Source organism: Tympanuchus pallidicinctus, unplaced genomic scaffold, assembly GCF_026119805.1.
Source record: "Tympanuchus pallidicinctus isolate F22 unplaced genomic scaffold, pur_lepc_1.0 scaffold6, whole genome shotgun sequence".
In the NCBI taxonomy this organism is placed as follows: domain Eukaryota; kingdom Metazoa; phylum Chordata; class Aves; order Galliformes; family Phasianidae; genus Tympanuchus; species Tympanuchus pallidicinctus.
The window spans coordinates 13,159,507-13,398,963 of record NW_026294780.1 but is presented as its reverse complement, the minus strand read 5'-3'; the positions used below and the strand labels follow the sequence as shown (position 1 = coordinate 13,398,963).

At 43.1% G+C, this 239,457-nt stretch overlaps 1 protein-coding gene across 1 annotated transcript; it reads right to left on the bottom strand.

Moving 5' to 3' along the window:
* Positions 1 to 2,151: 2,151 nt before the first annotated feature.
* Positions 2,152 to 234,338, bottom strand: SH3RF3 (SH3 domain containing ring finger 3). Its single transcript, XM_052705663.1, has 10 exons — positions 233,911 to 234,338; positions 87,409 to 87,684; positions 81,018 to 81,113; positions 56,615 to 56,962; positions 44,612 to 44,712; positions 41,103 to 41,273; positions 37,585 to 37,835; positions 33,622 to 33,926; positions 13,925 to 14,262; positions 2,152 to 5,387 (listed from the first exon to the last, which is right to left on the bottom strand). Exons 1-10 carry the CDS (start codon positions 234,304 to 234,306, stop codon positions 5,219 to 5,221), a joined length of 2,451 nt encoding a protein of 816 aa, XP_052561623.1. The 5' UTR covers positions 234,307 to 234,338; the 3' UTR covers positions 2,152 to 5,218.
* Positions 234,339 to 239,457: the final 5,119 nt, after the last annotated feature.

Below are 239,457 nucleotides of genomic sequence, written 5' to 3'. Positions count from 1 at the left end.
AACTGTTCCTTAATTTATGGAGAGTTGCAGGAGCCTAAATCAAGCTCAGAGACGATTATATCACAAATTTTCTGCGGAAGTTCAGGGAGAGCAGTTCTGCAAGATGTTGAAAGTGCTGAGTTGTTGACACTCCATCTGAATGGCCACGGGTGCCTCTTCACTCCAGGATTAGGGTAAAGAGAATTACAGTCTTCCCTCTGGAAAATGCTGCAGCACACGGTGTGCTGCCCTGGGACCCACAGAGCAGGAGGCAGCCCCTGGCAGTCATCCCCAGATTGGGTGCGGGAGCACTGCATCTTATTGCAGAGGACATGAGAGGAGCTGAGGATGTACCAGGGTTGTGCTGGTGGCTCCATGGCAGCTCTGGGGTGTGCGGCCTGCTGAAATACAGCTGGGGAACTGCAGCACTACATCTCATCTAAAAAATATCATTTGTGAAATGAAAACCCACGGCAAAGAGCTGATGGTGGCCCATTAGAATAATATGTAAATACTGGCCCCACTATTTAACTGTCACATGTTTTGATAGCCTTTATGAACTGAAAGGCAATTCTCTCCCCTAGTTGCATTATTATATAGCCTCATCAGAGGATAAACAGCCTCCTTGCCCCCAAACATTTTGCAATTTGCATTTAGATTGTTTGTTGCTGACGTTCAGAACAAGATACTTCCTAGCTTCGTCAAATAAAACCCGGCTGTCATTTAGCACAGCAGCAGTCAATTTATGTTCCTATTAATGCAGATCCCAGGCAATTATCTGGGGAGAGGTGGGGAAGATCTTAACGCATTGCCCCCCGCCCTGTGTCTGTTTGGTGTGTTGCTGAAGGCGCAGCTGCAGGGCACACGAACGCACCCACGAAGAAGAGCAGGTCAGTGTTCTGCTGCTGCTGCTGCTGTTAGGGGGAAATAAGAAGAGTGAGGTGTGGCTTGTAGGTCCTTTAGGTATCTCTGCATTGAAAGTGTCTTTTACTGTTGGAGCGAGTCAAAAGGAGGGCCACGAGGATGGTCAGAGGGAGCACCTCTCCTGTGAACACAGGCTAGGAGAGCTGGGCTTGTTCAGCCTGGAAAAGGGAAGTCTTTGGAGAGACCTCACTGCGGCCTTCCAGTACTTGAGGGGAGCTTATAAACAGGAGGGGAACTGACACTTTTACATGGGGAGGATGAGGGGGAAGCTGTGGTGCCCCATCCCTGCAGGTGCTCAAGGTCAGGTTGGATGGGGCCCTGGGCAGCCTGAGCTGGTGGGGGGCAGCCCTGCCCATGGCAGGGGTTGGGGATGACTGGGCTGTGAGCTCCCTTCCACCCCAAACCGTTCTGTGATCCATGATTCTATGAGTTCTTTGCCAAGCCAGGGATTCTGGTTTCTTTATATGGGCAGTGGAGTCTTACCAGAGTGGGGGCAAAGAGGGAAGCTTGTCCCCATGTGATAAAGTATACATGGGAGTGGGCTGAGCTGAGCTGTCCCTATATAGTATGGGATGGAGTCAGGACTAAAATGCCAGCCCCTGCCTGGTAGCCTGTCTCATACAGCTGATAAAAACCAAGCGGTGTTCTGAGGGTGGGGATACAACCCACACCCAGTAATTAGAAATACATCTGTAGCAGACTGGAAAGTTATTTTTGCTACATGAAAGGCTAGGAGGAGAGGACATGGCCCTCTCCAGACTGGATCACTGCTTGGCTCCCCTGCCAGGACAGCTCATTTATTTGGATTGGCAGCCACTCGCTAAGCCACACGTCTGCCAGGTCCACCATGTTGTAAGGAGCTGCTGATGTCAGGAGGAGCTCTTGGATGCGGGACAGCCCCGCAGATGTTGTCCAGGTGGTTCTGCTCTCCACAAGCATCTAGGAATGGCCAAGCCGCATAACAATTTACGATTATTATTTTTCTTTTGAAACATGGCTGGAATTGCCATTGCAGGAGCAAAGCACGAGGTGTGGGGGTGTTTTCCTCACATCTGAGGTCAGCGTTGATTTCTCAAGACCTGCTGAAAGAAGAACCAGAAGCAGGCTGTGTCTTCTGGTCAGGTAAATCTTACCATTACCTGGTCTTTACTGGGAGTTACCAGTGAAAGGAAGTGCTCCTTGTGAGCTTCCGTGCCACTTACTTATGTTGTTTGTTCACTTCGCCGTCTAATAAAGAGAGGAACCTCCTTCGAGTTGCCTTAATGTTTATTTTACTTAAAGAATCAGAAACACAGTCATTGTAGTTCATTTGTACTCATATCCGCCAACATTTCCTAAATCACGTTAACATTCATGTGTAACAAAAACATTTTCTGAGCTGTGCAAAGTTCAAAGGGATTGTTCAATTACTCGAGCACACTTCTAAAACAGCAAACCTGGCATTTTATGATCTGAGGCTGCCAGAGGGATTCTTCTCTTTGTTCCCCTGTTGTAGGAGATGCAGATCTCTTTCCCCTTTCCCTGGCATAACAGGTGGAAGTGAGACCACAGCACACATCAAGCCTCTCTCAGTCCAGGGCTTTCCAAGTGGCTCTGGGTCACTTTTCTGTATCACCGATCTGCGTTGTGTTCTGCACTTGTGCTCCTTGCATGGGAGTGATTTGTCCAAGAAGATTACTCAGCAACCCAAAGTGTGATGATATGCAGTAAACAGGGGCCAGAAACAGCTGTTATCAAACCAAATCCCCCCGGCAAATACTTTTCTTTGCAGGAGGTATGACTGCAAGGGTTGTTGCCCATTAGAAAAACAACATCTTCCTTGCAAAACATAATTTAAAGCGCTGATTTCATGACACAACATCTGCGTGTTTTCCTTTATCTTCTCACATATCAACTTTTGTTCTGTTAAGCACTCAAAGGTGGAAATCTGGACCCATTTTAGATCTGGCTAAACACAACAGGCAGCAACCAAGCCGTCATCCTGTTTCGTTTTTCTGCATGTAGTAAATACACCCATGGAACAGAATTTTAAGAGAACGTTAACCACTGTAAGCTGTCAGAAAAATCTCCTTGTATCTGGCAGAACTAACCCAGACTTTTCATTAGGATCGGTAAGACCCGTTCTGACATTTTCAAACATTTTCAACTTGCTAACTGTGCAGTCCTGTTTCAGGTGCAGTGACACTGGTTCTGATTTGGACCAAGCAGGTGGACAGATATGGCTCTATTCTCAAAGAAGTCTTTCCAGAAGACATTTCTTCAATCTCCTATTGGTTAAAAAAGGCAATTTCCTCTCATCAGTAACTAAACTTTTAGTGGCTGACTCGTTACAAACTGGAATACGAACAAATGCGGCAATGTTAAATATAAAAAGAAACACCCTGAAAATAATGCCTCCCTGTTTGAAGGTGCTATGCTTGGCCATGGACTGTGTTTCTGGGATCTGTTTGTTACGTGTGACAGCGAGAAGAAACTTATTTTTGCAGAGAACAAAGTCACAGAGCTGACCTTAAATTGGAACGTTCATGGCTATGGTTTTTGATATGTACTAGAAGACACGGCTTGAACGAAAACAAAACTTACACCTTCACATATGAAGTACTGTCAACGCAGTAACGATGCTCACCCACTGGGCCTCTTCCTTTTAATAAGATCATCTCCAGGTTACAGTGCTCCAACATGCTCCTAAATGACCACCACATGTTGGCTCTGGCCAACAGCCAAGGTACAGATACAGTTAAGAAAATTCTTTCATCAAGTTTCGTTCAGCAAGAGCTGAGCTCTTTTTAAGTACTCTCACAATTGCATTATTGAACTTTTCTCATTTTGCTTTGTAGGAATAACTGACTGAACTCGCTTTACACTTATTGCACCTTTAAGTCCCTGGTAGATGGAAGCTTATATTGCCTGATACGGTTTGTATTGTAGCTTGACCATTATAAGAAATCGAACAGTGTCCAAAACTGTACATTTCTACAGTAAGAAATCACATTTTGATAATGCTAATTACAGCCGCCACAGATCAGCTCTCATCTCCATAATGCAAAGACAGAGGAAAATGCCACGGTTCCTGCACAAGCTAGAACCTGCAGTGTTCTTCTTATTGCCATGAAAAAGTCAATTAAAATGACTCCTCTAGGAATTGCCTCCAATTCTGGAGTCATTCTCACTCTCACAGAACGCTGTGTTTCAGCGTGGGTCTTCAGACACTACAAACACACAGGAGAGAGCGCACGTGCGCACGGTGTATGGGCGCGCTGCTCCCAGGACATTTATCAGTGACCAAGCAGCTTTTTCTCTTTTCCTCTATGAAGCATGAGCAGTCTGATCTCGATCTTCAGGTACACTTCTAATTTCGTATGCTGAATGCAAATCTTGTTGCAGCCTCTCTGTTTAACCAAACCGAATCTTTAACAGTTAAAAAAAATAGCACCAGATGTATGAAAAAGAGGAAATGTCTGATCTAATAGGAATATATATAAAGTATAACAATTCTTACAGTAAAAAGGTACGTCATACAAAAAAGCAATGGGAAGTGATACTGAAGGACAAAAATCCATGCTGCATATAATAAGGGCAGAAGACAGGCAAAAGGGATTCCACTGGAATAACCACAGTTGGATGGCGGAGCTGTGCTTCCTCCAAGATCCGCCTGGCGGGAGCACCGGGACACAGCGTGTGACGGGGACTCTGAGCACTGACTCACCTACTGACAAACTCAGGCAGCATATCTCTGAGGTATATAGAAAGCATGACGTTAACGTGTTGGGCTCCTCGCTCTCTCTTGCATGACGACACGTGATTCTTTAGCCGGGGTTTTCTCCGCCCTCCCCACCCTCCTTTTCCCTCAGGAAAAACAAAATCCCAGTTTAAGAGCTTCCTAGCACACCTCCGTGAACTCTCAAATCCATCTTGCATAGGCCAGTAATAAGAACACTGCAGCTCTGACAAATAAGTTACAGCAATATAACAACTTTCCTCTTAATCTTTTTTTTTTTTTTTTAAAGATATTTTCTCTATAATTTACACAAAGGATTAACAGCCGGAGTTCAGGCTACGTACAGTCCGTGTGGGCGTCCTTTCAGTCCGTGATTCCAGGTGGAAGGCACTACTTCAACATACCACCGTATGCACCGCGCGATTCCAGAAGCACAGTGGAGTGCTGTGTCTCCAAAGTTGTGGACTGAAGGGCCTGGGGGAGTCTTTGGAAATAAAAATGGCAGTGGTTATCAGTCCAGTTTCCCTTTGCGGTCTCTTCTTGTGCTATGCAGTTTCCCCTGAAAGCTCCTCCAGTCCAGAGAGCGGCGATCCGTCCTCAGAAGCTCTCCACAAAGCTCCCGGGGAAGAGTCCCGTCCTGCCATTCCTCTGTAGCGTCCCTTTGTACCAGCCGTCCTCCCGCTTCTTGTGCACGAACACAATGTCACCCTCCTTCAGTTCGATCTCGGCCTCGCTCTGCGGCGGGTAGGGGACCACTACACGGTACCTTCAGAAACAGAAGGGCAAAGATCTCGTCGGACACACATCCACCCATCAGCTGCCCGAAGCCCACGCAGGGCTGACCCGGTCCACGAGTGTGCCTGTGCAGGCTCACTTCCTCAGGCCAGCGGCTCACCCAGGACAAACTTCCTTTGGATTTAAGGAAGACTGCCGTGGTTTGAGTCAGAGACATCACCTCGCTTCTCTCTTTTCCTCACTTCCTTTGAATCAGAAATTTTGAGGAAAAATGTGTTTGGAAACATCAGTAAGTCAGGCTTTTGCAAAGCAGTTGCATCTGATGCTGCTACGTTTTCTATCAAAGCTCAGTACCATGGGGAGTTTTCTGGCCAGCTTGACCGGTGGCTGTGCTTGGGACATGCCATAAAGCTGGATTGTGACAGCAGGATGTGTTGTCAGATGGCTGGAGTGACAGCCTTGCACGCTGCTGCATCCATGCCATCCCAAATTGGAATTGGCAGTGCTCTGGCCAGCTCCCCTCACTATCAGCAGAAACTAACTAAAGCACCTCACAGTTTTCTTCTTACCATGTGTCTTGCAAATGCACTTTAGGTCCCTCAGACCCAGAAGGGAAACTAAGTTGGAAAGATAAGAAATGACTTTCAAAACACTCTCTAAGCCAAGAGGGAGCCTTTACCCTGAGCCGCCTTCAGGGTTCTCTGGGAACTGGGCTTTCATGTGTCACTCCATTTACTCCATTGCAATGAAGCAGTGATGGTTCCCATACAGCTGTTCTGCTCTCAGCCTCATCATCCTGGGAACGCAGACTGGGCTCCTTTCACATCAGTGCACTGCTGTGCAGGGCTGGGAATGTATTTCTGCTGTATTCTTCTTCCTCACAGCACATACATTCACTGTTCTCTGGTATCTGATTAACAATCAATAACTGTCTTGCTAGTTGCAAAGTAATTAATATGGTAAGATAGTTAAAAGATGACAATTGATTATCTAAAGCCCATCTCCTGAGGATTTATATTTCCACAACCACTGGATGGCTTCTGATCCCTCAGTTGCTTTTTTAGCAGGCAAATATTTATTTAAAATAACACCTGTCATTTAGGACTGATTTCAACATGCACTGAAGGATCTGGAGCTCTCCCTGAAGCCATTCCTTTGGGGGAAGTTCTTTACAGTGAAAGTGGTGAGGTGCTGCCACAGGCTGCCTACAGAGTCTATGGATGTCCCATTGCTGGAGGTGTTCGAGCCCAGGCTGGATGGAGCCCTAGGCAGCCTGGTCTGGTATCAGACCTGGAAGTTGGTGGCCCTGCCTGGGGCAGGGGATTGGACCTTGATGATCCTTGGGGTCCCTCCCAAACCAAGCCATTCTATGATTCTATGATTCCTCTGAGATGATACCACAGCAGGGAGCTCTTGAGAAGCAACTGCTGATTTTCTTTGCAGACACTTTTTGGGTACATAGTGACCACTTTTCTGAAATTAGGGACCCCATTTTTTTTTGACATGACAGTAAAAATGTCAGATTTGGCTACGTGTTTGGACACCTTCCATTTGAAGTGGATGATCTGCTCTAAAACCTGACTACAGCCTTGTTAGCTTTACATGGCAACAAAGTCATGTAGAAAATAGTGCTCAAGCACCATCAAAAATCTGTTGGTCATCTCGGTCCCTTGGTCAATAAATCTAGTTGTCACTGCCTTTCTCTGTGGAAAGCAAATAGCAGAGGTTGAAAAGTGTGCTTCTGGCTGGCTGGCTGAGGGAAAATGGTCTATCACGCTATCATCTGTAGAATTGCTACATTTATATTATGAGGCTTCGCCAATTACAACCATTATGCAAATGAATGCACACATTATTTCAAACACTCTGCTGCAGTGTTGATTAATTAAATTATCAGAGTGGAACAATTTTAGCTAAGATGATGCCAAGTTTCAGATCTCCCGACTCTATGTACGATCACAATGCACTCGAACTGTGCTCCAGGATCCCAAAAGGCTTTGAGGAAGAAGAGGGATGGACCGAGACAGCAGCCGAGTGCTGCAGAGGCAGCCCCAGGCCATTTTGGCAGATGAGTTCAAAAATATAGAAGAAGGTTTTGTCTGGTGTAGGGTCACCCAACCAAGCTGGGACTGCCAACACCTCCTATCTCAAGTTCACACAGCCCTTCTTTTAAAGGCAGGGTGCACCTTAGGAGCAAGGAGTCACTACTCCCTAAATGGCTCACATGAGGAGGGAGGTGACCACGCACAGTAAGAATGTGCCCATCTTCATTAAAGGGATTCTCAGAGCATTTCCTTAGAGAGTTAAAGAAATAAATCTCAGCCACTGCCTCGCAAGATGAAGCACTTCTTCCCATTTAAGGAAACCCCAAGTGCTGTGGTTTAAATTCAATTAACTACGGTACTTCGTGGGATAACACTGGAGTGTTTTTGATAGAGTAACGAAATCTTAGATATAAATGCCTTGGAAATCAGTTAAGAAATCCTCCGTGAAGGACCAAAAAAGATGCCTGCATTTTTTTCCCTTGTGAGGTTTTAGAAGCAGTACCAGGCAGAGCCAGAACAATCAAGGTTGCAGCGAGCAGAAAAATGATCACACAGCCTGGCTGCCAGCAAGGGGCTCGCGGGCACCATAAATCGCTCCTGTCAGAGAGTGTGCTGCCACTCGAAGGCCTCCAGGTGGCATTTCAGCCTCGATTTTTTCCCCCAGAACTTCTGCAAATATACGTTGGTCGTATTTTTTTGGCAGAAGAGATCTTTTCCCTTCCCTCGCTCCCAAAAAGGCAGTCCAACGTTCTTCTTCCATTTATATCTCCGCTCTTTATTTCCCTTTTCGTCCCCTAGTCTTTGAGAAGCTATGATAACATTGCATGTTTTCTTACCCCAAACCGCCTCCTGACATTTTAGACGAATCTCAGAAACACCTCTGTTTTATCCATGTCACATTACATCTCTGAATTATGAACTTGTAGAAATGCTACGTAGCTGGGCTGATTACAAGTGAGGCGAGCACCTTCGTCTGTTGTTACTGATATTGGGTATTTTCTCCTGCAAACTGCATCTTCAGACAGTTGTTCCTTTTCCCAGCCTTCTAAGAAAGCCCCAGTCTGTGGCCCTATCGGTCAGACAACAGTGGTGTTCCTTCAGAAATTCACCTGCTCTTGGAGAAGTTCAAAATGCCCCCAGATGGCACATGTTTAGTAGAGGGTCAGAGGGCAGTGAAGTTAAAATCTCTGCTGGCTGATGCGCCAATTTGTATTAGCTTTGTGGGACATCAGCAGTTGCATTTCCCAGCAGTGGGCTTCTTTTCTATTTTAGTTCCAAGGCACAGATTCTATGCTGACTTTGCATCCCTGGATTGGGCACTTCAAACTCAGAGGGGATGATACAGTATGGGGAGGGTCCTCAGTGCCCAAGAGAAAATACATAAGGGGAGACTGGGAGCAGTGCCAGCAAGGATGGGTAACTGGTTTGCCTGGGCACTGGTGACTGGGGGAAGGTGAGGGATCAGAGAGCTGAGTAAGAAATGAAACCCATAGCTGTGTCCTTACAGCGCTTGTCCTTGCAGTCAGCTGTCCCATACAGCTCTCCCTTCACTATCACCGCTGACGTGTGCAAGGTGCAGCTAAAATTCTTGACCTCTTACATGATGGAGGTTCTGCTCATGTTGCCTTTAAAAAAGCAAGAGTGACTCAAGATGTCAGATACGTAGATGCATGAAGACACCTTGAAAGAGCAGGAACATTTCACAACCACACATCTGAGAGGAAGAAATAAGAGACTAAGATTGCCCATGACTTCATGTTGCTTGCTTTCAATTGAGCCTTCCATTACGTGATCATGTATTACTTTTCCTACAGGATGCCTGCCTCATTTAGTGCGCACAATGTCCTGCTCTGGATGCAAGTCAAGGTTCTGACATGGAAGAGATACGAGCTTGCTGAAGCTACCTCATCTTCTGCAGAGGCTGGGAGATGTCTGGTGAGTGACCCTAGAGATATTGGCAGAGAAGCACAGGTGTGAGGCACGTGGATTGTCTGACTGCTCCAGCTGCAAGGCCTCGTGCCACACTTTCCACAGAGTAAGCCTCATCTCATGCACTTCAGCTGCGTAGGAGTCAGTTGCCTGCTCTAAGCTGCTCATGCAGGCTGTCACTGTGAACAGACAGGCATGGAACAGTACTGATCAGAAGTCACCAGTAATTAAAAGCTGAGGAAAAGAAACAAAATACTGAGTATCTTCTCCCTGAGTAAATCTATATGTCCACTAGACAGAGCTACAGCGGCTGCAAAAATAGAAGTGCAACAAGGCAAATCAGTCCTGCAAAGCTAATCTCCAATCTGGACCCATTTACAGTGCTAGAGTTCGAAAACTTTATTCCAAGTTTCTGCTTGTAAAAATATTGCACTGAGGATAGGTTTCAGGAGTCCAGTGCTGTGAATTCAACAGATCCCTTGTGTGTTGGGATGTGACACCTGTGAGGGGATAGCTCATCTGTGACAATCGAGTATCCAGCCCAGATAACCACTGCTCCTGCTTATCAGTGGAGCTCTGTTTCTCCATCCTTTCATTGACCCATTGCAGAGACCTGCAAAGCACCTCTGCAAATTACAAGCCAGAACCCATTCATCTGCTCTGTTTGACAGTGTCTGAACCAGCAGACTCAGAAGAACAAACCTCATCTGGATCCTTCACCCTCTGCTGCAAGCACTGCGGGATTCAATTTCCGAGATGGCTGACCCCAGTTTCTCAACCTTGAGGCAAGCACCCAAGACAGAGGAGCACTTAACCGTGCGCATACATGTCACTGCTCAGTCAGAACATACTCCTAGGGTCATTTCTCTGGTATCACTTTTCAGGAAAGAAAAAAGCCCTTCCTTTGCTTTCCCTTTTGGCAAAGAAGATATACGTGCATGACAAAATTGAAGTCAATGAGCGTTAAGCACATGCTTGAATGCCTCCTTGAATGGGGAGCTCAATTTCTAATGTGGCAGTGATTTGCAGAAGGGATAGTTGGAAACCAGGAGGGGTCTATTTTAAAGGTCACACTCACTGCTCCTATCTAATTCTGCAGTGCTGCTGTGGTTACCACTTGTTCAAAGGCTCCCTGAAAACCATATAAACTCCAGGCAGATATGCCAGTCGTGACAGTAAGTCTGGATACAACTGCTTTATCAGACTATAACATGGCAGAATTAGTGCCAGTTACTATAAAAGAGTCAACAACGCGTGACATGTTTTACTCAGGTTTGCATCTGGGAACGGTGCCAGTCAGCTAGGGGAACATGACTCACACACATACACTCAGCTTTCCCATTTTGCTTTAATGTACAGTCATATTTTCTTGAAGGGGGTGGCAAGGCAAATGTTTTGCTTTGGTGCTGCTAGGCAGACGGCATACCCCTCTTCCACGTGAGCCACCGGTGTCAGGGGGATGGGGGTGAGTCTGTAGCTGCCTCATGGCATCCCTGCATGGGATCGGCTGTACCAGTCCGGTTTCTTGCACAACCAGCTGCTGGATGGAGCAGCTGTTGGCAAAGAGTGTGTGAGGCACATGCATCATGACAGGGTACTCACTTGACAGCCAGTCACTGCAACACAAAGTGACAAGGACACCACCTGGGAAATTTCTCCGCTCTGCTGCTCAGACTGTGGTATGCTTTACAACAGGGAACAGCAGAAGGAAAGTGGTTTTAAAAATGTACCGTGGGAAGCTACACTCAGAAGGCAGAGATGGACACTAACCATCCCAGCAACACAGTTAAATGTCAAAGGTAAATGACAGGGGAGGTAGGACCATTTTCCTTTCTGATGCAGCCACCCACAGCCAGGTTTTGAAAACATCAAATGGAGTAAGATACAGTATTGCTTTCCCTGCTTTCTCCATGTACAAAGAACGAACAGAATAAAAATTAGCAGCATTTCTATGATGGTGAAGCTCAGTTCACCTTCCTTTCTGACAGGCTGCACTCCCATGAAGGGCTGTGCTGTCAGGCAGCAGGACAGGCAATTCTCCTGTTAAAGCTGCAAGCAATTAGGGCTTGGTAACGCATCTCCTGTGCGATATGACCTGTGGTACGTCTGCTTGGTTTCCATCAGTAGCCTGGACATGGCAAGGGCCAGAGATGCAAGCCAACCCCTTTGTAAGAAGTAGCAGTGCTCTGCTGCCTGTGTGAGCCTCATTTTGAATGCTGTAAATATTAAGGAATGTGCTACTTCTTCCAACCTTCCAGCGTTCTGTCTCTGTGTGCACAGATGGGCGTTGGGAGATAGAAAGCCAAGTACAGCTAAGAGCACTGAAATGCTCTGCAGCTTTTTAAAATTTCAGCCAGCATCTGAATCTGTTTATCTAACCTTTTTTTTTTCTTCTTTTTTTTTCCCCCTTCCCTCCCTTTTCTTTCTCAGAGAATTGCTCCTACTGTGCAGATGAAATGCACCAAAATGCAAACAAGCAAAATGTGTAGCTGAGTGATGTTGAATGCGAGTTCCTCCACTGCCAGATGTGAAGAGAACAAGTGGTTTGAAAACTGTAATTTGTTTTTTTTTTTTAAAATAATTCGGTACTTCTGAGCAATTTGATGATTTAATGAGCACAGATGGATGTGGGATGAATTTCTAAGAGACAAGTGTTTAATGTATCTGCTCAGATTATTCTAGGACTAAGCATTATCCTTCCTAGTGCATGAAGGTAATTAATATTTCTCATTATGGCACGAAAAAACCCGTATGATCAGTTAAGGAATGCAGATACACCAATGATATGGAAGTTAATTCATAAATCAATTAGAGAATCTTGCCTGCTGTGTATAATTAGGGTTACTTCAATTATAGCTTATTTTCAGATTTAAGACTCGAGAATCAAAATGCTTAAAATGAGAGGAAGTTCCTTACCACCATATATTGCAGTTGGAAGTATTTGCACAGTTGTAGCAGTCTACATCTATTCTCTCCTCATTCCAGCAAGGCTGAGAGTGTCCCTCTGGTTCTATTCTGTTTCACTGCAGCTGCTTAAAATTGTCATTAGTTCAATGTTTCACTGTCAGGACCCCCCTGAGGTGAAATGAGAAATGTGTAGGATATGGGACCAGCCCTGGCATATTAAACAACGCGTCCAGACTCTTTTACATCAAAGCTTGGAAAGCAGCACCTCAATGGCCAGCTCCAAGGCACCAGGGAATGCTCTTACTGGTTTCTTTTCATGGCAATGTTTAACTAAAGGTGCAGCATTCCACTGATGTAGTTACACTGCTGCTGAATCTGGTTTGTATTGATTTAGCTTTTCTTATAGCATTAATCTAAACTGATGCAGACCAAATTAAGTGTGCCTAAATAGGGATTGGTTTTTCACTCTTTTCACTAAATTGGTTTTTTATGGATTTTAAAGACAAGAGACTACTGTGATAGTCTACTCTCAGTGCCTTCATTACAATGCTGAAGGACCTGTCTGCATTTATTTCTGCTTCCATTGTAATATCTGTGCTTAAAGTGCAGCATCTCTTTTAGACAGTACTCCCAATCCAGAATAAAAATATTCCCAAGCCTGTCCCTTCTGCAGTCTCTTACAGGTTGGTCCCAAGCCTGTTCCATAACAGATGAGATAGAGCTCTTTGTATCACTCCCCAAAAGCACGTGGTTTCAAATCTCCCATTGCTCTTAGTTTGCCCTGCACCCACTCGGATTTGCCTCAAATTTGGCTCTCACGGAATATGCTGTTACTCTGTGTTCTTCTATGAAAGAGTTGAATTAACTCTGTACCAATGGGTCTGCCCTCTTCATCACCGTCCTCCCACACCAGTCTTGCAAATAGCAGAAACTTCACATTGGACAGTGCAGGCCCATGGCCCAACTCATTTTTCTAGGGACTCCTGATCTAGAGTTACATTCAAAGCCAAGCAATGAATCAGTCTGCAACCTTCTTACTACCTGCCACTCAGTTGTGTACAGTTTGCCAAGCACAGCACTACGTGGTTCACAGGCTAGATGCCTCAGAAAAGTTTGTTACAGTGCCATTGTCACCTTCCCAGCCAAATGCCAAGCTGTATGCTGTGAAATACCATGTAAGGTTGGACTGTCCTGTGGTAGCCCTTCCTATGCCCTGCACACCTGCTCCATGACACTGACCAGATTCAGGGCCAGGCTGACTTTCCCTGTGCATTTCATTTTACCTCTTTCATACAATCACAGAAAAAACAGTTTCTTTCTGTTTCTTTCTGCAGCTACTGTTCCAAAGTTACCACGTGACAGCTCCATGAATTTATTAAAACACTGGGATCCCAAAGAGGTATTTGTCCACAGTATCTACTCTCTTTGGGCTGAGAAAGCATCCCTGTCCTCTCTACTTGAATGAGGGCTGTCGTGGCAAGGCGCTGCTGTCCAGAAACACGTTTTTAAATGAATGAAAATTAAACCTGCACTATGTGCCAGAAGGTTTTCAATGGGCATAGGCACAGCTGCTCACAGTCAATCTACAGAGCTGCAAAACTTTAACAACCCTTGAGCAAGTTAAATGTGCAGCCTTCCTCCAAATGCTCTCTGAGGATGCAGTGACCTCTGGAGATACGCAGCTTACCTTTCCCGAGGCAAAGGCTTGGGCTCTGGCCGAATAGCTGCCATGGAAGAGAGGGGCTGCCTGGCAGGAGAAGGGATGGAAAAATTCAAATCCAAGGAGCCTGTTTTTCTGTGCAGAGGCTCCAGCCCCATTGCTCCTTGCATTTCGCTCTCGATAGGGCATGAGCCTGCCCTGCCGTGGCTGGAGAGAGAGGAGAGCTCTGGTCCCACTGCCCCTTGGAGGACTCCTTCGATGGCCGCCTGTGGGTCGTGTGTGGGAGACACGGATGGTGGTGAGCGCGACTTCTTTTTTGTTGATGCTCCTGCTAGAAGTTTCAGCAGCCCGCTCTTCTTCTCCTTCTGCAAAGCAACAAAAGGAAACGTGGCCAGTGAGCAGATATCCCTCGTCCCTTTGCTCTCCTTTTGGAAAATCTCACTGTGTGGCAGGAAACTTCCCCAGGTTGCCTTATATACGGGTAGATTCAGGTAGAACTGAGCATTTGCTAATAAACATCTTACAAGTATATAAGTGCTGGACTTATTCAGCAGAATAAGGACCTATTATAGACAAACTCTATTTTTCTAAACATCTTACAAGTATATAAGTGCTGGACTTATTCAGCAGAATAAGGACCTATTATAGACAAACTCTATTTTTAAATCCACCCAAGCAGTGATCAGAAATACAGAAATACAGAAGAAATACTGCAAAGGTACAAACTTCCCATACAGAGGAGGAGGCAACCAGACTGCTGCTCTCTCTTTCCAGGAACTCCTGTTGTCCAATAGAGAAACTCCCTCAAAGTAACACAGCAGGTGCTATGCTGAAAAAACACCAGTGGGATAGCAAGAGAACCGCTCATCATGGCTGCCTCATTTGCTGCTTGCCATTTTACTGCTCGATACAGACTTATTGCAGGGAGGAGGGAGGCATGAAACAGTGTTTTTATACTACTTTCCAGGCCCTGCTTCTCTCCTCATCCTACATCACACTGCTTCTACCCACACCTCCCTTCCAGAGGTAGGTCACCTCTCCTTTAGTTTTAAGGTGCAACTGTTGCCTTATGGTTGAATACAGACTGCAACGTTCACACTTGGCAACCACAATGTCAGTGCACGTGTAGTTTCAAAGTTCTGCTGTGGTTTCTGATGCAGAGTAAAGCAAACAAATTAAAAGCACTCTTTCAGTTAATGTGGAAATAAAGCTCAGAGTCTTTTACTGAAGAAATGCAATGGACTTTGCATGTTTTGTAACAGCGTGAGAAATTCTGCTCTGTGTCCATCTTAAGCACGCACAAATATAGGGAGGGAAAAACAAGCCCAGCAAACACAGTACTGATGGAACAGAATGATCTCTCCATCTCTGAGCAGGAAAGCTCTTTGGAAATACAAGCCAGCAATTCATTTGTTTGTAGACAAAATGTCCCATGCGAGGTTTAAAACAATGTTCATTTATGTGCTGAGTGCTGAAGTTATTTCTCAAAGCAGCTTTAAAGAATCGGAGGACTACAGCGAAATAAATATAAGCTTTTAGAAGACTCTCAGAGTAGTAAATCTACTTGCAAATGTACTCAGAATATCCGATGTCTCTGCTGCTGAAAGTTCTTGCTTGCACTCTTTATTGTCATGGACTCGTCAGAAAGCAGAAGTCCCTCAGATGTTAAGATCTGTACACGCCAAAATAAAGCACGGTTGTTCTTACCATATCCAGTGATTTCTGAAGAGTAGAGTCTAAACTATGCTTCCAGGTGCCAGTCTCCTGGACCCACTGTAACTATTAAGGTCTTTTGTCACTTACGGGTTACTTTATAGATTAAGGGACTCGTCCTGCCAAGATGTTCACCCAGGCACAATCTGCGGGAGCGAAGGGAGGGCTGTATGGCACCAATGGGTCAAAGCCACCAACTTCATTCCCCTGGGTGTAGCAGAGGAGAAGACCGAGTGCCCCTGAGAAACATCTCTTCTCCCTGACCAGGAGGAAGAACTCCTCTGTGATTGATGGAACTCACTTGAAGAACCAGAAAACATTTCAGCATTTCTTTTCACTTTCTGATTAAGAAATATTGCTGCTGTCATCATTAAATCAAATTGTAAAGCTCTTCAGAAAATTGAGAACCTCTTCTTTCCCCGTGGCTCGCTGAAACAATAGCTCGAATGATCCCAGCATACTGTGTCAATACGCATTTGAAGGTGTCTAAAGGTCAGTGACAGAACACAATAGCCATTGTGGGGCCCTGGAGAAATGGCTATTGTGCAGCAGTGAGCACTTCAAGACTCTTTAATTGGCAGCTTTGCACATGCAAAGTAACTACACGAACTAAAGCCCTGTATAATGAACAATTAATATTCCTATGTGGTAGCAGCTTTTCTAATTTTTGCTTCTAATTTAAATACCTTGGGCAATTTTCATTTGAAAAACCTTGGATGACTTAGGCATCCAAGGCACGGAAGCCAAAATCTTTGGAAAGAAGGAAATACACACATTCACAACCATCTGTGCATTAAGAAGCAGACGAGTCTGACAGTCAGCTAATTTTGTTTACAGGAACAGCTCCCACCCTACAAGGTTACTCCTGACATAAATTTCTGCACTGAAGCTGCTGTCCCTCAGACAGCAGAGAGCTATAATGAACTGACTGAGGTACCCCTTGTTCTACTTTAACAAAAGGGAAAAACAAAGAATTGATTTTTAGGCTCCTCGTAGTGAACTGTGCATCTTACTCAACTTTTGAGACGTAGATCTGTGACCTTTAAAGAGCTGAGATGTTGCACTTCATTTGCTAAGCCGAGTCAAAAGACCCAGAAGTCCCCTTGTGGCCTTGGGGGAGATGTTTGGAGGTGAACAAATACAGAACGCCTTGGGTGCCTGGAGTGTAGATATTGCATCCAGCTCTCCCTCCCTTTGAGTCTGCCAGATGTTCCCAGCATCTTCTGGTACTGCAGTGCCAGACTCTCTGCTGATGCTGCTCAGAGTAAACCAAGGACTGCTTGGAGCTGATGATTTGCTGTGATGTCTCTCATGAGAAACACATTGGTTTTGAACTTTCTACAATCAGTAGTTCAACCTAAAACCCATCAGGCCTCCTCTCATCTGTAAACGGTCCTAAGTTAAGACTCCTTGTGCTGTGGGAATTCATTAGTGCTCCAATGCTGCGTAGTCACACATTTCTTTGAGAGCAACCAGTCGTTTTCCATGGCTTTAACAGCCAAAAAAAAAAAAGGGGAATTTGGAGCCGAATCTTAAAATGCAATCCCAGTAATGATTTATTCCAAGTGTCCAAGTATTATGAATTCATTTAATATTTAGTATAATAGCAACCATCCTTCATAAGAAATTAATTTAATATTTATATGGCTGTCCAAGACAGTCCTTTCTGCAGCAGTTCACCGTAAATCAGCTAAGCACTAATGGGCTGTACAGAAATGCTCACCGATTGGTTTCAGACGCCGCGGGTTTTGAAAAGGGAGAAGTTTACAGAGGACGTTTCTGATGACTGTAAGGAATTACGTTTGTGAACAACAAAAAAGATGCCTTCCCTTCTCCATTCATGGGCTGCTGTTCTGTTGCTTTCTAGGAAATCTGTAATCTACTGAAGCAGCTGTGTAATTATTGAGTTTTCTTTGTCTGGTAGCTACGTTTCCAATTGACTGCAAACTGTGTTTGACGTCCCTGCCTCCTGAACCCACCAAGGTCAGACCTTTGCATCTCTGTTGATAGATGGGTTCACAGTCCTAACGGCACTTCTCCCATCTCCTGGCTACTGCCCACATGTCCAACTGAATTTAAATCATCACCTTTGTGTTGTGCAGGTTTTATTCTACGAGGTTCACAGTCAAAACTTCCAAGCCATTAATTTTGTAAGGATCAATACCTTCTTTTAAAAAAAGAGAAAGAACGAAATGAATCCCAGGCTGTTTCTAGTTAAGAAAAAAAAAAAAAAGGACTGTGAACACAGTATATATAGGTCAGAATTTCTTACTTCCCTGACAAAGTCTAAGCTCAAGACTGTTCCTATGGTGTAGCATGAAGGAATCTCAGAGGCAATCAGTCTCTGGCAACACACGAAGGGATAGGCAACACTTCCGTGACCCTGAAGCATACATTTAGGAAGCCATCACTTAGACAGGTGCAAGCTCCCCTTGATATTTTGCTGTGGGAACATTTTGAAAAGTGAATACAGTCTGAGCTTAAGAAACCATGAAAGACTAGATCAAAATTAAAGTCTCAGATATGTAAATGTTGAAATATTTTGCTTCACAGTAATTGGGGATGATTTTTCCCCTCATTAATAACCCCACTTGAAGATAATAACCAGCTCTTCTTTCAGCTTCAGAGATGAGATGAGCACAGAATGCAGCTACTTCGTTGATGACTGAGTGATACAGAGTCCCATATCTGCAAAGTAATAATCATGCTGTAATCCAAACACCAATTATACATACTGGTTTTATTAATATAGATATTTTCTTTTTTTTTTCTCCCCAAACCACCCAAATAAATAGAAAATTCTGTTTTAGGTGTTTTTTTTTTTTTTTTTTTTTTTTTTCTTTTCATCAGCAGCTCCTAATACTCCATTTCATACCTATCTAGGTTTATTAAATAAATTAGGAGACCTTACTGCAGCTGATAGAAAATCTGGTTCCAGCCATTGAAAAGAGGCAATTTCTCATGCAACGCCAGCTACATCAAAAGATAACAGAGCCAGAGGGAGAAAAAAGGTTTCATTTAAAAATAAAGAAAAAAGAAACAAAAGTGCTTAAATGCTGCCCTGAGCACCGAAGAACAAATGAGGAACTCACCAATCAGTCAGTACCCCTCAACCACCACTTTCATTGCTTATTTAACTCGGCCAGTACTGGTTCCAGTAAATTTAAGTTAGTGTTGGGAGAGCAGTATGTTTTTACTCCAAGTCTAACTTGGTTACTGGTGATTGATGCTTGGATTAAAAGGGTAGGGAGTCCTTTGAACTATGTAGTTTAAGGAGAAAGCTATTTGGCTTTGTAAAATCCATAAAATGATTTGAGATTTTGATAATTATTTAAAAACCAAACTGGCACCATCTCAAATGAAAACCTCATGTTTGTGAAGTCTTTGGATGCAGATTCACCATTTGTCATCATTTCTGATGAGGCACAAGTGATATGCTGAACAAGACAACAGTAATTACTTCTAAGTAATTACTTTTAAATAATTACTGTTCAGCAATTACTAGACAAGCATTGCTGCTTTTAAGGGCTAGTTTTGTATAGTATATTATGTGGAAATATGAGGACTCTTGTGAAAGTAACACCTCCTGTTCTATTATGTTGGCCCATGACATCAGATGTTGGTGGTATGGCAGTAGAGGCTGAACCTTCCCATTAAATTCTGTAACACTTTGTTGCTGTGTGGCAGATGGAAGCAGAGGGGCACTCTGACACAATGGCATCTGACGTGGAAGTGCAGATGAAGCAAAGGTGTGTTACTGAATTCCTCCATGCAGAGAAAATGGCACCCATTGACATTTGTCAGCTCTTGCTCAGCATTTATGGAAACAAACGGTGGATGTCAGCACACTGAATATTGGACTGCACTGACAACATTTTCCTAACAGTGAAGTTATCATAGCAGCTGTGAAGCAGTGGGTCACCTCCACTGGTGCAGATTTTTAAAAGTGTGGCATGCAAGCTCTTGCTCAAAACTGGCAAAAAGGCATAGCTACTGCTAGTGACTGTGTTGAAAAATAGTGTTTTGTAGCTGAGAATGTGCTCTACTAAATAGTGTTATTGTGCTCTTTGTATCTGTTGTAGTTTCCATGGAAATAAATAGGAGGCATTACTGTCATGGCAATCTATGTGTCCGTAGAATACATAGTTTTTAATGGAGACAACTAACTCTGGCCAGAAGTCTATTATACTCTCAGTATGTAAACATACTAAGGAACAAAAAGAATTCATTATATCATTAGTTTTTAAATTCCAGCAATTCCAGTAACATATGTACATTTGCATATGCACAGTTATATTAGACTTATGGTCACTGACTTGTAAAATAACTAACCACAGAACTAATAACTAATATAACTAATAACTAATAACTAAAATAACTAATCACAGAATTGTTGGGGTTGGAGGGGATCTCTGGAGATCATCAAGTCCAACCCTCTGTGCTAAAGCACATTACCTACAGCAGGTTGCAGATGAAAGCATCCAGGCGGGTTTTGAATATCTCCAAAGAAGCAGACTTCACAACCTCTCTGGGCAGCCTGTTCCAGTGCTCTTCACCCTCACAGTAAATAAGTTTTTCCTCATGTTAGTATTAAACTTCCTGTATTCCAACTTGTGCCCACTGCCTCTTGTTCTGGCACTGGGCACCACTGAAAAGAGCCTGGTCCCATCTGCTTGACTCCCGCCCTGTAGATATTCTTAAGTGTTGATAAGTAAGACCTCACAGGGCATTTCAAATGTTTCAAAAACCAAACTGCAGAAGTAAATAAGTTCAGTACAGAAAAGCACACAGGCACTTAATCATGTGCTTTTGCTGAATTGAGCTGGATGCAAGGCTCTACAGAGTACTAAAAGAGATACAGGGGGAATCTAAAAATATATTTGAATATTCAAGCTGTATGGAATGTTAGATCTTTTAAACACTGGAGCAAAGTTAAAGACTAATCAGGGAGAAAAAAAGCTGGAATGGAAGCAGAGAGACTCAGCTATCAGTGGGCTTCCTGGGGTCTACTGCATTCTTAACAGGCAGAAGGCAGAAGGAAAAACTACCAGTACTTTAAAACTGTTTATGGTGAATGAGAGACAGCTCATTTGCTGAACTGATATCACCTTTTTCTTCTGTGATTGATGGAGAGAGAAGCTGATGGATTATTATCATTTCTTAATTTCATTGCTTTTCCTCATCTGTTACGTAGGGAATAGTTGATGGTTATGAGAAGGGTGGAAAGTTTTAAGATATGCAACTTATTCCATGCCCTGATTACAGTTTGTGATTTTATTTTTGTGGAAAATGCTGAGAGAGAGCACCAGGGGACTGAAAACTCCTCAATAACTTGATAAAGTTACTCAAAATTGTGTGGTGATAAAGTGAAATATGATAACACCGAGGAAAGTGATGAAACTATGGTAGTAGCCAAGTCCATGGCAACATTTACACTTATTTACAAGCAGCCAGTATGTCTGGAAGTAACCGCAAACTCAGATGGATGTGTTTTAATCCTGAGTTTCGTCCATCTCTTCACTTCAAGTGTGAGCAACTTCTCTGGGAGCTCAAAGCAAGGGAGTAGACGTGATATTTTTGCCCATTTCTGGTATTCATTTCTTTTTCCCACTCAACAATCCAACACAACTATTAGTTCATGCTCAGTCTCACAAGGATTCCTCATCTTGTATTTCTAGAAGGAAAACCTAGCCCATTGGAGATGACTTGGGAACAGATCGGTTGTTTCTCACAATGCAGGAATGATTTAGGATGCTCTGGAAGACTAACTGTAGTTTCTAGAGTATTGGACAGATGGACAGAGTACGAGCACCTTTCTGAAAAATCAGGCTCATTTATTCATGCTAGAGGAAAATCTATCACAGCTTCACTGACAACACAGGATTCTGAAATGAGAAAAAGATGTATAAACACAGTAAATGGTAGACTGCATAGAATTAGTGTTTTTAAATGTGATGAGTTAGACTGACAGGTTAGTTTGCTGCTCCTTGTCTCTTGTAAGGAAATGAAAAAGATTCATTGGTTTTGGGGAGGACCAGGAGCAACACACATTTTGCAGAAAGCCAGAGGAAGCTCACTCACCAAACACTTGAATGAAAGAGAACCAATGACAGAATTCAGGATGTGCTTTGACATACTCCAATCTCACACATACTTAGCTCTGGCTCTCCCCATTCACAAAGAATGGATTTCATTTCAGAAACAAGCAGTTAAGATCACACGGTCTTGCTCTGTAATCTTATTAAATAAGAGACAAGTGAGATTTGTATTTTTATGGAAAGCAGAAACATGTGGGTAAACGGTTTGGATTAGTGGAGGTCATCTTGTCCCTTGTCACTGACGAGTCTATTCCCACTTGGTTGATATGTTGCAGCAGCCGTGCCACCTCAGGCTGTAATTTCAGCACTTCCAACGAGCTAAATAGTTTGGGGTGGTTGGCACTCAGAGGGAAGATTGCTTGTGGAAAATTTAGGCATCACAGCAGGTATATTTTTCTCTCAAAATCAATTCCCCACAGAAGGGAAAAAGGGTTGCCTGTGAACAATAAAAAATTGGCAGGATCTGTGTGTACCAGACACTGAAGTACATTACAGTGAAATAATTCCTACAAACAATTCACCAGTTCATAAAAGATGCATTTATCTAGAGATTGAGGACACAGCTGAGACTGACAGAACTTATCACAGCCACATGGACTCTGGCCCAGAGGCTACAAATGCAGAAGCTCCTATTGACTGGGCAATGTATTTCTGAGAATTAGTGCTAGGCTTTGCAGTGCTTGGGTGAGAGGTAGGAAGGAGGGCCCTGATGGCTCCCAGGTGATCTGACATTGCAGAAGGGGTTTTGGACACAATCATAAGCCGTGAACACGAACATTTCTCTCTTTAAAATTTGCCCTCCAGTTTTGGCAGCTCCCACAGCATCAAACTGGAGTATCCAAAAGCACTATTCTTAGTGCATTTGCCTCTGCTTCCTCCTGCCCTCATGAACATCCTTTAAGTGAATGCCCTTTAAAAAATGAAGACAGAAACCTAGAATCCTTTTGAAGGATTAAAAAGTGGCTGTCAATGTCAGAAGGATGCCCAGGCATGTAAATGACAATTTCTTTGATGAAGCAACCAAGGCATTGTAGCTTTCCAAATGTCACAACACTTGGGTTGTAATCACTACTAAAGCTCTGTGATAGCAAAAAGCTTGCTAGAAGCTGCTTAACACCAGGCAGAACTTGTTACAGCAGCATCCTCTCTTCGGCAACAATCAGGCTTCACCTTTCTTCCCAGTTTTTAGTCTTCTTGCTACTTAAAAAATAAAAATGGAACTATCAAAGACAATTTGATAAAAAAAAAAAAAAAAAAGTAATAGCCTTATGCCAAAGTCCGGACTTAAAAAGAATAAAACTCTCTTTTCTTACATTAAAGATCAGAGCAAGAAGGACCATCAATGAAAAAAACTCAGACTGCTATAAACCAAACAGAACAACCAGGATGCAAGTAGGAAAGGGGAGTTCATAGCTCGATGGCCTTTTTCTCTTTTTGTGCTAAGTTCATTCTGTTTCATTCTACCATCCATCCTATCCTTTCCTTTGTCTGTTTTACCCAGGTCTTCTTCCACGACACATGACCTACAAGTATGACCACGTAATTAAATACAATTGAGTTAAACTGCTAGGCAATGAGGCAATGATGTCTGCTCGGTGTTCTTACATGTGACCAGTGCACAAATAAGCAGCAACAGTAACAGGCACACAGCACATTCCTCTTTGCTCTAACAACCAGTTGCCTGATAGAGGACAGTGTGACCTGAAATCGAAGGTGGATCCTGCCAACTACCAGCAAAAATTGGGCAATTTTAAAACAGAAGTTTAAAAAGCCTCTGTGAAGGCACTGGTGACATGTACCTCATACCTGAAAATGATAGAAACTATCTAAAAATAAAATCACGGCTGAGCTGGAGCAGAAATGACAGCTTTGTCATAATAGTCTGTCTCACAGATGAAGCTGGAAAACCCTTTACACAAATCAAATGTAAGTGCTAGAAGATTTCCCTTGACCATAGTGATTGATCAAATGATGTTGCCTAAAGAGTGACAGCCTTTCTTATTTTCATTTTAGCAAAACAATGTGGGTAAACATTGATTTAGAATCATCCTGTCCTCAGTTTGACCACAACTGATTGCAACATCTCTGCCTGTAAGGATAACAGAATTAGTAGCCCATTAGTTAAAGCAATCGTGAGTTCTAGTCAAGCCCCTTACTTATGATTAATATTGATGTATCTGACAGTCTTCCTACAGTTGGACAGACAATATGATGAGTATCCTCTATGGGTTTGTCCTTTCTGCTTCCTCCTGCTAGGACAGCAATGTGTGTGTTTGAGGGATCCCTTCCAGGCTCGTGCTCTCTCTTTTTCTACTCAGCAGCATATGTACAAGAAGTCAAACTGCAGACAGACAACCAGCTGCTGTCAGTTGCTTTGCGGTGTGTTCCAGGTAATGAATTGCTGTCAAATGGGAGAACATTTCAAACGGGTGCCAACAAGGCTTGTCTTAGGCCCAGTGCTGTTCAATCTTTTTGTTAATTACGTGGTAAATGAGCCAGAGATGCACTTCTAAAACCTGCAGTAGGCACTGAGTTAAGTCTGCAAGCAGTTGAGGGAACAAACGAGAAGAATTCAGAACAATTTTCCTAAAATGGTTTTAAATGGTTTTAAAACATCATGGTGAAATCTGAAAAGACAAACACGATGTCTGGACTGCCTAGAGGGGTAAATCAAATGCACAGATGCAAAACAAGCACTGACCAGTAAATCAGCAGCTCTGCTGAAAGGTATGTGGGAGTTTCAGTGGATCACAAAAAAGACGTGAGTCAAGAAATTGCTCTGAAAAAGGCAAATGGCTCCTGGATACACATTAATAAGCACTTTATGTGTAAGCTATGGAAAGTTCTTACTGGATTCTAGTCACTGCTAACAACGTCTCAGCTGAACTCCACTCTGTAGCACTACTCTTTCAGATCCCAGCAAGCTGCAGACTGTCCAGGAGAGAGCAGAAAGTAGACCTCTCAGAGACCTAGAGAACAATACGTGTGAACCAAGGGTAGGAACTGAGCTCAGTTAGGCTAGAAGAAGAGAAACTGCATCTAAACCTGCCAAGCAGAAGTATCTGGATTAGACATAAAACCTGTCCAGAAAAAAATTAAGAAGTTGGAAAATCAGTTTTGTCTTTTATGTCCTGATCAAAGCCTGGGTTATGAGTTTCCCTTCCCACAGCAGGCACAGTCCTGTTGATAGGCTCTGCCTGCCTGACCTCACCCTCTCCTGTCTCAAAATTTATAATATGAAGAATAACATAATGTGGTACGGGAGGGAATAGAGATCTCTGAAGTCATCAAAAAAGCCAGCGAGTTCCATTTTTAAATATGCCAGTTCTGAACTGATTGTGAACAGGGATTAAAAAACACAGTACAGAAAATTTACTTTACTGTAAAATAAGTTGGCTGTGGACCCATATTAAATTACTTCTCTCCCTGGGGCATCTGGTGATGAAGCCCAATGCTGGTCTGCTGCTAGCGTTCTGAGTACAGTCTGAGGTGAATTAATATTTCAGCTTCTGTAGTCTTAACTTAAAGACATATACTGGAGAGCATCAATCAAATAAAATACATACAAAACATAAAACTATGAGTTCTGCCTTTATAATTATTTTTTTAAACAACTGACCACTTTACACCCAATATTCACTGATTACAGGCAGCCTGCAGATCAAGTGTCTGAAAAACAACTTCTGCATGGTGGATTTCTGAATTCCTGAGGACAATTTTTCTCTGGAGGGCATAATAACAGTATTTTTCTGTAGACCATCAGGGACAAGCACTAGCTCTACATCCTGACTTGGTCTGAAGGGAATTACTTGATGCATGAGACATTCAGGCCAGAAAAAAAAAACCACAACAAGCATCAACAAAAAAAAAGCAACAGATTGACTTTAAAATGGCTTTACCACTTGGCAAACTAAAAGTTAAGGACTGGCGAATCTTTCTGCTGCTACTGCTCAATAGAAAACAAACAAAAATACAGAAAATAAGAAAAATACCCCTCTGCTACAACTTGGTTATGCCCTCAAGTTATAAAAAAAGAAACGTGCTGCAGGTATCTGCTGTCTGCTACAAAGTGCTGTTTCTATAGTGCTGATGTTGGTCAGAAACAGCAATTTCATTTATTTATGTAATTATTCTAACAGAGTTGGTTGAAGTATTTCTGCGTTGATTCTACGTATTTTAACCTACCTACTGGGTAGCTATAGAACAAAGCAAAGAAAAATACAAGTACCTCTGTGACAAAAAAGACAGACAAAGACACTGAAAAGCTGATTATGGTCAGTTTTCACAGCAAAGTTCAAACCTTGTACCCATAAAACAACTGTATTAGTGCTTGAGATATTTGTATTTCAGTGAACAATCTGTTACCTCTTGGCAGTTTAAGACTTGCTGGCTTGTAAATTCATAGTTGAAAAACAACTGTGGAAAGAAAATGGGACCTGATGTCTACAGAAGTGCTTGCAGACTTGCACCATGTTCAAGGCATCCAACTTTTTAGCGTGGCTTTCTGCTGGAACTGTTTTATCCTCATTGGGAGCGATGGGGTGGTGTCAGGCACAGCATTTGCACTGTTTTTTAACCTGTGTGTGGGAATTGACATTAGGAGGGGGTGAGGAATCCTCAAGAGCCCACATGCAGGGTGCTGTAGCCCGAGGCAGAGAGAAGGAAATTAAAAGGGGAGAAATGGAGGGTGGGGGAGCAGGGCTACCTCTACCTTCTTACTGGATGGCCCTGACAATGACTTAGCAGCCAGAATATATCAATGTCTTTCATCAGAACCACTACTTAAAGGGCTTAAATTTCACCTGGCTAACCCAAGCATGGCCAGATCCAGAGAGCCAGGACTGTGCCATTTCCTCTGCTGGCATGGGAATGCCAGAGAAATGCCAGCACCACGATGCTCGCACGCAGACACATGCACATGCCTGCAGCCTTCTGTCTCCAGCGCTCCCTTACATGCTCTTCCTTTTGTCAGCCCTACTTCCTTCCAACAGAGCTAAGGATTTAGTAAAAACCTATAGGTCTTATGTGTTGTAAATTTAGGCTTCTCCAAGTGCCAGCACAACGCTGCATCTTGGCATGCAAAAGCAGCTTCGCTTCCATTTAGGAGATAAAGTGAATTTCCTCTTGACACAAAAGCACTCTCCATCCTCGCCTCCCCTGGATCTGCTTCTCCTTACGGCTGCGGAGTACAGCACAGAGCCACTCGAAACAGTGTAAGAGAAATCCACTGCAACCACTTCAGAAATCCTGCGACAGTGCTACAAGGAAGATAAGCAGGGGGGAGAGAGGGGAGAGAAGAGGAAGAGCTCTCCGAGCCTGCTTGGCAGCAAAGCCAGCACTTGAAATATCTGTGGGGAGTTTGAAAGCATTTCCTAACATCAAAAATGCGAAGAAGAAAAAGAAATTTTGATCAATGGCTTATTGCCCTTGATCTAAGCAAAAGAATCCTAGCCAGTCAGAAATAACAGAAATCTGTTTTATTGTAAAGCAGAAGTTTCCTATGTTTTGACAGCTGAGACTCGTGCTTTTGGCTGGGTTATCTGCCAGCCTTAAAATATTTATCAGTGAGTTGCCAGGCTTTTGTCCTTTCAAATTGAACTCTAATGATGAAGGAGAAGGTGCTGGAGAGATGTTAAGCACGAGCTCTCCTGCCCTAGAGAAGAACTCTGTGGCCTGAATTCACATGACCAGAAAAAGAGATTTCCACTCTCTGGCCAAGTTTCTGGTGAATCACTTGCTGGTCACAGAGCCAAAATCTGCCTTCTGGAGCATGGGAAGCAGCACTGCATTGGTGATGAATGCAGCCCCCTCTCCTTTGTTGAAAGGAAATGGATTAACAGTATGTATTCTGCACACAAGTCTTCAGAGAAATGGGCTAAAATATCCCAGATTAAAGAACTCCTCCTGAAGAATGAACTGGAACACACATGCAACAGAAAAGTCAAATGTGATTCTGAAAATGATCAGTGAAATGGTGGTGGTGGTGGCCAGGATCAACTCAGATGTCTTACCAACTACCCAAGCTAATTGGCTTCACAGAACTTATTCTTTGTCATTTCCATGAAAATTTTTGCATCGTTATTTCAATGCTGCTTCCTCCTGATGCTTGCTACATTTTGATATATTTACTGTAGAAATTCAAACCAGACTCTCCTGCTCCTGTGCAATTTGTTCATTTTCATGTCCCACTCTGCCTTCATTTAGTCACTTGGCTGTTATTCCATTTCATATTCGTACAACTTAAGGGGTTCTCTTAGGTGAAGTGGCTACAAAGTGAAAAATATTAAATGATTTCATATCTATTAGGAAGATGGAATTTTTCTTTCAAAACTTCAAGGTCAGCCATATTGACTTTGTATTTGAAAAATCTACTTCCATCAACTCTGTCCGTAGCTGCCTTTATTCGTCCCAGGGTGACCACTATTTTTGTCATGTCATTTTCTATCCACACAGTCCTTGCAAGTGTTCAGCACTCTACTTCTGAGACTGATCTTCCATTTTCCGGATAAGGAATTCAATTTCTCTCATAGATGAGAAGTGATAACAAACTCCTCACTCAGGGACACGTTAATATGAGAAGAAGTCACAATACAGACACTAACAGTAAATGAAAACTGAAGGTGCACTACCATGTAGAATCACTTCCTTCAGGCACTTTCAGTTTTACCAATGGACAGCTTAGCCACACAGCTTTAATGTGAAGCAAAGCTGAAGAGCATCTCAGAGTTTACAAAACCAAAATTTCAAAGGGCCTCTGAACTAGTTTGCAGCACTATGTAAAGTCAGGGTGGGCTACTAAGAGTGGGCTCAAGGCTGCAAACCAGGGAAGGCAGAGGAAAGCACTGGCAGAAAGGAGGAGCAGCAGAGAGGGAATTCTCTCCACTCATGTCCACACTGGCACGTAAAACAAGGCCAGGGTTTAGGATCAAACTCTGGTCCACAACCACTCATCTCTGTGGGTCTGGCTTTCTCCCAGGACAGCGTAGGGGCAGGGTGTGGGCCATGCCATGTACCAGGACTGTTCTTGATAAGCAGTCTGGATGAAGTCAGCCTATTTCTGATGGGGAAGAAAGCTTAGAAAAGTGGAAGCCTTGGCTTGTATTGCTTTATAATGTATTCCTTACATCAGGATCAGGCCAAGCTGACTGGATTGCAGCTATTTTGAGCAGAACCAGTGTTTGAGAATGTGAGTGACACCAGTGAGAGGACAGATGTTGACTGGTTCGGTCTTTGCATGCAGAACTCTTGTTGTGCATTCAGTCATTTTTCTGAAGATGGGTTTCTTGCTGTCATAACATCAGTCAACAACAGTGCAATGTGCCTTCCAGTTTGTTGTGACTTGCTTATCCAGCCCCTCTTTATATTCCAAGAACAAAGTTACTAGTTTTAAAACTGCAAATAGATTTTTTATCTCAGCATAGTTATAAGAAACATTTAATTTTACATTGCCAATTTTCAAACATTTCTTTATACTCCAGCTAGGTAAAACAGTTAAGGAGTTGGTGTGGCACACTGATGAATTAATAACTTGCTCACTAGAGCAAGATCTTATTTCTCTCTCAAACAGATACCAGGCCAGACATTTTGGAAGAGCTTAATCAAAATCCTCATCAAAAGCCAAATGAGTGGATTTTAAAGAAAGTTTAATTACAGTGGTCTAACCACCCAGCATCATTTGCTTGATTTGATTAACGTAATGAGGAGCACATTTAATGAGAAATGTATTAATTCATTCAAACAAGTGGTTTTATCTGAGGTATTAAGTATCAGCTCAGATTATGTACCGCAGAAACCATTACAGCAAAAATTGGCTGAGGTCAGAGCAGTAGTCATGCTGTAATTACAAGCTCCCAGCCATAGGCTGAACTTGCACAGTGCTTGTCACGACTGAAAAAGCAGGACTCTCAATTTTAAAAAGCCTCCCAAATATGGGGCTTTGCTTCCATTCCACAGCTGGGATCTCCATCCCTTGCTTTTGGATGTTCAGAAAATTCAGGAATTTGAATGGTATTTCTCTGAGTTTCAGACAGTTACATGAGCAGACATTATGAGCAAATGACAAAGCTGGAGATCGGTGGGCTCCTGACACCACCCACAGCCCTAGAGCAAACAGCCCCGTTCCCCATTTTCATTCTTTTCTACCTCTTTCATGCCCTTCTCATAGAGGATTGTACTGGCATACCTTTTCCACTGCCTGGCTGCATCTCCCCACCTCTGCGAATGCCCTTCTCTCTCCTGTGCTGCCCTGACCATGTTACCTCCCTGACTTTTGCCATGCTCCCATGCCTGTATTCAGTCCCTGCTTGTTTTTCCTGTGGTGTCTGCTCTACCTCTGCATGAGCTGCCTTTCCTGTTGCTTTGTACTGAGTCCATAAAGCCCTGAAACAGCTTTGATTTTACAGCATGGTTGCACAGTGGACTTAAGCACTATCTATTGCTCAGTCTTACCAGCAGCTTTGAAACTGCTCTCTAACAGGGCAGGAGGCTGTTTCCAGCATCCTCCTGGGATAAGTGCACACTGACAAGTGCAGACTGGCGTGAAGGCCATGTTTTGCCTCTTATTTATCTCCCATTTAAGTCAGCACAAGAGTGACAGTCAGACACTGTTATAAATCTGAATGCAGGTGCCAACTTGTATCTGCAAGTTTGAAACTTCAGACGAAGACTTTCAAAGTACAAGCGGAACTGGAAAAAAAAGAATCATCAAAAAATAGAAGTAAGGATTTTTAATTTTTTTTTTTTTTCAGTAGAAGATGAACAAGCAAAACATTCTACTGAACTGAAAACCATAATTCTTGGGATTGCTTCTGTCACTTGTCTTTAGATAACAAGGAAAGAAGAGCAAAAATTGGAGTTACAGAACCCTGATTTTAGAGAAATCCTGAAATGTGCTGCATCTGACTGCTGCACACCAACAGGAACTGGTGAAATATCACTGGTATATAAAATATTTGCACAGAGGAAAGCATTAGCAGTGAGTATCTCAGCAGTACACTCAAGGATGTTCCCAAGATAAAAGCAATCCTGTTCTGGAACAAGCTACCCAAGTAGCATATACAGACTCCTTTAAACAGCTGCCCCTTGATGTCATATTTGGTAACACCACACAGAATCTAGGCAGGAACTCATAAAACATAAATTAGTAGAAGACCATATCTTAAGCTACATTTTCCCACTCTCTCAGCCTGGCCTCAAGGAATCAGCTAACCTTTCTAAGCTTGTCATCTGAAGAAAACTTCCCAAGGATCAATATCTTTGGCAGTGCTAGAGTGACAAATGCAAAAAACTGTCTCACAGTCCTCACAGAAAACATCTTCTACAACAGAACCATGACATCCAGTGGATTCTCAGCATGGCCATCCCAGAATATGCACTTCTTCGTTCGTAATACGTGAACTCCCTCTGTACTACAGTGAACTCGCACTGAAAATCTGTGTGTAAATGAAAAACTCAGTTAACAACAGGAGGATGTTTCTCAAAAGAGCCATTCTGCCTCTGATTGCTCAGCCCTCACTCTCCATAAAATCCTATAAAAGAAACTGCAGAGACAGAAGTCGGGATTAAAATTCAAAAAATGACTGGATCCCCAAAACCACTGAATCCAACAACAATACCGATTTTATGGCATGTTGCAATTTACCTCAGACACTGCTTGCTAATCTCATTTTCTCAGGAGATAATTACCTGTGCATTTCTTCCACCCCGTGCTCAGTGGAGCTGAAGACCTTATTATAACTCCTCTTTCTAACATCCCCTCTTTTCCTTTCATCTTGAAGTACTTGACTGATTATTATAATGAAACTAAACTCAGACAAATTGCTTCCAGTCTTTCCTTATCTGGCAGTTTGCTAGTTACGTCCCTGCTTCTGTTTTTCACCTCTCAACCTTGTCTGTTTTTCTTCCTAAGAGGTGTAGCAATAACATATATTACCTCTCTCTACGATATTCCTTCTGAGTGTCATGGCTACTCCCTGTTTACCCCAAACTTGCCCAACCAGCCTCCACTTCGGAAATATTGAGTGTGGTTCCCGATATGGCTAAGGTTCTGATTTCCAGATTCCTTTTTGAATAGCAGCATGGCTTTTAGTCTGACCCTATCAAGCTCTCAACAGCTTCAAAGAGATATTTGGGCTTGATTTGAATTATGCAGAGAGTAGGAGCACAATTTAACAGGCCAAACATCATGTACTATTTATAAAGGGAAAGGGAGCATTGTTAGTTCAGACCTTCCTTAAATGAAAGTGAAACGACACGGAGGAGATTCAGGAACATATTGCTCAGCACAGTTGAACACAGTTCTGTACCACTCTATACAGTCAGAGACGGCAGATTTAACATCACTTTTCTCCAGTACTTCCCAGCTACTGTACTGGTCTTTAGCAATGCTCAGTGTTGCTGCAGTATATTATTTGCTTCTCCTCTTTATCTGTGGAGCACAAATATCGTTAACTTTCCTTCCCTGCATTCAAATTCAGTATAGAATCCTACAATCATTAAGGACGGAAAAGACTTCTGAGATCATCTAGTTCAACTTCCAGGCCATCCCTACCATGCCCAGCAACCACATCCCTCAGTGCCACATCCACACGGCTCTTGAACGCTTCCAGGATGGTGACTCCACCCCCTCCCTGGGCAGCCTGTGCCAGTGCTTAAAGGTGTAACCATTTGGGAATGCATAACCAGAATCTCATGTAGAACCTCAACATAAATTTACCTAGCAAATTTTGGTGTGTTCCACATGGACCTATGTAATTACATGCTAGTTTTAGGAAGTATTTAATATGCTACTACACAAAGCTCTGAAGCAACATGCAAACTACCACCATGGCTAAATGCTACACAGTCTCTCTAGCTTGCAGAAGAAGCAAGTATTGTATTGCTTACTCACCATGGAGCCCTCAATGAATACTTGGAATTCATTCTTCAAAAGCAAATATCTAAATTTCATGTCTAGGGTAGCAGTTTACACCTTTCTCCTTTCACCAAAAGACAATCAGAGACAATTCAGGACAGGATTACAGAAGCAATTTTAAGACTTGTATTTCTCATCGAGAAACTAGGAGCAGTCTGTGACCGTGACCACCTGAGAGATCTGCAATCTCAGTTTACCATGTTCTCTGAGTAAATGTCTACCCTATATGTTCCTGTCACTATGGAAAAACAGGGGGGACATACAAGAAGGTATATATTCACAAAGGAAAAGCAAGCCTCAGAGGCTCTTCAACAGTATATTCAGCAGTATAAACCAGGAGTGTGATGCCAACAGGCCATTTCATCAGTGGGTTCTGCTAGATAGCATGGAGATAACTTCCATCAGATGAATGGAAGCTGCTAACCCAAGGAAAACATTTGGTGAAAGCATAAACCCAAAAGGCAGAGCGCTGAGAGCAGCTTTACATGCTGGCTCTGCTCATCCAGGTGCACCAGGGACAGAAGCATGGCTGCCAGGGCTGGCTCCTGCAGGGCTGGCCTACTACATGCTGCAGTGAGACACTTCTGATGCCTTTCTCCCTGCTCTTCTGTTCCACAGCAATGACATTTTATGCAAGAAACCCAGATATTTGCAAAGCAGTAAAACAGCTCAGATTGCTCACACGTTTCTGCAGGCAGCTTTAGCCGGTCTCTGTCACCTGCTGTAATTTCTGCCATGTTGCTTGGCAGATTGCTTGTGACTTGGCCATCTCTCCTTGAGAACTGAGAGCCTGTTACAATATCTTTCACAAACCTGTGAGAACTGGATGCTGGTTATCAGAATAGCCAAATTCAGCAGGAGAGCAGCTCCGCTCGCTTCTCATCCCGGAGGGCAACATAAGAGCAGTATCAGGGAGGGGTGGGGAAAGGACAAAGCATGGAAATAACCCGTGGCACAGCAGGTGATTAAAACCCACTTCTGCCCGCAACAGCAGCCTTTACCTTCTCGTTTTTCCTCTCTTCGGCCTTGCCAGCAGTGCTGGGGCTTGCAGGGCCACCCAGAGGTCCGCTGCCCGCCTCACCATTGAGGTGGGCTGCGCTGACGTTGGGCGGCGTGATGGCAGCTGCGGCAGACGTGAGGGGGATGAGGGGCCGGGCCCCCGGCGTGGGTGGCTGGTGGCTGTGCTGTGGGGAGATGGCAGAGTGAGGCCGGATGGTGGTGGCCGGCAGGCGGGAGGGTGAGCTGGGCGTCCGCAGCGGTGAGACTGTGGCGGTGGGACGCTCTGGCGCTGGCACCGGGGGATGAGCTGTGAAGGGAGGTCAGAGCATGGTTAGGTCCCCACAGTGCTGCCAGACTCACTGCTAAAAGGATGCTGGGGGCTGATGGAGACCTACAGTGCTTAGCCTGCACTGAGAATACCTGAGCCTGAACGTGTTTTTGGCAAAATCCTAGAAATCCCTTTCGCAGCTGCAAAAGGCCTGTCTGTGGTCACCAAAATGGTGACCCTCACTACTGGTGATTCCTCCCTGCTGCTGCCAGAGGGCTAGTCTTGCTATGTATCCCCATGCTCAGAAATAATTCATAAGCCAAACTGATTTTTTTAAATACATAATCACACTTCATCTGAGCTGTTTTCCGAACTGGCAAGACACCCTCCTAATGCTGCTGTTAACTCCCTGAAATGCTACGGGGCATTAAAGCATGGAGCCTAAAGAGCTAGCCCGCATGATCCATGATGACCTTGCAGAAGGCAATTACAAATGAAGGTCTCTTGTTTCAGCTTTAACAAAATGATCAGTGGCACAACACTGAGCTGTGCAAGATAAACTAAAGAGGAATCCACAGGAGACTTTCTGAGATCAGCCTCATCTCTGCCAGCGAGGTCCCTCAGAGACTGTGCAGTGCCTTTTAGTCTAGCTTGCCCTTATGAGCACACCCTGGCTGTAACCATTAGGAACCTGAACTGGTGCTCAGCTGTTTAATAGTGACCACGACTCACTGCTGAGGTCACCACTCCAGGGATTTGTGAGCCTGTTGCACACCCCATGTTTCAGAAACGTGACAAAGCTCCAGGTCCTTTCCCACAATGATGCTTCCTTTGACTTCCACTCTGGTTGACTGCTTAGTTGTAATCTACTTACACTTCAGGTAGGTACAGAGCAGAAGCTGAGTACACACTCTGACATTTCCCCATTTAAACGATTCAATAGTAGAACTGGCTGGCAAACACCCATCTCACATTTCAAGGTTTCATAATCTGATTCTGTTCTACACCAGTGCAACATCTGAACATTTGAACACTTTTCTGAGCACAACCTATTGATCCTCTCAACAGTGGCCTCTTCTGCTGGTCAGGGTATCTATCTAAAATGAGAAAGCACACAGTCTAGTCACTGGGCACTCACTTTGCTTCCCTCCTTGTTTTTGTTGCAGCTTTCTGGATGAAGTCCAAATTACCATTCCCAACAAAAAACTGTATGTCAACAAGCCAAATTTCTTTTACCAAGAGAACTGCACTGATCTGTGGATTCCTTAATTCATCTGGAGGATACATTTTAATACGGTACCAAAGGCAGCTACTGGAGTTCACTCGGTCTATAACTAAGCCACAATGCTAGAACAACTCCAACCACTATTTTTTTGTTTCTATAGTTAGCAACAGCACCCATTACCAGGATTAAAATGACAGGGAGTGTCATTTGTCACACTGACTACCAGCTGCGTAGTCATGTGGTTGGGAGGAAATTTAATCCTTCAGCTTTATGCCATATAATGCTGAACCTAATGGGCAAGAAATCATCAGATTAGCACCTCTGAAGTTTGTATGTTTCTCCCCTGCAGTAACTCTGACCCCAGACATTTCTTTCTGTTAATGTTGTTCATAGAAAACCAACAAAAGTATCATTAACTGGTCTTAATCTTGCAGTGATTTTAGATGTAGCATGAGAAAGGCAATAAAAGTTGTTATTAGAGACTCCTTCAAGGCTGTTCTTATTATTAGTTACCAATTCCTTTTTCCCTGGATTACCAAGGGAACCATTACCTACTGAAAAGTGCAATCCATTTCTGGACAGCCAGAGTACCACTGGTTATCTAGAACCGATTATCTCCTGATTTTCCTGTTTGAAGCTCGTGTAATGAGCAATCCCAGATGCTAGAAATCTAATTTTCTGAGATGGTTAAGCTTGCAGGGTCAAGGTTTTGAACTGGCTGCTGAGAGGAACGGCTTTCCTAAATCTGAAGAAAAAGCACCGTCATGGAATTTCACAGCATTTATCTGGATGTGGAAGACTAATTTGATAATTATATTAGGTACATTAATTCTTTCATATAGTCCTCAGTGTTTATAAACACGAAGGAATGAGAAAGCAAGTAAACCAGCAAAATAAAAGGCCTGAGAAAAATCAACTGTGAGCACGGGTCTCACATTTTTTTTTCTGTAATTTCATCTTACTGTTACAATGTATGCCTTTGCTCTGGGATCTCTGGATCTGGACTGTGCTGCATCAAACATGCTATTAATTAGCAATGCTCACTGAAGGCTATTTTTGTTCTACACCACTCATATTTCATTTTGGGTGTATTCCTACATTAGTGGCCTTGTGCAAAATTGATTTGTTACTCATACATATTGCAAGCCAACAGAAAACGTGATTTGAATACTGTGCCAGCTTGCTTCTCCTGGAAGGCTTCTCAAAAAGGGAATGTGCATTACCTCATCCTGCAGGACTTTAGAGACCTTCTAGAGGGGCAGTGGTCCACTCTATATCAGTCAGGACATACGTTATGAAGAAAAATATTTCAGGGGAGACCACGTGCCTGTCTGCATGGGCACAGGAGGCACAGGGAAGCTCCCAGAAGCTGAGCTACCAGAGATGCTCTCCCTTAGCACCCTGCAAGCCCTGTGCAAGAAGGGACATTTTTGCCTTTGCACTGCAGGAGCAGAAGAGCTTTTCACAGTGTCTTGAGGGGAAAGCAGCAGTCCTCTAAACCACAAAAAAAGAGAATAAATAGAATATTCCCCTGTGTGACATGGCTGGCATGTAAAGTCCTGCTGATGTTTGCTGAGCAGAAGGAGCTTGCTCTGTTCCAGATTCAAATTCACGTGTATTTGATTACATTGTCTTGTCTTTGGCCTGGACTGTGCAGGAAGTTAGACTGGATGGTCACAGTGGTCCCTTCTGGCTTCAAACAGTACGAATCCATGACTTACACGACACTATATTGCTCACTTGGGTTTACTTCATTTTGTATCAAAGACCTCAGTCTCACAGCCTTTGCTGATCTGCCTTTGTAAACACTGTGGCTCACATCCTTATAAAATATCAGAAACAAAATGTTTTAAATTTTTCTGTGAAGTTCCACCGCAGGATTTACTTTTACTTTATTCAACATCAGAGCTGCTTAACATCAGGGAAGAGGGAATAAATTGTGCTCCAGAAAATTGTGCCATACATCAAAAAGGAAACCCAGAAAGAACAGAGCCCCCCTGGCGTGAGAAGCTCTTATTCTTGTTGCAAAAAGGTGGCAGTATTTTTCAGATCTCTCGCTCTATCACTAACACCGGGTCCCCTTCTGCCTAATAAATACCTTTCATCCCTGCAGCCCAATGAAATGCTTCTTAATTTTAAGATGTGCGTTCCTTGCTCTGTGATACGGGCAGTATTTCTCCGTCAGCGTGCCAACCGGACTTGGGACTGCTAATCTTTGTATGCGGGGTGCTTGCTTTCGCTCAGATAAACTGAATAAATATTTGTAAACACCATAATCTATTTCAGCTGTAGCAACAGAACAATCTGATAAACACAACGCAGTTCCCAGAGATCAATAGAAGCCTATAAATATTACAAGCAAATAAAGCACAGTCTATTCCATGCGGAGTTGTGCTGGAACTGGTGAAAGCAAGCTGCGGGGATGGGCAGCCTGGGGAGGCTGTGGAGGCTCCTGCAGGAACACATACGTACCCATCTGCATGGCGCTGCGGGTCTGGTTGGCGGGCTGCTGTGCCGAGTACCTCAGGCAGTTGTTCAGCTGTGGAGAGGCTGCCTGTAGCTGGGGATGCGTCTGAGGAGTTGTGATGGGAACGGCTGGCCTGGCAGCCGTGGCGGCAGCGGCGTGCACGGCCCCAACAGGGTGGATGGATCCTGGGGCTCCTTTCGGGGCCTGAACTCCCCCGGCTGCGCTGGCCCTGGGCTGCCCGGCTCCCACTGGCACCCTGTGTGGAGACGGAGATCACTGACCTTGACAGCTGGGCACCATGCTGATGGGCAGCCCCAGTTACTCAACGCAGTACTCCCTCGAGTATTAAACTGAGCTTTATTTGTATCTTTATGGGACACAATAAGCACACCGGAGGACATTTTTACCCCCTCATCCCATGTGAAGACGAGTGGGATGAAAACAGAAAAGATAATTTTTCCAACCAGCTTTTTTCTTAGGCTATGCTTCTGTCTATATAATTTCTACTGAAAATGCAAATCTAAATTCAGAAGAAATTAGTATCTCCCAAATGTTGTTTTATGGGCCAGAAGCTATTTTACAGGCAATAATGGAGCAATAATTAAAACAGACTTGGAGATCTTCCTTAGGGTCAAACCTGCTTAGAGCCTCACAGATGGAAAACAAGATGGAAAGCAGCAAATTGGCGCGTGGCTTTTGAAGGGGACTGAAAAGCAGCAGGCTTGGCAGGGATGGGCTTGCCTGAGCTCCTTTGCTTTACCTGTGAGCTTTGCTTTGCCTCCTGAGCTTTACCTGTGCAATCAGCCCTAGCTTAGACTCGCTAAGAAAATAGAAAAGGCAAGAGACTGCAGCTACCCTTACTGGGAAGGAAATTCAACAATAATTGCCCCTCTTTTCCTGCTATCTTAAGCTGCATGTATAACTTTTCTCTTGTCTGAATGACCATGAAGACCTCAGCAGGGAGGAACGAGGCCATGCAGTGAGTTCACTCTAAATCACTTCTCATTCCTCTCACCACTGAGCTAGAAACTCTCTGACCAGGGCAGGAGGACAGCAATGGACAAAGTCACTTGCTGCTCAGCAGCACTTGCTGAGTTTCTTACTCAGGTTTCTCAGTAATTTCCCAGCAGGAGACACTATGAAACCGAATTCTGTGCTGTCTTCTTCGACTTGGCTGCTCCATGTGCCAAGGGCCTCCACCAGCAAAGAGCAGAAAAGGGGATATGATGCAGAACAAATTATGGAGGAAATGGACATAAGACATTGTAGAGTGTGAGCAAAGGAGGAGGATATAACAGACAGGGTAAAAGACCAACATATGGGGGTGGGATTGGAAAAACTACTGGGGTCCCAAGCAGTTGTGTGGGAGAGGCAGGAAGAGGGAGTATGCTGAACAATCAGGTGCAATTCAGAGGATAAGGTAAACTGGAGAAGCAACTCCAAGAAGATAGTGGAGGGATGAAGAGCGAAATTCTGATAGAGAGGCCAAAGGACAGGGTGGAAGATAAGGTTAGAAGGTTTAGAAAACAGCTGTCTCCTCTGCCCCTTCTCTTAAAAAAGAAAAACACAGAAGAAAAAACACCATGGTGTTGGTGCTTTTGAACACCATGAAATCTAGACAGGGTTTCCTTGGATTACATTTTGCTAAATGTAATTCCTCTGATTTTTTTTCTTCAAACTTTTTTCATCAGCCTTCAGGTAGGAAGAGGCTAGGAATCCCACCAGATGGAAATTTTGACTGTCATCTGCCTTGAAAAGCTGGCAGAATAGGAGCAAGGATCAGCTGGAACTGGCTTGGCCATTTGTGCTAGATTAGGTTTGCCAGAAAAGGACACCTAGTAGTACACTGAGGGCTGCCTTCAGGCAACTGTACACCATCAGGTACAAAAACTTCATTTGTGACTGCAGTATTTCTGGGTGGAGGTTGGATATGTCAAAATATGTCTTTCAGTCTACCTGGAGAGGCTTGCCCTTTTCTCACCATCCTTTCCTCAGATGTGCTCTGACAGCTTGTAAATCTTGTTCACTGTTATTAAATTCGTGGTCAACTTCTTTTTCTTGGGTTTTGTAAGGAGTGGCAGAAAACCATGTACGAATCTAACTCTCTAACTGTCAAAATGAAAAGGAACAAAGCAAGTTTAAAGCGCAGTAAATAAGGTATTTTGTTGCTAGCAGATTTTTCTTGCTGTTCTCACTGACAGTGATTTACACAGAAACTTAATTAGTGCACAGGATCATAAATATAATCATAAGGCTGCTTTTGGGCTTTGTGGAAAGGACTTTTGCCCTTCAGCACTTTTGTGTCTTGTTCTAGCTGTGACATGCTGCATTTAATAAAGTCTTGCTGATTCAGATCAACAACACTTCAGCACAAATCGCTTTACTAATTAAGAACTGAAGTGGCAAGAAGTGAAAGCTGTTGAGGGCCACTATAAAATCAGGTAAATACATTTAAGTTGATGAGTAGTGAAGATCCCATGAAGTAATGCTTTTTTTTTTTTTTTTTTAAGCTAAAATGCAGTATTAGGACTGTCAACAGGCTTAGTCATCATCTTCTCATCTGCTCTTTATTTTGTTCTTGCCCGGACCACATATTATAGACTTTAGACTTCATTTAAACTGAAGATGGAAGAAACCTGGACCACTTTTTGAAGATCAACACTCTCTGAATGGCAGAGTGCCTTTCTCTGCAGAGAAACAAAAGATGGTGGGATTGTGTGCCTATGGGAGAATGCACTGACAGTGCGTGAGAAGAGATGAGCTCAATTTGCAAACCCAGAGTTGCTCTAAAGGAGAGGTGGGCACACACATGGCAGCACTTGTCTGCAAGGAGCACATGTGCTAAAGCAGTTGGGGATGCTGGTGAATTTTCTCCTCAGTTTTCAGACTATTTCAGAGCAGGGGATGGATCAGAAACACTCTGATTTGTTCTTTTCCAATACCAAACTCTGACAAATGGCTTTCCTCCCCATACATGCTATTCTTTCCTTTTCTCATCCCGTGCAACAGATAAGGGTAGTTAAAATGAAACAATTTGCTGGACTCTTCTATCACTTCTGAACGCTAATGGTTCAAACATTAGTCTTGTTCTAAATGATCCAATAGCTCTGATTTCAGAAAAACAAAATCTACAAAACAAGTCACAAATATTCCTTGCTTTGTTTAGTCCTGGTACAAGACCAGTAGTTACAATATAATGCAAAGTAAGTAGCAAATTGGCTGTCATAGCAGACCCTGCTAAAGTCTTTCCCTTCTATGCAACAATAAAAGCTGGGAACGTCAGACTTTGTAAAGTTGGGGATTGTAAATGCTGTCACCTAATGCAACTAGTTAAGTCTTCTGAGAGTGTGGATAACTGACACTGCACCAGCACGTCATGTTACCCAAGTCTGTAATCGACTAGAAAATTTCAAGTATGGGGAATGTGATTTAAAAGCAGAGCCACCTTGTTTTTGGCATCCTCCATACCCAGAATCCTTCCTACCCTATCTCAGGCACCTCCACCCTGGCTGGCAGTCCTCACCTGGAAACAGGTGTCACATAGTTCCCTGGGAAGACCCCAGACATGCCGCTCCTCAGAGACGTCCCCTTGAACCAGCCATCCTGGCACTTCTCAATGACCCGGTACATCTCGCCCTTGCGGAGCTCCAGCTCATCATTCTTCTGGGGCTTGTAGGCATACAGGGCCAGGTAGCTGTGGGGAGAGGTCACACAAAGAAAACACAAAGCTGACATCAGTCACCACCTCAATTCCAGCCTCCTGGAGCAGAGGGTGAGCAGAAACACTGCTTTGAAACAGTGGTTGAAAAGGGGCATCATTACAGCACAAGGAACAAGGAAAGGCAGACAGATCAGCTGTGTGCTGAGACAATAAGGGAACAGCTAATGAGATTAAAGGGAGGGGGTAATTTAGAGATTAGCAAAGCAAACTTTCCACATGGGGTGCAACAGAAACAAAACACTGCCACAAAGCATCACTCAGCTCAAGAATTTAGTAGCAATCTCAGAAGAAGGAGCAGTCAGTGCAACCAGGACCCAGGCAGGAAGGCTTCTCAAAGTCTGGATGAAGCGTACATTCCTGAGCTTCAGGGTGTGAGCCACCTCTACTGTGTGGATTTTCAGAAGAAGCTTTTCTTATGGGTAGGCTACCTCACAAATGTTGAAGGCTGCTTTTCTTGCACTTTTCACTGTGCTACTTATGCTGGCCAGTTATAGAAACAACACACTGAACTGTTTTGATATAGTTTGGTAATACTTGTACTGTGTAGGCAAAGCAAAAAGTGACAGAGGCTGACGTGGCTCAGAGGTATAATTTGGCTGTGGATGTTTTATATGCAAGTATACTCAAATATTTAGTGCCAGTCTCAGTACGTAGAGCCTCTTATTTATTTAATTACAGCATTTATTTATTCCCTTTGTTCAGAGTCTTCCTTTTTATCTCTCTTTTGTTCTTCCGCTGCTACTTTGGGGACGTGTCTAATGTTGTGAAATGACTACAACTTAAAGTCCCTGAAGGTATTCCCTCTGCTTAGAGATATCCTTGTTGAAAATTAAGAATGATTGCTTGCACTTTGGGGAATAACAGGAAGTCTGGATAGGATAGCAAGAATGCACATGCAGAACAACACTTCCTTTGTAAAACGCCAATTTTTTTTGGTACTGCCACCTTTACACAAATGCACAATGGGATTTCTGGTGATTCTTGATCAAGGTTGTACACTGAGTTTTGGGTTTTCTTTTGTCTTTGTGTTTGACAGGTACAGAGAGATTAAGACAAACTGGGAAACACTTATGGGAAGTGCATTTACACTACAAAGTGCAGCAGAATGCTTTTAGGCTCAAGGGTGGGTGAGGGAACTGAGCTGGGAGAAGGTTTGCTGCCTAACTGATAGTTGCAAGCCAAAGAAATAATGAAAACTATAACCACTGTGATTTTAGACTTGCAGCCAATAAAAATGATACATGACTTTTTACATTTGCTTTCTAGGAAATATAATTGCTGAATAAATCCTGTTAGTTTTCCTGATTCTCCTCCTTTATGTCACCAGCAGATTTCCTTATTTTTATTCTGAAGGCAGTAAATAAACAGCAGTAATGAGCAGAATATGAAATATTTGGTAACAGCTCCTTGGGGCATTCTTAGGCTGATGTGCCTGGCCATATTTACCATGTTCATGGGGTACAACGACCTAATCAGAAACTGTATTTCACTAATCAACAGATGGGAGAAACCATCCTGCACATCTTTTGCTTAGTCTATATAATTAGGTGGCCCTGAGCAAGTCTGTTGTTGTTCACTTGAAGGAAAACATGAGGCTACATCTGAAGTGCAGAACATTAAAGTGCATCACCCTGACATGAAATAAGGTTACATGCTTCAGTGCTAATCCTTCAGCACAGGGCTCTGTTAGGATAATGCAAAGGGCTGGGAACCACACTCACTTGAGGTAGCAAAAAGCGTGGCTTCCACTTCCCTTTGAAAATCACTGCTTAAATTTGGCTCATATTCAGGAGCTAGGGGTAATTAAAGGACAGAACATTTTAGATGGTCACACTCAGTTAGCCCTTTTCCCAAAGGACTACATGCAATAATGTAATTTACAGGTTGAGATACTGGAAGAAGGTTCAGAGAAAAACACCCTAATGTGGACTGTAGCTGCTTTCTTTTGCAGCTGTTTCCAGTTCTCCTATGAGTTTTTTTCTGTTTTTCTGTTTTTCTATATAATACTCCAACTCAGTTCCCTAAAAAAAATCTTCTTCCAACTCAGTTCCCTAAAAATGTCTAAGAAAGAGCACAGCTCACAGTCTTGGCCTGGGGGAACAACCTGTGAGCCCAGTTATAATGCAAAACTCCCATGGCCCTGTCTTGGGCTGAGCTTCTCCAGTTCAGATAATGTTAACTCCTTGGCTGGAGCTTGGCCTGTCAATGCAAAAAGTCTGAGTGGATAATGAGGCTGCTTCTCAGAGATGAGAAGAAAGGAAGGGAGCAGGGGAGGGCTGCTGAGGTACAAGGGCAGAGGCATTGCCATACAGCCAGGAATTGGTCTAATTCAGCAACTAAATATCAGAAATACTGCTGATTATGGAACCAGTTGAAATAAATTTTTGCCCACTATGTGGGCACATAGGCTCCAACTGAGTGTCTGCAGGGTGATGATGTGACCTCTCTGCGGGGTACCCAGCGATATGTAATACCCCACAGGTGTGCAGGCCCTACATTGGTACCCAAGAACAACTTTTCCTTTGCTGTTCCAACTCTATCACTTTCCTTAAAGCAGATTTCCGGTTATTTTAGAAGATAATTTGTGAATTCAGATATTATTTTACTCATTAAAAACAACAACAACAACAACAACAACAACAAAAACAAACAAACAAACAAAAAACCCACAAAACCCTAAAATACTGGTATGTATGTGTGTGTCTATATAGTTCTACTGCTTACATGAAGCATGTGTGATCAGAGGAAAGGGCTGAGAACTTTGACTATACAGGTACCAAATTAGCCAATTAGACTGGAAGAGATTTATTATAACAAAGGCTATCACTTTGTTCTGTACCCAGTCAACCTATTTTTCCACACACTATATAACAAGCCCATGATACCCTTGCACTTTATATGTTAGTTTGATGCCTTTGCTGATGGTACTGAAAAAAATGCAGATGGGTCACCTTTTCCTAGTTAATGATGAATGTATCAGATGTTTGATTACATAGGACTACATCTTTCAAAGAGCTTTAGCTGAATGAAGGAGGAAGATTTTCCCTAGTTGAGAGGCATTCCTTTTCCTTAACAGTGATTCATGTAGCTGTAATAAAAATATAGCAGGAGTCTCAAAGAGAAAGGGATGTCTTGCTTCTCACGATTCATTTTTCAGCTTCATCAGAGGCTGAGTTGTGTAAGAAATTGAGGTATCTCTCTTCTCAGTGCTCCTGAGCTGAGATTCATGCTTGCAGATTTCAAACACATGTACACATGCACATGATTGGAAACAAAGAGTAAGAAGTAAGTGAGACGAGCTGAATGCTTACATATTGAGGGGGAGCTGGACCTTCGGTGGTACTCCCTGATCTCCAATTATTGCACTTGTCCTGGGACCAGCCACCGTGGCTGTTCCAATTGAGGAGGAATCCTGAAAGTATACAAGAACATGCAAGGATTAAGGTGAAGCCCACTGCTACATGAAACAGAAATGAAGGCGCATCATTTCTCAATTCAAAGACTTCCTACTTTCATAATGCTGCATTAAAAAATCTTCTAAGCTTACATGTTCTAGAAACACATTTCTGACAGAGGGGATTTAATCTTATTAACTGCATTTCTATGTACACGTCAGAGAAAATCAGATGTAATCTGTGTGCAAGTCTTAACTTTTAGGAAACAAAACTACTTGACTGCTCTGTAAAAGAACCTCAACACGTACATCTCTGCAATAGTAGCTTTTTTGGTAAAGGTATCCATTTCTCTCAATGGCTTGTTTTTTTCTCATTTTGCTAATGACTTATGGATCTATGGGGAAGAACATATTATTGCATTTCCGAAACGTAGTCACATCTCTGTATACAGTTCTTGTCCTGAGGAATACTCTCCTTGTTAAAGAGACAGTAACAGCTTAACCCAGAACAGGAGGATCTCTGAATGGAGAAATTATACTCTATTTTTACCACAGCGAATAAACCACCACTCTCATACAGAGAACCGGGCAGGTACATTTTCCAGCTACTGATATTGAAAGGCAAATCTGAGTGCCATAATTCCTCTTTCAAAATCTAATGCTGAGCTAAAATATGGAGGGCAAACTCTTTCGAGTTGTCTCACCAAAGTTCCTATTCATCTACGTCAAAAATGAATCCTGCTCAGAAACTTACACTGAAATAATGACAAGGGCTGTAGCAACATATCTTTGCTTCAAATATATGGCTTCAAATAGAGCTAGACCAATGGGACGTGCAATAGTTTACCTGAGCAAAAGATTATTTTTTATAAGTCCAACCAAATGCTGGATGCACATCTATACGTAGAATGGATCTACAAATCCTAGATTTATGTACAAACTGCAGGTTCAGACAAAACCTCTTCCATACAGCAAAGATTCTGAGCGGTTCACAGACCTCCAGTGCAGCATTTTTCTTTCCAAATGCTATCTAGCAAACAGTAAATTTTGGTCTATTTTAGGAACAGAAACACAGAGACATTTCTTTGCACTTACAAATGACACTGAATTAAACCAAGACACACATTGCTACTTAATTAAAGGATTTCAAGGTCACCTCATTCCAGAGAAGCCCACATAATTATTACAGTGTCATGTCTTGATATTTCATTGCTAATTTATATTGCTTTGCTGAATATTAACACAATATCATTAAGAAATCAAGCAGTGAAATATGAAGACTCTGCTCTGTGACTCCCCAGCTTTTGGCAACAAGCAGCAAGCTGTCTCCTCTCTCACCAACATCCACACTCAATCATGAAGCTGTAGTGACAAGTACATCTCCTTTTTCTCATTATTTCCCCACTTTCTGGCTGCACATTCAAACAAGGAAGATTCCAGGCAGCTCTCAGCCCTATGTGTAAAACTAAGTATTCTTTCCAGTTCTGCAGCTAAGGCTCTATTAATCCTCCCTGTCACATCAGTGAGGTAGTAACAACCAACCCAAAAATGTAGGCATAGCTGGGGCATGATCCCTCACTTGTTTTGAGCTTGTTAATGAGAAGGATGCTGGGCAGAGAGACAGAGTACATGTTTCACCCAACACACAACTGGGAAATTAACTGGAGCAAACTTCTTTGCATTGTACCACCAGCATCTGTCTTATGGGAGCTACATGAATTGCCTCCAAGAAATCTGCTGTCCTCCCCTTAGATCATTCAGCCCTCCCTCTGCAACACCTCTGCTCAACCCCAGAGAGCAACAGCTGTGTTAGCATCAGCCATTTGCTTGCTTTTGCTGAAGGTGGTGGCTACTGCAACATCATCGCTGGAAGCACGAGCCCAGATGCTTTCTATTTTACTATTATGCTTGTGCCAGCACACAGTCCTAGGGATTAAGACATAATTGTCAATGTTGCTTTCTTCCCTTGACCAATTCTGAAGAAATCTGCATAGCCCTGTGTGTTTTCTACCCACTTGATTTTCTGTTTCTTGCCTGTTGTCTGTTACTGTAATACTGCTGCACCTGGCGCTGCTGCCTTGGACCCTACAAACTGCTCATTTTTGCCACTTCGCTCAGCCTCGTATCATATGCATCTGAACTCCAAATCAGCGCCTGCTTCCTGATTGTGGTTCAGTTTTTCTATAGCTGTTCCCCCCTGCAGGCTTGACATGATGGGGTTCTTGCCAGTCTGCCTACGTTCCAGCTTCTCATCATCAAGTTTTACTCTGCAGGACCCAATGGCCTTCCATAGTGCTGAATCCAGCTCATCTGTTCGTGCCTTGGCGTTGCCTTTCAGACAAGTACTGTTCTCAGCAGCTCCATGCACCCCATGATCCATGATGAGTTCTCTCAGTGGCTGCCTGATTGCTGCTACGTGCCTGAAAGTTCACTGCTTTGCATTTACAGCCCCTGACACAGTTGGTGAAGGCTTTCTAAGCCTCCTCTTCCAGGCTCCCTGTTCTCTGTTTCATTTATAACTAGTTAGCTCATATTACAAGATACAATACTGCAAGATTGTTTTGCAAGATAATAACTGCAAGAAGATTAATACACACTGTCTAGTGTGAGAGACTCAGCTATTATTTCCTCGCACTTTGATTACCTTTGCTAGAAGCTTAACTTTCTGCTTCCTCTTGCCATAGTTTTGTGTGGGTCTCTGCAGGAGCATACAGAGGGCAGCAGGACTGTTTTCCTCCTTCAGTTAGCCCGACAGCCAGGTTGTACTTTCATTATCATGATCTAAGGAACAAGGTACTAAACATGCCCGCCTTTCCTCTTCATCTGCTCAGGGGAATGGGAATCTGAGACAACACTCCGATTTTTTGTTCTGTATTGGATAACCTTTGGGAAGTCTGTGTACTCATCAATCCTTTCTGATGGCTCAGACATTACACAGAGTGGGCCTTAACACTGCAGCACTGGGATATTCGTCCTTCCTGTATCTCTGATGATTGCTGCCACTAGGCCTTATTGAGAGGAGATGTCTCTCACAGTCAGGTTTTTAAGAGGCTCTAATAAAAACAGGCACTTCATGGAGTTTGCTCATGGAGGCACTAAGAAGTACTTCTCTGACTGATTCCCACAGATTTTAGTGCAACCTAAGTAATAGAACTCATTTCTGAAAATGCCTTCTAGTGGCCCTCTGTATCCTTATGAGCCTCTAGTGCCCTTAAATGCTTGGCCACTGAGCTTCCAGATGAGGCTTGCTGTGCAATCACACTCCTCATGAGGAGGATATCTACCTAGTGATTGCCTGCAGCTTTCTGAGTTAGACCCTGCCAGCCCTCACCGCAGGTACTTAGGCCACTACACAACCACCTCTGACTTCTTCCCTTCCATCTGACATCCTCCAGATGGACTCGCCATGACCCAAGTCCTCAGCTCAACAGCAACAGCTCTTCTCTGCTCCAGAACAGCTTTGCCTGGCTGCCTGCACAAAGGCGCAAATACCCTGGAATTCTAAATGTTGAGTAGAACTTCCATCTGACTCAATACAGTTTTTAGATACTTAAATAAATAATGGCACTGTTTGGGTCACATCCAAAACGAAGAGACCCACAGCTAGCTGACAAAACTGAAGTTTACAGATGACTGTGCAGCCCAGAGGTCAACATTTCCTGATGAGAATGAATAGTACAACTTTCATGGTTCACAGAAGCTCCTGCAACAAGACTAAGCTCAGATAAGTCTCATTCCTCCTCCAGCTGGTAAGTGTTATTTACAAGAGCATCAAAACAAATCATGTTTTAATGTATATATAATGATATAGTTCTATTAAATTTTATAGCATATACTCCTGAGTAAATAATACACTACTGAGATGCTGTTGCCTCTTGTGTCAGGTCTGACATATATTTAAAAACAACCAGACAGGCAAAACATTACTGACAAGCCCATAGAGATCAGGAAATTAAAGTTAATAACTGCTCAGCCTGGAAGTTCATTTCACATTCATTCCCTTTCTCTCTTCCTATTCACACCTCTGTGAAAGCAGAAGGATTAGTGCTCTGGACTTCCAGCATAAACTATCCTTTTTTCTCTCCCTTGTAGATTCACTTTAGATTCCCACTAGTATTTTGAGGCCATGTTTGTTGTTTAATTTGAAAAGATGTAGTGCCTGCAGGGATTAGGGAAGTGTCTTGCAAAAGCACAGGACTCGGTCTTGGAGGGGAACAGAAGCTGTGAAAACAATGATAAAAGTGGGAACAGGGCACAGGAATACTGCACTTTGCAGCAACCTTTACGGAAAAAAAATTGCTGCTGCTATCATGTGAATGTTCTATCACCAAGAAAATCACCAACCAGAAATCTCTATTTTGACTTCAAAGCAAATCTAGCACTGTCTCACCACAGGGCACTTATCACATTCATTAATTCACAGGGAAATTTCTTTTAATGTCTTGAATGCATATTTACAGCTTACTTAGAATTTCTCTTTAGTATTGCTTTATAATAAGAGAAAAACATTCAAACATTCAACTCACATCGGCTGATGTACTGTCCTCTGGAAATACCACAAAAATAGGCTAATGGTCTTTAAGATTCCTGTGACTCATTTCTCTAATTCTCTTGACTCCATAAAACAATGACTGGGGCAATCACTCTGGGCCTTAATGTTCCCAGAAATAATGTATAAGCACTTAATGCGTGGTGGTGCCACCAAGTATTGATGGAAAGTGTTACATGTAAGACCAAGTAGCCTCATCAAATGCTAATTACCACAGCAGGAGCTGAAACGGACTTTCCAACTCTGAAGCAAGACTTTTTCTTCCCTAATGGTATGTGTGTAAAAAATAATAATATATCCACGAACAATGGCAGCTGCAGCTGCATAAATAGCTGCATAAATTTCCAGTTTCTTTCTGCAAAAACTGGAGCTAGATTTGTAAAATTCACTATTTATGGAGGGGTTCTTACAGTGTGTATCTATGGCTGCGGATGATGGTCAGGCTGAATATTATACCATCCTGTTGGCCCTGATTATTTTTTGGCTCCTAATACTTAAAAATTCTAGAGCACGTCTTCTGTGAATGGGTCACGGTGTTATGAAGAGAGCTGGAGAAGTCACACAAATATATTCCTGGAGCTTCCAACACGCTGCAGTCTAAAGACAGTTGTGAATTGGAGAGAAAAACCCAAATATTTTTTGGCACCTTCTTCCAAATATTCCTCTGACATCACCACCCATAACAGCACTGATTATCTTGGTTTGCAGCTTCTCAGTTCCCCCAGTTGAGGCCTAATTAAGCATTATGTGAAGGAGCACCAAGAGAATTATATTTTATTCAGCCTTTTTTTCCTCTCAGAGCAACCCTTTCAGCACCAAGCGCTGGTATCTAGCTCTCCTCTCTGGGGCTTTAAATGGTTTTACAGCAAATAGGTTCTCACAATTTTGGGGTCAAACAACATAAAAATTCAAAGGCAGAAAGACAGGGAAGATTAAAATGAAGGCCTGACCTCTAAAAGATGTTAATTTAATCCCAAGTTCATAATTATCCTCCTGATAATTGAACAAGCTTATCAGGATCCTGTACAATGACTCCTGTAGTAAGTTCTTCAGAGAGATGGCAGTGGTAAACAAGTAAACAAAAATCCCACACAAACGAGAAGGGAAAATACGCTCTGTGGTCACTTCTGCTAAAATGTCATGCATGTGCACACAGAGTGTGTTGGACGGACAGTGCTTTGTGTTGTAGTGCAAATACCAAGAGAGAGACTTGCTTGCTCCTGAGTCTTCCAAATCGGCAGCTGACTGGCAGGCAGCGTGAAGCTTTGGGATTACCCCTGTGCAAAAATGATTTTAGTGGTAAAGTGTTTTTGGGTTAGTACCCTGAGGAGTAGCTGGAAAGAAAAACAAACTTGTTTTTGTTTTACAGGCAAGAGGATTTCATGCACAGTTGAATAAATGCTCTTCTAAAGCTTAGCCTTCTTTGCTTTGATTCAGTCAAAAATCAGATTTTGTGGTTCCTGAAAAGTCTTTCAAAACGTATTCATGATGAGACAAATTACAGGATAAAGAGACCACATTGTCTCACACTGGTAGGGAATTGTGCTTTGACTGGATCTTCAATAGCTTATGTAATCAGCCCATAGATTTAGTCAGCTCACATGTCTCACTTCCCGTCATTTTGACAAATAATGTAATATATCCTAATACATGGAGTATATTTAAATTAGTATTATTAGCATTTATGTACGCTATTAGTAGCATACTATTAGCAGCTTGCATGTCTGCCTGAACTTCTGCTTAAAAAACTCAGTTCCTTCCAACCTCCAAAGCCCTTCAAGAAGAGCTCTCAATGAAGTTATTTAAAATGGAGATGCAACAAATAGGCAACGTTTGGCTCCAGTTGGGAGCAATTCATCGTACAACTGGGACTATATAAAAACTAGGAAACAATGTAGGTTAGATTTCAGCAAAGTCTTACACTGCTTTCATGACATATGTAGATCCAAATAACAGAAACACAGGTCAGACCAACTAAAATTAGTTCTCTTGTTATTCTGACCAGCGCAGACCCTTGAGATGGCTGCCATTTGTTTCAGCTGTCTAAATGTCATTACTGGATTCCAGTCCATTGTCATCTGCAGCCAACAGCAGAGCAGGTTGGATACAATTTGGACTCCAGACCAAAGCTGAAAAATACAGGACTTTCTCTTCTTTTCTCAGAGCCTGTTAGGCACTTGAAAATGAAAGGTTCATAGTTTCTGGATTTTAAACATAATCTGTATGCTGCTCATGGCCAGCACATTTAGGCTATCAGCCAAGGCTCAACCAGAGTTCTGCTATTACATTTTCTCAGCTAAAATCCAGCGCTTCTAAGTAACTGATAAGGAGTCACACTTCTAAATGATTTATACAGGGAGACACTTCAAGGGAGATTTTTCATTTCAAATGCTGTTGCTGCTTGGGACTGGGAGCGTGCAAGACATTGTTCTCAGCTTTTCCTGAACATGTGGCCTCCGGTTAGAAGCCCATTCTGACACCCACAGATACAAGCGGATTTCCTGTGCATAGTGATGAGTTGTTCGAAGTGCACGCACAAGTTCCTCCTGCCAGGAGCATCCTTTCTTCCCCTCTCAGCTGCTGTCCTGGTGTGCACACAGTCACGCTTCATTATTCATGAGAAGCTTTTTCTGCCGAAAACCAGGGTGTTTGGTATGCTACTGACCTCTGACCTTTCCAAACAGCAGGGACGAATAATTCATAAGGAGTGCAAATGGAAGCGGGACAAGCCACCTGAGGCCTGGGCATGATTGCTGTCTTGGGGGACATTTCCTGCTCTCCTGGGAGTCTTGGTTACGAGCATCTCCTTGTGCCTGTAACCTAATTCAGCTTCTGCTCCATCACAGGCATCTCACACCTTCAATAAAAACCCACGATGGGGCATTCTGCACAAGGGACTGATGCTATCACCTTTCAGATGGAGGTTTCGTGAGTGACACTTGGCATGCAACAAAAAGCATAGAACAAATTTGGCTGCAAGCAAAATGAAGATCCCAGCATCACCCCTTTGAAAAGAAATGCTTTGTATCTTGACTACTGTGATTTCCCAGTCACTGTTTTGTCCATCTGAAGTAGTCTGAAGTTGATCCTGCTTTAGAGCATTCCTAAGTAGGCAGGCAATGAAGATATCTTTTACACTCTCAAAATGCATCTTGGGTATTGGGAAGCAGTTGACTTGATATTGCTTAAAGAACGATGACTATATCCTAAATCCTAAATCCTGTAGTCTAAATCCTGTAGTCTGCAATTATTGAATTAATAATATGCAGAAGTGCTACAGAACCTAAGATTTCATACTATGGTCTGCACATCAGCGCTCAAGATGCAGAGATTTGTGCCCTCCTGGAGAAGCAGGAGGCTTATTATAGCCTAACAACTCATAAAAACAGAAAACATGTCAGCTCTGCATGAAAGTCTGGTTCCAATTCACAAATACTGACAAAAACCACAGAAATATAGTACCATGTATGGCATAACTTTTAAGAGGTGCAATATATTGCACGTTACTGAAATATCTGAAATGCGCACCTCAGTTTTAAGTTCCTGCAGCCTTTAACATCTCTGTTTCCTTGACAGTTTGCTGAAAGAAAGCAAGTGCCCCAGATGGAAGTACCTCTGGTCTATAGGGAAATGGACACCATTTTTTGGAAGGCCATTCCACCAGACACTGGCCAGTGGCCCAAGGTAGGGCAGCTGATGCTGTTCAAGAGCTTCTGGGACTGAATTCATAGAATCACAGAATGGTTTGGGTTGGAAGGACCTTACAGACCACTCAGCCCAAACCCCTGCTGTGGGCAGGGCTGCCCCCTACAAGCTCAGGCTGCCCAGGGCCCCATCCAACCTGGCTTTGAGTGCCTCCAGGGATGGGGAATTCTATTTTTTCAAAGGATAGACTATAGGAAAAAATGCATGTCAAAGTTTTTAATAAGGCAGAACCTCCCTTTAAGGTAATCATTGATCCTGGTATGTAGTTACTCTACAAACAAAAACAAAAACAGGAACAAAAATCCTCTTTTTTTTCACGAGGAGATGAATTTAAACAAACATTGGTAGAAGTGTCTGAAAATTTCAAGGATATTTAAAGATACAGTCAATCAAATTTTGAAACTAAGGATGAAAAGAAAGGCATAAATTTGCTTGACAGCCAGAACTGAAACTGTAAATTTGTTGTTTCCCCTATTAAAAAATATACTTTGGCCAAATTTGCTGCTGCAGACTATCAGGGGCCTGAGATGGTTATATAGAGAGGGCAGTGAGGACAACTTGCAGGACAGACAGGTCTGTCCCCAAGGGAGGAAGGAGAGGGAGCTTCCCATGGCTGAGCTCAGTGCTGTTTGGTGGCTGCAGCCCTCCAGCAGAACAGCACTGAGCCGTGGGTTGTGAGCATGTCAGATCCCTAATGAGACACACAGGACATCTCACCTTAAATACACCAAGTGTGTTCAAGAACAAACCAATCTGAACACAAGACTCTTGCTGCTCCAAATGCCTCAACTTGGCTGTGCTGGGGTCCACTGTTTGTGCTATTTTGGCTGGCATTCAGCCACACTTGAATAAAATAAAAACTCTGAGTCTATCTTTTGTCTGAAGCTGCAGCATCGTTGTTTCGGAGTAGTGTCATGTCTCAGCAGATAGCAGAGAAGGAGCTACATTTCTGATATTTTGATCTAAATGCAACCCCTCAAATTATGGATTTAATAGATACATAAATACAGATGCCCAATTTTAATGCTCATTTTGTAAGAGGCAGATTTTGAGCTCTCTGCAGACCTCTCTAAGCTGTGTTAGTAGCTCTTGTGATTTCACTGCAAGTCTTGAAGCGGTGAGACATTTATCTGCAGGCTGCTCCTCCAGTCAGGAGAACAGAGTGAGAATGTCAGTTCCACATTTTTTTTTCCCAATAGATTCCTAGCAAAGTTTTAAAATGCGAATCTTTAAGTCCTTCAAACCACACATCAAACAGTAAGGCCTCCAAAAGCAGACAAACGCATTCACACGTGCAAATGCCACTTTTGCAGTGACTGGTTATTTGGGACTGCAATAATACATTTTCACAGAGGGAAGGGCAACAAAGCTGGTGAAGGGTTTGGAGCACAAGTCTTATGAGGAACGGCTGAGGGAAGTGGGTTCATTTAATCTGGAGAAGAGGAGGCTCAGGGGAGACCTCATCGCCCTCTACAGCAACCTGAAAGGAGGTTGTGATGAGGTGGGAACTGGCATCTTCTCTCAGGTAACAGTGACAGGATGAGAGGGAATGACCTTAAATTGCACCGGGGGAGGTTCAGGTTGGATGTTAGGAAACATTTCTTCTCAGAAGGAGAGGTGATGCACTGGCACAGGCTGCCCAGGAAGGTGGTAGGGACTCTGTCCCTGGAAATATTCAGGTAACGTGTGGATGTGGCACTGAGGGATGTGGTTATGAGGGCATGGTGAGGATGCACTGGAGGTTGGACCAGATGACCTTAGAAATCTTTTCCAACCTTATTGATTCTATAAATCTCCTTTCTCCAAGGCTGAAACCAGCAAGCAAGACTCTTCTTCCCTTCTCTGGGTTTTGGCCAAGATCACTTTGGCCAGCAGTGATAGAGGCATGTCTCCAGCTGCCTTGCCTGCCTGCCTGATCTGAGTCCTGAGGCAGAAGAACTGGAGCTACAGCACTCTCCATGTGTCTCCCTGTCCCCACTGGGCTGGCTTCACTGCACTCCAGCCTTAGCTGTGCCTCTCACCATGACACAGATTTCATGCTCTTCCCTCAGTGTGAAGCACCCAGCTAACCTCCCTACAACATGCATTTAAAGCTCCTATGGGGAACATTGACTCCTTCTTGGCCCCAACCACATGCATCCAGACACCGCAACAGTCTGTGAAGTGAGTGGGGCTTTGCACACCAGTTGTTCTGCCAAAGCAGGGGAGGGTAATTAAAGCACTTTCTGCTTTTTGGTCTGATTTTTGTACTGTGCTTAGACTGAGCCTTCACATGACTCTGGCAAAGTGTGTGCACGCTTTTCTCTTCAACTAGTACAAGAACAGAAAAGCCACAGACTGTCACATCTCTGCAAAGTCCAAATGTGTCACTCTGAGTGCCAAAAACCTGGGTGTCATTTACTTGATGAGCCTGGGACCCTGACTCCCAGCTAGAGTTTGCACCAAGTCACAGATGTCCCAGTACATCTTGGCATACACGCCTCTTCCAGCAGGGGCCGTATCCTCACCTTCACACTCCTCAACAGTGAGGTTTTAGACCATTATTATTCTCCATTTAATTCTACACCTCCAAACTGCAAACTGCCATTTGGATTCCTTTATCAGTGTAAGGAGTGGGTGTTTGCACAGAATTTCAGCATATCTCTGCAGACTCTACTCCTGCTTTGCCCACCCCTTGGCAGCAGTAGCCCAGAAGTGCTTTGGATCCGCTGGGATATTTGAGCAGGGAAGAAATGAATAACTACTCATCAGCACGCATGCATATCTGATATTTTGTTGAGCATTTCTGGGCAGTGGCCGCTAACCAGGTACCAGATACTTGCCAAACTACAGTACAACTGTTTGTCTTCCAGTGATATGGAAGGAAATAATCGCTCTAGAAATTTTTTTTGTCCCTGATGTGCACCAAGCACATGACGTTCATACAGGTAACATCACCCTAAGTGGGAGAAAGTATAGTCCAGAGCAAGGATAACAGGATCACTCAATATTATTCCTCTCTATAACAGAAAGTGATGGAATATGTACACACTGTAGGATTGTTGCTTTTTTTTTTTTTTTTTTTTTAAATGTAGGTTAAGTCAATAATTGCATACAGAGGAGGGTGCTGGCAACAGTGCTGGAAGGCATGTCCTAAGTGAGGAGAGGCTGAGGATACTGGGCTGTCTAGGCTGGAGAAGAGGAGACTGAGAGATGACCTCTGCTTTCTGCAGCTGCCTGAGAAGATGAAACAGAACAAGGTGCCAAGCTCTGCTCCGGGGAATCAATGGCAGGATGCAAAAGAATGGCACAAAACTGCATCAGAGGAGGATCAGACTCGGCAATGGGAAACATTTATTTACATGAGGGTGGTCAAACACTGAGACAGGCTTCCTAGCGAGGTGGCTGATATCCTGTGCCTGTTCAGGAGGCATTTGGACAATGCCCTCAATAACATGCTTTATTCTATTTTTCTTTGAAAGAAACCTAAAATGATTTGGCTTTACTCTCCAGCTCATCATGCCTGCCCACTCATTAATGCATGGTCAGGAAAAACTGTCAAACAAGAGAGACAGTGCTCTGCAGCAGCTGGCTCCAGCGTGGGTTGTGTCGGAGGAGGTGAAGCAGCCCTCAACTTCAGCTATGCCTTCCAGGCTGCAGGGCTGGGCAAAGTCCCTTACTTCTTACCTGGGCAGGAGCACTGGAGGACAGGTGTGCTAGGTCCCCAATCCTAGCAGCTGCCCGTGGGTCGCTGGAGCTGATGAGGACGGGAGCGCTGATCTCCATGGAGTGCCGGTTGCTGGCAGACTGGGAGGACTTGTGGGTCATGCTGAGGGCGGTGAAGGAGTGCCGCTTCTTGGCATTCTTCTTGCCCTCCACTGGTCGTGGAGCTGCTGCCGTTGCCCCCACACTGCTTGGTGTGGGGCATGGCCCCAGCCCCACTGCTGCAGCTGGATCTGGTGGTGCCTCACAGCCAGCGGCAGCTGCTGAACAAGTCTTGTCCATCTCAATGAGCTGCTTGGCAGAGTCGTTGAGCTGAGTGAAGGGAAAGGGGACAGAGAAGAAGGAAGGAAAGGAGGCAGAGGTAGAAAAGGAAAGGAAAAAGGAACAGAAAGGAAAACAAGTGGCAGGAGAAGAAAAGGAGAAGAGGAAAAGGAAGGAGATAGAAAGGAGATGGGAAAGGAGGAGGAAGGGAGAGGGAAGGGAGGGGGAAGGGAAGGAGAAGGGAGAGGGAAGGGAGGGGAAAGGGAAAGGGAAAGGGAAAGGGAAAGGGAAGGGGAAGGGGAAAGGGAAAGGGAAAGGGAAAGGGAAAGGGAAAGGGAAAGGGAAGGGGAAAGGGAAAGGAAAGGGAAAGGGAAAGGGAAAGGGAAAGGGAAAGGGAAAGGGAAAGGGAAAGGGAAAGGGAAAGGGAAAGGGAAAGGGAAAGGGAAAGGGAAAGGGAAAGGGAAAGGGAAAGGGAAAGGGAAAGGGAAAGGGAAAGGGAAAGGGAAGGTGGTAGAAAAAGAAGAAAATGAAAAAGGGGCAGAAAAGGAAAAGAGAAAGGCAAAAAGAATAGGTAGAAAAAGAAAGAAAAGAAAGAAAAAAAAGAGAAAGAATGAGGGACATTAATGACCCATCACAGCTTGCTGCACCTAGGTCACTCTCTGAGTGACCACGATCCTTTCCCCACAGAATGGATACCACAGGGATGCTGAGCCTGCATGCATTATGGTCCCAGTAAGAGGATGATGCTGGTCACCAAGGGGGTGGCCAAACCCGAGTAAGTCTCAGGCACTGAGGAACCAGACAACACAAATCAGTGCACAACTTCAAACCCTTCTGATTTCCTTTCCCTGCCTCCAATCTCATGCAGGCTATCCCCAGGCAAAAGCAGTATGAAGGCATCCTTCCCACTGTACCACGTTGGCTGAGCAGAAGCATGGAGGCCCCTGAAAGAATTGTTTGGGACACAGCTTGTATAATCAGTCCACGTGATGGGTTTAGAACTTAGTTTGAAATCCACAGAGAGAGTACATCACCGGGATGTCCAGACCATTTTTCTGCCCACAGTTCTTTGTTCAATTCACACTTTCAGATACCTCATGCCTAAAAATGCCAAAGGCTAATCACCTCCTGTACAGGCAAGCTACTTCTCACATAATGGCATGGTTTTTAGATACACAGTTGGAGTGGGTCCAGAGGAGGCCACAAAGGTGATCAGAGGGTTGGAGCATCCCTCCCATGAAGAAATGCTGAGGAAGTTGGGCTTGTTCATCCTGGAGAAGAGAAGGCCTGGGAAGACTTCACTGCAGCCTTCCAGTACTTAAAAGGGGCTTATGTAAAAGATGAGATGTGATTTTTTACACAGACAGTGATAGGACTCCCTGTAGTAGGATTGCACAGGAAACCGTCAGGGCAGGCTTTGAATATCTCCACAGAAAGAAATTCCACAGTGTCTCTCGGCAGCCTGCAATGCTGTTACCCTCAAAGGAAAGAATTTTTCCTCACATTCACATGGAACTTCCTGTGTTCCAGTTTGTGCCTGTTATCCCTTGTCCTGTCACTGGGCACCACTGAAAAGAGCCTGGCCTCATCCACTTGATTCCTGTCCTTTCTATACTTATAGGCATTGATAAGATTTCCCCTCAGACTTCTCTTCTCCAGACCCAACAGCCCCAGATCTCTCAGCATTTCCTCATAATCATCTTTCTGGTGCTCCACTGTACTATCTCTAGTAGTTCCCCATCTTTCTTGAACTGGGGAGCCCAAAATTGGATACAGTGCTCCAGATGTGGCCTCACCAATGCAGAGTAGAGGGGGAGGATCACCTCCCTCAACCTGCTGGCCACACACTTTCTAATACACCTCAGGTTACCACTGTCTTGGCCACAAAGGCATCTTTAAGGTCCCTTCCAAACCAAGCCATTCTGTGATTCTATGTTTACATGATGCATGGATTACACCCTGCAGGCAGCAGCAGCACTATCTGCACAGCACTCATTTCCAATAGATCTTCCTTCGAGGGGTGCTAACAGCTGAGGGAAAATGCCACATTTTGCCAGCAGACCTCTGCATCAAATTGGTATGCAATGCAATATGTTTGCACTTAATGAATAAAAACAACATATGAAAAATGAAGCCATGGCTAACGCATGCATGCTTTTGCGTGCTCTACTATTCTGAGACCCATATGAACCAAAGGTACGTGTGGTACTGTTCTGGACCAAAACAAGGCTATTTTTCTTTCTCTAATTACTGCATGAATTATGGCAGCATCCAAAAAACTCAGTCAAGGACAAGGCCTCTTTGGGCTCCCCAAAAAAGGAATACTTGCTACTTGCTGTGAAGCTAATTTAGAAACCTATTACAAGTGAATACAAGAAGGGAAAAGAGAGGGATGGAAAAGATAACAGTACAAGTGCACAGTTAAACAAATGTGTAACTGAGAGGCTTTTACGGCTCCAAATCACTGCCAGCATGCTGCAAACACAAATGAGAAATAGATATTGCCAGCCTCATGCCAACCCTCTTAAGTCTGAGAGTACTTCTGACTCCATGAGGACTCACTTCCACAAAAAGGCGACGAACGCCAGCACCTCGAGAAATGTCAACCTGCAGGCTCCTTCATTCAGTGACAGCCACCGTCAAGGCAAACAGGAGCCTCCAATTAGCGATGCTCCATGGCTGTCAGAGCCCTGGGAGACCTACTACCATTCAATTAGCAGGCCATTTTCCCAGCTGCACTCTCCAACGTGAGATCATGCTTACAGTCAGCATAGTGCACTGCACCTGCCAATTTTTGCCTATAACAGCTGATCCCATTTCAGATTCTCCAAGAATGTCCATTATTTCCCACTTCATCATGCTCTAAATTGGTACAACCTAATATTTGCCAGCAGGCTCCAAGTGGCAGGAAATCCAGATGGTTCCCCTCCCTTAAGTAGGTGTAACAGCTCCGCTTACCCAACTGATGGAGATCGTCTAGTTGGATTATTTGAAATACTAAGGAGGAGAAAGACATCAAATTCTCACAATACTTTTCTACAACAGAGGGTGAGGAAATTCTTTGCTAGTCAACTTCAAGTGGGATAGGAATATATTTTAGCTCTCTGACATATGAAAGTACAAAGAGTTAAAAAAAATTAAACAATTAGAATTTCCTGAATTTACAGCAGTGCACCATTCGGACAAAGTGCTCCAGCTCTCAATATCAAAGCCCTGATTTGTCTTTTAAGAATAGATAATAAATCCCAATGGCTGGAATCCAGCTTAACAATGAGACTGCTTTTTTTAAAACAACAAAACCCATTACTCTTTGTTCACAGTAAAACCTAGCTAAAAAGGTCAATAAGAGACCTGGCATCTAAACAAAGGGTGATAAAAAACAGCCTCATATTGATATAAAGAAAGTCATTTTCACTATTGGTAGAAGATTAAAGGCAAAAAGAAAACCCCTTCTCAAAACAGACAAGCTGATGAACTTTGGGGAATGTCAAAGTCTTCCTGAAATACTGAGAAAAAATTATTGTAGCCTGCCAAGATAACAAATGCTTTATAGCTTTACCACTTTATTTTTGTAGAGAACTCTGTATTTAAACAGCTTTGCCCATGGATGCTGGAAAGAACTTCCCAAATAGGCTATGAGTACCAGAGAAAAGGTTCTGCTTACTACTTTGCAAAAGCAAATGATGCTGTTCCTTCACAAAGAACTTTTAGAAACCCTTCTTTTAATATAAACATGACTGCAAATTTCTTATTTTAAACTCTGACTATGTAAATAAACATGGCTTTCTGGTGTCTGTCATCTGATCTTCAGGCAGATCCAGAGGAGCTTAATGGAAAGTTCTGACCCACAGTCAGTCTCAGGAATTTGACATTTCAGAAGACTGTAGCTCTTATGACAAACCCTAATGCAGGAGTACAGCTTTCTTGCTTGTTTCTAATCTTTCCCCTGAAATTCTGGCCCAGCTAAAACCAAATCGTAAAATGTCCTTGAGACTGCAGTAATAGGACACCCCAGAAAATTCAGGATACAATTCAGTGGGACGGGGCTTGGCTTCAAACACCAAATCAGGCAAACACTTCCAGAAGCCCTGCATTCCCTAGGAAGACTAAACCTTGTGTGAGCAACCCATGTGGCTGCTAAGTGATGCTGTCACATAAAAGGTGCAATGAAACACTGAGGGAGAGCGTTTTGTTTTTCTTCTTCTGGCTTTTAGACAGGATCTTTTAGATTCTCTACTTGAGACTTTACCTTAGGGGCGGCAAAGGTGTCAACATTAAGTTGCCTCACTCAGGACTTCTAGCTGCCAAAATTACTGCTTTAGTAGTCTCGTGGTAAACCTCATTTTTTAGCAGAATACATTATGATGACTTTCTCTCCCTCTCTTTCCATTGCACACAACTATACACACATGCACACACAATTCTCATCCACACTGGTTATTCCCAAGCAGGACTGTCTGCCCTGTGTTACCCCAGCGTGCTGTGATGAAACTGAAGTTTTAATGGGCAACTACTTACACAGCCAACTTGGGAAGATGAGCAAGGGAAAAGCTACCTCTCGGCCAGCGTGCACTTGGTAGGGACCTGATTAATCCTAGCTCTAGTCAGAAAAACAAATTGTTACTGTGGAACTTATTATGGAACCAGATGGGCGCACAGGAGACTAGGACACATTTCAACAATTAAATTCTGCTGTTCTGGTCTGTAATTGCAGAATTTTGGTCCTTTATTTTTGGTGTAACAATACAATCATAGAATCATTGAATTAGAAGAGACCCTTAAAGGCCATCTAGTCTAACCGATCTGCAATGAACAGGGACACTTGCAGCACGATCAGGATACTCACAGCCCATCCAGCCTGATGTTGAGTGTCTCCAGGGATGGAGCAGCCACCACATCTCAGGGCAACCCGTGCCAGTGCCTTGCCATGCTTATTGTAAAAAAGCATTTCTATTATATCCAGTTTTTCTTATACCCATCAGCAAAAAGAAAAGGACAATGCCACCATAATTTCTGTGGGTAATCCATAAGCAAGTGTAATGGCAAAACAGCCACTGCATCTTCTCTAACAAATATCCCAAGGTATTTTCTAATCCATGGCACTGGCAAATGGCTGCAGAGCAGTTGTGACCTTTAGGGGACCTCATGACACACAGTGGCCCCACAGCAGCTCCTGGGTTGGTGCAGTTCCAGATGACATGGTCTTCTCCAAGAGAGGGAACAGTAGATATTTGCTGCTGAATGCTCTCAGTTTTCTAGGCACTGAGGAATAGGTAAAGGATTCACTCGCGACTGATACCTGACCTGCCACAGAGATGGCCCTTCTCTGTTTCTGGTTCAGCAACAGACTTGGGCACATGCTTCAGGCTGGGCACAGACCAAAGTGCTTTGAGTGAGTCTAAAATGTCATTCTTTTCTGAATAAGGAAGGATTGCTTACGTTCTCAGAGTTATGCATGTGCTTAAGTATTTTATTAGACTGGCGCCAGCCTGAAGCAGAAAGTGCCATTTATTAGGGCTCACAGGAAAACACTGGTTCATTTGCTCTGTAAGATTTTTTCTGTTTCTTTAGGAAGAATTGGCCAAAGGATGGTGCTCTTCAAACACAGATTTAAGACCAGAAATGCATTACTTCAGGCCCACTTTAAAAGTTTGCAAAACTCCCCAGTTCAGTGCACACCTGATAAAAAGAATTAACTGCTCTGAAAAAAAAAAAATAAGATACCACGCTTGAGGTTTTAGAGAGGAATCGATGACCGGAGAAGAAAGAAAAATTAAGATTAATAAAAGTTCTTCACAATGCCTTTCTGAAATATTGAAAATACTTCCACCCAGGGACTGCTCATTTTTATAATTTACAGCTCATAAATATTGAGAGGATCACGCGCATCTCTATTTCATGCCTTGCAGAAACTTTGGCAACTTCAAGTTCCAGAGCTGATTTTGTGATTAAAATAAAGCAGTCTGAATTTATTACTGTGCGTTCAGTTCAGAGTAGTTACTTTCAGGAAATATTAAGTTCTTATGCCCTCATTAAATTAGTTTTGCTAGTATTATAATTTATGCTTTGAAACACAGTGAGGTTATTAAATAAGTACAAAGACATAGCTATACAGGAACTCCTATCCCTGTTAGTTTCCTGACAGGACTGTATCTGTGAAAGCATTCTCATTTCCAGAAAGCAGCACTTCAAAAAAGTTGAAGCAGTTTTTCTCCTTTTTACCCCTGCTGGCAAATGCAGGCTACAGCCCCTGTTATAGTGTAGCCAAGTAGCAAAAGCACCCTTTGACTCAAATGGGCATTAGAAGAACACTTTGCCTCATGTTTAAATGTTCATTGGGTAAATTAGCATAGGCAACACACAGCACTTCCAAAGGTTTACTAATGGGATATTAGCAGACTAAGCTGTGCCAAAAGCTCTTCTGTAAGTCACACTGAATGCCATCTATACTTTTCATCTTGTATATGTTTCATAAAATCAACTTTAAAATGTTTAGAGGAAACCTCTCAAGTTCTCCATTGGGCAGACACTGCATGACCCTATCTCAATTACTCATGCACCATCTTCTAATGAAGAATCATTAGTAAGGCACTGTTTAAGAGAAAATATTATAGCTAAAACAAAGCATTGCTGAATGTTTTTGTGTTAATCATTTCTGTAACGATCCAGTATTGCCTTTTCTAATTTATTGCCAGGGAGGAACAAGCAAATGTGGACCAGATTTTCTGCAAATGGTTCAGCCATCACAGAAGACAGATTTCTGAAACCCCACACTGTGACTGAGAGTAGAGTCACTCCATGTGCCCAGAAAATGCAAGAAGAGCAATAAAGGCATTCACTCAAACACATTCATAGGGCACGATAGCTGCAGAAATATTTTGCTAGGACACATCCCAAACTGCAAGTGTCCCTCTGCTCACACCCTGAGGCCTGAGTCCTGCTGCCTCTTCCAACAGCCTGATAAAACGTCACATGTTTCAAGGATCATAGGATCACCTAGCAGACAGCCTTCCTAGTCAGGGTCATATATGTACGCATTTGTGTGGAGTCTGGAAAAAACAAGCCAATCATTTCTGCCTACAACATGGTTCCTTGGGAGGCAATAGTACTCAGCAATCTATTTCCCTGTCCTACAAGACCTTTCTCATTTAGCAGCAATGTCACTTTTAACGCACTGAGAGGCCGAAGGAATGTAGCATATTAGAACAGCATGTGCTTGGATGAGCGTGTCATCATGATCTTGCAGAATGAAAATAAATGATGCGTGCAGCAGAAGTAAACACTAAGCCTTGGGTGGTGAACTGGGAATTTTTTTCTTTCCCCTTTTTCCCAAACAGTTTTAAGATGGAAAATTGTTCACAGTGATAGAGAACAAACACACGGCTCGGTGAATCCCAGAAAAATGCGTAGTCTGCTGCAAAGTCTGCCCAGGAGCAAAGCGCAGCTAATAACCTTACGGAAACTAATGTCCAAATTGCTGAGAAGAAAGCAGAAAAAAACTAAATGCAGTGGCATTAAAAATAGATGAACTCATCAAAAAGAGGTATGCTTTTTTCATCCCTCCCATTTCTAGCTATCTAGCCTTCAGCTCCAAGTATGAGGACTGTTTTGCTCTGATCTGTCATCTCTGAATCTCAGATCTGCTGTGCATCTTCAATGTGCCTAAGGATTTCCTTCTCTTCTCTTCCTGTCTGTCCTCTACGGGCACCATTTTTCATAACAAGATGCTCACGATGGAACCAAAGCTCCTTTGAAATCAAGAAAAGTAACCAAATACAGCTTTACTCAACATCAGAAAGACTGGGAGAATCCAGCCTATTTTTGCTTATAAATTATTCAGAAAGCTATATAATAAGTGCAGTCGTGAATTCATGGGCTTGATCCTAATTCCTTTGAAGTCAGTGGCAAAACTCCAACTGTTTTCAACGGTGGACGGTCTGGTGCCCATCTGGTACCAATTTCAGCACCAGCAGAGACCCTGTTAGAATCTGGAGACTATGAGGAGTTTGCTGACAAACTGGTTTATAATCAGAAAATGAAATTAATCGGAACTGAAGCACTTCCCTAGAACATTCTAGTTTTGACAAGATGTCTTCCACAAAATTGTTTTCTAGATCATGTTTCTCAGCTAAAAAATACAAAAATGACCCAGGCTGCAGTTCAGCTACATGGACTCTGGGCTGCATGTCCCTGAGCACAAGAAGACCTGAGCACTGGAGACCTAAGGTGATGTTACCATTCTCTTGGGAGGAAGATACCGGGTTTCTGACTACACTGAACGTCCCTTGCTCTTGCTCGCTCTAAATGGAAAACCTTTGTGCATCTGTGAGTACAGGTGTCCATGTACAAAGCAACAGAAGTTGCTCAGACATATTCCTCTTGCCTCACTGATACCCAGCATCTGTATGAATTCTTTACAGTTGCTGCCAGATACTGTAAGGAGAAAAAACACTCTGAAGCAGCTTTGTGCTGAAATCTAGAAACACCTTCGCTTACAGAATCTGAGACAGCTGGATGTCAAAACCACAGCATGGGCTAGGAAAGATCCTGCAGTTCCTGGAGCAGAGCTGTGTGAATGGCAAGTGATCTCAAGGCAATACCCGCAGAGCCCAGCTGCTTTAAGGAAAGCCAAGCCTCATGTTTTCAGTGTTTTCTGGAAACTTCCTACCTCTTTCCCTCATGTTCCACAAGGCTCCTGGTGCTAATGTTTTCTTGAATGCTCAACAATACCTACAATGTTTTTAACTGACTGAAAATCAACAGGTTAAATACAAGCAGTTAAGGCAAAGGATCTCTTTAGAGTCAATGCACATCAAGCCTGTGAGTCTCAAAGCAAGTAACTTTCAAAATATGGTGTGTGACCTCAAGTAATTATGAATGAATTTGTAAACCAGGCAATATTGTGCTCACATTGCTGCCTGGATCTTTCCTACATGCATTGTGGCATGGATCCACTAGACACCACATCATGCCCTTCCGCTGATTCTCTGAGGTTCATTCCTGGAAATATTGTGACTGAAGAAACTGTATTTATAATGTCCAGAGTTGTTGTGAAAGAAGCAGAAATATTATAAAGTCTTTTTTAAAGGAAATAACTTCCAGTGTAATGAGAAAAAGGAAATGGATGAAAAAAACATTGATAGATATAGATGCTGAAGCCCTTTCTGAATTTGATTACAAAAGTGTCCTGGTGGATGCTGAGAAAAAGTCCTTCATGAACTCCACACCATGCAATTTTATCTGCAGAAAGCATGAGGTTGGATAAATCTAAGAAGCCCTTGGAATAACAATATTAGGAATAACAATACAAGCAACATTTGCGAAAACTAAAGTCATTTTTCAAGTACTGCAAGCCTTTGCCTCTACTGAGGAAGCAGGGAGCCTTTGCTGAGGTGATTTACAACTTCGTGTAAAATAAGAAATCTCACGCAATTGGGGAAAATTAAGTTTTATGTGCTGCAACTGAAGATTACCTGTGGGGAATAGCACACAAATAAATGTGCTTCTGTTTCTATCTCTGATAAAGCAGTGAAATGAAGAATGAAAGCAAATGGCAAGAAAATATTTTGGTTCAATTCCTTGTAAAAGGAATCAAGGTACATGCGCAACAAGCAGACATCAGCAGTAAAGAGTTGCCATAAACAGTCCTTGCCCTGCGTGTGCTATATATAGGAAAGACGTTTTTGATTGCGTACTGCTTTCCAGATATGAGACAGAGAAGGACTTTTGGATGTGAGACAAGCTTTTTGCTATAGCCCCATGGGGCTATATAGCTAGATGTTGTGTGCACAGAGCTCTTGCCAGAGTTGGCTACAAAGCAGGGCTGCTGATTGCATTAGGGAGTCACAGCAGCAGCTCTGGGTGATACCCTGGGAGTAGCCAACTTCAAAGGATGCCAGCCACCAGACGTGAAAGCTGCTGCATCATTGGAGAGCTTTGTCCAGCATCTGGGTTTGCTATTTGCCAGGCTAAGTGAAAGTACAGATTTTATGACATGATGTACTGTTGTTCTACCTGGATGTCTGATAAATGAGGGAAAGTTTTGAGGCATTCCTGTGAAATGTGAACTGAACTACACTGTGTTTGTGATGGGCAGCAGCAAACCAGGATGCACTGACTGTCCCGCAACAGGTCTTCTTGCCCTTGCTCATGGTTGGAATAAAGAAAGAGTTGATTCTGAGAGAGGTGTAACCTACCAGCCTGAGTTTGCATCTCACAGTTGTCCTATCCTGTGTCTATTACAGTGAAAACTGTTTGAAATTACTTGTGCGTTTAAAGTGCCTCCATCCCACAGAGATGATGCCTGGTACAGCAGCAGATCTCTCTTTTCCCTCAGCAGGTGCACTACTTTACATCCTTTTTCACTCTATGCAGTGAGCAATTATTTTTAAACAGTTTTCACACAAGGTTGTTTTACCTTGGAGTCCTTTATACTTCTGTCATATTTGGGAAAAGGCGGGTAACAATTTGGGAGGGCACCTGGAAGCAGAAGCTGTGGCACAGCCTGTAATCATGCACATCTCATCATGTAGGAAGCCTGAGCAGTAGCTGACGGCTCTGAAAGCCAGTCTGTGAGATGAAAGTGCGTTTCCTTTGCTACATGGTGATGTAATTGGGTTCACAATCCTCCCCCCTCAACTTCTGGAAGAAAAATCCAACGGGGCTGGACTGTGACAAATTCCCTCAACTCTGCAAACTCTTGACTGAAAACAGCAGCATTCAGCCTCACACACATGGTGCGACTGACTGCCCCTTGACTATAGGAACCATTAGCAGCCTTTTTTGGAGAACTGGAGACGTTACAACACCATCAGGTACACATTTGAGGTCAGACTTTTGACTGACTTGCCTCTGGCTGCAGTTAAGGAGCATACCGAACGCTCTGCTAGCAAACTAGAAAACTGTTCAACCTCCAGCACTTAATTTCTGGTTAAGGGCAGAGGATATATAACCCAGTATTGTTGAGTCATGTAATGAAACAGCTAGCACCTTTCCTCCCATGCACACAGGAAGCTGGATGGACGCTCTGCTGTCTGTCAAGGCCTGCTCTGCTCTGCGTGTCACTTCCCCAGCACCAAGCACCTCTGAGCAGATCCCCTAGGATGCTTGGGCACATGTGCCACATTACTGCAATAAAGTATGATGATTGCTGACATTAGTCATTTTTATGACATCCATATGCAAATGCTGTTTATGTTAGTATGCTACAACTGGAAGGAATTTGGACAACCACTGCTCTAGGCCATGTTGCTTCAGTTCTGAGATGGCAAAATTAATGGGCTAACAAAAACCTGCACAGTAGGAAATCCTTCTGAAAGTGCACAACACTGGCTTTTATTTCCCCCCTGTCTGTTGAAATACTCAAGCCCAAATATTTTTCTAACACATTCCTTCCTGAAAACAGATTGCCCTGGGTTGCACCTACATTCTGCAGGCGGAGAAACAAGCTGTCCTGTGGGAACTCAATTTTTGCAAACTGACCAAACCATGTGATGCATCACACAGAGACATTTGTTAATAATACTTATTAATTTTGCCATTAAATGCTGAAGAACTCCCACCATGGATCACAGCTCCAATGCAAGCAGTGTTACGTAAACAGAGAGCAACACGATAGCTCTTGGCCTAAAGAAAGTATGATTAAAGAGGTGGGCAGGACACAATATATAGATATAAACAAAGTATACAATGATACAATCTTTTCAGGGGGAGGGACAAAGGACAATTGACATGGTAAATCTGTAACCATCATAGTCAAGGACAATTTCACAGAAGAGTCTAAAGAAGCAATGCAGATGCAGCTGTTCAGATGTTTTTGAAGCATTTTTTTTACAACGAAGAACAGAGCCCTACAGAAGAAAACAAGAATTTGAGAAAAATGACCAAGGATTGGCACCACTGACTAATCAAAGGCAGGGACTGCTCTTTCAGTAGTAAATTAAAGACAATAGACAGAGGGATAAGCGAGTAATCAAAGGTTTGCAAGTATGGACAAGCTGTATCTGTTCAACAGGACAGCAAAAGTGATCCATCAGAAGGAAAGAAGAGGCAGAAGATGAGCAATCGGGATGGTCATAAATAAGCCAGGTCTGCATTTGTTATGAATGCAGAAAGGACGCAGCCGTAGGAGATGTAGAGCATCCGCAGATGTAGAGCAGTTCAGGCTGGCCAAAGACTAGGTAGAATTGCCAGATATATGGGTGAATGGAGCCAGGTGTGAGGACGCAACTGCCATTGGCGATGTCTTTCTAATTTCTGTAAAAGTATTGATCCCTCTTCAATAAATGACCAAGAAGGAACAGTAACATGTTTAACTCTGACAGGTTGCTGCATGGGAACCTCAGGTATGTACTGAGCATAAATTGCTCAGTGCAAAAGCAGACAGATTTGCCTCTGGAGTGGTGTGGAGCTGCCATTGTTATGACTTTAAATTATGCTCTTAGGAACAGTCTTGTGCCAAGAGGGACAAAAACTAGAAGCAGTGCTTGAGGCAAAGCATGGGCCCAAGCAGCTGCTGAAGAAAGGCACCAAGCTGCCATACCAAGAGCTCTCAGACCAGGTCATGGCTCAGGGAACTGCTGGGAATGGAGTGACAAGCACTTTATAGCTTTCCTTCCATCCCAATATTTCAAGGGAAAGGAAAAAGCAGGCACCTCTTTCTCTTGGGCAATGGCTCTACTAAAAGAAAAGGATTTAGCTTGGAAGGAGCATTCGTCTCTATGTACTAGACTGGAGCCATGGCCATAATTTCTGTCCTCAAAGGGAAAGGCACACAGACCTTCCTCCTGGTCTAGAAAAAGAGAGAAAAGGGAGATGAGGAAAACATCACTGTAAATTCCTTACTCTGCTGCTGAAGTAGACAAAAATCAGAAGAAAGGAATCAAGGAGATCCCCAGCAAGAAAATATAATTGAACTTTTCCTACTGCATAATGAACAGCTGTGAAGACAGGGTTTGAACCAGGAGTTCTTTCCCCATTTTTGCTTTCTTCTCAAGAAACAATAACACAGGACAAAGTTTTCTCTTCCTTCAGTGTTCTCTTCTGAGAAGCAGGGCAAGAGAACATCTCCAGCCTGAGTCCACCACTGCCTGAGTGCTCTAGTGTGCCTCCTGCTTTGTCCCAAGGTTTCCAGAAAAATTCTGTTATGGAAAAATTCTATTAAGGAAACTTCTCTCATGAAATTTCCTGTCAATTTGATTCAATTGTGTCCAAGCAGATCGGAAAACTTCAAAGTCAGATTTAGAGCAGGACACTCCCTCCAGCCTTTCTTAAACCAAAGGTAATACGATTAGCTTTGTTTACAGAATATCTAGTGCTGCTTTGTCATAAAATTATAGCTTAATAAAATAATCAGATAAATTGAGGGATGACTAGGAGGAAAAAGAGGTTGCTTGTACGAAGACCCGTATTCCTCACCTCACTGTTTTGATGGTTTAGAGCACAAATCAACAGCAGCATCGCCTGAAGAGTATCTGTGGGGTGAGGGCTGGTGCCCTGGTCATGCTTTCCTGAGGCGAATGTCCTCACCTCATGTCCTACTTTCCCATCTTCACACTTTCTGCCCTGTATCCGCATGAATGCTCAGGTGCCTATGCAGTAAATGGGAGGATGGAATAGATAGGCCTGGAAACTAAAAAAACAATGACAACTTAAATGAGTAGCTTTCAATGGGATGAATTCCCCAGTCCATGTCAGCACACAGCCAGAGATCCAGTAGTCCTGGAACAAGTAAAGCGACAGCAAAGTGTTGTCATGGATGAGGCAAAGGCAGAACAATCAAAAGGCAAAGGCTGATGGCAGCCCTTGTTTTTGTCAGATTAACATTGACAGCATCACACCCAAAAATGTTACAGCAGAACTTAAAATAAACAAGACAGATCTATTTTGTAAAGGAAAGAAGTAAGCAAAATCAAAGACTTGCATGCAATTTCTTCTAAAGGATAGGCTACATATAAAGGGATGAGCCTTCAATAAACCTGCATTCTGTAGAAAATGAGGAAAAGATGGACATCCCCAAATTAATTCCAGCTCTCTCCCTCTGTTTGTGATTATTGTTTTTAATTTGCTTGTACATATTCCTCCTCTGGTCTTGTGAACTTAGTATTCTCAATATTCAGTGCTAATACCTAACAAAACGTTAGGGGATTTGAGACTTAACATCTGGTTTTGGCACAGCTAATGGTATTATTCAGGCTAAAAATCAAATTCATATGTTATTTTTGTTGCTTGAAGCAAGCATTCAGCACACATATGCACCCCCATGTCTCTACACACAATATGATAGTTGGAGCATTGCAGGAGTTGGAAAAAAAGGTAAAAAAAGAGGAGTGGAAAAAAGAGATAAAAACACTACATGGCTTCATCATATTAGCAAACTAATATATTAAAACTAATGCTTCCTGAAAGTTTACAGGGTCAAGCTTAATCAAATGTTGTGGCTTGCCAGCATGGGAGAATATTTATGTAAGATGCTCTCTTCAGAAAGCGGAGACAAGAGGTGGCCCTAGATGGCACCTCCCAGACTATCATTTATAGTTTCACTGACACCAGCTGTCCATCCTGTCCCTCTCTGATGGAGGCAATCACAGCCATCATAGGCAAAGGATAACATATGACTCCAGCTCTTCCAGCCTCTCATAGGGTGACATTTTAACACTGGATCCGCTTTCGTTTGACCATTGCCACAGCTGGCACACAGACACATTATTTTCTCTGCTCAGCAGGCTATTGCTGCCAGCAAAAGAGCAGAAGAGACAGACACTAGGCTAGGGTTCTCTCCCAAACCCTCACACTCCCTTTGTGGCTACACTTGGATCACTGATCTGCAGCTGCAGAGCTTTGCATCGCAAGGAAAACTCCCCAGGAAGGAAGCTAATTAAGATGTGCAATACACACTAATAGCAACAGCAGGAAACGAAGTGAAGAATGTGTGAGAAATAACAAAGTCCTATAGGATTTTCTTTTTCATTACCTGCTAGACAAATCATGTCTCTGTTGACATATATCTTCTTAATATATGTTCATGCATTAGCTCAAGATAAGTGAGACTGGAAGAGATTTTCTTTTCAAAAGGAAAAAGATGTCAAGAATTTGGCACTGCTGAAGTGATCAATGAGCGGAAGAGACAAAAGCCCATTCTCGTGCCTTCCCTATAGAATGCAGGTTTCTGACAGTGTGCTCTTGGGCCACCTGAGGACCTGGAGTAGTGGGTATGCTCCATGGGAGACAGCATAGATACCCATGGAAACCTGCACTGTTTTTAAAATGTTTCACTCCAATGGTTGGGCACTTTAAGCACTACTGAAAAGTCCAAAATAGTTAATGTAAAACATACGGGCAGAACCTAACCTTAAGTTATATGCCATCTATTTAATTGGTTTTCCAGAAGGCGAAAGATATGGATCCTTTGCTATAAGTAATTTTCCACTAGAAACATTGTACGATCCCAGGAACATTCACCTTTTGTATGGAGCAGCCTCAGCTGTTCCAGAAGCAGAATAAGGAAAAGATGGCTAGTAAAAGGTTCATCTACGCTCTCCCCAAATTTACTGTACATTTGTTTGAGCACTGTCAAAAGGTTATACATTCAGTTATCAGTGATGGTTAAGAGCTGTAAGAGATATGATGGAACATCTTATTTCAGAAATATACAGAAGCCTTAAACATCACCTAACAATATCAGAACAAACACCGATAGCTATTTGACAGATAGGTACTTTTAGAAATTGATAAATACCCTCTATAGCACAAAAGAACAGACCTGAACATAGATAATGGTGGGTTATATGTGCTGTAAATGTGGCAGGCCTTTCCCTGGCGTTCTGAGCAGAGCACAGACCTCCAGCCTGAGCCACCATAGAAGATGGAGCCCAGGAGTAACCCTCCAGTTGCCTTAGGCCAGAGCTGGCACCCCTGCCTTTCCCTCCTAGTCACTGAATAGGAACAGGCTCTCCCGCAAGGTGACATATTTTTGATTTCTCCATTAAGCAGCAGTACTTGTTTCTTTCACTATGAGCATGTGGCTGTCTCACTCAGTGGTAAGGGGAAATGTGGATGATCAGCTCAGATGCAGGGGACTACTTACTGATCAAATGAACTGTACTTAGACACCTACAGGGGACTGGCCTTTTTTTTTTTTTTTTTTTTTTTTACACTTACAAAAAGAGGGGAGACTTAGGTTAGGTGTTAAGTGGAAATTCTTTACTCAGAAGGTAGTGATGCACTGGCATAGGCCACCCAGAGAAGCTGTGGTGCCCCATCTCTGAGGGTGTCCAAGGCCAGTAAGCAGGGCCCTGGGCAGCCTCATCTGGTGGATGGCAGCCCTGGCCACAGCAGAAGCTGGGATTAGATTTTCTTTTGAGTTTCCTTCTAGTCCAAGCCATTCTATGATTCCAGATGATCTGCAAGAGTACTTCCCATTCCAGAGGTGGCATTGGAGGCAGAACTGCCATTCTGTTCTTATTCTGCTGCAGTACAGCGTGACTCACCAGCCACCAGCATGACTGGGCTTCAGCATGACTCTTCTCTTACAATGTAACTGAAAACATAAAAGTTTAAAACAGGGAGGAAAAAAGAATGAAAGGACTGCAAGTGAAAGGAAACGAAATGGATGAAAAATATCAGTAAGAGGAAACACTTTGTGTTGTTCCCCACCCAAAGAACATGATGGCTTGTAACCACCAGTTACTGGTTTTGTAACACAAGCTACTCTAGCAGCACATTAACAGAATAACATCCATTTTGAGACAGAAAACAAGATCTTGTGTGGAAATAGTGCAACAAGACAGAACAGTACCCAGGACTGAAAAACACATATTCAAGTACCAGCACAGTTCGGGAAAATTGGAAGTAAGGGGAAGGGTTGATGAGTGCTGTGTGCTGAAAGCATTTGTAAAACACAGCAGGTGAGTTCCCAGTCTTCTCACTTCAGAGAAGAACAATAAACACGATTTAGCAGGAAAAATTTTGGAAGACCATAGTCCTACTGCCAGAAACAGAGATCTTGTTATCACACCTAGAGAATCAGTCCATCTTACTTAGGTATCTAATTTGCACTTTCAATTTTTGTACCTAGTAGGTAGCACTTCAAAAATGCCCCATCCAGTTATCAAAATGATATATATATTTATACGTATGCTTTTAAAATACTCAGAAAATAATCACATTTGCCAAAGCTGTGTGCTTAAGTTGGCAGGACTGGAAGCCACCTATAAATAACTCCAGAAAGTTATTTTTGCAAAAATAAAATCTAGGAAATTCAGATATTAATGTGGTGAGGGAAGAAGATGTTTCTGATTTTGACAACTTCTGGTTCAACAGTTCCTGAAATCATAAGAGATGGTAATACTTTATATGCGGCTTTGATGAGTAGGAATATTGGTCACAGCATATAGATCTGAACAACTTAATAATGAGTTCATTTGTGTGCAAGTAGGCAGAAGGACAAGCAGCAGAAGACCTGTAACTGTAACTATCAATTTCCAACAGACATTTTTTCATAACCTAGGGCTATGTCTAAATTTATGTGCGGGCTCTTGTAAGGCTCACCACAGGTCTCATGACTGTCTGGGTTGGAGGATGACTCAAAGGTGACAGTGCTCCCACACTGGCACACAGGCTTCCTCTTTGTGGCACCCACTCAAGATGAACTTTTGATGTAGGAGGAACTCATGCAGAAAGCAGAAGGCAATCCTGGATCAACTTGTCCAGAAATAGCCTAAGGGGAGTAAGAGATTAAAAAACATTCACCAAGCTGAGGAGCTCAGCTAATATGATGTAGGGGGAACCGGGCATTTAATTCCAATAGTGACAATCCCAGCTCAATTTTGTATCCTGAAGATGGAGGAAAATCTTATAGGATATGCATGAATAATCACCTCACGAAGGATGCTAGAAACCAACAGAGTACCTAGAATAAATGACTTAAAGATTAAGAAAAACAGGAAAACAAAATGATTGCCTAGAGTCATGTTAGTATACATTTTACACCAGATATTAAAACAAAGAGCAAAAAGTTGTTTATTGACATAACTAAAAGGGAAAAGAAGACAGTGAGCTGTTATGCTGAAACGGTGAGACAGATTATAAAACAATACACACATGACTCCCAAACTAGGGAAGTTCCTAGTCCAGCAGCAGTACAAGATGCAAATACACTGACCATTGTGAAGAAAATTCTTCACTGGCTTACAGAAGGATAGTGTATTACTGTTGTGCACAATAGATGGAGCCTGCTTAGGAAGAATGACTGCCCAATGTCATTCAGTAATAAAGTAAGTATGTACTTAGAGCATCAATCTGTACTAAGAACTGAGAAATCCCAGGTCTGTGGCCATAGCTTTCATTGTGGGCTTTCGAATCTCATCTGGAAAACATGAAAGTTTCTGTCAGCAGTACATCCAGAACAAGATGGGAAGGGTAGCGCATAGTCCATACATTTCTATACACTAGAGAGATTGCAAGTGGCAAAAGCAGTGAAAACAATTCACTGAGAAGATGGATATATTCCAGAAACACGCAACAGACACCCAAAGTTTCCCTTAACAAACAGAAGCACATTTGAATATTTAATCTCCTTCTCCCTTCTGACTGCTAATACTCTTAACTATGCTGACTGGCATCATAGTTATTTGAAGTTATTTAAATTATTTTACTTTGTATGTACGTGACAGCACTTTAAATCAGTAAGTTTTATCCACTGATTGACGTGGAAATAGCAGTAAGTATATAGGTTCTTCCTGAGGTCTGTCTGGCAGCTTGTAACACGACTTCTGCGCTTTTAAGTTAGAATGCGAAACACAACAATTATGTTATACACCATTCACACAGAAATTTGATACCAGAAAATATCCTGCAATATTCAGCCATCTTCTATGCAAGGGGAAATCGAGTAGCACCCATTTTCTAGAAACCATAAAGGTACAGGAATGAGAGTCTTAAAACAATGTAATAACAAAATCTGAAAATGCATATCAATAAGGCTTTTCAATAGAAATTAGCCAAACGCCTCTTAGAGCTTACATTACTGCCAGCTTTACAAGGTTCTTATTCTATTTTTAGCTGACAAGCAAAGGGAGAGAGAAGAGAAAAGAAATCAATTCAGATGTTAATGTGTATAATTCTTAACTCATTAGTGTTACAACTACTTAGTATTGGGATGAATTTGCTCTGAGATTCAGTAAGTCAGCTTTTCTAAAATCATCTATGATTTCATTTTATCCACTTCTAAAAAGCCTCAATTTTTACTAACATTAAATGACAACAGCAAGGCTAAAAAGTCTGGCAGTCCTTAAAAACAGATAATGCAGAATTTTTCTGATAGGGTACCAAACAAACCTTACTGTGGAATGCTCCCTTGTTTAGAAGGATGTCATAAAAGGGACTGTGAAAGGTACAGATTTGCTCCAAAGTGGAAAAATATCTTAAATGATTGGTCAGGCTTCAAGGCTGAATTCATTGTGGGTATCCCATAGGGGTCCATCTGTCCTGCAGCTGCAGGAGGAACAGAACAGGTTGAGGAGAGGGAAAACACAGACAAGTAGTATCTTGAGTGATATTTGGAACTCAAATGGGAATCTGTACATAGAGACAATTTTTTTCCAGAATTTACCATCTGGACAGAACGTCAGACTGTGGGCCACAGCAGAAAAACACTGAACAATCTCAAAGTGAAGAAAAGCTTAGGCTGGGCTGTGGGAAAGGCTTCGCTTTTTTTCAGACCAGCTCTCTGCATCTCTTCCTGGAACACGTGGTTTTCACATTAAGTTAATGCACACACACAAGTGTGCTAACTCCTAGCCCTCTGCATTCATCTGGTGGCTAATTAAGGGCTGCCCTCAGCAAAACAAATAGTTATACAGCTAAGGAGAAATTCTGCTGGAAAGATGGGTCTCTGTGACACTATGCAATGCTCACAGGCTGGCAAATGTTCTTGGGTACCCCAAGATCTCAAGGGAGTCTTCTAAATCCACACTGCAGAGCATGGAGACCATCAGGTCTGCCTGTTCTCCTGTTCCTCCTCTCTTCAAGACCTCTTTTTTCCTTTTCTTCATTCTGACTGTTGAGAACAGGAGAAGATCCCCATTACTCTGCTTCGCTGCTCTTTAAAAAGACTTTTAAAACTCTTAATATGACTTAATCACAGCTTTCAGTGCCCCTGCTGCCATAAAACATTATTACAATGGGCTGGCACTTCATCAATTGTAATGTGCTGATATTATAGTCACAGCCACGCTCCCGGTAATATCCCTGCTCCACCACAGACTTGAATGGCCTCTTGATCATGGGGAAATGCCTCTCTGATCTGGGGCTGCAGGCTGGGTTTCTGGTTTAACAGCTTCTGCTTTCTGTAGTTTCTGGCCATCAAAGCAGCATTCGGACCTCCCAATACTCGACACACCATTGCTCTGAAATTTCATTCCTGCACACCTATATCTATTAGAACACACTATAATCTTCATTATTCTCAATTTCATACGAAGCAGCACTATACTTATAACTTCCAAGCAGAGATAATAGCAGTTATTAAGAATGAAAAAACTAGCTCAAAGACAGTAAAATAAAAGAAATACAGTTAGGGCTTTGAATTCCTTACAGGTCCTAAACACTTCACAGCAAGAACAGGACTGCAGACCATACAGATAATTAATAAGATGTTTGCTTCCAGGCAAAAGGCACCTTGAGAATCAGTTCGTGTTGTGGATTTCTTTCTACTGATAAATTAAAACATAAATGATCAGCCCAAAACACTTCTACTGGAGATGAAGAAAGACAATAAATAATTAAAAAAAAGGTGTCAACTTCCCTTGACAACATGTTGTGTGTGACTCATTCCGTAACTGTCACCATTGTGAACCGTGAATAAATCTAACTCATACTATTGTAGCTTCTGTGGTTTGGGACAGAGATGACACTACAGAACTGGGAAAAAGCCTCTCTGCAGGGAGCTCTCAGGCACAGCAGGCATACATGCACCATGCTGGACACTGAAGGAATGAAGCACAAAAAAAAAAAATGTCATGTTGCACTGTACATCTGGACAACCACACAACTCTGAGATAACAGGCTTTCTAGAACACTGCAGGGTACCTTCCTCCAGTATTTTGTGGCACTGCTTTGTGACACTACAGTCTTATTGCGGAAGTTGCCCCCACAGATAGAAATTCAGAATCCTTGAGCCATCAGCTTGTTTCGTAGCACAGCTCTGGCTGCTGTAGTGAGAACCTTCTTTGGCCTGTGGGAGCAGCTGGAGACATTAGAGATGGACTCTGGGCTGGGATGTGCTCCATCCACAGCTTTGGGTGGCATGCAAAATCCTACATACTTCAGCTGATCAGCTCACACAAGTGAAAGGCTACTGTGTGAGCTTAGCTTTGCTTATTCTGCACATTTTGCCAAGATTCTGAAAACCACTTAATGGACTTGGACAGGCTCAAGGAGTGTTTTTAGATGGAAGTACTACTTGTTTAATGGATTTATTTTATAAACATTGGCACTGAGACTTTTAAAAATTCATTGGGATTTGGCCTGCTGATTCCTCCTAATTTTTGATGTAAAGTAACACACGAATCTGGCAACAGTGAGATAACTATAAAACTCCAATAGCTGCATAAGCACATTTCATACTCAGAAAAAGGCCTCTATCCACTGGGATGCAGATGAAATAAGTGGCTAGTGTTCATGTCTGGAGGATCATTTCCCTCCAGCTTTACAAACCATGGCACACGTATTACATCCATGGCAAAGCGTCCCATTTGAAAACACCCTTCAGATCTTCTGATTTCAAATTTATGTGGACAAATTACATGTGTGCATAAACCGGTACATAAAGACACACAGTTGTACTTTTTAATATATATGTGTGTGTCCGTATATGAACGTATATGCACATCCACATTCCTATGCACATCCTTCTCCCTGGGTGTCTGGATGTTGGTATTTCTTTAGAAACTTCCAATATTGATTTCCCAACTCTACACAATCATGCTTCTTCTTTCTCCACAGTTGTCTGGGGCACACTTACTTAGTACACTGAACTACAGTGAGACAACAGTGCACTTCTTCCCAACAGGCTGCTCAGCTGAGGCTTTGAGCTCTCCACCCTACAGGAGCAGTAATTAAAGAGAACAGATACCTAGGGCTGGGAGAGGGATAGGGATACTGGATGGTGTGCAGGTAGTGCAAGCACTTGCAGCCTGCAGGTGAGACTAGAGCTGTGGAAAGGTGGCAGGGTGTAACCATGGCTGGCTGACAGAGATCCCTATTCACTCTTTCCATAGCAGAATTCAGGACAGTCACATTACAACCTTAGGGCTTGAAAGACAATAGGAAAAAAAAGATGAAACCTGGGAGAAATCCTAGTTGCCTGTTTTAATCAGAACAAACTGAAAAGGTCTTTACATGCTCAGAATAGAAGAAAACTAGTCATTAACTTATGGGCAGCAGCTGGTTTTCCAGTAACGGCTCCTACACATTCTGGTTTTAATATCATTGTTCTTATCAACTGTGGGAATGCAATGTGTATTAATGATGGCTTATTCCAAATTGGTCATTGTTGGAGTTAATAATTAGGTACTCAGGCACTAATTATCTCTGTTTTGTCTCAAGCCATTAACTAAGAAATCTGGAGAAGTAATTTGGGATGCAGGCATCAGAGCTGCATTCAGTAGGGCTTGGGTGGGCTCTGTTGTGCCTGCATATGAAATCCTTCACCCTGGAGAGAAGCAACAGCCTACACCAATGATGCCGGGTGGCTTTGAGATCATTGAGCATCCAGTGGGGAATGGCAGCACCTACCCATCAGCTCTTTGCACCTCTGGTTCACCCATGAGGGAAGAAAGCTCCTCAAGCACCTTTGGGGAGCTCCAACAAGGCTACAACAAGGGAACCCCAAACTTCTTCCCTGAGGAGCCTCTAGCTGGATGGGCATGAGCAGGAGAGCACGTGGCAGTGGGAAGAGGTGGCAGGATGGCTCTGCTCAGAGGACGTAAAGAAGTCTCACATGAAAATGACTTCCGGAAAGTTCTCAGGACAAAGAATTCTCTCTCCCAGAGACTTCAAATACAACTTAACTGTGGAAGACAAGCTTATGAACAGACACTACAGGGGTTCCCTAGGGCTCCATTTTAAGGCCAGTTCTCTTAGTGTTTTTATAACTGATGTGGACATAAGACTTGGGAGCACACCAAGTAATTCTGCAGACAAGACTAGATTAGGAAGAACTGCTGACCCCTTTGAGAGTAGAGAGGCCTTGCAGAGTAATCTTGACAAACTGGAGGGCTAGGTAACCACCAACTGTGTAAGCAAGGGAAGAGAGGCTGAAGAGCAGCCCCATACAAAAGGATCTGGAGGTTCTGGCTGATAGCAATCTGACTGTGAGCCAGCAGTGTGCCCTGGCAGCCAAAGGCCAACTGTGCCCTGGGGTGCACCAGGTCCAGCACTGCCAACGAGGCTAGGGGAGCCCCTCTCCTTGGGCGCATACAAGATGTCCAGCTGTGGTCCCTTCCACATTGCCCACATGCACTGAAAAGATTACACCAGTGTATAATCAATGAATATAAAGATGTTATAGTTATGAAATAAACAAGAGAATTTAGCAAAGCAAATTATCATAACAAAAAGAGAATAGATAGAAGGCTTACTGTGTCCTGGGCTCACTGCAAAACTCCAGAGGAGAGATCTCCAGAAAAGATCCTTTCCCACTGCTAGTCAGCTCTTAAATGGGTCTATGAGAGGCAGAGCCAGGCTCCACACCTTCCAGCAGCACAGGTGAATTGCTTTTACCTGTGCTCCTGTGGCTGACTCATTGCTCACCTCAGGTGATCAATCAGAGGTTCAGCCCGTGATTCAGCAGTTCGCATACAACTAGGAATGCCAAAACTTTAGCAGTTCCTGGCGTGCACTTTGCTGGCTGATTCAAATTGAACTGACCAAGATAAGAATGTATTCTCAATGCCTTAGGGCAAAACAATAGAACTTCCCTTTTCAGTTATTCTGGTATATTTTGTCCTCTCATTCAAGATTTTCCAAGGTTAGCCTGCCCTTGTCCTTGTAAAAATAAATGTGAGACATTCACAGAACCACACACTTCCATCTGTCATGAACTTACCTCAACGTAGAGGATAGGGAAAATACCAATCTTGTCGCCCAGCATTCCTTCTGCCCAGTTGTCATCTACCCTCCTGATGACCGTCAAGATTTCATCCTAAAACCAGAGAGACACAGAATATGCCATTAGATTTTTCCACTATACAGAGTAACCCACATGACAGCTTAGGGAGAGAGCATGTGAAGAAGGCCATAAGCCACACATAGAGATGTTCCCTCAGTCCCAGGCCTGGCATCCAATGGCAGCTAGACTATACCGCCAATCCACTGAATGTAAGCTTTCCTTTAAAAAAAAACAACAAAAAAACCCAACAGAACAGGAGATGAAAGTGCAAAGCAGGTAAAACAGAAAAGATAACAATAAAAAACAAGTTGCATTCAACTGGATCAGCTTCAGTTTAGATGCAAGTTAGTTTTGTAAAATCAATGACTCTAATACCACAGTTAATCTAAGCCATTTTGCAAATAATCCCAGCTAAAGATGACCTTCTTTTGTCATTATAAAGCAGGAGATTAAGAAAACCATAGGTAAGATTTACAGTGTTACAAGCTTTTTTCTGATAGATTAAAACCTAAAGCACACTAGTCATTACAAAAGCTCACATGACTAGAAACAAACTCTAAGTGTTTCTGCTTGAGCAGTTGAGTTCTCTGTTAGATTTGTGGTGTCACAGCTGTGTGCTGGGTTTGCAACCCCGAGCCGGGCTCTGCCCCAGCACCTCTTGCAGCAACTGCTGCTGAAGGCAGCCCTGTGTGCCCAGATCCCACTGAAGCCTTCCTGCAACCTCAGGAAAGAAGTGGGCTGAGAGAATCTGTGAAGCCAAGTTTGCCAATATGTCAGTCCTCTCGTGGCATCTAAGCTTCCTCTGTTCCCATGCAGAAATCTGTAAGAAAGAAGATAACGTCTTCCTCCAGAAAGCTGAGATAGAGCTCCTTGTCATTCTCACTTTATTTTCTCCACTTTCAACACCTTAGGAAAACAAAAGCGTATATATTGTATACCATATAGTTGTATGGTATACAACTCTCCATGTAACAAGCCATCTATGTTAACTGTCCAGGTGAGAGGAGACATATTTTTTTGCAGTTTGATCTCAAATTGGGAAAACTAATTCCTAACCCAGGCTGTTTAGAATACAGATTTAAATTGACAGAAAACGACCAGAACTGTGATGGGCATATTGTGCTGTTCTGAACGTGTGCATTGTGAACATGTGCACATCCAAATAGTTTAAATGTTTCCTCTGAATTATTCATCTGAGCAATCCATTAGGGGAAAGCTAAGAGAAACAGCCACACACTGAATCTTTCAGCTATTTATTACAGCTGGAAGGATGCAAAAAGAATTTGTGCATTTAATTTCCTGAAGAAAAGGATAGTGTTCCTTTCCAAAGCTGTGTCTGCACGGACCATTTTTGATCTGTGTAAAGAACTGACGATTATGTGTCTCTGCAAAGTTTCCAGATGCTCTTACAAAAGACCGATTATCATGAATCTAGGTAAAGAGGGTAAACGTGGAAAATAGGAGACTTCATTGCTTCAAGAACCTGCTATATCTGTTCCTACTTCCTACATTTTTTTACCTATTTTCTCCAAAGACTTTTTACAAAACACAATGTGTGATGAGCCTAGATTTTTGTTACATGCCTACATACACATTCATGTATCTTCTACGCTGCATTTAGCACATGCACGCATAAGAAATTGAGAAAAAAAACTTTTGAACTGTAAAACCCCATAAACCCTTGACTAGATTTTATACTGGAAGACCTGTGCAGTCTCCATCCCAGGGGCAGGGTGGACAGGCACATGGCAGGAGAGGTGGATCCTGTGCTCGTCCTGCTCAAGGATAGGGCAGAGAACAGGTGAGCCTTGAAGATCCCTTTCCAGCTTTACTTCCTACAGGCTTATGAAATCTGGAAGCATTTCTATTCACTGGTTTTAGTTCATCTCTGCCAAGTTTGGCTGTCAAATGTGGCCATATATGAGAAAATCAGATCGTTTCACATAATGAGATATGCTGACTTTCAAAATGTGCATCTTTGAGGGAGAGCAAAGTGCAAATCCTCGGGAATGCTTTCCATTATAGAATTCATTTTCAGAAGGGTGCTAAAAATCTCCAGGAATTACAGCGAAGCCTGAAACATCTCCTGACATTCTTTGTTAATGGAAAGCTTCTTTGAATTCAGAGCCCACAACATCATTCTACACACTGGGCTGGCAAAAGCTTCGACATTAAAATATTTCATGTCTTAAATTAGTTGGATAGCTGTGATACCTATAAATTCTTCGAAAGATTCCCCAAAGTATCATGAATAGTAGAGAACCACAGATCTCTTGGCGTATCACTTAAACTTTCTGAACCTCACTATTTCACATACACTAAACTGATTTCCAGGCAGCATTAAGTGAATCCAACCTTGAAGTCTCGTTTCAAAAGCCAACGGTATCCATTGTAGGTTGACAAAGACATGGTGCGCTCTTTCCGTGCCTGTTGCTAAAGTCTCTAATTATTTACCCCTTTATTACCTGCTGAATTCTCTCCTTATTCACCAACACGGGGCAGCCTCGTTCCAGCCAGGTGTGTAGGACCTATGCTGCCAGTTTATAACCATTATCAGAAAATAAGTAGAAGATAAATCATGCAAAAAGCAACCCGATGGCGAAATGAACCCTTTTGCTGAGGAAACAGCACAAAATTGTGTCCAATAATAGTCATGACTCACAGCCTGCTTTTTACTCTAATCATTAATGGCTGCTAACAAAGCAGCATCAAGCAGATGTGCCTGCTATTCTGCAAAATGACAGCTCCATCTTGAGCTGCAGGGAGATCCTGCACTGGCAGGATGGCAGCGAGCACCTCTGTTGACAGCTACAGCATGGCAATCTTTCTCAAAAGCAAAGACTACCAGTGCTGAGTGCTAAGGGCTTGGGATGCAGACAGCTACCAGTACAGGATGTTATGGCTGCAGGATTGGCACAAAACTTGTTAAACATCAATGTGGGCTGGAAGAGAAAATTATGGGAAAGGAAGTAAAGGAAATGGATGATAATGGATGATTGGAAATGTGATGAGCAACAAAGTATGGGAAACAGCTGATGCTTCGGGAGGTTTGAAACTTATCTGCCACTGGGACTCAAGCCCCAGAGGACCACCTGGACTCATGCATGCAAATGTAGTCAAACACCAGAACAGAACTGGGCTCAAGACAGACTCCATCTAACTGTGTAACTACACAGCCGGCCAGCCAGCCATGTGATTACTCCAGATGTGTATTGCTGCAGCTGAAATCAGAGTCCTCTTATATCAGAAATCCCAACCCAAGGAAGGATGGGTCATTTTTTTGAAGGACATAGCAAGAGCACGGGCTCATACAGCAGTATCAGCTAAGGAGACGTTAGCAAGCTGTGTTCAGTGAGCATATCTCAAAGTTGTGTAGCAAGATGCTCCATGCTGATAGCAACCACATTAGAGAGAATCAGGAGCTACTGGACTTAAACTGACTGAGGGATGCAGCCAGTCATTATAGAGAGCAATGTAATTCCTCAATAGTTGATTTGGCTGATCCCTGCTAATCGTTGAGGAAAATATATCTTAAGTTGTGTACCCAGGGTGATTTATTTTCTTGTGGTTCCTGCAAAGGCAGGACCCTCTGCCTTTACCTATGGCTAATTAGGGAGGAGGAGTTAGGGAAGCAGTGCATATGCGTATGAGTATGGCACGTTGGTTTGTTGCCCTGGATGTTCAGGAGGCAGCTGGTCTGTCCCTCCCAATTTTACACCTGCACCAACACATAAAGAACTATTATCATTGATTTATCTTTGGCCTTTTCTCTGTAGAGTGTTCTGCAGATAGAAGATGGAAACAGGTAAATGGCAGAAGCCCTATGAGGATCAGTGTACAGCATACTTCACTTCCTTGCACTCCATCTCTGGAACAACAGATCATCTTAATGTTGAAAAAAAAACTACTGAGAGTAAAGCCCAAGTATCTTTCCTTTGTTTTCTTTTATTGCAACCAACATATATCCTAACTGCATGGTAACAAAGAAGATGGGGAAAAGCAAAGTCCAGCAAACAAGTAACAAAACATAATAACATCATCCCTATGTTTGTTTTGTCTTCTGGTAGTTCCTGTTAAGAAGAAATTTCTCCTTTATTATATGTTTATACATAAAATCCAATTATAAAAGTCTGGTAGCGTTAATTGATATTTGGGACACAAATAGGTTGTGCTAGTTTGTATGAATGGTGTGTTGATGCAACTGTTCTACTTGAGAAAAGAGAAAATAGCGTAGATGAAATTGAGATCCAGCATCCTCACACCCAAACTGGGACACTCAAATGATGACTGCTACTCTGAGTGAGTGCCAAATCACATCTGCAGCAACCACTTGCCCGTGACTGTGCAAAGGAACTGGCTGCATCAGCAGATGATCTAAAATCTGAGCTAAACAGGAACCTTCATCAGCGCAGGTGACAGCTAAAATTAGCATTGGGAAATGTGATGAAAACACGATGCTAAAGTCGCAAGATGAAAAAGAGATTATTCACTGTCAGAGAGAACAATAGGCAAGACACAAGAACAGTTACAAGGTGACAGTGCGCATAGTGGAAGGAACTAAAGAAGAAAACAGCAGCAGAAGTGAAACCAAACCCTCTCTGGGGAAAACACAGACACCAGGGATAAAAGGATGCAGAGAGTAACAAGAGGGGTGAGAAAAGGAAAACTGAAAGATTGAGACTAGAGCTACACAGCAGAAAGAAATGCCTATGGGAATGGACAGCCAACAAAATGAGAACTATTAGTATGCAAAAGCAGTTACTGTAAAGGTAGGATACTAATAAATGGCACCACGTATGCCAAACAAAAAAGTGCCCAAGACAGCACCCACTGGAAGAGACCGCACTGCCTGCCATATCAAATGTGTTGCTTCTATCAAGCAAGTGATGAATACCTTAGGCAGATGAGGAAAATAAACCACTATTGTACCTCTACCTGGGCAGCGTGCCCACAAATCTGTCTCGGTATATTTGTACATATACAGTATCAATATATATAGTGTCTCAGAGGTAACTCCTGGCTTTGTTAGTGCACAGCTCCCACCAAGCAGCGCATTCACTCAAGAGTTTCACAGCTCCAGTGAGGCTGTGTTGTCACTGGGTCTGCAGTGTTTGCAATCAAACACTTTGCTCTCTGCAGAGCAAAAATGCTTACAAATCTTTTGTTAAATAAGTATGAGAAAGTATATGTTCTAGGAAATTGCATTCTGCTGAGAAATGTGGCACGACTGAAAAAGATGTTACATTTGGTGAGAAAATTATATGCTGCAAGTAATTCATTGGGCTATAATAAGTAGCCTCCAAAGAGGAGGTCAGTAAAATCCCGGTGAAGGATATTTTTACCATCTATTTCATATTCATTTTCAGCATAACTATTATTACTTTATGTGATACTGTAACAACCACAGACAGCTAAAATAAAATAGAAAACGACAATGAGCAGCTTCTCCGTGGCTTTCAGTGCCATAAATTAACCTTAGGGGATATGCTTTATTTTACTGTGGGTTTCTTGGTATCCATGAATCCTATCTGAGGTCAACGCAAATTGCAAGAAAGGGGTGAGTGAAGTAGAAAGCAGGAGGGGAGGTAGGGGGGAATAGGGAAACGTGGTATTTTAAACCCAAAGGAAATGACAATATCTCAGTTTTCCGTAATTCCAAATGGGATTTATTAAACAGGTCTGTCTTTAACAAAAAGCAATGACTTTGTTTTAAATGCCTGATTTTAACATGTTTTTGTTATTAAAATAGGAAACGTTGTGATACATGATGGCAGAGTGTTTCAGTTGCTAACTGGGATACAGTGCAATGAAACAAACATTTTAAAGCTCCATGGCATTTTTAAACAAAAAAAATATGGAAGCTTCTGATTCAGTAAGGAACAGTAATGGATATGTTTCCATTTCCTTTTTTTTTTTCCTGAGATTTGGAAGTTCTTGCATACCATTTTGATGCAGATGAAATATATGTTCTTTAGAAAGAAAAGCATCACCATGAAGTGCATATCCTCTTCTACTCGTTAAGTTGCACTGGCTTTATGCTAACTGTGCAGTACCTGCCATGTGTTATCCCAGTGGTCCATCCTTCAGATAAAAAGAGAGCAATTACTCAAGGATGCTACCTTTGGGCTTGGCTGGCACACTGCAGGGGCAGCGACTGGGCTCTGCCTGATGAGGAGGAGATGTCAGGAGACATCGACCTCCTTCAGCACAGGATGAGGAGGCACCCCACTTGGAGAAGGAAATCCAGGCACAGTTGCAAGAGTCACTTTCCAAACAGGTGTTTTTGTGTTTGTTTGCTTGTTTTTAGGAGAAAACATTATTCCCCTACCTTGGTGAAGGTCAGGCAATCCTTGTCTTGATCTTTATCCTTTATTTCAAAGTCGTAAAGTGCTTTGCCCTGAGGTGGAGCTTGAGGGAGCGGCTTGATGCACTGGATGTAGCTGGCGGGGAAGAAGCCATGGTTGCCATTGAGCTCCCCATGATACCAGTTCTCATCCACCTTCCGCCGCAGTATGATGATGTCCCCTTTGTTAAACTTGAGGTCTCCAGGCTCTTTTCCCTCGTACGTGTAGAGAGCTTTGCCGTAGGGAAGCTGAGAAGCACTCTGGGAAAGCAAAATACACAACAGCATTAGTAAAATCCCAGCCAGAGCCAATTTCCTTTTTGAAGTCACCTGGAGCTAGATGCAAAGTAATCGTCCATGACCACATGACCCCAATAGCTGCAGCGACCTGCTACATGGCACAGGACCCTGAATCCTACACAAAAATGAGGATGTGAGCGGAGGTGGGATAGAGGAGGTAAGTGTGCAACACCACAGTCAGCAGTGTGGCCGCAGAGAGGTTCAGCAGTGCTCCTGGGGTCCAGCTGAAGCCCACAGCACCTTCTGTCCACTGGCACAGGCTGCTCTAACAGCAGTAATCTGTGATTAAATGAGTAGAATGTGGCACAGCTGAAGGTAAAGCATCAGACATTTTGACCTTTGGGACTGCTTTGGTTTCTGTGGTACAGCAAAATAAATGAAACAAAACCAGCTTGAAGATTCATACGATCTTAGAAGTTGGCAAATTAATTTTTTTTTCGTGGTGTTTGTTTGAAGAACTCCAAACATTTTTGAGTTTGAGGCTCTTAGTTTAGCTTTTCATTCTGAAGCCAAATACCCTTCTTTCTTTCAAATCCCCAAGTCTCATGCTGTTCACTGAGGGCTACTGTAAACAGTTATAATATTCTTTGTTGCTTATGAATTAATGCCCCTGGGGAAAACTGGAATAGACAGAATGCGTCAAATCTTTCTTTTAGAACTAAAAAGAGCTCTGAGGCTTTTGCTCTCATTAAAAGAAAGAAAGAAAGAGACTTTAAAAAAAATCACAGTGCAAGAGCAAAAAAAGCCTAAAAAGTGAATAAATCACTGTGATAGAAAACAGAAACCTGTTCCGGTGGAAATTCCTTGATTGTGAAGAATTCACCCCAGGGGTTAGGGTGATTTGGCCTGGCGCAAGACTCCCTCACTGTGGCTTCTTAAGTGGCAGTGCAGCTTGCCCAGCCTGTGCCTTGCCCCTTCCCTTCATGTCATGGTGCGGGGAGCAGCTGTGGGGACAGGCAGCTCTGCGATAGTCAGAGTGACCCATACTGGGGGAAAGATGCATTCCTGTATTACTCTGTGACATTTCTCATTTTATTTAGCTTGATCCAAAAGCCAGGTTGCAAGACTCAGCCCAAATGCGTAGCATCATGTACTGCAGGGAACATAAAAGGGAGTATGTAAACAAATCCAAGTATCTCCTGTACCGAGGACCACCCCATCTGGATGTAGTACTCCTGGTGAGGACTCACCAGTGCTGAGCAGAGGGGCAGGTCACCTCCCTCCACCTGCTGATCACACTGTTTTTGATGCAGCCCAGGATACGGTTGACTTTCTGGACTGCAAGGACACACTGCTGGCTATCTTCATACATGGGCATTAACCTGCTCTTCTTGCTAGGACAGGACTGAATAGATGTACAGATCTTGGTAAGCATGTGAATGTAAAAACTCCTGCTTGCATCACGTAGCAACAGAGTCAGCGAAGCAGGCATTAGCTGTATAACCCTAACCCTGTGCTCTCTGCACTGGGATTTGATCTCTTTTGGATGGGTTGTTTCATTACCAGTTCGTTGTTTCTCTTTTTTTCCCTCCTTATTCTTCTTCGCAGCAAAACCAATGCTGTGTATGAATGAAGGTACCCACTTGAAAACCAGTGTATTGGAAGCTCCTTCAAACATAACAAAAAGCGTAAGAACACAGAAAATCAACAGCTAACTAACAAAGGATACATAAAACACTCTGCCAAACTACTGGCAGCATCCCACTGATAGACTTTTTTTCCAATGCCAGGACAGTGACACCAAAATGACACCCTAGACACCAAAGCTTTGTTTCTCTCCCCAGTATTCTGAAGTTTAAGCACACAATACCACGTTAGGCAAGGCATGGATTGCATCACCTATCTTGAAAAATTATTAAGCTGGAAGAAAGATTATGCAGCTTGGAGGAAATCTAGAAATAAAAGATTTATTTCCTTAACTCACACTGGGAGAAGACAATTAATCAAGCATGGAGCATGACTTCTGCCAGGTGAGTACTGAACCATTGCTGATCCAGGCACAAACCTGGCAAGAGTGCTCTGGATCACCTGCCCAAGATGGGGCCTTCCTATTCCTGACATCTTTGTAGTGAATCAAGGTCAGGTCACTTTCTTTGCTTTTTAATCTTTTTGCTCCCAAGCTTCATTTTTGCCTTGTTAAAAATGAACGGTACCCAGAACCACAGAAAAAGAAATGGGGTTTATGTGGTCTCACCAGTCATCAGCTCAGTTCTTACATAATATGTGCTGGGCTTTTCCTGTTAATTAATTGAGCTGGCTAGAAAATGATAAAGGTGCTTCTTTATTCCTTAATCTGATGAAAATACTGACTTTTAAGCAAAGCAAGCAAACTGTAACACAACAGCTTGGATCTGAAACCTGGCATTGTTTCATCTGGAAACACTAATGGAGCATTCCCAGGGAATTTGCAGTTCAGGTGCTTCGTGCTCCTGTTCTCTTTTTTAGGCCTTGTTACAGACCATATCATCTGGCTGGGGACTGTCCTGCTCACAGAACGTCTGCACAGAAGTACTGAAACTGCAATTACCAGTGGCAAGGTGCTTCCAAAATGAAACGTTCCCATTACCACCTAACAGCATTTCTCATTCTGAGCCACAGCTTTTCAATCAAAAAAAAAAAAATCAACAACAACAAAAAAATGAGCCCTTCCTTTCCCCCTTATTGTTTAGTCAAAAAGATACCCTGTCTCTGAAAAACAGCTGTAATATAGACATTTCCCAGCCTTTCTCTAAGGCTATTTTGATTAAAACAACCCAGATAAAGCTTGTGTTTACTGCTGCCCAGGCAGAGGTAAAAAATAAAATAAAAAATGACTCCTCTAAAAATTTTCCAATGAAGCTGCTTTTCCATCCTATAGCTCTAAGTGCCCATGCCAGTCAACCTTGGAGAGAAACTCAAGATCACAATTACAGGGAAAAAAAAACAAACAAAAAAGGAAATCACAAAGTAAACCTTGAAGTTTCTTCATTCAGACATTCTTCTGGCCAAAAGGTCCAGCCTTCAGTAGACTTCCAGTCAGTTAAATAACATATTGAATTCAGGTCTGTAAGAGGCAATCTTGGGGCAGTTTATTATTGCTTCTACTTTTGGTTCATCTGTACGTGCCCAGAAGAATGGATTCAGAAAATTACTCTTCACATCTATGAGAAGTGAGCATTAAGAATATTTCAAAAGCAGAACTAAAATAATGGCTGCTGCTCTTCAGTAGCTGTAACATCACTCCCCATCAACACTCAGGTCATTCCTGGAAATCTTCATGGGATCAAACTTTGCTAAATCTTTGTGGAAGGTACTTCTGGCCGAACCACTCTGCTCTCACTCACCGAACACCCTTAACCCAGAGGTGAGGGCACTGACCAGGACTCACGGGCAAATCCCCGAGCCCTACTGAGGAGTGAGTACTCCCCATTTTCTCTTCAAAACCTCAGCCTTGCGCCCTTCTCCTGTCTCTTCTCGACTCTATGTAGCAGCATTTTGGTCTCTCACTGTCATCATCAGCATGCCAAACCATGGTGCCAAACCTACTCCCCTCACCCAAGGAAGCATCTCCCCTGCAGTGTCCCCTACCCAGGGACCAGCCCAATGTACCCTCCTGTTCCGCTCTCCTGTCCCACCACCCCACCCCCAGCCACCATGGGATTTAGTTGGGCACTGCGTTGGCAGCTTCCAAATAAAACAGCCTCAGTCTCTGGCCACGCATTAAGAAACCAATTTACCCCTTGATTTATTGTTAGGCTAACTAGAATTCAGCTAGAATGTGTAAAAATTTCAATACCTCATGTGGGCGTGTACAGGAATGAAGAATGCAAGAAAGAAAGGAAGGAAGGAAGGAAAGAATGAAGTCACATCAATGGCAACGGCCAGTTTCTGCTTTCCTGCCAGAAAATGCTGGTTGGCACAGTGCTGAATGCTGCCAAAGGTTTCTTTTCACTTGCAGAAATCAATAGTGACGTAAAAGCCTGAAGCGCTAATATGCTGAAAAGCCCCTCGCAGAAGACTTAATGATATGTTGGCAACTCAATCATTCTGCATTTGTGTTTCAGCAACGTCAAATGGCAGCAGTTAAGCAGAAACCTGCTGGCAAATTGACAAACAGCAGCCATGAAGCAATTAAGTGGCAGCACTGGAGAATTTTTCATTACATATCCTGAAGAACAAAAGGAGGGGGAAGAAAATCCACAAACATGCTTATTTCCAGTAAATTGTTCCAGTAGAAAGCTCTGTAGAGCATAAGCTGCACAGGTAGAGCAGGTGTTGAGTTTCCGAAAGTTATGGAAAAGAAGTTTTCTCAATAGGCTCAAAAGCAATGTGAGCTTCAAGCCCATCAGCTTCTGCACCCAGCACCTGATAAAGGCGGCCACACTAGGAAAAGTGACACTTTGCGTTTTGTAGGTACTTTTGCTGTCCTTGCTTTTCCTATTTCACACCCTTTAGGAAGCAAAAATAAAAGGTTCACTGTATGCGACCAGTTTTTCTTGAGGTAGCAAACGGAGCCTGGATGTGTGAGGTGAGTATGCACGTAGTTTCTGGGTCCATGTGCAATTAAGGAAGGTGGACACTGAAGAAAGCATCCAGAGACCATGTGCAAAATCACCAGAGAGGCTGACAAGATTCACCAGCTCACAAACACACATGAGAAAAGTCCAAGACTAACTCTTGGTACCAGTTCATTGCATTATGTAAGAATTCAAATGTAAAATACAAAAGGGAAAGGCCTCCAGCTACCAAATCCAGACAGAAATGCTATAACCCAACACTGCCACTCTCTCTCAACCCCCATACTGATCAAGTACGCATTCACGTTCCCCAAATTCAAAAAACCTCCTGAGGCTGCAGCCGTGGCTCCTCTCTGCAGCAGCAGAACAGCAGACTGTTTATCAGTTGTGTGAAACCCATGCTGATGCTTCAGGGTATCTTTCCTTGCCCACCCTTGTGTGGCTTGAGCAATGCAAGCAGGAAAATCCCAGCCCCTCTGCTGCAAGGGTACCCACCAGAGGCAGGCGTGATGCTGCCAGCACACTGCGTTGCAGCCTTATACTATGCCCTGTTTCAAGGGGACAGAAGAATCACGCATACACAAAAGCTTTTCTGTGCTCAAGTGCTTCTTCCCTCCGCTCTGTGGCTCTGTTCACAGCCAAAGCTGCGCTAAAGCAGGAATGAAACCAAACAGATCCATAACATGCTGCTGTAGCAGCCAGGGAACACCACTACTAAGGGCAGATAAATTGTTTTAGGCTGTACTTAAGTCATTTGAACAAAATACAAAGAAGAAAAGACACCGAAAGGAAAAAGTCATGAAAAGTATGCACATTTGTAACTTAACTGTAATTAAACATGAACCACTAGCAGAAAGCATAAATAATAATTAAAACACATTGTGTTAATTTTTTGCCTCATTTGCTCTGATGCATCACACAAATCTCAGTCTACGCAGAGATCTGGTGGTGATCCATGGGGTTTGTGTTTCTGCCTTCCAACCTGCAGGAAGCTGCCCATGGGTAGGCTGGGCGACCCTGCAGCAGATGGTCATCTGCCACACACAGCAGCTTCTCACAAATCACATCAGTTGTGGTGGAGAGGACATGGACTGCGTGGTGGAATACAGATCAGCAGGATCTCCGAGCAGGAGACTGGCTGGGTGCTTACCCTTACTACTGCCTGGATGTCTGCTCTGCAAGCACCCATTCATGTCGAGTGACTTAAATCCTGAAGGGAAACGTCTGTTCAGCTCCCTCAGGAATAGGGAAGCGGGGAGCAATCTCCCAAATAAATTGCTGGTAATCTCCACTCAGATTGAAGCAGCCAGCAGCAAACACAACAAGCAGCTTGGTCACAGTGGCAGTGGCAGCTCTGTCTGCTAGGCAGAGTAAAGGACAAAGCAGGGGGCAGCAGGGACTGTTCACTGCTCCATTACTCCTTGCCATTCACCCTGCAGACTCATCCTGCCAGTGCTCCTTACTTCCTGGGCATGGACCCACAACAGCTGCAGATGCCTTCAGTTTAACATCTTTCTAAAGCGTCTCACTTAATAACCTACAGACACACAGGGACCTTCTGGTTGAGGCAAGAATTGAACTGAATCTCCTAGATCCCAGACCACTGCCTTTAACCACAGAAACTATGTGCCATTTGGACACAGGGGATTCTGGAAGACTGGACAAGGAACTTATCCCTTCTGTGGCTTCTGAAAATGGGGAGCACCAGAACACGACAATCCTCTATCCTCATTTTATGCATACGGAAATTGAGGCAGGAAAGGTATGGGGAGGAGAAGGAAGAGGCAGAAGCAGCATTAAAGGATTTGCACAAGCTCACATGCAAACTCCGCAGGTGTTCCCTGAAAAAAAATGACAGATCAGAGCTCATCTGCCTTTGCTTCAGCTGTACAGATTTTAGATATCAGTGTCTATAAATACCTGAGGGAAGAATGCACAGACTACACAGCCAGGCTCTTTTAAATGGTTCCCTTCCAGGACAAGAGGCCATAGGCACAAACTGGCACACGAAAGATTCCCACCACAGAGCACTTCTGCACTGCGCAGGTGACAGCACTGCACAGGCTGCCCAGAGGCTGTGGGGTATTCTCCTCGGGGATCTCCAGCAGCTGCCTGGCCATTGCCCTGGGCACCCTGCTCTGGGTGGCCCTGCTGGAGAGGGGGTGGGTCTGAGGGACCCAAAGGGCCTGCCAGCATCAGCCAGTCTGTGGCTCTGTAACCAGGGCAGAAAGCAACAAGAATGCAACGTACTGAAGAAAGCAAGGAGACTTCAGCCAATGATGGTGTAACAAAGGTAAAACCTGCGACCTACAAAGTTTTAAGTGATTTCTGTCTTCAAGAGGAACTTTGAGGATGACAGATCACAAATTACAACTTACAGCAAAAATTCTGAAAATGGCCTGTCCTCTGTATGCAAATAGTCTGTCTTATGTGTAACTGCTGAGAAGAGCAATCGCCCATGGGTCACTTGACATGACAGATCACATCTGTGACACTGCCACACTCTTTCGCACAAATTTAGCGTTAGGAAAATTAATCGAAGATAATCTAATTTGATACAAAGTAGCAAAGAGGAAAACCAGCAATGCACTATTAGTCTGCTCGGTGGGAACCATTACTAAGAGTCTAAAACATCACAGTTCGAAGGTGCAATCTTTTCAAAATAATCTTTGAAAAAAGTAGTTAAGCTGACAATAAAAGCAGCACTTCATAACAAGTAGTTTTTCACAGAACAAAAGTTGAGCCTAATGCTTCATATACTCTGTACACTTGTCATGCTTATTATTAAGTAGTAATAAATCCCAATACAAATAAAATTTAAATTAAAACTCTACTGTTTCCTTTAACCAAGGACTTAGACATAACCATTAGGTCCTGATCCTGGCTGCTACTGCTGTGGAGCACTGCAGTCCCTTGACACAATATGCGCTGACACTATGCCCAGCTCCCACCTAGAACAGGAGGCGAAATGCTTCTCTGAAACTGTTCTGAGGTGCTGTGAGATCTAGGGAACACTTTGGGAGTGCTCTTTAGAGAAGTGCCCAAACAGTTTAGAACCTATCTCCCATTTCCAGGAATGTATTCTGCAGTTAGCATGAAGATACCATGCCAAATGCTCAGCAAATTCGGACTAAACAAATGCAAGCCAATGGAGCACCACTCCAGCCCATTGGCTAACCCAAAGAAAGGGAAAGCAACATTCATCACAAAAAAGCAAAGGACGCCTTTAGTATTCTTCAGCAGTGGGTTAACAGAACACAAACTGCTCTTTAAAGAGAACAGCATCTTCAAGGTTATTTTGTAATTTAGACAGAAAACGGGCCTAACTCACATTTTACCTTGAAAGGTCCACCTTGGGACACATCAAGATTAAAAAAATCTTTCAGACTTTCAGACTGCAATCGATGCCTGGAGCAGAACTGAGAAAGAAACAGCAGGCTTTCCGCTGCACAGCTTGTCAAATAGGCATCTTTAGGATCTCCTGCTTTATCAAAATAGGAGTTCAGTTTCATGATGCAACAACATTTCTCTCAGGACATTTAAAAACTTGCCTGTGAGAGTGTCCCATGCTGAGCTCATCTGATTTCATAATCATGACTAAAATAGCTTCACACATCCTGCACATCTCGTGCTGCTTCAGCCAATCATTTAGTTCCTGTCAATATTTAGAATCACAGAATCACAGAATCACAAGGTAGGAAAGGACCTGCAAGATCATCTAGTCCAACTGTCCTCCCATTACCACTGCTACCACAAGCACTAAACCACATCTCGCAGTTCCTCATCCAGACGCCTCTTGAACACTGCCAGGGACGGCGACTCCACAACCTCTCTGGGCAGCCATTCCAGTGCCTGACCACTCTCTAAGAGAAAAAGTTCTTCCTTATGTCCTTATGTCTGATACAACTTGTTGCCATTTCCCTGTGTCCTGCTGGTTGCCTGGGAGAAGAGGCCAAACCCCTCTTCACCACAACCTCCCTGCAGGAAGTTGTAGAGTGCAATGCGGTCTGCCCTGAGCCTCCTCTTCTCCAGACTGAACAATCCCAGCTCCCTCAGCTGCTCTTCATAAGACTTGTGCTCCAGACCCCTCACCAGTTTTGCTGCCCTTCTCTGGGCCTCAACATCTTTCCTGTCGTGAGAGGCCCAAAACTGAACACAGTACTCGAGGTGCAGCCTCACCAGTGCTGAGCACAGGGGATTGATCACCTCCCTGCTCCTGCTGGCCACACTATTTCTAATGTAGGCAAGGATGGCACTGGCTTCTTGGCCACCTGGGCACACTGCCGGCTCAAGTTCAGCCGAGCATCGACCAACACCTTTCTTCTTCACAGTCATCCAATCACTCAACCCCAAGCCTATAGGAGCCCAAGCCTATTTACACATCCAAAGATCTCTCTCGCCTCATAAAGTGATGTTTCAAGTCAAGTCTTCTCAAGCTACATGCACTTCTGTTAAGCACCAAGCGAATACCAGGCTCAGGTTAAACTTCTACCATGTATTCACAGCTATTGCAGCTCAGAGGATCCGTGCGTAACATCAGCCAGCTGTTTAATCATGGCAGAACAAAGTCCCTCATGCTCTGAAAAACCTGAAACTTTCCAGATTCTGTGTTCTTTAAGAAATTGTACTGTCAACACAGTGCTGGCATTGTAGGTCTGACTCTGTTTTCAGTTAAACCACTTTAATCCAGTAAATCTTGATGAAACAGTGTGAATGTATAGAAAATTCCAAGGCAGTATAGAGCTTTATCTTAGGTGTGATCTCCTCTGAAACAAAGCTGAATGGCTGGCAGCCTCTACCACGGAAAATATTTATAGTTTTTCATATGTTGACCACAGGCTTTGCAAAGCTTAGGTATGGTCTGAGAAACTGTCTTCACATTCCAAGCAGAAAACAGTCACTGGATCTTATGGGCAACATTCTACCCCATCATCCTGGTGTAAACAAAGGGTGCTGCAAGCCAGTTTGGGATCTCACAGAATCATAGAATGGTTAGGGGTTGAAGGCACATCAGGACACAGCCTAATCATGAAGCATGGCCTCAGGAGAAGCTCCAAGTCACAGAATCATTAAGGTTGGAAAAGACCTCTAAGATCATGTAGTCCAACCACCAGCCCATTCCTACCATGCCCACTGACCCACTGATGTCCCTCAGTGCTGCAACTACATGTTTTCTTGAATACCTCCAAGGATGGAGACTCCAGCCCCCTCCCTGGGCAACCTGTGCCAAGGTCTCACCACTCCTCCCGAGAAGAAATTGCTCCTAATATCCAACCTGAACCTGCCCTGGCACAATTTAAGGCCATTCCCTCATGTCCTACTGCTGTTAACTGGGAGAAGAGGTTGACCCTACCTCACCACAACCACCTTTCAGAGAGCTGCAGAAAGACATAATGTCTCTCCTGAACCTCCTCTTCTCCAGACTAGTCAATCCCAGGTCCCTCAGCTGCTCCCCATAAGACTTGTGCTTTGGACTCCTCACAGCTTCGTTGTCCTTCTTTGGATACTCCGGAGCCTCAATGTCTTTCTTGCCTGGAACTGAACATGGTACCCAAGGTGCAGCCTTTACCAGCGCCAAGTCTGCAAGAAGGACTGCAGTAACCATCAGATGTTCAACAAAGAGAAAAGAAAATAACAGAAAGAAATCCTTTGCTTCAACTTAAACGGGCAGCCTCACTACTGTGTGCCACTTGGACAGCAAGCCTGTCAGAGAGCAGAAGAGATGCTATAAAATAGGTCAAAGGTAAATGGGAGGAGCTGAAATTCAGGCTGCCGTGCAGTTTTGAAAGACGTATGTTTTTTCTCAGGCTGCTTCACCTCCAGAACAGCAGTATTTACAGATGTGGAATTTTACACGATTCTTTACACTGTATGTCACAGAAAGGAAAAAAGAACATTTTAGAGAAAAGTGCAAAAGTGTTGCCTGAAAGCCCATAGGATGCAGCTCTGCTAACGGCTTTATTTGATCTTTCCTTATGGAAGCTGACAACACACAGGACAGCTTACATTTTCCAGCAGTGCCTCTGTAACCTCACCACCCAGCCCGATACCTTTGGTTTGCTTTCCAGCCTTTCCACATCTTTCCGCTTGGCTCCCTGCCTCGTGACTCAACCATTTCCTCAGCAGCAACGCTCTCCACCTCCGCCCCAGAGAGGACCTCATGGCCCAGCACTGCAGCAGCTCACTGGAGCTGGGTTTCATCCCAACACAAACCACATCTGGGAGACGCCGCTCACACACCTGGCTCTGTCAGGTGCTTTGCATCACAGTTTTTCTTCTCTCTCGGATGGACCACAAAAAGGGGAGAGGTGGCACAGAGAGGTCTGGAGACAGAGCTGCCCAGGATGGAGCAGCAGCTGTGCTGCAGAGGAAGACGCTTTCCATCTGGCGAGGCTCCCAGAGCTCAACAGAGGGAGCCCCACTCCGGCGAATGTTGCCGGGCCTGCTGCAAGCAGGGAGCAGGCCTCGCTTTCCTACATAAATACATGCACATCAGGAAAATCTTTCTCCTTTCTGCCTCCTCCACTTCACGGTAACTTGAGGGTTGCATAAAAGCTGCTGGTACTAGCATTTCAGTCACTGGAAATCAAGACAATCGGCAACACAAGCCACTTCTTCAGCTGCAGCTCGCAGGCTCCAGCACCCAAACAGCCTGCGACAGCTAACGGGAGTCTGCTGGCAGCAAAACACAGAACAACCTCCAGAACTCAAAGATTTTGTTTTCTTTTTTTCTGAAGTGAAATAGGGTCAATAGGGAACAATCTCACAGCCTGAGGACTCCCCGAGGGGTCAGCATTAAAACGTTTTTGGGTGGGTTTATAGGGCAGCAAGCAGGGCTGCTGCCAGGGCTGCTACAGGGGTGCTACAGGGGGTGAGGCTGGGGGGGAAAACCAGCAGCCACAAAAGCCCTCTGATGTGGCAGTAGGGTGAAAAAGTGCCTCCTGAGAGCAATGGGAAAGCAGCCTTAGTGCTTATTTGAGATAAAGGGGAGAATCTAAAATTCCTACTGAAAACCCAGCACCGCTTTATTGTAAATAACTGTGATGCACGGGACCTGCCTATTTCTGCTGTGTCTTCCTACGTGTGACTACAGAACAGAGTCTTGCACTACAAAGCCAAAAATATATCCTCTGGTTTCCTCTTATCCCAAGTTTTTGTAAGGCAGCTTTTAAGAACATGCTCTAGGAGGACTTTCTGATGTGGCATTAACAGTTTCATAAATACTGCATTACCTGAACAAGGCCTTTGCTGACCTGACAGGGCATTGGATGAATGCACCGCTGGCTGCATACGCAGCTAAGCTAAGGAACATGTTTCCTCAGTAGCTCGCTTGTACACTTCAATAGGTGGATAAATTCCCATGTCACCACAGAATATTTACAACTGAATCTTATTTATCAACGGCATACCCTTACCAGCAGCCCATACAAATCCTGTTACACAAAACCCGCTACGGGTCTTTTTTTCATGGTTACAGTAAGACTGCAGAGGTTTCTTCTGTGCTGGGACAGGTTTTGTGAGAAGAGACAGCATCAGGAGATGCTAACTCTGAAATATTCTCAGCTTAAAATGTCAGTGGAAGAGGAGTTAACTCATCCACAACTGCATGAGAAATCTCCTGGTCCCTCTGCTGCCAGGGACCTTCCCAAGCACATCGGGTCCCTTCATGCTCAGGTCATCTCCAAGAACAAACACACCAATCCACTGGCCAGGAATTTAAGGCAGGTTATTTCCCCTCATTTTGCTGTAGCTAGTAAACTTAAAATATCTGGTATCCATTAGGAATGAAAGAAACATGCTTTTTAAATCACATCTGTTTATTGAAAGGGATACTGTGGTTACTGTTTTCCCTCAGAATAACATTTCTGGGGGGATGCTTGCCCACTCCCTGCCGTCTCACACCCTCCCCTGACAGCTTCATCCTCCCATCCAGGTCCCTTGCTTTGAAATGACTCATTAGCTACAACCTACCAACGTAGACTCTTCACAGAGATGATCAGGAATCACTTTCAAGCCCAAATCCTGCTGACAGCACAGACCGGCACCTTTCTGCACCAGTCCTGAACCAGCTTGCAGCTAGAAGGGCTTTAATCAACTCCAGCTTTGATAAGCAGTGAGCAGCAGGACCAAGGAGGCTAAGGAGCATCTCACACCCCAGCATCCCCACATGTTGTCTCCTTTGTAATAGGAAAGGTCCCCCATTGCTCCACACTCCCATTAGTAGCAGGTCAGCTCCTCCACCAAATCTCTGTGTGTTTTGATGTCACAGAGCAATAGTAGTTGAAGCAGACAAGGAAAACATCAAGGAAGATACAAGGCTTCAGAATGCAAATCACGCTTTCATGCCATCTTCCTGAATCCCCTTAGGGGAGAGGAAAGTTGATTATCTGCAGAATATGGGTCACAGTTATGCCTCAAGGATCTTTTGGTGCTCTGACTGCTGCTGACATACTACAGGGCTCCTTGGTGCCTTTTCAGGTTAACACTTTCAAAGTGCTGTCCCTGTGCATAATAATAATAACACTAAAAAAATATATATTTCATGCACCCACTTCCCAGGAGTTTCCCCTCACTCTGAATGTAACTGATACACCTTCCTGCACTCTCAGGCTTGATTAAAATGATGGCTATACATGTTTGAAAGCACCACAGATTTCAAACTCTGCATGGTGTCTAATTAAAGGGACACACACAGGATGCTCATGCTACATTTCACTCCTCTGCATAGCTACTATTACAACATACATTTCACTGGAAGTCAGAAGAATCTCCTCTACTTCCCGTAATAGGATCCTGATTTAGACTGGATAAGCACCAGTCATTAATTTGGGTGAAAAATGTCTTTAGGAAAGGAAAAAGAAAGGCTTGAGAAGCAGTTAGTCCTCTGACACAGACACTAATATTAATGAGTGAAGTGTTTGAATTTCTGGCTAAGCTGGAGTACACGCTGTCCAATGTTAAGCACCAGCTCTAATGAGGTACAAGAGAAAAAAACCCACCCCATCAGCTACAACAAAATCTGCAAGGACGCATACAAATGATTAAGCAGTAGCACTGCTGTCTGTGTTAAGATCTCTGCTGCTACAGCCAGCACACTTGCTTTTAGGATTGACTCTTCTCCAGGGTAAAGTGCATCAGAAAACTTGTTATGCTCTCAATCAGATGTCTGAGTTTGCAATACATCTTGGAACGTTATTGACATATTTGACATATCCTTCTATCATCAACAGATGTGTTTCCACAGAGCATGGTCAAAACCACAGGCACTCTTAGCTCAAGATTTTGGGAGCCGTGGCCCCACACATTCTCTGCTGTAGGACAGAGTGCAGAACTTGCCAAGCCCTCTGCATGGGCTGGGTATATAGCAGCAGCTTGGCGTGCTCAATGCTGCTCGTGTACTTTCCTTTCCCTGTGTGGTCCAGGCACAGCCAGAGCTGAAACCTTGTCTCAGTTACACTTCTGTGCCATCAGCACCTACACCTGACATCTACAAAGCTGCACATAAGGCCAATCCCTCTGTTTTTCTGTGAGAAAATATAAGGCTGCAAACCTCAAAGGGGAAAATATTTCAGATTATTTGCTATTATAAAGCCAGCTCATAAACTCTATCTTGCAAAACTGTACACTAATTTTGAGAACTGCACCTGCTCCTCACTAGGTGTGATAACCTTCATGTTTTCCAAGGCTCATTTCAGATTTTGCCTACATGAAGTAAATAAATCAGGAGCTCTCCCACTGACCATAATGACAGTACCACTGATTGTCACTGCTGTGATCACACAGTCAAGTTCCATGGCAAGTGACACTGGGGGCAATTCCATGACAGCGATCCTATACTGCATTGCGTGCACCGTTTATCACCTAGTAATACTTAAAATATGGGATTCTTTTGCTTTTAGAATATCTTGTAAAATGCTACATGCTATAAATAATTCAAAGCAACAATAATGGGATGCCTGGGCATTTCTTTTCCAGGTTTAAAGACAGCTCTCTAACTCGGTGGAATAGACTGTTTTCACCAAAATAGTTTTCACAGCTGATAAAGAAATGGATCACAGAGTGATGCACTACATATTAGCAAATAAAAAAAAGACTTAACAACAAAACAACACAATGCTGGTGTATATTCATCTCCTGTGTGGTTCTGAATCCCTTCAGAACAGAATTGAATTCCTGTGCTTCTACCCTGGGCTAACGCTATAATCGCTGATAGACTGTATAAAGCAGGAGCACAGGCTTCTCCTCTAGCCATGTCATAAGACTGAAGAGCATTTTGTTTTTCAAAGACAGATATTAGACCCCTGACTTGAGGAAACTATTGTGGGTTCTCTCAAAAGAAATTAGAGGTTTTGGCCACTGAGAGAGGCAAAAGAAAGGCATACTCCTATTCTCATCACTTGCCTAGTAGCAACATCAACACAATCTCTTCACCTTTCTCCTCTTTCAGCAGGTCAACACTTCAAGATCTCAGCCTGCTTTAACTGTTTTCCCTATGCCATAAGCTTAACTGACCATATCAGGACAACATGTTCTCACATAGGATGAGACACCTACAAAACACGTGTGACAACACTAAACTTCTGGGGTTAAGTACAGAGTTAAGTTTTGCTTTGCAAAAACAGAAACACACTCTGAAAAAGGCAACATCCTATATTTCCATGACGTTAAAACCAATTAAGCTTTGTTTCCCTACTCATTATAATTAATTACTCCAACATACCTCCTCCACAAAGCTATTCATAGTTACAGATGTCACACAAACTCAGCACATCTCCCAAGATTAAGGATCTGCACCTACATTTTGCAGAGGCACTGGGGACAACATAGTCAAGCTGTCGTGTTCTGAGCCATCCTCCTTTGCAGAACTGCTGAAGAAAACTTCAATTCCCTCAATGCTCTCTGCTGGTAATTACTTGGCAGTGGGACCTATAGAAAAGACCTGGAGAAAGAGCTGGCTGAGGGGGTGGCTTAATGATAAGAGTAAGCCCAGCTTCAGGCAGTCAGTGCTGTTTATCTATGGGGCCTTCTCCCACAGTTGACTCATCAGGCTACAACACAAACACAAAGTGTCCCACAGGGAAGATAGTGGGAGTACGCACCACATGAGAGGGTTCAGATAGAACCAGAACCCCCTTTTTTTTTTCTTTTTTTCCATTAGCATCCTCTGTAGGGGTTATGTAGGCTCAGCCCTGCCATAAAACCACAGCTTTGATATGACATTAAGTGATGGAGCTCCAAGTCTGCCAATGAGCACTGGATCCGTCGCTTGAGCAGATGGGAAATTCTCTGTTGAATTTCAAAGTAAAAGAATTTATTTTCCTTGCTATGCCAGTGCTTTCTTTTCACCACCTTGTCCCTTTCCCTGCCAAAACCTCAACTAAAGAATTGTCCGCATTCTGGTTTGAATGGAATCAGAACTTGAAAGATTATGCCTGTGTTTAAAAATTATGTGCAAGTCCATTACAGCACAGCAATAACTCAACTGTAACTGCCTAGTGGTCTAGGCTGGAACTAACCAAATATGAGCAAATCCAGAATCTGGGCAAGTCTGAGAAAAGACAAGAAATGATGAACAGAGACCCCTGAGAAACCACTGGACCACTGAGTCTAGACCTTTGCAATTCAACTAGAAACAGTGCAATAGACACACAGTCCTCAGGTTCTCAAACATTTTTTCCACATGCTCCAATTCACCACAGGCAAAAAAGCACTTCCCAAAGCTCTTTAAGAGTTTAATACCAAGAATGACCAGAAGTTGTAACTCTTTTTTTTAAATATGAAAAGCGCAAGAAACTCGGATAGCTTGCCTTCAGACAATGTAATTTCAGTGGCAGTTTAAAAATGATGATGACAGTGAAAAGATTATGTAGACTGAAATCTAGAAAACAATTAATGTGTTCATGACGTCCAGAAGAAGAGACAGGAAACGCTGCTTAAAGAAGATCAAGCCCATTTTACCCTTGAGCAGGTATTACACGAAAGGGCAATGGCAGCTTAAGATGCTTCCTTCCATGTTTGCCAGCACTGCCCTTGTTCAGACAGATTACGAATCTCTGCAGTTGCTCTGAACTCCCGTCATTACGAGTGCACGCACACACTCCATGTCTGAGATGCATACATTATCGACATGAATTAAAACAACTCGCATTTGTACGCTGAGCAGCTGGTCTGGAATTTACTCCAGCATGAAATAAAATAAAAGAACTCCAAAAACTATATATGCAGCTGGGATTGCTTATGAGTGAAAAATGTGGTATCTTTATAGCCAACAGCATATGTATTCAGTACGCAGATCTACAAATATTGAATTCACTGCCAAAATCATTGTTAAGCAAACTGGCTGATTTTCTGCATCTTCCTGATGAACCAGAAGGAACTTGCTGATGAGCAGGAGACAGAGAGCTCCATGAGAATTTCAGATCACATCTTTATGACGCTCACAAGGCAGTGCCCTCTAGCTAGCCCTACAGGAGGTGGTACATCCCCATGGCACGGCGTATTTCTGACTGGAATATGAGCTCAGGTCCCAAGGAGATGTCAGCACCGCTGTGATGCCCTGCTGGGTACCTGGAGCAAACACAGGTACCTATGTCTGGAGCTGTGGTGAGAGCTGCAGACCCAACAAATAGCATCCACAAAGTGACACTGGAATGAGATGCTGTTTTCAAAGTAATGTAGTGGTCTCCTGAAGTGTCTGAGATGACACACACAGCAGCCTCTTTCTCTGTAACACTTAACCAGAACAACAGCTACATTGCTTAGTTTTTGCAAGTTAAAAAAAAAAAATTAAAAAAAAAAAAATCAGTCTTCATTTATGCCCTTCTCTGAAACATTAACAAACACCGAGTTCCCCCCTTCCCATTTCAGATAATGAAATCTATGTAATGAGAATCATTTTTAATGGCGCTTCTCTGTGTTTTTACTTAGGGCATATTTCTACCCACTGCGTGGAGCTGACTTTGCACATATTCATTCTGCTATTTTAGCAGTGGGAGACTAGGTTAACACACCAGTCACTCACTCCTGGAGATCTGGATTCAGTTCCTGGCCTACATGACAAGTGATAATGAGTTTGGTTATTGAATCTCCAGGGGATATTTGTTCACATTACTAAGCAACCACATAATTTGGCAAGATGTGTTAAGTATGTGCTAAGGATAAGACCAGGGGCCAATTGCTCAAATGACTGACACTATGCAGCCTCGCTCAGATCACTACCAAGAGCTCCTCCTCTGTGAAATTCCGTCAGGGATCAGGAGAGCAGCACAGGCTTTTCCTCATGTCTGTCTGTGTTAGTTTATATTGAAAGAGGCCGGCGCACAGCACTGCAGGTAGGAGCTAGGTCTGCAAACGTACAAAGACACAGGACCTACGTCCCTGCTTATCAATCCCAGCACATAACTCAAGATTACTTGAATCAGCTGTGCAACATTATTTTCAGCACCCACAGCAATGCAAACCCCAAGGCAGAAAAAAAAAATAAAAAGCATATTGCAAGCTGAACAAAAATCATGAGATTGAAAAAATCATTACATAATAGTTATTTGTGTTTGCCTTTCGCTAATCAGCTCTTCGGGCTTTGCATCTTAAGGCTTTTCTCTACAAAAACAATGTTTAGAAAGTTTCACTTAAACCAAATGCATGATCACAGATCTCCATAGAGCAGGATGATGGCCACTGCAAATACCACTAACAAAGCTATGTCATGTTGTCTACACATTTCAGGCTTGAGTATCCTTAAAATGGGCACACTGTTTCTGCAACCAACGTGGCAAAGGTAGTCACTTATCCTAAGGCTGCTTCCAGATCTTCTGATCCCAAGAACCTTGTGGTCTAGCTGACTCTCCCAGCTTCAACAGGAGATAATTGCTGTGCTCCAGACTGGTGCTGTGACCATCAGGAGATCAGACTGGGTCTTTCAGGGACAATACCTATATAATCATCACACTATCCTTAAGAAGTCTGGAAACCTCCTTCCCCGAGTCATTATATAATAGAAACTATTATATGTACTCTCTATATAATGACTCTATATAATAGACTATATAATAACTCCCTGTCAGATCTACGAGCTCTAAACACATCTGAGAAGCAGATTCCTCTCAAGATTTGGGAAGGGCTGTCTTTGCCTGATCCTGCATCAGAGTGACACACATCAGTTGGTGCTATGTACCCTGTGCCAGGCTAGCAGGTCTATCTGCACGTTTCTGAACCAGCGGACCTTGGAAATTTTGGAGCCAAATATTGAAGTGCATGAGGAGATTTAGATAGCTGAGGAGCAAACTGTTCTTGATCACTGTCTGGAACTTCAGTGTCTACATCTCTTAGGTAAGGAAAAGAAAAGACATTTCTGCATCATCTCCTGTGTCCTTACACTGGAGCATTAAGGTGCTAAGTAAAAATCCTTAGTCATGGACCACAGCTACATGCTGCAGGTTAAGATTCAAAAGGGTTAACACTTCCAGATCACAACATCACATCATTGCATAGTTATATAACAGAAGTCAGAAGTCATCAACAGCTTCTGTGCAAAGTGAGGTTTAACATCTGGCAGGCTTAAACCTCTAACAAAGAAGAGAAAACCAGCAGTAATTCTGCTCCCCTTCCATCAGGTACAATGATCATTGCGGGGGTGGCTGGTAGCTGAGTGAATCCAGAATGACTGCAAGTCAGGAAATGACTTGTCAGCCAGCTCCAAGTCTTTTTTTGGCATACAAGCCTCCTGGGGAGGACAGTGGCAGGAGTGAAGCATTTATGTCTGATCATTTAGGAATTTTATGAATAAAAAGATAAAGTTCACTTGCTCTGAATCACAGAAAACCAGAAAATTCTCCCTATAATGACCAAGAAAGTACATGAAAAAAAGTCAGTGAGGAGAAGCCATGGCAGAGCACAGTGTTACTCACAGGTTAAAGCCATTCTAGTTATGTTCACCATGAGCTGGGGGCACAGCTAACAATCAAAGAGGTCCCATTTACACTGGAAATAATGCTGTAACACTGCCGCAGTCCCCACTGAAGGTCTGGACAGTGATAACATCTGGGCTGTTGAGGGAAGGTGAACATGAGCCTTGCCTGCGGCCACTGGGCACAATAGAGTCCCACTCCCTCCTGTGTGAGCAGTGACTCCAAAGCCAGCAGTGGGAGTGAAATGGAACGGTACAGCCTACCTAATTTGGCAGCGTGTCTGCAGAAACCTCCAATAGTATCAGAAATGACAGAGCAAACATTTCCTTTGATATAGAACTCCTGCCTGCTATTGAGGGGATGCCAGAGACTGAGGACTGTGAAAAAGGAGCAAAGCGAGGATGACAACTCATTCTAGCACTTGCATGTATTTTATATGTATTTCCACCTCTTTTCTCATAGCACTCTACCTTCTCCAGATTATCTTTAAATCAAACCCTGCTCCAGTCTGATGTAGTTCTTTGGAGCTGTATAAAACTGTCCGCTCAAATGCTCTGCCAGCAGAAAAGCCATGCCAGCTTTAACTTCGTCAAACCAATCATAAATCTTACACCTGTCAGAAAACACCACTGAAATGCCAAAGCAAACTGTGTTTCCCAGGTCTGTGGCATGGAGAACGAGCCCTAAACCCCAAATGAAGGCTTTTAAAAATCAAGTAAAGCTATGATTACTTTTTGCTAATTGGAAGACCACAAATATAAACACCACTTTCCTGGTGCAAGAAGCTGCCTTTTCTCCTGACAGATTCTCCCTCAATGACTGTATCTCCATATATGAGACCATTAAGGTGAGTCACCTCTTTCTAAAATGCCCTGCACCACCACAACAGGACAAATATGGATACAACTGAGGTAGGGCTGGCTCAGAGCTCCCAACCTGGGCACCAGCAATACAGTGTCCAGAAAGCATCCTCCAGCCCAGCCAGTTGGTCCAGCAGAAAACAGATGCTTGACCAACAACAACATGGTAACTGCTGGCACAGCTGCTCCAAATCCCCGGCAGTCAGGACTCATTATCGACTGACAGCGACATAAATCAAGCCTAAGCTCTGCTGAAAAGAGAGTCCAAGGGAAATGAGAACTAAGAGACATTTTGCTTTTGGCACATCAGATGCTAAGATACTCAGGAAGATGTTAACAAAAGACCTCTTGACTCAAATGTATGCCACCGTGTCACGCGAAACACGAGCCATGGCAAATTAAAAAATTATGGCCTGATCCTATTTATGGCATTAATCGGGATAATGCTGATGATGTCATCAGAGTTACGGCAACTTATGCCAGCTGAGGAAATGGCCCTGTATATTGCATGGACCATGCCTGGACATCTTTGGCTCCTAGAAGCTGCTGAAGCAGCATCTGTTGCAGGTCAGCTTTCAGCTGCAGGGATTAGGCAGCTCAGGCAGCCGGTAACGGGATATGGGTTTCTCCGTCCCGCTCCTGGATGGAATTCAGCTCCGGTTTAGGCTGACCTTTGTGAATGAACGGTTGTAACGTGGCCATTCACGGCATGCCAAGGGGGTGACCCCAGCTCTCTGGCTTCCAGCAGACACGCTTCTGTTTCACAAAAGCACAGCTTGGCCATCTCGCAGTGAGAATCTGGTAGAGATGCTGCAAAAGCATCCCTTCTGGCTCTCAGGCCAAGGTCAAGGCACTCTGGTGAGACAGGCAAAGAAATGCACAAGGTCTCTCTACCCAGGAAGAGTTGGATATTGTAGATATTGCGTAGTTGTAGATATTAATCACTGAGATTGTTAGCTCAATGTATTTTAGCCAAATGAAGGCTGGCATTTTCAAGCAGCTCCTGGGAGACAGAGAAATTTTTAGGACATTTTATTGAGGCAGCAAAGTAAAATTTATCTGGTTGAAGCAGCTACTTCTGCCAGACTACAGCGTTCAAAGGCAAAACTCTTTTGATACTATCTTTGAATGTCAAAAACATCCTGGTTAACTGAATGGAAAAAGGAATCTCCTAACTTTCCCTCTGCAAACAGGAACAGTTCAGCAGAGAACAAACAAGCAGTAGGGACCAGCGGTCAACTCTGGATAAGTTCTCCACGGCATGGTGGCTCTGCTTCCCTCCAGGACTTCTTTTAGAGATGCTGAGCAGTGGCCGCAGCCCTGCAATCCCAATTTTGGTGTGAGAGATAGCAGGATCAAGCTATGGGGCTGGGGTGGGGGGCAGCTGGAGCACACCGGGATGGCTGGCTGAGGTCCCTTGCAGCTGCAGGAGCAGGATTTGCCCCAGCACGGTGAGGTAATGACACAGTTGGGGTCTGCTGAGTTTTGTAGCTGAAGCAGGAATTTTTCTGGAATCGCTTGCTGCTTATAAATGTAAAAAAGTAGTGTGCTTATACAATGCCGAGACTGAAGGTTTGAGCAGTGGGACAGATAATATAATACTCCTTCTGTGGCAGTGTCATTAAATAGAAGTTTGTGTAGAAGCCAAAGCGCAGCACTGCAAATCTCTCTCTCCCTGGCAAAATCCTCACTGCCTGCATTTTTCTGTATTACTCATTACCACCAGGAGAATGATTTATTTTGAAATAGGAGGGAGAGGAGACGCTTGGCACTGCGGCTGTGAAGAGTTCCAGTCTTCTCCTCTGCAAAAAGTATTCCAGCAAAATACCGTCAGAAAAAAAAAAAAGGAAAAAAAAAAAATAAAGAAAGAACTACACATTAAAAGTAAGAAGGAAAAAAAAATTGTACAGTGTGAATTCCAAAATGATTCACATCCTGTTCCCCCTTCCTCAACATAGGTCTGCGGTAGGATGACGATCTCCTGCAAGCAGTCTTTCCTCGATGGCGCAATTCACTGAGGAAGGTCAGCACAAGGTTTATGCAAACCTGAAAAGCTCTCCCCCCACCCCAGCCCCCATGTTATTAGTGCTGATGGGAATGATGGGTTGAAGCGAGGCGGCAAATAGCAATTGCCTATCAGCCAGAGAAAGGATGGGGGCACTCAACGGCATGGCAAATGTTGGCATAAATTCTGTGTGCATGACACATATGACATCTGCAGCAGGGAGGGCATTAGACAGCTGGATACTCCTTGGTTTGTGAAATGAGAAACTCGAGTTAATTAAGCTGTAGTGACCCCTCAGTGAGGCAGAAAAGATTCTCCTTTCCTGCAGTATCTTCTCTCTATTTTAATGCAGCTCCCTGAGGGGCCTACGAGCACATGGGTGATGTAGCAGTTCCCCAAATTCTTTTTATAAATGCCCCAAAGGAGTATAATTTTTTGGCTAGCCCAATATAGTAATGATTTTCACACCTGAAAAAAAAAGATAATAATAATCTTAAAAAGCTCTTCCTGAATTTAGTTTTACTTTTCTATGAAATCTAATGATGTCTGAAAGCATACTATAAGGGCCTTTGACACCAAACCTTAAAGGGGATCCATACAAATGCTGTCACTTTGGGTCACCAGCAGGACATTTCTGACAGCCATTAAATTGTTTCCAGTCTCTGCAATTATAGCTTCCCTCTCCTTCTCTTATATTCAAAAGCCAAAGGAAATTGAGCCTTGAAGAGCATCTGAGAAGTGTGCAGGAGATGCTGCAGACACTTTTTTGTTCTCACTCTCAGCAACACGCAGCGATCCAGGAGGTCCTGCCCACAGCTGGGCAGCATCTCCAGCTTTGCTGCCCTCATTAGCCATGCAAGTTGTCATTGACTTTTTCACATCGTTATCTGCTAGATGGGCAGCTGTCAGCTTGCTGCTAGCCCTGCTTCCACTAAGCAGCCCCATGGGGCGGCCCGGTGCTGGCAGCCCTTCCTCTTGCCTGGTCCTTAGCGGGGCAGGGCTGGTCCCTTGTCAGGAATCAATCACAGCCCACCCCGTACCGTTCTTCTCCATTTATTAAAAGGAAGCTGTCGCTTGATTGTGTCCATGTAGGATGGCTGGTTTAATCGGACTGACAACCTGCTGCCAGCTCAGTACAAGGGGAAATGATGGTGCTGACAATATGACAGCTCACTATCAAGGCACCTATGGGACCTGGACGAGGTGGCTGTGGACAGGTTATTAGAACAAGCCATGCCACAGCCCCAGAAAATCCCCGTGCAGAGCAGTGTAACTACTACAAACACCTTACAAACTTGTCTTCTTTCATTAGATTTTGTCTAATCTCATTAAGCTAACATTCTAACCTATGGAAGTAAACCACCTGCTCAATAACCAGCATACGGCTCTAACTGGCATTAATAGCAGATACCCACCAGCCCCTTGGTGCATTAGCAATGTGCAAAAATTGCTGTAGAGACCCATGCTTGTGCAAACAGCCCTACAGGCTCTGAAAGTTCAGGGAATGAGCACTTTTCCTGCTAATCCCAAGTGCTGGTGTGCTTCTCCAGCAGCTGGGTGAAGAGATCCCTGTGTTCCCTGTGGGATGCTCCTACAGCTGGGGAAGCACCAGCCCGCAGACACACTCCTCTGCTCTGTGCCAGCACCGTCTGTCACTGCCAGCAAGGCACTCGCCCCCTTGTGTGGAGCTCTCACATTCTTTATATACTGCACAAGATTCTGTTTCCATCTCCAAGAATGATAAAAATTGGCAACGCACACCAGATTTACTCACTCAGGTTTATTCCTGTACCAGCAGCGGTGAAAATCTGCCTCCACGCTTTACTATTTGAAGCACCATTTGTGAAATTGTTCATTAGCACTTCCTTTATAAGTCAGACTTTTAAAAAAAATTATTGGCAGTATCTCCTTCTTTCAAATTCCACACTTCAGTAAAAATAGATTTTTGTTTCAGAGATCATATGATACCTATGTGTATATAATACCTACTAATGACTTTTTGAAATGCTTTTAAAAATTTGACCGCAATCTTCACCACTCGCTTTCATTTATGAATGGTCCACGTGCCTTGGAGCACAGATTTTATTTAAAAGGAAGCATGTGCCTAGAATGACTCCTTTGAGTCACTGATCATTTTCCCAGATTGCTGTCCCATGCAAAGACGTGCTTTACCTTCCACAGCTGCCAGCTCCCCTAGGTGACCTCTTTCGGCTCCTCGGGTCATGGCTATAGGGCTGGATGTGACCAGGTTATGGTGCTAAGGGATCACCAAAGCTGGCTGAGCCCGATGTGCCCTCCCACCACTAGGGTTTATGTTTGGGCTGCAGCCTCAAGGAAGGGCAAGAGCTAATGGGATCAAATCTGACAATGTGCCAAGCTCCCATGCCTCTTTCTCAGCTTAGAAACACATTTGCACAACATGCATTTTGCTCAGAAGCATCTGAAAAGATGAATAAATGAGGAGATTGATCGTGTGAACTATTACTCACAGGAAGTCTCCCCACACCCCCGCCAGTGTCAAATCTCATAAATTCATTGAGACCTTCCAGATTTCCAGCTTCTCTACAAGCCCCAGCTCCTCGAGCCCCATGGAAAGGGAAATCAACGGGTGGCCTTGATGCAGCCCCATCCCTCAGCTGCTGCCCCCAACAGATACACGTAAAAGCTGGAGATGAGTTCCCTACTGATCAAATCTGCTGTGGCAAAGCTGTATTTTAAATAACCATGTATTTGGATGAATCAGAAAGGTTTCAACTCAGATCTACAGGGATGTGAATCTATAAAGGTTGTCTACCTAAAACTACAGCTGTGAAACACCACCAGGTAATTCTCCTGTCTGAAAAAGAGGTCATATTTTGCTGAAAAATTAATCTCACAGTGTGTACATTCACTGTACAAATGCATTCATTTTACAGAATATTTTAGAAAAACAGCTATTCATCTGACGCCTTAATCAAGAAATTAAAATCGCCTGGGAAATACATATTGCTGTTTACTATTTATAGCTGCTAATAAGCCTTGTCCCATGAAGTAAACAGTTTTTCATTTCCAATCCAAAAGATTCTCCCTAATGAAAGAAAAAGCATCATCTAATTTTCAAAACACACCAAAAATGGCCTGAATTAGGCAAGTATTATTTAGTTCAGGAATTTCCCTCTCACATGCTACTTCCCATCACTTCTCACCATATATGACACTCTTGCAGAAGTCAATTTACATGGCATATTTACTCCAATAACTTATTAAATTAAATGGCAAAAGGAGGGGAAAGAGAGGCCTTATGTGGGAAGAAAGATTCAGAATAGATCCAAGAAGAAAGCACACTGCAAGACAAAAGATAATCATAACTGGGGCACTTCTGTAATCGGTTTTTGAAGTAACAGGAATTTAAATTTTAGACATAGCCTTTGATCTAGATTTTCTGGGCTTTTTAAAAGAAACATACGTAGCACAACAGCCATGAGCAAAAACAGTCTTTAATTTCTGGTGGCTAGAAGAGTATTCGATACCAGAATTTGCAGCCCTTCCTTGCTTCACCAAGGCAACATTTGGGGAAAGTTCTGTGGTTTTGGGATCGACCCCTCCTATCAGCAGGGCTTTCTGGATGAACATCACCAACCTTTTCATGCTATAAGAATGGCCTAAAATTGTCAAACTTAGCTCTGAGTTTCCCTGAGGCAGGAGGAGTTTTCCAACCGAGCAAAGCAATGTTAGGCAGCTTCTGCTTCCCTTCTGCTTCCACTGCCCTGTTTTGCTGCTTGTCTGTGCTTGTTTTACCACCAGGAGGGCGAAATGGAAGAATGTCCAAATACAGAAAATCTGTCTGTACACGGAATAGGGCCATGTACCTATTACACTACAGGCTCTGTCTTCTGCTGTGACAGCAAATACGTGTGCACGCAAGAAAGTCAAGAAATGCTACAGAAAATGGAGCTGAGCACCCTCTGCATGCAATATGATTGGGCTATTGTTTAAAATCCATTCTAGAAGATGAAATTATTTCTCTGGCACTGCTGTGAAGGTAGAAACAGCTCAAATTATCTGCTGTGTAAGCACCATTCACATGAATGAAATATATGCCCAGGGACTATGAATCTCATCACAGACTTCTCTAGCTGTATCATCCATAGCACTCTCTTCTTTTTAGATAGGAAACACATTTCTCTTCTCCTTTATGTTTACCATGTTGACTTCTTTTGTTTCTATTTCACACTACTTATGTCTGCTGGGCAGACAGCTCTGTTCTGTTGATATAACTGCAACAGACAATTTCAGAGCCATGTATCCTTGCTCTGAGAAGAAAGCAGCTTGTGTGTGTGCTTCAAAGTTCAGCTACAAGCACAGTCCAACCACTTTCTGAGAAGTACCATGGATATGTGCTGTGCTTTCTGTTTGGAAATTTCCCTTGCGCGGCCTGTCCGTAAACACGGATAAACCATCTTCTGGGATGTATTATTGCACACACTGTGACATTCGGGTTAAGAATGTCCTGGTGTATATAAATAAAATGGTCTTCTGTAACTGTTATTAATTCTTCTCTTTGGAGATTTGGCTGAGTGGGTCACATCCCTCTTGCCCTTCGCCATCTCTATGCACAAGCCAGAAGGGCAGGAAGGGACAGAGAATGACAGCGGGCTGTCAGTCCTGTCTGCCAACACCCACACCAGATGCCAGCCCAACGCAGAGCATCCCACGAGCACCAGGAGGATAAAACATGGGTATATGAAGGCAACAGAAAAAAATAAGACAATGGCTGGATGAAGGAGAGCTCAGTAGATGAGGGAAAAATTGGAAGTCCTTGCTACTGTGAACAATGACTGTACTGGTACAAGATGAGAGCAAAGAAGAGCCTTTTTCCCAGGGAACAAAATTACCTTGTTTTTCCAAAGATAATTTTACAAGTCTAAACCAAAAAGGTATGGAGTCATTGCATCCACTCAAAAATTTAATCCACTCTATATTCATAAAGTCAACACACTTGTATGAAATCAACCTCTCCATCCTTCTACTTGTTCTCATGAGTCACATTAGAAGAACAGAAAATGTTTTAGGATTCAAAATCTGAAATATTTGTAGATATCTAAAAATAGGAACCTTTGAACAGTTCAAAAGAACATAACATATTAAATCAAACACACTTTTTACCCTGTTTTAGTATCAAATTCCAACCCCTCTTGGCAGATGCTACTTGGATGATCACCTCTGCTCTTTTAAGTCTGATTCCTGCTAATTGTCTGCTGAAAGCTGAATAAATATGCTTTCAGTGGAGCCAACATGCTTTGAGGGTTTTGGCTGTCTGCTGATATGAAGGATCCAAATTTTCCTCGTTCTTGGTTTTTTTGGTTGTTGCTGTGGTTTTGAGAAAGATTGTGTTAATATTTTGAATGCAATCCAAGCCTTCATTTCACTTGAGTAATTATTTCCACATTATTCAATGATTCTAGCCATGGAAACATTTCCTGGGTTCCTGCTGGTGGTCATCTGTCCCACAGAGTAACAGGGGCTCAATTTGTCCAATTTCTTTTTTTGGTAACTGGGGGGTTGTAGCTACCTGCGGAACAAGATTACTCCAGAGCCAACCTTGGCTCACTTTCAGTTTCTAAGTTATTTCTTACTTCCACATAGCATTAATTTTGGGATTCAGCAAGTACTTGTCCTGAGTTTGAAATCTGACTCAAGGATTTTAAATGCTATTTTCATTCAGCCCGCAATTGATCCCCCTACTTAAAGGAAACTTTTACTACATATTTTCAACCAGTTTGAGGTTTAACCTCATAAAAATCTCCTTGAAGTGATGACCTTCACACAGATGCATTTCCATCACAGCCGATGGCGTTACTTGATAGTATACACTACTTTACTTTCCTGTTGGGCTTGGCCTCAAAAGCTGGTGTCTTGTGGCAGCTGAATTTCCGATGTATGGTTTGAATGGTATCGTAGAAGATAGAGGGATGTGAGCAAGACCACAACTAGGATTCCAGAGTGCTGTGCACTCCCGAAAAGAGGAGTTGGCACCACACAAGTCACAGCAGGGCAGAACCCGCAGGCTTCATTCACAGAATTAGGGCAAGGCCCACTGGTGCTGCTCAATGTAAGGATTACAAGCATTAGCTCAGCAGCTGGCCAAAAAAGCTAATCTTTCTTGCTCAGTCCTCTACTCAAAGTTGTGCCTTAACCTACGTTGCGTTTTTTTAGCCTTTGCACTTGGAAGTCAGAGAAGCTCCCCTCCAACTTCTGAGAGGTTGTCAGCAGGCCTGGGCTCTGCAGTGTTTTAATTGGTTCACTTGGGAGCCACCCAGATTTGAATTCCTGATTTATGTTAATCTCGGACAGAAAATTCTCTTTATGCTGGAGAAGTCCTTCTACTCTGTCCTCACTTAATATCATAGTGGGGAAATATATATGAATGCGATTAACATTTGTTCTTGACTTGACTTGGACAGAAAAAGAAATTTCAGATAGTGTAAAATTTATCATTTCTGTTTTCAAAGAAGAATTAAGTAACTCAGGCTTTTGAAAATGCAAAGGCAGAGGCTGTGTACGCATCACTTCTACTTTGTAGTCTCAGATGCTACACGCATTCATCTGGGAGATAAAAAAAAAATCAATATGAAACCAAAAGGCTTTTAAAATGTACATTAACTCTCTTAATTCTGGGCTTATCATCCCTCACATTTCAAAAAGTTGGAAGGAAAAAACTTTTCTCACATTGGAAAGCAAGACTTAGCCAACTCTACTTCAACCCCACAAATTTTACTAGAACATTTTGGAAGAGAAAGGCTCTTCTTATGCCAGCACAAAACATGAAGCAATAGAAGAGGACTGGAAGAACGGAAGAGTTGGTGCTGATGACCTAAGGACCATGTAGTGTATGTCTTTTGAGCTTTATTTTGAAGGAGGCTCTAGACTACTCAAGGCCTTTGATATGGTCCCTCACCGCATCCTTCTCTCTAAATTGGAGAGGTGTGGATTTGAAAGATGGACTGTTCAATGGATTAGGAATTGGCTGGCTGGACACAGCCAAAGGGTTGTGACCAATGGTTCTGTGTCAGGGTGGAGGCCGGTCACAAATGTGGGACAGGAGTCGGTCTTGGCACCGGTGCTCTTCAACATCTTCATCAGTGACACAGACGATGGCATCGAGTGCACCCTCAGCAAGTTTGCAAATGACACCAAGCTGAGTGGTGCAATCAAGGCACTGGAAGGAAGGGAAGCCATCCAGAGGGACCTGGACAGGCTGGAGAAGTGGGCCCATGAAAACCTAATGAGGTTCAATAAGGCCAAGTGCAGGGTGCTGCACTTGGGTTGGGACAACCCCAGGTGTTCATACAAACTGGAGGAAGATCTCCAGGAGAGCAGCCCTGCGGAGAAGGACTTGGGGCTCCTGCTGGATGAGAAGCTGGACATGAGCCAGCAGTGTGCGCTTGCAGCCCAGAAAGCCAACAGTGTCCTGGTCTGCATTAAAAAAGGAGTGGCCAGCAGGGAGAGGGAGGTGCTTGTTCCCCTCTACCCTGCTCTTGTGAGGCCACATCTGGAGTACTGCGTCCAGGCCTGGGGCCTCCAGTACAGGAAGAACGTGGAGCTCTTGGAGCAGGTCCAGAGGAGGGCCACTAAGATGATCAGAAGGCTGGAGCACCTCTCCAATGAGGAAAGGTTGAGGGAACTGGGCTTGTTTAGCTTGGAGAAGAGAAGGCTCCGGGGAGACCTCATTGTGGTCTCCAATATCTTCCAATATTTGAAGGGAGCGTATAAACAGGGGGGAAATACAACTGTTTACGTGGGTTGATAGTGATAGGACAAGGGGGAACGGTCTTAAGCTGAGACAGGGGAGGTTTAGGTTAGATATTAGGAGGAAGTTTTTCACACAGAGGGTGTTGAAGCACTGGAACAGGTTGCCCAAGGAAGCTGTGGATGCCCCATCCCTGGAGGCATTCAAGGCCAGGCTGGATGTGGCTCTGGTCTAGTGGTCGGTGACCCTGCGCATAGCAGGGGGATTGAAGCTTAATGATCATTGTGATCCTTTTCAACTAAGGCCATTCTATGATATGATTCTACTGTTCATTACCAGCTGGAGTGCCTGACATGCTGGGCCACATATTGTCTCTTTTAGTTCCCTCTGAAATGAATTAAATTTCTGTGCTCCAAGACCACCCTGGAGTCCAAGTAAGTGGGATAGTAGGGTGAGATGCTTCAAAAGCACTGTTGGTCCCAGTGGTAACACCAAAGCCAGACAAATGCATGGAGACCGGACCAAAACAGCATTTACTTCTGCATCAAGAAACCTGATGGAATATCAAAAGCGCCACTTCTCCCCAGCCTTACAATGATCTCCAGCCCTTGGCATACAGCTGCAGCAGGCTGTGACAGCTCTTCCTTCCCCAAGGCTCGTGCTGCTGTACTTGCACCAGTCTCAGCAGTGTAACTCCCAGCTCCCACGAACTCATGCCAGTACTAGCCTCCTTCCTGTGTGCTGCTCCTCAGATGCATGTGCTCTACTTGGGCTTGCTGCCCAGTAAGCACATGTCACTCACCAAGGCAGTACTTGTTCAGCTCTTTCTCATGAAAACTGGCTCTTTTTCATCAAATACAATGCTGATGAAAGCAGAAGTCCACCAAAAGGGAATTTGGTCTGATGTGCTTCTTTTTTTTTCAGGCTTGCAGGCATGCTTCCATTATTTGCTTGCATGTGTTAGGCACAAAACTCGTATTCCTTAAAGTCTGTTAACTTGTACTGGAGACAAGTGAAGCAGGATCTGGTATTCTAGTTTCACCTAGTAAAAATCTAGTGCAAATCATCCCTTTCACAATCAATAGATTTACACCAACATGACTGAGGAGCAGGTGAGCCTCCAGTCCGAGAAGGAGCAGCGCCCTGCTGCTGAGAGACCCTCAGCCCACTTTGGTAACTGCACAGCACTTACAGCAATTTCCCTGGTGGAACTCGTCTTGCCATGATCACACCCATGTATCACCCCAGTAGTTCAGCACTCCTTCCTCACTTTTTATGCTACTCTGTGAAGAAAAGCTATAATTGTACTGCTGTCATATGGTGGAGAGATAGGTGGGAGCAGCAGAATCGTATCAGATCAAGCAAGCACTCATCCGATTGCCTTCTAGAAATGGAAATGAGAAGCCCATGTTTTTTTTGAGATGCCTGGCCACTGCAAGAGAAGGCCTACTGCAAGCTGATTTTTTCTGTGGTGGGACACAGAGCTATTGCAAGGCAGGGAGGACTGTTGCTCACCAAGAAATGGAAGATATAATGAAGTCTGCTCAGTCCAGACTTCCCACCTGCCTCCCTCGTGCCTCCCATAGCTTTCTGCATAGCAGCGTCTCTAACTGAAGATCTCTCCTGAACAAGCAACAGGCAACCTTCTACCTTCCTTGTCCTTCAGTTGCTTGAGAGCATTGCATTCTCCCATTAAATCCAATTCACTGAAAGCAGTGCTTTTTTTATCAGTTCTTCCCTCTCCTGCCTGGATTGTTCCCCAGCAAGACCGTTCCACTTCTTTTAGTTGCTATGTCTTTCTGTTTTGTCAATATTGTCTTTTAGTTCTAGCTAGATGTCTTTCAGATAACTCATGTTTATCTGCCTCTCGTGTCCCCCAGCCCTGAAGGAGGGCAATGCAGCTTTAAAAATGCAGACACTGTTTTTAAAAACCTACCTGTTTTCTGTGTCATTCATTCCAACATGCTGAAGACCAGTTTTTTCTTAATAGGGTCTCAGGAACCTGGAGGACCTGAACAGGATGGTATGAAGCAAAACTGCTTCATTTCTAATAACCCAGACACAGAGCAAAGTGCTTTGAGAGTCTTTCGTTCAGCACTTATTTATTGTCCATAATTCACCTCCTTCTGACAGAGAAGGGCATGACAGAGCTAATTTAATATTTCCACGGTCAGATTCCATTCATATTTGAGTGAAATATCAGTAAATAAAACTGAAGCACCATTTATTAGGCTTCTGAAAGTGTCACAGGTTAGGTTATCAAATACATCGTGTGCTGACAGCATAAAAATTAATTCACAATTCTGCTCACCAGTCAGTGGCCAAGGAATCACTCAATCCAGCTGACCAGTGCTTTTGAAAAGACCTGAATTCTCCTGAAAATATGACCTGACTAAAAAGTCCAGCTGAGATAAATGAGAATCAAGTGAATATGCCACTTTATACAGAAGTGTTTAATGGAGCTCAGCAAAGATGGCTGGTTGTGGTGGAGAGGGAGGAGTGCATTTCGTTTAGGGAAAATAGACTTGTGCCAAATTGCTCCAGGCCAAAAAAGATGAAAATCTCCTCATTCCCAAAAAGAAGATGTTCCATCCCAGCATTTACCAAGTGAAACAGAGTCGATTTCATTATTTTTTTCTTCACAGAGACTTATCAATTTCAATCATGATCTAAAGCTGGCCGCTGCTAAGTCCTGGCTCTGCTGGAAGATGCCTGGAAACACTGAGAACCTTGGCTTTACTTGGTGTTTGTGAGTCCTGCAGGCTCCCTGGCTTTCAGCAAGTTCACCAGAATTTACTGAAAGCCATAAACCCGAAAGGTCTACATAAGGACACTTCAAAAAGGCTAGGGAAAATAGAGTTCTACTGCTACTTCTAGAATTGAGGTTTATCTGAACTCACGCTGAGTTTCAGAAATACTGGAAGAAACATTTCCTTCCCCTTTCCCTCAGCACATACATTGTTTTAGCTTCCTGAAATGTAAAAGTAGGGAAATTATGGAAATCGCATAAAAGAAAGCTTGATCTCACAATATTTCCAGCTGACTTTGGCAACTTCAAGAATACTGCGTGGGCTGCTGAATTACTCCATGTACATCCAGTCTGACCCTTTGAAGTGTACACATATGAAGTCTGACGTGAGTCAGAGTTTAATAACGTGCTTAACTTAAATTGCCTATGCTTTGAATTCTCAGGGGTCAAACACCACATTTAATTTGACTGCCACCAGTGAACTGTGATAGACCTTTTTTGAGTCTTTAAAGATACCAGAAGTCTCTCAAGACTGAAAATGAGGGCTTATATGACCCAAGAACTACTACATCAACATTTCCTACTTTATCACTCATTATGAAATAAAAGGAGTTTGCAAGTAAGATAATGAAAGCAAAGGAAATAAGAGAAAGACACAAAATAGGAGAGCTGGTCATCTACAAGCTTTAGTTGAACTCATGAGTCTGGGCTATGATTTATTCCACTCTATGTGTCATTCACTGGACTGTCACAGTCCATCTCCAGTTAGTGCTATTTACCAAATCAAGTCATGCAAAGAACAGGCAGGGAAGGATCACTCACTGTAATACAGTACATCAATCAAAAGGGACTTGGTCTCTAATCAAGCAGCAAATCATTCTCCAGTTTTTCTATCAAGGACCATTACTTTTAGGAAGTGCTTAATCTGAAAAAAAATGCATCTATTTGAAGCTACAGGGTGTCCGGTAAGATACACTGAAGACAGAGGAAATGAATTATGTGCCACACAGTTTGCCCTCTTTGTAGCATTTTATGAATAGCTTATTTGTGGAAAGAGAGGTAAGTTGCTGGCAAGACAGAAGAGCTCTCGCTTTCTATTTGCCTGGTTTGCTGAGTTATTACAAAGGTCATTTCTGCACTTCAATTATCTTGACTGCCACTTCTGATGGGGGAATTTTCAGATTATATTCAAGGTGCCTCAAATATTTGCAGAAGGCTCCAGGGTACATGTGCCTTTTTAATTTAAGTACCTAGATAAAATTACTGTTATGTCTGCATGTTAGAGCATTTTCCCATCAGAGATGGGATGAAAGTCTGTAAGGACTCCATGTGGCACCATCCAAATGGGGCTGTCCTCCTGCAGGATAAAAAGTGAAGCATCCAAACCAGCTCATGCTATGCCATCTGAATCTGCTCATATGAAAGAGCCATTTCATAGAATCATAGAATCATATGAGTTGGAAGGGACACTTAAAATCTATTTAACCCAACTCCCTTGCAATGAGCAGGGACACCTACAGCTGGATCAGATTGCTCAGATCCCTGTCCAGCCTGACCTTGAGCATCCCTAGGGATGGGCCATCTCCCACCTCTGTGTGCAGCCTGTGCCCCTCCACCCTTATTGTAAAAATTCTTCTTATATGCAGTCTAAATCTCTGTTTAGTTTGAAACCGTTTCCCCTTCTGCTGTCACAACAGACCCCACTAAAGAGTCGGTCCCTTTCTTTCTTACAGCCCCCTCTGGACGCTGAAAGGCCGCACTCAAGTCTCCACAGAGCCTTCTCCAGGCTGAACAGCCCCAGCTCTCAGCCTGTCCTCGTAGGAGAGGTGTTCCTTCCATTTTGAGTCCCTCCTCTGGACACGCTCCAACAGGTCTATGTCTCTCCTGTACTGAGGATTCCACACCTGGACACAGCACTCCACGTGAGGCCTCGCGGCACAGAGTAGAGGTTCAGGATCACCTCCCTTGACTCACTGACCACAATCCTTTTGATGAGGCCCACTTACTGGCCTGTCAGTTGTCACTCGGGAAATTCCAATGTAAGGGACCATATACTAACACAGAAGCAAGCAAAAATATCAAGATTGATAGGCGTTACTCCCAAAACACGTTCGTCATCTTTTCACATGCAATTGGAATTTGCAGAGCTTAGCCTAAACACATACACTGTGTGGAGAGCTGCATAAGCTCATGAGATACAGGAGCCGTGTGATGCACAGGACTTGCACCATCTCAAAAATGCCTACTCTTGTTTGCTGTGAGCTTTTGTTTTCAAGGACAAGGTGTTCAGAGCAGTCAGAACAGGCCACCGTGCCCCAAACAGACAAGAGAGTTGTAAGTCAGCTTCCTGGTGTTCTCCGTGGTAGGAAAACAGGATGGAGCATGGACGTAATAGAACTGACAAAGTCTTGTGCTGCAACTCCCAAATTCCTGTTTTCAATGGCCAGCTGTTGTTCATCAAAACACCTTTTTCCAGGAGTCATCTCCCTAAAATTTGCGAGATCACTGGAAAAGTACACTTTCATTTTTCAAGCATGGAAAAGGCAAGGGGAAAAACAAGCAAGCAGTGGGTGAAAGCATCACAATCTCTTCTCATGCATGTTTTCTTCCTTATCCCTCCAGATTTTTTCCATGTTTCTAAGTAAAATGTTTCACTACAAAGTGTTCTCAACTGCAAAGAAGAAATTCAGTTGCTGTTGAATGACTCCCATTAGTAACCATTCTTTGTTATACATAATGCACAGGCAACATAGAATTACTTTGTAATGGGCACTCAAAATGTGATCTAGATAATGAAACACATGTTAGATGAATGTGTCCTAATGCCTACTCTCTGCTGCCAGCCACTCACTCTGCCTGCTTCTGCCTGCTAATGCTTGACACTGAGGAAATGCCTTTCCTCACTCACCATCAGAATCACAGAATCAGCTCAGCACATACGCACTCAAACACCCAGAGGAAACCAGATTTTGGATACAGCATTGAGTACAGATAATCAACAAAGCATACCTGCCTTTTTCACATATTTGTTTCAATTAGGACTTATTGAACCATCTTGGCAGCCCTAGAGAGAGCTCACGAGATCATCAGTGTCGCTCAGGAGGTAATTCAGGATGCCACCTAGAATATTTGTTCTTTTTAATCATATGCCATGCGCTGCTCTTTTTAGGATGTTGTCACTCAGAGGCTAAAGAACAAAAAGGAATATTAAACTGAAAGGGTGTCTGCTTGAACGTGGCGATCCCCTGCATAAAAATGAGTTCCATTAACAGGAAAGCCCATCCTGTCTCACGGCAATATTTCAAGTCCTTGTCTGTCTGTAACCTCAGAGGAATTTAATTCCTTTATATTATTTAAATTATACACCAGAGAGTGAAATTATGAGGTACTGGCCATTCTAAATGCTTTCTTTTAAATATATAATTAAAAGAGCCAGTAACCCTTCTAACTGCGATTTCATCAGGGCAGTCTAAAAAAAAAGTATGAATTTATTGGCATTTCTACAGTGTCATTTTGTTCTACAGACTTTGGCAAGTAAGCCAAGGCTTAAACAATTGCACTCGTGGTTTTATTCACTAAACCCAAGCAAATACAAGCAGTAAGTGAAATGCCAGCTGACCGAAAAAGGCAATAGAGCCCTAAAAGAAGATAGAGAGTGCTCACGGGCTCCTTAGTTCAAAAACAGAACTACATTCAATGGTTTCCCACTTCCTAAAGCAGCTTGCCCAGAACATGGCTAATGCCTGGTTCATGAGCCCTGGGGACCCAGGCCTGGGCCAGGCTTTTATCTCGGTTATCCAACTGCAGATCCAAAGCAGCTTGTTGGTCTCAGAGGTGTTATTTCACTTTATAGGTTAGAAGCAGTTCTGCCTGAGCAATGCATACTTTCAAAAAATCCCTTTCTGAATTGAGCGCTGGTTCAAACAACTTGAAAATCAGCTGTACTGCTAGAAACATCACAAATAAGTGGGACTGCAGTCAGTAATGTACAAGCCCTGTAACTGCACGCTTCTTGCAACAATACTTTCCATTCTATTTTATTTTTTCCTACAGGAATCAACTGTTCCAGTGTTCTACAGTTCTCTGTGAAATGGCACCCCTGAAATCCACAGTACTGTAAAAGCCATATACCACCAGAGAACTAGAAAAATATTAATGTTAAAATTAAAAGGTTTCTTCCTCCTGAAAATAGCAGGGACAAACTATGTCTTCAAATGGTACAGAATACCTGTGTGAGAGCCTGATCCAAAAGGACTTCAAATAGAAGAGAACTCACTACGATCAAGAAACAAATACCTTTTGGCTTGTCCACATACATTTAAATTTAAAAAAAAAAAAAAAAGAGTTCTTCTCTGACAGCGAGGCTGTGCAGAACTTGCAGCAAGTACTTACACCATGTTAGGATTGCTTCTTCGGGGCGTTCTGAAGCAGGAGACTATATTCAGCACAGATTCAAACATCGCTCTCAAAATGGAAAGAGACAGAGGTAAGTATCTCCAGAGCGGAACACAGAATCACAGAATGGCTTGGGTTGGAAGGGATCCCAAAGATCATCATGTTCCAACTCCCAGGCATAGACAGGGCCACCGACCTCCAGATGTGGTACTAGGCCAAGGTTGCCCATGGCCCCATCCAACCTCACTACTCTGTAAAGAACTGCCCTCTGACAGAATCACAGAATCACAGAATCGTAGGGGTTGAAAGGGACCAGATGATGATGATCCAGAGATCATCGAGTCCAACCCCCCTGCCAAAGCAGGCTCCCTACACCAGGTGGTACAAGTAGGTATCCAAGCGGGTCTTGAACATCTGCAGAGAAGGAGACTCCACCACCTCCCTGGGCAGCCTGTTCCAGTGCTCCGTCACCTCAGAAGTTCTTGCGCACATTTGCGCAGAAGACACCTTCCTATGCTGCAGTTTCTGGCTGTTTCCTCTTGTTCTCTCTCCACACACTGCTGAAAAACCTTCCCTCCTTAAGCTTAAAACCATTCTCCCTTGTCCTATCATCATCGACCCAAATAAAAAGTTGATTCCTCTCCTTTATATAATCCCCTTTTAAATACTGGAAGGCTGCAATGAGGTCTCCTCGCAGCCTTCTCCCCTCCGGGCTGAAAAGCCCCAGCTCCCTCAGCCTGTCTTCACAGGGGAAGTACTCCAGCCTCTGGTCATCTTCATGGCCCTCCGCTGATCCCTCTCCAATAGCTCCACATCCAACATGCCTTTGAGAAGCAAAGTAAAGAAGTTCAAATCCATTCTGTCTCTGGATAGCCAGCCAGCACACAGAGGATAGATACTACTTATTTGTTTTCTTAGTTATTGGCATGGTTCCACTTTCTATAAAGCATATGCTCAGTGGAGCGGGAATCCATGTAGTTCCCTTCCCAGCTCTGACACAAACAGAATGAAGACTTACTCTTTTTCTGCTCTGGTGAGTATATTTAGCACTTCCCAACAAAACACTTGCAGGGCTAATGGCTCAGAGCAACCCTGTCGGTGCTCAGGGCATAGCCCTGCAAGAGGTGAGAATTTCTCAATTGTTTCCTTCACTTTTTGGCCTGGCTTTGAAATGACTATGTGCTACTACAATGTGCCTACACCTCCAACTGCCCTAGTGACTTTCAGCCTGCTGGGCACTTTCAGCAGGGAAAAAGCTCAAAGAGGCCGTGATGCCACGCACAGCTGAACCCACTGCAGCAGTGCAAGTTGGAAAGGAAGGAGAAGTAATAACCTTTTGAGTTCTTGAACACACAATGAGCTTCATTTCAACCACGTGTTATGAAACAACAGCATCCTCAGGGTAGAACAACTCTGGCTGAGGAGGGGATTCTCTGGTGCCTACTAAGGGATGAACATGCCTTGCAGCTGCAGCATAATTCAGTTAAAAGTCAATCAACCAAGCGACACGAATCCTTTGGAAAGTAGGTGTCATTAGTTTTGCTGCTCATGGAGCTATTTGATTATTAGCTGAGACAGCACCTCTCTCTACATCGTGCTGCAGGATAAATTAATCCCAAATGGGAAAGAAGATGGGAGCGCCCACGTTTAACAGTAAAGCACAACCTGAGAAGCAAATATGATGAGCAGAAGACAAGAAATTTAGCTTGTCTTTTCCACGATTAAAACTGAATTAAGAGAATAGTGGAAACAGCTGACTTCGTAAAGCTGAGAACTGAACTCACCTCGCTCACCCTCTAAGTAAAAATAAATAGTAAGTCTTCTGCACCTCCCGTTTCAGGGTAAAAATGGATTTGGTTCATTCTGAAGGTGTAGAAACGCAACCCGATTTCTGAAACAATCACTATTTGAAGATTAATTACATTTCTAAATGGTTGTTACGGATTTTTCATCTGGCAGTGCTCTATGATGCACTTGTTAAAGGTCTCATTAGTTGTTTTTTTTTAAATACAATCCTTTCTGTTTTGATTCTAATACTGATGCACGGGCAATTTATGTGTACATTGTTTGACCTATATGGACTGGATACAGTTGTTCACTAAGATGTTAGCAAGGCATTTTTTGTTTCAAACGTTTGGGTTTTTTTTACCCAAAGAGAGTCTGCATATTGACAGCTCATTTTATCCACCCATTCTCTGTCCTAGGGTTTGCAGATAGAACATGCTCTTGTTTATGCGGGCTAATGAAGTTGACTTCAGTCCTTTAGGCTTTCAAACTCCTTTACACTGGAAAGTTGCAAGCAATGGAGATCTGATCCTGTTGGACTAAAATGAAGCACTCTCTGTACAAGTCTGTATTTTAACTAGGTAAAAGCTACCCTCACAATAAACTGAGGATCTTTCTTCAAGTGTTAGATGAAGATATGAGCACAACAGTGAGAAACACAGTCTCCCAAAAGGAATCATGACTATAGTGAAGTCTGAAAGCATCAACTAATGTCACAAAGGGAGCCCAAATACCCACAGCAGTATTTCCTGTGTAGGTAATACAGAATTCCTTAATAATTCTGTTACTCCTCACAATTGTAAACAAGCCCATTTCCCAAACAAGCTTTGTTCTCTGACAGCACAGTGAAAGCTCACGAGAAAGCTGTGTTGTTTTCCCTGGAGCACACTGTACGCCCAGCACTTTCTACTTCTCCAGCTCTCCAAGATTTCTAATTTATAAACTGCAGAAGTTTAGCTTGAGAACCTCAGCTATACTGAGTTGAAGGAAATTTCTCTTCCTCTTGGCAAAATATGATTTGTGCATACACATGCATGTAACTCAAGCTAAACTCCTCATACTTCAGGAATGTGCAATCTGCATAAGCTGCACTTTTAGCTGGGATAGTGAAGCAAAAAATGCCCAAGCCTGTCACTGCTGAGACTTTAGTATGGCTTTTACACTGCTGAACTAAAAAAACTCTGAATTTTTATTATTTTTTTTAAAGGCCAAATGACAAAAGTACTTCAGCTGAATTAAAACAAAATATGAAAAGAAAGGAACTGAAAAAGAATGCTCTCTTTTTTCCTTGCCAGCACTACAAACAAGTGCCAGGAGGTAGGGCAGGCAGAGCAGATCAGGCAGGAGCAGCTGGAAGGGAAAGTCTCACATTCTTTTCCCCATTATGAATGGGTGAGTCCCAAGGACTGCGCTGGGCCTGACTGGATAGAGCAGCTAGAGGGTAAATGTTTACTTAAGCCTATGTCAAACACTTTGAATTTTTTCAGTATACAAAACCAAGCTAGAATGTCATGAGTAAGTGAATACTGGGATGTGGTATTTCCTCCTCTGCTGAAAAGGCAATTCATTTTTGAAACGCAGTTTTGGTTCTGATTAAATTTGGGCACAAATTCAGGTGAGTTCTTTATTTATGCATACGAATATTTCCATTCCCTGAACTTAACTACTGGATCCCTAGAAAACAAAATACGCCCCGCTGCTCCCTCAACTGTTGTTGCAAGTGCTAGCAAGAGCAACAGGCAAAGTCTGCCTTTTAGCAAGCTGCCTGTATGCCGATTGGGCAGGCACTGCTTCTGGAAGCTGAAGAGGCTCTTAAGGAAACTCCACCTGGCCCATGACACACATTGAGCTTAGGGAACATCATAAAAGGGCTGGGGTGAAACTGTGAGCTCTGGAGGCTGGAGGGGAGCTGATGAGTGCAAAGGGCTGCTGGTTGACACCACTAATCCAGTAAGGACTGTAGACTATTACTCCAGGTCAGTGCGCTAATTTGGCAAGTGCCTTCTCCTCTCCTAGGTACCAACATGCTGGCATCAGGTTTTGCATCCTCTATTCTACATACCTTGCTCAAATGCTTTCTGGTCCTAAGAAAAATCCTTCGGAGCTGAGAGAAAACTTACACCCAGACCTCCTACTGCTACTTTCGCTCTGATTGCCTGAGTGACAATTTTGCAAGTAATGTGGAAATCATAAACAATTTTTTCAAATTTTATTACTAATAGAAAAAAAAAGTCTTAATATTACAGGGCTCCTTCTTTATAAACTAAGATAATGTCAACTCTGGAGTGTTCTTACAAAGACAGAAAAAACCCTCTGCTTTTTATCAAGCAGCACCTTTCAACTACAAACCTGCTTAACCATTTCCCAAGCGAGCAGACAAAATTTTTCCTTAGTTCATATCCTGCCAATTAAGGTTTCATGCAGGAATAGTTGTTTGAGTAATGCATGTGTCAAGTAGAACTCTTAAAAGTCCTATCACGGCTGTGTCTGTACAGAGTGTGCACCCACTGCACATCTAAGCAGCCTCAGGAAGATCACTTTCCTGTCTATCTCAGGGCCAAGATTGAAAAATGAAGGATCAAATCTCCTCCCTAGAAAGGAAGAAAACAATCATTTTTTCTAAGTTGTTTGGATATATGCTCCAATTCCTCTTCAAATTGTTGATTTGTGTAAGGGGGCAAATGGAATTATAGCTTATTCATTGGATTCATTGCACCAGTGGCAATGTCACAGGACTAGCAGCAACCGTCATGTGCCCCAGGTCCATATGCTTCAGGACCTCCCCTCTCACACTGCAGCACGGTGAATCCCAAGTTGCCACCAGCATTTCTCTAATGGCATATTACTGCTCCTGGAGGCTGTACATCCTTCAGGGTAGAGAAGTTTCTTAATTTACCTACAAAGTACTTGCTATTTGGCACTGACAAAAATAGGGGAAAGGGAAATACATTGTGCTCTGAGGTCCTCTGAAAGGTGTCAGCAGATGCACAACAAGCCCATCCAAGTGTAACAGTAATGCAGTAGTGTGTGATGTTGACATTTGCTGATCAAGTGAAAATAATCAGCAAGGGCATTCATTTTTATGGCTCACTAATCCAAGACCAATACATTCATGACCTGCCCAGTGCCAAAAGCAAAGAAATACAGAAACACTTTAACACGAATTTCATTTACTTTCCTGCATTTCTGGGTGCAGACGAGGTAATCTAATGCCCACTTCCCTCCCCTATGCACTACCTCTCCTTTGGCCCTTGCTCCCACACCTTGCTCCTGCTCCTAGAGTAGGGCTGATCTGGCACAAGCTCCCAACCCAATGGACAACTACTTGGTTTACTCTGCATGAATTTCAGTATCATTATGCCTAGCTCAGCTGTCACCTAAGTCACCTGTGTCACCTAAAAAGGGGGGACAAAGCCAACATGGCATAGCCAGAGCCCCCACTGCTCGCAGCAGTTCATAGAACCACAAAGTCATTAAGATCAGAAAACACCTCTCAGATCAACTGTCCAGCAGCCACCAATATTGGCCACAAAACCATGTTCCTTAGTACATCTACGTGTCTCTTGAACTAGCTGTGCTCCATGCCAGTGGTGCTATGAAATCCTATGACCTGCCTTGGCTCTCCAGCACTAATAAATATTCAAACAGAAGAGCTCAGAGGTGATCCAGAAGAAGGGTGATATGGAGAAAGATAAACACCAAGTTCAGTATCTTGCTCCCACAGGGAAAGCTGCCTGCCTGGACATGGTGCCCAATCAGATGGCTGTATGCTGGAGGGCAAGTGATGGGCATTCAGTGTGAGAATAGAGTCCAGGAGAGGTGAGTAAAGGCCTCTCAACTACCACATCAAAAAAATCTCAAAGTCTTGGTCCAAAGACCTGGAAGAGTGACCAGAAGCAGATACCCACAAAATTGGGTAATCCTGGACCAGCCTGAGCATCATCACCTTCAACTGATCTTCCCTTTTGTTTATCAAGCAGAACAGAGGCTGACTGTTTTCCCTTCCCAGACCCCTCACAAGCTATTTTTGGTTCACTTGTAAGCTGGAGCAGTGGTACTGACCTCCCAGTGTACTCACAACGATGGCAATGAAACACTCCAGCAGAAATTAACGCTGGGGGGAATGAAAAGGAAAAACAATGGGAGAACGGAAGAGGTTCTTTTCTCAATCTACAGAAATGAAAGGACCAGTGTGCCATCTGTGTCGGCTCAGAGAGCTCTCACTGTGTACAACCTCTCAATGATATTAAATGGATGTGATATTTTTAGTTTACACATTTCTTCTTTTTGCGATGGCTCAGAAAATCCCCTGCAGTCTGATGAAAGTTATTTTGCTGCAGTATAATTTAATGGCAATCCAGTGAGCCTTCCATCAGCCACAGCAAGATCAACACAAGCAAAAACACTGCCGTGTGCCCATCAGAATAATTCTCTTTATGCCTTGGGTAAGCCCACAGTAAATTCATCAATGTATTCAAAGATCAGTTAGAGACAAAAATGCCACATCCCAAGCTTTGCATGTACAAGTACCAGTCAGTTTTACAGCACCACCATCTGTTTTTTCACATACAGGCATTACAGCTTCCAGAAGCCCAGTAAAACACTAAGCTATTAAACTTCCTTGTAGCTTTAGACCATCTGCTTCTTCATCCCAAAGGCTTTCGTCCCCACCTATGGCTTTTTTTTTTCCCAACTGAGGATAAGAATAGAAAAAAGAGTCTTCCCACGTAAGTACAGCTTTCAACACATACAGGTTCATGGGTACAGATACAACAAGCAAAAAAAAACCCTAATCTTGGAGAAACTGTGATCAAATTCTGTATTTTCACAACTACACATAAGGGTAATGTGACATGTGATGCTTCTGGGAACACACGCCAAGGCTCAAAACAGCATTATAGTGGATTCCCAGGGAATTTATCAACAGAGGCTTTTTCTCTTATTCACTCCTCTAGCAATGATGTGTTTTAAAGAAGAGCATTAAAATGTGTAGACCCCATGGCGTCTAGAGAGAAACCAGATCTTTGTTTGTATACTTACTAATATAATTTAGATCCCCAGTGATAAATGGCTTATGGATTATGTCTTTTTTATGCCTGAGTTCATTGCACTTTCCCACCGAGAAAATATTCTGTCAATCAACTTAGGTCCTGCTTCCTCTTTGTCTTATGCCAATTTTCTTTCACAGTGCCAAATCCTGAGGTAAAAGCTTATAGAAAGGAGAACAGATGGGCGGACAACTGCCCTGAGCTATGGAGATGCTGCAAACTATTTTAAACAAAATTGTTATATATATGTATAAATGCTTTACTAGGAGGGTTTCATGTAAAAGGAAAAAGTCACATCAGCATCTTCCAGCCATACAATCTGTGTTCTCAATGAAAACAGTAACTTCAGAGGCTCCGTTTCATTTCTGCTTAAATGGAACAGAAGAGCTGGATGCCAGTGCCCTTCCCAGCCCCCAGCAGTACTGCATATGAAAGTACTCAATGGGCCTGGGAGCAAAGGAACCCAGCGCTGCCATATCTGCCATCATCTCCTTCCAGCCTTATTTTTTCCCTGTGGGGCTTAGGGATTTCTGACTCCTATGTTAAATCCTTAGCTCTAGCTGGAGGGAGCAGAGACCTCTAAGAGACATGAGCAGCCCAAATCTCATCCAGCTACAAACCAGTTTTGCACCTATAGGCATCAGCTTGGAAGCAGCTTCCCTGAATGTCGCCTCTGTGCATTTACCAGTATAGTTTTCATGGTATGAATGCTTTTTAATACCATCTAAGCCTCCTGAAGCCATTTCTCCACATACAAATGTATAAATGGCAGATTTTGATTCAAAGGCCTTGCAAATAAGAATAATTCACTACCAACACACAAATCAAACAGTTGGGAAGAGAGAGAAATAACAAACGTAAGAAGTACATTAGTGAGCACAGAAAGCAAGCAGGCAGTGGAATAAATGAGATAGCAAGAAAAGTTCATTGGGAAGTAAAATTTTCTGTGTACCAAGAAATTATGTCACATGAAGATACTGATGCAAAATACTGTTGGTTGTGTTAGCCAGGCTTAAGAAAACGGTGCCTCTGAGTGCTTTTTGTTAAGTTTCTCATCAGTATTGTGCACAGGTAATTAAAACAGGAAAAACTTCTTATATATGCTTATTGGATTTCAGCTTCCCAGTATGTTTTTTTTCCTTAAGATTATATTGCAAAGCCCCTTCTTTCTTTTCTGCCAGAGATACATCAACTTAAAAAAGAAAAAGGAAAAGAAGAAGGCTGAAAAAGGCAATGCCATCCCCCAGACAGGTCATTTAACAAATCTTTTGCTTAACTGATCAGAAAACTCAGTTGTTTCCTGGACAATTGACTTGGCAATGTAGCCTCAGTAGTGTCCCTACTGTTTATCAGCCCAACAGAGCATTTAGTTGGACTAAAAAACCTCTTCTCCTTTTGGTTTGGTAGGGCTGGATTACTGGGGCAGGTACCAGCACAACCCGCTGCTCGTGTCAGTACCTGACAGGGATGCAGTTGCACAGCAGGCAGATGCTCATTCTTACCCCAGGAATAAGTGAGCAGATAAATGCAAAGCATATACCACAAACATGAAACTGTTTCCTCTAGCTACAATCACAGTAAGAACATGTTTCCATCTGCAGACATGTTAGCTAACTTGTTTTAAACAATGCCATTTTAAGCCTGACCTGACACCAGTGTGGACAAGCCGCAGGCTTCTCCGGTGATCCACCCACAAACAACCCAAAGCTTTTAAACAAAACTTGCCCTCAGTTGCATCCTGGAGTTCTCCCGGTTTGCACATTTAGATTTTAGTGATGGAGCAAGGATGCAAAGCCAGGATTTGGGAGGCGGGAGGAAGATAGCAGGATGTGCCAGCGCCCAGACCTCCTCAGAGCCCATGTAGTGCTGGGTCTGCTCAGGGGCGTGCAGCACCACAGTGCAGGGCGAGCACCTGGCCAAGCCTCCACATGGGGATACATGTAGCACGGCTGGATCAAGTGCCACCTCCAAAATTGTGTGGACAACTAACACAAGCCTAATTCTACTGGCCTCTCTAGAGGTCCCAAAACACTCGTTAAACCTACTTCACATGTCTCAGACAGAAGAGGCCGAAAGATATGGGGACCATCACAGAAACTGTCAGTCCTCTGTAAGTGGGGTAAACTTGCACCACCGTTCTGTCCCTCAGCTTTTGGTGTGTTCCCACTTTGTTCCCCTCACACTGCATCACTTGCAGAGGGGACACGGCAAGCACCAAACCGCAGACAGCATTCATACCTTCTGTGTTAACCATGGCCTCCTACATTTCTTCAGAATGTCAAGGCAATGCAGCACTCTCTAGAGCCCTCACTGAGAAGCAGATCTCTCTCACAAACTTCTCTTTTTCCCAAGATAATTAAAGACCTCATTGCAAAATGACCGCCACTGAGCAAACACAAGATTTTATCCCACTTTTGACATACGCTATTTTCTAAGCAAACTGGTCAAATTTTCCCTTACCGTGAGCTATTATCAATTTCTGATAGCCTGCCACGCTTTGCCTTTGGGTCTGAGGGCCATGGTGTGAGCACTTGGGTCAGCATGTTGCCCCAGCCCCTCTGAGTATCACCCAAGATTTCTTGTCACACTGACAGAGAACTGATACTCTGGGATCTGTTAGTGAGGGGTCCCCAAAGCCAAGGAAGTCACAGGGCTGGGATCTCTATCTTCTGCTTTTTCTACACCACTCTGGCTGATGCAGCTCTGACAGTGAAAGAAAAAAACAAGTGAGAATGGCCAAAATCTAGGGCTCTGCTTTCCTATGGTAAAAGGCTCTAAATAGGGAACTTGAGCAGTATAGCAGGAGACCTCAGGCCTTTTTTTCCAGTGCCAGAAGGAAATCCACACCTCATTTCAGCAAGAGAGAGACCCTGGTTCACTGCCTCGAGCAGACAGCAGACACAGAGATCTGACACCAAAGTAAGAAGACATACCTTTAATCTATAGAATTTAAAAGGGTTTGTCGTCTTTGCAACAGACAGATGTTGCCTGACAAACCTAGTAATGAAACTTTCATAAATTGTAACGTGTTCTTCCGTAAAGCACAGCTCTCCGAAGCTACCAGAGAAAGGGTAAATGAGCTCTCATCCCCATTCAGAGTGCATGAAAACATCCTCTGACAGAGAATAAAACATGTCTTTATCACCAAACTCCACCATTAAAATGAAAGCCTATGACCTGCTACCCCAGCTGATGATAGCTTTACATTTCAGGGGGAAAAAATACAAAGAGAAAGCAAGACACCAAAATGAAACTTTGAAGACAACCAGCTGCACGTGCTTTATTTCCAAATACAAGGAGAGCATCTGTACGCCTGTCTTGCAGAGACGTGACACCAATTCCAAAGGCTGTTTAATGTGGCTATTAAGAGTTTATTTTTGCCCTGCCCCTGCCCCTAATGTAGATGCAAACAACAATTTCTGTGAGGACTTGGAAGCATATTGGGGCACAAGGGCTTTGCTCCATGGACTTGCCTCCATGCCCTACTATCCTTTTATGCAGCCAGAGCCTCCCTGAGTTTTGAGCTGCTTTTGGCTCCTGCCTCTATCTTAGCTGTGATCACAGAAGGAGAGAAATCTGACTGCATTTCCATGCCACCTGTTGCGAAGTCCAAGAACAATATGCATTGAGACTTGCAGCTGTTTCCTATACTGCGTTCATTTTTAATGTTGTGAAGCCAGAATTCCCTGAGTATTAAATCAGCCTGAATTTAAAACAACAAACAAAGCCATGGCTGCAGTGCAATTTAGCAGAAACCACAGAAGCACACGCTTCACACTGAGGTTTACTCCTCACTGCAGAAAAATGGGTCTGGAGGACACATACAAAGAAACTTGTCCATTCCATTCCAAAAAGTAAGCAGGATCACACTCATGAAGGACAGACTGAGTCTGGCACAGGCTCCTTCTAGCGCAATCATTTCAGCAGAGAAAAGGTGTTCTAATTACTTTAATACTGCTCTGGACTTTCTACAGATGTGCTTCTCCTCTAATTATATTATTTAAAATCCGTCTTCCAAACCACACCTAAAGGTTTCAGTGAAATAAGGACTTCACCTGTGCTATCAACAAATAATCTTTTCCTGCTTAAAACACGTACAAACACCATCATTATGTATTATGCTAACAGTGCCTCTTCCTCCCTGTCCTGAAAATATTCAGCGCTGTTTATGCATTTTGGTTGTGTTTAAGTTCTCCCAATCATTTTTTGAAAATGCTTCACAAAAAAAGCTGATGCCTATCAGCAAAAAAGGCTGCGAGAAGCATCCCCGATGCAGCACTGACAGCAGCAGAGGACGCAGCACAGCCCTCCTTATACTCACAGCCCCTGTAGCATCTGCTGGGACGCCAAAACAGTGCTATCAGTCTGAGCTGCAGCACAAAGATCGGTTCAAAGGTTAGGTCATCCCATTTAACTCCCACACAAAGGCTCCAACATAAAACCCTACCCTGATTATTTATAGCATAAATCAAGACACTGTCCAGAAAGCCCAAACCGTCCCAAGCTTGTCCCAACTGGCCTTATCAATAGCCTGTTGTCTTGCCTTATGCCGGGCCTGTCTTCAGTGCCATAACCATGCAAATCAACAGCAAGTCATGCATATATATTTGTAATTTATGTTTTTAGGGTTAACCCAACACCTTTGGTGAAACCGTGGAAAAAAACCTGTAGCAAAACAGATCAAAATTCAAGAATGTCTACAGCAAAACACTTCTCTACAGCAGAAAATGCTGTGAAGAAATATTTTCAGCAGCAATTTTTTAAACATCCCGTTAGCAGTAAATGGATTAAGTTTAATGTCATGCCTCCCATCATTTAAACTATTTATATTCCCCATTTTTGTAACTTAAATCCCTTTTACAAGGAGTTAAGAAATCTCAAGCTACATTTTAACAGCAACCCCATATTTTTATAAAGAACGATGTGCATTCGTCATTTTTATTAGTGTCTGTCACGTGTTCTATTTAGAGTTGAGAGTACATAAAAGAGAAGAACCTGGTGCTGTTAAGCACTGGCTGGACAACATGATGCAGTGCTGAAGCTGGGCACAGTTTTCAACTGTAAGCTATTTGTTGGAATAAAACGAAGACTCAGCACCACATAAATGTTTCATGAATTTCTATCAAATTTGCTGAATTGTTAGCTTCAGACAAAAAGAAATCAGTGAAAAATGGAAAGGCTTCATTTTGACATTTTGAAAATGAAAGCTTCCGATTTTCTCATTTGAAGTTACTTCCGTATACAAATTTCCCTTATTTCTTTGAGTATGTGAATTTGTCTGAAACCAAAATAAAACCTTTCCTTTCACGTCAGACAAAACGGTTCACTCAGCCCAAAACACTTCGGAAGCTGTGGGGTCTGTTGGGCCGTCAGCCCTCCATTTTCTGAATATTTTGTCTAATTCACTCAATCTGACATGGAACCATCCTTCTTTTCTCCCCCAGAGACACCGACAAACCCAAATGTGTTGCGCTCCATCCTCTGCTCAGAGGGCATTTTTCACACCCAGCATGTGATACTCTGTGAAACAGCCTTAATGCAGGCAAGGCCTTAGAAGTTGGAATACTTGACATTGATATGCAAAAGAAACAAATGTAATAGTGAGAGAAATACCCAGCGGTTGGCTAATTATGTTTTCTTCCAATTTGTAACAGCTTCTTTAGGATTCTCCCATTCTAGTGTCCAGGAGGCTCAGTCTTACAGTATTATTTAGCACGGCACGGGGATTCAAAAAGCCCTTAAAATCACCAAACTTATCAGCTGTAACAGCTGTGGCAGTATCACACAAGGTGACCTTTCTGCATCACTCTGACTCTGAAGACCAGACGTGTCTCATTCAGCCCTAAAAAGCAGGCAGCTGGTTTTTACGGCAATGGAGGGGGCCGCCTCTCTGGGCAGCTGAGAGAAAGAGGCAGTTCAACGAGGTCATTTTATTCTGGGAGAACCTACCTCAAGAAGCAAGCAGAATGGGCCTTTGGAGGTGTCCTGACATTAGAACGTGACTACAAGGAGAAACAGCCCATTGTATCTTGGGGTAGGTGTCCAGTATTAAAATGAACCTGGTCCAGAACAGACCCAACCCCCTCGAGGCCCCTCTCTGAAATGAAATGCCACTGGGCTGTCCAGAAGCAGGCCAGAGGTGCCACAGTGCTGGATATCAGCATTTTCTCCATTATCGCCTCACAGACAGTTATGATCATTGCTGATGGTTTTTCTTTTCCTATTGGCTCCCCCAAGAGTTTCCTGTGATTTAAACCTTGCAGTGAGGTGGAATAGTATCATCCAGTTCTACTGAAGTCCATGTCATAAAGGTGCACTTATTATCCTCAGTACTTTCTCACTGAGTGCACGTCTGGGCACTTTTCCATTTACTTGAAGAAAAATAGAGAAAATGGTTATTCTAAAGCCAAAGATGAGTAACAAATCCACTCTTCTGTAAATAAGAATCTTCCTAATACATCACTTGCAGAGGAATTCAGAGTTTCTGGAAAACTCAAATAAAAAGACCATTACTATGCAATAAAGTACATTTTATTGTTTTTTCTCTGTTTTCAGTACTATTACTGCAGATTATTTGCATCTAATCATTATTTACTTTTCAGGCTTGTTACAATTTGCACTAGTATTGCAGCAGATCAGGTCGTCTGCAATGAAATTGTGCTGCCACACACCCAGTATGATGACTTCACCATAAGATGAAGAAAGAAAAATAACTTAAGTGTAGGTTGGGTGGGATAAGTGATATATTCTCCTATAAATATCCATTGTGTGTCTTATAAACATTGTCATATTCTAAAAGCTTTTCCTGATGCTCAGATTTCCTTTTAAGAAACTACAAAAATGCATTTCTTTTCTGTTTTATTAAACATGTAAAATTTGCTGAGATAATTCAAGTCGTTTTACATTCTGCACTTTACATACATTATGGGTAGTGTGTCTAAGAGGATGAGCTACAGAAATGGAATTATCTCTTTCAGGACTAATTGGAAGGTATCAGAATTCTGACGATTATTACAGAAGCTATTATCTTTACTCATGTGTCTAAGAATCAAATCTAAAATGTTCATTCCTAATTTAGTCTGAATCTCTGTTCTGTCTCTTCCGGTGATATGGATGATTTACCAGTTTTAAAATACACTTGCTGGATAATTAATGCACTGGCAGAGCTTTAGTGCCTTTCGCAAGCTCAGTTAATTTTCCACATGTTCATATTCCAGCCATAAAATCACCTTTTAGTGGAGTTCACAATATAATACGAAAGAAAGGAAAAACACCCCAAAAGATTTATAATTCGTGTCTAACTGCAGCTGCACGGGCATGAAATTAGCAGAAGCACAAGTAGAGTCATTCTGACTTGTCAACTATCAGTAATGCCTGTCGGATTTCAGATCATAGGTATCAGCTCTATGCCTTTTTCCCTGCAGGTGCAATACATTTGCACTGGCAGACAGTGCAAAGGAATGACACATGTCTGTCTACGTCTCCTAAGAGTCACCCACAGCTGTTACACTGACATTTCACAACTGTCCTCATTACTGTCACCGCGTGAAGCGCAAATGAGAGAACTCCACATGAAACTCCATCAATTTATAAGACCTTGAGACTCATCAAGACAATGCCCGCTTTGAAGGAAAATAAAATGCTTTGAAAATAAAGAGAAATCACATGTGGAAAGGAACTGCCAAAATGACACATCAATATGTGAAATACTCTTCCAACCCAATCATTTGTACAATTTGAAAGTTACTGTTTCACTGCTAAGACAGACTTGACTGTGAAGACATAAGAACAATTCTTTTGATAATTACTCCAGCAACACGCATATAAATAGCATCACAATTGAATCTTGCTCAGAAAATCCTTCTGTGTATTGGCAGAAGATGGATTTATGACAGCAACGTCTAGAGAGAGGAGGCAAAACAGCAAAAGAAGATGAGAAGTTAAGAAAAAACCCACACAGTTCAAGCTAGATGTATTTATAATGTGGGGTTTTAGGTTAATAAGAACAACTTGAAGTAACTACCTTAAATGCCTACTTGAATGTAATGAGCACTAATTAGAAGTAAGGACCAATATAAATTAATTTCTAGAAGTTGTCTTTGAACAGCAGAACTTAAAACATGATGTAATTGTACCCTAATGCCTCCAAACCAGAAGACTATTAACAAAATTAAATAGCAAGACTTTAAAACAACTCTTATCATGATGTCTTGACTCCAGAGTTCAAGAGTCAACTTGAGTACAGAAGGATGGGGTTAGCAACAGTGCAAGCCTCGAGAGGCAGGAGTGTAACCTGCAGCATCTTTCTGAAATCAGGCACTGCTGGGAACAAACAGGTTCAGAAGGGAAAACCACAAGGTCTTGGTGGCTGCAAAGCCACATCAGAGAGAAGGAGCAGCAGCAGCGCTAATGCTGGCCCTGTGTGATTTGCTGCAGGCTATGAAAAGACCCAGATAATGACCAATTTTCTTCGAACAAAATCATGCTTCTGACAGGGAAGCCCAGGAGGGATATCAACTATAAATATTCCGAGCTGTTAAATTACCTCATCCATTAACAGGTTTTTATTTTTGTCCTGACATTATTTAATGCTAAGTACAACAAATGATCCTGAGATTTTTTGTGCCACCTTCATAACAGGGGTTTTCTTCTGTATGACGGTGTCAGTAGCTCTATGGTGAAGTACATGTGATTAATAAAGGATTGGGGGATATACAACTGAAGAGAGATTATTGTCTATAGTTTTCATCTCTTACAGCTCCCTAAGTGTTTCAGCTCCCTAAGTGTTTTCAGCACAAGAGCAGCGGTTTATGGAAGGATTACTGGAAATACATTCAGTGTTGAAATGGTTGTTCCTACGAAAACCAAACGGCAGCAAAGCAGGACAAAAGCTTCTGAAAATGAACACTTCTGAAAATGTAATCGCAGAGCTTTACGCCACTTTACTCATCACGTAACATCTCAGTATAATCTGATCTGTAACTATACTCATGTGGCCATGCATACCTTTCCCACATCCAGAGTAAAGCCCATTTCCAGCTGCCTCTGCATGATCCAGCCTAAGAAAAGGCTGTCCGCGGCCATCTGATCCTCACATACAGCATGGCCCCTTCCCACTGCTCATGCAATGCCAAAGGACATTCAAGAAGATGCAAACACCATAAGAATATAAACCGAAGTCTGTAAGTCGGTCCTTGCAAGACTAATGTATTTACAGAGTCAGGGTAGCATCACAATAATAGAAGGAGAAAAAAAAAGAGGACTCAGAGATACAGAGGATTTCAGATCAAAAGGAACTAAGCAGACACCTGCATTCTTTGGACTTTTAACTATTACCAATCATTTCTGAATTGAATCTGAAAACTTGCTTTTGTTTGAATTCTACTTCATCTCATGTTAAAGGAAGTCTTCCACACAGTCATCAGGTTTTGGTCATAAATGAGTAGAAGAGGAAGAACCAAAGGCCTCCTAATGAAGTTTGATTCAGAAGCTCAGCTGTGTACACTACAATTAATGTGATTTCTCACTTGATGTTGTGAAACTTCAACTCCCAGCCACTGACTCTTGCCAGCCTTCTTTCTGCTGCCTTAAGGAACCTGTTATTAACTGCAATTTTTTCGCAAACAGAAATAAAAACACCTTTCCGTTTTCTTCTGGAGAGCATAAAAAGACTGAGTTTGTTTCACAGAATCACAGAATGGCCCAGGTTGGAAAGGACCTCAAGGATCATGAATCTCCAACCTCCCTGCCACAGGCAGGGCCATCAACCTCCCCATTTAATGCTACACCAGGCTGCCCAAGCCCCCATCCAAATCTGGCCTTGAACACCTCCAGGGACGGGCACCCACAACCTCGTAAGATATTTGTTCCAAACCTGCACATTATTATTTCCCTCTTCAATATCCTGATTTTTTCAATAGTCCAGACCTGTCCCAAGCCTAATTTCATCAATACCACTTTTTGATACAAAACTTCCTCCATATTTAACAATTTTTCTAGGTTTCTTCTCACCTTCTCACCAGTTAACTGTAACCTCCTAGTTCTTAGAACATATCATAACATCCTAGATCCCATCCGCATATGAAGATGTGTCCTGCGCTCACTGCCTTCATTCACAAAGTTTTGCATTTCTCCGTATTAAGAGACTTTCAAAGTGAATGTGAATAGCAAGTGGTATGAATCATAAATGTGCCCTAACCTGGTAGACACTCAACGTCATCTTTTGTCACCACTGAGCTGGAAAGTACTTCAGAATCATCGTCAGATTCATACACGTAATCTTGCATTTTTCTTTCCAAATACAAAACAGAAATGATTATTGATTCATTTCTGCACCACTGACGACTCTGCCATCTCCATCAAGTAGTGCCTCGTACTATTGCTAAGATGTCTTTTCTTTCTAACATACTTAAATGATCTTTACTGCCTCCAACTCTGCTAACCATTGATTTTTCTCTGATATCTTTAGCTTCCCTCATCAATTTTCTACACTTCATAACTTCTAACTTATATTGATCACCAACTCTCACTCTTCCCCCCCCCCCATTTTGCTATAATATTGCTTCTTCATTTCTAATTACTGCCTTTCTAATAATCCTGAAACAGGATGGGCTTCTGGACAGTAGCATCCTATTCCATCAGACAATCTATACTAGCTCATCCAATAAAATTCCCCTTGACAACTCTTCTTTGCATTCTGATAGCAAAATATTCTTTCACAGTTAACTCCTAGTTTTCCCTAGCTTTGGGTATGTATAACTCGCTCATTTAAGCCACACATCTGCAAGCTTGATTTTAACATTTCAGCGTTAGGAACAAATCTATCAGTTTTTAGAAACAATGCTTATATGATCATTGCATCTTTTTCAGGGATAATGCTGCATTCCTGTGGCTTGTCTGAAGTATTCAGTTTCCAAGAATTAAGATTATTGCTTTATCTGACGTTCTTTACCACTTTAACACAATTTATTTGCATAAAATCTAAGTCTGAAGTCTTTACTGTTCCCCCTTTTGTTCTTAGTTTTATATCTTCCTCGATCCTCTACCTGGTTTCCAAGAAAGAAAAACCAGCTTTGTAGGAACAGGACTCTTATCTGAGTGGGAAGTGGCACAGCATCTTCCTTAGAACCTAAACTTCACATTTGACCTCAGAAATGCAGCCAGCTGTTCAAATCCTGGGTCTCCTAAGAAAACCTAAGAAAACATATGACACCTAAGCTTTTCTCCATGTCCTTGCCCCAAATCTTCTGTAATCTGCGTAATTTGACATTTGCCCAAATGATTTCTTCTTTCAGTTTCACTTCATCTTTTCATGCTAGAGAGACAGTTGACAGATTTCCTGTTGAATTCACTATTGATTCTCAAAAACACAGCACTGTCAGTTACAGCTGCATTTTAGGAACGTTGAAGAACATTTTAGAAGAAGTTTTCTCACTCCACAAGCTGTGCTCCTTCATGTATATTTCTCCCAAATAACTCTCTTTTCTTCTCTGCAAGGGGAAGTCCTTTCCCTGTCCTTCCTCATCTACTGATCTCAGTAGAACCAGGTTGTCCAAACTTTTTTCTGTAGTGCTGTATGATGGTGGGATCCAAACTCCTCAAATCATGCATGCTGTCCAGTAAGATCACGTTCATTCACTGGAAATGTCATTTGTGATGGAGACAAGCCAGTCCGCAACAGCTTGCAGTGGTCATTTCCTGACTGGCTGCACTTAGCTGCCAGCTCATTCCTAAAATGCAAGATGCATTCCCTCTTCCTACTCTCTCATTGAGCTTGCTGCCACTGTTTTCTTGCATGAGGACTTCCTGACATTTGCACAAAGCTTGCTGTTTATTTGCTCCCTGATTACTCAAAGAGAAGAAAACTCTGGAGCTGACCACAGGTATGTCAGTGCAATGTGTGTTTGAATGCATATAAATTCAACAGTCAAAAGGGGAAAAGCCATTAAAGAGCAGGGTACAATTACACACATGGCCTTAGATTCATCTCTCCTGATTTCAGAAACCCATTCAAGGCCCAAAAATTAGAAGCACAGGCACCTTTCCTCTGTACTGAGCCGACGAAGAATGGTATACATTTCCCTCAAAAGAAGCCTGAAATTAAACCACATTTAGGGAAGTGTTTATTCCCTTCAACTGTACAGAAGGGACCTCAGTGACATGCATTAGGTGGGATGGTTCCTCACAAAGGTCAGCAGCTAGCAAATAGCAGGGAAAATATTTAGCAGTGGTTTGCCTTGTTCAAGTTACAGCATTTTCCTAAAATAGACCGGCCAGCTTCCTCCTGAAGAGCTATTTCAACTGTGCATTTTCCTAACAGCCAGCTCTTGTGATTCTGCTCAGACGCAACCAGTGATTTGGTGAGTTAATAACACCTTGGTGCTAAGGTAACCTAAGAATATAAAATGTGGAGGAAGTGCAGTGTTCCAGCCTTAATGTGCTTTTCCTGAGGAGCCCTGCAAGAGGGCCAGTTGTTAAGTGTTGTTATGACACACTCCTGGGCTTTCACTTTGACTTCTTTTCACGTCTTGTTGAGTTTTCCAGTGCCTGAAAAGGCCATTTCAATGTGCTGAGGTCATATGTTAAAGAGCTGAAAGCAGAGGCCCTCACTAATGGTGCTCTGAAAGCAATTGTTTGGCAGATCGCATAAATCGCTCTATACTTTTTTTTAAGATCGTAAAAGGAAAAATTATACCTGGTCCTCTAAGGAAGCAATACAAAGATGATGTCCAAGAGCCACCAAGAGCTGGAAGGGGGATTGGAATAAATAGGTGGGGAGAGAGAAGTCCATTAGCACTGGCAGAGCATCCAGAAGAGCACTGGCAGGTGAGAGGAGGGGAGAAGGAAGGCAGAGACGTTGTAAAAAAACAACCAGTAGAAACAGGAGTGGTCCCAAATACAAGCACAGAGGCAGACAAATCCCTCATCTGCGAAGCTGACGACATCAAACTTCTGCTACATCATTTTCATAACTTCCATTTAAGAACTGGGCAAATTCCGGTTTGGAAATGCCTGTTTTGGTTTCAGAATAGTTTGTTTCAGCTGATGGGGATCAAAATCCTCAGCAGTTTAAACCAAACAAAACAATGTAGTTAAAACCAGTGAAAGCCATTTCCCACAGCCAGCAGCACTCCAGCTACTGTGGCTTAAGGACATATTTAAAGTAAACAGTGTACTTGCTTATTTATTTTCTTTATTTATTTACCTTTCTTACCTGCTAGGAAAATGCTTTCTTCAAGTGCTCAGATGTTGGAAACAATGTTTAAGATGGGTTGCAGTAAGGGAGAGCTTTGCCCAGTATGAAAGGGAACCCCATAGATAAGCAAACTTTCCCATTCAAGCCCTTTCCTCCCCAAACTGGTAAAAACAGCACCTGTAGAAACAGTCTGTGGACATTTCCTGCCTTTATGCATAGAGGCAGCATGCCACAAGTCATCCCAGAGCTACGTTCAGGACGACCTGAGTCCTTGGCAGGAGGCAGAGCATTCAAGAATCATCTAAAATGCAATTGCATGTGCGCCTAGTGATGTGTTAGACAACTACTGCTCAGTAAAGCTTGGGGATAAAGTGAAATGGGTTAAATAGAAAGTCTGTGCGTACAAATACCATATAGGGCTGGCACACAGAAGGCAATCATGAGGAAAGTTAGACCAAAATTTACAGAAAAAGCACAGGCAGTTCAATTTGTTTGCTTTTACAGTCATCACAGGCAAAATAGAACTGCTAGCAAGAGTAAGAGAGAGCAAACAGGATTTTTGGCAAGCAGGGCTATTTCCCTTGTGTTCTGTTTTGTTTCCAGTTTTCCATCTCTGTTTTATCTGCTTACATTGCAGACTTGGGATTGCAGAAAAACTAGGAAAGCGAGACCCTGGTACATATTTTAATTCACAGTATGTATATATGGGTGTTTCAGCATATGTGAATTGATTCTGAAAGTGTCTTTATGTCTTTGCAAAGACACACTTATGGTTGCCCACTCGAACAGTGCCACTGACAGCAGAACCAGTTGTGAAGGCAATGGAAAGCACCAGGGAGTCTTTCCAGGAGCAACAACTTCACAAGCAAAATCTCTGCCAGTTCATGACCTCTTACACATGCTGCATATCCTACTCTACCCCTAATTAGAGTTTGAGTGCCCATAAACTAAGGTATGAATTATTTTCATATGGATGGGTATTCACACTGTGCATCAGTTGTGAGATATTTTAATGCCCTGTGCAGTTGAAGATGACATCAGACCTTCTGAAATGTATACGAAACCTCCGGATTGCAATTCAAAGCATATGTTCTGCCTGATCTGCTGAGGACATAATGGTACAAAATTAGGATGCTTTTAATGAATAAAACACCAGTCACTGATACCATGTGCATTATACATACTTTCCACTTCACAAGAAAAGCAGCTACAGCTTTCACTGCCTGAAGCCATACTACACTTCACTGTGACTACATCACATCTAAGAACATAAGTACATTGAGCCGGTGCACTCTTTGAAGGGGAAATGTTTCAATGAAACCCAAGATAGTGCACAGAGTGCTGCTCATTACTCCAGGTCCAAAACCAACCCATGGCTCCAGCCCTTCCAACAGAAGCAAAATGCTTGCCTACTGTCTGCTTGCTCAGAAAAGATGCCACCAAGCTTCATGCACAAGCTTGGGTTGCCATTGGGTTGCAAGATTTCACATTATACAGCCATACCCTGCCCATCAGTTTCAAGTCTGTATTATAACCTTATTATTTTCTGCCCTAAATTATCATTTTATATGCCTCTGCACTGCTAAAATAACTACCACGACCCCTGCCAATGGTGACTGCCATTCCAGCATTGCTCAAAATCGAATTAAAGATTTATCCTAATCTTCAGAGGGGAAAATTTAAAGTGTCTCACCTCAGGCCTGGGGGCTGCGCCAGGATATAAAGCCAAGGTGGATCTAACACAAAAGGTTAATGCCCATCAGGAGTCGAAGAGGGATCTACCTGCTTTGTGTCTGCCTAAGAGTAGCACTGCACAAATACAGGCTTTCAAAGGCAAGACAAGCCAGAAGTGCAGGAAGAATTGGCCCCTACTCTGAACAGCACTAAGAGAATAACACTTCATTGGGATGCACACGGATTTCACCACATTTATTCCAAGTTGTTTTCTGGACAAATATAATGCAATTTCTAAGCAGTTTATTTGTGTGCAGTATCATAGGGGAGAGTGCCTTGCTTTGTAACTGTGGGCATTTTGTTTGTTTGTTTGTTTCCAGGATTCAGCTAAGCATTTTTCTGTTAAAATATGAACATCAACATCTAGACTTGCAATGCTGCAGATAAACCAGTGCCTTACACTGATGTGCCCATCTCTCAGCTCCTTTCATTCATGGTGTGATGGGAGATGCTAATGCATGAGATAAGGTCTTTATTTTGTGACTTCTCCTCACAGCCTGTTCACAAATCATTCACAGGCTTTGTGTTGGACATAGAATAAGTAAGTTCCCTGAGCTTTTCTTAATTTCACACACTTGTACTCCAAACTGAGACTGCCTACAAACAAATTTTGCACTGAAGCGACTGTTGAAATGTACCACCCAGCTCCTGACTGCGCTCACATCCACTGTCTGTTCTCCATCAATATTCAGCAAGCATCAATAAATGTGAGTGGGTGCCACTGTTTCTGCGTGGAGGAATTCAATGACACACCTTTGCTTCACATGCACTTCCACATCATCAGACACCATTGAGTCAGAGTGCCCCTCTGCTGCCATATGTTGCATGGCAACAACCTGTAGCGGGATGTTGATGGGAAGATTCAGCCTCTACTGCCAAACCACCAACATCAGCTTCTGATATCATGGGCAACAGAATACAATAAGAGGAGCAAACTTGACAGAACACAGTTAATGCAATTAAGCTTAATCTCAGAAAAATTTCAACTTTTTCTTGAAAGAAGAGTATGTTGATTTCTACTTTTCCCTTTTTCATCACAGCTCCCCTGCGGAGCAAGTACTTTTTGATGAGGCCTAACAACCAGGCTTTCCTAAAAGAATTATGGTGAAGTCTATTTCCAAAGCACTCAGCTCTCCATTTCCTGATCTTGACATTTCGTTTGCTTTTCAGCCAGTCAGGAAAGGCCCTGATTTTTTTCCAGAGACCTCATCATCCAGGTCCTTTTTCCTGGACAAAACACATCCTACTCCATTTAGCGTGTAAGGCAGAACTTGCAGGAATTCAAAGCGGATCACTTCTTCCTCCCCTGTTCTCAAGGCTACCCTTTGTCATCCACATGAATCTCAAAAAACCCAGAAAAACCCTTTTGCTTTTTTGGCTTCATTTAGTGGGAATTATTTCTGAAGAAATTTATAAATATTTGCTCTGAATGCCTGAACAAATGAGTTATTTCCTGAGCCTTGCCTCTTGATACCTTAAATCTGTTAGTAGTTTGGCATCAGAGCCTTTGCTCCCTCGGCGTCTCAGATCACAGTGTGAATTGATGGCTTAAGAAAAAAGGGAGAAAATCATCTCTGGAAAGACTGAAGTAGAAGGAGAAATAGTTAAATAAGAAACAAGACAAGAGAGCAGCTCCAGCTCATTGGAAACAAAGGCTGCACCAAAGAAGAGCTAGCAGTGCTGGTAGCTCAGTTATCCCGCCTGCTTGCTGGTGTCCTTCCTACAGCTGTAAAGGGCAGGTCTGTAAAGACTGCGTCAGCTCTCGGACTGCGGCTGGGTATTTATGAGAGCCTCTCTGCAGAGAGGTCAAAAAACACCCAACGGGAGCACAAAGAATGTCGGGCATTTACTGCTGCTCCTCCACCCTCCCACCCAGTCCTTCCAGCAAGAAGCAAAGGCCAGCCTGCCTGTTAGCCTGCAATCCTCCCGATTACGTCTGCAAAATACAGCGGACAGAGTGATGATTTGCAGGAGGTGCATCCATTGTGCTGCATGAAAACACCAGCTGGAGGGGCTGAATGTCCCCCAGGCAGCAGCAGAGCATTGTGCTGACTGTGAGCACCACTTCAGAGCAACCCAACAACAGCTTGGCACAAAAAAAGAGGAAAAATCTCCACTGCCTGCTTTTGGTCTTTCCTAAAACAACTGCACCACAGAAGTACTAACAAAGAAGCAGATGTAAGATTTTTCTCTGACTTATCGCTGAGGCAATTATTTATAAATCTTCTTGATTCATTATGTGCCAAGCCTAAATTAATCTCCTGGTTAACGATAGAAATATATCTGTAGCCCAGTGCAGTGCAACCAGTAGTGCATACCAGGCATTTTGCTTTATAGATTATTTTTGAAAGTACAAAGCTATTTTCCCTCTTTTGAATATTGTAAGGAGAAAATTAATTTTCTCAAAGAAGAGGCCTTGGTGAGGGTCAGCTTCTGCTGCCAGATTTTGCATCCTGCTGCTTCCGAGGGCTTCAGAGGGCCAAAGGAAGCTGGCAGCATGTGTAGCCGAGACCTGAGCAGAAAAGCATGCTGACACATACACGTGCATGTGGGCACACACACATGCATGCACGCACACGTGCAGACTTATATAGAAAACTGCAAACTGTATTCTCCCCTCTCTACTCCCTCCCACAAGAAAGTAAAATTAAATGGCACAAGGCCCTGCAGATCAACATTCCCCAGGCTTAGTTATTTTGGTTATCCAAAAAACATCTCCCTACTCATGGCCAGAGGCAGCATGAACCAGGAAAGGTAGGGCAGCTGGCATGCCACAGAGCAGTTCTGTCTGTGCTCTAACCTCTGTACATCATCTACAGGCTTGGAGAGGGCAGTCCTGATAATTGCACCATGTGTGTCACAACTTCTTGCTCTAAATGTTGGGAAGCCACAGAATCAAAGAAACATTAAGGTTGGAAAAGACCTGTAAGATCACCTAGCCCAACCACCATCTGATCCCCACCATGCCCACTAAAATACATCCACACAGTTCTTGGAACACCTCCAGGGACAGTGACTCCACCACCTCCCTGGCAGCCTGTGCCACTGCCTCATCACTCCTGAAAATAAACTTCTTCCTAATACCCAATCTGAGCCTCCCCTTAAAGCCATTATGTTTAGAGACTGCTATTTTCTCTCCTTCTACACCTTCAGTGTTCTTTCTTTTTAATGAAAGTGAAGTACAAGATTTTAATTTAAGCCATCAGTCAACAGTAATGCAATAGCTAGTAGGTGTGACTGCTCCTCGTCCATGAGTGTACAGCTACCTTGCGTGGTGTGTCCCAGTGTGAATGAGGAAGGACAGACTAGGGCCATAATTAACTGCTAAGCCATATCAACGACAAATATTATGAGAGAATAAAGCCATTTAAAATATGCTTCTTATTTGCTGACGCTAGAGCAGATGTGGCTTCTTTTCATGGAAATTAAAAATTAATAATAGAATGATTTGAGTTAGAAGGGGTGTTAAAAGTTCATCCAGGTCCAACCTCCAACCATGGCAATGGTTTTTTTTTTCCTGTACTGTTACAATATCTGCCAGAAACTCTACTCTCAAAGAGGGCAGGAAAGTTAAACATGTAAGGGTACGCCCCATGATTCTGGAAGGGTTTGAGTCCTGACTGAGTGGAGTAACACAAAGCTGAGGATGCTGCTGACCTGCAGGTAGCCCTGCAAGCCACCTGAGTGCCTACATGGGTGCTGCAACCCATGGCATTGGATCCATCAGAGATTTTTCCCTTTGGGTTCCTGAAGACTTGCACATCTGAAACCAGACATGGAGCAGTACGCTGCTATGGAGTAAACAACTGAAAGTGAACAAGAGGAAAAAAAAAACAGCGTTAATTTCCTCCATTATCTTAAATTATCCTTTAGAACGAGAACCTTCGAGCATTTATTTGAGGGGAGGAGGCAGCACCTCATCCATCCTCCAAGCAACTGGTCCAATGTGACAGGGCTGAAGGTCTGTATGGGAGCAAAGAACAGCCATGTATCCATCTCCATCCCCATCTTTGTCCTACAAGTGCACCCATTCTGTGGGCCTCGAGGATGGAACTGTTGCTAGCACCAGGTACCCAGAGCAGGGCGTGAAAGGCATGTGAAGCTGGCTCATGCCTTTCCAGCTCCTCGTGTTTTTGGAGGGTCTTACAAGATATTCCCCTCTCACCAATGCTCCACATTTTTTCTCCTGCCTGTCCCTCCTTTCAGGATTTCAGCAGGAAGTGGTGTCTGGCTTTATTGTCTGCTTTGACATTCGTTTCCTGCATGGCGTAGGAGGACCACGTCTATAAAAAGCTATACATACATATATGTGTGCCTCATAGACGGGGAAATAACTATGCTTTAAATGAGATGCGAGGCAAGTCTTGATTAAATTGCCACATTAGTTATGTTTCATATCATATAACTTTGAATAACAAGAAACTGGAAAAAATGTAGAAGACAAATGCAAATAGGAAGGACAATATTACCTACCAGGCGGAATCAGATTTCAATCATTTTGGCCAAGGGGATCAGTTTGATTCTCTCAGTTGCTTTATCAAATGCCCACGCGTCCAACTTCCTTTTGACTTCCAGCCGTCTGGGATCCTTTCTTTACCATTCAGAGTGTTATTAATTCTGGCTGCCTGAACATTTTCATTACAAGACGGAAAGGAGGAAACCAAAGATAACTTATCAAGCATTGTTCCCGTTTAGGTGCTCCTTTGAGATTTCCTTTTGACTAGATGTATTTCATTAACTTGGGATGTTCTGGCATGGATGTCTAATTAGACCCGCTTAATGGATTTCATGTCACACAGGCATGTAAATCTTTCCACCAAAGAAAGGTTTGTATGGAGAGGTACAGTCTTTTATTAGACCCCCAGATATAACTGAAAGGAAGGTTTTCAGATTTCTCTTTCTCACCCCTTTGGACACTCAGCAATACAAAGACCTGAACACTGTTGTCCCTTCACGGTCCTCATGTATCAGCATTCACTCTCTTTTTCACTAAGGGCATTTGTCACATCTGCATTTTTCCTCTTTCTTCCAGAATTTGAGTCTTCAGACACTCACCTGTTTTTTAAGGCCCATTGCACAGTTGTATCTTAGTAACATTTATATTCAGTGTTATCTGTTCAGAGGTGGAAGGGATCCCACATGGGGCTTTCCTTCCAGGTTTCCATACCAAGCACTCTGAGAGATTACAAAATGTGCTCACTACAGATTTTGTGCTGTTACTTAATTGACTTAAATGTGCATTTGGCAGTTGCTTTTTTTTGTCATTGTATATGTCAGCAGTACCCTTTAAACATACACTCTTCAATCCTCAGATCTTTAGTAATAAGAGACAGAGGAGTTTGCTGTACCTGGCTTGGTGGCTGCCTGTCCTCATAAGAACAGCTGAGAAAGAACACCTACAGGCCACTTCCATCCTTCAGTTTAGGTTTTATTTTCCTGATGCTGGAAGTATTTAAAGTAACTAGCAAAGCACATTTTACCTTATTAGACCTTGTGCAGGAATTTTTAGCTAATTTTTTTTTTTTAATTTAGGCTAATAATGGTAATACTAGTATAGTCTGCAAAACATGTAGAATACATTATGACAAGTTAGAAAAGTTCAGATCTTGGAATAATTAGTTTGGTATATTGCTTGAAATCCTAGGATGCTTGCAATTCAGCAGAGATGTGGAATCCCCAGCAAATCTTCTGCCAGACACCACAAAAATTCTGGATTATTCTTGCAAGTCTCCTCATGAACTTCCAACCTCTCTTTTAATGTTGCTAAGGCAAGGTTTCACCTACATCCCATGGCAAGTTTCAGGGGTTTACTCCTCTTGGCATAAATCACAGATCAAAGCCAGCTTATTTACCTTCACAAAGATCTGTGTGCTTGTTTGTAAACTGTAAAAATATGCAGGGAAAAAAACATTATTGGGATATACTCTGGAAAAAGTAAGCCTTTCAATGTGAAAAACTTTCTCAACTGCAGAGACTAAAAATTAATTATCTCATATGTAGCTTTGTTTTGCAGAGGACCAGGAGAGGAGAAATTACATTCCTTCTACTTAAAAGGTAACAAAAGATAACTTTAGTTTTTTAAGTACATCCACTTATGGGTAAAAACTAGAACCCTCCTATTCAGGATAACTCAAGGTTGATTTTCAAAGGCTAGGTAGTAAGAAACTTCTACAAACTGGAAAAAGATCCCTGGAAATTGGCACCTGAAAACAGAAGCTGGGGAAGTGTTTTCCTTGTGAACAAACTGTTATGAGTTTTGATTAAGTGTGTGCCTATTAAAACTTAAATTAAAGCACACCTGATTGCTGCTATATTGTCACCTGAAAATAATACTGCCTTTTTATTTTACGAAATTGCATTCTCTTCCAAGTTCCCCCAAGGAAATAAACTTCCTCAGTGCACATCACTTTATTCCTTTTCCTATTTTGATAACAGCTATTCAGAACAATATATTTATATGGCTCTTCACAGAGATGTACACAAAAGTGGGTTTTGGTACATGCTTTAACCAAGCTAATTTGTGAAAGATGAATGCATGCTGATTTAGGAAAATCTTTAAATTGGAAAACTGTGGTGGTCATCTGTTATCTCCAGACACAAAACCCATAAAGAGTTCAATAAGGTCACCAGCAGGGACTTAAAGCCATCAGCGTACCTAATGGCTGCTTGGGGCCAATGTGCAAAGAGCTGAAGGTCTCAACTTGGTTCATGCTGGCCATGTGGTGACAGCATAGAAATCAGTGAACTCCAAATGGGCAGTGGGCAGACGGACAGACGTCCCCAGATCCTAGTGCTGTCCGTTAGCTATTCCTCTGTGACACAAAGCTCACTTCTTTGAGGGAGCGAGAAGAAAGTCTGGAGCCTCATGATAAGCCCAAGGGATTAATAAAGGCAGTTTAGTGTGTAGGATAAAGTAGAGCCTTTATCACCTGCAATTCAATCTAACAACTTAAAAATACATGAAATCACAGCACTGGCTTCAACAGCACATGAAATTAAAAGCCAAAAGGAAGTCAGTACTTGTGGCCATATTCTAAAAGATAAAGAAAGAAGGATTCCCAAGACTGAAGGTCATATTAGGGATTTCCCCCCACCCTGTAAAGCTTAAGTACTGAATACAGACTTGTAGTAACACAGAGAATAATAGTTGCCAGAGATTTTCTTTAAGAACATAGACGAGGGACAGGGATAAGCCCAGAAGAGAATCTCAGCTCCGAAGAAGTCAGGGAAGTTATAAGCTTTCAAATTATCTTCTGTTTGCCAGCTGCTTTGGACACTTCATTTTTTTTCCTGAAACTTAAAACTTCCTTCTAAGCTTCTCGTTTTTTTTCCAAGCACATTTTATTACAGTCACATTATATTTTGAAATGCTCTAAAACATCAAGGCAAAATGGGAACGTGAACTCCATTTAATCCTTCTATTGCACTGTAGTAAGAGCAAGCAAGCAGGACAGTATAAGTTTAGGAGGAGAAATGGGATGGGGTAATCTCCTTGCAGCTGGGTTTGGAAATCCCAAAAAGGCAGTGGCAGTGTTCCAGTGCCCAGCTGCCTGGTTGTGAAGGAGAAAACCATTTTCAACCTTAACTAGACATCATTAGGCACTTCCTTAATTGACAGAACGCTGAACAGGCTGTTATGCTGCATGGCTATGAATTACCACAAGAGAGCCTAGCTGCAGTGAGAGCCAAGTCCAGACATCAAAGGCTAATATCAGGATGCAAAGAAGTGAGAAATAAGCTGTAATTCTCACGATGAAGAAGCTTTATCAAACCCCAAGTTCTATTAGGAGTTACATAACAAAGCTCCACTTCTTTGCTGGCTGCCAAACAGCTATCGAATATTAAAGAGATGAGCAAGAGGGGCACACAGGCACCGTGCAGCAGCCTTCATGCACGTGTGTGCATAAATTCACCCATGTGTGTGTAAATAAGAAAGCCTTCACACCAGCATGGGTCTCAAAGGCCAACCAGGGATTTCAGTGGGACATCTTCACTTTCTAGTTTGCCCTTCCACCTCTTCTGGTACCCCCAGGATGCAGGCATCACAAAGAAGCCAGGCTGGAAGGAACTGGGTAGAACTGGGTCAGGTTCTGTTAGGAGCCTGTCTGTCCATGAAGTTAATGGGCTGCCAGAGATGGGCCATTGATAACAAGTCACAAAGGCAGATGGACAGCAGCAACATCAGTTCTCACAGCAGTGGAGACTTTCTGAGATGCAGTCATGAAATGACATGAAAATCTCAACTTTCCCTTTCAAAAGCAGCTCCTCGTTGGCCCCCATGATTGAAGTAATTTCTGCAGTTTTAAACTAACCTGTTTTATTCTGGTTTGTTTTGTTTTTTTTCCTAGAGAGAAGGGAAAGAAAAGGAGGCTGCCTTCTGGGTTCTTGATTCTTGAAGCTGGCAGTATTGGGTCCTGCCTAGAAGACCCAAACCAAGTGTTGGGAAGAAGATGAAACACAGTAAAAAACCTCTTTTGGGCATCTTCAAGACTTAACTTCAGTTTAAATCCGCTTTTTTGTAGTGCTGAGTTAGCAGGGAGGTAAGTCCTCATGACAGTGGATGAGGCTTTTCAAGTGGATCAAAGCCCTGGAAAGCAAAGAGGAGTGGGATGTTTCCACTGAGTTCCAGGTGGTTTTGTAATAAGAAGTATAATTTGATTCCTTTTGTACTCTGTGCTGACATAGCCATTTTCACAGAGGGAATAAAAACAACTTCAGGACTTGTGGGGAGCAAGGAAAACTGCTGACTGCTTGATTTCAAGTAATTCACCCATTGGTATGGCCTGATCAGAAAGCACGTAGGACAGGTATGCAAAGAAATGCACTACAGCCAACTATACTTCTGAATTTCTGATCCTGGAGAAAAGGAAAAGAAATAAGGATAAAAACTGAAACTCATGTATGTGAAAAGTGTTAATGCAATATGAACAACGTAAAAAGTAATTTCAAAGAGCACCAAAATGTGACATAAATAAATTCAGATCTGAGGCTGAGATTTGAGTGTGAGACATGTAACCGTATGCTTCTATAAGGCATCTATAAGGCATTCTATAAGGCATCAATATCAATCTATAAGGCATATATATATATATGGCAATATAGATGTGAAGTTATTGTAGTCTGGATGGAGCTAAGAAAACTAGAGAGGAATTTTCACTAAATTTACATTTAAATTGTACCTGCTTTCACAACACACAAAAATGTATGGATTAATGAAGGCTTCGGTATATATAAATGTTGAAATTTCCGTATGGCAAAGGCTGATGACATTACTGTGGAGAACCCTGATTTGTTTATACACCACAGAGTTCCAGAACCTTTTGCAACAAGAAAAGTTACTCGAGAATTTCTGAAACTCTGACTAGTAAAAATATTTTAATTTGCTAAGAAGTAATAAAGATAAATCTAATTTGCTAATGATTGAAGCCAGCAAAAATTTAGTGGGGAGCACTTCATGAATGAGAAAATGAAGGTTCACATATTAAAAATCACATGTAAACCAGTTGCTTAAATGATCCCCTAGAACCAAAAAGCAGAATAAGAAAAAGGGCAGTGTGAAGAAGTATGCGAAAAGTGTTCTCTCCTGAAAGGTAATTAATAAATAAACAAAAGCCCATCAACACAAGCCTCCTTTGATAAAAGGAAAAATTATCCCATGAGAGTCTCTCCAATATGCTTTGCAACTTCTTGCCTACGTTTTCACCAAGCTCATTAACAGCCCATTCTTGACATACCATCTAAAGCCCAGCGGCAGGCATTACATTTCACAGCAGCACAATCCGTAGCCACGGCCACGCTGCACACGGCAGTCCCCACCTCCACAGCATTCTCCTTCCAGATCTGTGCCTGATCCCAGCCCACACCCAACGTCCAACCTTGGAACAAGCCACATCTAGTGCATCTTCTTCCACTTTCTTCTTTAGTATATGAGCTTCATAGAATCATGGAATGGCTGGGGTTTGAAGGGTTTTACCTTAAAGATCATCTCATTCCACCCACTCTGCTGTAGGAGACTACCAACCACTAGATCAGCTTAATTCCAATGAAAACAGAAAAGAATTAAGTTTGAGGATTAATACTCTAGTTATGTAAACAATAGCAAGCCTTCTGCAGTGCTAAATGAAAGCCCACCAACCTTCAGCTAGGTTTAATTTGGCGGTGCTTGCCCTAAATAACTGCACTTTAACACTAACCACTGTCATCAGAGCTACACTCAGCCAAAGTCAGTCCTTTTATCAGGCTACTCAGTGCAGGAATGTTCTTTTTTCCCAAAAATCACCTGTGCCTTCAGGGTTTCTTTGGATGGATTTTCAATAGACATAAGCCATGCTCTGAATAGAATATTAGAGGACAGATCAGTAACAGAGTGAACTCTCCCTCTGTAGGTTTATGGTCAAGAGATGCCAATAAAGAGAGCACAAAGGAAAAAAAAATATTTTTAAATACCACTTAAAAGAGCCATCTTTTCCCTGAAGCTCAGGTTCTGAACTTAAATGAGCCGAAAAAAAAAAAAAAAGGAAAATTCAAATGATGACAGTAGAGTTATTTACAGCAGGCAACTCCACATTAAGCACTTTACATGCTGGGACTCTTGATTCTCTGCAAAGGAGGAGCCCTGCATTGCTTTCCCCTTCACACGTTTGAGGGCGCCTTGCTCAACAGCCAGAGGTAACTTTGCTGTGGCTTCTTTTGCCTCCCTGGAGTATGACCAAAGACTAAACAAATAATTCTTCTACCCCACACAATCTCAGTCTGAGTATCAACTTTTCTTTCATGGATGCTATTTGTACTTCATTGTTTTCAGCAATGCATTAAAAGCCAACTGGCACAGGAAGGAAGGATAGTGCAGAGGATATACATATTTTCTATTCCAGACATGTTAAACCCACAGCTCTATTATGCCTAGCACTTCAGAGACATTAAGTAAACCTTTGCTGAACATCTATCTTAAACATTGTCAGTTATGCTTCATTTCCAGTATCCCATTTTAGTTCCATGCGGTAAAGTGTGTCTTTTCCTACAATAATGATACAAAAAATTATCAGAAACCCCAACTACCCCACATGGCCACAGGGCACACAGCATAGGTCAGTCTGCATACAATTGCTCTCCTCCCTTCGATGTTCTGTCTCTATTCTCTAGAATAATTCCCTTTTTTTTTTTCCTTCTAACTCATTGCTTCTCCTTTACCCACACACAGCTATTGTATGCACTTGGGCTGATATCTGGGTTTAATTAACCATGCTTGTATAATGTGGAAATACAATTTCGATATGACTGCTATGTTAGGAATAGCGGAGTAATATAATGGTCTACTGAAGCATAGCATTGTCTGTTAAATTGAAGGTGCAGCATCACCTAAAACACAGCAAGCAAAGCCACCCACATACTTCATGTACTATTAAAACTCCCTTATTCAATTTCACTCTCAAATAGTCTTCTGAAAAGAAAAAGTGTATCTTGTAAAAACATAAGGTGGCCTGAAATGAAATGCATATTGGTTTATGATGAAAAAATGCCCTCCTGTCACCAGCTGGAGACACTATCCACTCGGCATAGAGAATGTATCGGGAGAATGGAGTGCAGCAAGGAAATTCACATCATTAGACTGATGTGAGAAATGTTGCAGCTCATGTACACAGTCTCTCATTGCTTGATATCTCCACACATTTTCTCATTCCGTTTATTTTTATGATGTGTAATGTACAGCATGTATACACACACGAGGGGAAAAAAAAAATCAGCAGATGTCTCATCAGTTCTGTACTGATCCGCACGTTTCAAAACATTTCTCAGCCCAAGTACACAGGTAACATTTTTGCTGAGACAATTAAGAGGAAAGTCACAGCTCTAAAGCTGCATGCGTAGATTCTGAAGTCAGAATGACAAAAGAGGGATTATGTTTAGGCAAATTATGTTTAGACATAGTTAGGGATGTTTAAAGTCTTCAGGAATCCGAGTGCTGGGGCCAACTCGGAAACAAATGTTCCTTCCTCGTCTGCAGTTAAGATCAGCGTTGTGCTGCTGCTGGGAAAATTCTTGATGAAAACAGTCAGAACTCCCCCTTTCCCGCCCCATGTTGCTCTAAAACAAAACTGAGGGGCTCTCAGGATTCACTGGATGCATGAACTTTTGAGACACACTGCACCCTACTGCACAGCACTGACAGAGATCTTCAGGGTTCCGCACTACATATTGCCAATGGGATTTAATATCTAGCTGTGCAAAGTCTGAGATGCCAAGTGAAAAAGAGAGATGGATTAAGGAATGAAATCCTAAAAAAGAATGTGAAAAGACAGGTCTTTATAATCTTAGCCACAAGCTGTTCTTTCTACCTTCCAGCAGGTAGTCCCAGACACTGTTGCCTATCCCATGATTTTTCCTTCAGCATCATTTCTTTGAAGCTTTTTCTCTATTTACAGTAAGAACTTACAGCATTTGGCCACATTCTTCCAGCTACAGAATTTTAAAATAGGAAAATCAAACAATTCTGGACATGGCAGTAGTAGACAACAGAGCTCCCAGCGCTCACCTCTCTGCAAGGCAATCCTAAAGAAGAGTTTGATGCGAGACAGTGGTGAAGGGACGTTACATTGTGCTTCCCCCTTGCAGACCTGTGTAATGGCTATAACAGGATATGCAACATTTAAGCAAGATTGATCAGATGGTCACATGGATACAAAACATCCCAGAAAACACGTGGATGGCATCAGTCTGGATGTTCTGAAAAGAATCGTCAAGCATCTTGTAAAGTGCTTAACAAGGAGCAGGGCTGCAGTGCAGATAGACTGACAAACCCAGAACGTAAAGCAACTAGTACATGCCCCTTTGGTTTTGTACCCAAGATGTCAAAATTCAGGGATGCCGTTGTTCTGTTTTATGACCCATCAGCATGTGTGTTAGGAACTCCAAGAGGGCATGGCCTGAACAGCAGAGGGGTTGCATTGGCAAGGCATCATCTGCACAGCTGGGATTTCTTCCAGTGTCAGCACTGCATACACAGGATCACACCCATAAGGACAGGACAAGAATGATCACACAGTATAGTCAACCAAGAACCACTTAATAAACGCTAAGAGCAATCTAAAATCAGCATGCTGCAGTTTTCCACTTTAAAGTTAACAGTCAAAGGCAAAATCCCTGATCGCAGGGCTCACCACACTGCAGATGAACCTCCAATTAGTTGCATTAGGGCAGCTGCCAGGCTGGCAGCCAGGATGTCACTTGCTAAGCTGCAAACTCTAGCTGGCAGTGCAGCTTTACCTGTTAAGGAAATAGGCACCTTTGCTCTGAGATGTTACGAGAACAGGACAGAAAAATGAAACACAGCATTCAAATCACTCAAGACTGCTTTTGTCAGTTGGAAATCTGTACCTGAATGTGAGTTTCCCCCCCCCCCCCTCTTTTTTTTTTTCACCCAGCACAGGTGCTGGGAAGGATTTAGAAGGAAATGAGCAAAACTTTTGGCCAGCCTTATGTTTTCAAAGTTTTGTCCATCAAGTAAAATCCCTACAGTTAGGATACAGATTCTGTGTTCCACTGCACCACGTTTCTACAAGCCATCAAATAGCTGCCTTATCCATAGATGGGAGTCCAGGCCACGAATAGAATCAAACCAGTGTAAGTACAGAGTTAATTAATTATGTTTTAGACAATGAAGTTTGCCTAAATTTACAGTGATGTAGAAGAAAAGACCCCGGCCTGCTTCTGCTCTTCCACTAGGGGAATGCATGACCAGCAGCCTTAATGTCACTATTAGGTGCCTGAGGAAAGAAATACGTATTACCACTGAATTCAGAAATAGTCTTCATCATTTCAATATGGCTCAGTAAAAGAGTAATTTAGGGAACATCAGACATCTCATTTTGCATTTTGTGGACAATAACAACCGGCTTTCACTCCCTGATTTATGGGTTTGCTTGAAGGTATTCACTGCTAGCTCTATAGCCCAGTTAAACATGATTTGTACTGTTCTGGAAGCCCAGAAAGAACACAAAATAGACAACTGAGGATTCTTTTCACACCAGGAAATTCTCATTTGGCACAGAACCAGCATAGCCAGCTGTATGCAGTGTATGGGACCTGTCAGGGACACTGATGAGCGAAAAAGGCGTGATCAGACTGCAAATTAGAGCGCCCCAGTTGTTGTTTTGAAGGTTCCTGTCTCCACCTCAACTATCTTTGGGCCTTGTACAGCAATGCCAAGCACAGAAGGCAGCATTAGCAAAGCTGGGCTTGTGTGAGGTGTGCTGTTCATGTGGAGTTTCTCCCGAGGACGAGGTCGGCGTGGGGGCTGAGCCGCCTTTGTGCCGGGCCAGCTTATTCACAGAGCAGGTTTTGGCAGAGCAATGGTGCCCATGCTGGGAGGTTTGGCGGGCAGAGCTGCCACAAACCTGTTCCCACCTCAGAGCAATACTGGTGAGAAGTCACAGCTTGGCTGGGACCAAGCCTTCTCAGGGTGCAGTATTAGCTTATACAACTGGGGTGACCAGTCCTGGAAACCCAGGCGCTGCCTAGAGCCTGTGGGCTGAGAGCACCAAAATTCACCTCACACAACTGATACAACCAGTACTGAAACTCATCCTTAAAAACAGTATCATCTAGCACATCCAGATAAAAGAGCTGCATTTTGGGACCTCACACCAAGGCTGGGGGCTCCCAAAGCCCACAGTCTGTGCAGCGCTGAGGGACTGCTTTGGAGTGACAGCCTCCCACTGTCAGGTATTTGTGTCTCCTTATTCTTTTTTAAGACTTTTTTTTTTTTTTTTTTTTTTTTTTTTGACAAAGCAGATGCTTTCCACTTAAATGTTTTGGCCAAAATCCCAATGTTTTCACAAAAATAGCTTTGAAGGAAAGCCTGTTTCATTAAGAGCGCACATTCAACTTGCAAAACAAGACTGTAAAGAGATGCCCAACTGTCACCCATGTGCTTCCTTAGTTTAGAGATGCTCCATTTTAACCAGAGATAAAAGCAAGTTTAGCTTAGCTAGCTTGGCAATTTTGAACAGGCACTTGGATAAAAGAAACCTAAATTAGTGTAATTGAGTACACATTTCTTACAACCTTTCCACTAGCTGGCTGCATGGATATCAGACTCTTTCTGCTCACTGGATTTCCCCTGGGCTCTCCTCGCAGCAAGCAGATTGCCCGTATGGGGTCTGGCTTTGAATCAGGACCACATGGTTATTCTGTCAAATAGAAGACCTGCCCTTGCTGGGCATCCACTGCTTGCTCCCCACGGTTCATAAACATGTTTGCTTTTCCAAGCATCGATTTTTCAAGGCCAGTCAACCTGGTCCAGTGGGAGGTGTCCCTGCTGATAGCAGAGAGCTTGGAACTAGATGATCTTAAATGTCCCTTCCAACCCAAACATTCTATGATTCTATGATTTTTAAACCTAATAAAGATTACCTCATTATTACAAGTGGTGTTTGAAAGGCAGATTGTGCTATCAAGAAAAAAGAATTGTATGCTGGAATTTTTTCGTATGTGTTCAATAAAAATAGTAGGATCATACACAAAGACCATTCTGTGAAACAAGAGCACAACAAGTAATATCAGAAGAACTGCTCTAGAGGGAACACACAGTTAGAGCCTGCCATCTCCTGATTTTATTTTCAAACCAACCTTTTTAAACAAATGTTGAACTTTCATCTTTTGTTCTTGTTGTCTACTATCCCAGAGCAATAAAAAACAACTGCACAGGTTGTAATAAACTGCTTACCAAGTTCTTCTTATTTTAACTTCTATATTAATGTCCATTAAGATATCAACTAGCTCAGACAGACTGATGGTGAAGAAACATCCTTATAACTTAGTTTCTGATATCTCCAAATTAATTTTAAAAAGCATACATTAGCAAGTGATGGCTTAAAAGACTGCTTAGCGCCTTTATTTACGTATTTTTTCATGCATCTCTGAAGAGTGAAAAAGACAGTGAGGACTCGGTGTCTTTCATTCATTTCATTTCATGTCTAACATTCGTTAGTTGATAGCGTTTTGTCCAGTGAGGAGATTCAACTACTGAAAAACAGAAGTCCAGAAAAAGGACAGTCAAAATTCAGTCTTCTGGAGGCAGATACTTTAAAGTTGTTACTTTCTCAAAGCATTTGATAGGAACGTGCCCTAGTTTCAGCTGGGATGCAATTGTTTCCTTCTCATGTCTGGTATGATGCTATGCTTTGGTTCTAAGAGAAAAACAAGGTTGGTAACAAACTGGTGTTTATGATTGCTGCTAAGCAGTGCTGTGCAGAGCCAAGGCCATTCTCAGTGAAGGGCACAAGGAGCTGGGAGGGAACAGAATCAGGATAGCTGATTTAAACTGGCCAAAGGGATATTCAATACCATATGACATCATGCGGAAGGAGTTTTGAAGGGGGGTGGAGTACATCTTGCTCTCTTCCACTGCTTGGGGGCTAGCTGGGCATTCAGGGGTGTTCAGGGCTGTTCAGGGGTGTTCAGGGGTGGTGAGCAATTGCTTGTACATCACTTGTCATATACATTCACATATATACATACAAATATATATAATCTGATCTATTATCCTTCCCTTTCCTCTATCTTAGTGAATGGTTTTATCTCAACCCACAAATTCTTGTTGGTTTTTTTTTCCCTATTCTCTCCTCCATCCCACTGGGAAGGAGGGCAGAGAGCAAACAACTGCGTGGTGCTGAGCCACCTGCTGGGTTAAACCACGTCAGAGGGGATTCAAAAACTTTCAGCAGGCAAATTAATGCACTACGTTTGAAAAGCCCAACCTATGGAAAATAAGCTTTAGCATGAGCACTGGAACACATATGACATTTTGAAGACTTGCAGGAAACACCATATTTACAGCACATCCAACTTAATGTTTTACTAGTGTGACCTCAGTTTGCCAAAAGTGTGAAGATCAACCTTAAACATGAAAAGTATTCAGCTTTGCAGCTAAAATGCCGCTATTGGATAAAGAATGTAAATTGCTTCCCCACTTTCATCCTCCTAATTATCAGTGTGCAGCTTAAGTACTTCTAGCTTATTATTAATATCCATTTGAACTAACGTTTTTAACTATGCATAAAGACCAGAATGTATTATATTTTCTTTCCTTTTTTTTCCCCCCATTATGCAGGGATAGGTTGAAATGATCTGCTGAACTCTATTCAAAATGTCTCCCTGGAGGATGATGCGCACACATTGTGCCTCAAGAGTCCTGTGATCTTGCTTGTGATCAGCACTTACACTCGTACTAAAGAAACTAAATAGAATGGCATGAGATGAAGAAAAGTGGGGGGCAGCAGCAGTCCTGACGGAAACCGTGAATAAAAACCTATATGGGGACAAGAGCAGCAGTCACAGAGGGTTTGTGGGAATGAAGTCCACAAGACAGTTAGGACATGAGCCAGTTAGTGTGAGCCTGCTCCTTATGAGGAAGTGGGCAGGACCAGTAAGATAGTGTTTTATATACCTTTATTACCTTTATTACAAAAAGCACTTGCTGCAGAAATCAGGTCACAGTCAGCAAGCAGAGCTGCACTACGGCATCATGTGAAGCACACAGTCCTCTCCATCCTGGCAAGTAAATTGTTCACTGAAGTTTGTTTCAAGCACAAAACCCTCACGGAAAACTCTTTTAATTGTGTGCATTCATATAAGCAATTATACTTGAGGCTATTATGCCAGTTACCCCCAAATAATATAAACAGTCATCTCGCTGACAGATAAAACACACGGTGCCAAACTTCTTACAACAAGAGGGCAGGTGATTAATCATGTTCAGTTTTGATGATTTAATGCCACAGAATTTCTGTTCATGTTACTGACAATTAACGCAGCTTGCAGACTGAGAGAAGAAAGCTTTCTGTTCAAGCAGAGTAAAATTTCCATGTAAATGTGGGACAAAGGGTCCAAATGGATGGCAGCTCTGAAAAGGAAAGATTTACTGCTCGACGTGCATTTTGGCAAAGAAAATGTTTTTAATAGTAGTAATAGCAGAGAAACGTCCTGCCTGTTCACTAATTGAATTTAAGCAATTCAGATACCCTCATTTATACTGAAATGGTTTTCCTGCCTTCCCTCTTCTCAAGCCTGGCAGATGGACTAGACAGAAATGTGAAATTCATGCAGTCATCACTGCTCTTAGCCCACTTAATTCACAGGCTTTTGTCAAAACTTCTTTAGTCAAGATTAAGAGAAAGGGTACCGTATCTATCATAACCATCTGGACTGAAATTTGCCAATCTGGACTGATTGGACAGAAGCCTACGTTATGCTGAAGCCGATTTGGGCTTCCCTGGAGGAACTCAGGCACAATGGCCACCAAGTACACCAAGAGCCTGGCACATCCAGCCATGCTCCACACTGCTCAGCTCCTCCTCCACTTACACAACTGGAAGCAAGTGAAAAATGTTCATAAATCCAAAGGTTAGCTTTTTACATTCTTTCTTTCTTTTATTTTTTTCCTTGCCAACTGACGTTTATACAAAGGGGTAAGAAATTAACACAGCCTTCATGCTTCTTTTAAAAATGAGAAATCTATTAGGCGATGGGCTGTCAGAGCATCGTGCTTCAGACAGAACAAGCAAATTCTTTCTAATGTAAGCATACTGCAGATTGCTGGGGACAGTTAGCGTATTGACTATACATTTAGCATCCAACAAAGCTCCGACGTGCTCAGACTGCCTCTAGTGCAGGAAAGAAAAGCCAGTCTGAAGCGTCTAGGGGAATAGGATCAGGCTGGCTTGGCCAATGGGTTAGTTTATCTCTGGTTTCATCTGTTGATAAGCTATAGTCCCACAGATCCCTGGGCTCCTCATGGTCAGAAAATTAGCAGCAGTTCTTCAGAGAATGTTTACAAAAAGTATGTACATCTTTTCTCATTTACATGCACCTCTCTGCAGCTATGCCCAGCTTTGCAGCCTCTGGGCAAATCATCACAGCAACCTCCACATAGAGCAGCACTCACACAGCACCTGCAAATAGCACTGGAAGAGTATCAGGTCTGTGGGCTACTCATTTCCAGTAGCAGATGCTACTCTTTTGACTTCGTCCCCTTGCAGCTCTGCAATAAAAGTGACCACCTTCAGTGCTAGATCTGCTTCATAAATAAAACTAGGTATTGTCAGGCACAGGCTATGGATTTTGTACTCTGCTTGGTTTCCCCCAGAGAGGTGCTAAGTGAGCTTTGGTTATACCGTAAGCTTACCAGCTCTCCCAGGCTTTTCTTAAAATCCTGAGTGGCATGTGTGTCATGGGCATGTCGAAGATAGCAAGGTCTGTCTGTTTTAAATAAAATATATAGAGACCTATTTTTTTTTACAAATGTAGGAACGTTGTTTATAAATGTAGGAAACATGTTTGGATTTTAGATGGGCAAAAATTGAATATGCATGTGTAAATAACAAGATTTCAGAGGTAAAAGAGCTATGATTTTTTTTTTTTTCCTTTGTAATTCTTCACTGGGAAGAAAAAATTGAAGGAGTTAGGGCAAGCAAAGCTGCCAGGGGAACACCTTCCCTCACAGATGCTCTGTTTTCAGTTGATGAGAGCTAAACTATTGGCAGTACACCAAGAAGTAACACATCCACAGAGGCCCTTTCACACAAAGTGGCCGAATCCCAGGAACCCAGCTGAGCTGCAATGCTTCCCTTCCCATCCACTGGCAAGTTGCAGGCAAGCTGCAGCACACGTGGCTGTACGTAGCTTTACTACAGATCTTTCAGCCAAATTCCTCTTTGCTGTCATAGCTAACTTTTCTCAATCTTAAATCCTGCTTCAATTTGAAAAAGAGATAGGAAGAGAAGTAATTTAAGAGTTATTAAAAATGCCATCATGTCACTGATGGGTGCATCCAGCCCCCCAGTGCGTGCAACAGAGCAGCTTCTCTCCTTCCATCCCGGCCACTCTACATGGATGCTCCACCATTTTCAAGGTGAATGTTCTCCTGTGGGAGTAACAATGCATGGAGATGTAAGGAGAAGGGAGCAGAGGGGCCAAGGAGCTCCTGTGGTATCTTCATTGAAATGATGCAACAGGGAAATGATTTTAAGTGGAGGGAGGGAAGATTTAGGTTGGATGTCAGGGGGAAGTTCCAGACTATGAGAGAAGTAAGGTGCTGGAACCTGTTGTGGATGCCTGGAGGTGTTCAAGGCCAGATTGGATGGGGCTCTAAGCAGCCTGGTCTAGTATTAAACGGGGAGGTTGGTGGTTCTACCTGTGACTGGGGGGTTGGAGATTCATGATCCCTGAGGGCCCTTCCAACCCAGAACATTCTGTGATTCTGTGAAACTGTGATCAGGGGATCCAGGGAATGTTTTGGTTTGCTAACTACCAACCCTGCCCAGCTGGCTGGCCGCACTACAGCCTTGACCCTTTTGAAGATGCCGCCTCAACACCAAACACGAGGCTAGGATCCATGTACAAATCAGCACAATTACGCCTTGGCGTAGGGTCCTCTTGATGAGGCAGGCCAGAAAACCACTCTCTCCCATCTGCTGCATGCTGGGACACAAGTGCTCCTTGGCACCCAGGCTCCGAGCAGAAGGCCTTACCCAAGAGCTCAATTCAGAAAGCAGCTCATTACCGAAGGACACAGGGAGAGGGACCAACATCCTCCTCTGAAATGGGTCCAATGCAACATGGATGAACAAACAGAGGGAAAATGACCATGAAACTATTAAAACATTGGTGTTGTTTTTAAAGACTGTCCTATCTGCAGACAAGTCATGTGGAAGGCAATAGGTCTCATTTCCCAGTAAGCAAAATCTCTTAGGGTATGAAAGCACCAGGTTTGGTTCAGTGCCACCCTACAATGCAAAACCAAATACAGAATGAATGTCTTGTGTAGCATTAGATCCAGGCTTTCATAAGTAAACAGCACTGTAGCAAAGCACCTAATGCTATTAAAGACACTCTCACAGGTTGTGCATATCTTCTTATAGAACAACAGAATCATTAAGGTTGGAAAAGACCTCTTAGATCATCATGTCCAACCAGCCCACCCCCACCATGTCCACTGTCCCTCAGTGCCACATCCACACAGTTCCTGCACTCCAACAACTCCCTGGGCAGCCTGTGCCGCTGCCTCACTGCTCCTTCTGAGAAGAAATGTTTCCTTATATCCAAATTGAACCTCCTCTGATGCAGTTTAAGGCTGCTCTCTCTCACCTTATCATTGTTGCCTGGGAGAAGAGGCTGACCCCTACCTTGCCACAACCTCCTTTCAGGGAGATGTAGAGAGACATCAGACCTCCCCTGAGCCTCCTCTTCTCCAGACTACAGTCATGTCACACTGCTGTAAACCTACATTACATGGGACTTTGTTATTTGAAAATTTGGTGCCTAAGCACAGAAGAATTCTAAAAATCTGCTCCTCCAGTGAATATATTTTTGTACAAAATGTGACTTGCAAGACACACACATGTCTAACATAAATACTTCTGAAGCTTCAGGCTGTATATCTTATCAGATATTCAGGGTCAAATCTGTAGGTGGCTCCATTGACTTGACTTGAAGCTTCTGAACATCCTAAGTCTGATTTTGCTATATCTTATTTTTCATAAAATTGACTGAAAGAAGACTCACTTTATTTAGCAAAAATGTTTTTGCTTGCATAATAAAATTGATAATAACATACTTTATGAACCCGTGCATTTAGTTTTAATTCATTTAATTATTTCATCAAATATTACATTGAAGAAAAAAACCCATATTTTTGAAGACGTCATTGTATACAGTTTTTATTGTGGGAAATCAAATTTTTGCTTTTGCATGGAGCCATTGTTTCAGTGAGTTTCAAAGGAGCAGAAAGAAAATATTCCGTATTTAAACAACACTGATTATTTTCCTTAAATGACGTTGCAGCAGTTATTTTTCTAACATTACCCTGACAGTGATGTCAAATCAAAGGACAAAACACATGTTAGTGTGGATAGAACTGGTACTACTATAAGAGTTCAGAAAATTTCTCATAATAATGACATACAGATATTTTATTTTGGCTTATTTGTACTAGCTACTGTGCCTATAAGCTTTGTATATGCATTTAGATACCTACAAACGAGAATGACAACCATTGTTTTTTCCAGAAGAATTACAAATTATATCAAAACACAAATCTAATAACTTGCTGTGTTAAGTGCATGTAAAAAGAAACATATTACAAGATATTTTTACTGGCATAACATCTGGAACTCCACAGGAGGGATCAGTTTCCTTTTAGCTCTTGAATCAGGGAACAAAGCAAGATTCAAACACATCAGGCAAAGCGGGAGGCAAATGGAGAGAAAGTGGGATTGGGGCATGAAGAAGAGGCACGTGCATAGGGTCCAAATATGAAGATGTGGTCCTGACAGACATAAGTGACCGCCTGCCCAGCAAGAGTAGCCAGTAGTAATGATGTGCTCATGCCTATAACGAACCTAAGAGGTAGTAAAATGGTATCTTCCATGATTTTTACCCCAGGTAAAAGAAACTGCATGGATAGAGGGGGCTAGGTACTTATGTGGAAAGCTGATAAAGAGTTATTAAGAGGAGAACAAAGATAAGGTTAAACCTGAATGATATAATGGGCTGATAAAGCTGGGGGAGATGTCTCCTACCCAGTGTGTTTCAAAGTCCTTGATCACTGTTGCAGTGCTAACCAGTTAATTAGAGTTAGGACACGTGGTAATTTAGCAGGAAATGAAGTTTCAAGGTGCCTTAAAGGAAAATGACCCAAAAAAGAGGTTTTTCATAGCATTGTTTTCAGAATGCTTTGATGTGCTGCTGTATTTAAAAAAAATGAGGAAAGCAAAGGAATCGTTTCCTAAAAGAGGGGAGAGGAAAGAGAGGAAAAGGCACTTTTTGTACAAAAGCTGGGTCTCCCAGCTCTGATGTCCAGTGTCTGAGTTGGGACTTGCTACCCCCGGCTGCAGGCCCCACAGCCAGGAAAAGCCATCGCTCTTGCTGTGTCCCTGCACAGTTATAACGTGGTTGGGTATTAATGGGTCCCAAGCCAGCTCAGAGGCAGACAAGAAGCCTGCGGGCACAGGGAGGTTCATTAGCTGTGGTCTCTTAAGTGGGACAACCTGTGGCTGAGGTGTGCTGCAGGCCCCATGCAATCGTAGTGCCTATTTAGCGGCAGGCTGATGAGCTCTGGACCACGGCTCCCTGGGCACTGCTCTACACCCAGCTCCATCACAGGGAACTCGTTCCTTGTTTAATGAATATTTAAGTAGGCTGTGCAAAATGGGAACAGCATCAGCAAAGAAAGAGAGTATTCTGGGATGGGCTGCTCCCCCTCACACTTATAGGAACTGTTCCTGGAAATAGGTTCAAGCGCCTCCAGGCAGTAAAGGGAATTGAGCCGCTTGCATCTTGGGTTAGTGGTATAATTATCTGAAACTGTGTAAAAAGGCAATGGGTTCACCCTTCCTCACTGGTTTTTTAACCTGGGCTTTTATCTCATTTGCTTTTATTGCAGAGCTTGAAGATGAAACGTGACACAGACAAAGAGGAAACACTGGAACAAGAGGCAGTTTTTTTTCTTTTTCTTTCTTTCTTTCTTTTTTATTTTTGAGCAAGAAAGAATCACTTAGGGTTGATCTAAACCATTTTTTTTTCCAATTGCTTGCTCTCAGTCAGAGAACAGGAGGATGAGTAAGTGCCCTACCAATTTCAGTTTGGGATTTTTATATCAAAGTCTACAAAGCAAGCAATGTACGTACAAACAAAGCTGCTAATATATTTACAAATAAAAGTAACATAAAATAATTAAAGTCTGCTGAAGACACAAATTAAAAAATCCTCAGCATCTTATTTTCATTGTCGTTCTTCTTTAAAGGAGAATCTATACATCACTGTATCTATACACCCATATATCAAACTTCAAATGATATTTGAAGACATTACATTTCTTTGGGGAAATAAATAAAGAATTGCAGATGATCTTAAGTTATTTTTGAAATTCTTTTAAGTTCGAGCATAAAGGGAAAAAGAATCACTAAGGAAGAAATTTCTGCTTCTCCCTGGGCATCTCTCTTTCTTGCCAAGGAGTATGTGGGAAATGTCATTAAAGCTAGTTAATACAGCCTTATCTGTCTCAGCGAGACCTGGCAAACTTCATGAGCAGAAAGCTGAAAGCGCTGCTTACAATTTGTCTTTGTATTACAGTCACGTTGCTGGTCTTGGCCAGTTACACCAGGCTATTAAAATGAAGTGGCAGATAGGAACGAGGAAAAGAAAAGGAGGAGGAGAGTGAGGCCGGGGTCAGATGCAACAGGCACCTGGTGGGCAGCGAAGGCGAGAGTGGCTGCATGGCTCTGCATATGCCAGCCATGGGGAAGGAAGAGCAGTCACCCTTCACCCTCCAGTGAGTCTCTGCCTGAGAAGAAGGCAAATAAAACAAAGGGTGGGCAAAAACTTGACAATATCTTTACTATTCAGCTGTCCAACCATGGAAATGATCTGATGATGGCTAAGTGTGTTACAGACGAGCAGCCCTCCCCTGTATTTGACTCAGATTGACACTGTGCATGTTACTGGCAGCGATGTGAAGGTGAAACAAGTAAAACGGGGAGAGCAACTGCAGGAAAAAGGTTTGGAGAGAGAGAACTGCAGACAGCCTGCAAGAAATGAGGTATCTTGCATGTACAGCAAGTCTGCCCACACACGTTAATCATTTTGAAGTCTCCAGTCTTCACTACATCTCCTGTAATTAATATGGGCATGAGAGATGTTCACTGTGGTCTACAAGAGATATTCCCCCCGCACTCCTTCACTCTGGGCGCTGAAAATAATAGCATGCACAAACACTGACACAACAACACTGCACTTGATGAGCACTGTCCATGCCTTGGCTCACTCCTACCAGCCCTCCAAAACATTAAATACCCATGGCTTCCCATCCCGTTAATTAACACTGCCAGTGGATAACGAAACTGAACTGCACGGGTCAGACGTATTGTCACCCCTCCTATAAAAGAGCTGGTCCCACACAGCAAATGGCTGAGATGAGGCAGGACGAACAATGTGCTACTGCAGTGAGTAGCTTCCTGGATACTTTGGCATTATTTCCCAGGACACGACGGTGTAATATCTTCTGAACAACCATGCAAACAGGCCTGGGAACTAACTTTTTTAAACAGTGCTCATTTTTCAGAGTGTCTACAATCTGACAGCAGTGGGACACAAATGTCACAACATCTCTGAGAAGCAAGCATTTCATAGAATCATAGAATGGCCTGGGTTGAAAAGGACCACAATGATCATCTGGTTTCAACCCCCTGCTATGTGCAGGGTCACCAACCACCAGACCAGGCTGCCCAGAGCCACATCCAGCCTGGCCTTGAATGCCTCCAGGGATGGGGCATCCACAACCTCCTTGGGCAACCTGTTCCAATGTGTCACCACCCTCTGTGTGAAAAACTTCCTCCTGGTATCTAACCTAAACCTCCTGTCTTAGTTTAAAACCATTCCCCCTTGTCCTATCACTATCAATCCACGTAAATAGTTGTACTCGCTCCTGTTTATACACTCCCTTCAAATATTGGAAGGCCACAATGAGGTCTCCCCAGAGCCTTCTCTTCTCCAAGCTAAACAAGCCCAGTTCCCTCAACCTTTCTTCATAGGAGAAGTGCTCCAGCCCTCTGACCATCCTAATTGCTCTCCTCTGGACCTGTCCCAAGAGCAATTATTGCCTTCTGCAGAGGATTTTTGAAGGCACAATCAGACTGCAAATCAGTGACCAAAATTCTTAATCCGATGAATTATCAGTTAACATGGTACTGATGCTATAGTACATTTCTACTGATTCAAACATTTTCTCCTAACTCTTTCCATACATGTCCTGCTAAACATCCTAAACTAAAATGTTTAGATGACAGAGGAGCTGTCAGGAGACTCAGCAAGATCACTTTAAACAGACTTTCTTTGTTGTTATCATACACTGCTAGCATTGAACTCTGCGTTGTCATGGAAATCCTCTCTTTCCCCAAGATGTTTAAAGTAAACAGCCATCCCTCTGCCTTTCCTCAGTTTTCATGAATGACAGCTTAACTACCACTGCCACCACTTATCCACAGGTGCTTCTGGCAGTTTAGTTTAAGTTTAAGTTTTCCACTGAAGTTTGGAACAGAGGTCATGACATTCCTCTCAAATCACTGACCTTCCTTCCCCTCAATGACTTTTCTACACCAGCCATAAGAAAAAAAATGCAGCGCTAACCATTCATTCATAGCCAGAGTTGAGAATATCGGTTTGAAAGTTTCCACCTCTCAAAAGAAAGCCTGCATTTAAAATGCTTCCAAGTGGAATCTTACACTGTTCTTCTAGTGAAAGGCAGAGGAAAAGGACAATCATCCCTTCATCAATGAGTAACATCAACCCCTTCCTTCATCAAGGCTGCTTTTATGAGGATGGCCAAATTTGCAGACAGCATGAAAAACACTGAAATTACTTAGAAAAACACCAAGTTCACTCTGAGCAACCATCTTTAGCAGATCTTTTCGGAGGGTCCACTAAAATGGAAAGCCACGCAGATGACACTGCAAGTTATTTCTTCATCGTGCATACCTGGACAGCATTGTCCAATATGAAATACCTCGACATTCTGCCTGTATGAACTACACACTTGATTTTGAATGAAAACTATATTTTTCCTCCGTTCTTGGTGCTTCTAAAAAGGAGGTCTGCTTAGATGGATATTCTGTTGACACAAATCTACATTCTCTGCATTTTAGAAAGAAAGAAAACAACTTGCATGGTTGTATCACCACGTTTGTTGTTTTCCTGCATTACTATCACATTCAAAACTGAGAGCATCCCTTACGTACCCCAAGACACTTGCAGCAAGCATCCACAGAGAAGATGCTGCTGAAGGAGACACAGGCTTGCAACAAGGCATGCAGCCATGCATCCAGTAAAGCCAAACCATATAAGTCACTGAGGAAGGTTGCAGAGCCAGCAAAAATCTCCATATGGCTGGAATGTGTGCTGCTCCTGCTCATGCTGGAGCTGAATTTCTCACGTCACAGGTGTCTTCCCTGTACCTTTGGTTCACATTAAGAAATAAGAGACAGAGAAACTTTGCACAGAGACAGGCAGAGACTCAGCAGCTCTGGCTGTAAAAAATGCTAGTGCCTTGTTGCCACTAACTTGCATAAAACACACTGCTTAAATACATCTTCTCATTCTCCAACAACCTCATGGCTCAAGTGAGAAACTCTGAAGGAAACTTGCTCATTGCTCTCTTTCTATGCATCTCAAATCTTGGCTTTAAGCTCATTTTGTAATTGCAGACCTTCCAGAAAGCCAGGCTTCATCCTGGTCACAAAGCACTGAATGGTGATCAGATTCCCAGCTTCAATTCCTTGTTCTCAGCAGAGTAAATCATAGAACTCGTTGCAGGCTGGGGAAGTGCTTAACAACTAATGTGCAACTCTTTAACAGTTACGCAAGATCTTTGCCATCACCTGAATTTCAGCTGTCAGTCTCCTCCCTTCACAGCATACTCAAAGTCCACACAGGCTTGGGGACACAGGGCAGCTGAATGCATCCTCAGCTTTGTTTGCCAAATTATCTGGTTTTCAAACTCCACACATACAAATCTAGAGCACTGCAAACACAAAACTGTATTTTCACCGTGTGTTACAGTCAGCTCGACTCACAGAAGCATACCACACTACACCTGAAGCACCATTATGCTCTACAGCCATGTCCTAGATTCATTTTGGCTTAAGGATTTACTCCTTCAGGTTGAAATGCATGGCAAGCGGACTTGGTAAAGCCACAGAAATCTCAACTGTTCAGATATTTGTCCTGCCAAAAAAAATTATTAGCTAACACGACAGTGATTCAAGGTGTCTAATGACACTGAAATCCCTTTCTTATCCAAAAGCCCTTCATCCCTTTCCTCTAATCTTAGGCAGATGTTTGCAGACACACCTATGGACTGCTTGATGTGAGAATGGCAGCGGCCACGAGCATGGAGGGGCACAAAGATCCAACCAGCTGGATTTTGCAACTTTGTGGTGCACAAAACTCCCAGTGAGACCTGCAGCACATACGACAGCCTTCTAATGAGACTAAAGCCTTTGGAAACCACAAATCTGCTAGCTAAGCTGCTTTGGCATTGGCATCATTTCTTCAGCTCTCATCTACACACATGAAGCAGAGACTTTCTGCAGTGCATTGGCTAGGTCATAGACTTGGACATTAATGGAAAAACAAAGGTAATGAACCACTTTCCCCTGTCGAGTAAATCACACGCCTGTCCTGTCAGTAACTAATTTCCACCTTTGCTAGGATCAGAATAACAGTGCCTTCTCCATCTGCAGGGGATGTCAGGAAAGCACTTTCACATCCATGGATGGAAAAATACTACAGAAATTCACTTTATTAGTCTGTTAAACAGAGTATGTAACTGCAAACCATGTAATTAGACAAAAGAACGGAAATAATAAATGTCTCAAATAATAAGAATATCTGGAGCGGTGTCAAAGTCAGAGCTGCTTATCATCATCACCATAAATTTTCTTTTCACTCAAGACAGTTTAACACAGAGTAAGGAAAAGTAACAAAATTGAAAAGATTAAGGCATGGAATGGCATCCTCAATTATTTATGAATTATAATGGTAACTGGAAAAAGAAAAGTGTTGGAAAACAACTGTTGAGTACATAATACATCAAAACCAATCCTACTTCTGGGTTCTGAGACTGGAGTGTTTCAATTTTCACACTCTAAAACAAACCACACTATAGCTTTAGATGCTCCAGATGGAACGCCTTTTTTAAAGCTTTTGAAATCAGCACTATGGTTGTGCTTCACAGATGAATTTTGGTTGGTGTGTTACTGCAATCAGTAATGCTAAAACAGTCTGTCAAGCTCTCTAGCAGTGAGAAGACAGAAGAGAGAACTCAGGGGAAAAAGAACACACACAAACAGTTTTTAAAAACCCGTAATAAGTCATGTCACTTTTTTGAGGACATGAATTTAGGACTAAAGAAAAGGCAGACACTCACGAACGGCTCTGTCAGTAAACTGCAGATCATCATTTCACACACTCCCAAATTTATGGATAAAAGTTGGAAGGAAACAAATGAACCCTACATATTATAAACCTCAGTCTCAAGCCCTCTGAAGTATTATGCAAAAAAAAATTTATAATACTAATAATAGAATTGGTTCCTTCATTTCCAAATCTAGTGATTCAAGTTATACCCTTAACTAGAAGCTGATGGCATAATTAATTCTAATCCACGTGGTTTTACAGGAAGTAGGTCTTGTTCAGAATAGTTGCTACCGTTTTCTGTCAGATAACCAGTGGAAGACACCTACTGTCCTACGATGAACTTCCACTAGGCATGGAGATTCACACACAGTGAGAAATCATGACTTTTTAAAAGCTCTTCCACAGAATCAATGCACCCAATGCTAACTCGATTTTTAAAAAGCTGGCAGTGCATTCACACACATGAATAACATTCCTCAATCAGAGTGGGAGTGGGATTCATTATCCAACAGCAGCCTTTTTAATGGAGGCTACTGGGGTCTGGTTTCTGACACAGTACTGCTTGGTATCTTTATCAAAGATCTGAAAGAAAATACAAATCAGTGTTTGGGAACAGTTGGAGAGGAGCAAAAATTGTAGTGCAGGGGGAACAAATACCTCTGTGGCTGTGCCAAGCACAAGAGGGGAGCAGGAAAGCTGCGTGCTCAGCTGAGGTGAAGTCATTACTGGAGGACCTGTCCTTTGGGGACAGGATTGACAGACTGGAGCCAGCTCAAGAAAACGCTACAGAAATTATCTGAGATTGAGGAAATAAAACAATACCAAAAGACTTTCTTATTTGCCCAAGAGACAGCTCAGAGGTGACTCATTAGCAGCACTCATGTAGTTAAAGAGGAAAGAGGCTTCCAGAGATAAAGTATGCTTTAACCTACTGGGAAAAGGCATAGAAGTATCCAAAGGCAAGCCTAAATTCATACTAAAGGGCATAATTCAACATTAGTAAGCAGCATTTAACATCCAAAGACCCTTCGCTAGGTAACAGAGTTCTTGTTTGCTTTGTTCTTTTGAACAAAAATGAGATACTGCACTAATGTGGTGGAGCATCTGTTAGAAATGAGAACAACTTGCTTTAAAATAGTAATACAAAAAACAAAACAAAAAAAATAGCAAAACTCTTCTTTTATGAGCATGCAAACTTCTTCAGGGCTCATTGCTGGCTGAACCATCACAGTCAGAGATGGATTTTTCAAGCAACAGCAAGCACCACCAAACAAGGCCCTGATGGTAGGCTGCAGGGCAGCCTCACTGCCTGTGGCTGCAAGGCGAAGTGACTGCACTTAACTCATTAACTCTCCAAGATTAGCAGAAGGCACGCACCACAGCCAAGACCAACACAGCCAAATAAATGTGGAGTTTGCGGGCCAAGTCACAGAGCTACGACAAGCCAATTTTTTTTTTTTTTTTAATGAGGAAAACATTCACTAAGTACTTTTCACTCTTCAGACCTTTGCAAAACGCTTTGGATGACTTGCCTCAAAATTCCCAGGATGATTAAGACTGACCCTAGATCAAGCTCCAACACAGAACTTCATGAAGACGTTTTATTGTGGTGACATTATTTCTGAGAACATAAAAAGCCAGGTTCATAGCAAAAGGTCAGCTTCAAACTCACCTATGAAAAAAAGCAGAATACATCTGAAACAGATCATCACAAAGAGCTACCAGGTTAGAAGAGCAACTGGATATGGGTGAAAAGGGTGAAAATTCTGCTGCCTGTGATCATAGCCTTTCTGAGGGACCTGCTATGCCTGCCCAGGGCATGGCAAACATCCAAAATCATCAAGCCAAAAAGCACTTCCAAGCCAATAACCTCTTTACATCTGTGAACATTATGGTCACCACAAAAGTTTTTAGTCATATTGAGAGTCAAAACAAACGTAGGCCTGTGTTAATGGCTTCATGCTTGCTGAAACAGCAAGCATCAGGCAGGTCTGGGTGCTTCCACGCACGCATTTTGCATTAATGCACTGCCCAAGGAAATAATAAGTTAGAGAGTTTCCGTGAAGCTTGTCTGGCTTTAAGGTATGCGTGCACACAAAAGCCCAAGGAAACCTTCCACAGGAGGATTTGTGAATAGGTAGTGTCTGCTTGAGGCATTAAGACTACATCTGGTGGCCAGCAGGCATGTTCCTCGCTGTGTCCCCATCCACAGGTCACTCCACATGCTCATTCCAGCTCCCTGCCCCACCGGCAACCTGGAAAACCCACCTCTGGCTCAGCGCGGGGTAGGAGTGCTCCTTCTCCAGATACAGTCCCTTGCTGCCACCTGGGTACTGATAGTGTCACATGTGCCCAGGGAGCTTAGGCACCAGTGCTAGGTGCTAGCACCCAGTTGAAGCCAATGGGAGCTTTGGGGGAGGACTCTGCTTATCAGGAGATCCAGAGCAAGGCATTCTGCATGCTTGAGGTACAACACCACGGTGCACCGCATCATCAACCTCACCTCTTTCCCAGGAATGAAAGTAGCAACCAAATTCTAAGAACTTCGTATTGTGATTGTTCCCTAAGAAACTCCCTGTGTTTTCCAAGTGATGCCATTTACTTATTAGCTTCCTAGAAAAATGATACTGATGTTGCATAACCTGTATGCATTTGCAAAAGCTTCATATTAAAGTTGTACGAATATGTTCCTACACCTGAGGTTGCGCATTAAGATGCCAACAGTTTCTTCAAATAAAAATGCAGAGGTACAGAGGCTGACAGCAAGCTCATCTTTTAAATACTCAGAAAGTCCCCAGGGAACTATAAAACTCTGGAAGTATTATGCATTATTATAAAAAATAAAAAGTAAAAAAAAAGTAGAATTCCGTAGAGAAAGTGACACATAGTAAAGTGTAATTCACACAGTAGAAGAACATAAAAAGCATGAATAATAACCTAATATTAAGTATATATAGAAGTTATTATTAGAAGAAATCACATCTTTTCTTTATATTACACATTTGGAGACTTCTAAAAAGAGTTTGGAAAGTGACAGGACTTTATTCAGAGAACTTTCTCTCAAATATGAAAAAAAAGTTAAAAAAAATATTCTTAAGAATAAAAGCTGATCTGCCCCTTCTGCTGCTGCAAAGCCATTCAGAAGCAAGGCTGACACTTGGTGAGAGAGCCAGGGAGGTGACCCAGTCCTTTCAGCCGCCATCCAAAACATACTGAGATCTGTCATCCTAGTTCCATCTATTCAGTCCATACTGCCTCACTTGGGCAATGCTGAATTAATTGTGATATAACCAATTCAGTAACAAGGGCCATCAAAATAGACGTGTTATCACCCCAGTAATTACACTGCAGGCTGAAATGTGTACGGCACTTTCTGTGCTAGGAAATATGAAAAGGTAGTGAACACCACACTGAACAGAATTACGCCAGCTCGCTGCATGTCAAGTGTTTTTTTGTTTGTTGTTTGTTCTTTGGTTTTACAGCCACTTTTACCCCACACCTTCTCCAAACACCTCCCTCGAATCCTAACACAGTGTTGTGTATTGTCAGCTCTTAGGTATCAGTGCATACTGACACTAGCAAAGGAGACACTTTTGCAATCTGGCAGGCATGACCATGCTGCAGAAATTATAACTCTATGCCCTCAGCTACCTACGTCTGAAGTATGGTCTTGAAAGTAAACTTCATCTTTAAAACTGAATCCTTCCAGTTATGCTACTGGCAACCATTCAGTAGCCTTTAGGAATACATGCATCCACATCTATCCTTTATCCAGTTGCTCTAAACTTGCTTTTCAAAACCTCTGCATAAAAACTATGTCATGTTTATAAATATTATCCGTAAGTGAATAAGAGCAGAAAAGCACCTTTGGGGACAGAGTTAGACAGGGGTGGATTTTCCTTGCTGGTTTCAATATAGCAGAAAATACACAGATCTCTGACTTTGTCTTTGCCATTGAAATACTCAAGCTGCTGCCAGATGTGTAAACTGATGAGGGTTACAGTACCAGAGTGGAAGCTCATTAAAAGCATGCTAATTACTACCATGGAGGTGGCAAATGCAGCACTTCAGAAATGTGAGCACTAGGTCGCCAAAGTTGGAGAGCTCTTACTTTAGGGTTTATAATTAATAACATTGCTTATGACGGCCAAACCAACAAAGTAGAAAAAAAGACCACATTTTTTCACTGGATCATTGAACACTTGCCAGAAAGACTGCATTAAAATCTGTGCAGTTATATTTCTAATTCACAGCCTCTAACCTTAACCCTAGCTCATGAAACAATAAAATATAAAATAATGGTATTATATCAAGTAAGCTACTTCACATTCACAAAGGCTTTCACAAAGGGATGTCTCTTCCCCAGACTCACTAATTCCTTCTTCCCCTTTTTCCAACTAATTTAGAGTTGCTCTAATGAGAGAATGCTATGATTCAAACCTAGAAAAATCTGCATCTTAAGAACTGGCTACAAACCAGTGACTATCTACATGGATCCAGATACATTTCCTAATGTCTCTAGCATGCAAAGAAGCCTTTTATTTATTTGTTTCTCCCAGAGGAGACAGCAGAAAGGACTGTGGAGGGTCAAATCTTGTGCAAGGTACTAAACAGTCTCTTAGATCCTAGAACTGTGTAAAAAATTAGTTTTTGCAAATATTTTTAAGCCGTTGCGCTTAAAGAAATTGAAAAAGAAAGTATCACATTAACACTGAAACATAGGATAAGGCTACATCTTCAGTTTGACATCTGATCTAAAAAGCAAGGAAATCACTTTTATTTAACTCACTTTCACTCCGGCCCAAAAAATTAATACAGACTAAGAATGGAAAGATTGCACACTGAGACTCACATGCAAATCGGGAGCCAAAACCTAATCTGAACCCAAGGTAAAACTCAGAGAATTGAGAGTATCTTCTGCTTTCAGCTACAATTAGCTGCTCCACATTTAGGACAATGGCTGTGGAGAATTTGGCCTATATCTTTCAGGAGATATCTGCGCTGTTAATAAAATGCATGTATTTTTAGATTTTGTTCAATCTCTCTGAGCAGACTAATAATTTTGAGATAAAACACTATGGAGGGAAAAAAGAAAAAAAAGACATATCAATGAAAAGCCATCAAGGAATGACAGAGCATTAACCTGCCCAATAACTGCATTAACCTTTGCCTGAGGGACTTTTTCTTTGAAACTGTGACAAATTGCCAACATGTCAGAATATCAGTATGCAGGCACCATGCCACCCTATGCCTTTCTGTTGTAAAAGAGCAGCAATCATAATAAAACAACAGTTTAAGACACGGACAACAGTCACAGCACTGACCATTTAATCAGGGAATTTCCTTACAGGCAGGATTACAAACATGGCAATCCAGAGTCTTTTCAAAGTCACCAATAACAAATATTAATTATCTTCCATGAACTACCTTCATGGCTGCCTCTGTAAACTGACATCCAGGAACCTTGAGGATTAATTACAAGTAATGAAGCTCGCTTCTGCCTTGCACAGTTAAACACAACTCCCTGCAAATGAGTTTGACCTTTCCTATATGGCGTGCTCTGGAATTTCTTACTCAGAATGAGATTGCCTGCAGTCAGTGTGTTCACATGAGAACCACTGTTGGTTATTAGCCATGTCAATGCTAAACATGAAATAGGTATTTATAATAAAGTGATGTTTAAGCAGACATCACTATGTGAGCCACCGATAATTAAAGAGACTTGCTGTAGAAAACACTCCCTGACACTTGCAGTCTTGCAAGCACATATGGAAGGTTTACTTGCACACATGACTCTGTACAGAAAGACTTGAGTTGTGATTCTTGAAGCTGCCCCAAAATCAGAATATTCCAAGGTCAAGATTACTGCAAGAACAAGCTAAAAAGCAGACACACTGCTGATGAACTATTGAGATAAGTTCTAACAGCACATAAGAAACATTTCCATACTCTCAAATTATGCCATTTAATAATTAACATCATGAAATTCTATCATGCGTTCCACACAGAGATTTTTTGGAAAAGAACCAACGTAATGAGATCGTATTGCAATGTTTTGTAAAAGAACACACACACAAATTTTATATAATTGCTCGTTCCTTTGAACAGACAGGACTTCTGTTAACCAGTTACGCCAAAATACACCGTCTGCACTTCCACATGATGCAGGAGCCGGGAGGAGCTCCTGGAGGACTTAAGGCCACACAGAAACAAAAGGAAGTGTTCATCAAAAGGCCTCACTGGCTTCAAACGTGTCGTTGTGTGTCAAGCAGCAGTGGTATGAAAGAAAACTGGAAAAAAATAATTTTTCAAAGTTTTTCTCCAAGGCATGAAATCATATTATAAGATCACATTTGACAGGAGAATTTAAACACTCCGATTGAATTGATCTTCATGAGCAGGGGCAGCAGTGCTCTTGCCCTGGATAGAGTGAATATCTTCTCCTTTAATGTGCTTACTTCTAGGTCTGGGAATTGCTGGCTGCTGACAAGTGTTTGCTGGTCAGTTTGCATTTTCATAGACTGTAGCTGCTGCCTTCAGTCATCACTGCCAGTAGAGAAGAAATAGTTCCAAAATGCCAGAAAATTGACAATCTCTATTCCTGCAGAGGGAAGCCACTAAATCTAACATCACTTCTCATCACCTAGCCTTTATAGGTCAGACGTGTCCAACTGGAAGTTAAGATTAAAAATGGCTTTGCTACTAATCTTAGCACAAACATTAGTGCTGCTCCAGTACCCTGTGCTGTACAGGAGCAGGGCAGATGAACTAATCAGCTATCAGGCTGGCCTCTGACCTTGGCTTGAAGCACCTGCAGGCCAGAAGCAACATTCCAAATGTGTTTAATGATCTTTGCTTGTCTGGGTCAAATTTATTAATAATGTCAACGATAAGTATGAGTCTTCTCAGTTCAAATCTGATAGAAGATGCTGGATCCAACTTTGATTTACGTTATTTACAGTCAAACAAACAGCACTTAGGCTGTGACTCCCATAACAACGGTATCCTGCTTTCTACGGCGCTTGCTAGAATGACTTGGGACAGATTTAACAAGTCTGAACAAAAAATTACACCGGCCAATTTTCCATATGACTTCAATTTCATTACTGTTATTATCTCTGGAGATATTCACTTGCACATCCCACTGGAGCATTTCAAACTTGGCCAAGGAAAACATGTTTGGTTGTACGTATTCGACTGCATTCAGCATACAGCAGTTTCCAACGCTCTCCCTAAGGACCTGTTCCCTGGGTGCACTTATTTTTGAACAAAAATGTAACTTCACCACAAATGAAGAAGCAAGATGAAATCTGTTTCTTCCTTCTGTGCATCTGGGTGTCTGCAAATCATTAAAATTTCCTGGAAAATCAGTGGCCATAACAAGAACCTTCTGCACTTCTGAACAAATCCATGATGAACAAAACCATCACGGAGTTGTGAACAAAATTTACAGAGCAGAAATACTTGTCAACTTCATTTGGGGAAAAAGGTGTAGGAAAAGCAGCAAGATAATGATTTACATCACACGGAACCCCTCAGCTCCATTCTCTTTTAATTAGTCATCGTATGGAGACAATGTTTTCTTGTTTCTTCCTTTCAACTTTTTGAGATGAGTACTTTTGCTGTATTAACTACAGTACTGCAAATAAAAGTGACTCAAAAACTCACCTGACAAAGCATTAACTCTTTGCTTAGTCTATATGCTCAAAGCACCAAATCTTAACTATTCAGCTAAGTCATCCACTGATAATAAATATGCATTGGAACAGGTTGCCCAAGGAGGCTGTGGATGCCCCATCCCTGCAGGCATTCAAGGCCAGGCTGGATGTGGCTCTGGGCAGCCTGGTCTGGTGGTGGGCGACCCTGCACATAGCAGGGGGTTGAAACTAGAAACATTGTGGTCCTTTTCAACCCAGGCCATTCTATGAGTCTAGGATTCTATGATAAGTCATATTAGTGGCAAAAATAAAGCACACAATGTGCTGCCACCATCCCAGCAGCCACTGCAGAGCTATGGGATGCTCCTTGCTGCTGCTGAAAAAAGTACTCCAGGGACACAGCTAGGTCAGGGACAGCTGTGCCTGGATAAACCTGCACAGATGGTTTTTGCCTCAGACTCTGGTAAGTTACATTTACATTTGCTTAAAGCTTGGAGAAAACCACCGATTTTATTGTAAAAAGTAATAAATTTATGTTTTATTTTGCTGTAATAGTTTCCTGTAGATTAACTTTCCTACTTGTGTATGGCCCAGCAAACAACAGACAGTGAATGTTCACCATGTAGAGTATTCTCTGCTTCGTAAAGCTATTTACAAAATAAGACTGTTTATTAACATGCAGGATCTACAGTTTAAACAAAAGTTTCCTGGGAGGAGGATGGCCAAAGTTTAAAGTGCAGAGAGTTGTAATACTAAAAAGGCCACTTTTGGTTCAGGCTATTGGCTCTAACCTTCACAAGAACAAACTGGGCTGATCCTATGCTTGATGCCAGTGGAGACCTGATAATTTAAATAATATAGATATTCAGCTTAAGGTGATGTACAGCTCAGTTCAGCGCTCATATGGACGATATGACGAGTCCCTCCCTGAGGTCATTCAGATAAAAGAAGTTAATTTTGTAGAGAGAAGCAGCACTGAAGACACCAGACTCAGCCGCAGGCAATTTGCTTTCCACTTCCCAGAGCCGGCAGCTGATGAAGACAGCAGGACAACCTGCAGATTTTTCTTAGCTCCTAGGCTACCCTCATCCTGCTGTACCCACAGTGACCCCCTGCAAGCTGTGGGGATCTCCTCTTGGAAAGCCTCGTGGAGCCTCTCCCATCCCAATTATATCCTGCTGACAGCTTGCCAGAGGGGCCAGGGGAGCGTTAATCACTCCCAGTAGTACCAGCTACAACACCATACACTCACAGCCCTGGGGCCACCTGTTCCCCTCCTAAATTTGGACAGTATCCATCCCTGAATGTGTAACCTCGGCTATCTAGGGATTTTTCTTTTGATATTTCTCGAGTATTTTATATTCCTTGAGCGCCATTAAGAGTAATTGAATAATCCAACAATTCTCAGCAGCCACATACAGTTTAGTCTCTTTCTAATTTGAGCACCACGTAAATGAACTGGGGTGAGCCCAAAAGTAAAAAGGCGTTTCAGGCAGTAATGAAATCTAGAATGCTTGCCTGCATCAATTTATTAATATCACCACAGAGCAAAAAGCAATACAGCATCCAAACGAAACACGCTGCATCTGCATCTCGCCTATCGCTGATCGCTCACACGCATGCGCGCTCCGTGTTAATGAACGGCTGCAAGGCTGTTGTACAGGTTCCTCCTTACCGAGCTTTCTCAATTATTTCATGTATAACCCAGACAGAGATGCTCTGATAAAACCTCAGCAGAAACAGGGCGCGAGCAGCGTGCCAAGAACCACACAGACTTGGCCTGTGGACAAAACACAAATCCACAGCCATGGAAAGGAAAACAGAAACGAGGACAGACAACCAACTTCTCTTTCATTCTGGGATATGGAAAATAGCAGCATGCTTTTCAGCAGCCGCCTGCCTACATGAAATATTTAGAACTGGCAATCTGCAGCACAGGCAGTTGTGTTCCAGAATCAGGGCCACATCTGAGGTCACCAGGCTCCTTGAGCAGCGCTTGAATGCAATAAGGAATTACAAGAATCTCCAAGGTTGCACCAGTGTAACTGTTAATCTTTGTGAAGCAAAACCTTTCCTAGGAGAAATCCCCAGAGAGACCGTCACAGACTTAGCCTACACCTGTTTCAGCTCCTATTACAAAAAGCGGGGAGTTATTTTGACAATGAGCCAGATTTTTGAGAAAAAATGCTTATAAAGTACCTGTCTGCACAGCAAACTACCACATCTCAGTCTATGAGGGCTAGCTATTTGATAACCATTCTTTTTTCTAATAGCGTGCTGTGCAGACAGCTGTGCCCTGAGAGCCTAACTGATGGTCCCACCCTGGTTTGCACAGCTCTGAAGGATTTTTATGGCACAGGCAGCGCGTCAATTTTACTGTATAGTATTTCCAGGAATTCATATACATTTACTTAAACCTAGATTTACATGAGAGCATTTCATAGTGACAGTTCTATGCCTGAGCAACAGAATGTCTCAGTTTTGACATGATGACGATTTGAGAAATGCTATTTTAGCCATGAGAGAAAAGTTGGAAGACAGGCAGAAAGAATGAGATTGTGAGTCCTTCCCTTAAAAATACTGAACTGGAGCCTGGAATAAGGCTGACTTAAGTGGTAGGTATTTGTATATGTGTATGTATACATGAGCAGGTATACATATTTCCCAGCTTTCCCCAGAAGACTGAAATACATGGACAAAAATTTCCGAGACTTGTAAATAAAGCTTTACTTGTTTATTCTTAGTGTTCTTCCAGCCAGCACAACTAAAATAAAATAAAATGAATTTTCCATTCTGTGTCGAGAGAAGTACTTCATTTGAATCAAGAACTGAATCAGCTTTCTTTGCTTTATTCTTTGTTTTATTATTTAGTTTGCATCAACATAAACAGTTTTGAAAATGCAGAGTTAATTCATCAGATGCCCTGTTACACATTCAGTTGGAGTTTCTGGTATACAAAAGAGTGGGCCAAAAATGTTTTACTCAGTTTTACATGTAAATTCCTGGACTGTCACTGCAAACTGGAGATTTTATCCCATTTTAAAAATCACCCATAGCAGAAAGGCAAGCTGACTGCCTTCTTGGGCTTCATCTCTCCTGTCTCCTGCTCTGCCCTGCTCTTTTTCACCAGCCCTTAGCTCTCTGGCAGGTTACTGCTGAGGCTGCCCAGCCTCAGGCACTCTAATTCTATCTATGCTCAGATGTAACCTCGCTTCTTCTACATCCTAATTGAAGGTACAGAATCCATCACATAACAGGACTGAAAATTAATTACGCCATAGCTAACTTCATACAAGGTTCATATACCTTGTGTCACAGGGACCCAAAAGGCATTTACTGCAGAATTCAGGTTCATTAAAGTATACCAACCAAACAGTGAATGAATAGCTAAAAAGCTGACAACTTTTAAATTCTGTTGCGCTAATGGAATAAATTCTCAAATCATCATCCTTGTAGCATCTGACCAGAGACTACTGCCAACCACAAGCTTCAAACCTCATGCAAGGAACCCCACAAAAATATAACCTCTTATAGTTCAGCATAGTAACTAAAAAAGGGAAAGTAGCACTGTCATATTAGGACATAGCACCAATTACACTAGCTATTCAGGTAATTAGTGCTAACTTTCTACTAGATCCCCTTCTGTTCCCACAGTGGAATTACAGAGGTGTCAGGCCGGCTGCTAAGTCTCCAAAGCCCTTGGGGAAGGGTCTGCTGGGAGGTCAGAAATCACTTGTGAAAGACAGGGAGAACACTGAGACAACCCATTTAGAGGAACAACAGGACAACACACATCATTGGGTTTCAAGTGTGTAATTGTGCAGGAACGGGAGCCCCCAGCACCTGGATTTCAACAGAAAGTCCCACCTGAAAGCTCAGAAATAATGGACCTGTTTAATGGCAAAACTGTGTACAACCTCCACTAGTGGCATCTTGGTTTAACAGAGATATTGCCTAACAGACCAGGTGTATTCCTCCCTTATTTTTCTAAGAGAATTTAAAGAAACCATCTGATCGTAGAATCACAGAATCATAGAATGGCTTGGGTTGGAAGTGACCTCCAGAATCACCAAGTTCCAACCCCCGGCTGCATGCAGGGCCACCAACCTCCCCATTTAATGCTAGACCAGGCTGCCCAGGGCCCCATCCAACCTGGCCTTGAACACCTCCAGGGACGGGGCATCCACAGCCTCTCTGGGCAGCCTGTTCCAGCACCTCACCGCTCTCTCTGTAAAGAACTTCCCCCTGACATCCAACCTAAATCTTCCCTCCCTCAACTTAAAACCATTTCCTCTTGTCCTGCCATTATCTACCCTTGTAAAGAGTTGACTCCCCTCTTGTTTGTAGGCTCAAACATCTTTTTATTACCTCCTGGTAACCAGACTGCTATTTTCACTGAAGCTTGACACAGCACATGGACTCAATGGCAGGACCACATCGCTGTTGTGCCTCTCATGCCAAAAGACAAGGGCAGGTCTGGCTCCACGAGATACAGTTCAGAGAGGATTTTGCAGCTTAAATGAAAAATCGCATGTTTGTCTTACCATCACAACTTCTGCAGTCTTCATTCTCATTTCTCCTATCTTCCCTCACTTTCTTCCCCTTCATATTATTTCCCTTACCTTTTTTCAGTCCTCACCCCACTTCTCTGTATTCTGACCACAATCCTTATTCTTCTAATGTCCTGTATAGTTGTTTGTTTTTTTTTTTACCATTGGATAGTCCCATTTACCACACTCTTTGGTACCAGGATCTGTGATTTACTTTCAGATTTTCTCTGTGTCTTACACCAAAATGCATCCAATATCCAACAACGCTGTAATTTCAGTCATCTCTCTTACAGACTAAACATTGCCGTGTCTGTTCACCTTTTCAGGTGTTTCAGTAAGTTTCCCACTCATGTGACAATGATCATGTCCATCCCACACAAACAGCATTTTATGTGAGAATTTGTGAAACACAATATCAAATGTCCGCTTAATCAGATGAAGACCTCTTATTTGTAAAGGGCTGACCAGCAATATAAATGTATATATGCAAAACAGCCCATCACAGCAACAGCTGCTGAGAAGACACAGGACTTCCTTGACTTAAAATGTCCAAAGGATTTCTATCAGGTGGTATCAGCTTCTGAAAAAGCTTTGCATTACGTTTCATTGCTCTGTGTTAACCTGAACACAGTGAACAGAATGAGGGATTTTCAAAAAATAATTTCTGCAGATGGCTTGAATTTAAAAAAATCCCATTCCTCCTGGCCACACATTTCGCTCCCCTCAGCTCTCTGTTCCCACCGAAACAGTCTCAGGCCCACAGCATGCCTTAAGCAAACAGCACAGTGAGGTCACCATGAGGAGCTGTGCCAGCCTCAACCCAGGACAACCCTGGGGGAACCGCTGAGGCTGGCAGTCCCAATCGTGCTCCTCACTGATCCCCTTGAGTCCCTGCCAGCATCTCTGCCTTCTGTGACAGCAAAAACTATCACAGCTTAATTACTGAGTCCTACATGCCAGGTGGTTCTGAAAAGTCGCTGCGTGGGCTGCTGGCTGCAACGCATTGGCTTTCCTCTTTATTTCCAGATATTGAGATGAAAGAGGAAAGAAAATAAAAAATTCTGTGGGTACTTTCCTGTGTGAAGCATTCCTCAAAGGCAGCCCCACTATTTACAACTGTTTATGAGGGTGGATAGTGATAGGACAAGGGGGAACGGTTTGAAACTGAGACAGGGGAGGTTTAGGTTAGATATTAGGAGGAAGTTTTTTCACACAGAGGGTGGTGACGCACTGGAACAGGTTGCCCAAGGAGGCTGTGGATGCCCCATCCCTGCAGGCATTCAAGGCCAGGCTGGATGTGGCTCTGGGCAGCCTGGTCTGCTGGTTGGTGACCCTGCACGTAGCAGGGGGTTGAAACCAGATGATCATTGTGGTCCTTTTCAACCCAGGCCATTCTATGATTTTATGATTTTGTCAACATGAAACTGACATGGCCACTTCACATGCTTAACTATGTCCTGTGCTCACACACAGACTACCAGTAAAACACTTAGCAGTGAGCTCCTTCACAGTGTGAGCTGCCAGCCACCAAGAGCACAGCCAGGTCTGTAATACTCAGCCTCAAAGATCTGCTGGCACCAAACACAGTGGTCTAGCATAGCTCATGCTCAGCCTGTGAAGTGTTCTTCCAGATTTGTTTCAAAGAAGGGAAAATAAATCTGCATTACTTTATCTTCGAGCTGGTCTGGTTACCTACCAGTTCCAAGAGCAGGAGGATGGAGATCTGTTACACTAGCAGATATGTTCACTCTCACCATGAAACCATTCAGGCTGCATGTTCAAGGTTCAATCTTGTGAGACTGTAGGAGAATCCAGTAACCACAGTGTAACTTCGGGCTGCCTAGAACAATCATGGCACAAATTTATGGTGAAACCTCTCCTGGTGCAGCTTGTATCCACTGTCCCTTGATCCTCCATGTAGCTCCCTGTGAAGAGAGCCTTCATCTCTTTGCAGCTACCCTTTAAGTACTGGAATATTGCGATGAAGTCTCCCCCAAGACACCTCCAGGGGGAAATGATCTTATTCCTTCAGTCTTTTCTCATAGGGCAGGTCTTCTGATTTTCTTCTCAGTTACTCCAGTTCTTTGAGTATTATTTATTATCCTTCCATCAACTCTCAACTTACTGTTTCAAGGTACATTTGTATGAATAAATATGCTTCTCTCGAGTTAACTTTAAATGTGATCTAGGGGTTGCAATCTTAAAATCACTGCATGGTGCTATTAATTTCTATGTAGCAATTGAGCTTTTACTGAGCAGTTTATTGAGCTGCTAAGTAACCACAGGACTTGGCTGAACAAGAAAAGGGCTGAACACAAAGAGAGGCAAGGGTATGGAAGATCTCCATGCAGGAAGATATGGAACTTGGACTGGGTAGAATATAAAACAGAGATGGACAAGGCATTGGTAATGCCACATACTGTAAGTAGAAACTGATTACCTAATGACTTTGCAATTACGTATCACACAAGAGCTCGGGTGCAAGTAGTAAATAGCAGCTAACAGGTCTGAAACAAGTAAAAGGATTGTATTCTTAAGTAAAGCACAATTATAATTCTGAATTGTGAGGTAGGATGTGGTCCTGGCCAAAACTATAAATGGTTCAAAAAGAGATTATAAAATGTTTCTCAGAGATAAATCCCTTACTGACCACCAAAGGCAGTGATCTACATGCAACATCGAGCCAGGGAAACTCTCATGCTGCTGAGAAGGGGTTGCTTTCCAATGGTCCCTCATTGTATCCTGCTCCCTGAGCACCTGCGCAGTTCAGCATTGGAAACAAGCTACTCAGTGGAATGTGGTATTGTACTACACTCAAAATCTAGACAACCTTCAAGAAAATGACACCAGGGGAAAAACAACATTGGTGCTTGGTATATGCATCTGTAAGATATTTGCATTATAAATGCAGCACGTTTGCCAAATCTAAAATATTCTTAACTTCCCTTGAGTAATTCAGAACTGCCTTTGAGAAACGTGGCAGGCAAACAGGTGGGGAAGAAAAACCCACAAGGATGTGGGCTTCTAGGCAAGATTTGGCTGGCAGTGCCTTCCTCCCTACCCCTCCTGAAGATGCAGAACCTGCCCCTTCCCATCCTATTCAGGATGCTGGCAGGACTTTGTGTTCCTCCTTCACAAGGCAGATATACCCATAGGCTGAACAGAGGACACAGACTCCAGGCTCCCTCAGAGTACCTTCTCCACCCTGTTCCTTCCCACAAACGCTGCCACTGCTGACCTGCCAGCTCCAGAGAACATTTCCTCTGACAAAAACAAAACTAATTTCACTTTCTTTCCTGTAGAACACAATACGGGGGTAGAGCTGTGCCTGCTTCCCTCTGGCCTGGGCAGCACCATGCCCAAAGCATCCTGCTTAAGGGAGGCCTGCAGGGTGCTACCTTTATTTTTTGTACAGTGCCAGCTGTGATTGGGAAAACACCGAGCCCATTCCTGACAGGGTACACGTAGGTGTCGGAGCCAAATCCACAAGTTAATTAAAAACTGTATTTTCTATAGGAAAACAACATGGGCAGCATAATAGAGCTATAATTATATACAGGTTTCCACTGGCAACTTGTTAATTGAATCTTATTCTGTTTCTTGAAGGCGAGCAGGGCTGCTGTCACGCCCTCTTTCATTCCTGCTGGTATAATTTCTCCAGCGATATTCGCACTGAGATGTCAATACATTCATGTGCCCGCTCTTAAAAGGGGCTCAGCATAATGCTCTGTGATATGCGCAGCCTGAAAAGAAGCCGCTATGCTGCACGGCAAATCACTACATGTGTAATTACCTGCGTCGTTTCATATAGATTTTCAAAAATGAAATTGGATAAGTCTCTTCTATCTCCAGCCCTGCGCTGTTGTCATAGCAACCGGACACTTTTCCTACCCCCCTACTTTTTCTCAGGGGACAAAGAAAACCACTGTAGGCTTCGCAAATCGGCACAGATTAAGCACAAACAGTTTGCCAAGTGCGTTGTCGTTCACTGACGTCTCTTACTTTGGTAATTGCCTGCACTGTGCTTGCCCAAAGTGTGCTGCTGCAAACAGCCTCTGGTTCCCACCTCATAGCATCCCTGCAAAGTGATCCCAACCTCCTCTCCTTTGCCCCTGCCTCCCTCTGCAACACAAATGCGTTTGAGCCCATTAGATGGTATTTTGTGGTTGTTTTCCGTAACCATTATTTTCCATTTTAAATATCTCATCTTCCCTCACACATGGATAAGCAGAGGCGAGCTCAGTCTGACTCCATCTGTACTGCCGATTCCTAAATAGCTCTGGTGAGCAACAGGTGGGACTGCATGCCCGTGTCCTGTCGGCACTCCCCTGATGTGTGCCATGCTAGAGAGAAGAGAGATGAGATCCAGGTTTTGCGACCACACATGCATTTGTATGGGAAAGTTAGAACAGAATCACAGAATATCCTGAGTTGGAAGGGACCCAGAAGAATCAATGAACAAGTCCAACTCCTTGCTCCACAAGGGACCACCCAAAATTCAAACCCTATGTATGAGAGCAGTGCCCAAAAGCCCTTTGAACTCCAACAGCTCGGAGCCCTGTGCATCCCGCTCCATGCCCACGGCGCTGTGCTGCAGCCCCTTTCCCTGACCCCCAGCTGCCCTCCCCTGACAGCTCCATGCCGTTCCCTCGGGCCCTGTCGCTGTCACACAGAGCAGAGCTCAGCGCTGCCCCTCCGCTCCCTGTGAGGAGCTGCACCGCCATCAGGCCTCCCTTCAGCTCCTCTGCTCTGCGCTGAGCACAACGAGGGGCCTCAGCCGCTCCTCACACACCTTGCCCTACAGACCCTTCTCCATCTCCGTAGCCTCTTATTAGCTTTTTTAATTTGTAATCTTTTCATTCCTGTGAACTTCCAACTGCTTTTGAGCACTACAACCACCCAAGCCCTCCATCCGCACGAGGTCCTGGCACCCTGCAAAACACGATCATCTGCCCACAGCAGTGCCCTCTTCCAGATGAACAAGGCTGCTTGCTGCCTTCAGCACAAATGAAGACAAAGTGCTGAAAGGATGATGATGACCTCTCATGCCAGCTGTCAGGAGGCGATGTGGAACGTGAAATCGAGCATAAAGACGTACTGGTGCTGGGTGCCAGCCCTGTCCACTTGCCACTAGACATTGTTCTCACAGATGTACCAGGCTCTGTCCCATCCCAGGTCATAATGAGCTGCAGATGTGAGACACATTACATATTCTGAGCCTGCAGCGATGAAATGCTGCACATAGATGCTTCTGCCACATTTTTACTTGCTAATTTTTAATAATTACAATTTAACATCATTGTGAATTTCATATACTGCGAAGGCCAACTCAGCAATCATTCTAAAGGGCTCTGATTGCTTAACAAATCTTGCAAATAGCTTTCCAACATTCTGAATAAAACAGATATATTCTGAAACTTCAGTGTCACTTCGATAGTTCTTGAGAGTGAAGTAATAAATAATTAGGAGACACCAAACATAGGAGATACAGAGCTAATGTTTCAATTATAAGCATCTCCACATTGCTTTTAAAGAACTTCAAAATCTGCGTGGAAAAAAAAGCTGGCGCAATACAGAATATATTTACACACATCAAAGAAAAAGTCACAGGGAAGAGCTTAATTAAACTGAAATTCTGGCTGATAATTCAACCAGGCTTTTCAGAAGGGAAAAACACCTTATATAACTCCCAGAAAATATGACAAATGTTGGAAAGCCCAGAATTCCCCAAATGACGCTAAAATCAAATCCCTTCAAAGTTGCAGAATTCGCTCTATCAAAAAACCTTAACACTTTTCCTGTAACCCTTTCATATAATGATGTAGCTCCAGTTTTCTGGTTGCTTTTGGCACAGACTTAAGCTACTCAGTCTCCTGTGGTTCCTACTGTGGTTAAGAGAGTATAGGGAACACTATATTAGAAACAACCTGAAGCTACAGTAGATCTGCAGCTCCTATATACCATACTCCAGAGCTGCTTTCCAGCACAATTTATTTAACATTAGCCAGGAATACATACAGTCTTAAATGTTCCTCATTTCAGGGAGGAGATGCAATAATATAAACCTTTGCAGATGCTCGAAACACAAAGAGCAAGGCTTTTGCAAGTTATGCCTGGATATCGTTGCCTCTCAGCATTCATGAAGGCATATTTTCAAAAGCACGTGTTGAAATGCTGCATATGAGCACATTTTGTTCAGAACCAAGAAGTTTCATCAAATGAAGCAAATTCTACCTCATTCTACTCGAAGGGACTTGCAATTTGATATCATCAGTTTTCAGCTGCTTACTAGTTGAAATTACAAGCCTGAGGAAGAATCAGGCGTTTAAAAGATACACACATCATACTCAGAAAGGGAACACGTACACATATGTTTTGGGTGCATTTTTCACGTATTTCTGTCTTCAGGGCTTACGCTTCAAGTGAATGCATGCTCTTAAGGCTTATGGAGAGGACTTCTGCCTGCTAGGAATACCTAGAGGCAAGAGCTTTGGATTTTGTATGTTAATATCTAGTTTGTATCTGTAAGAAAAAAAAAATCACGCTTTTTTTTTTCTTTCTGAAAAACAAAATCTCCTGAACTTAGTACTAAGTATCTTGTAACACTATGTGATTCACCCACTTGTTCCAGAAAAAAATAATTCCGCATTACGAAAAGTTACGGTGTGTGAAGCATCATGCTAATAAGTTCATTTTGTTGCATTTAAGCAGAGAGAAGGTTAGAGACTGAGAAATCAGGCTCAATGCAGAAAACAAGTTCTGACTTTAGATTTAGAAGGGTGAGCACTGCTTGGTAACACAGATCATCACAGACTATTTCCAGGAATAAGTACAACAAGCCAAAACTGGTGGTGGTGGTAGGTGTTAAGAGTTTAAAATCTAGGTCAGAGGAAGAAACTAAACCAATACAACACATCCTTTTTCATTAGCCTCACAATTGATTGTGTGAAAGTCTCATCTCCTTCCACACTTGTGCACAGGTGACACTAACTGCATCACAGCAGAGCCAAGGCAGGCAGGAGAGGGAATGACAGGAATGTTAAACAAAGGGAGCTCAAGGGACACATTCAATGAAGCATGAGATATCACATCAGGCTAATAACACACCTGACTATACTAAAGAGAGCTCACTTCTGGAAGAATTCATTCATAACGGATCCTGCAGAAAATTTACTTTTCTCAATAAACATAAAGACCAAGAAGTAAATGGGGGTCCCCAGAGGAACTATGCTCAAGTTAAAGCCTAATAATACAGAAAGCGGCTACTGCATTTCTTCACAGACATGCAAGTAGTTCTTACGCCCCAAATTTTAATGATACTCTATTTGCAAGCCTCATTCTGCTGCTCAGCCACCTGGTTTTTCATTTACAGATGGTCTTGAGATCACAGTTTGTTATTTTATTCAAACATAATTAACAAACACATTTCATCCTTACATCAACAAAGATCTGACTCTCCTTGATAACACAACTAAAATGGAGAACTTTAGTAGACAAATGCCTTACTGCTTTCTGTCATCCTCTTAGGGATGTCTTCAATACCTCCCTCTAACAGTGCTGTCTCCAGAATAAGTCCTTTCCAATTGCACCGGGGACACAAAAGGAGGTAGTGACTTAAAGTCGCTATCATTTTTCTCATCTTTAAATAGAAAAGCAAATTAACTGATGAATACATCTGCTATTTCCTTATCTTTTGTGTTCAATTAACCACCATTACTCTGAGTGACAAACACTGTCTCTTACCATCTGCCCACAACAAATCTGCCTTACGAACATTTCCCATCATTTATTAATCTCTATAAATCAGCATGTCTTTTTTCTAATTCTTAAGGTAGCGTTTTTGCTTTACTTCTGCCTTTTTCTCTACCACGACACCCAGCACTCTATGCGAAGAGAACAGCACAAAAGTAATCTCCTGGATGCTCAGCCTTCCCATTGCTCTGCATCCCAGAGGAAACAGGGAGAGTATAAATCTGAGGGCTGAATAAAAATGCCCATATAGGAAGTTTTATTTCCAGCCTCTTGCACCCTCTCCATCCTTGAAGACTAAGTCAGGTGGTGTGAGGAAGCAGGAGGACAGAGAGGTCAGACTTCATGGTGTTTCCCATGCCACCCTGCAGCAATCCACCAGGATGATTCCCATGCAGCACATGGCAGCCTTTAATCTCAGCCTGACTTTGTTCCACTTATTAGGAACCCTTCAGCAGCTCAGAGCTAAAATGTCTTTCTTACTTGACCCCTTCTGGTACTCTACTCTCACTGACATTGAAACTTGAACAATGCCCAATCTTGCAAAGCAGCTGTAAAATCCTTTTCCTTTGGAGAGGATGCAGTGGTCAGCTCAGCAAGACAACTTCCAGGCTGTGTAAAAGCCTGTGTGGGCCTCAGTTCCTTTCAATGGGAAACACATAAAAAATAACTATTTTGTTAATAACACCTCCTTACTCACAAAGATTTTGAGGATAAAGACATCTGTATCTCCTCATATATTCCTGTGTACTGTTTCATATATTACAAGGAGGACCCATTTGCTGCTCATATGGAAATACAGCTCACATTTGTGAGCCTGGCGTCATGTTCCCAGTGCAGTCGCTATGTAATATAATGTCATCATGTCTCTGCTCCAACTATTAAATGGGCAAGTTTATATGTACAACTCCATGGAAAGAATTAAGGTGGGTAAACCAGCTCAGTAACCCTGATTGAGAATTCTGTGCCAGCACTGTAATACAGAGACATTACTTTTCAGAAGGTTGTCTCAGCCTCTGCAGGACTTTTATTCAAATTATGTAAAAAAACAGTTCCGCATTATTTCAACAGAACACAAATCTCCTTTTATTTTATCTCAGTTATTATTTCAATCAGTACCAGAATAATTAAAAAACTTCAGTGTCCAGGATTTGTCTGGTTTTGTTTTCAAATAAGCTTTCCTTATCTGTGAAGAGACTTTCTCATCTATTTTCTCAAACTGCAGGAGATTTACAATACCTGAGGATTACTGCGAAGTTGGGTGGTTCTTCGTTTTTATTTATCAACCTCTGCTCTCTTTTCCAGAATTCTTAAATACTGTCTACTGTAGATGGCAAATTATCAAGTTATGTTTATCATTCTCCTTTCTGCTTTGATTTATTTGTCCCACGTCCCCCGTTTTTTTCTAATTCCCTTTATAAAAATCTATAAAGGAACACAATATGCTGAGGAGAGATAACAAAAAATGTATTCCCGAGAAGATTTATCTATAATTTAGCAAGTTCGTTTCAAAATCATTCCATTCAGATCATTTTTTATTTCAGTCCTGTATAGCAGTCATCATCAAAATATTATTTGCTATTTTCAAGGGATAAGTGTTACCATGGCATTCCCATTACACCTAACGTGAGGACTGGGGGAAAATGAAGCTCCCTAGAAAATTTCTGTACTCCCAAGACAGAGCTCTGCAGGCAGCGTTGCTGCAGGACTTCCGTTTGCTTGCAGCAGGAGGGCATGAGAACAGTCAGCCACCAGCAGCAGTTCGTTCTTCCAGCTGGAGAGACTCCTTCCCTCACTGCAGTTCCCATCTGTTTTCCTGAATTATGGCCACATTTGGGCAAACACCACCAAAATTCCACCATGGCATGGCATCAGAAAAATAAGCCCCTATCATGTCTGTTCTCATTTGAATTTTAAGTGCTCCATTTATCTCCAAAGTTGATCAGATCCGCAGGCCCTATTCTTTAAAAATGGAAATTTTTGACTGAGAACAGCCACATTTTGTGACTCCGTGCTATGGCCTGGCTGAACCATCTTGAGGAAAATATGGAGAAGCATCTGTGAGAAGAATGACGTTAGTGAAAGGCCGTAGGTTATAGAAACATGACTCACTGACACAGCCAGAGCCAGAGAGAGAACCTACATCCCTGCTCTGCTCCCTGTGACAGGATTTCTCTGTGAGGGGCAAGGGCTTGGGTGGCTGACAGGCAGCAAGGCTCATTTGTTTCTCAGTTTGAAAGAAGAGGACAGAAACAAAACCACAAAATGCTGGATGATATCCCATGTGAAAATCTGATCTCTGGAGAAAGAAGAGGTTTTCTAAGTTGGGGTTTCTCCTGAATACTCCTGCAAAAGTGGGACCCTGATGGGTCTCTTCCAACTCAGGGTATTCTATGACATCTTCAAGGTGAAACAACCTCTGCAGAGGCATGTGGGTCTCACTCCTACACTGAGCTCTGTCCTTGTCTTCTGGACACTCTCAGGACTTGTGTCTTCTGCAGAAGCTGAAAGCTTCCTTTGCTTAATGTGACAGTTTAAAACACAGTCTTTGGTTCAGCCAGTGGTTTATGTTTTCTTCTATAATTCCCTGGGGCCCCAGGCAACACCTCCTCCATACATTTATTGTGGACGTGCCCAGCTCAACAAATCATCTATTGTTGTAAACTCACCAAGGACATCCTACTATCAGAAAGCCCATGGTGACAACAGGGATAGTGAAGAGTCACAAGCCCTGCCAGCAGTGCAGCAGGCTCTGCCGCATGCTTCCCTTCAGGAGAACCCAACTGGGCACCAAGGACAGGTGTCTTCAGATATGTTTCTATATTTACAGATTAGATGGAAAGCTTTAGTTTATAACATCTTCTGCTCCTTCTCATATTCAATCAAGTGTAAGTTTGGAATGACATTTACAAAAGGAGAAGCTATCACGCCTTTTTTGGTTTTGAAAATACCAAAAAGAATTGTTTCGACTATCCAAACTTATTACTTTGGTTTTACATTTAGCCAAAATGATTCAGCAAGCAGACTGAGATGCCCTAAAGCTATATTTCTGGGAAAAAAACAAGCCAGTAGGAAAGCATTTTTTGCACAGCTCTCGCCTGGATTTGGCTTCCAGCAGCTCTGCCTTTGCTGCAGTCTTAACTTGAATTATCTGCACTTATGCCTCCTTCTCCAGCTGAGCTCCACACTGTGAAACAGCAGCATGCAAGTGTCAGGATTAGTAAATGGCATGATTTTGTTAGCAGAGCAAATGGGCTACAGTGCCAAAAATACGGCCAAGGGAAGTTTTTGGATGAAGTATTTATTTGTCAAACAATGTACTTTCAGGAGCATTAGAACAATTCACAACTTCCACTTGAATTTAGAAAATAATCTGGTAAATATTTGATATGTATTAGATTGCTAAATGTTTCAGAGACCTCCAAGTTCTCTCTTTACCTACTTTCAATTGCTTTTTAAATAAAATGTTTCTCATCTTTCATTTAGACCCACTTTTCAGGAATGACACCTGGTTCTTGCCAAAGGCCTCAGAAGAACATTTCCTACCAATACTAAGGCCATAACCACTCAGCCCAGCTGTTTCCATGGGTGACCTGAATAAGTCTCACAGCCAAAGCCCACTTTCTTGTGTGGGCTGCAGGATACATGGACGACCTCCTGCCTGTTGGGTGCCATCCATGGTGTTGCAGCCTTCCCTGGGGTGACAAGGGATTGGTTTTCCCCTTCCTTCTCAAGAAGAAGAATCGAGTGGCCACAGCACCTCTGGAGACAAAAGAAAATAAATGTGTGTAGCAGAGCTCCTCCAGTAGCTAGCAGAGCAGAAGACAAATACTCTCATTCTCCTTATGCATCTTCCCAGGCTAACCTTTCCTGAAGCCTGCAGTAGCTGCTGCAAATGCTCCTTTCTCCTTCTTTCCCCACCTGTTCTCTTCTCTGCCCAGACACTAAACATCTTGGGTCACAACAAAGGAAGGAGACAGCTGTGTTGAAGCAAAGCCACAGAAATATTTCTGTGGCAGGGAGAGATGGCTGAGCCATTGCCACAGAAAAAAGAAGAGAGAAGTCCAAGGCATGGCTGATTTGCTGCTGCTGGTTCCCTCTACAGTTGAGCTGGGGACAGCAAGCTGTAAATTTTAAAGTCATACTGCAGTGAATCACTACTGCACTACTCCTCTGTATTACATATTCAACATCTACTCCACAACGTTAAAAATAACTGATTTACTTCAAGCAGGCAGATGGCTACTAAATCCTTCTCCGTTTTTCTGTATGAAAAAACTGAAACTGAATGGCCAAGCCAAACTCAAAACTTCTCTAGAGGCTCTTCTGCACAGTAGAAGTTGAAGAGGATAAACCTTCAGGAGACACAGCTGCCTGGATGCTGCATCCTGTCCTCCCCAGTTCAGTCTTCTCTAACAGAACTGCAAAAATGGAGGCTCCAAAATGGTGGTAGTGCCTGTCTTCCCCTGTTGTGTCTATGAGGAAAGATGGCAATGCGTAGCCTGGAGCTGCAGGGACAGAGACCTGGTGGCACCCAAGGGAAGTGCCCCCATGCTGGCTGTTCTCCAGCCACACTTATCTTTGGGATACTCTGGAAAGAGAATAGCACACACGGGGCAGCCACTGACTGTAGGGACTGGTCTGGGAGCAAATCTGTGATAAGCTACAAAACAGGGCAGATTCACTCCTTTGTCTATGGACATATTAAAAGCTTTCCTTATGTAGAGAATAAGTAATAATAAAAGAATCTTACTTACTATGACACTGTGTCTTCAAGAAGAGCTTTTCAACAACCCTCAGGTACTCACCAGCATCATGAAATCTGGTCTTTCATCGACAAGATAGAAGCATAGAGGTACTTGAAATCAATGGGAAACTGCCTGTAAAGCAGACTGCATGATACTACCCTTGGTCTTCACTTTAGCGTTAGCCCCTAGTCCTTTGCAGCACGCAAAACTAAAAGCGAGTTCAGATGTATCACCCAAAGTGCCAATTCGCTGAACTCAGAGCCACAGCAACTCCAAAGGCACTGTGGCTGACTCCATTGTGCTTTCCTATGTCATTGGAAAAGGTCAGCTCCTGCAAGAGCCACAGGAAGGACTGCTGGAGCAGAATGGCAGCTCGAGAGAGGATTAAATTATGATTCCTCAGACTCCAGTTTTATCTTACAGTGGGTGATTTGTGTGCGAGGCACAACAGAAGGGAACAGACATCTCAACATTTCTCCAAAGCTTTTCATTTTCAGAGGACCTACAACAGAGATCATAAACTGTTTGTAATATGAGACTAGCAGGTACAAAGATAGTGTCTGGGCCTTGTTAGATAGCTTTGCTAGGCCCCAAAGATGTATTAATGCCACTGGAAAAAGCTGTAAATCAGACATATAGGTCTTGTAGGGTAACCGAACACTCTTAAAGAGCTGCTGAGTTTGGATATTAGTAGTCCGACACTAATAAAAAATTAAATAACTTTACTCTGAAAATGGAGCTAAAAAAGCAGGGATGTGCCCTGCCCTGGGGACCAAATATTTAAACTCACTTCCAGAGTACCAGAACAACACGAACCTTTTGTTTTGTTTTTGCAGTATTAAAAACCACAACCACCTAAACAGCACAGGCCCAGATCTTCTCTCCCTGACAACAAGTATTACAGTTAAATTACTCTGTTTAAAAACAACAACAAAACATCTGCATCACTCCGAAACCTGAAAACCAAAATGTCTGCATCCAACGTTTACGAATCAAAGCATGCCATGGGGAGGTCCTTTACAAAACTTCTACCATGCTATCATGCAACTGGGCAGCGGGTTTGCAGATGGCAATGAGCAGCAGGAGCTCAGCCACAGAGATAACCTGAGGCACTACCACAGTCTGGCTGTGGAAGAGTCTGTACATGTTACTAAGGGTCTTCCTTTTGCATTGATTTGGAGAAAGTGCAGTCTTCCATAATTTATTTTTACAAAACATATAGAAAACTTAGAAAGCAATTACATTCTTACTCCATGCATATATGTATCAGATCTGTACTGATGGTCTTCAGGGGGTTTTCCTTGGCATTTCAGAAACCTGGAAACCTACACCCACACCCTTCCATCACCTGACTCCTGAGATCCACCTTTTCACCCATTTATGGCTATGGTGGGAACTTCAGGAACCTGCTTCCCATCCAGTCCTCTCTGAGGACTAATCCTTCTAGCATTAAGATTTTTTTGGGGGGGGGGGGTTTCTCAGGTTTAGCAGCGTAAGTATGTATTTCCTTCCCTCCGCACGGATGCTGTATCAGTAAACACTAGGCTGAAAGCCTTGCAAGCTCCGAACTGTTCCAGGAAGCATAACAGAACAAGACAACAGAACCTGCTGTCTGCTTAAGTACAGAGAAAACAGGAGTTGCGATGTCTCAACTTCTGAATTCTGTGCGTTATTTGTGTGGCAGTGGGCATAAAACCCATCTCTCATGATTCACATATTTCAAAACACACTGTTCTATGCTGGTGAAAGGCTGTATCATATTTGGCTACGCAGTTCAAACTGAATTGCACTTTACAAAATAAAAATCCTTAGAATCTTCCATAAATGCTCAACACAGCTTTATTCAACTGTTACTGCATATGGGTGGAAATAATTTAACATTTTTCCCTTTGGTTATGCAGGCTTCATCAAAAACATTTTACACGTTATTTAAACATGAACTTGCATAAAAAGGTTACTTCAGAATACAGCAACTCAAAATCATCATAATATCATGGAAACACAAAATTCTCAGAGTTGGAAAGAACCCACAAGGATTATTAAGTCCAACTCCTGGACCATCCAAAAAACAGACCATATGTCTAGCCTCCTTCATTTCTTACAGAGAGGGGCATATGGGACCCTATGGAGCCTCTGATACATGTTTATATGGTTTTGTCCCTTATTATTGCTCCAGGCTCCCATGGCTGGGAAGCTGCTCTAACCTGTGAGGAAGCACAGGGCAGTCCCTTGGAGGTGATGGGCAGGGTAGAGTCCCTCACCTGCCAAGTACAGCCTGCTCCAGGCAGCCATGCTGCTCCTGCTGGCATAGATGACACATAACGTGATGGAGTTTCCAATATTTGAGCATTAAATGCAAAAAACAACATGGAGCATAGTCAATTTTGAATTGGGTAGCCTCATCAGTGTATCAAAGGTGAAAGTCATTTCAGAAATACAAAACCTTATTATAAAATAATGATACAGTATTTACTACAGAAAAAAAAAAAAAAAGGAGGCAATTTACTGGATAGTTACAAGATCCCAGTTTATTTTAGTTTATTAATAAATCATGATAATTGTGTTCAGTTGTTTTGCTATTAAATTGTCTTGATATTGTGTTTGTTTCTATTAAAGTAATGATTTATAGAGTACTCGCTACATTAAAGCCGTTACAGAAGCATCAATTTATCAGTGAACTCTAATGTACAAATAAACTGGAGACAACATGTTCAGTCCAAATAAGATTTAGCCTATTATTGGCTTTCAAAGTAAGGATACAGAAAATTGAACCTTTGTATGTTAAACAGTATTGTAAGCAAATGAAGCTTACTGCTTTGTTTGGTAGCTATATTTTAATAAGCAGCCATATCCCCTTACACTGCAAATCCTTAATTCTGTGTTGAATTTGAAGCAGGAATACAGCAAGATAATACAAGAGAGCTAGCTAGTTTTATTTCAACTGTAGGCAGTATATTTTAATAACCTCAAAGAAGGGGGTGATCTTTATACAAAGTTCATAGAAGAACACCAGGTATGAGCTGCTAATTGTTCCAGCCGAGCTTCCAATGTTTCTGGATCAGCCAGAAGTAAGAGAACTACAGTTTTCTTGAAGGTAACACCTGTTCTGGCACCAGGCAGCAATTTCCAGAAGACACATGCAGAGAAGACCGATTGGGAAACAGCCAACAACCATTTAGGGAGCCATGGTTTATAGCCATCCTACAACCTACGTTTTGCCTGCTTTCAGAAGCTAGGCCCCACCTCAGAAAAAGGAAATCAACTGCACCCCAGAGCAAAATACGTCCCTGGCTTGGTTTCCATAAGAGCTCCACATACCCTTGTGTGGGTAACTCGGTTCACAACTCACACTTACCAGCACAGACTCCCAGCCAACTCTGCCATCACATTTTCAGGTTTTTAATCAACTCCTGCTAAGAAAGCTGTTCTCTTCTGCTTTGGTGTTTATTTCCTATAATTAGAGCCTACAGCTATGAGTGAGGCTTGAGAGGCTTTCTTATTCCTAATTCTTGGTTCAAGCACCAACACTATTTTAAATGATTAACTTAAGATCAAGTTCTCCAAACTCACCTCACCCATGTAAACAGAGGGGGCTGGTACCAGGCAAAGGGTGGCACTGAGGGTGACTGCAGCAAGACTGGTTCTGGAGGCACACTCCCTCCCAAGTGGCCCAAGTGCAGCATCACTGCATGAGATGAGTTTGTGAACTTCTGACCAACCAAACACATCAGATGTGCTGCTTTGTTTTCAATGAATGCTGAAATTAGCTCATGGGAAAGGTGGTGTCATTCATGAGTTCAAAATGCTTAGACGGAAAACGTGAGGAACTTGCTTTAGGTTTTCATGAACTGAGCCAAAATAGGAGCTGGCATTTCTGGGATGTTTGTGGTTATACCAGAAAGGAACCAGGAAGGAGAGGAGCTTCAGCCCCAGGGAAGAGTCCTCCAAACCATTCACAAAGAAAAGCAGAGCAAGCCACCTTCCTGCTGCATCAGCCTCACTGAAAGGCTAACACATGGGCAGCCAGTTTCAGGGTGCAGAAGTCGGAATTTCCTCTTACATGCTTTGTGAGCTGTCAAGTGGCATTCGGTGTTTCAGACGTGGCCAGGAACTAAGCAGCTCGGCAGCACACACTGCACTCTGCAATCAGCAAGAGCAAGATGCGGCCATGTGGCTTCTCTGGCTTCCTGGCATTGTGGTAGCAGCAAGACACAGGGTGAACTGCAGTGTTTATCTGGATATATTTAATACAACTCTGAACAGCTTTTGAGATGTGCCTATCCTCGAGTTTTCTAAGTGGATTTGAAGGCAAACAGCAGTTTCTGTTGACTTCTTAGCTCGCCTTTATTCACAGTATTTTGGAAGACACTAGGGATGTATTTGTAGCAAAGTACTGTAGCAATTTAGTTTGAGAGCTTTTTACATGCCTGATATATAAGAACAACTGAAAAACTGCACCATAAATGTACAGATATGATCTCTGGCTAGATAGGAAGCATTAGTTCTTACTGAAAATACTCTATTACCTCACAGGCTGATATATGACTAGCATACCAATAACAGCAACACATCACCAGGCTATTTGGTCACATAAAGTTACATGTTTAATAAAGCCACAGCTGCAAGTAGCAATTATCAAGGCCTTTGGCACACTGTAGTTCTCAGCAAACTACTACGAGAGTCAGAGCAGAACTATGCAAAGGATGGTCCCTTGGTCACCTCACCTGACAAGTTTTTAATCAATTACAGCAATTAATTATTAGCAATAATTGTTACAATTAATTACGACAGGCAATATCTATTTCCTCAAAATTATTAATTATTAAACAGTGTATTACTAATACAAATGTTTATAAAAATTCACCCTCACCGTGATGGAATTTCAAGCAATTTACTCTTTACTGTTCATTTTTAACAGTTTAAATAAGGCACTGGCAAAAAAAAGGAATCAATCTCAGACCAAGAGCCTGAAAAGCAATTGAGGCATCTGCTGCAGCCCGGGGCTAGGCATTTGCATCTTGCCCAAGCTCTGCTCCACAACCAAAGAAGGTCCATTCCAAATCCATGCTCCCTCAAGCCAGACAGAATGCTGATCACTGTAACAGATTGGTGGGAGATGTGATGGCTAAGCAGAATCTGGGCATCTCAGCTATGAAGATTACTTTTTGAACTAAAATAAAACCAGTGAGCAACTTGGTAGCTCTGCAGTTAGCACATATTAGGAAAGGGACAGCTGAGAAAGATTTACATTGCAGACCCAGTGAGTGAGATGTGACTGGAGCACATCTGCCAACAGCCAGTGCCACGGCTGTTTGCTCAGGATGTTGGGCTTCAGCAGCCCAATCCAAGCTTCTGCTCACTGTGCTTGCTGGGCATCCAGAAATACAGCAGATAGATGGGTAAAGCAATAGCCTACTAGGAATACGAGAAGAGGGAGAGCTGGCAGGTGCATGCCTATTTTGCTCACATCTTTGAACTCAACAAGTGTAGCCGGAACAAACCCAGTGAAGTGAAAGATGTCAAAAAGCAAGAAAAATGTAACTGGTCAAATTCTATTTATGCGAGTGCAAATTAAATGCCTAGCTGCTGCGTGTGGCTTTGAAAATCTCTGACCTAAATTAAGAGAGAAATGTCCTTTGCAGAACACACAGCATGCCAAACACAGATTTTTGATTCATCTATGAAAATAAAACAGATTACATTACTATCAGAGGGAGTACAGTGAAGTAGCAACCTTCCCGTAAACCCAGACGCATACATACATACATACATAAATCCCTGACCTGCCAAATTTCCTCATCTGATATAAACTGTTTTTTAAGATTCCATTTTTAAGATTTCCATTACATGAGTAAACATCACTTCCTATATTTTTTGTCTTCTGAGTGCAAGGCTTTAAAGAAGACAAATCAAGTTTATTTTAGATTCCCCAAGGAAAAACAAACCCATCTGTCCTCACTCCTTCCCTGCTGTTTTACAGTGTTCACTATTAGTTATTTCCGAAACACACCTACATTTATCCTTATCTTCAGGAGGAACGTTTATCTCACAAATATTCCCGTCAAACAGCTCTAAAATGCCAGCAGAAAAAACAAAACCAACCAAACAAACAAAACCACACGAAACAATGATCCCCTCAGAAACGAAATACATAACACAGCAAAGGAATAAAGATCAGAGTTAAGCTGGCAAGCCCACAGCTTGTCCCTTTACACCCCTCATGTAGTGTGACATGCCTACATGTGAGGAGTGGAAAAACAAGTATGGAATCACAGAATCAGAGTGGCTTGGGTTGGAACGGATCTTAAAGACCATCTATTTCCAACCCCCTTGTGGTGGCAGGGTGCCACCCACTAGCAAAACAGACAACAAATTCATCTTGGGGCCTCTTTTACTAAATAACGTCATGCTTGTTATGCTAACAGTGCTTTTTAAACAATCAATAAGCAAGGGATTATTCTCAGCGATTACCTAGATGCCCATTTCAAGAACTCTTTGCTGCAGCTGACCCAGCCATTCAGGCTCTCAAAGGCCGGTGCTGACAGACAAACAGCCAGCAGCCAAACACCGTTGGAAACTGCTCTCATATGCCTCCCTCTCAGCTCCTTGGTAAAGGAGGACAGGCAGACAAAACCTGTAATGCACTCTTAGAACACTACTTCTGCTCTGTACAACACAATATCTGTCATGTTATTGCTCTGTATCGTGAGACTGGAGTCCTTACCCTTATTTCCACCGGCACTGCCAACACTCCTGCAGCACACAGATGTGGAACACGTTGCTACCCCACTCAGAAGATGTGCAGAGCAGCACCAGGGCTGGCAATTGCACTTCTCCAAAGCTGCTCACTGTCTGACTTCACACAGGCCCCCAAGGCACGCGCTCCCACATCAGCAGAGCTGGTGAATCTCTCAAGACAGTTTTGTTTAACACAAGCACTGCGCTGTGCCATTTCATTAACCTCAGTGACAACATCTAAACTTACAGGACTGCAGATTCACACTGCCCTGCACTGACAGCTGGAACACAATTCTGCTTGTGTTCAGGATAATCACAGCTCCTACCAGTCTTCGTGGTGAGACAAGGGCCCTTGAAATATCAAGGATCAAGAAATACAGACTGTGTACCAAAAGGTGAGGCTTTTCCAAGAGTCTAAAGTAGACCAAGCTATTTCAGAGAATCACAGAATGGATTAGTTTGGAAGGGACCTTAAAGATCACTGAGCTCTAATCCATTAGATGGGCAGGGCTGCCCCCCACCAGCTCAGGCTGCCCAGGGCCCCATCCAACCTGGCCTCGAGCAACTCCAGGGATGGGGCACCACAGCTTCTCCAGGCAGCTGTGCCAGCTCCTCACTGCCTTCTATTCCCAGTAGAAGCATAAATTGTAACAGCCAGCCTACAAGAGTGGTGGTGAAGATGAAGTTCATTTTGCCTCTGCATTGTTGTTTTTTTCTTCAATCTATCAAAAGAAAAAGCATTTCAATGAACTTTGAACGTATCACAGATGTCATGATAAGCACTCCTTCTGTTACTCTGCTGCTCTACTTGGAAAAGATAAATAAGTTCAACTAGCGCTGATTGTACGTTTGCTTTCCATTTGGCTTTATTCTCAAACCACAGTAGTCTTTGTAATACCGACTGGGAACAGAAAGAGATATAAATTGTTTACATAATTCTTCCTTTTATTTGCTTTGATTTATCTAAAAACAAAAACATGTGACATCCTAAGCGTTCTCACCAGAAGCAAACACAGACAAACAGCTTGCCTCTGACTTGAATGAAGCCCTATTTAAAGCACACCACAAGGCCAATTTCTTGTACTGGGAGCGCCGTGATACTGATAACCACATCATGCTACTGAGCCCAACTGTAGCTTCCAGAGAAAACAAAACAGCTGAGGGAAAATGCATCCACTTCTGAATAGAAGCATTCACACTGCTCCTCAGGTACATGTAATGAGCATCATAGCACATGCATCTGCAGACGTACGTGGTGCAGGCATAACATTATGCTCTCTGTAAGAATGCAAAAGGTTTACTTTACCCTTGAAAAGACAAATGTTTTACTTCACCTTGCACTAAAAATGTCTTCTGTATTAAAAACACAGAATTTGTATCAGATTTCGTTTTCTTTACTTCATTTTTCCATACTTCCTGCAGCCTGCAAGACCATAGGACAATTCCATCTAGCCCTCAAATGACTTTCCACAGACATGTAACATTACCAGTTTTTTTTCCCCATCTGGTTCTATGAGTAAACTTCTACAATTTAACTCAGTCTGTGGTGCACAAAACCCAGCAATGCAAGTTTCCAGGACTGAGATAACACCGTGTCTGTGTTTGCTCCTGCTGACACAGCATCCCCTCAACCATCACACTCTAAATAAGAAACCACTGAAGGGGTCTGAGTGTACTTTTCTAATTATCTTACTCTTTCAAGTTTCAAAAATACAGTTTGAAACTGAGGGCACTCCAATGTACATCAAATTAAACCCTTGCAAAGCTTCAGGTCCACAGCAGCAGCAGGCCAGATGGTAAAAAAAGAAAAAAAAGAAAAAAAGAAACAATCTGCCAGCAGTGGAGAGCTCTTTTCACATATGGCAGCATGGTAGCTACAAATCTCCACTGACAACATGAAAAAAAATTCACCCACCCTTGACCTGGAATTAAAACCATGGCTTCATTAACCCTGATCAGCAAAAAGTCTGGTCAGACACATCTCCCTGCCAATATACCTTCGTGTTTAGAATGTCTATTGAAATAAAATGACATGGTTTTTCATTGTTACAGCTATAAAAATGCATATCAACTTAGGCCCGGTGACACCAGTCTCGTTTTCCATTTCAGGCCAAGAACAGCAAAAGAAGAGTCAACGGCAGATCTCTGCAATAGGTATGGGACTGAATTGTCCATGCAAGCCTATAGCCAAACCAAGGGAACACCATGGATAATCACTGACAGCTGCAAAAGGAAAAATTTATTCTCAAGAGTGGCAAGGCACTGGAAGAGGCTACCCAGAGAAGTAGCAGGATGCATCATTCCTAGAGGTCTTCAAGAAGAGAGTTGGGGTAGCACTGAGGGACGTGGTTAGTGGGCATGGTGGTGATGGGCTGATGGTTGGACCAGATGATCTTTGTGATTTTGTCCAACCTAACAACTCTATGATTCTATGTAAAGTTGCACCTTCTTCAGCAGCAAGAATTACCTTCTAGTTCCTTCTGATGTATTAAAAGGACTTTGCTGCTGACCTGGCTTACAGAAGCTTGAGATGCTAAAAGATGGAGAATATTGGGCCACAGCAGGAGCCAGCAACATATACACAGACACCTCAAATTCTCGATCCCATTCTAGTAGCCTGCATGGCTACTGGAACACAATTCTGCTTGTGTTCAGGATAATCACAGCTCCTACTAGTCTTTGTGGTGCATGGCTCCCCTGCATGGCTATTGGAAGCACATCAGCCTCCTTGAGATTTAGATACATTACGAGCTCCTACAGGCAGACGACAAGAGGATTTACCCTGAGTAAGATAACATGCACAAGCCTCCAAGGGGTACTGTTCCATCACTAAATTGGAAACATCAGGTGCTGTGCCCTGCAAACAGGCTGAACAAGCTTGTGGAATGCACATGAAACGCTCAAGGTAATGTCCCAGCAGTTACCTGTCACTGTGCCAATTACTTTAGTAAATTTAAATACCAGATTTTTGGTGGAAAAAATACTGCTATGTTTATAGAGTTTCACCACTTTCCAGCTCCCTTTCTCCCATCCTTGTTTTTCACAAGTCATGGTGAACTCCACACTAACTGCAGTGGAGACAGCTCACAGTAACAGCAAAATATCACTGTTGTTCGCCTTTCAAGCTCTGCTTCAAGCTTCATCAGTTCCCAGATCCAAAGGTAGCAGAAATGAAAAGCTGTTTCAGAGTATCAGAGAAAAAGAAGGGGATTAGTTATCAAAAAACAAGGGTAGGATTTGGTACCATTAAGAACAGCTCCATGTCTTGCAACCTTTGTGGAACGGTATGTCACAACTGCAAGAATAAAACCTCACCTTATAGACCTATGAATTAGCATTTGAAAAGTCCTCTTTCCTATTTTCTGTTTGTCAGCGTAATCCCGTTGATGCATCCTTGTAAAGCACCTCATTCCTTAACCCCCTGTGCCTGCAGCACGCGCTGCGTTCAGGCAGTAACAATCCCATTAGCCTTAACCAAAGCGTCATCAATTTGCTGCAGAATTCAAGCTGCTGAAGTGTGCTGTGCTCTGCAAACATATCAGGCAGGCCTTGTCCCTTGGGACCACAAATGCTGCCTCCTGCCAGCTACATATCTCACTTTGCACCTGAATTCATAGCTGCTCCCTGGGAGCCTAGCACAGCCCTAAGACAGCAGAGGTGGCAGCGGAGGTGACAATGTGAAGTCCTCACTAAAAAAATCCTGTGGCAGATCTCTGGAAAGAAGTAACTACATAAGCAAGAATATCACATCTGCCATATTTCTGAAAGGCAAATGTACAAAGATTAAAAAAAAAAAAAAAAAAACCAACAAAATTAACACTACTGCAGAAAAAGCTTATTTTGAGTCGTATGGCCTTTCTTCCAGTGTTCCCTGTATTTCACCTCTCAGCAGTTCGCTGCATAAGCAGCAAAACCATAGAGAAGCTCTAGGCTGAAAGTTCCACACTGAAAGGAATCTTCACAGAGTCTCCTTGTGAGAAGAAAGTAAAACAACTTCACAGACAGAGGAACTGAGATAAGGTGAAGCTCACTGCCTTGACACAGCTGGAAAGCTGCTCGACTTTACTACTGCACTACATCTGGTCATCATTACCAGTAATATTTCTTTACACCATATCCTACTCACACGGGACCTTGCAGGTAAAATCAGGTCGTGGCTTTCAGGTGTTTATGGTGTAAGTTACACCAAAAATTGGCAGTGACAATATATGTACAGATGCAGAGAAAACAGGTGAGCAGAGGTAGCAGTACAGTAAGTAGAAGACACACAGTGTGAGGGCTCTGGAGAACCACCGCTGGATGCATTTACTCATCCAACTGGAGAAGTTTTAAGCATTTCCCAGAAATGTAGTTGATACAGCTAAAACACTCCAGTTGGTCTTTCCTGAGAGAGCCCAAACCAGCCAAACCCAACTTAAGGAAAAATAGTACAGAAAGCGATACAACATCTAATGAGGATGCATCTCCATTGCTGTCATCCTAAATTTTCCTCTGGAGAAAAGAAGTAGTATTATAGAAACCTATCAGGTAGGATAGGTAGATGGGAGACTGTTGAGCTTTTCTTTCTCCCAAGCCAAACAAAAGCAGAAGGGAAATGACAGAAGACAAATGCATTGGGTGACGTTAGGGTCCCTGGTCCCACAGGTCCCTTCTTACTCCCTCTTCCGCTTGGACTGCGTGCTACCATCCTGCATCAAATTCTGCCTTTTTTTGAAGCTCACACTCTTAAATGGAGGGAAGTAAAGACAAGGAGCTAACTGTGACCCTCACGTGCACATCTGGGGCACCAGCTCACCTCTTATCCACCCAGGATCGCTCACTGAGGAACAACTCCTTAACCACACAGCTACCTGGGCCTTCTTCTGTGGACATGTGGAACCTACCGGCATGTGCAAAACTTTATAAAAGAGCAATCGTTAAAAACCACATATTATTAGAGTGCAAAAACATCTCTGCCTTTAAAGGGTAAAGTTTACTCTAGAAGCTAACTGACTGTAAACACCACAAACAAATCAGCCTTACAGTATTTTGTTTAACTTTCGTCTAACTACCTCGAGCACTCTTAACTTATAACCACATAAAGGAAGGGCAAGACTCTCTTTTTAAAAACTAACTCTGTCAAGATGTGTGTATTCAGAAACAAAATAATTCAGTTAGTGTTCCTTTTAGACCCTCACGCTAGCGAGGTTTGGTATAGGATTTTAAATATACATATAAAAAAGTCTGCTGACTTTTACCTTCACTCAGTTCTCCAGATCCAGGGTCAACTATGAACCTAACAAACTCCCTACCACAAAAATATTGCCTTTTTGTAGCCTTTCACTATGCTTCTAAATGCTGACTACTGTTGATGTAAGTCAAACAGAAATGTGTACAGAAATTGTTTGTATAGACTCAATTACAATGGGTTTCCACAGCTTGCAGCCCTCTTGTTAAGTAAATAGTATGACAAATAAGAATGCATTTCTTTTCTAAAAATTAATACAATGGCCATCAGACTTCCAGTATTCACCATAACCTCTGTTGTTCTTTTACTGAATTAAGAGCACATTCTCAACTGAATTAAGCCCAAAGCTTTCATGAAAATAAATTTGAAACCCAAGAATGGAATTGGCTATAGCCATCCATCAGCATGCTTGTGCTACGTGTGAAAAATCCTCCAAATCTCCATTAAGGAATTTATCCTCCACGCAGGGACTGAAATGCAGCACACCTATAACCATGTATGAGCGGGAGCCCATTAGTGTTGCTTTCATCATCCATGAGATCAGCATCTGGGAGATCACAAGAGCACAGGGCAAAAAGCCATAAAAAGGAAAAAAATATAATCGTTTGTAAAATATTCCCTTTTATGTCGTACCGTGCCCACTAAATAATTAATTACCAACACATATCAGATGCTATTAAAAGAAAAAAAGAACAGGATGAAAAAAAAAAATCAATGATAAGCTCCAAAATGAAGTTAATAAGAGAAAAACAAGAAAGACCGCTGTTCAAAAACACACAGGTTAAATACTGAAGAAAGCATTGCCAGCAGCAATTGCCTGCAGGCATCCCAGGCGTGATTAGTGACTTGGTGCCACAGAAACAGCTACGTTGGAAAAACTCTGCGACCGGAGCATCTCGACACCAGGAGCTAACTGCAAACCGTGTAATCGCCTGCTCCAGATGGCAGTGCAGCACAAAGCCCCGTGGCCTGTGCCCAGCTTTCCTGAGGGGTGGCATCGTGCTGGTCAGGAGTGTCCTCATTCATTGCTCCCCTTTGTCAGCATCATCTCAAATTCCTCCTAATGTTCTGGGGATTCTATCGGGAAATAGAAATTTCCATTAGAATGCCTTGGAGGAACCACTGTTCCCCTCGTTAAAGATGTGAATTACAGATAAATACCTTGCCTATTAACGCGATTTTCTGTGAATACAAAATGAGGTTTTCAAAAACTATTGCACATAAAATATGAATGTTGTTATTCTGGGAAAAGGAAATTGCTGCTGTGGAAGAGTTGCCCTCCTTTATCTTCATCCAGGCCACAGCAGACAGGCACTGCATGTCGTTGAGATTTCACGTGGCCACAGACTGAGCTCTTTCACCATACACGGGAGACAGCTGATCGCTCGCTACCTGAAAGGCAACCATAGGGGCTGCACACCCTCTGAAAAAGGGAAACGACTCAGACAAGAGAGATCACAGTGGTTAACCTCCTGGAACACGTTAGCTACACCAACTCCCAGTTGCCCAGACTAAACAACCCTGAAAACCTCTTGGTTTTATTCACTAACAGGAAATGATTCAGATACAGTTCTGCAAAGGCAGTCAACAAGAAGAGGTAAATTACACGTACTTGTTTTACTAAATGGTGCTATAAAACAATTGAGAATAAAAATTTTTCTGCTCAGAGTAATTTTTTCTTCCTTCCTTCCTTTTAGTGTTTTGCCCTAGGTTGGTACATCTAAATACACCTCGTGATGCTTCTGCATTAAAGATCAATACACACCATTTCATTTTTTTCAACACACATATCCTACAGACCCCTGACAGAGCAGTGCATCACCAAGTGTAAAACCAAGACATAAACCAGGATTTCTTACGATAAGGAAGCCTGCTTATAAATAATAATGAAAACCAAAGCACTGTAGGTTCTGGAGCTATGAAGAGAGAGACTTTCTTTTTCCCTTAAAGCTTCATTTTCATAAAAGTGATTTACTTACCAATATGAAATGTTACATACACATCACAGAACCAGCATATAAAAGGATCAGTCTTTTTTGCCTCCAAAACTCATCCCAAACCACCCTATGAAGCATAGCTATGGTCACAGACCCAAACTTGCCTTTTCCTTCTCAAATTACAGTGCGCCAGCTGTAGAACAGTCCTGTTACCTGAAAATAAATGCCTCCTGAAAATACCTGAAAATAATACCTCCTTTGTCCAACATACGTGTTGGACATACATATGGCTAGATTTCAGATGGCATTTCCCATGATAAGGTAAAGTTCCTATATTTTGTGAAACTTAATCTACGTTGGTCCTACATATATATATATATGCCTTTGCTACACAGAGTAAGCAAAGGAATATCTGGGATGAGCCACCAGTATTCTTGCATGTTTTCCTAGTAAAACAACAGTCACCTGCGTTGACTTTTTTATTATCAGGCATCTGGAGCACTGCTGTGATAAAGGACAAACTGTAGACCTAACAGTCTCCCCTACCATCAACTCCAGACCTTGTCCTGCCTGGGTGCCTACCTGTGCAACCTGGTGTAGGGAACCTGCTTTGGCAGGGGGGTTGGACTCGATGATCTCTGGAGGTCCCTTCCAACCCCTACAATTCTGTGATTCTGTGATTCTGTGATTACCGGCAATTATTTCTTGTAGTCCTTACCTAGAAAAAAAAAGTCCTCAAGTGTCTACTAAGAGCCCTTTATGATCCATCACTGCACACAGCTTATTAAGAGCTGCAACCACATGTGCAGCCTGCACAGAGGGGCTCAATCTCCATTCAAGACAGCCCTTCTCCTGAGGCAACTTCTGGAGCTCCACATGCCAGCAAGACCCACCTCAATGGGGTGGGTGGGTGGCTGGGCAATCTGAACACAAATGCAACTCTATGGCCTGCAAGAGCATAAGAAAGCAGCAATTTGCATGCTTACATGCTTCAAATTCACAGGAGGCGGCTTCTCAAAAAATGCCAGCTCCGCAGTGGTTTTAAAATATGGGCTTGCCAGCTTCTTGATAAACAACTGCTGGTGAGCCACTTGCAGCCTCTACTGAACCAGGGTACAGGGAGGCACATGTCTCCTGGACATATCCAGAACAGTCATTATTTTGGATGTTTTCTCCCACGAGAGGAGTCTGAAGGTGACGACCACATGGTCATCCCCTAGCCCATTCTTTGTGAAACTGCATGCCGTTCCCTTGGAGTTGGAGCAGAAAAGAACTCTGGGGACAGAAACAGCAAAAGGATTGCTTAAATAAATGGTATCTTTCCACGCTTTGAGGACTAAAGGTCAGGAGCACGCTATTGCCTTACCCAACCTTCAAGAGCCGGGAAAGGGATGTGTAAATCAGCAGAGGCACCAGGATGACCAGGTTCTGCCAGGCTGTGGTGTCAGTGCCACTCCTGAGGAAGGAGCAGCCCATGAGGCCACCCAGTGTACCTGCACTGGCAGGCCATCAGCAGCTGCCAGGGAGGGTTATTACACACTGAGTGAAAACATCCCACAAGCGGATTCCTAAGTCATCTGGTTAAAGACAGATGTAAGTTCAGGACCTTTTCCTAAAAACAGCCATGGCCTGGCTCATATTGTGAGGAGGCCAAGTATGACCGCAGCTAAATGTGCCTGCGTGTGAGGGCACCTGGCTGTTAGCACCAAGGCTGGGCAAAGGGAGGAGGAGAAAGCACTGCTGCTTATGCATTGCTCAGCTGGCCTCACGGCCATTCATGGACAGCCTGGAAACAGGCAAGGAATATGGCAGCAGTGCTCAAGCAAATGCTAGCGTTTCCCAAAGACTGCTGGCTAAGAAGTTGGAGAGGTTGTTCTGCTTGCGCAGGAGGCAAGAAACAAAATTCATGCATCATCCAGAGAGAAGGAGAGTAGGATGATGGTGCAGATGCATGGTTCATTGAGATAACGCCACATTTTCTCCCTTCTGTGGCCCTGCTGTGACAGCACCGCGGCTCAGGGCCAGGACCAGGATGCACACTAAGCCAGCTACATCCTCCAGTGCATAGAAATGAATAATGACTGCTCTCAGGGGTACTGCTGGGTTGCACCTAAGGAAGCTACGTTATTAAAACAGCAGAGCCTCCAAGTCACTCTGCTTTCATCTTGCCTTTCCCCAGCACATCCAGAACAATCCCTCCGTTCACCCTCCACCTGTTGCCAGCTGTAAGTTTAGTGTTCCTATTTCTAGCACAATTGTAACGTAAGCGCAGGCGGTAAAAAACACAGCACTAAAACCAGTTCCTCTGTTTTTACCTTAGCTTCAGACTGGGATTCATCCAATTTGCTAACCATATGCTTTATGGGACTTCCCAGTCATGCAAGGCTCTCAGGACTCATCAAACCAAAAAACGAAGAGTACACTACCTTTTGTATTCTGCAACACTTATGTTTTCCTATAAATCAGTGCCTCTGCTCCCCAGCTGCTCATCAGAAGCCAGGATTTTTTCACACTTGCAGCACTTACTTCTTTAAGACACAGCTACGACAGTTGTTGCTGTGGAATGACTTACCAGAGAAAAGGAGGCACATCAATGACAGACAGCTCTGAATTTTTTTGTGTGGTAAATGCAGCAATCGTTTTGCCAGATGAAGAACCTGCTGGGGGAATCACCATATTGATATTTAAGAATAACCTTTATTCCTTCCAACAAAAACTTGCACATCATGCATCCCTTTCTTATGAATATTTTAGTAAGTAGGCCATATATAATTAAAGACATCAGTGACACTTGTAATGCTCATCCTCCCTGCAGCAGCTGACAGAGAGCAGTAACACTGGCATTACATTCTACAGTTCTGCTTCATTCCAGCTCCTTCACCTGCTCTCCTACGCATTACAGAAGTGAAGGTCTTCAACCATGTTCTTAATTCCTGACATGAGGACAGAAGCCATCGCAGCACCCGCTGCCTCCTTTTAAACAGATGCAGACAGGTCTAGCTAGAACAGAGCCCAGAAGCTGTGCAGAGAAAATTCTCTCTAACCTCAAGTCAGCCGTTCATTTCTGCAGAGGACATCTCAGACACACGCTTAATTGAGAACATGCTGCTATAGTTAACCACAGGCAAAAATTCTTTAACGAAGATTAACACAAGTATGCATGTAAAGCTTCTGCTGAGATTAGACCTTAAGTGAGCACCACACTTGGGAACAGAGAGTTACCGCCAGAATACCTGTATTTGCAATGGGCTGCTGGCAGCTGTTTTCCCAATCACTGCTGGAAGACTGTTTCCAACATCCTATTATCAACTTCACTTTGGAAGCAGTGGATTTAATTTAGGGCAACAGTTCAGCAAAACAGATGAGCTGTGTGTCACTTCTGGGTTCCTTCAAGATCTGTTTCCTGCCTGCATTTTGCAGAAACTCATGAATACCTATGGGAACAACAGCTACGAACCTCATATGCTTTGAATATGCTGAACACCTATATTTGAGTGTAAAGCTGTTTGGCAAGCCCTGTGCATTTCTGTTTCTGAGGTAAACTTTGTGACCTCTTTGTTTATCATATCCATCCACTCAATACTACTGACAAAGTGACCGCTTTCTTTGATGGTTTGTGATGAGCCTTGCCAAGTTAAATAAAGGACTCTCTGCTATTAATCTGCTCTACTGAGGTCTCTTATTTGGCTGAACCTGTTTGTCAAATAACTATAATAGCTATAAATACTTCAGATAAACTCACAGTAGCCCCAAAGGAAAGACAAGGTATAAATTTTCAGGACAGGTGACAATTTCCCGAGTCTGAAGAAAAGACAGATTCTCACAGATAAATGGGAGTGATGGTTGCACTTCCTAGCTCTGCTTTCAGCCACCAATAGCACACATCTGAACATAAAAAATGCACCCAATCAAGAAACTACCTGAGTAACAACCTCTGAATTTTAACAGAGGGGTGTAATTCCTAAACGACCGCTTACTTCTAAAGCCATTATCTCCACTGCCAGGATCAGGCACAGTCCATGCTGCACTAATAAACTGTTCAGTATCTCTGGACATGGTCCTGGGCACCCTGCTCAGGGCGGCACTGCTGGAGCAGCAGTGAGACCAGATGAAACCTGAGGTTCCCTCCCTTCTCAGACACTCTCTGATTCTGTCATCTACCAGCAATGTATGGGGACATACTCTTCTTATCAACACCCATATTCAACTACACAGCACTGGAGGGACATCAGCTGCTTCTCTTGTGCATTTCCAGAACTTCTTTCCAGGCATCTATTAAGGACCCTTTTGCCTCTTTCCATCTACCAAGTGTATGCATTTCTCAGTACACCCAGGAGTCCAGGTCCCCTAGACACAACCTGATCTTTCCCATAAATGCACAATAACAAGTACTGAATGTGGTAACGCTACCATTTATTCTCAACCCACCTAGCAGGTTTTAGTGCATTAAACAGATAGCAGAAATTTTAATAACACATACTTCAGCTTAGCAAGCCTATGCCTAGAAGTTACAGCCTGTGTATGCCCACCTCAGCTTTAATCACTGCAATAGGAAATGAGACAAACAGAATATGATTCAGAAGGAATTAAGCCAGGGCCTTTCCACGGGCACAGATGAGAGAACCAGACTGACGGAAGAGCCAAGAAAGAGATTTGCGTGCATTGTACAGAAGAAGCAAAAGACCATTCACATTAGCTACAGATGACTTTGTTTATCTTAACAGACCAACAATTTCCTATCAGGAACGTTGGTTATTTTGTAAGGGTAAAATAACAATGTCTTATACTGAAATAAAATAAGAAAACCAAAGTTTCATTCTGAGGCAGTGTTCCTCTAGCACTGAACTCTGTCATGAACATTAGTTTTCCATCTGCAGAAACAATAATTAAGTTTGAGTTCAAGTGAGAGCAACATTTCTTTCTTTACAGACTGAGCGCTTGCAATCAATCTTCTAAGAAAAATGTAAGTTTTGCATTATAGCATTTGCACTCTTTCTTCTTTGCTCTCCTTGTTGCAGGAGCCACTTTGCCATCAGGTAGCTAGCAGATGACCTTCACTACTTATACACATAATATTTAAGGGCTACGGGTCCAGTTGAGAACTTCTAGGAGTCAAATCCTATCCCTGTCAGAGGGAAAGGTAACAAACCCATCAAAAGCACTACCATAGGAAACCCAAGAAAGCAGCAGAATATTGTTTTGTTTGCTCCTGACTTTTTGGGAGGCTTTTAACAGGACTGGCAGACATAAATGAACATCTCCCAAGAAATAATTACAGCATCCTTAAACACAGGTTTAGATGAGAGACACAATGTTGGTGTCCCTTCTGGCTTTTCTGAAGGACTGTGAACTGTATGGGTGGAGTTTACTCCAGGCAAGCACTGATATACACCCAAGTTATGTTTTTAATGTAACTGTCCTATAAACAGTAACATCTGTTAGAGGAAACATTTTTCAGATTTGTAGAAAAATATGTTCAGGAAAACTTGCAGGAGTCTATGGGAAATAAAGCAAACTCTCATCCACTCGTTTACTCATTGGTTCGCTAACACTGGTAATAACCTCTGCCAGCATGGATGAACAACCTGTACTAAACGATCAATATTTTGTGAACTTGCTAAACACAACCTATTTCCCCCTGGCAGACGTATCTAAGAGCACTGGTTCTGGTTCCCATGCTGGACAAACTCAAGGAGAACTCCCCCATATTTTATCTGCTACAATAAGCACCAAAGGGCAGGGACTGCATTTCAGCTGCTTAGACCTTCCTCACAAAACCAGGTATCTTCTCTTTCAGGACTTCCATAAGGACCAGGAAGAAATCTAAAAGTGAAGAGCAGCATCCTCTATTGGAAACTTCTCAAAAGACAGCAATCAGCACATTCAAAACTCATAGAATCATAGAATCACAAGGTTGGAAATGACCTGCAAGATCATCTAGTCCAACCGTCCTCCCATTACCACTGAGGGGAACCAAACTGTGTACTCAACAGAGGCAGTATCACCATTTCAATGCTTTCCATCTTCTCTGGATATAGAATGAATTCTCACAATAATATAAAACAAATCATTATATAGCAAGGAAAGTAAATTGTGGCTGTGTTTCATCTTTTTCTTTTGCCAACACAAGGAAGCTGTCACTAAGGCAGCCTTGAATGTTTTCATTTTCACACATTAACCCTTTTAGCACTGTAAATTTAACTCATCTTTTTGTCTCACGGGGCAGAAAGTGCATTTTAAACTTCTGAAATAATGGAGAGAATAAATTTTAATTAAAGCTCTACTTGTACACAGGCACGAACAACCCTCCCTAAACCAAGAAAAGTGCTTTTTAAAATTAAAGTTATCATGCTGAAATTATTAACGTAGCTCCTGGGAAAAATGCATAATCTTTGCCTATCAAATGCCAAAATGACTAAAGTAAACTGCGTTTAATAAATATTATGTTTCCCTTCGAGTTCATACACTCAGTTAATCACACACTGATAGGTGAAGAATATTTTCAAAGCTTTAAATATTGCAGCAGTTTTAAATCTGACTGCAAAGGTCTTCAGGACGTGAGTCAGCCAGAGCTACTTGGAAGAGATCTTGGATCAACAGCACTTCTGCACAGCTGCCAATTTCTATTCTGTTCTGCTTCTTTCAGGGCAACCACTGACTAGTTAAATTTGCAGAGTCTCACTGCATGTGGACAGAGACCCCAAGCAAGGGGCACAGCCCCCTGCAAATGGGTGAGCTCCAGGGTTGCCTGTGCTACCTGGCCATAATGCAGCCCACAGTTCCCTGCGTTAATGATCACTCCTCCACCCTGTAACCACCCTCATCCAGCCTCTGGTTCACATCATATTCAGTCACAACCCAAGGCACCCCATTAGGGGGTACATTCATCTGTGGTACCCACCTGTTTCCATTCTTTCCTCCCAGAATTCAAGGTGCACTTGTAAACTAATTCCAAAGGTCCTCAGCCACAACTCAGGTTCTTCTATGAGGTCTTTTACCATGGGATGCTGATCATGGTCTAGCTATTCACCTTAACAGCAGAACATTATAGTTATGATGCTTTGACAAAATAATAAAATGAGTTAGGAGCACAGTTGTGTCATTTAATAGCTACGTATGTAGCAGCTATATTTCAGAGTAGCCACTACCATCCAGTGAAAGCAAATTAATTATTTAGATGTATTTATAGGATTTATGGAGCAACCGAAGGCAAAGCTAGTTAATTGAAATCCTGATAACAGACTGAAGCCTGTGCTAGATCCTAAAGTCTTTATTAAATAAAGCCATTAAGGCAGATGATAATCCCCGTGGCCTTAAATATGAATAAGGTGTAATGTAAATAATAGAAGGCAAAAATCCAATTTGCATAGAGTGAACTTTCAAATACTCCACTGTTTCCATTAAATTACCTTTTATTCAACATATTGTAATGGCACTGAGGGCACATCGGGCTCCCTTGTAATACAATTATTGTTCAGCATAAAAAGTAGTTTTCAACTTGAAGCAGCAATGAGAAAGGTTTTACTTGGCTTCTCTGATATGTCAAGTGACATAAAAATGGAGAACAAAAGCTTCATAGATGCAATAAAAGAGAAAATAAGCAAAGGAAAAATAAACACGTGCAAACAAAAAACATCCAGAATGTGAAGACAAAAGAAAGAAATAGGGAACATAATAGTTGCCTTCCAGTTAATTTTACAGCATTTTAGTATTAGGAAGCTGAAGAAGGGAACAATTTCAATAACTGAAGAAACTAAATTTGGATGTAGGCCAAACAGAGCTGTAGTACACAGTGGAGTAGGTGAAAATCATCACAGCAAGACCTGTTGTGAAATGCCTGTTATGCCTCTTCCAAACACATGAATGATGACAAGAACTTGAGGACATCGAGGGTCATAGCAGCAGTGCCTGGAGCCTAAGGTCATGCAATCTCGGTCCATCTCCACCGTAATGCTAGCAAGCCTCTCTGTGCTTTAGTTTCTCATCCCAAAAAGCGACACTGATACTATTTTCTATAAAGAATTCTGTGGTGTTTCGAGATATTAAGTAAGATAACTATATTTATTAAAGAATGAAACTGTAACTTAAGGTCAAGATTCTACTATCACTGCTCAGAAACAGAGTATCTCTACTGGGAAATTAAAACAATCCATTAAGTATCAGACTATACTTTGGATGTTGAACAATTTTTCCACTCTAAACCTTTCCACAAATCAGAAGAGCTCCTCTAGCAAAGCTGCAATGAAATAAAGACGTGAGAATGACTCTGTATTCAATTTCTGTATTCAATTTGGAAGTAGTATACCCAAAGAAACACTCCAACATGAAAATGAAATCTTCCTTAGAGCATCCTCACTGTATCAAGACGACTAAGGAATCAACAGCAGCGTTCCTCTCAAGCTACTGTAACCTTTCAAAACACAAATACATGTGGTTTGCAATGTTTACTTTTCTCTGCCTGTGGCTGTGTCTGCTAGGTCGTGTTTTCTGTGCCATTTCTCTGGTGCACCTCTGCCCTGATGCTGCTCACATATAAGAGGAGCAGGAGGGTTGTGGGATGGCTGAGAAGGAGCTCAAGAGCACATCCCTGTGCAAAGACACTTCTGGCATTCAGAGGGGACAGAGACAGGCAGGAGGACAATGCCAAGGGAAAACTGGCATGGAAGGAGTGGGAATAAACAAGAGGGAAATGCCCAACTTGCTCATTGCACACAGAGCCAAAATCAGAACATGGGGCAGAGTCAAAGCAAAGCAACAGAGTGACTACTCTGCACTTGAATCAGCACTTTGAATAATATTTATACCGAATCAGTGAAACAAAGCCAGCCAAATCCCATTCTTCAAGTTTGCCTCTCTAGGAATTATACTTCTCCAACAAAATGGGTCTGCAGAGGTGCCACAGTATCCCTGCTTGTAGTACTGACTTCTCACACCTCCCACAGGAATTCAGTCATGATCCTGGGAAACACATGGTCCCCAAGGCTCTCCTGTGTCCCTGCGAACAGTTTGGGCATCACAGTTCCTTCACACTTATCTTGGAAATCTGCAGTCCTTTGGGGCTGTGAGGATAGAGGAAAAGAGGAAGTGGAAATGAAAAGAAAAAAAGAAATTGATTCATCCTTTCTACTGCACTACAAAGAGAGACTTTTGCTTTCTCACCACATGCCTGGCAACGCTGCCAAGTAGCAGATTACTCACTTTCCTTCATTAATCACTTAAAAAAAAAGCTGTGAAAAACAAAATGGTGTTTATGCAAAGTTCATTGGACAAAGCTACTGAACAATGAACATGACAAAGGGCAACACACAACTGCTTTCTTGGGTCTGCGGCCATGCAACTTGTAAAAGTTAAATGTTGCCAACAGAAGCACCTTCCAATGCTATTCATGAGCCAAGGAAGCTCTTCAGAAAAAAAACAAACAAACAAGAAAAAAAAAATACCTTTACTCTCTGGCCTTTATCTACTTGCCACCAGTCATTCAGGGTTTCCACAGCATTGAGACAATTTCAGGCTGGCCACATCTTTTGCAGTGTGTTTGGCTTCTGTTTATCCCACCAGTACAGGGAAGGCATCACTGATTTGGGGGGCTGGCATCACTGCTTGCAACCTTTCGTTTTTCAGTCATGAGTTGACTCGCGAAGGAAGTGCATGTTCATAGAAAGCATCAGAGTAACTGAGGAACCCAAACCTCAGCCAGTTCCCCACAGCGTCTCATTTTGCAGGTGGGCTCCAACTCTTCTAATGTCAGCCCAGTAATAACAAAAAAAAAAAACATGCCCCTTTCCTTGTCATCTCCGGGCACCTGAGGGTGAAATCCTGTGTATAGAGTGCCCACAGCAAGGTGAGTCCAGTGTTTTACCTCCATAACAGACGGGCCCCAGCACAATGCACTTCACTGTAATGGTGAGAAAGATCACAGTCATGGAATCTAATATGTCCACCAGAAAACTCTGGGGTCTCCAGCTTGCTGAGAGTGCAACACTAGCTCTAAACAGCTTTGAAGGCACTCATCAAATCTTACAGACTACACTCAACAGTTCCAAGTCGCAGCACAGCTAGGGCAAATCCTCCGTAAATGCTTCCCACATACTTTTAAGATGAAGCCATTGCACAAGACCTACTCCCACAGGAAACAAAGCATCCAGAATGATCCTCCCTTGTCTCTCGCAGGACATGAGACCTCTCGGCATGACTAAATGCCATACAGTCACCACAGCCACCGCCCAGCACGGCCCACTCCCAGGGTCCCTGACCACCAACAGTGCCGGCGCCATTTCAGTCCCCACATGTAAGGGCCGCCATCTTCTTCAGCCTGCTCTGCACCTACTGCACAGGCAGCAGTGACAACACCTGCCTGAAGGATGGGCTCTGCAAAGTGGGCTACAATACATGCAGATACATGTGATTATACATATCAGATATATGCCAAGGATCCAGGCATGTGGACATGGCATTAAGAGACCCAGTTTAGTAATGGGGCAACCTGACCTACTCTGACCTGCTGTCAGGTTGATGGTTCGACTTGGTGATCTTCTCCAAGCTAGAGGACTCTGTGGTTCTGTAATTCTATTTTGGAGATTAACATAACCATCTATGCAACCACTCTTGAAACTGCATGTTGCTCTTCTTAGAGAAAAGGCTAAAACAATGCTTAGCAACGGAGGCTCAAGCAAGCTAATATGAAACAAACATTAGAAGCAGAGAAACTGAAAAGAAAAAGACCCGTGGCTTTCCACACCTCTGTATTTCAGTGAGCTGTTGTGAGACAAAGGGAGGAAGGCATGAACCTTCCCCTGTAACCACTGATTTCCTGGTTTTCAAGGCTTGGGATGAGTGGGAGATGTCCGTTCAGCTCTGGCTGCTGAGTTGCTGTTTGTTAATAAGCACAAAATGACCTCTCCCTGTCCTCGCAGTGTTATTACATATGCTGAACCCTGCTCAGATCTTTACTTAAAGTGTGCTAAATTATTTTAATAGGAATAGTGATAGCCCCAACATGGAAACATATACCGTGATAAAAGTGAAACTGACCGCATACAAAAGGAAGTCCCATGTTTGTTGGAACAAGTCAAACACAAGCTAGCTCAAAATAAAGTTTTCCTCTCCACAACATAGCTCAAAACTACAGCTTAGAACGTGTCCATTTTTCATTATTCAAAAGATACAACTGACTCTGATCTTACACTGCTGCATGACTGTGAAATGTAAACAATCAGATGTTTTCCACTGTGACCTACCCAGAATAAAACAAGAAACAAAAAAAAAATTCATCTCATGGCTGTCAGTTATTATTTTACTCTATCTTATGACACATACATATGACTGTATTCTCCAAAGGCTTTGCTATTATGTGCGTTAGAAGAGAAGCATGCAAAATAAAGGGATTTTGGAGGAAAGCTGCTGACTGAATTCTGCAAGGGACAGCAGATAAACCAGTGCCCAGCCCCAGTGCTGCTGGGGCTTCAGCCTATGATTTTCACTTTTTCCCATCCAAGTGGGGCTCCATCACTGGAAAAAAAGGCGAAACAGCAGTGGGATCCATGTATACATGAGCATGGGGCAGGAGTGGCTCAGGAAAGCAGCCCAGTCACATGACAAGCGCAGATCTATACTTGGGGTGTGCAGGAACAGGTTGTCAATGCACCCATGTTCATCACATGGTGACAGTACTGCACAACCCACTCTACTGCATGCATAGAGAGACAAGAATGCAGAAAAGATCCTTTTCTGTCAAAAAACTATAAATTCTGGGATATATATTTAGTACACACACACATACATATCTACTTTTGCGTGTGTGCATCTTATTTACAGATAAACACATGCAAAATGAAGTCAGTTGTCTACCTCCTTCTACTTTACTGGGTTAAAATAATTAAAAACACATGAATTATTACTATCAACTACAATGAAAACATACTGATTTGCTTACAGGGATGACAACACCGCAAACCTGAAACAAACTGCAACGAAAGCACTTGTATACATGCAAGAAGGCAGCCAATAAAACAGGCAGTCTGTTAGAAGCTGTTTCAAAATGAAATTAGAAATTAAAAAGTAAATTCATAAAATCGTATCTTTTTACTGTAACTCACCAAGGAGATTTTGATTTGAATTAGCCTGAAATTAATCCACAAGCAAGTATGTTCAACAATATTTACTACAAATATCATTTAGTAAAGTAAATACGATAGTGCCTGGATTTGGCTGACGTTTGGCTGTCAACAAGAAGGCAGTCAGGACACAACACGCCAGGCACAGCAGTTCCCCTCTCTTTGTGGTCTGGACCATGGTGTCTTCACCCATACAACGCACTCAAAACTTCAGATCTCTCTCTCACACTCTGCCCATCTTGTACCTAAGCCCATGATAATGATGCATCAGCTGCAGCACATAATGAACCTCTGTCCAGAAGGGGAGAGACTTTAACAGCTTAATGAGATAGTAATACATATTAAAATCAATCTTATTCAGATGATGTGTCCATTGTAGTCTTCCCTCTGAAAATAAGTGAGGCTGCAGGAGAACTGATCATTAGCATTTTGATAACAATCTAGTCAACCTCCTGTTAAAATATTTTTTATTTCATCTAAAACTGGGATTTGTTATCTTCTGCAAGCAGACCATTCTAAAATTAGCAATGGCAAATTCATATTGGAATATCAGATTTAAAAAAAAATCTTGGGAATAAAATTAACATTAACTTGCCTGAATAATCAGGCTCTCCCTCCTGTTGCTGTAGCAGTGGAGAGGCACTTAAAGCATCGGGTAAGAAACAACCTCTTCTCATAATTACCAATTCTGTACACTCATTCACCATACACAAAACCAGTGTCACTTGTGGGGTAAATCATATTCCAGATATCAGCCAATTAGAGGAACAAACTCCGCTGACCCTGATCCATAATGCACACCAGACAACAGGACCAAGCTTTGCACCATGGTCCCGTTGTCTCAGCAATCAGAATATCCTTCCCACCTCTGTGCCGAGTAACATTACACTATTGCTGTGGCCAAAGCGCACAGTCCCACGCAGCCTGATCAGTGCCTCCTGCAGCTGCCTCTCACCAAAGCCAGCACTGCAGGGCACTCCAACCGAGCCCACGACCCCAGCAGAGAAGCAGAGCAAGGGCAGATGTTGCACAGCCCATCCTGGGCCATTTTTCAGCATGTGGCTGTGCAAACACTTGTGTCACTTGCACATAGGCTGCAATGCATCAGAAGAGAAAGAGAAAAAGCAGCTAACGGCAGGCATGAGGAAAAGGGCAGTGGCTGCTGCCCTTAGTTGTGGACTGCTGGAGTTTGGGTGTGCACAGACAGCGTGCGCTGTGAATGCTGTGGAGCTCATCTGAGCTGCACTCAAAAGGCTGGGCAGACAGTGCTCTTCATTTCAGATGTTTCACATTTTTCTCTCGACTTTTAAAAACAAAATGTCTTTTTAATACCCAAAGCAATATTCCTTCCTTCTGTCCTTCCCCTGGGCTGAAAAGCATTCCATGTGCACGTATCAATAAAAATGATCACATTACACGCAAGGACTATTAGATTAAACTATACACTGTGGGGCGTTTTTAAAGCTCCTCAATTTTAAAGGTCCATCATGAGTTCTCTGTCAACAGAAGCAGTACTTTCCTCAAAGAAAAGCTAACGAGCAAGTTTAACACTGCTGCTGAAGAGCGTGGCACTGGAGCCAAGCAGAGAGAGCACAGCAGCAATCTCCTGCTGCCCTGTGCTGCCAGGAGAATATTCAGGCAGTAAGAGGAACCTAAACCAATGGAAGAAAGAGGATCAGGGGGTGGTAAACAGAGAGGCTTTGCTTCCAAGCCCAGCTCTGAGATGTACCAGTGAGACATTTTCTTAATTTTTTCCACTTCCCTTTGCTTGTTTTTTTTTTAAATCTTTACTTTCCCTTTCACACAATGGTCCAGATGGCTATTTTCCAGCTCAGGACCAGGCAGCAGGCTGGCACGGTGCAGGGCTGAGGAGGAGCCCACAGCTGGCACAGCTCTGTCCTGCTCCCAGCTGCAGGCATGCAGCTGCTGTGGGAGCTGGGGCGAGGCCAAGGTCAGGCAGCTTTCTCAAATCCCGCAGTTTATCTTCGTCCCGGCTCTCATGTCCTATTAGGACTAATCTTGGGTTCTTCCCATGACAGCTTGCCCCAGACAGGGGAAACCTGTTGTAAAATATCAGATTTTAACAAGACTGCACTGAAAATACTAGCTAGAATTCAGCCTCTATGCCATGGGGGACTACTGGAAAGCCGAGCATCCCGGAGAGTTTTACTGTGCAGAAGTCACCAAGCCTCCAAAAACTGAACAAATTCAATACAGAAGTCAGAAATTACAATCCTTAGAGATATTAGAATGAAACAGTTGTTATTAACGGCCTTTTATAGGTTAAGGAGAGGCTTCCAAGAGAATGATTTCTGACTTAAGAAGGAAGTAGCTTCCCATAGTCACAGATATTACAGGCAGGTCACAGGAGTGCAAAAGGGAATTGGAGGTTCATCTGAAACTTAAGCAGTGTAAGCATTGCTTCTTAACAGATATAGCTTGAAACACTGAAGAAAGTTGTGAAACTGTAGGGAAAGCTCCAGGCACACTGTTCAGTTTGAAACAGCAATCAGATAATTAGCCTGAAGTTTTGAGACAGCACACTAAAATAACTCCAGGCTCTAAGAAAAGATCTTCCCAGCCCCTACAAAATAACTACACGTTAGTATGGCAGCTCACATGTGCGAATCAGAGAGCACACATTGCAGCTGGGACCTATGTGGGCCTACCCACCAGGACCCTGCGTCCTGCCTGAGCAGCCATCAGCCCTTGGCCTCAGGAACACAGCAGCCTCCCAAGAAGCAAACTGCATTGAGGGGAGCTGGGCAAAACCTGCCAGAATTCAAATATGCACAGGGTAATACTCTCATCAGTTTGTACATTCTCCCTCTGAGCAAACAGCTGCTGAACTCCATAAACTGTCACACTCTACGTGCTCTCACCATCCATGAAACACTCAGAGGGATGACGTGCAGAGATTAAACTTAGCATCCACATTTGATGGCAAGAGGAGGCACTGAAGGCATGCTATGCTGACATGCATTACTAGGGCTGGTGGCACAATGCCCTAAACACAGTCCCTGGGCTCTCCCATGTGTGCCTGAGCTACTGCTGCCCACCTAGGTACATGAAGGAAAGCCCTAAAGGTTGGCACTGTCACCCCATGGGCACATCAGGTCTACCACATGTTCTCTCTTGGGCACTGGAACAGGTTGACTTGTGGATTCTCCTTTGGAGATATTCAAGACCTGTCTGAGTGCCTGCCTGTGCAGCCTGCCATAGGAAGCCTGCTTTGGAGGGGGGTTGGACTCAATACCCAGAGGTCCCCTCCAGCCCTTACAATTCTGTGATTCTGTGATTCTTTTGCTTGCGAGTAGAAGCTAACAATAATGCCTAGTGTTAGGTAAGCATTGCATTTCTCTAAAGTGTAATGGGCTTCAAGGTGACACCTGCAAATGGCAGTATGGCTGAAAAACTAAGAGCTCAGTTGAATCTTGAATGTATTTGGTTTAGCTCCTCTGCAGTCCCCTCTCCTATGCTCTCTCACTTCTGTGATGAAAGTCTTAACTGCTGGTATTTTAAAACTCTTTGTTACTCTCTTTGCAATACCCTTTAGTGGCCTTGGTAATTTCGTGCATTAAAACACACTTTTTAATCATCTGTAAGACAAAAAAAAAAAACAACAAACCTATCTCAAAATCAGAGACCTTGATACCTAGACCGCATACTTGGAAGTACTGCTTGGACAGTTGGTGAGAAAGCTCAACCATTAGCCAACAAAACCAGAAAAAGATATACCTGAGAGAAAAAGTAAAATTAAGGTATGTCTACTTCATGTTGTGCATTGCTAACAAGTGTGAAACTCCAACAGAAACTTGGTCATTAGAAAGTCAAGTTCAGGATTCTCTTCTGCCCCTGACAATGCATCCTCTCAGCCCACTGGTGCCTGCAATGGATATACATGCATATAAATGCAAGACCTCATCTGCTTCTCTTTGTATAACCCAGAGTGAGATCTTCACATAATAGAAAGGGGCTACGGTAAGAAAATACTGCAGTGAAAAATTTCCACAGCTTCTACTCCACAGTGATCCCACTATAACCTTACAAATAGACAGTGCAGGACAGGACAGTGCTCTCATAAAAAGCAATGGCTTGATACCTCTTTTAGGCAATTTCTGAAACACTGAGTAACAAACCAGCACTGCTCCCTCTACTTGTAAGGCTAAGCATTCAGAACCTTCCTTCTGGGCTAGCAAACTGCAGCCTTTTACCTGAGGCAGCAGAACAGTTCTGCACATATCCAAGGTGGGAGAAGCACCCAGTGAAAGGCAGAGCACAGCATCTCTGTCACTGTGCTAACACTGCATTTCCCTTATGCCGCCCCTCGCTGCCACCTGTCCCACCTGCTGGGAGCACACCTCATCTAACTCTGACACTTCGGCCATGTCTCTTCTGGGGAAATGGAGACACAGCTCTGCTTTTTAAGGCCTGTTCCTTTGTTACACAAACACTGCTCTCAGGTTATATATGAAGCAAGCAAGCAGTAAGCTTTGCACCTGGAGTGGAAGACGACCGGTTTGTGAGGAAATTGATAAAGACTTGCACGCATTTAGCTGTCTATCTGATCTTGAGAACTCCTGAAAGATTTGAAGTGATACACTCCAACAATTGTTAAAAAAAATAAAACTCGCTCAGTAAGGAACTCAGATTTACCATAATGCCTCAGCAGTCCGAGGGAGCCATTCACTTTGACAGAACCTGAATTCCCCCAGCGGTTCTACAGTGGTAATGGAAACAGAGAAGCCAATAAATTACAACCTTGTGTGTAAAGCGACTACCATTATAAACCACTCTCAGCCTCCTGTGTTATCCCCAGGGGTGGCCACTCTAACAGCTTCTGGATTTTCTTCCCCTCATCCTTCTGCTGCACTCTTTCAGCTTTCAGACCCTTTTATAAATCTATAACCATACTCTGCATTTGCATAGTATCTTTAAGGTGAGCATCCCAAAAGATATAGTGTAGAAACAACTGTTTTTACAGGCTGAGACAGGCACTGGAAGGCTGACAGGCTTAGCAAGGGCACACGTCACTGAAGATCAGGACAATCACAAGTATCCTTCAAGCCCAAAGTTGCAGGGATACACCACTTCCAGACCTCTCATGCTTAAGGTGTGTGCCATGTGCCTTAGAGCACCTGCAGTACTTCTTAAGTACTGCTGAAGGTTGGCCTTGGACAACTCTTTCAGCTGCAGATCGTTCCCAGCTCCTCTCATTCCACATTTCAGCACTCTGGAGAGACCCAGTCCATGCCAAGCTATTGGGAAAGAACCATCTGAACCCAGAGAAAGAAACACAAAGCTCTGAGTTTTGCCAAAGTGTCAAACAATGTTCATCGGTTTTTGGAAATACCAACTCTGCAAAGCAGACTTCCCCCAAGTGTAAGATGTGTCACAGCTAAACACAGGCAGGATAACAACATGGAAGCTGGCTCTGCTCTGCTTTCTAAGGTTAACTGAAATTCTCACAGAAACACATCCCCAGTGTGATGGTAATAAACAGCACTGTGAGGGTCTCTGCAAGACCAGAGCCTGATGGAAGCACCTTGGCTCTGTGCCACCGCACAATGCAACGAGCAGCCTCCTTCCTAACCAGAACCCCATTGGTATGTCCCAAGTTATATATTAAAATGAAAGGTATTAATTAGCAAAACACTATCATTTGCATTCAAGCCTCAGGCAGCAAATCTACACTGATTTCTGAAACTAGAAAAAAATAAAATAAAAATACAGAAATACAGATAGAATCCACAATAGCTCTCCCCAAGAGAGTTAAGCTGTCCCAGCTCCATGTAGGATTGGAAAAGGTGGACCCAGTTCAGACCTATACAGGATTGAATAGGAAACGGTTCTGCTCCAGCCCGGTGCAGGCATGTTTGTTCCAGTGGCTGTCTGGGGAGGAGAGGTGCTGCACTGCCTCCAGGAAAGCTCAGCAATCAGCTGTATCAGCAGCTCCGAGGAGGATTACTCTCCCCTGCTGCTTTTTTTAAAAGCAGATTAGTTCAGACTTTCTCTCCCTGTAATGAACCTTGTAAGGATCAAGCACGCTGCATTGATTTGCAGGGTGCAGTTGGGAGCTCAATCAGAAGCTGTGCAAACAGCCCCGCAGCCCCCCAGCAGCATCCACTCACCCCAGTGAATGGAAGCAGCAGTTGTCAACCATAGCAGCCAAAATGTGATTCTAAGGTCATGAGCCACTTAGCGTTCTACCAAAATCAGATGGATAGCAACCCACACAGACACACCACAGAAGTGGTGATGCTCAGCACAGCGCTGTTCAATCAAAGTCAGAAAAGGAGAAGACAGGATGTGTGATCATTTACTACGTGACAACTGGCATAGGGGTTAGTGAAGTGACTTCAGGCAATCCTGATTACGGCGAAATAATAAAACCTCAACCTCTCCGAGAGTACTCACATTCTCAAGTTACTCTCAAGTAAGTTTTCCCCAAAAGCATCTCTTTATATGTGCATTCCCCACAGCAACATCCCACGGTAACTGGGATTAACAGCCAGGAGAAGCAGAGCCTGTGCTGCTAGGTGCCCACAAATGCTGCTCAGGGCACAGGACCCTGCAACAGGAGCCCTGCAGATGCAACAAGTCTTCGATGCAGCCCCTACTTCCAGTACCAGTGCAATGAGGACATCATGTTCCAAACAGCCCACCGAATGCAAACTGCCATTTGGGGACACTGAACCTCCAGGTGACAACAGCTGTCTGCCGTGACAAAGCAGTGAGCATAGCTGAGCTGAAAATCACAAGCAAAAAAGCAGAGGGTGGCATCCCTCTGCCCCGCTTCCTCTTAAAGCTCGACAAATCTTTATTAAATACTTGAAGCCGATGGCAGACCGCAGCAAAGTAATAAAGGCTCTGCCCTGCAAGAAGTCTTGTTGGGCGCGTTTCTCTCCAAAATTGGTTTTTACGGAACAATGTGTGGCATTTGCCATCATTTCCTGCAGGCAAAACTTTGAGACCCCAGAACAGCTCTGTTGGTTCTCCGCAGGAGATAAAAATAGGAAATGAATTAACTGAAACATTCACGACAGTGACACAACTTCACACGGCATCTCCGCAGTGACCTTCCCGAGGCAGAAGCCTGAGCACCGAGGTACGGCTCAGACACAATCCGCGGGACCAGGGATAACCCCATCTACCCGCTGTAAGTATGACGTTAGAGATAAGATAAACTTCCCCGTCTGTCTTCGGGAGCGTCGCCGTTCTGAAGTCTCCCGGAGAGGTCCGGCAGTGAATTACATCACTTGGGGTTCTGCCATACGGAACACGGGGAGGAACCGACCTCTGTCCACCCGAGTGGACGCAGCCCTCGCCACTGATTTTAAAAGCAAAGAGATCGGGCGTTCGGCTGCGGGTTTAAAACATAACCGCATTCGCTGCAGCGCTCCCCCCTTCAACAAACCGCGCACCTCACACGCAGACCCACGCTCCCGGGAGGGCAACGCCAGCCGGCAGCTCCTGCACCTGCCGGGCAGCGGGGCTGGAAGCGTCGCCGGGACTCAGCGCCCCGCTCCCCGCCGGCAACCCCGCAGCCCTCCGCCGTGTTCTGCCCGCCCGCCCGCTCCGCGCGGCCCGCACCCACCTTTCCCAGCAGGGCGCTGCGGCTGGCGGCTGCCAGCTCCCTCAGGCTGGCGGCGGCCGAGGCGGCGGCGGCGGCGACGGCGCTGGGGGCGGCGGCGGGCTGGGGGTACGCGGGGGCCGCGGCGCTGGGGCTGCCGCTGGCGCCCCCGGCGGCGCGGGGCCGCTGGCGGATGCCGTCCAGGAGACGGACGAGGAGGATGTTGGCGGGCAGCTCGTCCACGCCGCAGCCCACCAGGATGCGACACTCGGGGCAGCGCAGCTCGTGGCGGGAGCTGACGATGCTCTCTAGGCAGCGGCGGCAGAAGGTGTGCTGGCACGGCAGCACCTTAGCCGTGGTGTCCAGCCGCTCCAGGCACACGGAACACTCCAGCAGGTCCAGCAGCGACGACTCGTCCATCGCCGCCGCGCCGCCGCCGCCGCCGCCGCCGGCTCCCGCTCCGCCGCCGCTCCGCCGCCCCCTCGCCTCCGCCTCCGCCCCCGCCCCGCCGCCGCCTCCGCCTCTCCTCCGCGGGGCAGCGCAGGGCCCCGACGCCCCTAGGGCCGCGGCGGCCGGCGGCGGAGGCGGCGGGGGGGGCGCGGCGGAGGCGCGCCGAGGGCCATCGGGGCGGCGGGGGGGCCGCGGGCGGGCGGCGGCGGCGGCGCGGGGCGGGAGGAGGGCGGCCGGCCGGAGGCGAAGCGCGGCGCTACGGGGCCCGGCGCCGCTGCGGGGGGCCAGGGCGGCCGCAGCGGGGCGGGGCGGGGAGCCCCGGGAGGCGCCCGCGGCACGGAGGCTGGCCCCGCCCGGTCCGCCGCCGGCCCGCGGATCTCGGCGGCGGGGCTCGCCGCCCGCCTTCCTCCTCCTACTCCTCCGCCTCGCTGAGATCCCCTCGAGGAAACGAGTGACGGGGAGGAGGGGGCTGCAGCCCGTGCCCGGCGTCCCGGCGGGATCCCAAGCGCCGGGGCACGGCCGGGCGGAACGGGACGGGGCAGCCCCGCTGCGGGCCGCCGAGGCCGGGGCCGCCGGCCGGGCCCCGCTATCCCTGGCGGCGCGGCGCCCCCTGGTGCCTCCGCGCGACCCCGATCACCGCGGGCTGCAGAGATGGGCAGGAGGGATCGGGCCCCGGGGTTTTGTTCACGGCTCCGTGTCACCGCCGTGGGCTTTGAAAGTAAGCTACAGCCGTTGCTCGTGTGGGATGTGAGGGCTTGCAGGAGCCGTCCTGTTTCTCCCTCAAGTGATGCCTTTAAAATCGACTTCTGAAAGCTGTGTCAGGAGGACAGTTCACAGTCCTTCCATCAGTTGTAGGACTCCACAAAGCAATTCTGATGTGTAAAGCAAGATGAGGGCTCTGATGTCCTAAGGTTAATCCAGCCACTGTGGAGTAAGATGTACTAAACATCAGTCAACGAAAAGCACTGAATTTTTTGCTGCTCCTGTGGTGCTGCAGTGCAGAGGGAATAACACCAAAGAGAAGCCCGTGGTGCGGTCAGGTCACTGCTTGCAATGCCCAGTAATCCAACCCATGTCCTTGTGGAGAGAAATCCCAACCTCACCAGTTTTAAACTGTAAAAAGTACTGATGCACAGGGAATTGTGAAATACAGCACCAAGGTCTTGGGCTTCTCTGGGGTAAAACTTGATTTAAGAGGAGGAACAGAGGGCCGTAAGGATGAAGGCGTCAGCAGGGAGGGAGCACTGGAACATCTGTAATGAGAAGCACAATCTCTTTAGCATCTCAGGTTGCTCTGTTCTGAGGTGAAAATGGTCAGAGCATGTGGCAGAAAGTGCTCTTGCACCACTGTAAAGCCAGAGCACACCTGGTGACCTGATGGATGTGTTTCATCTGTCCTCCTATTCAACTTGACCTGTCACCAGGCTTCCCTGAGTTCCATAGAATCACGGAATCATTAAGGTTGGAAAAGAACTCTCTGATCATCTAATCCAACCACCAGCCCATCCCCACCATGCCCACTGACCACGTCCCTCATTGCCACATACACACAGCTCTTGAACACCTCCAGGGATGGTGATGGACACCTCCCCAGGCAGCTTCATCACTCCTCATCACTCCTTCTGAAAAGAAATTTTTTCTAATATTCAACCTGAGCCTCCCCTGGTGCAACTTAAGGCTATTCCTTCTTGCCCCCATTACCTGTCCTCAAACCATAGAAAACACAGAGGGGATGGGAGGCTCCCTTGACATCATTGCAGCTTTAGAAAGGTGCAGAAGTGCAAAACATACTCTGATTGTTGCCAATCAGAGAAACAGAGAAATATGCAGAAGGCTGGGATAAAACACATAAAAAAGAACGGAAAGAGATACAGATGATTTAACAAGTCTTGGTTTATTTTAAAGAAATGTGGATTTTGTTTAATTTCCCTGTCTCAGCTGCCAAAACTTCTAGCTTCAGATTATAAGTGCGAAGTGATTATTTGTGAAGTTATTAAGTAATGTGATTAGCACGACTCTTAAGCAGAGGTGCTGCCTTACATGCAATGATGGTGTGGCACATTTTGCTGTACATCCCTACATTTGGGTGTTTGAGGAGCTGACTGGTGAACAGTTCCTGTTCCAGGCTGTGGAGTGACTTCACTCCCATGGTGGATGGAATAAAATCCTTCATGGCACTTCAACTTTCTTTGAAGGGTACCTTCAAACAAAAGGACTCAGAAAGGCAAAATGCTGTTTCAGGAGAGCAAAAGCTGTTGAGAAGTTCTAGGACTTCATTTGCAATTTTCCTGAATAATAATCATGTACTGGCTACTGCTTAGTGTCTCAGAAAAGTGGAGGGGAAGGGAATGGAAAGGGACAGGAAGGGTAAAATCAGGAGGGGAGGGGAAGGGAAGGGAAGGGAAGGGAAGGGAAGGGAAGGGAAGGGAAGGGAAGGGAAGGGAAGGGAAGGGAAGGGAAGGGAAGGGAAGGGAAGGGAAGGGAAGGGAAGGGAAGGGAAGGGAAGGGAAGGGAAGGGAAGGGAAGGGAAGGGAAGGGAAGGGAAGGGAAGGGAAGGGAAGGGAAGGGAAGGGAAGGGAAGGGAAGGGAAGGGAAGGGAAGGGAAGGGAAGGGAAGGGAAGGGAAGGGAAGGGAAGGGAAGGGAAGGGAAGGGAAGGGAAGGGAAGGGAAGGGAAGGGAAGGGAAAGGATTGCCTGTTTTACTTTCTTTTTTTTTTTCCCCTGCATTTGGTAGGGAATACCATCCCTGGTATTTGGTTCAGAGCAAGATATAGTGATGGCTTTTTTCTCTCCATGCCTGTATCTATGTTGGTTTTGAAGGCATTTTCTGGGAACAGCATGTGGATGTCACACCTTCGGCTTTGCCTTCATACACATACATGCTGCTCTTGAAAATGGCTAGGTTTTTACCAGTCTCCTACCAAATGAGATTTAATTATGCAGAAATTACTCACAGTCTTTGCTTGTGTTTTTCCTCTGCATGTAAGGGTGTACAACACAATTCAGCTTATTTAAAAATTCAGCTTATTTACACAGCTAGGGAACACTTGAACACTTGCCTACTGAATGACATGCAATGGGTGGCTCTTATTTCTATGACTCTTAAAACTGTAAAGCACTATAGAAATGATGGGCATTATTATTATTTTAGAATGAGACAATGTTATTAAACTTGCAGCAGAATACACATCAGTGCTCTTTTGCTATTGAATTTTCCCTCATTGTCTAAATGATTGTTCAGTTATGCTTACATTACTTGTATTATTTGCATTTAGAATAATAATAATTAAAAAAAAAGGTGCAGTGGATAAATCTATCTGCCTAGATGTACATCTCTTTCCATTGTCAAAGCCTTGCTACTCACGTTGGGAGAGTAAGCTGCCTGTTGTTTGTCAAAAGATATATTGTACAGAAACACGGTCTGAAAATCCTTATGGAAACTACAGCAGATCCGCAGTCCCAAAAAACCTTGGATGTGAGAGCACCTGTCCTGTCAGCGGATGGGTGACAGCCTACCTAGCATCCAGGTCTATGGCATTTATTTGAGATGCCTCATGTAAGACAGACACAGAAAATCTGTTCTCCATGCCAAATTAAGTGACAGGTGAAGGAGAGCTTGTTCTTTAAATTTCTCTGGATTGCATTCTAACAAATAAATAAATAAGAACAAAAAAACCTTTGCTTGGTTTGTGTTAAGCAACAACACTGAAATCACAAAGGAAAGAAGCACATTCATATATCTCTGCAATCTCCTTGTACTTAGGCTGGTCGCACTGGCCACAGGTGAGAAAGCTGTGTGCCTACAGGTGCAGCTACATGACAGCAGATGCTTAGGCAGCTCTACATCTGCCCTGCCTTGTCTACCTCAACAGCCCTGGATGAATGTTCAGCTCCCTTCCCTCACCTATACATTCAGCATCTCTCCATGAAAATATAACCCTGAGAAGAAAAAATCCAAAGACTTTTTGTAATAAAAATGGCAGATCAGTGTTAAAACTCTATGCGTTAGGAAAATGACTGCATTATATTGTGGCTTTGATTCAATAGACTTGTGAATTAAAATGGTACTTCCTCACGGACTACACTGTGTCCTCTGCCAGTCTTAGTTCATCAGCCAATTAATCCACAGCAGTTTTTCTGCAAGTTTTATCACATTCTGTGTAGCTTGATCTTACAATGATGTGGATGCTGGCAGGCCAGCTGTTGTCATTTGTGCAGCTTTCCTTAAATGTCCAGCCCTCACTGATAAGTTACCACACTTCCAGCACAGTTATACAACATCCTTCTACATGAGTTTCCAGATGCATCTTGGGCTATTAAAAAATTTAAACTTCAGTTTTTACTATAACCTTTTTTTTTAAAGGGATGAAAGATAGCTTCAAACATTCATAAGGTTACCTTCTCTGCAGTAAATTATGTGTAAATTATGCAAATGGTTTTTAATCTTGGTGGAAATCAGCTAGATGTCATAAAATGATGAAGAGGAATATTGTTCCAGTCCCAAGGAGCTTTTGCAGGTCGTGAGCACAGTGACAACCTATTTGGTCTTTGCTCTGCCTAGGAATCAGTTACAGTTCCGTAAGATGGCAAAAAAATACATTCTATTTCTTCTCTCTTCGTCATGGATTGTAAATTTGATTAAATTGTCTTCACTTAGACACTTACATTTTTCTTTAAAATAGAAAGATACTTCTGTTAGTGATGAATTCATTTAGCCCATTCATCAAGATATTTTTTCCGGCTCATTGGTTTCTTTGTATTATTCCTTTACACTAATCCTTCCCACTAACTCACATGTAAAATTAACAGTATCTTCCTTGGCGGATATCTGAGAAAATGGCTTCTTGTGATACTTCACAAGACTGCATTCTGCAGTAGGGAGAAGGGCCCTGGTTTGGCAAAGCTGCACATCGTGCTGTCACTGCAGGATCACCCGGCCCATAGAGGTGCAGGCATAGCATCGTGAGTTATTCCTCTGTTGTGATCTCTGTCTCACAACCAAAAGACAAATAACTCCATCACTGTTCTATCAATAACCACAAGAGATTGCCATGGTTAATCCATATATTTTTAATTAGTAGATTTTTAGAGATTAAAATTAGTAGTTTAATCTTGTTGTGCT

Excerpts from the sequence above, each read along its gene's own strand:
- SH3RF3 (XM_052705663.1), bottom strand. The coding sequence starts at position 234,306 with ATGGACGAGTCGTCGCTGCTGGACCTGCTGGAGTGTTCCGTGTGCCTG. Across the intron at positions 81,114-87,408 it reads ATTGCCTGACCTTCACCAAG|GATGAAATCTTGACGGTCAT; the intron begins GTAGGGGAATAA and ends CTCTGGTTTTAG. Across the intron at positions 56,963-81,017 it reads TCCCTATCCTCTACGTTGAG|CTCAACGACTCTGCCAAGCA; the intron begins GTAAGTTCATGA and ends CCCTTCACTCAG.